Source organism: Micromys minutus, assembly GCF_963924665.1.
Source record: "Micromys minutus genome assembly, chromosome: X".
NCBI lineage: Eukaryota > Metazoa > Chordata > Mammalia > Rodentia > Muridae > Micromys > Micromys minutus.
Window position 1 is genome coordinate 47606655 of NC_137970.1, and position 288358 is coordinate 47895012.

General features: G+C 41.6%; 7 protein-coding genes and 4 pseudogenes across 16 annotated transcripts; 6 read left to right on the forward strand and 5 right to left on the reverse strand.

Moving 5' to 3' along the window:
• Positions 1 to 385: 385 nt before the first annotated feature.
• Positions 386 to 881, forward strand: LOC308414915 (PEST proteolytic signal-containing nuclear protein-like; annotated as a pseudogene). Its single transcript has one exon. The product of its transcript is annotated as a PEST proteolytic signal-containing nuclear protein-like (transcript).
• Positions 882 to 2456: 1575 nt separating this feature from the next.
• Positions 2457 to 2666, reverse strand: LOC308414916 (small ribosomal subunit protein eS28-like; annotated as a pseudogene). Its single transcript has one exon. The product of its transcript is annotated as a small ribosomal subunit protein eS28-like (transcript).
• A 9805-nt stretch (positions 2667 to 12471) lies between these two features.
• LOC308414917 (activated RNA polymerase II transcriptional coactivator p15-like) lies at positions 12472 to 17026 on the forward strand (annotated as a pseudogene). Its single transcript has 2 exons — positions 12472 to 12477; positions 16600 to 17026. The product of its transcript is annotated as an activated RNA polymerase II transcriptional coactivator p15-like (transcript).
• Positions 17027 to 31423: 14397 nt separating this feature from the next.
• On the forward strand, positions 31424 to 124261 carry TAF1 (TATA-box binding protein associated factor 1; the record flags this gene model as incomplete). 4 transcript variants are annotated; one of them, XM_080910316.1, is made up of 39 exons in its annotated part: positions 31424 to 31600; positions 32240 to 32354; positions 32495 to 32611; positions 37175 to 37294; positions 38871 to 39112; positions 40708 to 40926; positions 41291 to 41509; positions 42019 to 42226; positions 44884 to 45060; positions 45846 to 45973; positions 46067 to 46174; positions 46270 to 46443; positions 46984 to 47157; positions 47583 to 47687; positions 51187 to 51387; positions 51528 to 51669; positions 51987 to 52117; positions 53325 to 53405; positions 54961 to 55110; positions 55249 to 55368; positions 55609 to 55784; positions 57559 to 57737; positions 59478 to 59691; positions 60210 to 60375; positions 60648 to 60859; positions 62584 to 62692; positions 63542 to 63640; positions 64782 to 64959; positions 67347 to 67414; positions 67851 to 67973; positions 69344 to 69436; positions 69523 to 69607; positions 81829 to 81896; positions 82364 to 82480; positions 85673 to 85798; positions 86760 to 86916; positions 87551 to 87728; positions 91236 to 91300; positions 124153 to 124261. In XM_080910316.1, 39 exons carry the CDS (start codon positions 31424 to 31426, stop codon positions 124197 to 124199), a joined length of 5568 nt encoding a protein of 1855 aa, XP_080766442.1. In that variant the 3' UTR covers positions 124200 to 124261. The 4 variants fall into 4 exon arrangements, with proteins under 4 accessions (XP_080766442.1, XP_080766440.1, XP_080766441.1 ...); XM_080910314.1 differs by lacking the exon at positions 124153 to 124261 and having other exon boundaries at positions 91236 to 92986; XM_080910315.1 differs by lacking the exon at positions 124153 to 124261 and having other exon boundaries at positions 31432 to 31600; positions 59481 to 59691; positions 91236 to 92986.
• Positions 124262 to 134985: 10724 nt separating this feature from the next.
• OGT (O-linked N-acetylglucosamine (GlcNAc) transferase) lies at positions 134986 to 178324 on the forward strand. 2 transcript variants are annotated; one of them, XM_080909645.1, is made up of 22 exons: positions 134986 to 135204; positions 137945 to 138125; positions 138906 to 139149; positions 145268 to 145336; positions 148758 to 148874; positions 154819 to 154898; positions 155984 to 156179; positions 156366 to 156506; positions 157138 to 157238; positions 159270 to 159423; positions 159509 to 159610; positions 159949 to 160128; positions 163320 to 163478; positions 163590 to 163679; positions 165818 to 165943; positions 166422 to 166592; positions 166706 to 166822; positions 166913 to 167083; positions 168360 to 168512; positions 172276 to 172528; positions 172791 to 172914; positions 176109 to 178324. In XM_080909645.1, exons 1-22 carry the CDS (start codon positions 135168 to 135170, stop codon positions 176281 to 176283), a joined length of 3141 nt encoding a protein of 1046 aa, XP_080765771.1. In that variant the 5' UTR covers positions 134986 to 135167; the 3' UTR covers positions 176284 to 178324. The 2 variants fall into 2 exon arrangements, with proteins under 2 accessions (XP_080765771.1, XP_080765772.1); XM_080909646.1 differs by having other exon boundaries at positions 137975 to 138125.
• A 29569-nt stretch (positions 178325 to 207893) lies between these two features.
• On the reverse strand, positions 207894 to 211105 carry CXCR3 (C-X-C motif chemokine receptor 3; the record flags this gene model as incomplete). Its single annotated transcript, XM_080910087.1, has 3 exons — positions 207894 to 208985; positions 209981 to 210138; positions 211024 to 211105. 3 exons carry the CDS (start codon positions 211103 to 211105, stop codon positions 207894 to 207896), a joined length of 1332 nt encoding a protein of 443 aa, XP_080766213.1.
• An 11391-nt stretch (positions 211106 to 222496) lies between these two features.
• LOC308414920 (U6 snRNA-associated Sm-like protein LSm8) lies at positions 222497 to 222817 on the reverse strand (annotated as a pseudogene). The gene has a single exon. The product of its transcript is annotated as a U6 snRNA-associated Sm-like protein LSm8 (transcript).
• A 14767-nt stretch (positions 222818 to 237584) lies between these two features.
• Positions 237585 to 237971, forward strand: LOC308414575 (small ribosomal subunit protein eS19-like; the record flags this gene model as incomplete). 2 transcript variants are annotated; one of them, XM_080909801.1, is made up of 2 exons in its annotated part: positions 237585 to 237842; positions 237927 to 237971. In XM_080909801.1, the coding sequence occupies 2 exons, from the start codon at positions 237585 to 237587 to the stop codon at positions 237969 to 237971; spliced, it is 303 nt and encodes a 100-aa protein (XP_080765927.1). The 2 variants fall into 2 exon arrangements, with proteins under 2 accessions (XP_080765927.1, XP_080765926.1); XM_080909800.1 differs by having other exon boundaries at positions 237585 to 237971.
• Positions 237972 to 257314: 19343 nt separating this feature from the next.
• LOC308416049 (eukaryotic translation initiation factor 1-like) lies at positions 257315 to 257890 on the reverse strand. Its single transcript, XM_080911079.1, has one exon. The coding sequence runs from the start codon at positions 257832 to 257834 to the stop codon at positions 257493 to 257495; it is 342 nt and encodes a 113-aa protein (XP_080767205.1). The 5' UTR covers positions 257835 to 257890; the 3' UTR covers positions 257315 to 257492.
• A 6869-nt stretch (positions 257891 to 264759) lies between these two features.
• LOC308414921 (uncharacterized protein CXorf49 homolog) lies at positions 264760 to 268348 on the reverse strand (the record flags this gene model as incomplete). Its single annotated transcript, XM_080910091.1, has 3 exons — positions 264760 to 264800; positions 266260 to 266413; positions 267011 to 268348. 3 exons carry the CDS (start codon positions 268346 to 268348, stop codon positions 264760 to 264762), a joined length of 1533 nt encoding a protein of 510 aa, XP_080766217.1.
• Positions 268349 to 268775: 427 nt separating this feature from the next.
• On the forward strand, positions 268776 to 272312 carry LOC308414922 (uncharacterized protein CXorf49 homolog; the record flags this gene model as incomplete). Its single annotated transcript, XM_080910092.1, has 5 exons — positions 268776 to 270062; positions 270659 to 270812; positions 271338 to 271420; positions 271667 to 271712; positions 272272 to 272312. The coding sequence occupies 5 exons, from the start codon at positions 268776 to 268778 to the stop codon at positions 272310 to 272312; spliced, it is 1611 nt and encodes a 536-aa protein (XP_080766218.1).
• Between the last annotated feature and the right edge of the window lie 16046 nt (positions 272313 to 288358).

Here is a 288358-nt window from a genome sequence, read left to right on the forward strand (position 1 = left end):
ATACAACTATTTCCGGCTGGTCCACTGGCCTATTAAAATGGATTTTCAGTGACAGACATTTGCAGCTTCTCAGCTGAAATCTCAAAGGGATTCTAAAGAAGTGCTCATTCATATCAGTCTTCTGTAGTAGTCCAGGTTAGCCCTAAACTATCACCTCAAAGTAGGTTGCCTTTACCTGACCCTCCTAAGGTGAGGCTTCTAGGCTTGCACGACCATGGCCGAGTCTACCTTTTCTTTCTCTCCACCACCTCCTACTGTGTAGCTGGTCTCCCTCCTGAGCTCTTGCAAATATTAGGACTATGGCGTGCACTGTCACACCTGGCTGATGGCCACTGCTTCTTTCTCCCCCCGGAACACATTTCAGATTTGGGGCGTGGTGGGGAAGATGGCTGGAGAGGAGAAGCCTAAGAGCCGGAGCTGCGGGAGGACCTGAAGAAGAAGCAGAAAAACCTGTGAAAACTGAGACTGTTTCTTCCAGTGATGGAGGGGAAAGTTCCAGTCGCAGCGCTGAAAAGCGATCAGCTGAAGACGAAGCTACAGACCTCCCAACAAAGCCTACAAAGATGTCCAGGTTTGGATTTGCCATAGGTAGTCAGACACCAAGGAAAGCATCCGCCAAATCCATTAGACTCGGAGCAAGTAAGCCTAAGGAAAGTTCCAACTCTTGCTCCAAAAACTCTTTCAGTGAAGGTGAAGATAGTGAACCAGAAGAAATGCCTCCAGAAGCAAAGATGAGGATGAAGAATATTGGAAGGGACACACCAACATCAGCTGGACCAAACTCCTTTAATAAAGGAAAGCACGGCTTTTCCGATAACCAGAAACTGTGGGAGTGAAATATAAAATCTCATCTTGGAAACGTCCATGACCAAGACATTTAAGTGAAGCGTTCTGAGATTGGGGTGTGGGTGGGTGCAGGTAGAAGGAGCAGTCTCCTTTCTGTAAAGAATGGTATAAGACTAGCTTTGGAGCCGTTTCTCTTTCCTCCTTTTTTCTTTTCCTTTTATCTTTTTTTTAAAGATTGAGTGGTACACTAATAAATGAGAGTTTGCAATTAGAGGTAATTTATGTTTTATATACAGATTTCAAGACATTTGCTAATTTTGTAGTTTCACATGATTAGTTTCCAAGGGTTACAGATAATAAAGAAATCAGAAGTGATACCTTTCTAAGAATTGCATAGGTTTTTAGACACAACTATTAGCACATTAAGAGGGAAGCCAAAAGTTATTGCGTACTTCAAACTGAAAGCAGTTCCTCTTCTGACTTCTCCCCTCATCACCCGACTGTCTGGCTCCCTGGATCAGCCTTACCGAGAGGGAGTATTGGACTGAGAAGACAATGTTACTGGACTATTGACTGAAAGTAAATTAGATAGAATTAAAGTAAACCTTTTCCTATGGGCATTTCACGTGTTCTGGGCCATTGTCTGCTAGTGCTGCTTCGCTATCAGTGGTGCAGGCGCTTTCCTCTTTAAACATTTCTTTTTCATTAAAAATTCCCATATGAAGCATTGAGTATTATAACTGGCCCACTTTACTGGAGCTTGTCTCTGTTCAGGGTTCTTCAAAGGGCACTATTTGCTACCAAAGTAAGTCAGTATTTGGAAGGTGCTCCTCCTGGTTTCTATAAGCATTTCTACCAGAACCTGAGGCAAAGCTTAAGGAAGCCATTTCTTTTAAAGTACAAACACCACCAAAAATATCAGTGTATATACTGCTTTAAGTATTTGGCTGGCTTTTACTTTTTAAAGGGTTTAAATACCAAAAAAGGAAGAAGGTCTAACATTGTATGATGGCAGAGAAGGCAGCACACCTTCTGTGACTTTTGAAGTATTTAAGTTACTAACTTACTAGATCCGGTTTGAATTGAATTCACATTGGATTCTTATTTGTACAACTCCATGGCTTATTTTAAGTCTATACATATGCAAGTATATGCATACTTACATACACATACAGTGGTTTCAAAAACACATTTAGGGCTGGAGAGATGGTTAAGAGCACTGACTGCTCTTCCAGAGATCCTGAGTTCAAATCCCAGCAACCACATGGTGGCTCACAACCATCTGTAATGGGATCCGATGCCCTCTTCTGGTGTGTCTGACAGTGTACTCACATTAAATAAATAAATAAATCTTTTTTTTAAAAAAGCACATTTAGTGACTGAAACAGGACAGAAATGCTTCTTGAGACACATTTAGGGTGTTTGTTTTGTATTTTTGTACTGTATATGGGCTTTTTAAATGTGACATCTTTAATAGTCACAAACAAAAGAAATGATAAAACGTCCTTGAAAATTACAATGTTAAATTTGAGGGTAGCTTCAATGAGTTTCATGGGTGGTGATTATTCACCTAGGCAATTTTTTTTCTAGACAAGAACTAATACAAATGCTTTATTCGACAGTTGCAGGCCATGGGCTGGGTAGTGGATTTCCAGGGCCCAGCAGTAAGGTCAGGGCAACCTCCAAGCTTCTCTTTCTGACTCCAATACGGTGAGCACATCACCCTCTCAAACAGGGCCTTTGATGTTTCAAATGATAGAGAGGCTGGTGTCATCCATAAGTTCCACTCGCACCTGCGTTCACTGTCCCTATGAACTGGTCCTGCCCAGCACTTTGGTTACCCTAGCCAGTTTGATGAGTCGCACTCGACTTGTGTCCATGATGGCGGGGATCTGGCAGAGAGCACTTAGGCAATTTTTAATGTAATGACTTCCAAGAAGCAGCCTGCGATATTCCTAACACTCCGTTCACTTCATTTTAGTTTACTTAAGAAGCCCCAAGTAAAATGATGGAAAGTACATAGCACTATTAGTTAATAAATGGTTTAGGTATATCAAGATATAGACATTTAGCTTTCATGTCTGCAAACTGTCTAGTTGTCCATTTTACTGTTTGATGAAATAACACCTCTCCTGCATATTCTTTACTTGACTCAAATAACAAGTTAACCTGAGGTCAAGATGGAGAGAGACGACTGAGCTGAATGTCTTTACTAAAATTACAATAAATTTTGTCAAACTTGAAAAAAAGAGACAGCTGATTTGATAGGTTCACTGTAATCTCAATGACTGGGCTGCTCTGATGTAGATTCTGCCCTATCTTTTCTCTGTGGTTGAGGCTTTCTTTACTCTTTGTTCAATTTTGTTGCTTTTCTTTGTGAAATCTGAGTGTTGGAAGTGTTCTATTATAGTGGCTCTGGAAAGCAAACTCCTCTTCTTCAGGCATGAATGGATTTTGCTTATTTAAGGTTACAGCCATCTATTTGTGACTGTTCTAAACTGCATTTGCAGTCTATAGTCCTTGCTGTGTGTTGCTACTGACATTTTCAATTTAAAAACTTAATTAGATTTACAATTTGTATTTGTGTGTTGGTTGGTGTGATGTAAAAAAAAAAAAAAAAAAAAAAAAAACGGTTTTAGGGGCTCTGAGACTTTTCCAAAACACCCCATTCTTAGAATGTGAGACCTAAAGACACAGAAATGGTTAAAGTCAGACTCAGAGATTTTTCCAGTCATCCCAAGGCTATGAGATCCTGCCTGTGCCTGACAAATAAAAACAATGGCCCAGAGTGATTCTCAGAAAAACCACAGAATGTACTGACTGATAGCCACCTGGCCTTCTAGAAAGCCCTAGACTCATGCCATAGTTAACTCATGCTCTAATCACCCATGTCTGAGAAACAAAACAAGGACAAAACCCCTCAACGTTTTGAAATATATAAAAAAGGGTCTGAAAATGTAAAAACAAAGTTTTAGTGGACAGGGCAAGCTATACTGACCAAGCTGAGTTTAGACAAGACAAAAATGACTGCTTTGGGAACAGCTCTCCTACCCCTCCCTGTACTGAATTTCAAGGAGAATACAAATTGTCAACAACCTTACTGCCAAAGTTTCTTCCCCCTTCCTCTCCTCTTTCTGAAAATTATCATCCCCCTCACAAGAAAGTATAAAAGATGTATGCTTTTTGAGGATGAGCAACCTCATGTACATGGAATAAAAACCTCTTATTACAGCAGTCATTGTCTAATTGTGTTCTATGGGCCGAGCTCCTGAGCTAAGACTCCTGGGGTCTTACAATACTCATATACATGTAATTAAAAAAAAAAAGATGTTTCTATAATCAAAAGAGGCAACAAAGAGCCCATTGGTAAAATAAATAAATAAATAACTTTTAAAAAGCAAATTGTTAGCTATATTTTAGCTTTGTGTGTGTGAGAGAGAGAGACAATTTTTCTTGTAACCCAGGTTGGCCTTGAACTCAAGATTTTCCTACCTTCACCTCACAAGTGTTGGAATTACAAGGATGTGTGTGCTACAATGCCCTAGTTTGAGTACTGCTGAGGGTGGATGCCATTCTTAATCTTGATGTTTGTCTCACTATTTAAGTCAGGCTTGCCTTAAATAGGTGATCTAACTGCTTCTCCTGCCAGAGTCTCACGATCACAGGTGTGTACCCTATATATGGCTTAATAATCCTTTATCAGCAGTTATACAAAAGAGCCAGAAAAATTGCTAGGCTAAGGTTTATGCACTTGCTAACAACCCTTAGGCTGGAATTCACATGGTGGAAGGAGAGCGCTCACTCCCCAGAATTGTCCCGGGTCACATTCACAAGGACTCTCTTTTCACCCATAGAAAGCACACAGATAAATAAGTAAATTAAAAAAGGAAGGAAGGAAGGAAGGAAGGAAAGAAAGAAAAGAAAAATGTGAAAAAATATGCTTAAGTCACTTTGGGAAGTGGCAGTAGGGGATCAGAAGTTCAAAGTCATCCTTAGGTATATATAAATTTTTGAGTCTATCATGGGCTAAATAAAGACTTTGCCTCTAAATAAATAATTGAATAAATAAATGTCCTCCCTGTCCCAGGGTAGGGTTGGGGTGGAGAAAACAGCCCTCTGGGCTGAGAGTATGATTCTGTGGTTGGATGAGCATGTGAGAGCCCCTAAGTCTGATTTACAACTTCAAAACAAATCAATCCCCTGGAGGCCTGGAGTTGCATTTTATGAAAAAAGCAATGGGGCCTCCTGAAAATAGTAACCAGCTTCTCCATGTAGAAGGCAAGAGATTTACAATGGAATCTCTCCCTCTTGTCCCTGTTTTTTGTTTTGGGTTTTTAATTTATTTTTATTTTTCATTGGATTTTTAATTTATGTTTCCAATGTTATTGCCTTTCCTGGTTTTCCCTCTATAAACCCCTATCCCATTCCCCCTCCCCCTGCTTCTATAAGGGTGCTCCCTCACCCACCCATCTTCCCACCCACTCCTGCCTCCCTGCCCTGACATTCCCCTACACTGGGGCATCAAGCCTTGGCAGGACTTCTCTGTTTTTGGGTTTTGTAAAGACAGGTATTCTCTGTTTAGTCTTGAGCTGTCCTTGAACTCACTCTGTAGACCAGGCTGGCCTTGAATTCATGAGATGCACTTGCCTCTCCTCCTGAGTCCTGGGATTTCTTTCTTTTTTCTTTGTTTTTTTTTAAGATTTGTTTATTTCATGTATGTGAGTGCACTGTCGCTGTCTTCAAGACAGACTAGAAGACGGCATCAGATCCCATTACAGATGGTTGTGAACCACCATGTACGTGCTGGGAATTGAACTCAGGGCTTCAGGGCCTTTGGAAGAGCAGTCAGTGCTCTTAACTATGAGTCATCTCTTTAGCCCCTGAGTGCTGGGATCAAATGTGTGTGTTATCATAACTGTCCTCTGAGAGGTTCTATCCTGTATCTGACAGAAACAAATGCAGATATCCACAGCCAAACATAAGACAGAGGTCAGGAACTCTTATGGAAGATTGAAGGATTTGAGGGCCCTGAAAGAAACAAGAGAACCCCACAGGATGACCAACACAGTCAACTAATCCAGACCTTTGGGAGCTCTCCAAGATGAATCATCAACCAAAAAACATACATGGACTGGAATGAGGGCCCTGGCACATATGTAGCAGACATGCAGCTCAGTTTCCATGTGGGTCCCCTAACACTGGAGCGGAGGCTCTCCCTAAAGTTGTTGCCTGTCTGTGTAATGGGATCCGATGCCCTCTTCTGGTGTGTCTGGAGACAAGGACAGTGTACTCGCATAAAATAAATAGTTTTTTTTTTTAAAGCTGAGCAATGATAAAACACATCTTTTTATAGCTGTTTTTTTTTTTTAAGATTTATTTATTATATATAAAGCATTCTGCCCGCATGTATGGCTGCAGGCCAGAAGAGGGCACCAGATCTCATTATAGACAGTTGTGAGCCACCATGTGGTTACTGGGAATTGAGTCCTCAGACAGGCAACTAAATGAGATTGCCTTTGCAGTCAGGGGACTGACTACTGCATTCAGTAGTAGTGAAGTAGTGGAGAGGACTACTCTCTGTATTATAAAACATTATTTTGGAGACAGTTTCTAAAAACTAAACACCGTTTAATTCATTTATTTCATGTGTGTTTGTGTGTGTGTTTTGTAGTATAAGAAAGAGCATGCAAGCATGTAAATGCTACAGTATAGAACAGGTGTGATAAAGGAACCTGGGTCCTGTTCTCAGCTCCCATGGCAGGCAGCTCACAACTGCAAGTAATCTTCCAGATACACTTAAATATTTGAGTGTGGTGTGGACTGTTCAACACAAACACAGCAATGAATTCTTTTTAAAAAGATTTGTTTATTTCATGTATGTGAGTACACTGTAACTATCTTCAGACACACCAGAAGAGGGCATCAGACCCCATTACAGGTGGTAGTGAGCCACCATGTAGTTGCTGGGATTTGAACTCAGGACCTCTGGAAGAGCAGTCAGTGCTCTTCACCACTGAGTCATCTCTCCAGCCCAGCAATGTATTCTTAGAAAGAAAAGCTGGCATGTCAGATGTATATTTAGAAAAAGTTTTCTCTTCTTTTTCCTTCTTTTTCTTCCTTCCTTTCTTCCTTTCTTCCTTTCTTCTTTCCTTCCTTCCTCCCTTTCTTTCTTCTTTCTTTTCCTTGGCTGTCCTGAAATTTGCTCTGTAGACCAGGCCGGCCCCAAACTCATAGAGATCCACCTGCCTTTGCTTCCTGTTTTCTGGGATTAAAGGACTGCACCAGCACTGCCTGGTCCAAAATATTTTTAATGTATTTACTTTATGCATATGAGTCTTCAGGCACCAGAAGAAGGCATCAGATCTCATTACAGATGGTTGTGAACCACCATGTGGTTGCTGGGAATTGAACTCAGGACCTCTAGAAGAGCAGTCAGGGCTCTTAACTACTGAGACATCTCTCCAGCTCCCCAAATCTTTTTATTTATGTGGGTTTTTTAAAATAGTTTTTTAGATAGGCTTTCACTGTGAAGCCATGGCTAGCCTCAAACTCACATTCTCAAACTCGAACTCAGCCTGCCTGTTTCCCGAGTGCTACCATTAAAGGTGTGTACCATCACAACCCAGCTGAAATGTTTTATATTAAAAATACTTATGTTATTTTACTCATATGTGTAGGTTGTGATGTAAAAAAACAAAGTTTTTCAGGGCTCTGAGACTTTTCCAAAACACCCCATTCTTAGAATGTGAGACCCTAAAGACACAGAAATGGTTAAAGTCAGACTCAGAGATTTTTCCAGTCATCCCAAGGCTATGAGATCCTGCCTGTGCCTGACAAATAAAAACAATGGCCCAGAGTGATTCTCAGAAAAACCACAGAATATACTGACTGATAGCCACCTGGTCCTCTAGAAAGCCCTAGGTAGGGTCCTGACTTAAGTCATACTTAACTCATGCATAATCACCCATTTCTGAGAAACAAAACAAGGACAAAACCCCTCAACATTTTGAAATATATAAACAAGGGTCTGAAAATGTAAAAATAGTTTTAGTGGACAGGGCAAGCTGAGTTAAGACAAAACAAAAATGACTGCTTTAGGAACAGCTCCCCTACCCCTCCCTGTACTGAATTCCAAGGAGAATTCAAATTGTCAACAACCTTACTGCCAAAGATTCTCCCCCTTTTCTCTTCCCTTCCTCTCCTCTTTCTGAAAATTATACTGCTGACCAATGGTAAAATAGTAGTTCACCCCCCTCACAAAAAAGTATAAAAGATGTGTACTTTTTGAGTTCGGGGTTGACTCTCCCTGCGAGGATGAGCAACCCATGTACATGGAATAAAAACCTCTTGTTATTACAGGTCTATCGTCTAATTGTGTTCTGTGGGTCGTGCTGCTGAGCTAAGACTCCTTGGGGGTCTTACAACAGTTGATGTCAAGGCGATACATGATTGTACAGTAGAGAGTGGGGCAGAAAAGGTCCTTTGGTAAGGCAGGAGAAGAAAGTGGGAGATTCAAGATGGAGGCGGCAGAGAAGAATGGTTCAGATCAAGGTGAACTACATTGGTTTTATCTTGTCTAGGTGGGCGGTTTATATCTTTATTAATTGGCAGTGAATTTATTGTTCAGATGTATTGGGGATTGAGAATTTAACATATAAATCTGTTTGGTAAGTTATTGATTGTTGAGTCATATTTTACCGGACTGTGGAGGACAGTGTGTGAGACCAGTGGCTGAGAGGCAGCTGGAGCGTGGAGTTCCAGCTCTGTTGCTCAGGAGAGCTGAGGGCGCGTGAGGCCGGCGGGACGAGATGTGTGGGTACCAGTCTTGGTAACTAACCGCCCAGGGAATTGCGCTTGGCTCTGCACTGGAGCAGCTCCCCAGAGTGAGAGCTTCAGCGATAGCAACAGAACCCTTTTTTAAAAATTATTTATTTTTACTTCAACACATATGAGTGTTTTGCCTGCATGTATGTCTGTGCACTGTGTGTGGGCCTCATGTCTGCAGAGGTCACATGACACTGACTCCTGAAACTGGAGTTTGTGCTTGTGGATTTGTGAGTTTGTGGCTATGAGCCGACATGTGGTCGTAGGAAATGAATCTGGGTCCTCTGCCAAAGGAGCCACAAAACCTTCCACCTACAATTTGTCCTGCCTGTAGAAGCGCTAGGGTAAAAGTGACTATGAAAGTGTGTGAGTGACTAACAATGACTGATCTGACTTGAGACTCATGCCACAAGAGGAAGCCCATGCCTGAAAGTGCCTGGATGACCACGCCCCAGAGACTGGAAAGCTCAGAGACCTAGGATAGAACCAAACACAACCAGAAAATAAAAGTCAGTAAAATGATTTCAGTGATATTCTGCTATACTCGTAGACCAAAGCCAGCATAATCATCATCAGAGAGGATTTGTCCAGCAGCTGTTAATGGATGCAGAGACTCATAGCAAAGCTCAGGGAATCCTTTGGAAGGATTGTCGGAGCCAGAGGGGGTCGAGAACACCATAAAAAAACAGCCCACAGAATCAACTGGGGCTCATAGGTGCTCACAGAGACTGAATCGACAATCAGTGAGCCGGTATGAATCTGAGCTAGGTCCTCTCCATGTATGTTATGGTTGTGTGACTTGGTGTTCTTATGGGACTCCTAACTCTTATGGCAGTAAGACTGTCTCTGACTCTTTTTGCCTGCTCCTGGGATCCTTTTCCTCTTACTGGGTTGTCTGTCCAGCCATGCTATGAGGGGATATGACTGATCTTGTAACTTGTTATGCTGCGTTTGGTTGACATCCCTGGAAGGCCTGCTCTTTTCTGAAGGGAAAGTGGAAGTGGGGGGGGGGAGGAAGGACTGGGAAGAGAATAGGGAGGGAAAACTGCAATCAGGATGTAATATATGAGAGAAGAATTTAAAAAGAAAGAATAAAGAGCAGGGAAAAATAAACAAGTCCTTTCTAAAACAAGAATTTGGAGAGAGAAGAGAAAGTAACTTTCCTCTTGTCTCCAAATCACACAGCTCTCCAGGAAACAAGTCATGTTTTCATCTTCCTGCAGATTATATCAGCATGCATAGATACAAGCAAGTGTTCATAATCTTTGTTTTCTCTTGCACAAATGATAATCCACATTGTTTTCAGTCTCAAGGCATTTATTCATTTATTTTGAGATAGGGCCTTATTGTGTAGCCTAGGCTAGCCCAAATTAATTGTATAATCCAAGCTGGCTTCAAGATCCCAGTGATCTCCTGCTTCGTCTCCCAAGAGCTCAGAACATTTTTTAAAGATTTATTTATTTTATTTCATATATGTGAGTACACTGTTGCTCTCTTAAGACACACCATAAGAGGGTATTGGGTTCTGTTACAGATGGTTGTAAGCCACCATGTGGTTGTTGGAAATTGAACTCAGGACCTCTGTAAGAGCAGTCAGTGCTCAGAACAGCTGAGCCATCCCTCCAGCCCCAGAACATTTTCTTTTACTGTATTTTTTATAGAGTCTAACATGTCCCAGGCTGGCCTTCAACTTTCTCGGTGGCCAACAATGACTTTGAACTTTTAATCTTCTGTGTCTACCTCCAGAGCACTGAGATTAGCAGTATGTTGCAGCACAGGTGGTGACTGGGACTAGAACATGGAGTTTGTGCCTGCTGTGCAGACACTCTATTAAGGGACACCTCTATACTATTTGTTTCTAGTTTTATTTTTACAAGTGCTGGGTTTCCAAGTATGGGTTTACACTATAACTACCTTCCTTCCTCCCTCTGGTCCTTCATCCCTTCTTCCTTCCTTTTCCCTCTATCCCTCCCTTCCTGTCCTTCCTGGTTTTCTTCTCTTTCTCCTTCTCTCCCTTTCTTTTTCTGGATTTTTGAGACAAGGTGTCTTGTACCCCTCATGGGCTTCACACTTACTATGTAGCAAAGAGTAGCCTTCAACTTCTGATCTCCTTTCGCAGCCTCATGAGTACTGGGATTATATGCAAGAGACATATTGCTTTGTTATTTCTTTTGTTGTTTTTTATATTTTTATTATATTCCTATTTAGTGTGTATGTGTGTCGTATGTAAGTGTTCATGCGTACACTCTACAATGCTTATAAGGGAATCTAGTCTCTTCTTCCACCATGTGGGTCCCAGGAATTGAATCCATGTGGTCAGGCTTGCCAGAAAGCACGTTTATCCACTAAGCCATCCAGACAGCCCAGACTGTTTCTTGTTGCATTCTTGTGTATTCTGGGCAGTCTACCACTAGGGTGTGTACCCAGCCTTTCTTTAGACCTTTTAGCTATTCTAGGTGTTCATTTCTTTTGGGTTCTATCCTATTTTTTTCTTCACACCACTACTTCTTGCATGATCCTTTGGAATCCACCCTTAATTGTCTTTTTCTGCATTCTTCTTTGGTCAGGGAACATAGGGTACAGGGAATATTGTGGTCTAACTATATATTTTGTTTTGTTTTTGAGACAGGGTCTCTCTATGTAGCTATGGCTGTCCTAGAACTCACCAGGATGGCCTTAAATTCACAGAGATCTGCCTGGCTCTGTCTTCCGAGTATTGAGATTAAAGGCTTGTGCTACCATGCATGGCTGGAAGTCTTTCTCTTATTCCTGAAACCCAGTTACAAATTTGCTACCATTTAAACTTAGGATAGCCTATGATCCCAGCACTAAGAACATAGAACCAGGCAGCTTTCTGTAGACCAACCTGGTATATATAGTGAGTTTTAGGAAAGCCAGGGTTACATAGACCCTATTGGACAGATGGATACATAGATGGATAGATAGATGATAGATAGATAGATAGATAGATAGATAGATAGATAGATCTGCATATGGTGGTGCAGGCCTGTAATCTCAGTTACTCAAAGCTTAGGGTGGCCTTGAATATAACTGGACATTAGATGTTGATTTAGAGATTGTCTAAATGGCTTTCCTAAGCCAGGTGCTGTGGTACATGTCTGTAATGTAACACTCCAAAGGGCTCTGAGTTCAGTGCTCTTAACCGCTGAGCCATCTCTCCAGCCCCAGTGGTACACATCTTTAATCCCAGCACTAAGGAACCAGAAGAAGTGGATCTCTGAGTTTCAGGCCAGTCTGGTCTAAATAGTGAGTTCCAGGCCAGCCAGGGCTATGTAGTAATCTTTAATATATCAAAAACAGAGCAGTTAAACAGCACTGACTGCTCTTCCAGAGGTCCTGAGTTCAAATCCCAGCAACCACATGGTGGCTCACAACCATCTGTAATGGGATCTGATGCCCTCTTCTGGTGTGTCTGAAGACAGCTACAGTGTACTCATACATAAAATAAATAAATCAGTATTTAAAAAGAGCAACAACAACAAAATGAGGACCTGAAGGGCTGGGTGTATTTGTGCACAATGTTATTTCCAGCACTCAGGCTACAGAGTCAGGGAAATCTGTGTATTCTAGGCCAGCCAAGGCTGCATAGTAAGACCCTGTCTAGGAAAAAAAATAAAAAAGAAATGAGCCCCTTCTACACACACACACACACAGGGTGGGAGGTGGGGAGCTGGAGAGATAGCTTAGTGGTTAGGACAGCGGCCTGCTATTCCAAAAGATCTAAATTCAATTCCCAGAACTTACATAGTGAGTTAAAACAAGTGGTAACTCCAGTTCTGGGGACTCTGATATTCTTTTATGGCCTCCCAGCCACTGAATGAATATACTGCATAGACATACATGCAGGTAATACACACCTACACATAAAATAATTAAATGAAAAACCAACCCAAAAATAATAAAAATGAAATAAACATATTAAAGGGAAACTGAGAATGGTGGTATGTATCTGTAATTTTAGCATTTGGGAGGCAGAAAGAAGAGGATCAACGCAAGTTCAAAACCACCCTGACGTACACTGCAAATTCTAGGCTAGCCAAAACAACATAAGATTCAACAACAAAGGGGCTGGAGAGATGGCTCAGTGGTTAAGAGCACTGACTGCTCTTCCAGAGGTTCTGAATTCAATTCCCAGCAACCACATGGTGGCTCACAACCATCTGTAATGAGATCAGATGTCCTCTTCTGGTGTGTCTGAAGACAGCTACGGTGTATTCACATAAAATAAATAAACAAATATTTTTTAAAAAGTGATAGTGACAGGTGGCTAGATATCCACAGAATAGCTAAAGTGAATATCACTGGCAATGCTAAATAATGGGGACAATTTGGAGGCACTGGGATTTTTCATGTCAGAGTGTGAAACAATAGCCTTATAATGTTAAAATAGGTAAATGGAAACCTACCCAATGACTGCTGTTAAAAATAAATGCAAGCACACATAAAACAGGACACACATTTATAGCAACTTTATAATAACTGAAACAGAAACAAGTTTCTATTGTGACTGATGACTACCAGGCCACTAAAAGGAATGAAATATTGATTTCCCAATACATTGTGTAAGTCTCATAAACATAATGAGGAAAATTAGTAAATAAGGCCCTGGAGAGGTGGCTCAATGGTTAAGAGTGCATAAAGCTCTTGCAGATTGTCCAGGTTAAATTCCCTGCACCCATACTGGGCAGTTCACAACTCCAGCTCTATTAGATGCCTTATTCCGGCATGCACAGCCACCACACACCAATGGCATACACTCCCACAGACATGCACACATGCACATAAGACTAAATTAAGTATTTTTAAAAAGTAAACAAAAATAAAAGTAAATCAACCAAAAATTCAAAACCATAAATTAAAGGAAAAATAATCAAAATGAAGAAAAAATAAAACATAAAAGAAGGGACTGGAGAGATGGCTCTGCAGATAAGAGCCAAGCTCAATTTCCAGACCAATATCAGGTGGCTCACAACCATCTGTAATGGGATCTGATACCCTCTTCTGCTGTGTCTGAGGACAGCTACAGTGTACTTATGTACATAAAAAAAGAAAGAAGTACACAAAATACTCATGTACACTGTAATATGGATCTTAAACTAGCCATGAACAATGACATATTCTTGTGAGACTATCCCTGGGAGCTGGAAATTAATATCTGACTCTACAGATGATTTTTAGTCAAAAGGCCAAGATAAGCCCATAACGGACTCTGCACTGGGATGGCACTAATAGATCTAAGAATGGCATATACACGTGAATCTTCAATAGTACATCTGTGGGGCTGGAAATATAACTTTCTGATAGAGTCCTTAACTAGCATTGTAAGGCCCTTCATTCAGTCCCAATGCCAAAGTTAAGTTTATTATAAAGTTGCTTACAGAGGGAAAGACAATTGTGGACAGTTGCATTTTCACAAAGTTGCCAACCTGCCTCCCAAGCTCCTATGGTAGCTCTAAGGCTATTGCGGAATAATACACTTGAGTTTAGACCACCACGTAGTGTTTTAGCAGCAGTGGTAACTTCAGATTTGAATTGGACTCTGGAAACATTATCTTTATATACACCCCATTTTTGTTCTCATGGAGAACTTCTCTGGATTCAGAAATCACTGTCAAGCTGTGAGCAATTTTACTGAAATCTGTCATGTACAATAGCCACCTGGTGGCTTGTGTCAACATGGAGTTACTTGTTGGGTGTGGTGGCACATGCCTTTGATTTCCAGCACTCCAGAGGCAGAGGCAGAGGCAGTTGGATCTCTGAGTTCAAGGTCAGCCTGACCTACAGAGCCAGTTCCAACATAGAGCTACTCAGAGAAACCCTGTTTCAAAAAACCAAAAACAAAAACAAACAAAAACCAAAATCAAGATGGAGTTACTCTAAGTAGAACCAGAAGACCAGTCTCACTGCATGTATGACCCAATTTAAATGTCCAGAAAGACACATAGGAACCATAAATAATTGCCTGCACATGGAGGTAGAAACATGGAGCGACTAAAAATAGGCACTTTTGGATGGTGATGAAAATGTTCTAAAATTCGATTTTTTAATATTTATTTATGAATTATATATAAGTACACTGTATATATAATATATATTATTATTATATATCTCTTCAGACACACTAGAGGGGAGCATCAGATCTCATTACAGATAGTTGTGAGCCACCATGTGGTTGCTGGGAATTGAACTCAGGTCCTCTGGAAGAGCAGTCAGTGCTCTTAACTGCTGAGCCATCTCTCCAGCCCCTAAATTTTGATTTAAAATTTTTATTCTTATTTTATGTGTGTTTTGATTTCATGTATGTATATGCACCATTTGCATGCCTGTTGTCCAGGGAGATCAGAAAAAAAGGCATTGGATACCCTGAGACCAGAGTTATGGACAGTTGCAAGCCAACATGTAGGTACTGTGAATGGAGCCTGAGTCTTCTGCAAAAACAATGAATGCTCTTACCTGCTGAGCCATATCTGCAGCCTCATAAACTTTATTATTGTTTTTGAGACAAGGTTTCTATGTAGCTCTGGCTTCTCTGGAACTCATTATGGAATCTGTTGTAAGACCCCAGGAGTCTTAGCTCAGGAGTACTACCCACAGAACACAATTAGACGATAGACCTGTAATAACAAGAGGTTTTTATTCCATGTACATGGGTTGCTCATCCTCGCAGGGAGAGTCAACCCCAAACTCAAAAAGCGAACATCTTTTATACTTTCTTGTGAGGGGGGTGAACTACTATTTTACCATTGGTCAGCAGTATAATTTTCAGAAAGAGGAGAGGAAGGGGGAGGAAAGGGGGAGAAACTTTGGCAGTAAGGTTGTTGACAATTTGAATTCTCCTTGGAATTCCGTACAGGGAGGGGTAGGGGGGCTGTTCCTAAAGCAGTCATTTTTGTTTTGTCTTAACTCAGCTTGCCCTGTCCACTAAAACTATTTTTACATTTTCAGACCCTTGTTTATATATTTCAAAACGTTGAGGGGTTTTGTCCTTGTTTTGTTTCTCAGAAATGGGTGATTATGCATGAGTTAAGTATGACTTAAGTCAGGACCCTACCTAGGGCTTTCTAGAGGACCAGGTGGCTATCAGTCAGTATATTCTGTGGTTTTTCTGAGAATCACTCTGGGCCATTGTTTTTATTTGTCAGGCACAGGCGGAATCTCATAGCCTTGGGATGACTGGAAAATCTCTGAGTCTGACTTTAACCATTTCTGTCTTTAGGGTCTCACATTCTAAGAATGGGGTGTTTTGGAAAAGTCTCAGATCCCCCCAAAACCTTGTTTTTCTTTTTTACATTAAATCCAGGATGGCCTCAGACTTGGAGAGAATACCTGTTTCTACCTGTGAAGTGCTGAGGTTAAAGGCATGCTCTACCACACACAGATAAACTATTTTTTTAAGATTATTTTTCCTTGGAAATTTCATACATGACCCATGCATCTATATCACAGGGGTATCTTCCTCTGCTCCTTTTAATTATCCCTGAAAATTGCATGCTCTATTCTTTATTATTGTTTTACACAAGACACACACACACACACATGTGCGCACGCACACACATAACTTACATACCGAGTTTATTTACTAATTTATTTGAGTTTTGGGGGCATGGTGGTTGAGTCAGATTCTCAATATGTAGCCTTGGTTGGCCTGAAACTCACTTTGTAAACCAGGCAGGCCTTGATCTACCCATGTCTGCCTATGCCTCCCAAGGACTACTATTAAAGGTGTGTACCACCATGGCTAATGGTACAATAATTCTTTAAAGTACAGTGTCTACCCTAAGAATACTTAAGCAGTCAGTAAAAATAGCAAAGAATTGAAGCTTGAGAAGGAGAAGATTCAGTGGGGGAAGTGCTTACCATGTGTGAAACCCTGGGTTCTAGTGCCAGGAACACAAACAGGGTTCCCAGTGCAGAGTTGGGTATTGGCTCTTCTTGGCTATTTTTTTTAATATAAGATTTATTTATTAGTCCAGAGCAAGCAAGCAAGCTAGAGGCTGTTGGACGGCTGGAGCAGAGCAATGCTTAACAAAGGAACTTGTTTCTTCAAGCTCTTCAGGCAGTGATTCTGACAGCGAAGTTGAAAAAAAGTTAAAGAGGAAAAAGCAAGTTGTTTCAGAGAAACCTGTGAAGAAGCAAAAGCCTGGCGAGACTTCTAGAGCTTGGGCATCCTCCAACCAGAGCAGCAGCAGCAGAGATGATAACATGTTCCAGACTGGAAAGATGAGATATGTCGGTGTTCGGAACTTTAAAGGAAAAATTCTAATTGATATTAGAGAATATTGGATGGACTCAGAAGGTGAAATGAAACCAGGGAGAAAAGGTATGTCTTTAAACATGGAACAGCCAGCTGAAGGAACAGATCTCCGACATAGATGATGCAGTGAGAAAGCTGTAAACTCTGAGCCATAGCAAACCTGTACTGTTGTAGCTGTTTTAATCTGTCTCTTTACATGGGCTTTTTTTCCCTAAATGTTGTTTTCCAAGCTGTTGTATATTTGGATTGCAGAGCAATTTGTAAGACAAATACTTTTTTTAAACATGCATTATTAAAATATTCTAAGTGAAGTTAATTGTCAACTTTATTAAAGAGGATTGCTTAGTGCCCCCTACCTAGTGTGAAATAAAGTCAGATTTATTTATTTTATGTATATGAGTACACTGTAGCTGTCTTTAGACACACCAGAAGAGGGCATCAGATCCCATTACCGATGGCTGTGAGCCACTGTGTGGTTGCTGGGAATTGAACTCAGAACCTTTGAAAGAGCAGTCAGTGCTCTTAACAAGTGAGCCCAGCCCTGCTTTCTTCTTTACATTTCCCTCTACATACCTTTAAGACAAATATTTATCAGCATGTGCCAACTACTGGTTCTTGTGTTACCACCATAGACTTGGTGATAGGAAATTATCAATCCTTAGAAAGCCTATCTATGTTCTAAGTGTTTTGTTTGGCCATTTCCAATCTCATTAGTATCTTACCCTAGGGACATATCACAAGTATCAGTCCCAAATAAACCAAAACAAAAAGAAAAAAAAAAGAAAACCCTGTCTGTCAGCCATTATCTGGCAGTTTTAGCCTGTCTTCCCAGGCTTCTGTTACTGTCCTTAGCTGTTCTGATTCTATAAAGGTGGCCTTGCTTGCTTCCATTCTCAGTGACTTCCTTACTTATTCTCTGAATGCTTCTCAATTGTTCTAGCTTTAAATTTTAGTGTGTATGGGGTTGGAGAGATGGCTCAGCAGTTAATAACACTGAATGCTCCCAGCAACCACATGGTGGCTCACAACAATCTGTAATGGGATCTGATGCCATCTGAAGAGAACAACAGTATACTCATATACGTAAAAGAAATCTTTAAAAATAGTGCGTATACATTTAGAATATTTATTTTTTTAATTGTCTGTGTAGGGGTATATATGCAATGAGTTTAGGTGCTCTGAGAGACCACAGATGCTGGGTCCCCTGGAGGCAGAGTTACGGATGGTTGTGAACCACCTATTGTGGGTGCTGGGAAGAGAACTCAGGACTTCCGGGAAAACTTACAGATTACAGATGTATCATGTCTGGTTTCTTCCCTTGGGTATGAATAGAATTTTATACTAAGTGTAGGGGGAGAAGCGAATTCTAAAATCTGGTTCCCTAATTGGTTCTTGATTGTGTCAATAAAAATAGTGGCAGCCATTTACTGGGCGAAGGGAAAGGTGGGACTTCCGGGTCCCAGGAGGAAGAGGAGGGATGTAGGGCGAGAGGACGTCTTTCCGATCAAGCTTTTGGAAGGAGAGACTTACATGTAGCCTCCGCTACGGACGGGGTTCCTAGGAGGTTGGCGGGAGCAAGCTGTTAGCTGATGATTAGAGCAGAAGATTTTTCACCCAGCCATTGTGTGTGCATTTTCCATCAGCAGGGCTAAGGTGGGCAGGAGAAGAAAGAATGCAGCTGTAAGCAGCTGGGGCAGTTGTCAGCTTGGCAAAGCTAGCCAGGAGAAATGGGCAAATTGAAAGTGAGGCCAGAGGCAGCCAGTCTCGGAGCTAAACCGGGAGAGGTCAGCGCAGGCCACCCTCCAGGAATGAGGTGAAGGACCCTAGGGGCTTTCGCTAACCTTACACCCACCCACCTCAGGTCAAGGCTAGGTCAGGTTCCATTCTCACTTACAGGAACATTCTTGAGTAGAAAATTCTCAGAATGTACTGACTGATGCTTTCTAGCCAATAGATTTAAAGGTCAAAATGCTTAGCCAATAAGTTTGAACTATATAATCTTGCTGATGTAACCTGTGCCCCTAAAGAAAGTATAAAAACTGTTTGTAATGTAATAGCCATATGGGATCACCTCGAGGGACTGAGGGTCGACCTGATGTGCCAGAAAATAAACCTCTTGTTTTTGTATCGAATTCAGTTCTTGGGTCTTACTTGGGTTGGACGCGGGGGGGGGGGGGGGAGCTCTCCTGGTAGTTAAGACTCACTTTGAGTCTTATATTTGGCGTGTTGGCCTGGAAGCCAGATTCCCTATGAGGTTGCCAGGAATGGTGGTTGGAGAAACAGCTCAAGTTTGAGGTCAGGTACTGTAGTTGTCTGTATCCGTGTTGTCTGTCTTGCTTTTGGCTTGCAAGCATCTGTAAAGCTTAGAGGGTCTCTGGTGTGGTGCGGTCAGTTGGAGTGGGCAGATGTTCCTTAACTTCGTGACTAACCAAGGGGAGTCTGGAGGATGTTTCAGGCCCCTCAGGGAGTCGGAAGGACTTCACTCATTTTGGATCTTGTTAGACTCAATACTGATAGGAGCCAGCCAAGTTGCCTGATTACCTGGTTTCTACGCCTGTGGTGGGGTGAACTGTCTGTGTATTGAATGTCTTTCTCTGTAGTCTTGGACTTGAACTGACATTATTTTTGGACATGGGGCAGACTAAATCTACCCCATTAAATATCCTAGTTAACCACTGAAGGGAAGTTAGAGAAAGTGGAGAAGACTTGTCAGTAGTAGTAAAGAAGGGCAGGTTCTCTCTGCTCCAAATAGCTGGCCTTCAGAATAGGGTGGCAACCTGTCGGGACCTTTGATTTGCAGGTGATCAAAGCAGTAGAGGAAAGAGTCTTTAGGCCAGAATCCCTCAGGCACCCAGACCAGACCAAGTGCCCTATATAGTTAGCTGGAAGGATCTAGTGGAGCGCCCCCCCCCCCCATAAAAGACTTTTTGTCTCCAAGACCCTCACAGGTCCTGGCCATGAAGGAGAAGAACCGCATAGAAACCAATGAGTCTGTACTCACTCTGATACTGATAGATCCTCCACCCTTTTACCCCCCTACCATGGCTCTGGTTCCCATGGCCCCTCCTCAAGGATCTCCCTTGAGCCCTTGTCCAGCATCCCTTTACCCGTCTTTCCTCTGGCCCCAGCAAATGGGGGAGGGTGGAGAGGGACCCTTGGAACTGGGACTGGTCATGGGGACCTGGAGCAAAAGGGCTACTTCAACTGATACAACTGTGCCCCCCCCTCCGAGCCTATGGGCCCACAGATAAGGATTGCAATCAGGCCATGCAATAGTGGCCCTTTGGCTGACTTGTACAACTGGGAACCCTCCCCCCTCCTTTTTGGATAATAGCAATGGGCTGATTAATCTCTTTGAGACTGTTTTATTTATTTATCAGCCCACCTGGGATGGTATCTAACAACTCATGGAAGTGTTCTTCACGACCAAAAAGCGAGAAAGGATAATGCAGGAAGCCAGAAAGAATGTTCCCTCAGACATGGGGGCACCATTGATTGACCAGGCTGTCATCTGCAGCAGATTTCCCCTGACTAGACCTGGCACGAACTTTAATAAGGCAGAAGGTTAGGAGCACCTGGAGGACTATCACCAGGCTTTGTTGGCAGGTCTCAAGGGGGCTGCACGATGACCCACCCATTTGACCAAGGTATGTGAGGTTAGCAGGGACCAGACAAGTTACCCTCAGCCTTTCTAGAGCAGCTCATGGAGGTATTCTGCCAATATACACCCTATGACCCCAGTAGTGAGGAATACAAGTTACTGTGACTATGGCTTTTATAGATCAGGCTAGTAGAGATATCAGGAAAAGCTTCAGAGGGTAGAGGGACTACAGGATAAGTCATTGAGGGATGTAGTTTAGGTTGCTGAGAAAGTCTACCATAACAGGGAGACAGGAGGAGGAGCAGAGAAAGAGAAAGAAAGAAGATAAAAGGAAGATGAAAAGACAAAAGTGACAGGAAAGGAATTTACAGAGAATCTTGGCTACAGTAGTTAGGGAAAGCAGAGAAGAGAGTCCTCAACCAACAGAACCCAGAAAAACCCTTGAAAAGGACCAGTGCATGTATTGCAAGAAGGGCCACTGGACCCAAGAATGCCCCAATAAACAGAAGCTGGGAGTGGGAAATCCCAGGCCTTGGGAAAAGTGCCCCCAAACAGCAAAGGTGTTAGCCCTGGGAGAAGACAGTGAATAGGGAGCATGGGGCTTGGACTTTCTCCTGAACCCAGGGTAACTCAGAGTGGAGGGGAAACCCACTCAATTCTTGGTGGACACAGGGGCTCAGTACTCCGTCCTCCTCCAAGCCAGTGGCCCCGTTTCCAAGAAAAAATCTTGAGTCCAAGGAACCACTGGTGCCAAAATATGTTCATATACTACCTGAAGAACAGTGGACCTAGGGATGGGCCAGGTATCCCATTCATTTATGGTCATCCCAGACTGTCCCTGCCCTCTGTTGGGGCAAGACTTACTGTCCAAGATGGGGACTGAGATACACTTCTTGCCCAGTGGGCTGCAACTAACTGGTCTAAAAAGAGAGCTCATACACATGCTGACTACCAGACTAGATGATGAGTATGAATTATTGGAACCACCTGTACTCAGAACCAGGATTTGACTTGGTGGTTAGAAACATTCCTATCATCCTGGGTGGAAACAGTGGAGATGGGCAAAGCAAAATGTCATCCCCTCCATGGTGGTAGAACTCAAGGCGCAGGCTACCCAGTGTCTCTCAGACAATACCCTATGTCTCGGGAGGCATGAGAAGGAATTAAGCCACACATCACCAGGCTCCTCTAGCTTGGGGTATTATTGCACAAGTGCCGTTCAGCTTGGAACACACCGCTCCTGCCAGTTAAGATGCCAGGCATTAATGGATTATCTCCCAGTCCAGGACTTACGAGTGGTAAACTGTTGAGTGGCTGACATCTACTCTATTGTGCCTAGCTCCTATACTCTGTTAAGTTCTTTGTCACCTTCCAGAATTTGGTATAGTCTTAGACTTGAAAGATGCTTTCTTCTGCCTGTCCTTGGCACCCCAAAGTCAAGAATACTTCACTTTTGAATGGAAAGACCCAGAAGATGACGACATGGACTCGATTCTCCGCTGGTTGGGCTCAATCCAGCCACCTTGCTGCCTGATCCCAACCTTGAGCCACCACAGCACAATTGTCAAGAAATACTGGCAGAAGAGAGGAAATACTCTCCAACTGACCCCTGCTGGGAGCCCAGGCTACCTCATTTACAGATGGGAGCACTGTTCTCCATGAAGGTCAGAGATGAGCAAGTGCTGCTATGGTGGGCGGCACAAACGTCATCTGGGCTGAACCTCTACCCCGACATTTGGGCACAGAAAGCAGAGCTAATTTCTCTCACCAAACCCTTGGAACTTGGGGCTGCAAGGAAATTAACATCCTCACAGATAGCAGGTATGCCTTTGCCACAGCTCACATCCATGAGGATATATACCAAGAGAGATGACTATTCACATCAGAGGGAAAATAAAAAGCAAACAGGCAATCTTAGATCTTTTGGATGCCCTAATGAAGTCAGAAACTATATTAGTCCTTTCCCAGGACATCAGAAGGGAAGAGACTCAGTGGCCCAGGGCAATAACCAGGCAGGTCAAGTGGCTATGCAGGAGCCTATTCCAGTTATGGGCCTGCAAGAGACACCCATTGGGAAATGGGATTAGACTTAGAATAGACAACAGAAGAAAAGGCCCAAATTGCTAGCCACACACCAACTATTACTTAGAGGAGGAAAGATAATGGCACACTCAAAACTATACTCCCCAGAGAACAAACAAAAGACTCACTTGGCCAAATGCACAAATGGACTCATTTATGGGACAGGAAGCTCATCCAAGGAGTCAAGGGATCTAAGGTATATCTAATGGACCTTAGTTTTTAGCCAGAGACAGTAGAACAGTGTAAGGTATGTCAGCAAGTAAATGTTAATGTAGCTAAGAGCAAACAAGACAAGAGGCCTAGGGGAGAACAACCTGGGGTGTATCGGGAGGTTGATTTCACAGAAGTTAAGTCAGGAAAATATGGTTACAAATACCTCCAGTGTTTGTAGATACTTTCTCTGGATGGGTTGAGGCTTTTGCTACCAATCGAGAAACAGCTATCATGGTAGCCAAGAAGATATTTGAAGAACTCTTCCCGAGGTTTGGAGTGCCCAAGGTAATTGGATTGAATAATGGTCCTGCTTTTGTTTCTAAGGTAAGGCAGGGATTGGCAAAGATATTGGGGACTAATTGGAAGTTCCATTGTGCATACTGTCCCCAGTGCTCAGGGCAGGTAGAGAGAATAAACAGAACCCTAAAAGTGACTTAACTAAATTGTCCTTAGAGACTTGTGCTGACTGGGTGGTGCTCCTTCCCCTGGCCTTGTTTCGAGCCTGAAATGCCCCCTGCCATTTAAACCTGAGCCCTTTTGAGATTCTGTTTGGTACCCCAACTCCCTTGGTGTCCACTGGGCCCTCCCTGGAGGTGTCCCAGCTCACTGATAGGAACCTCTTCTTGATTCTCCAAGCCCTTCAGTCAATGCAACATGAGATTTGACCTAAACTGTCTGCCTTAATGCTCCAGAAATGCCAGAGACCCCTCACCACTTCTAGACTGGTGACCTGGTCTGCATCCAGAGGCATCAGGCACAGTCGCTGGAACCCCAGTGGAAGGGACCCTTCCTGGTGCTGTTAACCACTCCTACATATCTCAGGATGGATGGTATTGCAGCCTGGATACACTCATGCCATGTGAAACCTGCAGATGCCCCACTCCATGAGGATCCCCGCTGGTCAGTACAGAAGACGGACAATCCACTCAAGCTCAAGATAGCTCGGCCTGACCATGTCCGCCTGGTGGTACCTGTGGATTTTGATTTTTTTTTCTCCCATCCTATGTAGCCCTCATGTGCCCATTTGTCAAACCTGGACTGGGGTTTCCACTGGAGCTGGAGATGAGGTTGCCTTGCTGACCTCAAACCCCTCAATACCTGGTGGCCTAGCCTCACTTTCAACCTGTGCCAGCTGGTGGCAGGACTTGACTCATGGGACATCCCCATCCATGACAGGAGTGCTGGTGGAAGCAAACTGCCCATATGAGAGAAAGAGGGCTCTGGGCTGAAGTGGGGAGACAATAAGATGTGCACAGAGATATCGCTTGCGGGAGACCCCCATTTATGTTTGCCCCTGAGATGTAAGAAGTTGGGCAGAAATTCACCGATGTGGGGGTCCATGTCAATTTTTTTTGCACTGCCTGTGGATGCAAGACTACAGGATACACCTACTGGAACCCCTCCTCCTCTTGGGACTTGATCATGGTAAAAAGAAATTACATGATTGTGGGGCCCTAGCAGGGGTACAGAGGGTATTGGGACACTCCCTGCACAAATGCCACCTATAACCCAATAATAATCAGAGTCACTCGAAAAGGCAAAGAAGCAACAGGATGGCTAAAGGGAAAAACTTGGGGACTCAGGTTGTACAAATTGGGGTATGATGATGGCTAAGGTGAGAGAAGGGCTAGCCAATGGAAGAGGGAGAACAGAGTCAGAGCTGATTCAAGTGAGTCTTGGTTTAACTCCTCCTCTTGGCTAACTACCCTACCTCGTTAGGACCCCTAATTGTTCTCTTGCTATTGTTGACCTTCGGATCATGCATATTGAACAAGCTTATAGCGTTGGACAGGGAGTGAACTAGAGAGCTTAAACAGGGATTTCTACCTTTCCTTTTCTCTATCCTTTCTTCTTAGGTAGGAGAAAAGAGGGTGAAACAGAAAAAGGGGGATATAGCAATATCATAGAAATTAAAGGAGTAGACAAATAAGGATAAATTTACTCTTTTTTTTGGATAAATTTACTCTTAAACAAAACATTACATAGACATCTTACATTGGTAGAAATCTTTATAATTAATGCAAATTGAAGCTATAATTTTACATTGGTATGCAATTTATAGCTTGGTGCAGATTTAAGGTTTTTATTTGTGTGACTTTATTTTTTAAAGGTTTATTTACTTCATGTATGTGGGTACACTGTTGCTGTCCTCAGACAGACCAGAAGAGGGCATCAGATCCCCATTACAGATGTTTGTGAGCCAATATGTGGTTGCTGGGATTTGAACTCGGGACCTCTGAAAGAGCAGTCAGTTCTCTTAACCACTAAGCCATCTCTCCAGCCCTTATGTGACTTTCTTATTTTTGACACAAGATTTATGATTAATGTTGTTACTCTTTGATAGGCATTGGGCCTGTGCAACTCACTTAAGAGCATGAGGCTTGGACCCAGTCCTTCTAATAACTGCCATTACAGACTGTTGAGGATGATTGAGTAACACAGGTTAAGGGCCAGGTAGTAAACTCTGGTTCTGAGTTAATTAAAAAAAAAGAGCGTTTTCAAGATATTTCAATTAGAAATAGCAGAGAGTAGCCAAGGTTTAACAGTTCAGATTACCTTATATAAATAGTCTTCAAAGCCACCAGAAGCCCACAGAATACAATAGTTAAGGCCATTTCATTGTTAAAAATCATTTGACTAGAGACATGTGTGGTCCTGATGGCATCCCCTTCTTGGTTCAAAGACTTGAACATCTTCACCTCCAGGCAAGGTTGCTTTTCTGGCAAGGCAGCCACTGGGCAGAAATTGCCCATTTCATCTACAGACACTACTGTCCAGAGAAGGACACATTTTGCAGAATAGTTGACTACTGGCTTTGCCCTTCAAATTTCTGCATTATAAGTCTGTCAGAGGACTTCTGGGAAAGCAGCAAGCATGTGTAACTGCTGAGCGATTTCTCCAGTCCCCCAGATAAGTGTTAATTAATTGCACAACATAACTGGTTTTATTATTACATCTAATATACACATATGAGGTACTTCAATCATTTTAAAAGTATATCAGATTATTTATTTTGCACTTACACGTTATTTTTTTCTTTTCTTTTAACATGCAAAGTAGCATTTCCTTACAACTTTTTATATATTCTTGGTTTGGTTGTCCCTCTTTCCACCCCTTCCTCTCCTCTATGTCTTTGTCTTCCATCACCACTTAAACCTTTCCACACTCAGTATTCTCCCTTTCACATCTTTTTATTTATGTATATATGTGTTTTGCCCACATGTACATGTGTGCCACATATGTGTGTCTGTGAAGGCCAGAATAGAGCATTTGATCCCTTGGATTGGAGTTAAAGACAGTTCTGAGTTACCACGTGGTGCTAGGAATTGAACCCACATATACTATATAGGCAAAGCACACACAGAAAAAAGTCTTCAAAGCCTGCCCCCAGCACTTCCAGCAAGGCTCCATCTCCTAAAGGTTTCCAAAACTTCCACAAATAGCACCACCAATTGGGGACCAAGTGTTCCAATATGTGACCAATAAAAGCATTTTTCACGTTGGCAAGAATTGCTGTATGTGGAATTGCTGTAAGTGTGGTTAAGAGCACTGGCTGCTCTTCTGAGGACCGGGGTTCAATTCCTAGCACTTGCATACACGGCAGCTCACAACCATCTGTGATTTCAGTTCTAGAAACCCAAACACCATCTTCTAGCCTTTGTGTGCACCAGAAATCTATGTAGTGCACAGACACACAGGTAGGGAACACTGATACATGTAATTTTTAAAAATATTTTTGTTTCAAGTACTAAAACCATTTAGTACATTTATTCTGATGTGATAAGTGACCAAAATGTCATTCTGGTGTATTTTTTCTGGTGTTTTTTGAGACAGGGTCTCATGTAACTGAGCCTGTCCTCAAACTCACTTTGTCACCAAGCTGACCTTGAACTCCTGATCCTCCTGCCTCTACTTCTCTGGTCCTGGGATTAAAGATTTGCACCATTATACCGGGTACTTTCAGTGTTTCATTATAGATTTGTCTCTCTTATGTAACCCACAGGTTAGGCCTTGAATTTAAGGTTCTCTTGATTCAGATTCCTGAGTGCTGAGATTACAGATGTACCGTGTCTTCTGGCTTCTTGGGAATTTCATGTGAATAGAAAGACTATGTAGTCTTTGTTTTGAGAAGGGTCTTTTCTTTTAAAAAGGTATTTTGGTGTGTGTGTGTGTGTGTGTGTGTGAGAGAGAGAGAGAGAGAGAGAGAGAGAGAGAACATGTGTGTGTATATGTGTGTGTGTGTGTGTGTGTGTAAAAACATGTCACCCTCTTCTGACCTCCACGTTCGCTGCAGACACATGGTGCACATATATACATGCAGGCAAAACACTCAATTGCATACAATAAAAATGGGAAAACATATATCCAGGCCTGGCAGGAGGATGTAATAGACATGGACGCTTGTCATCAAGCCTGATGTCCTGAGTTTGAACCCTAGGACCCATAGTGGGAGGAGAGAATCAATTCCTGCAAGTTGTCCTCTCTCACATCCACACACATTTACATGCCCACACAAAATAAACAAAATACATTTAAGGCTGGTTGTGGTAGCTCACACCTGTAATGGTACTTAGGAGATGACAGCCAGAGCTATGTGGTGAGACCTTGTCTCAAAAAAGTATATAATCTGTCTGGGAGGGGTAGCTCAGTGATAGGATGGTTCCCTAGCACACAGGAGACAGAGCTCACATTCTAGTGCTATAATAATGGAGAAAATAGAGCTCAGCATGGTGATCTCAACACTTAAAAGCTGAGGCAGAAGGGAGCGGTACACCAATACATATAAAATAAAGTTAAATACCTTTAAAAATAGATAGGTGTTTGTAACACTGATAATATCCAAAGTCACTTTTCATGTACTACATGCCCCTAATGTACTCTCTTTGAATGTGCTTGTCCTCCAGCAGAACCACCCAAGAGGCAATATAGTGTAGTGAATAACTACTGGAAGGCATGTTAAAGATCATCACAGGAGCTGGAGAGGTAGCTCAGTAGTTAAGAGCACTTACTGCTGCTCTTGTTGAGGACCTGAGTTTTATTTCTAGCACCCACATTAGGTGTTTCACAACAGTTTGTAACTCCAGTTCCAGGAGATTTATTACCCCTTTCCAGCTTCTTCAGGTGCCCACATACATATACATAAATAAAAATAAAATCAATTAAAAAATTCTCCTAACCTGGTATGGTGGTGCATGACTTTAATCACAGGGCAGAGGCATGTGAATCTCTGTGAGTTTAAAGCCATATTGTGTGTAAAACGAGTTTCAGGCCAGCCAGGGTAAACAATAAAACTCATTCCAGCTGGGTCCACTGGCACACACATCTGTAATCTCAGATACTAAAGAGCCTGAGGCAGTTTTGAAAGTTTGAGATCAGCTTAAGCTACATACACAGTGAGTTCCAGGCTAGCTCTGGACACCTAGGAAGATCGTATCTTAAAATAGTGAACCAGCTGTGGGTGGGAATGGGGCTGTCGGTAGGGATCACATTAATCTTAGCCCTTGGGAGGCAAATTCAGGCAGATCTCTGTCCATTTGAGGGTCTACAGAGGAAGATCCAAGCGAAGGTCTTGAAAAACCAACCAAATCAACAACAAACAAAACAAAACAAAAAAAGCCCCTGAGTTTAATGTTGTGACAAAAAGTAAATGAAGGAGGCCAAGGAGATGGTGTAACAGTTAAGAGAGGCCTTGCTGCTGCTCTTACAAAAGACTGGCGTTTGGTTCCTAGTATTCACATGGTGGCCCACGACCTTCTCTAATTCCAGGGCAGGTGATGCCCTCCTCTGGCCTGTCTCACGTGCATGCGTGTGCACACACACACACACACACACACACACACACACACACACACACACACAGAATGCCTTCATGAGATCCAGCTCTAAGGCATTTTCTCATGGCCTGTTCAGCTTCTGCCTCTAGGTTCCTTCCTGCCCTGCCTGGGTTCCTGTCCTGACTTCCTTTGATGATGAACAATGATATGGAAGTGTAAGCTGAATAAACCCTTTCCTCCCCAGCTTGCTTTTAGGTCTATGTATATGATCAGACAAAAAAAAAAAAAAAAAAAAAAAAAAACAAAACAAAAAAAACACTTATACACACATTGCATGAAATAAAATAAAAATCTTTTTTAAAAAAAGTGAAAATGAGGGCCTGGGGAGGTAGCTTAGTTGGTAGAGTGTTTTTCTAGCATGCACAGGGCACAGGTTTTGATCTGCAGTTCTATATAACCTGACATCATGGTTCATGCTCAACGTCTGAGCACTCAGGGAATGGAATGGGAGAATCAGAAATTCAAGGTCATCCTTAGGTACCTAGGGTTTGTGACTAGCCTGAGTATATGAGACCCTACCTCAAATACCAAACCAAAATTAAAACCAAATTCAAATGGGGATCCAGCTATGGTGCTGAACCCTTGTAATTTCAGCTACCTGGTTTTCTGAGATAGGCCCCGGAGCTCCAGGTTAGCCCTGGCAGTTTAGAGAGATCCTGCCTCAACATAAAATCTCAAAACTGTAGCTCAGTGCTAGAGAACTTCTATATTATGTATAGACTCAGTTTTCTCACCACAGTATTGCAAAAAACAAATAAGGGACTGAAGATAGGGGTCCGTGGTTACGAGCACTATCTGCTCTTCCAGAGGACCCAGGTTCCATTTCTCAGTATTCACACAGTGGCACACAACCACCTGCAACTTCAGTTCAGTGGGATCTTCTTGCCTCTGAGAGCCTAAGGCATGCATATGGCACGCAGATATACATGTGGCAAAAATATTCCTGTGTGTGTGTGTGTGTGTGTGTGTGATTAAAATTAAATAAAAATATGGAGTGGAAAGATGACTTACTGCTGAGGACCTCTGGCACAAGGTCTCCTATCAGTAGCCAGCACCCATATGGTGGGTTACTCCCTGTAACTCCAGTTCCATGGGATCTGACAACTCTGGCCTCTGTGGCATCCTATATGCATTTAGTACACATAAACTATGCCCACACACAAATATATGTAAAAAGAAATTTCTTTATAAAAACCAAAGAAACAAACAAAACAAAACAAAAAACCAACCGACCAAACAACCAACCAAACAAAAACCCCCAGAGAAACAAAACACAAAAATAAAAAGAGATGGTTCAGTGGTAAAGAGCACTTGATCTTGCAGAGGACCTGGGTTCACTTTCCAGCACTCACAGGACAACTTCCAGCTAGCTGTCTATGCCTCTAGTTACAGGGGATTTCAGAGGTCAGAGAAGGATATTGGATTAGATGAATATGCAAAGTACTTTAAAAATGTTTTTTAAGTAAGAGTTCCCTGAGTAGCCTGGAACTTAACTCTGTATACTAGGCTGGTCTTGAATTCAGAGACACTTCTACCTCAGCTTTCTATGCCTGGCAAAATAAGGTTACTTTTTAAGTACAGGGAATTGAATTTACATCAGCCAGTGAGCTGTAGCCCAGCCTTGTATCTTTACTTTCTGTCCCTCACTTTCAATTTCTCTCTCCTCTCTCTCTCTCTCTCTCTCTCTCTCTCTCTCTCTCTCTCTCTCTCTCTCTCTCTCTCTCTCTCTCTCTCTCTCCCATCACCTCCTGCTCCCCATCTCCCCTTCACCACCCACCCCCACTTCTCCTATCTCTCTCTCTCTCTCCCATCACCTCCTGCTCCCCATCTCCCCTTCACCACCCACCCCCACTTCTCCTATCTCTCTCTCTCTCTCTCTCTCCCATCACCTCCTGCTCCCCATCTCCCCTTCACCACCCACCCCCACTTCTCCTATCTTTCTCTCTCTCTCCCATCACCTCCTGCTCCCCATCTCCCCTTCACCACCCACCCCCACTTCTCTTATCTTTCTCTCTCTCTCTCTCTCTCTCTCTCTCTCTCTCTCTCTCTCTCTCTCTCTCTCCCATCACCTCCTGCTCCCCATCTCCCCTTCACCACCCACCCCCACTTCTCCTATCTCTCTCTCTCTCTCTCCCATCACCTCCTGCTCCCCATCTCCCCTTCACCACCCACCCCCACTTCTCCTACTCGCTATCTTCTCTCCAGGCTTTTAAATATTTATTTATTTTGGGTGCTGGGAATCAAATATGTGCGCTAAATAAACACTATGAAAATATTTAATGTTTGTGAATCTTGGAAGTTTTGGTTGCTCATTTTACTAAGCTTCACATTTTACTACGGGAAAATGTGAATTCAAAATAAGTAAGTAGGAATCGTAACGCTACCAGAATTCATAGCAATGTTCCTTGGGGGAAACGGCACAAACCAGAAAAAACCGGCTCAACTCGTAACTTCACTGTATTGGGCATTGTAGCCAGTGACCGGCGGTTTCCAGTGGACATAGGTCACGCGGACTCAGAACTTCTTTCTTATTGGAGAAAAATCTGCCGCTCTTACCATAGCAACCAGAACAGACTCGTGCAGTTGATGGGCGGGACTAAAGGTGATTTGACCAACCACCTTCCATTTACCCAGCCGGATTTTTGGGTGGACCAATCAAAAACATCGAATGAAGTAGCCACCCGAGTTCAAAGGCTCAGTTAGGACTGTCCGTCCTTTCCGTTTTTTTTCAACTTCCGGTAGGCTCTGGTTGGGTCAGGGAACACTGCAAGTCACTAGTGTGCGACTGACGGTTTTTGTTTCCGGCTCATGGGCCCAGGGTGGGCTGGGCTGCTGCCCGAAGCCGGTGCCGGCAGCCCTTCCGCCGTCATGTCGGACACCGACAGCGATGAAGATTCTGGTGGAGGCCCATTTTCTTTAACTGGGTTCCTGTTTGGCAACATCAACGGAGCAGGGCAGCTGGAGGGCGAAAGCGTCTTGGATGATGTGAGGCGTGGGCCTGGCGCGGAGGGTGGTGTGGCTCGGGAGAACCAGTGACAGACTGGGCCTGGTGCTGAGGGTGGTGTGGCTCGGGAGAAACAGCGACAGAGTGGAGGCTGTTTAGTAAACCGGTAATAGAGGGCGTTGTAGCTCATTCTGAGGCGCAGAGGATCCCCCACTCTCTTGGTTTTGGGGAATAGTGGAGAGCAAAGAGGGCTCAACTTTGAGGAAGAATTAAGAGAAGAAAAAAACGGTTAAGTGCCAGTCACTGTTGCAGAGGTGCTTGGTTTGAAGGTAACATTCTCTTTGCCTGGTAGGAAAAATAATGGTTAACTCTAGTAAGGTTATCAGAACTGCTACTAGTGTCAGAACTTCTTAAAGATTCTTGAAACTCTGCTTATCTGGCATTTGCTGATCCGGATGGCTCTAAAGCCAGGACTGTTGGAGTGTGTGTTGTTTGGATCTGATCTAGATGGAATTTAGTAGATTTCTTATACAGTTCTTGAATGTGATGTTTCTTTGAGCAAATCATGGAATCATTTCTCAGATGGATTTGTAACTTTGTTGTGAGCAAGAAAAATAAACCTTGTATAGGATCTTCAGGTGTAGTTGTTACTTTAGACACTCATGCTGTCCCTTTTTCAGGAGTGCAAGAAGCATCTTGCAGGCTTGGGGGCTTTGGGTCTTGGCAGCCTGATCACTGAACTCACAGCAAATGAAGAATTAACCGGGACTGATGTTGCCCTGGCAAATGATGAAGGTGATGTGTGGACCATGGGGAGGACATTATGGGTCTGGGGGAGGAGATTAGCTATTGTACACTTACTTTTAAGTGGGGGATTGTCTAAGGAAGTGATAATTACTTGCTTTCTTTTGAGATATCTTCCTTTTTATCCATAGGATGGATTAGAAGTAGAGAAGATGCTGTGGACTATTCAGACATCAACGAGGTCGCAGAAGATGAAAGTCGAAGATATCAGCAGACCATGGGGAGCTTACAACCCCTTTGCCACACAGGTGATTCTCTCTCTTTTTCTTATTTTCTAGCAATGAGGTCTCAACATAGCTCTTCCTGTCCTGGAACTCACTGTACATGCTAGATGGTCTCAAACTCATAGAGATCCACTTGCCTCTGTTTCTCAAGTTCTGGTATTGGACATGTTCCCCACTATGCCGGACATTTTTTAATGTTGTAAAATTGGTAGTGTAGTGTATTTTTTCCTGAATAAGTCTGCTTTAGGCTCTGACTTCTATATTTGATTTCTGCCATTGTCATTGACTGCCTGTACATTTGCTCTGCCTGCTGTTTCCATGGTCGATTCAGTGCCAAGTAGTAGTACTCTCTTAACAAATTCAGGCTTTTTAAAAAGATTTATTTATTGGTTATATATAAGTACACTGTAGCTATCTTCAGACACACCAGAAGAGGGCATCAGATGTTACTACAGATGGTTGTGAGCCACCATGTCATTGCTGGGATTTGAACTCAGGACCTCTGGAAGAAGGTCAGTGCTCTTAACCGCTGAGCCATCTTTCCAGCCCCAAATTCAGGCTTTTATTCTTATAATGTTCAGTCTCAAATTGTTGATTAATGATAAGGGTGAGAATGATATCTTGCCATCTCATATATTTAAGTACCTGCAGGTTTGAAATAACTATTCTTAGATGCTATTCAAAGTTAGAGGTTGAAATAAACCCAGTCTTTGCCCTTAAAAATTTTAAGGTTAAGAAGGATTAAGTTTACAATTTCATGTCAATGAACAAATGTATTTTGGCTCAAATCATTCCCCTATTACACTTCTTGTTCAAAACATAAGTGTTTTCCCTTCTGTATTTTAGAATAACAATCCCAGATTTGGAAGAGGTTTGTTTGTTTGGCCTCTGACTCTAGAGTGTTGGGATTAAAGTCTTCTACCACCACATTATGCTTTTATTTTTTTTAAATTATTGAACCATTTAGACCTTAAAATTTATTATGTAGCTGAGGTTAGTTTTGAACTCCTGATATTCCTGCCCTCTACCTATCAAGTTTTGGAATTATAGGCATGTACCGCCATGCTTGACTTGGAAGAGATTTTATTATTTCTTTTTTTTTTGTTTCATATTTATAATTTCTATTAGTTTAGTGTTTTACAAACAACATTAGCATGTAGTAGGAGGGCTTAAAGTTGTGTGTAAGAAGAAATAAAGTTTTATTAGGGAAGATATTAGGTGGACAGCCAAGTTGCAGTGCTGGGTGAAAGTTGAGATCAGCATTTCAAATGTTGCTTGAGGTTATCCAATTTGTTTCCTAAGACAGAGTGTTTTTGTGTTTGACTGTTCTAGAACTAGCTCTATAAACCACTTATTTCTATTTAGTTATTTCTATTAAGTCATAGCTCATATTTCTTTGTAGACTGTCTATCATAATTTTTAATGAGCTGACCAAAATTGATAGTTAAACTACATAGCTATTATTTTTGAGCATCCTGACTTAGGCTAAGGATTAGGGTAGTTGGTCCATCTCTGTTTTGCAGTGAGGGTTGGCAATTTGTGGTCTGATTTACTGTCTTGACTAGGGAAGGTAAAGAGGATGGATTGGGTCAGATTCCTATGAGTTAACTTCCTAGAAATGGGTGCTATATTTGACAGAATGTCAGTATACTAGTATGCTTGTTTCCAGGTTGTCTTGTCCTTTAGGGATACCTTCTATTATGCTATTAGTTTCCATCGTCCTTGAAAGGGATCCCTTTACATTGGTTTACAAATGTACTTTGTATTAATTGGAAGGGGATGAAGATTAATTAAATCAAGACTTTGAGTAGGGGAATTTTTAGCAAACTCTTTTTGAGACAGGGTTTCTGTGATGGTTTGAGTAAGAATGGCCCCCATAGTCTTATATATTTGGATGCTTAGTTACCAGGGAGTGGCAGTATTTGAGATGGATTAGAAAAATTAGGAGGTATGGACTTGTTGGGAGAAGTATGTTGCTGGGGGATGGTCTTTGAGTTTTAAAAAACCTTACATCATACACAGTCTCTCTCTGCCTCATAACTGAGGATCAGGATGAAAACCTCTCAGCTATTTATTTCACCAGCATTGTGTCTGGCTGTGTGCTACCATGTTCCCTGCCATGAAGATAATGGCCTAAGCCCCTGAAACTGTAAGCAAGCCCCTAAATACTTTCTAAGAGTTGCTTTGGTCATGGTGTCTCATCACAACAGCAGAACAGTTGCTAAGACAGTCTTATACTGTAGTTCTTGCTGGCCTGGGACTAACCATGTACACTAGGAAGTCTTTGACCTCAAAGTTTTGTTTGTATTTTGTTTTAAGAAATAGGAGGCATACTGTTAAGTAGCAAAAACTAAGGATAAACAAAATTATTAGCTTTTTTATGTATATATTATTTGAGATTTGATGCCATAACAAGTTAGTAACCAACCTGACTATAAAATAGTGTGATAGAACGGAAAGATATCTGGGTCAGAATATTAGTTTCAATCCCAACTTCATATTTCACTTGAATTTGTCATTTGTAGTAATCCCCAGTTTTCTTCTGAAATCAATAAAATTATTAATGCTTTTTGGGGAATTTAAGTTTGTCGTTACATGATGGGAAAGCATCTAGTAAACCCAAGAAAAAGAGTCTCGATAATCTGTCTGGAACGGTTCCTTTAGGCAGCCAAGATATGGTAAAATTGCAGAAATAAGGTGAGCTAGGGCAAAGTGTGTATATTTGGATTTAAATTAGTAGGGTGGGAAGCAGAAGCAGATGAACTTCTGAATTTGAGGCTAGTCTTGTCTACATAGAAAGTTCCAGGACAGCCAGGGATATATAGAAGGACCTTGTCTTAGTTAGGATTTTATTGCTGAGAACAGACACTATGACCAAGGCTACTCTTATAAGGACAACATTTAATTGGGGCTGGCTTACAGGTTCAGAGGATTAGTCCATTATTATTAAGGTGGGAACATGGCAGCATCCAGGCAAAAATGGTGCAGGCAGAGCTGAGAGATTTACTGCTAGGAAAATACTGACTTCCAGTCAGTTAGGACTAGGGTATTAAAGCCCACACCCACACTGACACACCTACTCCAACAAGGCCACATTTCCTAATAATGATACTCCCTTGCCCAAGCTTGTATAAACCATCACAGACTTGGACTCAAAGAAAAAAAATTAATACAGGTAATATTATTTTGTGTGTGCACCACAGCACATGTGTAAGGTCAGAGGACAACTTTGTAGAGTTTGTTGTTTCCTTCTATCTCTATTTGGATTCTAGGGATTGAAGTCACTCAAGTGGCCAAGCTTGTGTGCAACAAACTAATTTTAGTTTATCTAATAAGCTGTCTCATTGGCCTTTGGGGGCTTTTTATTTAAATTTTATGTGTAATAGTGTTTCAGCCTGCATACGTGTCTGCATTGTCCACAGATGCCAATTGGGTGTGCTAGAACTGAAGCCACAGATGGTTGTTAGCTACCATGTTGCTACTGGAAATCAAATTCACGTTGTCAGGAAGAGTAAGCCAGTACTTATAATGACTGAGCCATCTCTCCAACCCCCTGCCTTTAAAAATAGTTGTGTCTTGGGGGCTGCAGAGATGGCTCTGTGGTTAAGAGCACTGACTGCTCTTGCAGAGGTCCTGAGTTCAATTCCCAGCAACCACATGGTGGCTCACAACCATCTGTAATGAGATCTGGTGCTCTCATCTAGTGTGTCTGAAGACAGCTACAGTGTACTCCTATACATAAAATAAATTAATTAAAAAAAAAGAAAAAGTAGTACATGCCTGTAAGCCAAGAACTTAGGTTACATGAGCTTTTGTGTCAAAACATTGAAAATAAAATATGGGGGGCTGGAAAGATTACTCAGTAGTTACAAAGTCCTGAGTTTAATTTCTAGCAATCACATGGTGATTTACAACCATCTATATTGGGATCTAATTGCCATCTTATGTTGTTCAGACAAAGCGTCAATACATATAAAATACATAACAGACCTTTAGCCAGATGGAGTGGTACACACCTTTAATCCTATCACTTGAGAGGCAGATGCAGGTAGATCTCTGAGTTCTCCACCACCCTCATGTACAGCAGAGCAAGTTCTAGGGCAGCCAGGACTACACAGAAACCTTGTTTTGAAAAAAAAAAAAACCAAATCTATTTAAGTTTTACAAACTGGGGAAGAATATTCAATTAGGAGGTTGAACAAAGTGAAAAACAAAACCCAATATGATAAGGAAAAAATTTCAAACAGTTCCCAGCAGCTCTCTTACTCTATGTGAGAATGAAAGCTCTACCATAGTTTTTTGAAGGCAGAAGCTACATTTTCTATGTATTGTTTTTGTGTTTTATTTGCTTTTTGATGTAGATTCTTACTACGTAGCCCTGGTTGTCCTCAAACTCAGAGATCTACATGCTTCTGCCTCCTGAAGTGTTGAGATTCAAGTCATGTGCCACACACAGAGAAGACTCTTCTGTTATTCTTAAAGGATATACAGTATTTCTGTGGTGCTTTAAATTCTTGAGATTTGAAGGAAGCTCAAGGGTATTGTATCATATTCTTCATATAAAGGAGATCATCTTGGTTTTAACAGATTATGATGAAGATGACTATGATGCTGATTGTGAAGATATTGATTGTAAATTGATGCCTCCTCCACCTCCACCCCCAGGACCAGTGAAGAAAGAGAAGGACCAAGATGGTATTACTGGTGGTAAGTTAAAAAAAATGTCTACTTCCTTTTAGGAACGAGTTTCTACTCATAAAACCAGGCTTTGGGCATGCTTAAGGGGCTTTTAAAAGTTACTTGTTGGAGGGCTAGAGAGATGGCTCAGTGGTTAAGAGCAGTGGTTACTCTTCTAGAGGACTTGTGTTCAATTCCCAGCTCTGACATGACAGCTCACAGCTATCTGTAACTCCAGTTCCAAAAAATATAATGCCCTCAGACAGACATACATGTAGGCAAAATACCAATGCACATAAATGTAAATCTGAAAAAAAATGCTAGAGAAGGATTTTTCTTTTTAAAAAATTATATAAGGTTAAATACTGATATTGAATATAAATTTTCTTTATAAAATGTTCAGTAACACACAGTTAAGGAATAGTAATTTAATTTAGTGTTCCTTCCTCAAATTAGGTTGCCATCATAGTTACTGGAATGTTTGATTCGGAATAGTTTCCCAAGAACATTTTTTTTTTTTTTTTTTTTTTGGAGATAGTGTCTTACTATGAAGCACCTCACTGGAATTTTCTATAATAGGCCAAACTGCCTTTAAATTTGTAGCAGTCCTTCTGTTTCTGCATTTTTAGTGCTGGGATTATAGGTATGAGCTACCATACTGTGTTCCCCTGAGACTTTCTGATGTAACTAATTTATATACTCATTAAAAAAAACTTTTAATCTGGTCATGGTAGTGTATGCCTATATTCCCAGTACTCTGAAGACAGGAGGATGACTGCTAGATTGAGGCTAGCTAGGACTATGTAACAAAGAACTTTCGGGATTGTAGCATCACTCACATTCTGAGATTTTAAAGATTTATGTGCTCCTGAGTTGTTATCTCACCATTCTTAACCCTGTAACAGTAATAATCCTGCCACATATTAGATGAAGAACAGTGTCTTTTTTTTTTTTTTTTTTTTTTTTTTGAAACAGGTCTTTACTGTGTATTCCTTTCTGGCCTGGAACTCTATATAAATGGGGTTGGCCTTAAACTCATAGAGATTTTCTTGTCTCTGGTTTGCTGAGTGCTGGGATCAAAGGTGTATGCCACCATGCCTGGCCCTGGTCTTTTATATTTTGAGAGTATGTTACCCTAAATTTCTTCAGTTGGTACTTTGAGCAATTTTCTTTAGTTTGCAGGGCCAATGTTATTTGACGTTCTGTTTAGAATTTATTTTTTGTTATTCTGTGGACTTTACAGTTCTCCATCTTATAGATCTTTGAACTGAACATAACAGGGCCTGATTAATGTGAAGTATTACTATAATTTTGTTATTAATCACAATATTGGGCACAGTATTGGTCATTTATGGAAAGTAGTAAATGTAGTAATAGTGTTTATTTTCTCTTATCACAACCCTAGGGTACCAGGTGCAAGGTGAGTTTTGGGATTGTGGGAAACAAGTAGAATGAGTTTTCTGGCCTGCATACTAGTAACCTGGGTGCTTGGGACTATATCTCCTTCCACAGAACCATGCATATTAGCTTAGAAGGGGGTGTTGGCTTAATGGAAGGAAATGTTTTCATAGTGACATGCCAAAGGGGTTTCTTTTCCTTGTTGCAGTGTCTGAAGATGGAGAAGGCATCATCTTGCCCTCCATCATTGCCCCTTCCTCTTTGGCCTCAGAGAAAGTGGACTTCAGTAGTTCCTCTGACTCAGAATCTGAGATGGGACCTCAGGAAGCAACACAGTCAGAATCTAAGGATGGAAAGCTGACTCTACCACTTGCTGGGATTATGCAGCATGATGCCACCAAGCTGTTGCCAAGTGTCACAGAACTTTTTCCAGAATTTAGACCCGGAAAGGTACTTTGTATGGATAATGTCCATAATAAAAACTGAATTTTTCTAGATTCCAAGTTCTGTTGTTATAATGCTAAATACACAGTTATGAGTCATGAGACTTACCACTGACATGAATATAAGTCATGAGTCTTAATGGTATTCTTATTCAGTGGCAGATAATTGTTTATATAGAAACTTTCTATGCTGTATTAGATCATTTTTTTTGAAGTTATGTGTTGGAAATGTGCTATCCTGTTGCCAAGTGTGGTTGTGCATGCCTTTAATCCTAACACTTGAGAGGTAGAGGTAGAGGCAGTTGGGTCTTAGTGAGTTTGAGGCCAGTTTGGTCTACAAAGTAAGTTCCAGGACAGCCAAGCTATATAGAGAGACCCTGTCTCAAACAATATCAGTCCTATTGGTGCCTGATGAGATGGTTCATTGGGTAGAGGCACTTGCATGCATGCCTGAGGATCTTAGTTTGTTTTGCAGATCTTACAAATTGGTCAGAGAGAACCAACTCCTGAGACTTGTCCTCTCACCTCTCTACCCACATATTATGGCATGTACACTTGCATATACACACACAAACACACAACTAAATAAAATAAATTTCCTGTTAGAATAAAGAGTAAACCAAGTATCTTAGATATTCTGTTGCTATAAAGAGATTGCATGACTAATGAAACTTATAAAGGAAGGCATTTAATTGGATGCTTGCTTATGGTTTCAGAAGGTTAATTAGTCCATGAACATGATGGCAGGGTGCGCAGTGGCAGGCATGGTATCTAAGCAATAGCTCAAAGCTTATATCTGAATCGACAGGCAGACAGAGAGTGAGACTGGGTCTGGCCTGGGCTTTTGAAACTCAAAGACCCCCCACCCCCCAGTTACATACCTTCTTCAGTAAGGCCATATCCCTTGATCCTTTCAAGCAGCTCTATTAACTGGGAACACAGCATTCAAATATATGAGTCTATGGATCAAATGTAGTAGTATGGACCTTTGACCCCAGCTACAAGGGGAGGTTAAGACAGGGGGGAATCATAAGTTGTAGGCTTTCTGGGCTTCAGAGTGAGTTCAAGAACAAACTGAGTGGCTTAATGAGACCTTGACTTGAGAAGCTAAAAACTTGACAGGTATAATGGTGCTTGCCTTTAAGCTCAGGCAGAGGCAAGTGGATCTCTTGAGTTTGAGGCCAGCCTGTTCTACATAGAGTTCCAGGCCATGCCTACATTGGGAGACCCTGTCTCAGAAAACAAAAATAAAACAAAGCTAAGGATTGATAGAGTGCAAGTCCCTAGGTTCAAATCTCAGTACCACACCAAAAAGAAGAAAGAAGAAGAAAGAATTGTTTTTTTCAGGAATAATGTTTTTGTGGTCTGAAATTAGCATGCCTGCATTTTTCCCCCTACAATTGAAAACTTGAGAGTTTTTCAGACACTGAATCTCTGACATAATACTATGTTTTATGAAAGAAGAAGAAAGAATTGTCCTTTTCAGGAATAATGTTTTTGTGGTCTGAAATTAGCATGCCTTCATTTTTCCCCCTGCAATTGAAAACTTGAGAGTTTTTCAGACACTGAATCTCTGACATAATACTATGTTTTATGTTCTAGGTGTTACGCTTTTTACGGCTTTTTGGGCCAGGAAAGAATGTCCCATCTGTTTGGAGGAGTGCTCGGAGAAAGAGGAAAAAGAAGCACCGTGAACTTATACAGGAAGAGCAGATCCAAGAAGAGGAGTGCTCAGTAGAATTAGAAGTCAACCAGAAATCTCTGTGGAACTATGACTATGCTCCCCCACCACTTCCAGAGCAGTGTCTCTCTGATGATGAAGTAGGCAAAGTAGACATGAGATGAAAGTCTATCTTTTGTCAACGTTGTAACTAACACTTTAGCATTAAGAGTTCTTTGTAATTGTCAATGACTAATAATGAGCTAAATCCAATCCAACAGTCTCACTTTTCCTGTTGTAACAGAAAAATATTTGGTAGGACAGGGAAGATGGTGATACATTGCTAAATATAAAGCTATTACTCACTGACAGAGCATGCCATGTTATATCCAGGTAAAAATTCCTGTTCAGGAATCATCCTTGTGATTTCTCTAACCTTATAATTGTTAATTCTTTGTAGCCTTGGGTCATTTGGAATAGGGAACCCCCCCCCCCCCCATCTCTACATCTCTGACTTTGTTTCAGATCACAATGATGGCTCCTGTGGAGTCCAAGTTTTCCCAGTCAACTGGAGACACAGATAAAGTAATGGATACCAAACCAAGAGTGGCAGAATGGCGTTACGGACCTGCCCGGCTGTGGTATGATATGCTAGGTGTTCCTGAGGATGGAAGTGGCTTTGACTATGGCTTCAAAATGAAGAAGACTGAACATGATCCGACAGTAAAAGGCAACATGATGAGGGTAAGCAAACCTGGTATATGAGAGAGAAGAATCACCAGTGTGCGTAGGGTTCTAACATTTTTACTACTTAGCTGAGGATTTCTTGAGTAGAATCTTTAGTAGATTTGCATAGGAGGGCCTCATATAACTAGACCCTGTTTTAATGATTCTGTTTTTAAAATTCGTGCTGTTAGAGTGGGAGAGGAGGCAGATCTTTTTCATTATCAGGTAATTTGCACAGGTGAAACGTCCCTTTTTCTGTGCTAAAGAGTGATTCCAAGGTCTTGCACATGCTGGGGAAGCACTCTTATCACTGAGCTACATTCCCAATCCTTGGCTTTAGAGACAGAATCACACTTTGTATCCTGGGCTGACCTCAAATTGGAGTTCTCCTTTCAGTCTCCCAAGTGCTAGGATTTTAAGTATTTGACACTAAGCCTGGCAAAGCGCCACTTCATGAATCACTTAGGATCTAGATTGGGAACTTTGACCAGTGATTGACTGATTTATTATTCTTTCTACTTACACAGAAATTAAGGAAACTTGAGGAAAACAGTGGCGTTGATCTTCTGGCTGATGAAAATTTCCTAATGGTGACACAATTGCATTGGGAAGATGATATCATCTGGGATGGGGAGGATGTGAAACACAAAGGAACAAAACCTCAGCGTGCAAGTTTGGCTGGCTGGCTTCCTTCCAGTATGACTAGGAATGCCATGGCCTACAATGTTCAGCAAGGTATGCTTCTATGCCAGCAATAGCTAACACACAGGTTTTCATGTCAGTCATTATAAGTGATCCTAGTTGTGGTCTTTTAAGCGTCTGAGGGCTAGTGAAATACTTCAAATCTAATCTTTGATTTTTTTTTCATTTTTTATTCATAAAGACACTTTATATTTATCATTTTATAATTTTTTTCTCAACCAGGTTAAAATAAAGAATACTGTGCTTAGCTAGGCAGTGTTGGTGTATGCTTCTGATTCCAGCACTTGGGAGGCAGAGGCAGGCTGATCTCTATGTGTGAGGTCAGCCTAACCTACAGAGTGAGTTCTGGAATATCGAGGGCTACACAGACCCTGTATCAAAAACCAACCAAACCAAACAGAAAACACATACACAAAACTGTGCTTAACAGCATGAAAACAATGTCAGAAAGGAAAATTCTGATATTTGAAAGATTATCAATTATTAACTTTTTTGATATTTTATTTTCTGCAAGTATATGGTTAAGGTTAATTAATTAATGTTGAGACAAAGTCTTGCTCGGTACCTGATGCTAACCTGCAACTCACTGTTTAGCTCAGGTTGTCCTTAAACTCACCATCTTCCTAAGTATTACAGTACAAGTGTTTGTTGCTATACTGTTTGAGTTCAATGTTACAATGCTGTTTTTGCTTTGTTCGTTTTTTTTTTTTTAAGATAGGGTTTCTTTGTAGAGTAAGCCTCAAACTCACAGAGATCCTGACTCTATCTCCTGAGTGCTATGGTGGCAGTGTTTTTGGAGATAGTCTTGTCTATCTTGTATCTCAGGTTGGAATCAGATTTACTGTAATCTTCCTACCTTGGTCTTACAAGTGCGGGATTACATGTGTAAGCCATTACACCCTTCTATGCTGTGGTTTTTCTCTTGCTTTTGTTTGTTTTTGTTTTTGAGACAAATTTTCACTGTATAGTCCTAGCTGTGTGTAGACTGGGCTAGCCTGAACTTTAACTGCCTACTACTGCCTCCCAACTGCTGGAATTAAAGGTATTTGCCACTATGCCTTGTTAATTTTATCTTAAAATGCAATTTTATATGTATGTTTTCGAAGTTGTGTATATAAATGTTAACGACATGGGAAACATTCATTATTAATTTTTAGAAAAAAATGGTTTTCAGTATTTCCATCTTATCTATTTATGTGGGAGTCATTCAGACTTGAAAGTACTTTTAAACAACTCCTTGACAATCTCTAAATCATTCTTGGTGATCTTGATAACCCTTTGGCCAACACTGAGGTCAGAGGGGTATATTTAATAGTCAACTTGGTTTATTGGATTTTTGAGACAGGATTTCACTCTGTATCCCTTGCTGGCCTAGTACTTGGCATGTTTGTAGTCCAGGCTTGCCTTGAACTTGAAGTAATCCTTCTAATTTATCCTCTTCAGTACTGTGATTACAAGTAAATGTAGGGGAATGTTTAAAATGGAAAGAAAAGAAAATATGAAACAGCATATTTGGTATTCTGTTTGTAAACATAAAAAACAGAACTATATAAACAAGAGTTTGACAATAAGATATTAAAGCATTTGCAGCAGTTATTTTAGTTTTTTCAGTTTTTTCTATACCGTTCTGTATTCGCCACATTTTCTCAGTTACTCTGGATTCGTTTTACAATTTAGGCAACATACCACCACCACCATTGCCACCCTGTCATTCATTTATTTTCCTTTGAGCCAGTCTTACTATATATAACTCAGATTGTCTTTGGACTCAGTATTCTCAGCCCCTACCCGTTGAGTACTGATTATACAGATATATATATCATCACACCCAACTCAAAAAAGCCTTAATTTTGTTTTTGCGTTTTAAAGACAGGGTTTCTCTATGTAGCCATGACTGTCTTTGAACTCTTTGTAGACCAGACTGGCCTCGAACTCAGAGATTCACCTGCTTCTTGAGTTCTGGGATTAAAAGTGTGTGCCGTCACCACCTGGCTAAAAATGCCTTATTTTAAAAAATAATTTGAAAAGGGTTTTCTCTTCAGTTCTGGTTAAATACTATCGGTTGCATAGTTTCTCTTTTAAATTTTTGGTTTTTTGAGACAAAGTCTTGCTGTGCAGCTCTGCCTGGTCTCTTTCTATCTCTGCTTCCCAAGTTCTATGATTAAAATAGAGTGCTATAATATCCAACCTAGTACCAGTGTTTTGATACAAGATCTTGGTGCGTAGCCATCTCATCGGCCTCAAACTCACAATCCTCTGTCTTATGAATGCATAGTATTCTTAATTATTCTTATTTTGTGTATAGTATTCTTAGAAGTCTGTCTTTCTTACTGATAATTGCTTTATTTGCTAACATTTTAATATCAATATTGATCATAATTTTTTAAATGGTTTACTTATTCTTATTTTGTGTGTACTGGTGTTTTTCCTGGATGTATGTCTCTGTGAGGGTGTCAGATCCCCTGGAACTGGAGTTGCAGGTATAAGGTTCCATGTTGGTACTGGGACTTGAAACTGGGTCCTTTGGAAAAGCAGCCAGTGTCAAAGTGAGATATATGTGATATCTTGTAGGTTTCTTTTGAATAGTTATATGAGTACCTGAACTATTTTTTTTCTTTTTCTGTTTGCTAGAATCATAATTAAAAGGAACATTAATATTTTGTTTGTTACTGTTTTCTTGTTTTGGTCAGGTTTTACAGCTACATTAGATGATGATAAGCCTTGGTACTCCATCTTCCCTATTGATAATGAAGACCTGGTATATGGACGTTGGGAAGACAATATTATTTGGGATGCTCAGAACATGCCTAGGATTTTGGAGCCTCCTGTTTTGACACTTGATCCCAATGATGAGAACTTGATTTTGGGTATGTTGATGGCAGAAACCAATGTTTTTTATCTTTGACATAATTAATGTCAAAGGGCAAGAGGATATAAAAATGTTAGAGAAGGCAAAAACTAGAAACTTTCAGGTGATACTTTTTAAAAAGTAGAGTTGTATCTGCTAGTTTTTAGTGTTTGACTATTTAGGAAAAACTCATGTAGAAATTTTGAAAATTGTATCTTCAAGACATTATTAGACATGGCTAGGCAGTGGTGGTAAACATCTCGGGAGGCAGAGGCAAGCCTGAGTTTGAGGCCAGCTTGGTCTACATAGTCCAGGACAGTCGGGAATACACACAAACTCTTGAAAAAGAGAAACAAAAGATATCAGATATAGTCTATCTGAAGAGAATTACCAATTAAAAGTAGTCTGGAAGTGGAGTGAAGGATCTACTTAGAAACTCCAAAAATATCTGTAGAAAGATGAATTTTAGCTGAACCTGGTAGTATGGATCCCAGCCATTTAGGCATCCAGGGCAAGAAGTCTATAAGTTCAAGGCCTATCTTGGCTGTAGAGTGTGTTTTAGGACAGCTTTAGCAATTTAGTGAGATTGTATGTAAAAATAATGGAAAATAGGTAGAAGGCTGGAGATATAGCTCAGTTGTAGAATCCTTACCTCACTTGTGTAAGACCTTAGTTTCAGTTCTTAGTATTGTACAGAGGGGCAGAGAAGAGGGTAGGAGAAAGGAAAAAAGAAGAGAAAAGAAGAGAAAGAACACAAGCATTTAGGGATAGCAATTTCAAAGCCATTTCTTGTTATATCCTCAGAAATTCCTGATGAGAAGGAAGAAGCTACTTCTAATTCCCCATCTAAGGAGAATAAGAAAGAATCATCTCTGAAGAAGAGCAGAATTCTCTTAGGAAAAACAGGAGTCATCAAGGAAGAGCCACAGCAGGTTTGTGAAAAGAAAAGGACTTGGTATTTAGAAGAACAAAGAAAGGTATTAGGAAAGGGTAGTCTGACCAATGCTTATTTGATCTCTCATTAGAACATGTCTCAGCCAGAAGTGAAAGATCCATGGAATCTCTCCAATGATGAGTATTACTATCCCAAGCAACAGGGTCTTCGAGGTACTTTTGGAGGGAATATTATCCAGGTAAAAATAGCTGCTTTGTTTTGATGGAGGGTATGGGTAAAGATTGCCTGGGAAGGAGTTAGTATTTAATTTTAACTCTTCTGTTTCTTGTTTAGCACTCAATTCCAGCTGTAGAATTACGGCAGCCCTTCTTTCCTACCCACATGGGACCCATCAAACTCCGGCAGTTCCATCGCCCACCTCTAAAAAAGTACTCTTTTGGGGCACTATCTCAACCAGGTCCACACTCAGTCCAGCCTTTGCTGAAGCATATCAAAAAGAAGGCAAAGGTATAAATGAATCCTGATTAGAAAAAAAGTTCTGTAAGATAATTGGGGTGGAAATTGGGGGGGTTATACTAGATACTAGATTATATTAGGGAAGTACTTATTTTCTCAGATGGGATACAATTTTATTTTGATTATTCAGAAGAATGTCCTTATTCTTAGAAGACTTTGTTTTTAGGAGCTGAGCATTGAACCCAGGGCCTTGAGCTTGCTAGGCAAGTTCTCTACCACTGAGCTAAATCTCTAACCTTTAGTAGATTTATATGAATATACCTAAGGCTAAAATATTGCAGCTTTCAAAACTGGTTTACTAAAATCTGTAGAAAATTTACAGATTAAATAGGGAAAATGCATAAATAGTGAGAGAAAAGATTTTCAGAATACTATTTTTTTAATTTTAGAGGTATGTTTGAAAGTTTTCACAATAGAAATTGAAAAAATAACATGTAAAAAGCTTTTGGTATTATCTCAGATTGGATGATATCAGTGTGTGTAGTTTATCTTCCTGTTGGGAATAGGTTATATTATCTTCATTTTGGACAGATGAGAGAGCAAGAGAGGCAAGCCTCGGGTGGTGGAGAGATGTTTTTTATGCGCACACCTCAGGATCTCACAGGCAAAGATGGAGATCTTATCCTTGCTGAATACAGTGAGGAAAATGGACCATTAATGATGCAAGTTGGCATGGCAACCAAGATTAAAAATTACTATAAACGGGTGAGACACTCAAATAATTTTTTCCGTATGTGTATGTTTTTTAAATATTTATGTGTCTGAGTGTTTTGCTGCATGTATGTATGAATGCCGGAGGAGGCCCAAAGAGTGTGTTGGTTCACTTGGAACTGGAAGTATGGATGGTTGTAAGCCACCATATGAGTGCAGAAACCCAAACCTGGGTTCTCTGTAAAAACAACAAATGTTCTTAATCATGGAGCCATCTCTCTATGCCCTGAAATTTTTGTTATCACTATAACTCTGATTAGGTATGTAGTGATACTCTGAACATGTATTTTACCATATATACATTTCTTGGGAGAAATGAGTGGTACCTATTGTTAATAGCAAATGCAATGCCTATGAAGATTACATGTATGTTTATTGGTTTTATTCTGTGAGTCTGGGTTTGCTTTGTTTTTTTCTAGAAACCTGGAAAAGATCCTGGAGCACCAGATTGCAAATATGGAGAAACTGTTTATTGCCATACATCACCTTTCCTGGGTTCTCTTCATCCTGGCCAGTTACTGCAGGTAAAGAATTCTTTCCTGTCTTTATTCTCTTTTAAGGAAATTGACAGATAAGGAGCAAGTTTTCCCAGAAAAGAACAATTCTAGTTGATCAAGGTGTTCATGTATTAGTTATAAGTTAGTATAATCCATTGGGAGTAATTATAGGTGTGGTGGCACACACCATTAATCTCAGGATTTGGGGGACAGAATTTGAGACCAGCTTGGTCTACATATTGAGTTTCAGGTCATCCAGGGCTATGTAGAATGACCCTATCTCAAAAATGGTCTGGAGAGATGGCTCACCAGCTAAGAACATTGGCTGTTCTTATAGAGGACTGAATTCGATTTCTCAGCACCTTCATAGCAGCTCGCAAACATCTGTAACTCTAGTTTCACGGGATCAGAACCCTCTTCTAGTATCCTTGACCACTTTTTTCATGTGGTACACAGACATAGATAAAGGCAAAAGACTCATGCATATTTTAAAAAATAAAAAAGAATTAAAAATAAAAACTTAGTATGATCTACTGGATATGGAGGACAGGAGGATCTGGAGTTCAAAGTTATCCTTATGTATGTAGCAAGTTTCTGTCCAGTTTGGTAATTAAGAGACTGTCTCAAAAAACAAAACCAGCAAAAATTGGTATAATTGAAAACCTTTTTTAAAGATTTTATTTATTTTATGTATGTGAGTACACCAGAAGAGGGCATCAGATCCCAATACAGATGGTTGTGAGCCACTATGTGGTTGCTGGGATTTGAACTTAGGACCTCTGGAAGAGCAATGCTCTTAACCATTGAGTCATTTCTTCAGCTCTTTTTAAAAACATTTATTTATTTATTTATTTATTTATTTATTTATTTATTTATTTATTTATTTAATAAGTACACTGTAGCTGTGTTCAGACACACCAGAAGAAGGCATCAGATCCCATTACAGATGGTTGTGAGCCACCATGTGGTTGCTGGGATTTGAACTTAGGACCTCTGGAAGAGCCATGCTCTTAACCACTGAGACATTTCTTTAGCTCTTTTTAAAAAAGATTTTATTTATTTATTTATTTATTTATTTATTTATTTATTTATTTATTTATTTATTTACTATATAAGTACACTGTAGCTGTCTTTAGACACACCAGAAGCGGACATCAGATCCCATTACAGATGGTTGTGAGCCACCCTGTGATTGCTGGGATTTGAACTTAGGTTCTCTGAAAGAGCAGCCAGTGCTCTTAACCACTGAACCATCTCTCCAGCACTAATTTAAAATTTAAGGCAAGATATTTACTTGATAATAATTCTGTGTTATTTTTAGATTTTTAGTTTAAATATAAAAGAGTGGGGTTGTTTATTGTTTGATTTGTGGAGGTTGGTGTGTGTGTTCACGTGCGCGTGTTAGTTAAACTAGGATCTTTATAGCACAGGCTGACCTAAAACTTACTACTTAATCTAGAATGGCCTCAGATTGGCTTCAAACTTTGGGGCAATCCTCAGCCTTATGAGTGCTGGGATTGCATATATGAGAATGAGTTACTATACAACTGCTATTTAGAAATATACACTGGTTGGGGATGAGAGTGGCGATGTACCCCCTTTAACTCTAGGGAGGTAGAGGCAGGTGGATTTTTGAGTTCAAGTCTAGCCTGGTTTACAGAGTGAAGGTCCAGGATAGCCAAAGGTGCTGTTTGTGGTATTTCTCTTAGGACTTTTTGGTGGTGGGTACTTTTCTTTAGATTCAAAGCTAATAATAGTTTATCTCTATCTAGCTTCTGCCTCTATTTCAAACATTTACATCCACCTGCTTTTCTGTGTTTTTGTTTATTCTGTCCTATTAGCATGCTTTGTTTCATTGTTTCTGTTTTATTTATTTTATTTTTTATTATTTCATTTTTTTATCTTACAACTTTAAAAAATAGAAGGTTATATGTACAGATTTTTAAAGGAATTTTGGCATAACACTATATGAATATTTTTGTCAGTACTTAATTCTTTTAGAGGTTTGATAGCATGGATTGAAATCCCACTAGTTACCACAAGCATAGAGTACATGTAGGACAGAATGTAACATGGAAACAGTCAGTTTTCTTGGTGAGTATAGATTAAGCATAATGATTTTTGAATACCAAAAATTGCCACAAGGCTATATTCTTAGCTCTTGGATTATTAATGATTTAAGGTCTAGGTGTACAACACTCTGAGAGGGTGCTATACATTTATTTTTAATTAACTAATTTATGAAAAAAATATTCTGAAGCTAGGTATGGTGGCAGCATACCTGTAATCCTGGTACTCAACAGTCTGAGTGATACAAGAGCATTGCCTCACCGGGCTTCTGTGAAACCTTATCCCCCTAAATTATTTTGACCTCACCTCTTGTATATGAAACTGTAGGTTAACAATATATTATTTATTGTATTTATAAATCTTTTCATAACAGTCCTATGAAGTATAGGCATTTTAAATATCTTTCATTTTGCAGCTAAGGAAACTGAAGTTCAGAAACTTTGGCTTTTATGACTTTATACAGTGACTGGCAAAGGCTATTTCTTTGAATTTAAACTGTATAATTTTTTTTTTTACTTCTTTTGAGTCAAGGTCTCTTTTATATAGTCTCTGTTGCCTTCAAATTTGCTATATGGCCAAAGACGGCTGTGAACTCTTGATCCTCTTGCTTCTGCTTTTCAGGTGCTGGGATTATAGGTATGTGTTACAATACACTGTCACTTAGTTAGCTAGTTGATTAGTCTTTGTACATCTCTGTGTGTTTTTATATTCATGTCTGGAAGCCAAAGATCATTGTTGTTGTCTCCCTCTATTACTTACTACCTATTTTTGAGATAGCATCTTCTCCCATAGATCCTGGAGTTCAGTTTTGCATAGCTGTTTAGCAGGCTTTATAGGATCTTTCCCACTATTCCACTCCTTGCCACCTCTGGGTTTATAGGCATATACCTCTGTGCTCCGCTTTTTTTTTTTTTTTTTTTTTTTTTTTTTTTTTTTTTTTATGTGAGTGCTGGAGATCCAAACTCATGTTCTTATGCTTGTGCAACAAGCACTTTAACCTGCTGAAGCATCACCCAGCCCCATTTTGGGGGATGGAAGGGAAGGCCCTCATACAATTTGGCTGGCCTCAAATTCACTGTGTAGTCACTATGTTCAGCTTTGACTCAATTTTTTGAGAGACAGTTTCCTTTTATAGCTTAGGCTGGCCTGAAACTTACTGTGTAGCCCAGGATGGCCTTGATCCTCTTGCCTCAGCCTCTTGAATGCTGGAATTGGAAGCACACACTGCTATTCCTGACTCTATTTTTAATTTTTTCTTTTTTGTCTGTTCTAAAAGACAGTAAAAAAAAACTAAAAAATATCTTGTATGTTATTTCATATTTTGCTCATCTTATAGACTTTAGAGCTAATGAATATAGATCAAATAAGTTTTTTTTTCTTTTTTAATAGTTGGCTAAATTTTCTAGGGATTCTCTGTAAATAACTTTAAATAACTTTTGTGGTTTACTTTCATTAGGCATTTGAGAACAATCTTTTTCGTGCTCCAATTTATCTTCATAAGATGCCAGAGTCTGACTTCCTGATCATTCGAACAAGGCAGGGTTACTATATTCGAGAATTAGTGGATATTTTTGTTGTGGGCCAGCAGTGTCCCTTGTTTGAAGTTCCTGGTCCTAACTCCAAAAGGGCCAACACACACATCCGAGACTTTCTGCAGGTAAGGTGGGAGTGTGGGAGTTGGGCTAGGATGCACATGCTAATAGAAAGATGAAAACACATCTGAGCTTAGTTGGAGAAGGCACCCTGATGAGGGCTTTTATCCTTTATATAATAAAATGTATTTGCCTTATTGGACAGGTTTTTATTTACCGGCTCTTTTGGAAGAGTAAAGATAGGCCACGGAGGATACGGATGGAAGATATAAAGAAAGCTTTTCCTTCACATTCAGAAAGCAGCATCCGGAAGAGGCTAAAGCTCTGTGCTGACTTCAAACGTACAGGTCATCAGTGTGACTTCTTGTCTTCTCTGATGCTCTCTTAATCCTAAAGAATTATGACATTCAGTTAAAAGAAATCATAGCTAGTAGAAATTGATGGCTGTCAAAAGGAGAAGGTACCAAACCTTGTAACTAGAGACTTTGATAATCTGATGATAATTGGTTGCTAATATAGTCCACGTGAGTATTTGCATGTCTTAAAATGTAAGAAACCTGGCAGCAGTGTCATATCTAGGGCATTTCTTGGTTCAGTGTCAGTTATTATACTGTTACTTTTGGGTCTTTATAATTCAGAACAGTTTTCCCTAAATCTTTTCCAGGGATGGATTCAAACTGGTGGGTGCTGAAGTCTGATTTTCGTTTACCAACGGAAGAGGAGATCAGAGCCATGGTATCTCCAGAACAGTGCTGTGCTTATTATAGCATGATAGCTGCCGAACAGAGACTAAAGGTGAACTTCTTCATGTTGGGCACTGTTTATGTCTGTATTTCTTTTCAGAAAGATAGAAGAGAATACTTTAGAGATGATAGTACAGATTATTAAACTGTGTGAGGTACTTCCTGTGTGTATGGATTTTAAAGAAAGCTAAATGTAGCTAAATGGCAATGTGAGGCTCATTGAGGGACTTAAATCATATTACCTTGCTTTAAAAATGATAGCACATTTGAGTGGTGATTGTTTGGCAAAACAAGCAGGGAAAGGACTTCACAGATTCCCAGGTAGGCAGAGGCTAGCTGGAAGTATGGTTTAGAGATGCACAGCATATAAGGCCCGTCTTAGGTAGGGCTTCTGTTGTTGTGCTGAGGCACCATGACCATGGAAACACTTGTAATTGGGGCTGGCTTCAGAGGTTTAGTCCATTGTCATCATGGCATGAAGCATGGTGGCATGCAGGTGCTAAAGAGGTAGCTACAAGTTCTACATCCAGACTGGCAGACAACAGGAGATATAGTGACACTGGGGCTGGCTTCAGCATTTGAGGCCTCAAAGCCCACCTCCACTGACACATTTCCTTCAACAAGGCCTTCTCTAATAAAGCCATGTAGTGCCACTCCCTGTGAGCTTATAGAGGTTGTTTTCATTCAAACAGAACAGAAAAAGTTTAACTCTTTAGTTTAGATTGTTTGGTTTGAGAATGGGCCCTAAGTTATTTACACGTCTACATAAGTTCCTTGAAAACTTTTTGCGTGGGGGCTGAAGGGATGGCTCAATGGTTAAGGGCACTGGCTTAACTTCCAGAGGACTTGGATTCAATTGCCAAAACCCATGTGGTAGTTCACAACTGTTTGTAATCTGACACCTTCACACAGACATGCATGCAGGCAAAACAACAATGCACATAAAATAAAAATAAATTACTCTTTAAAAGATTCTAGGTAAAAAAACTAGTTCGAACCCAGGATCATGCACATGTTAGGCAAGCATTTTGAATGCCTCTGAACTAAGGCAGCAAATTCCTTCTGGCATATCTTCTAGTAGTTCAAGAATCTCAAGGGTGCTCAACAGAGATGCATACATTAAAAAAATACAGAATCTATTTTCTATGCAGAATATGGTTTGGTAGTTTATATTTGTTATTCAGCAAAACTGTTTTTGGAAAATAAACTTACGTTTTGTTCATTTGACCTTATTTATGCATAGAATTGTCTTCTTTCAGGATGCTGGCTATGGAGAGAAGTCCTTTTTTGCTCCTGAGGAAGAAAATGAAGAAGATTTCCAGATGAAGATTGATGATGAAGTAATATTTTTACTATTTTTTTCTGAGACAGAAGCTTGGTGGTAACCCATTTGGGCCTAGAACCTTAAATCTTCCTATTTCTGTCTCCCAAGAGTTGAAAGTACAGACATACCAACATGCCCAGCAACTCTTGTATGTTTGGTTGGTTGGTTGGTTGGTTGGCTGGTTTGTTGTATTTTTGAGACAGGGTTTCTCTTTGTAGCCCTGGTTGTCCTGAAACTCACTCTGTAGACCAGACTGGCTTTGAACTCAGAGATCCTCCAGCCTCTCTGCCTCCTCCTGAGTGTTGGGATTAAAGGAGGATACCACCACTGCCCAGCTTGAATTTTTTTTAATCTTTAACTGTGTGCCTGTATGTGGGTATGTGCGCATAAGTAGGTAAGTGTAGGGCTGGAGAGGTAGCTTAAGGGTTAAGAGCACTGACTGCTCTTCCAGAAGTCCTGAGTTCAAATCCCACCAACCACATGGTGGCTCACAATCATCTGTAATGGGATCTGATGCCCTTTTCTGGTGTGTCTGAAGACAGCAACAGAGTATTCACTTACATGAAATAAATAAGCGGGTTTTTTTTTTTTTTAAGTAGGTGAGTGTAGGTGCCTTTGGAAATCAGCAACATTGGATTTCTCTGTAGGTAGAGTTAACGGGTGGCTAGTTGTAAGCTACCTTATCTGGGCATTTGTAACTGAATTCAGGTCTTCTGACAACAGTAATCTTTCTTAACCTCTGAGCCATCTCTCCCTTTTTCTTTTTTCTTTTCCTCCTTCTCCCCCCAACAGGGTTTTGCTTTATGTCACCCTTGCTGTTCTGGAACTTATATGTAGACCAGGCTGGCCTAGAATTCAACAGAGATCTGTCTGCCTCTGCCTCCCAAGTGCTTGTATTAAAGGTGTACAGCATCCTACCCAGCTCAGTACTTTTTCTTAATTCAAAGAAAACTTTTAAAGATTTATGTATGTATGTGTGTGTCCCTGTGAGGAGAGTACAAAAGAGGGGATCCCTTAGAGCTAGAGTTTCAGGTATTTGTGGACACATGGGGCTCCTTATGTGGGTGCTTGGATCTGATTTCTAGTAAATGTTTTTAATCATTGAGCCATCTCTGGCCCTCAACACTCTTTTTTAATCAGTGCTTCTTGTTATCTCTTTTTAAAAGAAGGTTTTGGGCTATCGAGATGGCACACATCTGTAATCCCAGGGAGTTTCAGGCCAACCTGTGCTAGAGACCCTATTATAAAAAAATCCAAATAAGGAAACCGTATTAATGACACTCAAATGAAGTTACCCTTCTAACTATGAGCATCATGAGTGTGGATACAACACTTCCTACTGAAGTCCTATGGATAATGGACTGGAAAACATCATTGTTTCCTCATATTTCTTATCTTGGTTACACTCTGATTCTCTACTTAATATCATGACATAAGTACCATAGAAGAGAGCAAAAATTGGATAGCCACTATATTTACCTTGATAATTTAAGAAATCATGAAAATCTTTTTAGGTAGTAGATGTGGAACAATGTTTTCCACAACCCTGAGAGTCCTTTCCTTTATCTCAGGTTCGTACAGCTCCTTGGAATACTACAAGGGCTTTCATTGCTGCCATGAAGGGCAAATGTCTCCTGGAGGTGACTGGAGTAGCAGATCCTACAGGCTGTGGTGAAGGGTTCTCCTATGTGAAGATTCCAAACAAACCGACACAACAAAAGGTGAGAGTCCAGAAATCAAGGAAGGAATGAGGTTTGAGCAGTAGAGATGAAGAGTGGAAGGCCTGTAAATGCTTCATTTACCAGAATGATGTGTTAGGAGGTCAGATTCAGATTCTTACTTGTTTTTGTTTGAGACAGGATGATAAGGAGCCTCAGCCAGTGAAAAAGACAGTCACAGGAACAGATGCAGACCTTCGTCGCCTGTCTTTGAAAAATGCCAAGCAGCTTCTTCGTAAATTTGGTGTGCCTGAGGAAGAGGTAGGTTTAGAAGAAGAAAACTCCTAGTAAGAGGGTTTCTATGCAGATAGATAAGGTAGGAAGGTGTTGTAAAGAGCCATCTGGGGTTTTTATATGGTGTAGATTATGATAGGTTCTAAATACTTTACCAAAACTCTCTAAACTTTTAGGCTTTCTTCCTCCTGTGTTTCTAATTATGACCCTGTTTTTTCCTTTAACATCCCTGAATGAGTTATATGTGTAGTTCTGTGTTTCTCTCAGATTAAAAAGTTGTCCCGCTGGGAAGTTATTGATGTGGTACGCACAATGTCAACAGAACAGGCTCGCTCTGGAGAGGGGCCCATGAGTAAATTTGCTCGTGGATCAAGGTTTTCTGTGGCTGAGCATCAAGAACGTTACAAAGAGGAATGTCAGCGCATCTTTGACCTACAGAACAAGTATGTTGACTCAGTACTGTAGAAAGTTTAAGCTATAATAGGAAGGTTTCCTGGACATGTTTTATTTTGAACTAATGGTCTTGTACATGCAAGACAATACTTTATCACTAAACTGTCTCCAGCTCTCAGATACTATTTCTCTATTTTGGAATGAGGTAGCCCTGCTAATCTTGAACTTGCTATGTGGGGTATGCTGGCTTCAAACTTTTGATAATCCTCCTGTATGTATCTCCTATATTCTGGGCCACAGGTATCCATACCCTTCCAGATATTGCAAATGAAGAGGATGTCACCTAAAAAATGTAACTAGGTGGTTGGGTATCTGAATACTGTTAGAGTACCTATTCCTGTTTTTAAAGACAAGGTTTCATTATATAACTCTGGCTGGCCTTGAACTCACTATGGACACCCAGCCCTGAACTGTAAAAGTATCTTTTATTTGCCTGATGTAATAAGCCTCAGTCTGCTAACCCAGGCCTTCTAGCCTCTGTACAATCTTATCTAGGCCTAGCATGGTTTCAACCTCTGAGACTTCTGAATAGGCTCACCCTTTCTAGTTCTTTCTGAGCTCTGACTGGCTGGTTCATCTCAGCTGTTCTGACTCAAACTCTTCTCTGAGCTGACTGATTCAATCTGGCTTCTCTCTCTACCTCCCCTGAATTACTCTGCTTGGCCTCATACTAACTTTGGCAGTGTGTTCTACTCTTCTGGCTCCTCATTCTTTGACATGTCTATCTTCACCTATTTCTCTTCAACTTGTCTCTGTAGATCTCTCTCAGATAAACTACCTCCTTCCTCTCTCAGAGCCCCTTAAGTAGCTTCCCTTTCGTCTCTTCTCATGAGAGTTGGGCAGATCCTATTCCGTCAAATCTTTTTCTGATTTGTTACTTTGTCTGCCACTCAATTAGACATCACTTTCAAACATGGTTGCCTTCTTCTACCAAGTAACTTTACCTTCATTGTTTGGGACTAAAGTTGTGTGCTAAGGGCTGAGCTGCACTATATAACACAATCTTAGGGTTCACAGTGTGACCAAATATCCTTCAGCACTGAACCCATCTCCTGCCATTTTGCCTCCTGAGTGCTGAGATTAAAGGCATGTACCACCCAAGTTCTTTATTTTTTTGAGATAGGGTCTTTCAATGTAGCCTATATGGGTTTCAATCCTTTCACTTGTCTTTGCCTTCCAAGTGTTTGGATTATAAGCATGTGCCACCACGACAACTGAACATGCTATTTTCAAAGTAATTTAGCAAAGGCTTTGAATATCATGGATTGCTAAGCTTAATCTCTTAGTTCTGTGATAGTTCATGTGGCCTACATGAGCTTAAGTGTGGTTATGGGTATATTTTTTCATGTAGTGACTTAACAAAAGAATAATAATGTGCTATTAAAATGATTCATGAATCTAAATGGTGTGGTATACTGGAGAACTGAGCAGTGCTTAGGAGGCTGAGGCAGGAGAGATGAACAATTTAAGGCATACCTAGGGGCAGAGGAGAAAGCACACAAACAGTGAGAGTCTCTTTCAAGAAAATAAACAAAATGACCTGTGTGTCGCTTTCTCAACTTTTCTCCAGGAATTCTGCAAAAAAAACTACTTCAATTTTACAAATTTGTGAAATGTCTAGCAAGATGTTGTTTTTCTGTTATGGGTTTTGTGTTTGTGGATTCTGCATATATCTTAAGGTTGATTTCTCAATTTTCTTCTCTGGTCCTACTTCCTTTTACACTTGTATCTCCCCCATCTTTAACTTTTTTCCTTTCTTGCTAGGGTTTTGTCATCAACAGAGGTCTTATCAACTGACACAGACAGCAGCTCAGCTGAAGACAGTGACTTTGAAGAAATGGGAAAGAACATTGAGAATATGCTACAGAATAAGAAAACAAGCTCTCAGCTGTCCCGGGAACGGGAGGAGCAGGAACGGAAGGAACTCCAGAGGATGCTACTGGGTGAGAGGACTTCTCAGATAAGAAAAGGATCAAAAACGGAACTTAGATAACTGCAGACTATAACTGAGTCCAAGGCAAAGACAGTAGGGAATGAATAAAGAGAAATTTGTAGATAGCAAGTTTTTACAAATGACTTCAGTTTGTGGGATTGAAGAGATGCTGCCAGCTTACTGCTTCCTCTTTCTGTGTCAGTTACCTGGTTAAACCAGGTTACCAGTACTGTACATAAAATCAAATTTACTTTCTAGGCTTTCACCCTCTAAAGTAACAGGTTTTTTTCCCATTCATTCATTCATTCACTCACTCACTCACTCACTCACCATCCCAATACCAGGTGCTCATCCCACCCATTCCTCTTTTTCCTCCGAGAAAGAGAGGCCCCTTTGGAGATCACCCCACCCTGGCACATCCTCTCTCAATGAGGCAAGCAGGACAAGGAGGCCCAGTTAGGGGAATGGGATCTACAGGCAAGCTACAATTTCAGGGACAGTTCCCACTCTACTTGTTGGGGGACCTGCATAAAGACCAAACTGCATCTGCTACATATGCATGAGGGACCTATGTCTAGCCCATGCTCACTCTTTGGTTGGTGGTTCAGTTTCTGGGAGCCTCAAGAGTCCAGGTTGGTTTACTTTGTTGATCTTTGTTTTAAAGGTATAGGAAGTATCTGGCTAGGTATGGTGGCAGATATTTTTAATCCCAGCACTTGGGAAGCTGAGGAAAGAAGCTCTTGACTTAAAGGCCAACCTGGGCTACATAGTAAGACCTTATCTTTAAAAAAATAAATGAAGTACAGAATCTCTGGATAAATTTGCCAGATTGTCTTTGAACTCTCTGAATTTACATTTATAATCGTATTATATGTATAAGATTCTGAGATTCATGGCTTGCAGAAGATTCTTAAAGAAGTCTTAGATCCTAAAATGAGCTAAAAGCCATCCATCAAAAGTTGCAGAAGCTGATGATGAGGGTGATGGATAATGAGGTCTCCATGATGGTTCTGATTACAGATATAATCAAGCAGGCAGTGAATATAGATTTTAAGAGGGTAAAGTCTGAGGATGAAGATAAGAGTGACCATTTTCATTCATACTAGTCTTATCTTTGTTGCCCATCTCTGTGAAGCTTTGAAAATATTTATGTCTCTGGTTACTTTGTGAAGATATATATTATACTATTGTAGTCCTCCAGTTTATTGCTAATATGATTCTAGGACACAATATCTACAATACATGGACGTTCGTTAGAAAGGCAGAATCATCTTTGAGCCTAAGCTCTCCATACCTACTGAGTTTAGTTTACATTTTTACAAGATCTCCAGGGGGTTCCTATACATATTAAAGTTTTACAAGCATATGTTAGGGTAGGTCTTAAGACTGGACTTATTTCCTTCCTCTTGGGTGCTTGCTTGGATGTTTTTCATCAGTGATTTGCTGCTAGGAGTTTTCTGTCATGGTGCTATTTAGTGGTATAACAGTATTTAACTATTGCTTCTCAGTCTCATAAGAAACCCAATACTCTGAGGTGTTTCTAGAACATTTGTACTTAGGAAAGTGGAAATGGGCAGTGGTTAAAAAGAAGTCAGGAAAGAGCAAATTGGTGTGTTCTTGTGGCTAGTAGCAACTCTGTTTTTAGTAGAATTGTAATTTTGGGGTATGTTGCACATCTGTGTTCAACTCCAAGAAGTGTGGTTATTTGGGTGTTAGGGGGAATGTTTGGAAATTGTTTTTTACCTTGTAGCAGCAGGCTCAGCCACAGGAGGAAACAGTCACAGAGATGACGACACAGCTTCCGTGACTAGCCTTAACTCTTCTGCTACTGGCCGCTGTCTCAAGATTTATCGAACATTTCGAGATGAGGAGGGGAAGGAGTATGTTCGTTGTGAGACAGTCCGAAAAGCAGCTGTTATTGATGCTTATGTACGCATACGGACCACAAAAGATGAAGAATTCATGTGAGTTTGATGCACTGCTTTTGAATATGGCAGAGAAAATAATCATGATTGAGAAGTATGTGTGTGAGTTGTAGTGATAGGAATATACACCACTATCCCTGGAAATCTGCTATTTAGAACATTCTTGCCTTTAGATCTTTGGATTTGAACAGAGCCAAATCACTAGAGAAATAACCATATTTAGTACATTTAGATTGTGGTAATTTGGCTCTGCAAAAATCTTAACAAAAGTTACTCCTATAATGAGAAGTTTTGGCAGGAGGAATTCAGGTTCTAGACCAGTCTGGATTGCAAAACATTGTCTCACAAATCAACAGCAAAACCTTAATGATTATTCAGGATGTAGATTGAGAAATGTTACTCTGTGCATGTGGGGGACTGACTAACAAGGAAGATGAAGATGGCAGTTTATTTCACTTCAGCCTGGATGAATTACTAATATTCTGAGATGGTGGCTTTCAGGGTAGTCATCTTGATTTAAGCTGCGTATGGACTTGTCTTTTTTTCCTGTTATTCAGTCGAAAATTTGCCCTTTTTGATGAGCAACACCGAGAAGAGATGAGAAAAGAACGGCGGAGGATTCAAGAGCAATTGAGGAGACTTAAACGGAATCAGGAAAAGGAGAAGCTGAAGGGTCCTCCTGAGAAAAAGCCCAAAAAAATGAAGGAACGTCCTGACTTAAAGGTAAGTATATTAAGCCAGGCATGGTGTCACATGCCTTTAATCCCAGTACTCAGGAGGCAGAGGCAAGTGGATCTCTGAGTTCTAGGCTAACCTGGTCTACAGAGTGAATTCCAGGACAGCCAGGGCTACACAGGGAAGCCCTGTCTCAACTTTGCTTCAACCTCCAATGATGTCTCTTTTTGTTTCTCCCCTGCTACATATATTCTTTCTCATTTTGACACACTTCACCCTGTTTACCTCTAATATGCTGATGGTATCTTTCTCTGTTGCAGCTGAAATGTGGAGCATGTGGTGCCATCGGGCACATGAGGACAAATAAATTCTGCCCCCTTTATTATCAAACAAATGCTCCACCTTCTAATCCTGTTGCTATGACAGAGGAACAAGAAGAAGAGCTTGAAAAGACAGTCATTCATAATGATAATGAAGAACTTATCAAGGTTGAAGGGACCAAAATCGTTTTGGGAAAACAGCTAATTGAGAGGTAAGGGGTAGCAGGCAAGGAGTGCTGTAGCAGAGATCTATTTAAGGTTGATGATTATGGCTGGCAGGGGTAAATGTGATGTGATTGTTCTTTGAAGTAGAACTGGGGGTTGTAGGAACTTTGAATTATCTCAAGTAATTTTTGCTGGTAATGAAAATGCCAGTGAGTATTGGGGCTTACTACTAGCCTTTGTATATACTATGTTTTCTGAGTCAGTAGTTTTGTTTGGTTGGTTTCTTTGTTTTGTTTTGTTTCAATACAGAGACTCTATACCTCTGGCTATCTTGGAATTCACACTGTAGACCAGGCTGGTCTTGAACTCAGAGATCCTCCTGCCTCTGCCTCTGAAGTGCTGGGATTAAAGGCTTTTGTCACCAAGCCAGGCTATGTCTTAATATTTATACAAGTGCTATTACTGGAGTAGTTTTTTGTTCTGTTTTGTTCTGCTTGGTTTTTGTGGTACTGGTAGGTCCAGTAGGCATGTAAGTGTTATGTCACTGAGCTACATCCTCAAACCCTTGCACAAATTTTTTAAGGTTTTGTTAAATTACCCATGTTAGCCTCAAACCTTGAATCTTTCTGTCTCAGCCTCCCACATAGCTAGGATTATAGGCATGGAGCACCACATCTGGCATAAGGGTAGTTAAGATTAAATGAGAGACTATAAAGCAAATTATACTTATGCCCAATCCTCTTGCCCTTAGAGAATTTAATAGATGAAATGGAGATGTTTAGGACTGGAGAGATGATGGTTCAGTAGTTAAGAGCACTGGCTGTTCTAAAGGACTCAGGTTCAATTCCCAGGACCCACATGGCAGCTCATAACCATCTGTTCCAGGGGATGTGACTTTCTCCCCACAGACACACATGTAGTCAAAAAATGTACATAAAGTAAAAATAAATAAATTTTTAAAAATGGAGATGTTAAAAATTTTTCCCATTTTAAAAATTATAAACCAAGCTGGGCTGTGGTGGCTAGACATGAAGGTTTTATTATACATATCACTACGTATATTTCCTACACATAATTAAAAATAATAAAAAGTAAATCTTAAAAAAACAAACAAAAAAAGAAACTAAGAATTTGGGATTATATATGCTTGTTACCACTTGATTATCCTTGTTTCTGGGTTTTTTAGTGGACAGAACTAGTAAGTATACATGTATTTTAAATGGTAACTTCATGCTAATGCTTAATTCACATCCCATTTCATATTTTTATTCTTTTCTGATGCTTTTTTAAAAGATTTATTTATTTTATGTATGTGAGTACACTGTATTCATATTTAGACACACCAGAAGAGGGCATAATTCCCAGCAACCACATGGTCAACCATTTGTAATGGGATCTGATGCCCTCTTCTGGTGTGTCTGAAGACAGTGACAATGTGCTCACATACATAAAAGAAATAAATTTTTAAAAAATATTATAAAAATGTTATATGATTTATATGTTAGCTATATGATTTATGTGTTTGAGTATTTTACTTACATTCATGTAAGTGAACCATTGTGTGTATCTGGTACACACAGAGGTCAGAAGAGTGTGTCAGATCCATTGGAACTGGAGTTACTGTATAGTTATGAGCTTCCATGTAGGTGCTGAGAGCTGAACCAGGGTCTTCTTTGTTAGAGTAGCAAGTACTCTTAACCATTGAACCATCTTTCCATCCTTATTTCTGTGAACTGTAAATAACACACTATGACAATGTTACTGATTGCAGTGCGGATGAAGTTCGCAGAAAATCTCTGGTCCTGAAGTTCCCTAAACAACAACTTCCTCCCAAGAAAAAAAGGCGGGTTGGAACCACTGTTCACTGTGACTATTTGAATGTGAGTATCTGCATTTTCTTATCACGTGGATTCTCATTGATTTCCCCTAGCCTTCTGTAACATGGTTCTGTCCATGTCAGATGTTCCCACTTCTATTACTTGAGCATTATATATACTGTTCATTATATAACTTATTAAAATTCACGTATTATTATTTTGGTTTTTCAAGACAGGATTTCTCTGAGTAGCCCTGGGACTTTCTTGGAACTCACTCTGTAGACCAAGCTGATTTTGAACTCAGAAATCTGCCTGCCTCTGCCTCCCTAGTACTGGGTTAAAGGCATGTGTTATCACACTCAGGTTTAACATATGTATATATATGGAGTCTGGAGATCAAATTCAAATTATGGTCACTCATATATGGCAAGTGCCATTATCCACTGAGCCATATTACTGCCTGACCCTATGGGGTGTGCATGATTATTTTGCCTGTGTGTATATAAATAAGTCTATTAGATGCATGCCTGATGCTAGAAGAGCCCAGAAAAGGGTACACTATAGAGTTAGTTGTGAGCTATTATGTGGGTGTTGGGAACTAAATCCAGGCCCTTTACAAAAGATGCAAGGTATCTTTACTGAGCCATTGCTTCAACTTACCACCCCCCCCCACCATGTCCCAACTTTGCTTTTAAGATTGGTTTCCCTCTAGTCCAGACTAGTCTAGCATTTACTATGTAATCTAAGCTGGCTTTGAATTTAAAGCAATCCTCCTACATCAGCCTTCCAGTTGCTGAGATTATTAAGTCTTCAAAGTCTGGTGTTACTGAAGATTTCTAAAATATTACCAGTATATTTGAAAATATTGGTTATTTTTGTCTCTCTAAAGTATTATGATTTCTTGTTTTTTAGAGACCTCATAAATCCATCCACCGACGCCGGACAGACCCTATGGTGACACTGTCTTCTATCTTGGAGTCTATTATCAATGACATGAGAGATCTTCCAAATGTAAGTCATTACATTAGATACATAGAATAGGAAAACAAAATAGCTGTTACTTCAGCTAGATGGCAGTAGTGTGTATACTTTTGTATCTGGAACTCTTAATTCTTTGGGATTTTTGTCTGTTTTTAAATTATTTAATAGACTATTAAGTGATGAATGACAGAATGTAAGCAGAAGGATACATGAATTATATGAGGACAAAGCTAATTTTTTTTGTCTGGTTTCAACTCATTATTCTTTCTTTTTTGTGATGGATATGTGAATTCAAATTTCTGGGTATTAAAGCAGAAAGAATCATTTTTTAAAAATTATGTGTATGTTTATGCATTTGCAAGTGTCCTTAGAGGCCAGAGGCATTGGATTACCTGGAACCAAAATTACAGGAAGTTGGGAGTCCAGTCCCCAGAACCAAATCTAGGTCCTCTGTGCCATTATAACCACTGAGAGTCTCTCTAGCCTCCAACTTGTATGTCTTACAAGAATAACTTTTGGATTCCATGAGTGTCTAATAGACATGGGACTAGAAAGACACTTTAATGGTTAAGAGTACATACTACTGGGGCTGGATAGTTGGCTAAGAACATTTGTTGCAAAGAATCCAGGTCCTTTGCACATTTCTAGCACCCACATGGAAGCCACCACCTCCTCAGGCACCAGGCACACATGAGGTGCACATACCTACATGTAGGCAAAACACTCATGCACATAAAATAATAAAAATAAATCCAAAAATAATTTTAAAAAATGAATATATACTGCACTTGCAGAGGACCATGCTCAGTTCTCAGCACTCATGTGCTCACCGCCATCTGTGATTCCGGCACCAGAGAATTCAATACCTTGCCAGGTATGGTGGCTCATGCCTTTAATCCCAGCACTTGGGAGGCAGAAGCAGACGGATCTCTGATTTTGAGGCCATTCTGGTCTACAAAGCTAGTTCTAGGATAGCCAAGGCTACACAGAGAAACCCTGACTGGAAAAGCCAAAAAGGGAGGGAGGGAAGGAGGGGGAGGGAGAAAAATGGTTTGATACAAGAAACAGAATTACATCTGAAAAATCCCTTGAGAGTTGGCAAACCAGTAAGATATAATTGGCTGTGTCAAGTGTTCTTGCTCACAAATGATGCTGACTCTTGTTTCTACAGACGTACCCCTTCCATACTCCAGTTAATGCAAAGGTTGTAAAGGATTACTATAAAATTATTACTCGGCCCATGGATCTACAGACACTCCGTGAAAATGTACGCAAACGTCTTTACCCATCTCGGGAAGAATTCAGAGAACATTTGGAACTAATTGTGAAAAATAGTGCTACTTATAATGGTAATAGTCCCTTGTTCCTTGACTACAAAGGTCACCTTTCAGATTTTTTTTTTAAATTTTTTTATTGGATATTCTCTGTATTTACATTTCAGGGGTATGTGTGTGCACGTGCGCGCGCGCGCACACACACACACACACACACAAAATGGTATCAAAACTAATTGTTGCTTTGATGAAATATACTGTAGCATGTTTATATGAATTTGACTAATTCGTTCTGGTCTTTGTTCCTTCTCTCTGGAATGATCTTCCCTGTTATATGCCCCTTGAACTTCTGTTCTTTAATAACTATCTAAAGGTGAGTTAGAACAAGCTTTCCCTGTTCTGCCCGTAAGCAGATTTTTTTTAATTTTTTTTATTGTACTAAAGGTTGAGCCCAGAACCTCCAGCATGCTAGGCAGGTACTCTACCTCTTAGCTATAGACCAACCTCCCTTTTAGTTTTTATTTTGGAATGAGGCCTTGCTAAGTTACACAGGCTAGCCTTGAACTTTTCTTGTAATCCAGCCTGAATTTAAACTTGCAACACATACCTCAGCTTCCTGAGTAGCTAAAATTACCAGCCTGTACCCAGTCTTGATTTCCAATTAGCAGATTTGATATACAGTGAAATAGAATATGGTTCATATATAATCAATGTATTTCACTTATACTGATAGTTTTTTTTAAGTTTTATGGAAACTAAGATGAATAAACTTTAGTATACACACTCACTGAATTTAACAATTTGTCAGTTTGTGGTGAGTCTTGTTTATTGTAGACTTTCTGACTATCATTTCATTCATAGATATTTGACAGTATTATACTGTCCTGCAGTGATTTCTTTTCAAGTCATTTTCTTCGACAAATCCAAGATCTTTCTATGTAGGAACTCTGAACTATCTTTATCATTGACCTTGTCTTAGACAAGGTATAAAATATTTAAATAAATAACCAAATGCTGAAATAAATACTAGAGGTGAGTTTAAGGCTCTGGGGGGACATTGGCGGGAATTAGATGGAGGAAAATCATCTAGTAAATGATACTGAGAAGAAGTGGTCAGATGTGCTAGTTAGAGCTGGGTGGTGGTGGTGCAGGCTTTAATCCCAGCTCTTGGGAGGCAGAGGCAGATAGATCTCTGAATTTGAGGCCAGCCTGGTCTATAGAGTGAGTTCCAGGACAACCAAGGCTGAACAGAGAAACCCTGTTTTGTTTAAAAAAAGCAAAAAGAAAAAGAAGAGAAATAATCCTAGTTAGATGAAAATGTTTGTGGGGTTTCTTTTTAGGTTTGAGATGGTTTAATTATGTAGTCTAGGCTACCCTGGATCTCCTAGTCCTCTGGTTGGAGCATCTCAAGTGCTATGATAATAGGTGTGTGTCCCTGACTCCCAGCTTAAAATGTTTTAATTATTCCAAAGATGAGTTTAAATGAAGCAGCTATAAGTAGAGGATATACAAGAGAGGACAGATAGTTCAAGAATTTTTAAAAACTCTTGGTGAGGCTTTCTGGGAAACTGAAAAAAAAAACAGTCTATATGCTGAAGTATAATCTGTCTAGTAAGCAGAAAAATAAAAGATGTTCATTGATCTCTTTACCATTCTTAAACACATTGTTCTCCATTCGTACAATAATTTTCAAGATATCAAAAAGCAGCAATAAAGCTGGCTCATGCCTTTACTCCCAGCACTAGGGAGACAGAGGCAAGTGAATCTCTAAGTTTGAGGCTACCCTTGTCTGTATAGACAGTTCCTGGATAGCCAGAGCTACATAATGAAACCCTATTTTTCAAAAAACAAAAATGGAAAAAAAGCCCTAAAAAACAAAACAAAACAAAAAATCAGGGCTGGAGGGATGGCTCAGCAGTTAAGAGCACTGACTGCTCTTCCAGAGGTCCTGAGTTCAATTCCCAGCAACCACATGGTGGCTCACAACCATCTGTAATGGGATCTGATGCCCTCTTCTGGTGTCTGAAGACAGCGTCAGTGTACTCATATATATGAAATAAACAAATCTTTTAAAAATATATTTTAAAAAAGCAGCTGTAATATAAGAGTGTATGGTCACAAAGAACAGTTAAAATTCATAGTTTACCCATTGATATATTAGGCACTGAAAAATGTAGTAAAGACTGGTAATGTCTGTACCTTGTGTGGTAACACATACCTGTAATCCCAAGGAGGTGAAGGTAGAATAATCTGACGTTAAGGTCATTCTCAGCTACATAGTGAGTTCAAGACCAGCCTGGGATAAATGAGACTTTGTCTTAAAAAAAAATAAAAAAGAAAAAGACTGCTATGTCTACCTCAGTTACTAGGCTGCTGCCTGGAACCTTTTAGGTAAATGTTATGAAATGTTGGAAACATGTGGCAACTTTGAATTTAAATGGCCATTTCTTATTCCTCTGTAGGGCCAAAACACTCACTGACTCAGATTTCTCAGTCCATGCTGGATCTCTGTGATGAAAAACTCAAAGAGGTAAGAATTAAAGATAAGACAAAGTAGTCAGCATGGTGACATCCACCTAGAGTCCTAGCACTTGGGAGTTGGAGACAGAAGGATCAGGACCATTAAGTAATGGTAATGTTGTTCTGTATTCTTGGCGTTCATTTTATGTAAAAGACAATGTTATAAAAGCCAAATTTGCCAAAGATTTTCTTGCTGTAGCTAACTAATGATGTCTTGATCTTTCTATTCTTGGTGCTATACAAGAATGGGATATAGAATATGGAATTTGCTGACATGTTTCTTTGTAATCCTTTAGCCAAACCTGAAATTGGATAGTAGATTAATTCAGAGGTAAATTTTTGGGGACTAAAGTCAGACAGCTAGCTAGACTTTAAATTATCTTTAGCTTCTCTGTAAATATTATACTTCAGGAAAACTGCTTTCATTTTGTTTTGCTTTATTTCAGAAAGAGGATAAGTTGGCACGTTTAGAGAAGGCTATCAACCCCTTGCTTGACGATGATGATCAAGTAGCATTTTCTTTTATTCTGGATAACATTGTCACTCAGAAAATGATGGCAGTTCCAGATGTAAGTAATTTTCATGTTAAATATTGAGAGGATGGAAAAAAGTGCATAGAGTAAGCGTGTGTGTGTGTTAAGAGATTAATATACATGGCATGCTGTATGTCCATAGGAACTGGGATGTAATTTTAAATATCAACCTTTGCTATGTGAATTCATCATCATTGAAAGTAAAGTTACCTGGGGCTGGAGAGATGGCTCAGTGGTTAAGAACACTCACTGCTCTTTCAGAGGTCCTGAGTTCAGTTCCCAGCAACCACATGGTGGCTCACAACCATCTGTAATGGGGTCTGATTCCCTTTTCTGGTGTGTCTGTAAACAGATACAGTGTACTCACAATAAATAGATAGATAGATAGATAGATAGATAGATAGATAGATAGATAGATAGATAGATAGATAGATAAATCTTTTAAAAAAGAAAGTAAGGATACCAAGTGTCTTTGAATATTAAGAGGTTCTTACTTCTTATTGTCAGTATTTAGTATTTACACACTCTTGAATAGCTCAGGAGAACAGAGATGTCAAGTAATAGTAGGTTCTTGATTTAGAAATACTCATATACAAATAACACCTTGAACATTTTTATTACATTTATTTATTTGTATATGTTGGGGAAGAAGCTATAAGTCATGTTTTGTGTGTGATCCAAACAACTTGTTAGGGTGTGGTAGTACAACCTTTCTTCTCAGCACTTGGGAGGCAAAAAGCAGGTGAATCTGTGAATTCAAGACAAGAAGACAAGCCAGGGCTACACAGTAGTACCCTGTCTTTTTTATTTAAAGTCCTTGGGAAATTGGGCTTCTCTTCTTACCTATGGGTTCCAGGAATTAAATTCAAGTCAGTGGGCTTGTTGGTAAGCACCTCTACCCACTAAGCCATCTTGCCTATTCATAAAAAAAAAATTCAACAATTACTCACTGTTTATTGTCCTTTTTTGTTTATTTTTTTTCTTTTTTTAACCTTTTTTGATAAGGCTATCATCTATCATAATAGTTCTGTGGACCATTTTATCTATTGGTCCCCCCAGAAATTCTGAATTTAATTTTCTGTTGCATATAATCATAATGCTCTGTGTCTACAGTGTTAAGAAATTTCTCGATGGAACTACTGGATAAGGAATTTTATTCTGATTTGCAAAACAGTATTTAACACAGAAATAAGATTTTAGTTATAAGTTTAGAGGAGGGATTCTCACTTTATCTTTGTGTAAGAATCCTTAATGAGATTCTGAAATTATAATTTTGTGTGCAGATGCGTATTTCTGTATAAGGAGTCTATACTTTTCATCAGAAATATTTATAACTCAACGAAAATTGAGCCTCTTTGTTATAAGTAGTGGTTTTCATTTGACTTCCCATTCTTTCTTTTTATTAGTCTTGGCCATTTCATCACCCAGTTAATAAGAAGTTTGTTCCAGATTATTACAAAGTGATTGTCAGTCCAATGGATTTGGAGACTATACGTAAGGTGAGACATGTTTTTTATAATCAGTGGCTTTTTATAATAAATATTTTTATATGTGTAGCTGAATGCCTGATTTGTTTTTATCATAGAATATCTCCAAGCACAAATACCAGAGTCGAGAGAGCTTTCTAGATGACGTAAACCTGATTCTGGCCAACAGTGTTAAGTACAATGGTGGGTATTTATTTTTTTACTCTATCATCAGTCTTATCTTTCCAGCATTAATTTACATTACTAAAATTCTAAGGCTTGAGCAGTGAAAGCTAAATCAAGTAACTTTTTAAAATTTTGTTTCTACATGTATTTGTTGTTAGGGTGGGAGTGCTATCCTGGTATGCTTTTGGAGGTTAGAGGACAACTCAGAGAATTTGTTCTCTGTTAACACCATGTGGTTTGGAACCTAGATTATCAAGTTTGGTGCTGAACCATTTAATCGCTCAGTTTGGTTAATTTTTTTAATGTAGGTACATATTTTAGTGTGTGTTCTGTAAGAATCACTATTAAAGAATCATGGAAATCAGTCTATCCTTACTTTTGAAATTATGTAAAGCATAGGAAAATAAGGCATTAATGAAAATCAAATGGATGTTCCCTGTTCTTTGAGTCATCATTGTGTTTCTATAAGCTTTGAAAAGTTACATCCCAAAGTAACATGTAGCTGAGGCTGAAATGTGTAGCTAGCTATAGACCATGGCAAAACTTTACTGTATGTAATTTTTACTTAGCACCTGAATTGATGGAATAATGTGTGCTAAATGCTTTGCAAACTGCTTAATCTTCCGATAGTAAGGATGGTCTCTGTGTTCAAGTGCTTTATACTTCAGTTGATACAAACAAAACATATCTTGACAAGGGCTATAAATAGAAAGATATACAAATTGCATTAGTGGGAAAGCAATACTTTAATCTGAGAGCTAAGAAAGACTTCATAAACTAGTAATAGTTGAAGATTTTTTTTTTTGACACATGGTCTTATGTATCAGAGGCTAACCTTGAGCCTGCTCTACACTTGAAGATGACCTTGGGTTCATCTTCCTATTTCTACCTTTCATGTTTGTGTGGCACCAAGCATGGCTCATTTTTTATTATTTTATTTTATTTTTTGAGATGGTGCCTCATTATGTAGAGCTCACAGAGTCTGACCTCAGTTAGGATTAAAAGTCTGTGCCACCACACTCAATCCAAAAATTTATTATAATCAAAAAACCTTTTATAGGGCCAGGTGTGATGGTACATACCTTTAATCCCAGCATTTGGGAGGCAGAAGCAGTTTGAGGTCAGCCTAGTCTAAGTGAGTCCAGGACAGCTAGGGTTTTAATATTTAACCTTTAATGTTTATATTTTAATTATGTGTTGGTGTGTGCGTGTGTGTGTGCATGTGTGTGTGTGTGTGTGTGTGTGTGTGTGTGTGTGTGAGAGAGGCAAGATACCTATGGAGGTCAGAAGGGAGCATGAGATTCCCTAGAGCTGGAGTTAGAAGTGGATGTGAAGGCTGGAGAGATGGCTCAGAGGTTAAGAGCACTGACTGCTTTTCCAAAGGTCCTGAGTTCAAATCCCAGCAATCACATGGTGGCTCACAACCATCTGTAATAAGATCTGATGTCCTCTTCTGGTGTGTCTAAAATTAATTAATTAATTAATTATTCTTTTTTAAAAAGTGGATATGAGGTGCCTGACATGGGTGCTGGAAACTGAAAGAAATCAGGTCTTCCTCAAGAGCAGCAAATATTTTTAACCATTTCAGTCATCTTTCTAGTCTCAGGATTTTTTTTTTTTTTTGAGCTGAGTCTTAAGGATGGTGACTCTCATGGCTAATCACTAAGTATAGTCAAGAGGAAAAGGATAATAAAGTTCCAGATAGAGAGCCAAATGCAAAAATACATAAAAATGCTTTAGATGGGAGAGTACAAATAAGTTTGGCTTGAGTATAGGGTGATGACTAGGTTTGACTATAAAACGAAAGAAGGTAGGTGTCTTAGTCGGGGTTTCTATTCTTGCATAAAACATCATGACCAAGAAGCAAGTTGGAGAGAAAAGGTTTTATTCAGCTTACACTTACACATTGCTGTTCATTACCAAAGGAAGTCAGGACTGGAACTGAAGCAGGTTAGGAAGCAGGAGCTGATGCAGAGGCCATGGAGGGATGTCACTTACTGGCTTGCTTCCCCTTGATTTGCTCAGCTTGCTTTCTTATAGAACCCAGATCTACCAGCCCACACCACCCACAGTGGGCTGGGCCCTCCCCACTTGGTCACTAGTTGAGAAAATACCTTACAGCTGGATCTCATGGAGGCATTTCCCCAACTGAGGTTCCTTTCTCTGTGATAACTCCAGCTTGTGTCAAGTTGACACAAAACCAGCCAGTACAGTAGGTAAGACCCAGATTGAAAGACCCAATAAAGTTACACTAAGCCAGTAGGAGAGAAGAGCAATATAGTTTTAGTAAATACCATTTGGAAAGTTATCCAAATAATAAAGTGGAGGGTAATGAGATTTGGAGACTAGTAAAGAAAACCCTTAACTAGTTTTCAACCCATGTTGAAAAACAAAATTTAATAGCCTGGACAGTTAAAAAAAAACAGTAAAAAGCCCTGGCACATGCCTTTAAGCCTATCACTCAAAAGGCATTGACAAGTAGTGAGTTTGAGGGTGGCCTAGTTGGTCTACATGGTAAATTCCAGGATAACCAGGGCTCTCCAAAGATATACCCTGTTTCATAAAAACAAAAACAATATGGGCAATGGTGGTGGTGCTCGCCTTTGATCCCAGCACTGAGTAGGCAGAGGCAGGTGGATCTCTGAGGGCAGCCTGCTCTACATAGCAATGTCCAGTACAGCCAGAGCTACACAGAAGAGACTGTCTTGAATAACAAAAAAAGAAAAAAAGAAGCAATAAGCATGGAAAGAATGGTAAGGTCAGACAGATGATATAGACATTAAGAAAGCAGAATTAATACTTTATGATTGGACCATGATTGATACCTTCAAAAAATGCTCCTCATGTTTGTATTTTAAGTGGGACATTACTCTTGAACTATACAAGGAAAGCCTTGTGGGCTAACTGTGGTGGCTCACACTGTTATTTCTAGCACTCAGAAGCAGAGAAATCAGATCACAAGTCTGAGTTCTACATAGAGTCTAGGCCAGCCAGAATTACATAGTGAGACCCTATCTCAAAATCAAACATCAGAGACAATGTTTTAGATTTTAACCTAGGATATGTTTCACTAGTATGGAGGTATAAACTATTAAACATGAAGCTTTGCAATGATTTTTGTTTTGGGACATATATTTTAAAACTTTTTTTGAGATGAAGGAGGGTCTTACTGTGTTCCTTGGACTGGCCTACAAATTCTGGTTTGAGTGATCCTTCTTTCTCAGCTCTCCGATACAGGTACACATATAGCTATACATAGTCTTATTTTAATTTTTCATCTTTTTATTTATTCACTTTATGTCCCAATATTCAGTTTTCATTTAATTTTAAGTCCTTCATATATACCTCATTATATTCAAGACTATTTCCATAGAATTTCACATTTTCATTCTTTTTTAATGACAGCCAGATTTCTTTAAATATGCAATATTTCTCCATCTTTTCATTTCCCATTCATGTTTCACTTAGAGCTTTTTGTTTGGTTTTGCTTTTGAGATGGTCTTGCTATGTTGCTTAGGCTAACTTAAACTTCCTCAGTGCTAGGATAGTATAATTTTATGCCTTTGAACCCAGCTTTTTACTCCAGTATAGTTGCTACTATGCAAAGTGCATCCTAAGTGAACAAGGTCACATAATTCCCCTCAATAATAGGCAGTTTACAGTTAGAGCTAGAGTCACTTTCTTGAAACTACCGTGATGACATCTGTCCTCCTTTTTAAACCTTTTCAGTCTCCTTACTGAATATTCTTACTCACATACTTCAACTACCATCTCTTTCTTTTTTTTAAAGATTTATTTATTTAGTATATATAAGCACACTGTAACTGTCTTCAGACACACCAGAAGAGGGCATCAGACCCCATTACATATGGTTGTGAGCCACCATGTGGTTGCTGGGAATTGAACTCAGGACCTCTGGAAGAGCAGTCAGTGCTCTTAACCACTGAGCCATTTCTCCAGCCCTACCATCTCTTTCATTGATGACACTATTGTAAACAGAGATTTATGTCTCCACCCACCTGCTTAAAATTTTCTTTTTTAAAATCATGACTACATGTCCATGTACCATGTGGATGCAGTATCTACAAAAGCCAGAATTCAGATTCAGATTCTCTGGGAGTTAGAGAGGGAGGGAGGGAGGAGGGGGGGAGAGGGAGGGAGAAAGAATGAGAATATTAGTTATGAGCTACCATGTGGATGCTGGTCCTCTGCAAGAGCAACCAATGCTCTAAACTATTGAGCTCCACCACCTCTCTGGCCTGATAAAATACATATTAGAAAGAAAGACCAAAGGGCCAAAGATAAAAGTACAGCACCTGGAGTGAGGTGTTGCTGTAGAATGACAGGGTAGAAGAAGTCTGTTTCAAGTATGAGAAAGCTTGCTAAGATCAGGTCTGGGGACTTGAATTTGGCAGTTTCATTACTTACTAAACAAAAGTTCAATAAGAGTTACTTGTTGCTCTTTATCAGTGATTCCTTAAATACACTTTTGTAGTACTGTATGCTTTATTGAGATTTGAAGTTTGGGTTGGGCATATCTTTGCGTGGAAGCATAATTTTAATTCCAGCACACTATAAGCAGAAGCAGGCAAATCTCTGAGAGTTTGAGGCCAGCATGATGGTGAGTTCCAGGCCAGACTAGCTAGAGTTACATGGTAAGATTCTATCTCATTGTATAGCCCTGGATAGTCTGGAATTCCCTATGTAGACCATTGTACCTGTCTTACAAAAAGTGCTTAAAATGAATATTTAGGTGGGTGTTGATGACACTCACCTTTTATCCCAGCGCTTAGGAGGCATAGGCAGGGAAATCTCTGAGTTCCAGGCCAGTCAGGGATATTTATAGGACCCTGTCTTAAACAATAAAAGCAAACCTAAGTAGTAATAGCCTCTTTTTTTAAAAAAAATGTTATTTTGTTTGTTAAAGTCAGGGTCTCACTTTGTAGTCTTGGCTAGCCTTAAAATCATAAAAGAACTGCCCGCTTCTGGCTCCTGAATGCTGTAATTAAAAGCATATGCCACCTCATTCAACTTACCTAGAATTGATTATCTAGACAAGGCTTGCCTCTGTTTCCTAAGTGTTGGTATTGTTTTCTGCATGTGTGTGTGATATTTATTTTCTTAGGAGAGAGTTATTTCTAGTATGGTAGAAATAGTATTAAGGGAACTGTAAGCCAAGGAGTAATAGCAAACCTCTTCATCTACTTATTTTCTGAATAGGTAATTGTCTTTGTAATTTTACAGCTATCTAGCAGTAGTAATGCTTGCTTGCTTTCTCCTCCCTTTGCTTTGTTTGCTTCTCCTTATATCACTGCAAATAGAGGAAAAAAGAATTTTTTCATCTTAATAACATACTGGTTTCCTAAAGCAGTCATTGAAATTACCACTATTTAAGAACATGATTCTCTAGGCCCTACAAATTCTTATTTAATTGGGTAAAATCTGAGTAAATAATTTTTTTTCAGTAAGACAGTAAGGTCCCTTTGGTCATGATTTAATAAAAAGGTAAAATATACTCACTTTGTTGTTGTTGTTAGTGGGTAACTTAATCTGTTGGGTAGAAAGATAATTTTCTTTATCTTTCCTGGTAATTATGGCACCATTCTGGAAAGAACTGGTGTGTGTGTGTGTGTGTTATATGTGTATTTCCTTGTAGAGTCTAGGAATATGGACTTCTATTTCTGTTTAATTCTCCCTTCTGGCAGCCTCAACACTTTGATTGTTTGTTCCCAGAAAGACCTTTGGGTGTCTATCTTTTTTCCAAGCTATAAAACTTACAGCTGATCAGCCTACTTTTAGTAAGTTCCTGATTCATTTCAAAATATAGAGTAGTATTTTTAGCTTTATGGAGGTGGATATGGACCTTTGGATAATTTTATTCTACCCAGACCAAAAAAAAAAAAAAAAAAATACATATAGAATTTTGTTCGAGAAGTTTCTGAATCTCTTTGCTTCATTACTTCTTCATTCAAGAGCTGCTGCTATAGATAACAGTAAGAAAATGTCTGGGTATTTGTATACATTTAGCAGTGGTTTACCAACTCTAGCATATTTCATTGTAAAGACTTAAATGCTTATTTTCTTATATAGTAGCATAGTGGAATTAAATAGCTGGAAACCCTAACTCTTGAACATAGGCTGTCTAAAACTAGCAGCAGTTAATGATACCTAGTGATAAAAACATAGGCAAGGAATATTATTTGTAAATTTTTTTTTTATATTCTAAAGGCATTACTTTTTTAAAGATTTATTTATTCAATATATATAAGTACACTGTAGCTGTCAGATACACCTCTCATTACAGATGGTTGTGAGCCACCACGTGGTTGCTGGGAATTGAACTCAGGACCTCTGGAAGAGCAGTCTGTGCTCTTAATCACTGAGCCCTCTAGAAGCATTATTAATGAATTTTTTAGAGGTATTGGTTTCAAAGGAAGTACGAAGAGATGTTTTCAAAATTATTTCCTGAGAGAAACATTGCAAACATAAAACTAATTTCCTTCATATTATAATTGACATGTTGAGAATTTGATCTATGTTTCCATGTCCAAACTGAAATAGAATAAAGGCTAAAGTACTAATCCAGATCCTTGTAATCATAAGAGTCAGTATACAGAAATGGTCTTATATTAGTTCATTTGAAGGAGGCCTGTACTTATCTGCAGCCTTGATTTGTCTGTATCATTTCATAATCACCACATGAAAGCTTGTTCATCTGTCTATGTGCAGACACAGACTAGAAGGTCTTGAATATCCTTTTCTCTCATTCTCTGCATATTCCTTTGAGGCAGGTTCTCCTCCTGAATCTGTAACCTGGTCTTGCTAGGCATGATGCCAGCAAGCCCCAGCAATCCTCCTGTGTCTGTTCTGCTCAAATCTGGGGATACAGGTATTTTAGGGTATTATTATGTATGTGCTGGGATCTGACTCTAGATTGCAGAGCAAGTGCTTTTAAGCACTGAGCCATCATTCTGAGTCTGCAATAAATTAAGACTCACTGAGTGATGGTGGTACACACCTTTAATCCCAGCACTCTGGAGGCAGAGGCAGGTGGATCTCTGAGTTCAAGGAATGGGGGCAAGCGTTTTGCTCTATAGGCTGAACAATCTCCCAGTGCTAGAATGACAGGCATAAGCCACCATGCATGGTTTGCCTGAGAACCTTTTGATATAGTCTCCTGTCAATATTCTGAATATCAAACGACTGGTTTATTAGAATTAGGAGATCAAAAACAAACCAGACATAGTGGTGCATGCACTTGAGAGGGAGAGGTTAGGTGGATTTCTGAGTTTGAGGCCAGCCTGGTCTATAGAGCAGGTTTCAGGAGCCAGGGCTACAGATAAATTCTGTCTTTTTTTTTTTTTCTTACCACTTTATTTTTTAAAAAAAGAGGGATACATATACAGGTTTTTAAAAGGCATTTTGGTATAACATTATATGAATATTTTTGTCAGTACTTAATTCTTTTAGAGGTTTGATAGCATGCATTGAAATCCCACTAGTTACCATAAGCATGAAGTACATGTAGGACAGAATGTAACATGGAAACAGAATTCTTGTTGAGTATAGATTAAGCATAATCTGTGAATACAAAAAATTGCCACAAGGCTATTATTTTAGCTCTTGGATTATTAATGATTTGAGGTCCAGGTGTACCACACTCTGAGAGGGTGCTATACATTTATTTTTTTTTCCTAAGAAGGATTGAGGCTGTCTTTTTCTTTTTCTTTTTTCTTTTTTTTTTTTTTTGCCTTTGTTTTTCTTGAACTTCATATAGTCTGTGAGTTGTTTCTGGGGTGTTCAGAGCTTTCTGGGGTTAGGATCCAATTATCAGTGACTGCATATTATGTCTGTTCCTTTGTGACTGGGGACTGGGTTACCTCACTCAGGATGATTTTTCCTAGATGCATCCATTTTCTTAAGAATTTCATAAAGTCATTATTTCTGATAGCTGAGTAGTACCCCACTGTGTAAATATACCACAATTTTTGTATCCATTCATTTACTGAAGGACATCTAGGTTCTTTCTAGCTTCTGGCTATTATAAATAGGGCTGCTATGAACATTGTGGTGCATGTGTCTTTATATAAATCCTGTCTTAAAAAACAAAAATGATGCACACCAAGAAAACTTCAAGTATTTCCATGTTACATTTTGTTTTATTATATGCACTTTATGCTCACTGTAACTAGTAAGTTTTCAATGCTTACTATCAGACCTTTAAAAAAAAATCAAGTAAAAATATATATTCATATAGTTTCATGCAAAAATGCTTTTAAAATCTGTACATTTATCTCTGTTTTTTAAAATAAAGTTGTTTAATTAACAAAATGAACAAAAACTAAAACTAGGAGACCAAGGAATCCAGAAACAAACTGCAGCTGTACTTTCTGTATGTCGGGGAGAATAGGTGAGAAAGTATCTTACTGTTACAAGTTGATGGTCTAGCCTCCTGTATCAGCCTCTCTAGTACTGAGATAAAAGGCCACTACACTGTTCTTAATTATGTATGTCCTTTTTGATAATTGGCTTAAGCTTTCTTTTTGGTTTATTTGTGTCTGACATTTTCGAGACAGGATTTCTCTATATAGCTCTGGCTTGTCCTAGAACTCCCTCTGAGACTGGCCTCAAACCCACAGAGATCTACCTGCCTCTGTTTCCCAAGAGCTGGGATTAAAGGCATATGCTACTACTACCCAGTGAATTTTTTTTTTATTTTGCATATTTTTGTGTGTGTGCATGTGTGATAAAGATTGAACCCAGACCCTTGCTCATGCCAGAAAAGTATTTTTCCATCAAACTATATCCCCAGTACTGTCTGATTTTTTTTTTCCTAAAGATTTGCTGTATATGGTGATGCATACCTTTAATCCCAGTACATGGTAGACAGAGGCAGGCGAATCTCTGTGTTGGAGGCCACCCTGGTCTACATAGCACTGTTTCTGGATAGCCAAGGCTACTTAGAAAGAGAGAGACTCTATCTGAAAAAAAAATAAAAAGATTTTTATTCGTGTTTGTGGTATGTGTGTGAGAGAGAGTCAGAGAGAATGAATATGGGTGCCCTTAGAGGCCAAAAGAGGACATTGGATCTCCTGAAACAGGTGATTGTGAGCCACCTGATGTGGGAACTTAGATCAGAACTGGGGTTCTGTGTAAGAGCAGAAAGAATTCTTAACTACTGAGCTATCTCCAGCCCTTGGATTTTGGATGTAAGATAGGTCTCTAAGTTTTACATGTGAGTCTCAAATTTAACTATATTCCAGGTTAGCCTGGAGTTCATGATCTGCTGCCTTACTGTCCACAGCACTGAGATGCAGGCACTATCATGCCTGGCTCCATTTTACATATTTAAAGAATAGATTGTGTATACTTAGGAGATGTTTTATTTGAAAAGGACTCAGTTTTAGCTTTATTTTGTGTGTATGAATGTTTTGTGCTATATATTTCTCTACATCACATGAGTGCCTGGTACCCAAGGACGTCAGAGAGGGTATTGAATCTTCTGGAACTGGAGTTACAGATGGTTGTGGACCACCATGTGAGTGTTGGAAAATGCCCAGGAATCCTCTATTAAAACAAGTGCTCTTACCTGCTGAGCCCTCCCTCCAGCTCTTGAAAAGGACTTCGTTATCCATATAGTGGCTTGTAATAATTATAGTAGGTATGGCTAGAAAGCTTCACAAGTGTATATGGTATACTTTTTGTGGTGCTATAGACTAAATCCAGGGTCTTGTGCATGGTAGGTAAACCCTACTAAGCTATATCTCTAGTCCTCCTTCCCCCAATATGGTATACTTTTTATTATTATATCATGGTAAGCAGTAGGTAAATTTCATGGATTATGTCTGTGAAAGCTTTTCTTATTGGTCTGGGAATATATTTCAGAGAACTTTTCTAGGATCAAGGAAGACCTGGGATCAGTACCCAACACCACATAAACTGGATGTTGTGGCACATGCCTGTAATCTCAACACTCAATTGGAAGAGACAGGCAGATCTCTATAAATTCCAAGGCCAACCTTGGCTGTATACAGAGACCCTGCCTCAAAACAATAAATGAAAGATAAAAAGAGGAGCTGCTATTTCTAAAACATTTGTATTTATAAAAATAGAAATGGGCAGTGGTAAAATAGGAGTCAGGAAAGAGTAAATTGGGGTGTTCTTGTGGATAGTAGCAACTCTGTTTTAATAAACCTGTAGATACTCTCTCTTGTCATGTCTTAATTTTTGTTGTTATTAGACATGATCTCACTGTGTAGCTTTGGGTTGCCTGGAACATACTATATATCTTCCTGCCTCTACCTCCTGACTTCTTGGATTAAAGGCATGTGCCACAATGCCTGGCCCTTAACCTATTTTTAAATTTTATGAAACATCAACCACTGGGTTTTTATCTGAAATCTTGTAGTACATGTTTTACATTAGTTTTTTTGAATGTTTTCATTGAGATATAACTTAACCATAGGAAAATACATCTAGGAGCTGGAAATGTATCTTAGTTGGTAGAGTGTTTTCCTCGCATACATAAAGCTCTGGGTTCAATTGCTAGGAAAACATCAACTAGTCATAGTGGCATGAACCTGTAATTTGAACATTGATCTTAAGAACACTTAACATTTATCTTAAGAATTTATTCATTCATTCAGTCTGTTTGTTTGTGTGACAGGGTCTCACTATGTAGCCCTGGCTGACCTGGAACTATGTAAGCCAAGCTGGCCTTGGATTTATAGAGATTCACCTGCCTCTTTCTCTGGAATTGAAAACATGTGCCAATACACCTGTCTTAAGAATCCCTTAATAATAATCCATTATTTTATATATGATACAGTTTGACTTAAAAAGTAGTTCTTATTTTGTAAGTAGTCTTTATATTTTAGGGTAGTTCCAAGTTCATGGCAAAATTGATTGAAGTTACAGAGATCCAGTATACTCCCTAATCCCTTATACCAAAGTGGTACTATTCTCTTAATAGATGAACCTCCATTGACACTCCATATGACCTACAACTTTAATTTGCATAAGGGTTCTTGTTTGTTTACTTGAGGTAGGGTCTCTAAGGGTAGCTTAGAACTTGTTATGTAAAGGTAGATAGAGTGTGGTAGGTGCATATTATCCCAGCACTAAGGAGGCAGAGGCCAAGAGATCAGGTGTTTGAAGCCAATCTAAAACACATAATGAGATCTTATATCCAAAATAATTTGAGGAGAGTCTGAAAAATTAAAATATAAATGAAACAAGATTAGCCATGTAGTAATAATTGTTAAGACTGGCTAATTAGGGTAATTGGGGTACTAATTAGTCTGATTTTTGAATGCTTAAAGTTTTTCCACTTAAAGCTAAGTGTGGTGGCAGAGGCAGGTAGATCTCTGGGTTTAAGGCCAGCCTGCTCTAAATAATGAGTTCCAGAACAGCCAGGACTATATAGTGAGACCATGCCTTAAAAAATGAAAACAAAGGGGGGCTGGAGAGATGACTCAGTGGTTAAGAGCACTGACATCTCTTCCAGAGGTCCTGAGTTCAAATCCCAGCAACCACATGAGATGGTGGCTCACAACCATCTGTAATGAAATCTGATGACCCGTTCTGTGTTATGAAGACAGCTACAGTGTACTCATATATAATAAATAGGTCACAAAAGTCAAACAGAATTTCTCATTTAAAAAAGTTAGGCAAAAGTTTAAGGATTAAACATAGGTTTTCTGAATTTTAAATAATGATATTTGGGTTAAAAAAATCTAAAATTTTTGTTTTTAAATTGCAATGTATGAGGCTGGAGTGACTGTTCAATGTTTAAGAGCACTGGTTACTCTTCCAGAGGACCTGGGTTGACTTCCCAGCATATACATGGCAGCCCAAACCATTTATTTGTAACTCCAGTCCAACAGCCTCTTCTGCCCTCTTTGGGCACCAGGTATGTATAGGGTGCGCAGAAATACACATGGGTAAAACACCCACATACATAACATAAAAAAAACTTTAGCAAGGTGGTGGTTTTTTAACATTTAATTCCAGCACTCAGAAGGCAGAGATAGACAGATGTCTGTAAGTTCAAGGCCAGCCTGATCTACATAACTAGTTCCAGGACAGACAGGGCTACACAAAGAAACTCCTTAATAAACAAACAAACTTTAATGATTATTTTTAATAAATAAATTGCAGTGTGTGTATTAAATCAATATGTTTGAGAAATGTGTAATTCTTGAAGTCACAAAGGTAATGGTGTTTTACTTCTTTTATAGGGCCGGAGAGTCAGTATACTAAGACTGCTCAGGAGATTGTGAATGTTTGTCACCAGACATTAACTGAGGTAGGTGGTAGTGAAGATCTAGCTCCTGAAACCTTTCTGTTGTGTCCTGGAGTTTGAAACTTTACCTCGCTACCCTGTTTTCTTTCAAATATAATATTCCACCTTCTACCTTCATTTCATTATTACTTTCTCTGCTTTCTTTAGGTTATCAGTTGTGTTCTGCTCTTAGAATATAAATACTATGAAAGATACAATTTTCTAAAAACATATTTATGTATTTTTATGTATATGAGTGTTCTATCTTCATGTACACCAGAAGAGGGCATCAGATCCCATTACAGATGGTTGTGAGCCACAATGTGGTTGCTGGGATTTGAATTCAGGACCTCAGGAAGAGCTGCCAGTGCTCTTAACCACTGAGCCATCTCTCCAGCCAGAAGACAGGGATTTTTGAGTGTGTGTTTTATTTTTTTGCACACCCATTATCTAAATGTTGAATGAATTGGTTAATTTCATTTGTTTCTCAGTATGATGAACATTTGACTCAACTTGAAAAAGATATTTGTACAGCTAAAGAAGCAGCTCTGGAGGAAGCAGAATTAGAAAGTCTGGACCCAATGACCCCAGGACCTTATACACCTCAGGTAAGCCAAAGGATTGGGAACTTCTTACAGTCTTCTTATGGTTTGGGAAATTGGGAGCATGTTAATAGATCTGTTTACTGAGATACCATTCTTCTCTGTCCTTCCTCTTCATATGCCTTTCGTGTGCTTTCTTGTCTTCTCAAAGGCTAAGGTGAGTGAGGGCCATGGGTCTTTGGCCTTGTTGAATCTAGAAGAGGCAACTATGGGCTGAATGAGTGGGGTGGTTGTTTATAGTGTGTGAGAATATCAGCTTCCTGAATAATATAGCCAGAGGCATCCTCTAGGTTTCTAGTTGTTTTGTTGGTAAATTTTGGAGTTCTAGGACATCCTAGAATATAGGCTGCTCAGTTACAGATAGGAGCCATATTGTTCTTGTGCCTTCTAGATAACTGATTATACATTATTTTACAAGTATGTCAGCATAACTTTTATCACTTAATTTCCAGGGTTAATTCCATTCCTACTAAATGAAGACCGTTTTAAGTTTATATGTTAAAGGACTAGAAAGAAGGATGAATAAGAAATTTTTAGTTCTTTCTGGTCTGACTGAACCTGTTGATTATTTTCTCTAGTCTTAGAAAGTTGGCATATTTGAGAATAGACTTGAAGTAGAATGTTAACAGGTCCTTGGTCTATATTGGAGACACAGTGGTGGAACAGAAAGAACATGAGGTTTGATGTAAAACAGGCCTGGGTGTGAGTCTTAGCTCTGCTAGAATCTACTTTCGTGATATTGGGAAATTGACATTTTTATTTCTATTTCTCTAAGATGTGCTTTCCAACTTTAAATGAGTTAATTTATATGGCACATTATAGGCATTTGGCAAATATTTGTTTCCTTCTTTTATATGAAAGTTTTTTTTTTGTAAAGTTCTTAGAGGTTCTTTCAAATTTAGCTGATGCTTTAATGCAGAATTTCTTCCAATTCCTATAGGGTTATTTTTCATTTTTCCCAGGTTTCACTCCAAACTTACATGTACCATACATGATCTCTATTGGATTTTTTTCTGTCTCTATGTCTCATTCGTACCCTTTCTCTATCTATCTTTTACTCTCTCTTTCATCCCAAAACCTAGGTTTCTGAGGGGCCAGGTATAAAGAACCCTCAGATACTTCTTCAAGGTCCAGAACAAGGAAAGGCTCTTGGAGTTGTATGGGCAGATTGGGTCAAGGGGGGTGAGTGATGTTGCCCAGGAAGGCCTTGTTTGCTAATAGACTCACAGTTTCCACAAGGTACTTTCTGGTAAGTTAAAGCCTGGATACTAGCCATCATTCTCTAGCAGAATCTAATCACCAATTAGTATGTCTTTTCTCGGGTCTTAGACAGTCATAAACCTAGACCATTGGTGAATCAAAGCTTTGTCCTTCCTGAGCAGTAGCTGCTTTGGTATCCTTAGTGAGTTTCCTGTGGAGAGTATGGTATGGATAGTACTTCTTCATTCTTTGCAGTGCACACTCTCATCTCTCCCTTCATTTATGTGTCTAAATTTTAAGATAGCCAAAGTCATTGCCTGTTAGCTCAAAGAAGATAGATCCTCATGTGTGACCATCCTTACTCTGGATACTTCTACTGAAACTTGCATTAAACTCAATACTTTGGAATTATTCATTTTACAGTTTCCCATAATCTTCTTTATTTTCATACATTTCAAAATTTACAGGAAGTTTATTTGTACTGTAATGTTTTGAAATCTATTTTGCTCCTATTTTGGAAAATCAAATCTTCTCAGTCAATCTTGTCTGCTTGTTTGTTTACAACATTTACACGGGTATGCATTTGTTTTTTTTGTTTGTTTGTTTTGAGACAGGATCCAGCTCTGTGGTCCAGACTGTGATCTTCCTGATTGAATTTTCCTGGTTCTGAGACTATAGGCTTTTGCCACTATTCCTTGCTCATAAGCAAGTTTTGAATTAATCAAAGAAATATCGTGATTAGGGAGAATTAGAAGATAGGGCTAGAGAGATGACTCAGCAGTACTTGCTGCTCTTTCAGAGGACCTGACTCACGTTCTATGACTTGCTGTTTTAACTTCAGCTTCAGAGGTTCTGACACCTTCTGGCCTCTACAGATACGTCACTCACATGCACAAGCCCATACTCAGACAGACGTTCATTCATATGTGTATATATATATATGTATGTTGTTTATATACACTGGGTTTCTCTGTATAGCCTTGGCTATAGACCAGGCTCACCTTGGAGTCACAGGGATCTGCTTGCCTGTGTTTCCCAAGTGCTGGGATTAAAGACAGGTACTACCACAGCCCAGCCACATGAATAAATGAGATCATTTTTTAAAAAAATTATTGGAAGATACAAAGAAGAGGTATTATTTATCAATTCCATTTTCATAACATCAACTACTGAATATTTTGAGCCTTCATATCTGTGATATATGTGTTTATGTCTGTAAATATACTTTAAAAATAAAATTGATGAATATTCTCATTATATTTACTCTGAATATTTTATCTAGTCTCTCTTATTGACTAGAATTCATTTGCTAAATTCCTGCTCTTTTCAGGGATGATAAGAGGGAAAGGAGTTATTATTTATTGAGTACCAGGTATTGAGTACACAGCTCTTAATTCTCACAACAACCCCATGAAGTAGATATTATCATCTATGTTTTACAGTTGAGGAAAGTATGGTGGTTAACAATGGTAGAGCCAAAACTCAGTCCTAGGGTTGTTTACTTCAAAGCCCATGCTTTTTTTTTTTTTTTTTTTAACCATGCCATTTCCTTTGCAGTATCTTCCACAAGCTTATGAACTATCAAACCATTCCATGCTCTTTTTGAAATTTAATTCTTTTATGTAGTTTTCTTTCATGTCTCTAAGTCAGTAAAACTATAACTAAAATGAATCTCTGAGCTTAAAAACAGAAAGGTGAGACTTAGAAGAAGAAAGTAGGTTATTGACCAGAAAGGCTGTTAATATATAAACCTGTCCCTAAGCTTTATGCATTTCTGTTTTAGTTTTTGCACATATACAATAGATGCCATTCTGATAAAGTGAATGTTGCTCAAAGGATTCTAAAAGTTTGTGTGCACAGCTATACCAGGCTGTGGTTCCACTTTAACTGGGTTGTTTTGCATGTTCTTTTCCTTCAGTGAATGTTATAAAGGAGAATTATTTGCATTTTTTTAGCGTTTTCCTTGGTATAAGCTAAATTGTATGTTTTATACTGCAGCCTCCTGATTTGTATGATAACAGCACATCCCTCAGTGTTTCTCGAGATGCTTCTGTATATCAAGATGAGAGCAATCTGTCTGTCTTAGATATTCCCAGTGCTACTTCAGAAAAGCAGCTAACACAGGTAAAATGTTATTCCTCTTTGTGAGATTGGTGGTCATCCTGCTGGGTGAATGTGCAGGGATGAAGTGATCCTATGGTTTTGAAATGTGCTGTCTGGGGAATGGTTGGCAGATTGAAACACAACAGACCTTCAGGGAAAGGCATCAGAACAACCTAGAAAGGGACTGACTAGAAAGACCAGCATTCAGAGACAAAGTTCACAACAATTGGTGTAGTATTTTATGTTATAAACCAAATTTAAAATATGTATAATTTCAACCTGCATTTGCCAGAGGCATCAAAACATAATTCTCATCTAATGCTATACCTATTCTCAAGGTTTCACGAGAGAGAACAAAACCCAGAAGGATTTTCTATCTCAAAAGCTTGGGTTAGAAAGGAAACATTACCTTCTGATGATAGAGTGGACCAAAAACTTCCCTGTTCTTTGGGGTCTTTTTGCCCTGTCAATTATTTTCAAAAAATAACTGGGGATGCTTTGAGCTGTGTAAGCAACCTCCACTAGCAGTGGGGTTGGCTGGAATTTCAAGGAAGAACCTAGGTAAAGAACCCTTGGTTAACTCCGATAGGCACATCTCTCAGTGATGTACTATTTGTGTTCCTTACTCAGACTCGCCAGGGCCAAGGTAGATTGGGTGAGGAATACTCTGGTGTAGATATTGAAGGGTATGAGGAGGAGGGGCATGGGAAGCCTAAGACTTCAGTCCTGGTGAGTGCGCTTACAGAAAGCTTATGGTTACATTACACATTTGTGTGATAGGAGCCTCAGTAGTGCAGGACAGGCTAAATCCCAAGGTGATATCATAGTCTCCTCATAGGGAGCCTCAGTCTGACTTTAATCCTTGAAATAAGCTAGACAAATGTATTCACCATAATTAACTCTTGTGAGGCAGCAAATGGGATGTGGGGGAAAGGAGGTATTCTGGTCTCTTAGTGGTGGACTGTCACTTGGACTTATTTAGGAAGGTGGAGATGGAGATGGTGATCTTGCAGATGAAGAGGAAGGAACTGTACAGCAACCCCAAGCCAGTGTCCTGTATGAGGATTTGCTTATGTCTGAAGGTGAAGATGATGAGGAAGATGCTGGAAGTGATGAAGAAGGAGATAACCCTTTCTCTGGTGAGTTGCTCCTTTGGTTCTTTTTCTATATAGTTCACTGTTGTACCTCAGGACTGAATAGGAGACTCTTTGCTACTTACTATGTGCTATTATAAAACAAAAAGTTATCTCTTTTATTATCCTATTATTTCCCTCAAGTACTGAACATACACTTAGAAGATAATCATGTCCATTAGCTTTAGGGAAAGTAAGTATGAACAGACAGAGGAGACATAAAGATAATAGTAGAAAAGGCCACGTGCTCAGACAACATTTGAATGGTTGTGTTTGGGATCAGGAAAAGAAAATTAAACAAAATAATAAAAATGGTAAGGTAAAAGTATTGGCAATGGTAGAAAACAGGTACATTAGACTAAGTTAGAGGAAATAAGTCACTTAAATTCAGTTTCTAAACTATAGATTTTGCCACCGTTGACCTTTGGTATTAAAAGAGATGCCTATGGGCACAAATGAAGTCTGTGTAGACTAGTTTTGGAACACTAGACTGCAGGTGCTAATTATGACAAAAATTACTTTTTCTTTCTCTCATTCTTGTTTTGCTTTATTTTTTTGAATGTGCTGTCTCATATATGCTAGGCAAACACTGTAGTCATCAAGCTTATCTCTTAACGAAACACAATCTGTCTTTTTACAGCTATTCAGCTAAGTGAAAGTGGAAGTGACTCTGATGTGGAATCTGGCAGTATAAGACCCAAACAGCCTCGAATGCTTCAAGAAAATACAAGGATGGGCATGGAAAATGAAGAAAGCATGATGTCCTATGAGGGAGATGGTGGGGAGGCTTCCCGTGGTTTGGAGGATAGCAACATCAGGTAATGGACAGCAATGTGCTCTGAGGCTGTGGTATCATTCCCCAGCTGTGGTGACAAGGGGCCTAGCATAGATAGCTTTCATCTGTCAAAGATTTCTTGAGCACCTATACTATACTCAGGCCAAGCATTGTCTAGACTCTGGGAATACACAGAGGAACAAGACATAGCCTGCCCTCAAGGAGCTCTTTTAGTGGAAAGATTGACACAAATCATTGTAGATATGATGTTCTAAGTAAGTACCAAAGCAAAAAGTGCTTTGGTATCCCCAAAAGGGAGTGTCTTACTGTGCCTTTTAAGTAATTGGTCAGTTTCATGTAGAAGCATTCAAACTATGCTTTAAAGGATGAATAGGATTCTGCTAAGCATATACAATGGCAGCAAGGGGGTAGATCTTTACAGATGAAAATACTATGTCAGAGGCATAGAAATACAACATGAAGTGTGTTCAAGAGTTAAAGGAGTAGTTGGAGAATAAGACTTTTGAAATAGAAACAGACTATATTATGGAGGACCATAAATAATAAGCCAAGGCATTTAGATTTTGTTCTATTAGGAGTTAATACTTTCAGAAAAAGGAAGTTGTTAGGTATGCTGGCATACTTCTGTAATCTCAGTTCTTAAGGTATGAATAGGACTATCTGAAGCTTAAGGCTAGCCAGGTATGGTGCTGCATGCCTAAAAAGAGACAAGTGGATCTCTGAATTAAAGGCCAGCCTGGCCTACATTGTGAGGTCCAGGCTAGTAAAACCCTGTGTCCCACCCCAGAGAAAGGTGGGAGGGAGAAAAGAAAACCACAAATCTGGGCTATTTATTAAGGTCCTATCTAAAAAAAAAAAAGATATGGGGGTGGTGATTTGTTACTATGAACACTCAAGATGGAAGTAGGGCAATTGAGGATTAAAGGTAATCCTCAGATATAACGTGAGTTCAAAGCCAGCTAGAGCTACATGAGATACTAAAAAAAGAGGAAGAGAAAGTAATATCAAATATATATGTTAGATAACTTTTACGAGCAGTATGGGACAGATAACAGCAGTATTTAGTTGAATCTGATAAATAATGAGAATTCCATTGAGGAAAGAAAAAACAATAGAAAGGATAGAAACATGATTTTGGTTTCAAACATGTTGGATTTAATACACATGCAATCCAGCAAGGAGATAAAAATCTTTATTTTTTTTTATCACTCAAGCATTTGTCCTAAGTGAAAATATGGGATTTCTTTAAGGAGTACTGCCTCTCAGGAATTATGAAACAAGTTAGCAGGCAGTATCACTGGAACATGAAACCATTGGGTTTTTCTGGGACATGGAGAAGGGTGGAGGAGGGAAGCTGATTAGAGAAGGAAACTAAATCAAATATGAGTAGTAGGTTTATAGGGTAAGAAGCATACCGTATCCCAGAGACTTGAACGGCATTGTAAAAACCCAGAGGCATGAGACACTTATTAAAAATTAATTAATTAATTTTCCCATCCTGACCACAGTTTCACCTCCCTCCTTTCCTCCCAGTCTTTTCCTTCACCTCCCTTCCCTACATCTGCTCCTCCTCCCTTTCCCTTTAGAAAAGAGGAGGCCTCCCAGGGATGTCAACCAGCCCTGGCTTATGAAGTTGCAGTAGGACTTGGCATATCCTGTCATTGAGACTAGACAAGGCAGGGAAGAAAGTGTCCCAAAGACAAGCAACAGGATTCAGAGACAGGCTCTTCTACGGCTGTTAGGAGTCCAACTTGAAAACCAAGCTACACAACTGAATATATGTGCACAGGGACTAGGTTGATTAGTCCCAGGCAGGCTCCCTGATTGGGCAGTTCAGTCTCCATTAGTTACTATGCGATAGAATATGTTTAAAGAAAACAAGTAGACCAGAGCTTTTGATTGATGCGTGTAGTAGAAATGATTCAAAGAAGTAGTTAATAATAAATAAGCATTTTTTTAAAAAAAAATAGGTAAGAACCAAGTTTTGAAGGACATATATGTGGGCAGGCATTAAGTGAGAATAGTGTATGATCTGCTTTGTGTTTTCGAAAGAGTGTTTTATGCCCTAAAGAACAAAGAATAAAAGATGCAAACTAAGAAATTCATAAGTTCGAATGATTAATAACTATACTTTAGAAGTATGATAAACAATGTGATATACTTACTTTCTTGCTTATCAGATTTGGTGAAAGCATTTGAGGAAAAAAGACATTCCTAAATGGCTAATAATAAATGTAAATAGGTAGGGTGGGTGGGAAAGAACTATAACAATTTTATCACTATAAATAAAAAAAATTAAATCTGTATTCCCTTTGGTTCTAGAATTCCTCATCTAGGAAATTGTCCTGTGAGAAGACTTTATCAAAATATTCGAGTAGTCAGATGTGATAATGCATACCCTTTACCCAAGCACTCTAGGAGGCCTGGGGCAGCTTGGTCTATATAGCAAGTTCCAGGACATCCAGAGCTACATAGTAAAATCTTGTTTCAAACAAACAAAAAAGATTATAAAGTTTTCATCACAGCTCATTGTTTCTAATGGTGAAATAAATCAGCTAAATATACAAGTGAGAGACTATTAAATAAATCATGTTATAGCCATATACCAGAATATCATGCAGCTGTTTGGTCTGGCACATTGTAAACCCTGCACTTAGGAGGATGAAACAGGAGGATTACAAATTTGAGGCTAGCCTGAACTGAATAGTGAGACTCTCTGACTCCAAAAACTACCCGTAGAATTATGCTGGAGACCTGTATTGACAGAGGCTGTTCATTGTGGTCATTACTGGGGGAAAAAAAGCACATTTCCGAGGAATAAATTTTTTTAAATGTTTAAGTTAATTGACTTACTCTTTTTAGGACAAATTTCTCCTGGCTGTCCTGGAACTTGCTATGTAGACCAGGCTAGTCTCAAATGTGGAGATCTGCCTGCCACTACTGGCAAACATTTTATTTTTTAAATGTAAAATATTTAAGTATCTAAAATGCATAGAAAAAGTCATATATAATAATATTATCTCTGCATGGTAAAGATAGTGCTAATCTCTTCCCCCCTTTTATAGTGTATGTTGTAATATTTTAACAGTGAGTGTACATTTGTGTGTGTTTTTTTGTGAAATAAAATTAGGATAAACAGAAAATAGAACACGTTAATACAGGACTAAGCAACAGTAGACAGAGCAGGAATAGAAAGGAGGTAATAGAAATACTATATGTTGGAGAAATTATTTAGGACTGCTAATTTTGGATGAGTGAAACTAAAAACAATGAAAGAGTTGGGGCTTGACTGCATGTGTGGTCATGTTAGCCAGAAGTGAGTGTTGGTCAGTTTCAGGTTCTCTGTATATGAAATTGACAAGTTGATATTTTTGAATAGGATCATTTTTCTTAGAGGCACATGAAACAGTTAAGAGCCTGTTAGTATCCAGGGCTGGTGAGATGGCCTGATCCCCTGACAATACAAAGCATGCAAATGATCAGCTACAGGATGGTGCCCAAGCTTGAGAGATGTTGTTTCTCTTCTCAGTTATGGGAGCTATGAGGAGCCTGATCCCAAGTCGAATACCCAGGATACAAGCTTCAGCAGCATCGGTGGGTATGAGGTATCAGAGGAGGAAGAAGATGAGGAAGAGCAGCGCTCTGGGCCCAGCGTACTAAGCCAGGTCCACCTCTCAGAGGACGAGGAGGACAGTGAGGATCTCCACTCCATTGCTGGAGACAGTGACTTGGACTCTGATGAATGAGGCTTCCTTTAAGCCTCTTCAGTCAGCCTAGGCCTATTACCTTTCCCCAGCTTGTTTATGTGTTTATAGTAGCTAATGATGATCTCACTAGTTTAACACTTCAGTTTTAGTAATAAGTAAAATAGCAATTATTTCTCTAGGGTAGCAAGTTCTTTTCCCTAACCACTACCAAGAAGAGAGAGCAGACTCACTCTTCCTCATTACACTCCTTTAATGGTTCTTGGTGTATAAACATGCCACTATTTTTCTTTCTAATTGGCAGCCTGGAATAGATAAAAACTCCTCTGCTGGATTAGAGAATTAAGTCCTGATGGGCTGACTCTGTGTCACACTTAAAATATCCTGTTGGACAAACTGATTGCTCATGTATTATTTACTTGGATAGACAATGCCTTGTTGCTAAATAGATTATAGGGATGTAACTATAAATCTCTGAAATAGCTGTGTATCCAAAAAGATTGGTGGCCATGTAAATGTGCTCTCTCCCATCATAGAAAATATTATAGGAAAATGGTAAGTTCCTTAGGGAAACAACTCAGTAGATGATCTTAAAATCACAAAATCCCAACAAATATGCTACTGTGTATCTGATTCATGTTAAGCACTCTGTCAGATCTTTGAAGTGCAAAGGTTGAATAAGAGCTTGCCATCAAGTTGGGGCAGTGAGAATGTAATTCAGGCCATGTTAATAAATCAGAACTGTAAATACAACTAAGGACCTAGCTGTAAAGTACCAAGAAAAAAATAGAAGAGGTTATGTGTGGAGAGCATAGAAATCTTCCAGAGGCCACCAGAACGCTGATTGTTGAGAAGTTATAGAGTACCATCTCAAAAAGTTCAAGCAGGGTGTTAACATGAAGGGAAAAGTTCACAGTCTAGATATGACAGAATATGATCATTGTTTGTACCTGCCTTGTTTCAGAAAGGATGCTGGAGTGACTAGACATGGCACTGAAAGACGGACAGGAAGCATATCTTTAAGAGCTTTGCATTTGAGCTAGGTGTGGTAGTACACGCCTTTAATCCCAGCACTCAGGAGGCTGGTGAATCTCTTGAGTTCAAGACCAGCCTGGTCTACAGAGTAAGTTCCAGGACAGCCGGGGCTGTAAAACAGAGACACCCTGTCTCAGAAAGTCAAAAGAGGGAGAGAGAGAGAGAGACAGAGATTTGCATTTGATACCAGTGAGTAAATGTTATATTTAAGAACATAAAGCCTTGAGGAGTGTATTAGATTTGTTTAAGAAGTTTTCAGAATGTTGAATTAATATAGAAATTGAGTCAAATAATAGACATAACATGATTCAGTTTATGTAAGAGTCAGAAATTGGATGTATCTGATATGTTTATATATACCTGTATGTGCAAAGTTTCCAAAAAGATGTGAAAGAATATACATTAAAGTGTTGGCAGTGGTAACCTCTGAGAGATGGTAATGGGGAGGAGATGGTTTATTTGGTTTATATACAGTAGGTAAGTGTTGTGCTTTTATTTCTGTATGTCAGTTTTATAATGTATTTTTTTTGTAATAAAATGTTAATTTAACAGCAATAGAATGGAGAGTGATTTTGAGTGGAGAGCAAATGTAGTTTTAGCTAAGGAGAGTAGAACCTAAAATCTGATGGTGCCTGTGGAATAGAAAAAAGAGGTGTGGCACTGATACATCTTCAGAAAGAGGTGTGATCAACAGGACTTCTTAACCAATTGGCACTTGAGACTCAAAAGAAGGACTAGAACGGGTTTCTAGAATTTTACTTGGGAGATTAAATAGGTACATGATATTCATTTTTATATTGCCCATATTTAGTTTTAATTTTATTTTTCATTAAAATATAATTACATTATTTTTTTCTCTCCATCTCTTCCCTTCAACCCTTCCCAGTCCCCCTTCTCTCAAATTCATGGCCTATTTGATTATACCACTTATTTCTTTAAAGCAGTATAAGACAAAGCTGGGTGTGACCAAGCCAGATGTCTGAGTTCAAGGCCAGCCTGGTCTACAGAGCAAGTTCAAGACAGAGAAACCCAGACCTGAAAGAACAAAACAAATAAGTTAAAAACTAATAGAGAACATGTAGTTTCTGATTGCAAGGATCTTAAGATCTAGAATGAGAGACTTGTAAATACCAGTGTATTAAAAAGTGGTCCTTGGGGGAAAACATTTACAATGAAAAGACTGAACTCTCTTGCCAAGTAGGTTCAGGATTGCTCCAAAGAGAAGACTAAAAAGCTAGATCATAAAGCCAGGCAGGGAGGTTACACCTGTGATCCCAGTGCTTGGTAGCTGAGGCAAAGGATGATTCTGAGTTGAGGTCAGCCTGGACTACAAGACCATAACTTAGGAAAAAACAATAGTTGAGAGTAGGCAGATTAGTGGTTAGCCATATAGGCCACAAGTAAGAGAACACTCTAGTCAGAGGGAATGTTTGGGGACATGAAACAACAGATTCAAACTATAGTTCCAGTTATGGTATTAAGACTTCCAACTTTGGGGCTGGAGAGATGACTCAGTGGTTAAGAGCACTGACTGCTCTTCTAGACATCCTGAGTTCAATTCCCAGCAACCATGTGGTGGCTCACAGCCATCTGTAATGGGATCTGATGCCTTCTTCTGGTGTGTCTGAAGACAGTGACAGTGTACTTAAATATAATAAATCTTTAAAAAGAAAAACTTCCAACTTTAGGATCAAATGGTTATTTTAGAGCAATCATTCTGTATGATTTTGGATAGAGAGAAAGGGAGCCAGATGGTAAATGATTAAGGCCTAAACCATGACTGAGTCACTGGTAGTAGGGATGAAATAAGACTTTTTTTTTTGTCTTAATGACTGGATAATAGAAAGGAGAGAGAGTGGAACCCGTGTTACTGGTTAGGAGTTTCTAGTCACTGAGAAGGGGCTCTTCAGTTTCAGTCAGAAGCAGGTGAGTTTAACATATATACATGTATAAAGCTTAGGATTTAAGCAATGTAGACAGTAGAAAATCACCGGGAAGCATAGATGGAATAAGGGGAAGACAGACTCTTGGTGAAAACCAGTATTTAGGTACTGTCTCAACCAGAAAGGGAACTTTTAAGAGCCTTGTTCACACCTTGCCAGCTGGAGCTAGAATTAGAACATGTCTCAAAAAGAAAACAAACTAGTTAGCATTGGATTTCATTTGATAGTGATTGCCTGGAAAAGACAAAGCCCCGGGTTCAATCTTCAGCACCAAACAAATAAACCGTGATGGCACATGGAGGTAGAAGCAGGAGGATCAGAAGTTCTGAGAGTAAGTAAAGATGAAAGGTAATTAAGTATGCTTATGTAGACCTAGAGGGGAATACAACATAAGAAGGGTTAGAAAAAGTACGGATTATTTGTTAGACATGTATATAGAAAGGGGTGATAGCTATAATAGAAAAAAATCCCTTGTACAGAGAGGTCTCTTCTGAAATAGGTAAGGTCATCTTTGTGACAAAAGTGAAAATAATGTGGCAGTCTGAAGTATTGAAACTAGAAACAAGCTAAGATGCCTTAGGGACTGGAGAGATGGCTCAGCACTGAGTATGCATTGCTCTTGAAGAGGACCCTAGTTTGAATCCTGGGACCCATTTGAAATTTTGAGTACCTACACTCAGGTGCATACCAATACACAAGAAACTTACAAATAAAAAAAAAACCTTTAAAGCAAAATGGCCTCTTTATTTTTAATTCTTTTCTCTTTTATTAAAAATAGATTTTTTTTCTCAAACAATATCTGATTACAGTTTCCTCTCTTTCTCCCAGTTCCTCCCAACTTCCTCTTCCATCTGGATTCACCCCACTTTGTGTGTCTCATTAGAAAAAAACAAGGCTTCTAGGAGATAACAACACACAAAACAAAATGTAATGAGGGAAAAAACTCATCAAAGTTGGACAAGGCAAATCAACAAAAGGAAAAGTGCCCCCAAGAGAAGGCATGAGAATCAGAGACCCACTTATTCTCACATCCATAAAACCACAAAACTGCGTATTCATAAGAGCTTTGCTCAGTTGTTTTGGAGGTCTTTGTTTTCCTGGTGTTGTCCATTCTCTCTGGCTTTTCTTATTATGCTCTTTCCCCCTCCTGTTACTTAAGGATATCTGAACTCTGAGGGGACAGTATTGATGTTTACTCCCATTTAGAGTTGTGTGTTCTGAAGTGTATGTGTGTGTGTGTGCTCAAAGGAGCATACCTGTCTGCCTCTGCTACTCCCCATCCCCCCATGTGTGTAATGTCTGGGTGTAGGTCTCTTTTCTCATCTGCTATAGGAGGAAGCTTCTTTAATGATGGCTGAAAAAGATAATGATCTGGCTCCCTAAAAGAGCCTATTTTTTTAGTAAATAAAATGTCTATCTTTAGCAAAGAGGATTGAATAATAATATGTCCTTTCAGTGAAAAACTACACAGTTGATTGTAAGGAAAACATGATGTGCTAGTATGGAAAGATAGGGTTTGATTTCATTTGAGGAGCAAAGGAGAATTTTAGTCTATGCTCAGTTATTTAAAGAGTATGGAAATTATTGAGCAATATGCCCTTTGAACTGCTGACACCTCAGGTTGAGATGGAGCGGGCAGGGTTCACTCTTGACTAAACCTTTCAGTTGTTATCTTTAGCTAGTCATTCTCCAACATTTTTTTGAGACAGTGGACCTTGGTGAAATGAAGGCTAACTGACTTGGCTAAATGAGCTGGCCAGAAAACTTCAAAGATCTTCCTGTGTCTACCCTATTCTCCACTATCACTTCAGTTACAGGATGCGACACCCTGCCTAGTTTTTGCATGGGTTCTGGGGCCTGCCAAGCCTGAAGACCTAAATTCAATCTCTGACATCTAAATGGTAGGAGAAAAGTATTCCCCAAAGTTGTTCTTTGACCTCCACATACATGGTGTGACATGCATGCACATTCAGGGAAGGACTGAAGGAGCTGAAGGGGATTATAACCCCATAGGAAGAACAATACCAACCAACCAGACCCCCAGAACTCCCAGCAACTAAATTACCATCAAAAGAGTACCCATGGAGGGACCCATGGCTTCAGCAGCATATGTATCAGAGGATTTTCTTGTCGGGCATCAGTGGGAAGGGAGGCCCTTGGTCCTGTGAAAGCTTCATGCCCAGCAGAGAGGAATGCTAGACTAGTCAGGCAAGACTGGGTGGGTGGGTGGGTGGGTGAGGGAACACACTCATAGAAGCAGGGGGAGGGGATGGAGGGTTTGCAAAGGGGAAACTGAGGAGGACAACCAAGAGAACACCAGTGAGAAACATTGGTTCTGGGTATCCAAACTCAGGTCCTCGTGATGGTAAGGTAGGTACTGCCAGAGCTATTTGCTTAGTCCTGTTTTGTTTGTTAAGACAAATTCTTACTGGTGATTCAGTCTGGCTTCAAACTTGCTTTGTATTCCAGGCTAGTCTGCTTTTTTTTTGTTTGTTTGTTTGTTTGTTTTGTAGTTGTTTGGTTGGTTGGTTTAGTTTAGTTTTGTCGTTTTTGTTTTGAGACAAGGTTTCTCTGTGTAACCCTGGCTGTCCTGAAACTTGCTCTGTAGACCAAGCTACCCTTGAACTCTAATTCTACCTGCCTCTGCCTCTAAAGTGCTGGGATTAAAGAAATGTGCCACCATACCCAGCAACAGAGGGGTTGGGGAGATATTTGTACATGTGAACACATACCACACTTGTGTGAAGGTCAGAGAACAACTTTATGGAAGGAATTGTTTCTCTCCTCCCTTGATGTGGGTTCTAAAAAATAAACTCAGGTTATCCAGCTTGTTCCTTAAGTGTTTTAGCCACTGAGGCATCTTGCTGTCTTCCCTGTTTTCTTGACATTTTAAAATTATCATTGAGGATAAGGGAAGCTAGAACTCCATCATGAAGTTAATGTGCATTTAATATACAAGAGAAGTACTGTTTCATTTTATTTTGGTATCTTTGGGCTTAAGGAGAGATAGGAACTTTCTAGGCTATCCTGGAGCAAACTAAGTAGCACAGGCTAGCCTCAAGCTCAATTACCCTCCTGGCCCAGCTTTCCAAGTGTTAAGATTACAGGTGTTTGCCACCAGGGTCAGCTCAGTGTTCATTTCAAACAATATCAATTTATTTGTGCTTTTTTTTTCCTCCAGAGGTTCTTAGCAACATAGTTGTCAAGGTATAGAAGTAGAAAATACATTGTGTGCCAGACTAGGTGGTGCACATCTTTGATTCCAGCACCCAGGAGGCAGAGGCAGGTAGTTCTCTAAGTCCAATAACAGCCAGGGCTACATAGTGAGACTCTGTCAAAAATATAGTGTAAGGACCTGGTCATAAGAGATAGGTTGGTGGGGGCCTGGAGAGATGGCTCAGTGGTTAAGAGCACTGACTGCTCTTCCAGAGGTCCTGAGTTCAATTCCCAGCAACCATATAGTGGCTCACAACCATCTGTAATAAGACCTGGTGCCTTCTTCTGGTGTGTCTGAAGACAGCTATGGTGTACTCGTACATATAAGATAAATATTTATAAATTTAAAAAAGATAGGTTGGTGAAGAACCTCCACTTGGAAGGCAGTCTGGGGAAGAAGATTACTTTCATCTTTGGTTTTGCCTTTTGTTTTGTTTTGTTTTTTGAGATGAGGTTTCACTATATAGCTCTGGCTACCCAGGGGCTCACTATGTAGGCCTGGCTGGCTTCAAACTCACAGATCTCCTGCCTCTGCTTCCCAAGTTCTGGAACTAAAGGAGTGCACCAACTTTTATTTTATTTTATTTTTATTTATATATGAGTATTTTGTCGTCATGTATTTAACTGTACCTGCAGAGGACAGAAGAAGGTATAAGATCCCTTGTAACTGTAATTATGGAAGGTTGAACCCAAATCAAGCTTCCCTGCAAGAACTTCTACAGCTGGAGTTAGCTGGATACAAAAATAACTCAAAAAATTGGCAGCCCTCCTATATACAAATAACAAACAGACTAAGAAAGAAATGGAAACAACACCTTTTCATGACAGTCTCAAATAATATAAAATATCTTTGGGTAACTTTAACCACTCAGGTGAAAGTCATATATGCTGTTTTTTTTTTAAAAAATAAAGATTTATTTTATGTATATGAGTACACTGTAGAAGAGGACATCAGATTCCATTACAGATGGTTGTGAGTCACCATATGGTTGCTGGGAATTGAACTCAGGACCTCTGGAAGACCACTCAGTGCTCTTGACCACTGAGCCACCTCTCCAGTCCCCATGCTGTTCTTCTTAAGCCCTCATCATCTCTGTGCTAAAAAACAAACAAACAAACAAAAACCACTGATTCTGCCTGGAATCCCAGCACTGGGGAAGCTGAGGAGGGACAATGAGTTTGAGTCTAGTCTGCACTACACATAACCCTGTCTCAAGAAACACACACACACACACACACACACACACACACGTGGGGCTGGAGAGGTGGCTGATATTTGATAATCCCTAAAGCATAGCGGCAACATTTTGAAAAATGTAAGATCATAATTTTTGTGTACTTTTTATTTTTATCTTATTGTGTAGTTTATTTTTAATTATATTATGTGTCTCTGTGGACACCTGGTGTGTTAGATGTCCCTGGAAGTAGAGTTACTGGTAATTGTAAACTGCCTGATATGAGTGTAAAAAATTGAACTGAGATCCTCAGAAGAGAGGTGTGTGCACTTAACCACTGAGCCAGGTCTCTAGCACCACAGAATCATAACTTTAAAATTGTAAAATGCATTTTACTGAAGATTAAGCCTTTTTGTCTTGGTTCATAATAGTAAAGATTTTGGGGGTGAACTCGGTCTTCTTTTTTAAAAAGATGTATTTATTTATTTATTTGTTTGTTTGTTTAATGTGAGTACACTACTCTGTTTCTCTCTTCAGACACACACACACGAGGGCATCAGATCTCATTACAGACAGTTGTATATGTGGTTGCTAGGATTTGAACTCAGGACCTAGAAGAGCAGCCAGGGCTCTTAACCTCTGAGCCATCTCTTGAGCTCAATAGCAAAGATTTTTAATAGATTTATTATTTTTATCCATGTGTCTGTATGGATGTATATTGTGTGTGTGACCAGCCAAGATTACAGTGAGATCTTGTCTCATAAAAATAAAAAATAAAAAAAGAACATAGCCCAACTTGACTCACATATAATTACTTACAGTAATCCTGTAAGATGTGTCAGAAGTGGTTAAATAGCAAAATAAATGTCATTAATTTTCATTTTAGTGAATAAAGGGATGCCACATAGATGATGGCAAAATTGCCTGATCTTATATTATCTTCATATGAAATTAGGATTACCAAGAGAAGGAAATAGCCATGTTGGAAAATTAGAAGTAAATACATGGTCAAGAGTAGAAAAATTGCTGGACATGGCATGTCTTTAATCCTAGCATTCAGAAAGCAGAGATAGGTAGTTCTTAGTTTGAGGCCAGCCTGACCTACAGGGGGAGTTCCAGGACAGCCAAGGCTGCATAGAGAGACCCTGTCTCAAAAATAAACAAAAAATGATTACTAGAAAAAAAATTTTTCTAGGGAGAGATGGCTCAGTGTTTAAGAGCACTGACTGTTCTTCCAGAGGACCTGGGTTAAATTTCCAGCAACCACATGATAGCTAACAATTGTCTGTAACTCCAGTTCCAGATAATCCAACCCATGGTTTACAGATACACATGTAGGCAAAAGACCCATTCACATAAAATAAAAATAAAGGTTTAAATATTTTTCTGCAGCTAGAGAGACAGTCCAGCATTTAAGAGCACTGGATATGGGGGCTGCAGAGATGGCTCAGTGGTTAAGAGCACAGACTGCTCTTCCAGAGGTCCTGAGTTCAATTCCCAGCAACCACAACCCAGTGAGCCACAACCATATGTAATGGGATCTGATGCCCTCTTCTGGTGTGTCTGAAGACAGCTACATACATAAAATAAATAAATCTCATTAATTTATTATTCACTTTTTCACTTTACAGCCTCTTCTCCCCACCCCCATCCCACTTTCACGCTCCTTCCCCACTCCTATCCCCTTTTCTCAGAGAAGGGAATCCCCAGCACCCTTAGTACCAACCCATCCAGGTACATCAAGTTGCAGTAGGACCAAGTGCATGCTCTTTTTTAAAGAGGTATTTATTATGTACAGTCTTCTGCTTGCATGTGTGCCTGTACCCAGAAGGGGGCACCAGATCTCACAGATAGTTGTGAGCCACAATGTGGTTAGGAATTGAACTCAGGATCTCTGGAAGAGCAGTCAGTGCTCTTAACCACTGAGCCATCTCTCCAGCCCAATTAAAAAGTATTTTTACAAAGAGAATATTTTCTTTAGAAGTCTTAATATTGTTTAAATTTGAAGAACAAATGTTCTGCCAGGCAGTGGTGGTGGACGCCTTCACTCCCTGTTTTCAGGAGGCAGAGGCAGGTGGATCTCTGAGTCCAAGGCCAGCCTGCTCTACAGAACCAGTTCTATGAGAGCCAAGGCTATACAAAGAAACTCTGTCTCAAAAAACAAACAAGAATTAATGTTCTAGGTGACCATAAAACAGAAACACATATCTGTAGTTAAATAGTCCTGTATTTTTAGATTAAGAATCATAAGCAATTTGCAGACTGGGCTTGCTAATTTAAGACAGACAATTTAGGCAAGCACATTTCCTTGCTTGAAGTACTCTTTCCATTCTTTCTACCTCCTCCGGCCTTCTAAGTGAATGCCAGCTGGGACTCCAGATTCCAGGGGAAGTGCTTTCTGGACCAGAAGGAAGAAAACATTTTAGCAAAATTCCACATCCCAGATCCAAGTGCCTTAGAAATGTAATGTGAGGTTTGTGACATGTTACTTTGTCTTACGGATTGGCTTTCACTATTGGTGACCTTGAGCGCTTTACTCAGGTTCCATTTCCTTAGCTATCTGGCAGGGTTAGAATTTCAGAGGTGACTTTGTCAGTAAAGCTGACTGTGACTAAAGCTGCTTCGACTCAGATGTGGCTTATTTGTGCCCCCAAAGTGCTCACATGCTCTGCTTGGTTCGAAGTGTGGCATGGTTGGGAGATCGTGGTATTTTGACTGAGGCTTACTAGTACACTAGGAGTGCTGCCCTGAAAAGAGATTCCAATATTATCTAGAGTGCCTGGCAGAACCTGAGATGGTGAATTCTTAGAAAAGAGTAAGACTAACCCTCTCCCCATTCTCATGATGCCATTCTTTATAACCAAGGAACTGATGTGGTTACCCAAGCTTGAGCTTTCTTCCAAAATGAAGAACTAAGTAAACTTGTAGTGGTTTGTATATGATCGACTCAGGGAATGGCACTATTAGAAGGTGTGACCCGGCCCTGTTGGAGTAGGTGTGTGTCACTGTGGGTGTGGGCTTTATATATAAATACACTGTAGCTCTCTTCAGACACACCAGAAGAAGGCATCATATCTCATTGCAGATGGTTGTGAGCCACCATGTAGTTGCTGGGAATTGAACTCAGGACCTCTGGAAGAGCAGTCAGTGCTCTTAACCGCTGAGCCATCTTCCCATTCGGGGTGTGAGCTTTAAAACCCTAGTCCCAGCTGCCTGGAAGCCAGTATTCTGCTAGCAGCCTTCAGATGAAGATGTAGAACTCTCAGCTCCTCCTGTACCATGCCTGCCTGGATGCTGCCATGTCCCCCCGCCTTGATGATAATGGACTGAACCTCTGAACCTGTAAACCAGCCCCAATTAAATGTTGTCCTTGGCCATGGTGTCTCTTCACAGCAATGGAAATCCTGATACTTGTTTTCTTAGAAAACTAGGTAGTTTCGTGCATTTTGTTAGAGGGATGGATGGCAGATTGATTGTACTGGCAAACAGTAAGCATCTAGTAATTGTCAACTTTTATCTCCTCAGAACAAGCAGAAGTTCATAGACTTAAAATAGTTGGAGTTATTCTGTTCTTGCTTTTCAATGTTTTTGCTTTGTTTGAGACAAGAGTTCATGTAGCTGAGGCTGGCGTGGAACTCCTGATCTTCCTGCTTTCATCTTCCAAGTGCTGTGACGACAGTTATATACCATAATGCCTTGCTTGGAGCTTTTCTATTATCGACATGAAATATTTTTTAAAGATTTATGTATTTTAAGTCACACGTTGTGGCCTACCCTGTTCTCCAGAGGCAGAGGCGAATGGACTCTAAGTTTGAGGACAGCCTGGTCTACAGATCAACTTTCAGGTCAGCCAGGACTACACAGAGACCTTTTCTCACAAAAGCAAAATACAAAAAAAGGAAGGAAGGAGAAGTGAAGGGGAAAAAAAGAAAAGAGAGGAAGGACAGTTAAGAATACTGACTGGAGAGTTTTGCTCAGTGGTTAAGAACACTGACTGCTCTTCCAGAGATCCTGAGTTCATTTCCTAGCAACCGCATGGTGGCGCACAACCATCTGTAATGGGATCTGATGTCCTCTTCTGGTGGGTCTGAAGGCAGCTACAGTGCACTCACATAAAATAAATAAATAAATAAATAAATAAATAAATCTTAAAAAGAAATACAAAGAACACTTGCTGCTCTTGTAGAGGACCTGGGTTTGGCTTCCAGCACCCACACGGCACTTCAGAACTGTCTCTAATCCTAGTTCCCGAGGAGTGGACGCCTCTAGCCTCCGCAAGCACCACGCACGAATGCGGTGTACATACAAACATGCAAGCAAAACACTTAAACATATCAAATACTGGCACTCCCCACATTCCTTATAGAATAGGAGTTTGGGGAGGCAAGGGCTGACAAGTCTGAGTTCCAGGACAGCTTGGTCTACAAGCTCCAGGAGAGCCATGAGAAAGCTTGTCACAAAAAAAAAAAAAAAAAAAAAAAAAAAAAAAAAGTTTTTTATAAAAGCCTTAGGCTTGCTATCCTTGAGGCCATGTCCCTGGAGGGAAGCTTCTCAGCTCACACTCTGACCTAGCAAATCCTTGGGCTTTAGTGTATCCTCTGTAGATGTAAAATAAGATTATTGTAACAGAGAATGTCCAAGGCACTTTGGTGAGTGTGTATAGTCCCAGCTCCTTGGAAGGCTGAGTCAGGAATGAGTGAATATAGGTGGTGCCAGCCTAAGCAGCATGGGAGATCATGTCTCAAACCAAAAAAAAAAAAATACATGTGCAGTACAGTACATAGAATGTTTGGTTCAGAGTAAAGATTCTATATGTGCCTTTGCGTGTCTGTGTATGCATGCTTGGAGACAGATCCCAGAACTTCCTGAGCACTGTGTTCTACATCCATGCTGTCCCCAATGTGTACTCTTAGACTGTCCTGGTGGGAGTATAAACTGGCACCTATTCCTTCTACCCTGTGATTTGTACAATGTGTTTTGGTCTTTATCTACTTTACCTGTGAACCCCAGGCCTAGAACAAAGTTTTTAAAACTGGATATGTACCTAGCTTTAAAAAATTGTTTTTCTTCAATGGTTTTAATGAGAGAAAAGTAATTTTAATCTGGGTGTGGTTTGCCCACCTTTAAACCCAGTGCGTGGGAAGCAGAGGCAGGTGGATCTCTTTGAGGCCAGCCTGGTCTACAAAGCAAGTTCCAGGGCTCCTACACAGAGAAACCCTCTCTTAAAAATACAACAGGCTGGAAAGATGGCTGAGCAGTTAAAAGCACTGGCTGCTCTTCCAGTGGACACAGGTTCAATTTCTAGCACACACATGACAATTACAACTGTCTGTAACTACAGTTCCAGGTGATCCAACACCCTTACACAGATATAACAATCCACAGAAAGAATAAAATAAATAAATCAAAGAACACAAAGGGAGTTTTACTTTTAAAGAATTTCATATCCACAGGGAAGTTTTTATTTTTTTTTCATTTGATATAGGGTTTTATATAGTTCAGGCTGTCCTTGGACTCCTATGTAGCTAAGGGTCAGTTTTAGATCCTGATCTTCCTGCCTCCACCTCCCAAGTGCCAGGATTATATGTGTGCACCAAGCCCACAGAGGAGAGTTGCTATATAGCCCCTTCTTGCCTTCCCTTCACATAATCATGATCCATACTAAAACTAGGAAGTGAGCAGTGGCAGTCTTGTGAGCTATGTTTCTTTGTTCAGGTTTTACTACTTTTTTTTGTACTAATGTCTTCTTTTCTATTGCAGAATCCAATCTGGGATCTCACATTACATTTATCTATTGTGTTTTTTATGTCTAGTTTATTTTGTAAGGGTCCATATCAAGTATTTTGTAGGTGTCTTAGTTAGGGTTTTACTGCTGTGAAGGGACACCATGACCATGGCACCTCTTATAAAAATAAAACATTTAATTGGGGCTGGCTTACAGTTTCAGAGGTTCAGTTCATTGTCATCTTGGTAGGAAGCATGGCAGCATCAAGGCAGACTTGGAGTTGGAGCCGCTGAGAATTAAATATCTTGATCCAAAGGCAGCCAGGAGGGGGTTTTTCTTCCACACTGGGCAGAGCTTGAGCATAGGAGACCTCACACCACGTCCACTTTAGATTTCTTCATGGAGGGGGATATAGCTGGTCTTGGACATCCTGAAAGCCTAGGTGTTTGTTTAGCAGTCCCCAAACACATCTGATTATCATAATCCATGTGAGGATACTTTCGAGATTTCTAGGTCTCTCTAAAATCAGATTTAGTGTGTCTGGCATTTAAACTTAGAAAATGTTTACACTTACTGATTGTATGGTGTACATGCATTTAGGGGCACACTTGTGAAGGTCAAAGGAAGGCTTTTGGGAGTTGGTTCCCTCCTTTCACAAACTAAGACCTGGGAATTGGACTTAGATCATCAGTCTATGGTAGCAAACGCCTTTACCTGGTAGACATCTGAAACTAGTCTTAAAAGCTTCCCTAGTGACCCAGATGTGATGGTGCACAGGTGTAGTCCCAGAACTCTGAAGGCTGAGGCAGGAGGACTGCTTGTTATTGAAAACAAAAACTCTCTCTCTCTCTCTCTCTCTCTCTCTCTCTCTCTCTCTCTCTCTCTCTCTCTCTCTGTGTGTGTGTGTGTGTGTCCCTCCCTCCCTCCCTCTCTCCTCCTTCTTCTGCTCTTCTCCCTCTCCCCTCCCTCTCTTCTTCTCTCCATTTTTTCCTCTTCCCCTCACCTTTGCTTTTTCTTCTCTCTCTGTACATGTGCCCTTTCTCTGTTTTTCTTCTCACTCCCTGCCTCCCCATGATGAGTCTCCTGGCCAGTAAACTCACCCAAGAGCAGCTTTCCAATAAACCTTACTTTAATATAACTTTTAAAAAAAGCCAAAAGCAAAAAAAAAAAAAAAAAAAAACTTCCCTCAACCAAGCACTTACTTGTGTGGCAGAGGCAGGTGAATCTCTGTGAGTTCAAGGCCAGCTTGATCTGTATAGCAAACTCTAGGTTAACTAAAGCTATATGCATGGTGAGGCCCTGTCTGAAACAAACAAAAACAAAACAAAACAAAACAAAAAAGGTTACAAATGTGAGTGTTGCTCTGAACATACAGTGCCAAAGGAAGCCTGGTGAGTGCTTTTGATGCCTTGGAACTGGAGTTACAGATGGTTGTGAGCCACAATGTGGTTGTTAGGAATAGAAACTGGTCCTGTGCAGGAGAAGCCAGTGCTCTTACCTGCTGAGCCATCTCACCAGCCTCCAAATGGTTATTGTTTTTTCCAATACAAGGTTTCTCTGTGTGTCCTGGCTGTCCTGGAACTCACTCTGTCCTCAAATTCAGAGATCTCCCCACCTCTACCTCCCAATTGTTGGGATTAAAGGCTTGTGCCACCACCACGGGGATCAAATGGTTACTTTTAATAGTGGCCTAAGGGCTAGTGAGAAGGTTCAGTGGGTAAGGACACTTGCCTTGAAAGCCTAATGAGCCAAGTTTAGTCCCTGGATCTAGTAGTAAAAATGTCCCCTCTAACCGTTATGTATGTATATCATTCACACGTGATGATAAATAGGAAACTCAGCATGAAAGCCTCAAAATCTTGGGAATCCTCCCTCATTCTCCTAAAGAGCTTAGCATTGCAGGTCTGAGCCAACATCATGCTGAGCTTTCAAGTTCAGATAATACAGTGATGACTTCCATGAATACAGCTGTCTTTTTCTGATAGCTTTTATATCTGTCAAATTTACTGTACAGGACTGGGGACACAGTTCAGAGGTTAAGTTTTTATTTAGCAAAACAAAGGCCACGGGTTTAGCCCCAGCACAGATGTATAAAAAACTAGACAGATAATATATGTGTAAAACTCAAAGCTAAGATGCAGCATGGAATGTATGGGGCCCAGTGAGGAGTCTGGAATTTATCTTGATCTTGTATTATGCAGAACTGTAAACAGATGTAGGCTGCCATGAGATTTAGTCGGGTTTAGAGAGATTAACTGTCTTTAGAGGATATGTTGAATTGTTGATATACAAAAGGGATCAGGCTCTTGGGGAAAGAAAATATGTCCCTAGGGTATTGGGTTAGTCCAGATGAAAACTGACAATGTCAACTGAAGTGACCACAGTGGGGTTGGAGAGGATGGGATGGATTTGGAAGATTTTTAGGAAGTAGATTTGTACACATTTTATAATTAGTTGTTTTTGAGATGCAAAATATAAAGACATTACAACTGGAGAGATGGCTCAGTGATTAAGAGCACTTGTTGCTTTTGCAGAGAACTCAGGTTCAATTTCCAGCACCCACAGGGTGGCTCACAACTATCGGTAACTCCAGTGGATCTGACATCCTCTTCTGACCTCTGTGGACACCAAGCATCAATGTAGTGCACATACATATGTGCAAGCAAAGCACTCATACAACATAAAAATAAAACAAATTTTCAAATTTTAAATAAACAACTTTTGTGTAAGTCAGATTCTCTCTGTGTATCCTTGACAGTCCTGGAACTGACATGCAGATCAGGGTGGAACAACTTTTAAAAATATAATATAATATAATATATACACATACAAATGAAATATTTACTGATGATAAGTCTCAAACTATTTTTAAGTCAAGATCTCACTCAGTTCAAGGCCAGTTACTCTCTCTCTCTCCTCATAAATTTAATTTTTAAAACATTTTTAAAGATTTATTTTTTTATTATATATAAGTACACTGTAGCTGTCTTCAGACACACCAGAAAAGGGCATCAGATCTCATTACAGATGGTTGTGAGCCACCATGTGGTTGCTGGGATTTGAACTCAGGACCTCTGGAAGAGCAGTCAGTGCTCTTAACCACTGAGCCATCTCTCCAGCCCAATTTAAAAATTTTTATTTTTGAGATTATAATACAATGCCAATTTGTCTTCCTTCTCTTTCCTACCACCAAACTCTTTAATACAGAAAGAAAATATAAATGTTACAAATCTGGGGCTTAGAGGCTAGATGTTTTACTGTCAAAAGCAGTGGTTCACTCCATATTTTTGTATGTGTGCCATTTCAAGCACTTATTTACAAACTATATAGAGAACAACATATAGATTATATAGAATAGATGTAAAAATAACTTATACACCATATAAACACTTGGCTTTTTCTTTCTGGGTTTTTTTTTTCTTTTTTTAATTAAATTGAACCACTTTATTTTAAAAAAACAAAGATAAATGTACAGATTTTGAGCATTCTTGCATAAAAGTATATGAATACATTTTTGTCAGTACTTGATTTTCTAAAGGTTTGATAGTATGCATTAAAATCTTACTGGTTACAATGAGCATAAAGTACATGTAAAACAAGATGTAACCTGGAAATAGTCAAAGTTTTCTTGGTGTGTAAAAATTAAGCATAATGGTTTTTCATTTTTTTGTTTAACTCTGTACCCTTTCTGGGTATTTTTGAGACAAAGTCTCACTGTGTGGCTCTGACTGACCTGGAATTCAGAATGTAGACCAGAGCTGGCCTCTAATTTGCAGAAGATGTTCCTGCCTCTGTGTCTCTTGTGTTAAGATCACAGGTATGGGGCTGGAGAGATGGCTGCTGTTCCAGGGGTCCTGAGTCCCAGAAACCACATGGTGGCTCACAACCATCTGTAATGGGATCTAATGCCCTCTTCTCCTGTGTCTGAAGACAGTGTCAGTGTACTCATATATAATAAATAAATCAATCACCATGACAGAATGGTGGAGTTTTGTTTTCAAATATAGCATAGATAATTGCTCTTTTTCAAAAATCCTTCCTGTGGTTATGATTTTTTAGTATTTCTTTTCATTTTTTTATGTATGGATGTTTTGTCCACATTATATCATGTTCATGAAGTGCCTTCAGAGGCTAGGATAGGGCATCAGGCGTTGTGGAGCTGGAGTTACAGACAATTGTGAACTGCCATGTGGTTGCTGAGAACTGAAGCCAGGTCCTCTGGAAGAGCAGACAGTCCTCTTAACACCGAGTCATCTCTCCAGCCCCATAACACCCGTTTGTTAATATGGATTTCTAGATTCAAAAATATAACACCATTATTTTTTCTTATTAACTATGTCCTTTTGGGGGAGGGTATGTGCACATGTAAGTACAGGTGCTCATGGGATCTAGAAGAGGGTGTTGGAGTCTCTGGAGCTGGAGTTAAAGCTGTTTGAAAATTGCCTAATATGGGTGCTGGGGTCTGCAAGAAAGGGGTAAAAAAGAGCTTACAGCTGCTGAGCCATCTCTCCAGTACCAACACTATTCACTTTTGGTTGGTCATGTGGTGGCTGTATTTGTAAGGTTGCTCCTTTTCACTTTTCAAAATGTAATTTTGTGTGAGCGAGTGGTTTTGCCTGTGTGTATGTCTATGTAGTATGTTTGTGACTAGTGCTGGCAGAGGTCAAAAGAAGGTATTAGATCTTCTAGAACTGGAGTTATGACTACAGGTGAGCCAACATGTAGCTGCTAGAAACCCAGCCCATTTCCTCTGTAAGAGCCAAGCATGCTCTTGCTGGATGAGCCATCTCTTCAGCCCTTCAGTAATCTCTTAGACATTGTCGACACAAACACTTGAAACTAGCACTTCCCCCTGCAGCAGAAGGCGAATCTTTCCACTTGAAGAACGTGCCCTCTTTCTCTGGAGTGTGATCAGCACCTTATCTAGTGGGGCTGTACGAATCTTTTACAAAGGATGCTTTGTGTGTGTTGCACAATGTTCAAATTCAGTTATTCTTGTACTAGTCCTCGCCCTGATTCTCACCCAACCTTCTGCAGGGTAACTTCTTCCTGCCTTCTTTTTCCTTTTTCTTTTCCTCGTGCACACTTTCTGTTTGCTTTCCTCTCTTTGCCTGCCTTCTTTTCTGATACCTTTTGGTTTCAACTTGATGAAGCTATCCAATCAAGTGAAACTCGGGATAGCTCTGTCGTTTGCTTGTTCTGATGCGAGGTCTCGCTGTGACTTTGTTGGTTGTTGCTTCAGTGCAGTCCTCTATCTCCGAGTTACACTTCCAAACTTGAGTATTTTCAGGTATTATCGGTTCCTAGTTAATTTTAAGTAAAGAAAACTATCTGGGAATATGGGTTTGTGTCTGATTCAATCTGTAGCAAGAATTGGAGAGTAGAACAGATCCTCTCTTCTGTTTTGAGACAAGGGTATCAACGCTGTAGCTCAGGCTGGTCTCAAACTTATGACAACCCTCCTGCCTTAGTCTCCAAGTACTAGGATCACAAATTTGAGCCTCTATGCCCAGCTAAGGTTTTCCTTATAAGAGCTATTCTTCCTGTAAATGGCCTTATTAGTTTGTGCCTGTGAATTCCAGACTGCCCCCCTTTTCACACCCTGCTCTGTGCACTTGGAACTTGCTCTGCTAGCCCCTGCACAGACACACAGATACACTCACACGCACACATGCATGCCTTCTGCTAGTTCCATTTCTCTGAAAGACCCCTGCCACATCTTTCAAAGCATTTGCTCCATCTAACCTGCAGCTCATTCTCCTGATAAGCATGGGGTGGCACTCTTCAAACATGTCATCTGCTCCATTTATCTGAGCAGTTTTAGTGAGTACTTAGGAGCACTTGAACTGTCATTGCCTCTAACACTCTAACAAGAAGGAAAACTTTGTGGAGGTCCCAGGAAGGGTTTTCCAGTGTCAGGAACAATGTACCAGCTCAATCACAGGGAACTACTGTATGGCTGATTGGTTGATGAGAATAAATGATGGATTATATATATATATATATATATATATATATATATATATATATATATATATATATATATATGTATGTATATATACCTGAGTCCAAACTAATACAAACACACATGTTTCTGAGCATGCGCACACACAGAACACACACACACACACACACACACACACACACACACACACACACACACACACACACAGGTGCGGTGGAGGGGGGAGAGGACACAATCTCCAATTCAGAGGTATTCTAAGTAACTTCAGAGACTGACCTTGAAGAAGGTGGACATTACTCTCTAATCCTTAGGTGTGTGCTGCATACTGTGACTTCCTTTATAATAGTACTCCAGAAGGAGAGTACTTCATTTCATGGCAGAGAAACTGTCCTTCATTCAAAACAAACATTTCTTGGGGCTGGAGACATGACCCAGCATTTAAGAGCACTGGCTGCTCTTACAGAAGATTTGGGTTTGGTTCCTAACACCTACATGGTGTTAACTCCAGTCCCAAGGGATATGACACCCTCTTCTGACCTCATCCTGGCATGCATATGGTACATATACATACATGTAAGCAAAACATCCATACACACAAACTGAAACACTTTAGTGTGGTGGGGCATGCATGCGGAAATGTGAGGGAGAGGTTAGAGGTCAGCGCTCTCCTTCAGACAGTCTATTTCCAGGTATCAAACTCAGGGCACCAGGCCTGGCAGCATGCATATTTCCCGGGGACTCATCCCTTTAGTGCCTGAATGAATTTTGAAAAGTGTATTCATTCTAATGGTTATGAAGTTGTATCTCGTTGTGAATTTGGATTGTGTTTCTCTAATAACCAGGGATAGTGATTGATTTTTTTTTCTCTTTTTCTTTCCTTTTGCTACCCACGCCCTCCTTTGAGATGTAAGACCCCAAATTGAGTCTTATCAATTTGAGGCTCCCATGAATGAGACGAGAGATCGGGGAATCCATGCAAAAGCAAAAGGTTTATTAGTCCAGCGCACTAGGGTGGCCTACATCCAGAGGAGAGGCAACTCCGAGCTCTCTGTCAGTATAGTTTTTATGCACTTATTAACGGGTGGGCTACAGGGATGGTGACTAGGCATGCCAGCACTGGTGGGTTTAGTTGACTTTTAAATCGATTGGCTGCTGCCAGGCAGCATCTCAGGACCTATGCCCTATATTCCAGGGCTGCCCAGGAAGTGCTGTTATGGTGCCTGCCTGGGTGATATATATCAAGGCTCTTTCCCTATATTCCAGGGGCTGCCCAGATAAGGTTGAAGCACTCCTTCTTGAAGGGTGTGGGATGAAGGGTGTGAGACCACAAAGCCCTTAGTGGGAGAGGGGAGCTGAAAGACCCTCAGTGGGAGGGGGAAGCTGTAAGTGAGGAGGCTGTGAGACTATAAAAGGCCTTAGAGTCCCTCAGAGACAGTATCTCACTATGTATCCCAGACTGGCCTGGAGTCCTTTATATAGACCACACTTGCCTCAAACTCACAGAGATCCACCTGCCTCTGCTTCCTGAAGGTTTGGATTAAAGGAGTACACCAATACACCTGTCCCCTTGGACAGTGCTTTTGTCTTTTGTCTTGTTTCTTTTGTTTTGTTTTTGAGATTGGCTCTTACTCAAAAGCTATGATTGGCCTGGAACTCATTATTTAGCCCAGATAGCTCTTGAATTCGAAACAGTTCTCCTGCCTGAGCTCTCAAGTGTAAGCCACCATAATAGATGTGTTTCTATTTGTAAGTGTGCATGAGTGTTTTTAATTTTAAAAGAGATATGTTTAATTTATGGTTGAGTGTTCTGTCTACATGTCTCCCTGTGTAGTATGTGTGTAAAGTGCTCACAGAGATTAGAAGTTCCCCTAGAACTGGAGTTACAGATGATTGTGAGCTAACATGTGTGTTCCAAACCATCTCTCCAGCCCTACTAACTTAAAGTGTTTTTGTTTTCTAATAGAGGAGAGTTTTTCTACCATAATCTGCCTCCCTTGCTCCATACTGTATTATTTGGGTATACTGAAGTCTATATAATATGTTTAACTGTTATTCTGTAAGTCTAAAACTTTTCTTTGAATATTAAATCTATAAAAATATGTCCTAGGTGTCAAAACACTTGTTATTCCTGCAGAGGATCCAAGAAGAAATCGAGAACAAACTCTGGACAGCTGTCCTCTGACACATGAACCTGTCCTCTACGCATGCACCAACACACCCACACTCATACATATACACACACACACAGACAAATTTAAAATTTAATTTAAAAAAATCATTCAGGAGGCTAAGACAGGAGAATTGCCAACAGTTTGAATCTGGCCTGGGCTACATAGCAAACAAAGCAAAACAAACAAACAAAACAAAAAACAGGGAGAGGAAGAAAGAAAACTAGGCAGTGTGTGGGTGAGGGTGTGGAGAAATCAAAGGCCTAGCTCATACTTTGCTACAGGGCATGTAAGAAGATACAGCCTCTGTAACACAGCATGGAAATTCCTTGAAAAAAACTTTAAGAAAGGGTATAGCTGGGCTGGGGAGCCAAGTTTGTGAGCAAACGACATGTGAGTCTGTACCTGAGTTGGGATCCAAAGAACACGGGTAAAAGCCAAACACAGACAGTAGCTCCAGAACCTGTAATCCTAAGGGCTGGTAAGATAGCTCACTGCTCTTCCAGAGGTTCAAGTCCCAGCACCCACATGGTTGTTCACAACCATCTGTAATGTGAGTACAGTGAACAGTGTAAATAAATAATATATACAAAATAAATAAATAAATAAATAAATAAATAAATAAATCTTTCAAAAAAAAAAAAAAGATGGCTAAGAAGCTAAGAATATTGGCTGATTCCCAGCACCCACAAGGCAGCACACAAGCATCTATAACTCCGATTCTAGGGGGATCTGGAATTGGATCTGGGATCTGGGAGTTGGACTTTGAAGTTTCATAAATGAGCTATTTCCAGTGTGTTGTCTGCTTCCCGTTTGTGGATCAGGATGTGTGTTCCTAGCTGCTGTTCCAGCGCCATGCCTGCCTGGCTGATGTGTGCTCCCTGCTATGACTCCTATTGTTCTGAAACAATAAGCCCTAAACAAGCCTTCCTTTCTTCCCTAAGTTGACTTGGTCATGCTGTTTTAGCACAGCAATAGACAACTTATCAATATACTTGATAATTTGGGTTCATTCCCTGTGACTCACATAGAGGAAGGAGAGAATCAGCTCCTGTAGGTTGTCCTTCAACTTACAATTTCGCATCATGGCATATGCATGCTCACACATATACACAGGTATACATAGACACTCACACACATGCATATGTATGTACACACACATCCAGCACAAATAAACATAATAAAAATAGCAAAAGGAGAGATCTGTGGATATTGCTTAGTGGTAGAGAAGTTTCTTAGCTTGTCTAATAACCTACATTGACACCCAGTACTAAGGAAACTGGCAGGGAAATGGTAATTGTCATAAACAGGAAAGATAAGAATCAAATGACTAGAAAATAAAAATAACAGGACTCACTGGTTAGGTGTGTCTCTGGAGAGTCGAGAATGAGTCTGAATTCCTGTTTCACAATGACATCTACATTTGTCACAGCTATTTGTTAGCAGCAACAAAGACAAAGTCTGACTAAGCAGGAAAGACATTTTTTAAAGAGTGTGAGTGGGCTCCTAGAATGCAGAGAGCTGTGGAGAACCATGTTGGAGGCTCAGCTTCCAGGAAGAAGGCTCTCAGGCAGTGCAGAAGCTGCAGAATGAATGACACACATTTGCCCACACAAAGAACAGCAGGGAACTGTTTCGGGTGCTGACAGAAGTCAGCCTTGAAAACACTTGAAATTTCCTCCTGAAGAAGGGGGAGGATGAGAAGGACAGAAGAAGCTCCCTCTGCACAGAGTATTTTCCTTGTATTGGTGGGGTCTCTGTGTGTCTTTGTGTCTCTGTGTATGTCTTTGTATCTGTCTGTCTCTCTCTCTCTGAGTGTGTGTGTGTGTAGAGTTCCATTTGAAGCATATACTCTTTCCAGTATATGAAGAACTAACACAGAACGCTGTTTATACACCATAAGAACGGGATCTCTAGTCCTGTTTCACATTCATTGACTAAAGGAACAACATCACTAGTCGTGTTTCTATTGATTCATCCAGATCTAAAGGGATAGCCGTGATGGTTAACCTTTACTGTCAACTTGACTGGATTGAGATCCCCTAGGTAGGGGTGAGGTGGCTTGGCAGCTAAGAGTACTTAGTGCTCTTGTAGAGGACTCAATGTGGGCTCCTAGTACACATATCAGACAGCTCACAGTCTCCTGTTACTCAAACTCCAGGAGATCCAGTTTCGTCTGCTGGACTCCTGGGCAGTTGTATGTACAACATACACATACTCACAGACACAGACACAAAATGATATATAAAATAATTTTCTAAAAATGAATCACCTAGGAGACACACTTCTGGGCCCACCATGAAATTTTTTTTTGTTTCCAGAGAGATTTAACTGAGACAAAAAAGACCTTAATAAATATGGGCAGCATTCATCCCATGGGATGGAGTTAGGGATGCCCAGAACGAAGGAATCTCAAGTGAGGAATTGCATTGGATTGGCCTTTGGTGTGTTTTCTTGACTAATGATTGATGTGGGAGGGCTCAGCCTACTGTGGGTGGCACCACTCCTGGACAAGTGGTCCTTGGCTATGTAAGAAAGCAAACAGTAAACCATGGCAAGCAAGCCAGGAAGCGGCGCTCACTCACTCCTCCATGGTTTCTACTTCAGGTCCTGCCTTCGGGTTCCTGGTTTGAATTCCTGCTCTGGTTTCCCTTGATGTCAGACTGTAATCATAGGCTAAATTAAACTCAGTGTTTTATCACAGCAATAGAAAGCAAACTACAGGGTTGGAGAGATGGCTCAGTGGTTAAGAGCACTTACTGCTCTTCCAGAGAGAGGTCCTGAGTTCAATTCCCAGCAACCACATGGTGGTTCACAACCATCTGTAATGGAATCTGATGTCCTCTGGTGTGTCTGAAAACAGCTTCAGTGTACTTATATATAATAAATAAATAAATCTTTTTTAAAAAAAGAAAGCAAACTAGAACAATACACAAAAAGTAAAGTGCTGGGAAAGTGTTTCCAGTCAAGGAAGTGCCTGCTATGTGTGAGAACATGACTCAGATCCCCGGCAGTCATGCAAAAGCCAGATCCAGCTCCTGGAATCTCAGCCCGGAGGAGATGGAAACAGGAAGAGTCCCAGGGCTTTCGGTCCATCCAGTCTGGCTGAACTGATAAACTCCAGGTTCAGTGAACCTTGTCTCAGAAGAATTGAATGAGTAAACAAATAAGGGGAGAACAATTGAAAGGGGGCATCTGACATGGACCTCCAACCCTCTACCATCACCCCCACACATATGCACTCTCCCCCCCCACACACACATAAACTCATTCAGGCACATACATACAAAAAAGAAAGGAAAGAAGAAGCCAGAGCAGCAGCGTTCATCCCTCTGCTTTTGTTGGGAATTTTTGTCAAAGCGACAAGAAAAACATGGTAGCACACGTTTCATTCTAGCACCTAGGAAGCAGAGGCAGGCATATCTCTTAAATTCCAGGCCAGCCTAGTCTACATAGCTACTTCTAAGCCACCCAGGGCTACACAGCGAGACCCTGTATCAAAAGAAAGCAAAACAAACAAGAAGGAAAAAAAAAAACCCACCGTGAAACAAAAACAACAGTAGAGCTCTCCAGATGGTTGCGGGGACCAGGTCCTCCCATGCCAGAAAGGCATCAGCATCGTTTCCTTAGGTGTTTACGCTCCAGGAGTGAAGCCTCATCATGGGGACATCTCTAGTTGTAAAAGCCTGAGTCATAAGACCTCTGGAATTCTGTGTTTTAAGAGGGTGGGGAGGGGGGAGAGACAGAGAGAGACAGAGACAGACAGAAACAGAGAGACAGACAGAGAGAGAGGGAGAAAGGTTCCTCTCAGTCCTGTCTCCAAGGAGCAAAATATTTTCTCTCATTTTCTTCCTAAGGGACGAGGGTGGCTGTCTTTTCTATAAAATTGAGAAAATTGTTCTCTATCGCTTATACGAGCTAAAATCTGTCACTTAGAAAGTTTTCCATCATCACTGGGTGATAGTGGCACTTGGCTTTAATTCCAGCATTTAAGAGGCAGAGGCAGGTGGATCTCTGTGAGTTAGAGGCCAACTTGGTCTACAAGGTCAGTTCCAGGATAGCCAGGGCTACACAGAGAAACACTGTCTCAAAAAACAAAAATAAATGACATGCTATTTCTTCTCTAACTGTTCAACCTGCATGCTTGCGTGCACATGCTAGTGCTATTTTGCAAACGTCCTTGCATGCATGCCTGTGAGCCTGTGCGTGCACGCATGTGTGCACATGTACGTAAATATGTGCAGATGCCCAAGGAGGTCAGAAGACAGCATCAGAACTCCTGGAGTTGGGGTTACAGGCGGTTGTGAGGTGTCGTATGTGGGTGCTGGGAACTGAACTCAGTTCCTCTGCAAGAACAGAATGTACTCTTAACCACTGAGTCACCTCTCTCCCTTGCTCCCCTCTTCCCTGCCCCCGGCTGAATAATACGGCAGAATAGAAAGCATCTCCCACATTTCTTCAGAGTTGGAACAATATTTTGATTTTAGAATCATCAGTGCTGAAAGCACTGTTTATATAAATAAATACATAGTACAAAATGGCCGCAGTATGTTTAGGGCAATTTGAGAAATTGTTAGAAATACTGTCCTAAGCTAAAATTCCTTTAACAGTCTGCTTATAAAACTTAGATTAGTAACTCAAATAAAACCAAACTTTCTAACAATACATCCCAAGCTAATCTGATATATAATGAGGAATGAAAAATAAAAATAGTAAAGACCATTATTTTCTATAATGAAACATTATATAAGAGTAGAAAACCTTGTACATAACAGTCAAAACATTGCTGTTCACAGTTTTTTGGGGGTGTGTTTTTGGGGAAGGGGTTGAGACAGGGTTTCTCTGTACAGCCCTGACTGTCTTAGACCTTACTCATAGACCAGGCTGGCCTCAAACTCAGAGAATGCCTGTTTCTGCTTCCCCGTGTGCTAGGATTAAAGGCCTGTGCCATCGCCAGGAAGCATGATAGTCTTGACTCTGAGCTAAGGGGCTTCTGGGAGCATTTGTTGCCTTTGCTTGGTGTATTCAGAACGAAGAATGCAGAGAAGTCATAGGAGGCGACTCCCACCAGTGCTATCAGAAACACCTGGGATTGTTTAAGGTTTGATTTTCTATTAAATTTTTTGTTGTGAAAAGCTCAGACAATTTTTACTATTGCTAATTTTTTTTGGTGACCCTCCACTTTCCTGCCTCTGGGTTTAAGAGACTATGATTTGAAAATACTCAAGATGGATGGTAAGGAGAGCAATTTATCACAGTGAAGATTCAGGGGGTCACGGTGGGTGCTGTTTTGAGTTTGGGTTAAGACATCACAGCTAGAAACAAGAGAGAGCAGGGATACCTAACAGAACCTGGTTCTGAGGAGGCACAGTATGAAAGGCTCTGGTAAATGGGTGGATTTGCCCAGGAAGATTACACAGAGCCTAGGATGGACATATATGCAATGTTATTTACAGAGGATGTTCAGCTGAGGTTGGTGATCAAGTATTTGGCTTAGGTCTGTGGCTTAACAGTTTTTGTAGTACTCAGAGTAGAACCAAGGGGCTTATGCAAGCTGGGCAAGTGCCCTGTCTCTCCAGGCTGTGGTGAATTTTCTCTAGTGGGATATATATGAAGAAAGGGAGTGGGCTTTGTTTTGCGGACCCAGGGTTTGATGTTTGTGAGCTGCACAGGGATGCAGAAGGAACTGGAGATGCTGGGGAGAAAATAATTGAGGGAATCAGCATGGGGTTAACTAGATAGTGTCACAGGCCCGCAATCCCAGCTACTTGGGAGACTGAAGCAGGGGACTGCAAGTTTAGGGTCTGTCTAGAAGGCAAATTTAAATCTATCCTGGGTGATTTATCCAGACTTAGTCTTGGAATTTAAAATATAAAAGAAGAGATGACAGTGTAGTTCAGCTGTAGACAGGTCTTAAATTCAATTCCCAGCATCAGGAAATTTCAGAGGGAGCTGGAGAAATGGCTCACTAGTTAAGAACCTGTATAGGTCTTGCAGAGAACTGGAGTTCAGATACCACATCAGGTGTTCAAAATTGCCTGTAACTCCAGTCTCAAGGGATCCAGTGCCTTCTTGCCTTGGAGGGCATCTTGCATGCCAATGCTCAGGCACGCATGTGGGAAGGAGAGGAGACTGGTCAGATGGTATGCTGGAGTTGGGAGGTGTTAGAGCTGAGCCATTATGGATCCTGGGAAAGTTCAAGATCTAGTGCTTTGGGTCTGGGAATCAGGAGTGAAAAACTGTCCATCTATCGTCTCCACGAATAATGACAACCATAGTCCTAAATACATGGCCTTGGATTAGACCATAGAAGACTGTGAGTCACTCTCTTTAAGGAGCAGGGAGTGTCGGAAGTTATGACTTCCTTAAGTAGGGCTAGGAGCACAGGAGGCCTGGGGACATTCTCACTGGAGAGTGACTGGTCCTGGCCTTTGAGCCTGTGGGCTGCAGGAGCAAGAGGTGAAAAGTCACCTTGAAGGGCAGTGAACTTACTGAACAAATGAATACCCTGCTGACTCTCTTGAATACCAGGTAAATGTTACAGAACACTCTGGAGAACAGAACAGTTATTCTTACGAATCAACCTTCTTTTTATTTATTAATCATTTTATTTGTTTATATTTCAAATGTCTTCCCCCTTTAGGGTCTCTCTTTCACGAACCCCCTCACCCCATTCCCCTCTTCTTTGCCTCTAAGAGGGTGCTCCTCCCACCCACTCACTCCCTCCTCACCACTCTAGCAACCCCCTACGCTGGGGCATTGAGTCTCCACAGGACAAAGCGCCTCTCCTCCCACTGATGCCAGAAAAGGCCATCCTCTGCTACATACATAGCAGGAGCCATGGAGTGGCCCGTGTATAATCTTTGGTTGGTGGTTTAGCCCCTCAGAGATCTGAGGGGTCTGGGTAGTTGATACTGTTGTTCTTTCTATGGGGTTGCAATCCCCCTCAGCTTCTTCAGTCCTTTACATAATTCTCCCATTGGGGTCTCTGGGGCACAGTCCAATGGTTGGCTGTGAGTATCTACATCTGTCTTAGTCAGGGGCTGGCAGAGCCTCTCAGAATACAGCCATACCAGGCTCCTGCCTGCAAACATCTTGTCATCAGCAATAGTGTCGGGGTCTGGTGTCTGCGGATGTGGTAGGTCAATCTCTGGATGGCATTTTCCTTCAGTCCCTGCATTTTCATCTATGTCTTCTTGGGTCTGGGTTACCTCACTCAGGATGATATTTTCTAGTTCTATCCATTGGCCTACAAAGTTCATAAAGTCATTGTTTTTGATAGCTGAGTAGTACTCCATTGTGTATATGTACCACACTTTCTGTATGCATTCCTCTGCTGAAGGACATCTGGGTTCTTTCCAGCTTCTGGCTATTATAAATAGAGTTGCTATGAACATGGTGGGGCATGTGTCCTTGTGATATTTTCGAGAATATTTTGGGTATATTCCCAGGAGTGGTATAGCTGGGTCTTCAGGTAGTACTATGTCCATTTTTCTGAGGAACCGCCAGACAGATTTCCAGAGTGGTTGCACTCCCACCAACAGTGGAGAAGTGTTCCTCTTTCTCCACATCCTTGCCAGCATGTGCTGTTACCTGAGTTTTTGGTCTTAGCCATCCTCAAATCCACCTTCTTCAACAGGTGTGCTTTTCTCTTTGCTGGTTGTCTTTTTTATTCCTCGAGACCTATCTCCCAATCAAACTGACAATGACTTTATCCCAGGCATCCATCCATCTGAGCCAAGATAGTTTGGGGAGTAACCACCATGCTAACAGGGACACTCAGCATCTTTAGCTAGCACTTCTTAGAGTAGCCTGAGTTCACTGGGCCAACTTTTGTTCCACACAGAGGTGGACTGGAGTGTGATGGTTTGTATATGTTTAACCCAGGGAGTAACACTATTTGGAGTTGTGACCTTGTTGGAACTGGTGTGACCTTGTTGGAGTAGGTGTGCCACTGTGGGCTTGGTTTTTAATACCCTAATCCTAGCTGCCTGGAAGCCAGTATTCTGCTAGCAGCCTTCAGATGAAGATGAAGAACTCTCAGGTGCTCCTGCACCAGGCCTGCCTGGATATTGCCATGTCCCTGCCTTGATGATAATGGACTAAACCTCTGAACCTGTAAGGTAGTCCCAGTTAATTGTCATCTTTTATAAGACTTTCCACAGTCATGGTGTCTGTTCACAGCAGTAAAATCCTAACTAAGATAGAAATTGGTACCAGAGATTGGGATATTGGTGTGATAAGCCTGACCATGGTTTTGTTTGGAAGATATGGGCTTGGGGACTTTGGATTTTGAAAGCAGTGGAAGGCTTTAAATGGGGCTTAATGAGTTATCCTAGTAGGGATATGGAAGACTTTGTTACTGAGAGTGACTTGAATGATATGGACCTGGCCCAAGAGGTTTCAATGGGGAATTTCAGAATGTGGCCTAGAGACATTTTTGTGGTATTTTGGTAAAAAATGTGGCTACTTTTTGTCCTTGTCTGAAGAGTCTGCCTGAGGCTAAGGTGATGAGACTCAGATTAATTGCATTGAGAAAGGAAGTCTCAGAAATGCCCCTCAGAGACTGTTCTCTGGTTAAGTCTCCTGAAGAGCATTTTAAACTAGCGTTAGCAAGCTTAAAAAAGAAAAATATAAAATTTATGGTTCAAGTATTAAAGGGGCACCAGAAAGTGAAATGGAACTGAATCCGTGTTTTAGGAGATAACAAATTAAGAGAGTGAGACTATGTGACAAGACTCTACCCAGCTAAATTTAAATCCAGGTATGGTGGTACACACCTTGAATCCCGGGAGACAGGCATGCAGATCTCTGAGTTCAAAGTCAATCTACAGAGCAAGTTCCAGAACAGCCAAGCTTAGGTAGTGAAGGAGTTGGAAAAGAGAAAGCTAGTGATAATAGAACAAAGGGGGGCATGTTCCAGCCCCAGCAAGTAGCAGAACTTGGCAGCTTCCACCATGTGTCTCTCTGGCTTTAGAGTCAAGAGGAGAAGGAGACCTACTGGGACAATTAGTGGTGATTAAGAAGAGACCAGCATCACTGAGGTGAAATCTGGGAAGTGTTTACTAAGAGCACAAAGAAGCTGTGTTCCTGAGATAGCCAAGGTTGTACCTCCTGCAGCAGCTGGTCTTGGTAGTGTGTAAGAGTCACCCAGGTGGTACTGATTGTGAAGGCATAAAAGGATCATGAAGAGCAGCTGAGGATTGGCACTGTGAGAGACCACGGAAGGACATTAGTGAAGGTGCAGCCTCAATTGCAGTTGATGGCCCAGGACTGAAGGGGTCATGCAAAGGATTTGAGGCTTGGCACCATGAAAAAGCCTATGAGAAGCTATTGGTAAAGCCTGGTTGCAGTGGAAGACCCAAGGGTATTGGAGATGTCAGTACCATGGGATGATCACCAAGAACAGCAGCAGTGGAGTAGATCAACCTGAGCTTAGAGTGCTGCAGAGGGCAGAGCTGGAGACGTGACAACAGTCCTTTGGAGAAGCTCAGAAGATCATGTGTGGATCCCAGACACTGAAACCAGAAGCTGTAATATTGAAGTAGCTTTGGAGACCCAAAGATTTTCCAGATGCCAGAGCCATAGGATATCTGCTGAGGAAAGCTGCTAACAGGGAGTGGAACCAGCCCAGTGCAAGAAATCTGTGGCAGTCAACAAAGATGAAAAAGGAGTTAGAGATCTGAAGACTGCTTTGATATCAGACGTAGAGATGCAGAGTTTGGAGTTTGCCCAGCTGGTTTTCTTTTTATTTATTTATTTATTTATTTATTTTATTAACTTTATTTTAAAAAACAAATGTACAGATTTTAAGCATTTTTGCATAAAAGTATACAAATACATTTTATAAGGTTGTAATTAAGTATTTCTGGGTACATATACATACACATATGTATATGTGTAACAATAATATAGGAAAAGAGGTTATTAATTTGAAGAGATAGGAGAGAAACTGGGAGGGGCTGTAGGAAGGAAAGGGGGATGTGATACAGTTCTGTTTTAATTAAAATATATTCTTGTTTTTTCTTTTTTTCTTGATCTTCACACAGTCTGTGGGTTGTTTCTGGGGTGTTCAGAACTTTCTGGGGTTAGTATCCCATTATCAGTGACTGCATATTATGTCTGTTCTTTTGTGACTGGGTTATCTCACTCAGGATATTCTCTAGATGCATCCATTTTCTTAAGAATTTCGTTAGGCCATTGTTTCTGATAGCTGAGTAGTACTCCGTTGTGTAAATGTACCACAATTTTTGTATCCATTCATCTACTGAAGGATATCTGGGTTCTTTCCAGCTTCTGGCTATTATAAATAGAGCTGCAATGAACATTGTGGTGCATGTATCTTTGTTGTATATTAAAGTGTCTCTGGGGTATATGCCCAGAAGTGGAATAACTGGGTCTTCAGGTAGAACTATGTCCAATTTTCTGAGGAAGCGCCAGACTGATTTCCAGAGTGGTTGTATCAGTTTACAACCCTACCAGCAGTGGAGGAGTGTTCCTCTTTCTTCACATCCTCGCCAGCATCTGCTGTCATCTGAATTTTTGATCTTAGCCATTCTGACTGGTGTGAGGTGGAATCTCAGGGTTGTTTTGATTTGCATTTCCCTGATGGCTAAGGATGTTGAGCACTTCCTTAGATGTTTCTCAGCCCAGCTGGTTTTCTATCTTGATTTGGGGATTACAGTTAAGTGATTGAATGAACTCAGAAGAAACTTTGAACATTTGTTGAGACTGCTATAGACTATGGTGACCAAGCCAGTCCAGTCAGTCAACAGGTTTTCCAGAGCAGGAGTGAAGATTAAAAGAAAAAAAAAAAAAACAATTAGACAACATTGTAGCATGACCTCAGCCAGTTCTGAGGCTGAAGTAGGTTTAGTTTTTTTTTTTTTTTTTTTTTTTTTTTTTTTCAGTCTGCTTTTATATTATTCTGGGCACATACAAAGAATATGGCCAGTCCTTGAGGCATAAACAAATCGCTCAAGGAACAAACAAAGCATAAATAAAGTCAGAGAACAAGCAGAGTAAAAATCAAGGCAATAAACAAAGTCCTGTGGTCACCATATTTAGGGGTTTATCTGGAGGATCCAGATACAAGGAATTCAACACATTCCTCAGTGGTATTTGCCTTGAGCCTCCTTCATTGTCCCAGCCTGATATCAAATTCCTGCCAAATTCCTAGAATCGAGCCCCAAAAGCTCTGTACACCTTTGAAGTTAGGCTAATATAATGCATTTTGCATTATGCTATGTATAGGCATGGCCCCTATAGACTCATGTTTGAATAAGCTTATAGGGACCAAGGAGTGGAATGTGATGGTTTATATATGCTTATGTATAAAGGGAGTGACACTATTTGGAATTGTGACCTTGTTGGAACAGGTGTGGCCTTGTTGGAGTAGGTGTGTCACTGTGGGTTTGGGCTTTATTACCCTAGTCGTAGTTGCCTGGAAGTGACTATTCTGCTAGCAACCTTCAAATGAAGATGTACAACTAACTCTCAGCTCCTTCTGCACCAGGCCTACCCAGATGCTGCCATGCTCCTGCCTTGATGACAGTGGAGTGAACCTGTAAACCTCTGAACCTGTAAGCCGGCCCCAATTAAATATTGGCCTTTATAAGACTTGCCATGGTTGGGCTGGAGAGATGGCTCAGTTGTTAAGAGCGCTGACTGCGTTTCCTGAGTTTAATTCCCAGAAACCAATGATGGCTCACAACCATCTGTAATGGGGTCTGATGCCCTCTTCTGGTGTGTCTGAAGACAGCTACAGTGTACTCATAATAAATAAATAAATAAATAAATAAATAAATAAATAAATAAATAAATAAATAAATCTTAAAACAAAAAAAGACTTGCCATGGTCTGGAAGAGCTTTTTTTGAACACTGAGCCCTCTAATCCTCAATATCATCTTCTTTTCAGAGACAGGGTCTTTCTACTACATAGTTCTGGCTGTTCTAGAACTAACTCTCTCTCTCTCTTTCCATATATATACAGGCTAGTCTCGAACTCACAGAGCCTCCTGAATGCTGGGTATAAAGGTGGGAATCGAAGGCATTTGCCACACCTGGTAATGCTCAATATCTTAAAAGCAATATAAAAACAAAACATTTGTATTTAAATGTCCTGGTGTTATATTACAACATTTTAATACTTTGAGTATCAGTGTATGCAAATTTTTCTAGTAAAAATGTTTTAGAAAATGCTTCATAGTTATAACTTGATCAGCTATTTAAGAAACAAAGAACTCAGACAAAATATTTTTATTAAAAGGAAACTATGTATATTTATGTCCAAAATTAATTGCATTGGCAAATTCAATTGTGAAATTTAAAAAGTACAGCATGAGCTGACATTAAGAAACAGAGGAGGGTGCTGGAAAGGTGGTTAAGGACACTGACTGTTCTTCTAGAGGTCCTGAGTTCAATTCCCAGCAACTACATGGTGGCTTACAGCCATCTGTTGCTATTTTCTGGTGTGTCTGAAGACAGCTACAGTGTACTCATATAAATAAATAAATCTTTAAAAGAAAGAAAAAAGAGAGAAAGAAAAAGAGAAAGAGAAAAAGAAACCAAGGAGGGCCAGGAAATGGTGGTGCACAACTTTAGTCCCAGCCCTTGGGAAGCAGAGGCAGGTGGATCTCTGAGGTCAGCCAATACAACCAGAGTTAAACAGAGAAACCTTGGAGAGAGGGGGAGGGGGAGGGAAAGGGATGGAGAGAGAGGAGAGAAGAGAGCAAAGGAGGGAGAGAGGGAGAGACAGGGAGAGAGGGAGTGAGCACTGGAGAGATGGCTCAGTGGTTAAGAGCATTGGCTGCTCTCAAATCCACAACTGTCTGTAACTCTAGCTCCAGGGTATGTGTGATGGTTTGTATATGCTTGGCCCAAGGAGTGGCAGGATTAGAAGTTGTGTTCCGGTTGGAGTAGGTGTGTCACTGGGTGTGGGCTTTAAGACCCTCCTAGCTGACTTCTGGGTTATAACTCTCTCATTCTAGCTGCCTGGAAGTGAGTATTTCTGCTAGCAACCTTCAAATGAAGATGTAGAACTCTCGGCTCCTCCTGTACCTCGCCTGCCTAGATGCTGCCATGTTCCTGCCTTGATGATACTGGACTGAACCTCAGAACCTGTAAGCCAGCCCCCATTAAATGTTGTCTTTATAAGAGTTGCCTTGGTCATAGTTCATAGCAGTAAAATCCTAAGACAGTATGTGATGCTCTTTTCTGGCATCCAGGCACATTTCATGCATATGGTGTGTACATATACATGTAGGTAAAGCACACAAAATAATAAAATAAAACCCAAAAATAAAAAAAAAAAAAGATTAGGTATGGTGGTCCAAACCTATAAAAATCTAAGAACTAGGATTTAAAGACAGAAGAATCAGAAGTTCAAAGCCATCGAGTTTGAGGCTAACTTGGGGTGCATGGAAACCATGGCTCAAAAAAAATGAAATTAAAGAAATTGTCAAGTAGTTTAGGATGGAGGGGATGGGCATTCTGGCTTGAGGAGAAGATAGGGAAAAGTAGCACGATCTTTTTAGGGAGATGCAACATGCATCAGTGATGCTAAGTGTGAACACAAGGATATGTGGCAGCAGATGCGGCTGCATAAGTAGGAGGAGGACTGACATCTGTGCATGAAGCAGATGATATATGATTATGGAGGGCTTCTACACAGGGTATTGACTTCATTCTGGCTCGCACGTTAGGTGGCCTAAGGTCAAGTGTGGAAGAACAGTCAGGTGGTACTAGTGCCCAGAGATAGAGACCAGTTGTATTTGGTGAAGACCACAGGGAGCAGCGCTGAGATGGAACCCAGGCTGAATTCCAGAGCTATTTTGATACCTCACATGTGTCCTTCCACACCCTTTCACCTATTTTCGGCATGCAATATGAGGCCTGGCATGTTTTTCCTTCCCATTGATGTTATTTTATGGTCCAGCTCTTTACCCCAGAAGCAGCTGTTAGGATGTTTAGGAATGGGGTCTCTGTTACTGACATCTCTGATCTACTTTTATAAGGACAAATAATCAAAGATCTTTAAGTTCTAGCTAGATGGTGGTGGCACAGACCTTTTATCCGGACACTGAGGAGGCAGAGGCAGGTGGATCTTTGAGTTTGAGGCCAGCCTGGACTACAAAAAGAGTTCCAGGACCTCACATCACATATCAAAACCCTGTCTTGTACCCCATCCCTTACCCCCCAAAGAAAGAAAAAAGAAAAAGGAAAGAAAAGATAATAAAGAAAAGCTATCTTCAGGTGTAAGGTAATTTGGCTTTCTGAACTTATTTGTTCCCATGTATAAATCCTTTAGTTAAGAACACAATGCTGGGGCTGGAGTGATGGCTCAGCGGTTAAGAGCACCAGTTGCCCTTTCAGAGGTCTTGAGTTCAATTCCCAGCAACCACTCGGTGGCTCGCAATCATCATTAATGGGATCCGATGCCCTCCTCTTGTGTGCCTGACTGAAGAAAGCAACAGTGTACTCACATACATAAAATAAAGACATGGGTGGGGGAAGCCATAGAATACTGGGTGAGGAAAAATGTCCACAGCAGATGTCAAAGGGTAATTTGTGAGATTAATTCTCCCCCTGCACTGTGATTTCTGGGGATACAACTCTGGTCATCGGATTTGCATGGCAACTGCTTTTAACCAATTGAGCCATCTCTTTCAAGCACTTAAAAGGGTTAAGATGTCGGAGGTGGTAATGCATACCTTTTATCCCAGCACTCAGAAGGCATAGTCAGGCAGTCCTCTGTGTTTGAGGCCAGCACGGCATAGAGAGCTCCAAGCCAGCCAAGACTATATAGTGAGACTCTGTCTCAAAATACAAATAAAAATAGGTTAAGATGGTCTGGCAAAATGGCTCAGGTAGTAAAGGCCCTGGGATACACATGGTGAAGGGAGAGAACCAAATTCCCAAAGTTGTCCTCTGTCTTCCACAAGCATACTATGGCATGTGTCCCTTTGCCCTTATAAATAAATATGTAGATGTAATTAAAATGGCCAAGCCAGGTGTAGTGGTTATTCTTGGTTGTCAACTTGACTATATCTGGAATGAACTACAATCCAGAATTGGAAGGCTCACCTGTGATCCAGATCTTGAGGCTGAGAGATACAAGTTTCTGACCTGGCTCTTGGCATGGAGATCTTGAGGCATAGTGGCTATGAATCCCAGGAGACTAAGGCAAGGGGATCTCTGAGTTCAAGGTCATCCATGGACAAAACAAGTCCTAGATCTGAGCATGGTGGTATGCACCTTTAATCTGGGGCACACCTGCTGGAGAGGTAAGGACATTGGAAGAAGGAAGATTTGCTCTTTCCCCGCTTGCATTTACTGGCCAGCACATCTGGAATTTACTAGCCTTGTGGGACTGAGCAACTACTAGATTCTTGGACTTCCCATTCTCAGCTAACCATTGTTGGGGAGTTGGACTACAGACTGTAAGTCATCATAACAAATTCCCTTACTATATAGCGACTACCAGTAAGTTCTGTGACTCTAGAAAATCCTGACTAATACACTAGGTATGGTGATACACCCCTTTAAACACTCAGGAAACCAAAGCAGGCTGATGACTATGAGTTCCAGGCCAGCCTGGTCTGCATAGTGAATTCTAGGACAGCCAGGGTTACACAGTGAGCTACTGCCTGAAAAAAAAAAAAAAAAAGTTTGTTTTAGGTGTGGAAAGATACTCAGCAGTTAATAGAGAGAACAAACTGTTCTTAAGAAGACCAGAGTTTGGAGGAACCAGGTTCTATTCTCAGGACCCTAAAGTGACTACTAAGCACCTGTAATTCCAGCCCTAAGAAGTGACACAGCCACATGCAAGTGAATTAAAAATACAACTACACCTTAAAAAATAATTTAAAAAATGGTTAAGTTTTTCTGTTTTTATTATTTTTATTTTTGTAAGTTTGCATGGCCCTCTCTGAAGAGACCATAAGATTGTGGGCTGATTCTTAGGCAATCAGACCAAAAGAATAAGCATTCAAATTCCCAAGATGCTCTGAAAATTAGAAGTTAGAAATACACCAAAGATAGACCCGGACATAAAGTTCACAGTGGTTTTTAAAGCTAGAATTCAAGTTTGGCTATTCAATCTTAATTTTGTAAGTGGATTAATTTCCGGCCACAACATAAAAGAGGCAGATGTACAATTAAAGTATTATAGCAGTCATACAATAAAGAATGGAGAAGTAAGCTCTTGGTAGAAAATTCCTTCTTGTTGCCAGTAAATAGGACCACCTGCGTGTGTTTCAGACTCTTCACTTAAGGGCTATCCAAATTAATTGCTAGGAATGCTAAATAGCTTTTGGGAAAATCAGCAAGGGTCATACAGCTGAAGTATCTGCTTGTCCTCACATTGAGGATTGCTGGACATTACATCAGAACCCAGAACGCTGCGTTGTGAGGTTTTGTTGTTGTTGTTTTGGATTTTTTTTTTTAATTATTTTTTAATCTCATTTCACGGAAGCTAGCCTCTTAGCAGTCTTTTTTTTGTTGGGATTTGAGAGTGGGGGATTGGACAGGGAGAAGAATGGGAAGAAGTATCTCAGTTATTTTTTCCATCTGAAAAGGAAAAATTTTCTTTTGAAGCTGTGCAAACTAGAACCATTTCTGGGCAAGGCCTCCCGAAGTTGTAAATTGCATGGCTGCGCTTTTCAAAATAACAACTGATTGTTCTCTTAATGATTGATTCAGAGGAAAAAAAATGACCTCAAATTACTGAATTTTAAAAAAAGGAACTATTTAAATTTTTTTTATCTACATATGTATTTGTATTTTTAAAAAATCATGTGTACGTGTGTGTGCATTCGCGTGCACGTGTTCATGAAGGCTGGAGGAGTTGGATCCCGTGGAGCTGGAGCTACACAGACGGTCGTGAGGCACCATGTGGGTGCTGGGAATGGAGTTCTGGACCTCTGGAAAAGCAGTTCATGCTCTTAACCACTGAGCCATCTCTTCAATGCCACCGTTGCCCCTGCCCCCTTTTGAAACACTCATTGTGTAGCCCAGGCTTACCTGAAACCAGGTTAGTTACCATTGAACTCTCACAGCCTGTCTTTGTCTTCTGTGTGTAGGGACTAAAGGCACACACCATAGTTCAGGCTAGCCTGGAACCCCTTCTGTTGTCGCCTCAGCCTGTAGTGTGGCTGGGCTGCAGTCACTCTACTGGACCTAACTATGTAAGGTTTCTCGGGAGATAATTCATGTTGTTTTTCTGTGTTGGGCTCCTTTGTTTCAGTTTAACAGCAGACAGGCGACATTTGCTATTTTGTTGGCATGCATTTATATCTTTTGAGACAACATCTTACAGTGTTCCAGGGCTGGCCTGTAACTCACTAGAAGGCCAGGCTGGCCTTGAACTTGCAATTAGATTGCTACCTCTTTGTCCTCTAATCCTTCTTAGCATACTGGCAAGATTTAAAATGTAGAGCTACTTTTAAAAATGCACAAAACAGAGATGAAAATGAAAGCACAAAAAATTCAACTGTTCAAAGTGGGTTATTTATTTTTGAGACTGGTTATGTCTGTGTAGACAAGGCTGGCTTCCAACTCTTTTCATAGTTAACAACCTTGAACTCCTGATCCTCTTGCCTCTGCCTTCTAAGTATTGGGATTACAGGTAGGTACTAACATTCTCTGTTTATTTTTAAATTTAACGTGGTTAATTAATTAATTTTGGTTTTCCTTTCTTTAAGATTTATTTATTTTTATTTATATGAGTACATACACTGGAGCTGCCTTCAGACACACCAGAAGAGGACATCAGATCCCATTACAGATGGTTGTAAGCCACCATGTGGTTGCTGGGAATTGAACTCAGGACCTCTGGAAGAGCAGTCAGTGCTCTTAACCGCTGAGCCACCTCTCCAGCTCAAGACTTTCCTTCTTAAAGAGCCAAACCAGCCAGCTGGGTATGGTGGCATATACTTTTATTCCCAGCACTTGGGAGACAGAGGTAGTTGGAGTTGGAGGCTAGCCTGGTCTACAGAATGAGTTCTAGGACAGCCAGGGCTACACAGAAAGAACAGGTCTGAGAGAAAAAAAAAAGTGCCCAAACAACATCAAACAATGTGTTCCTTAAGACATTAAAATTTCACATATATAGCTGAAATATGTACAGCAGCAAAAGATTTCTAGAGCACCGAAGTTTGTTACCTTGCTTTAATCTCTTTTTCTTAATCACAAAGCGAAAGGTACAGGCCTTTTATTTTTCATAATCTTTCAGCAGTGCTAGAAAAATCTGCACTTGTTTTGGTGAGGTAGTTTTGGAAATAAGTCTATTAGCATATGTTGACATTATGCAAATGGAACATGAACGCTGAAGTAGCGTTGGTCTATCCAGCAGAGGAAATTGTACATTCAGATAAAGTAGATCTTGAATAACAAAAAGCTCTTTTTCTAGAGCCCCTTGTTGAACGTTCAGTTAGACCAACCAATTGTTCTTCTACATCTGGTTGTTCATAAAAGCCAAACCTGCCACTTGAATGGTCCATTCTACTGTCAAGTGTTTACCATGGACAGGAAGGCTCAAGCCTAAAAAAAAAAAAAAAAAAAAAAAAGGCTCATCCGAGCCACCCAGAAAGAGCAACAACAAAAGTACCTAGCACCTGTGCTATTGTCTGTCTGTCTTCTAGTACAATGTGTCCCCACGCCTATTCTATTCGTTCCTCTGCTAGTTTCTTTCCACCCCTTAGGGAGGCTTCTCAGTGTCATATGATCACCCCTCTCCACTGAAATCACAGGAGGAGAGTCAGGATCAAAATTAAAAGGATAGCACCTGTTTTCAGACATTTAGATTCTGGGCTGGAGAGCCCTGGAAGCTCCTTTGGATTCACTTATTCTTCGTTTGAAGTAGTGGGAGGCAGATTAGTGGACCAGCAAGCATGACTCACTTCAGGGCTCTGCAATACAAGTCTGGTTGCAAGTAAATATACCATGGTTCTCTTTTTGAAGGAAGAGTTTGCTCCCACTTGAGAAGAGTCGGGAAGAGAACTGAGCAGACAATAGCCTCTTATCCACAATCACAGAAAATAGTACCACAGGCACAGAGCCGTAAGACTCAAGTCTTGATTTTGAGATCCAGAGCTCTTCAGTGGATTTAGTCCCCCTACCCCTACCCCTCTTTGTAAACAGTTTCTGGCTTAGACTGTTAACATCTTTTTTTTTTTTCTTTCTTTTTTTTTGACAACATTACATGGTAGACTTGGATTGGAAGGACAAATCAAGGTTTTGACTTCTCACTTTTTTTTTGTTCTCTTTTTGAACAGGATTCCACATTAAAATCCAGCCTAATCTGGAACTCATTTATGTAGCCCTAAATGGAGACAGGGGGATCACCTCAACCTCCCAAGTGCTGGGATTCCAGGACCGAGGGACCACGATCAGGTTCAGTGTTGCTTTCATTTTTATGCGCTGTATCATAGAGGTTATAGATCAAGAAAGCAAGCTATGACTGAAGAGGGAGGCTGACCTAACCTTTGAGTCCTGACATCTATTTTTTTCACAGCTTTAAAGACTCCTGGCAGCCAAGAGGAAAAGTCCTCCCCCTGGGCAGAGCTCTGGAGGGTGCCTTCCCTGAGGCCCCCTTGGCTTTTGTTTTGCAGAAAGTTACCTTTCCTAATGTAGCTACTGGGCTTTAGAAGTTACAGCTGTGTTGTTTTTCCCTCCCTGTTTTCACTGTTGTTTTTCCAGCCGGCCACTGTTTTCATCACAGCAGCCACCAAATAAGAAACTGTCACTTCCCAAGCTCACTGTCTATGTTGGCTATACTACCACAAACTAGTTTGGTTTTCTTTAATGTTCTTCCAAGTAGGACCCCCCCCCCAAAAAAAAAAAAACCTGGGGGAGGCCAGTGGGGTGGTTCAGCGGGCAAAGGGGCTTGCTGTGTTCAATCCCAAAATGTGGAGAGAATTCCACAAAGTTTTCCTTTGACTTCCACACGCATAAGGTCATATGCACTGTGGCATGCTTGCCTCCTGTGCCCCCCCCATAACAATAATGAGTACATTAAAATGCTTTAGGAAGTTTTTTTTTCTTTCTTTCTGGGAGGTTTCTTTATTCCGGGTGGTTACCGAATCCAAGGGACTCTAGAATAGCATCCCCATGCATCTGGAGAGCCTGGGGTGCTGTGCCAATGTATTTTGTTCAGCTTCATTTATCCTTCGGGACAATCTTCCAGTGACTGCAACTGGGTACACTCTCCAGCGCTCATGGTATTACTGCAAAAAGTACGGTTTAAAGAACAGACTTCTGGGGGATGCTACAAGGGCTAGGAAACTGTAATGCAGTAAAAGGTGTTAGAGTAGCACAGGTTGGAATTAGAATGGAAGCAGTTGCTGTATTTTACAAAGGGCTCCAAATTTCAAATTGCTGCATTACAAAAAATAAAAAAGGGGGAAAAAGGAAAAGAAAGAATAACTAGAAGAAAAAAATTGAAAGGAGCACAAAAAGCACCACGTTCTCCACAATGCCCAGTTCCAGCCTCCAAGGTCAGAGCCCCTTTAGTTTGAGCTTTTCTTTCCACACAATAGAGTCAGATGGTCTTCATTAAATAATCTTCAGTATTATTCTTAAGCAGCATTTTGGGTCTATCTAAGCAGACTTGAAATTCCTTTGAGGGCAAAGATTTTGTCTTTTTCATTTTATGTTTGCCACAGTGCCTTGAATATAGAGATTTTAGTAAATGCTAATTTATTGGCTTAAGAAGCTATGCTAGAAGGTACTATTATTATTGGAGGTTTTCTTCCTGGGTTACATGAGCCTCACAATCCATTTTTTTTTCATAGCAGCATGACGACTCCTCTTTCAGACGAGGGAACCTCAGACCAGTTTTCTGAGTCAAATAGCCGTCGCACTGTGACACTGGCCTGATATTTAACGAGTTTTACTTAGTTAACTCTCATGCACTAATCAAGAAGGCCTAAACATCTGCTAGTAGAATCTGAGATACCTGTTCTTAATGTGAAAAAGCTGAGTGGTGGTCGAGGGGCTTGCCAGGTATATCACATGAAAAGGCAAGGGCAACCAATCCAGGAGAGTTTGTGTGGTGAACTTCCTTTCTACTACCTGTGATTCTGTGGGGCAGAAGAAATTAACAATACTATCAACTTTCTCTGCACTCATAATCCATAGTTCATAGTTCGTTTGGCGATTTCAAGAAATTGAAGCAGCTTTTGAGGATTTGTTCTTTATTTCTTATTTCACCAAGGGGCTAGACAGCAAACAGTTTTACACAAGCTCTCTAATTTTCCTTAGATCAACGGGTTTTGAAACAGAAAGGCTCTAAGAGTCCCCAGTGACCTGTAATAATCACTTAGTGATGTGATGAGCTATCATAAAAATTTCTAGGAACAAGGCAGGAGATGTAAATTAATAACAATATGACAACAAATGTCTGAACTTGAACTAAGAGGATCCTAAGAGCTAGCTGTATTTTCAAAGGAAGGCAATTCGAAATTCAATGTAGATGAATGGTTAAGGCAGAAGGCAAATAAAACATTTGCCTTAAGCTCAGCAGCGTTCGCAGACCTTGATTCTGACGAAACAAAGTCACAATTCAGAACCAGGAATTTTGAGGAAAACGAATCCTTTTTAACATTTCTGTGGTTGCTTTTGGAATGTAAACTCCTAGCAGGTCCCTGAACAACTGAGCATTTACCCGGTTACTCTCCCGAATCTCACAAACGATTTTGAATTTTCGGGCTGTAGGGTTCAAATCGAACACGTTTGGGTTCACTCAGCTCATGTAGAATACCCGTTTTTCTAATCAAAGTACTTAATTCATGGGTGGAGTCTGAATCAAAAAGCATTCAAATCGGAACCGGCTCCACCATCGTTTTGAACAGCTCTGTTTCTGAAACGCAAATATTCGCGTTTACTTGCTTAGAACTAACATGTTGGCCGTGTAAACTACCCATTTTATTTCGAATGGAGTTAATTAAACTTTTCTAGACGCTCTGACATTCCAACTAACATCGACATCATTGACCAGGTACGTAGTAGAGTCCTACTTTAGCGCTTACGGGGGGGGGGGGTGGATATGTAATCGACGGGCATTTTTTGCCCTTCCGCCTTGCTCTTAAAAACTTGCAGGCTTTTACCCCACAGGGTGCCCTAATCCCGGAGTTGCCTAGACCGGGTTGTCGCATGCGCTCTCTATAGTCATGTTTGTCGCAATAGACCTTGGGCGGAAGGTTACGTAAGAGCAAGTGACTTTGATTACAGGCGTTTTGTCGGTAGTCTCGTTACGCGCTACCTCCGCGGGGCACTTGATTGTAACAGAAAGTAGTTCCGGCCTGTGTTGTTTCGGTCGAGGAGCCGTCGCCGCCATTTCAAGACAGTGAGAGGTAGATGTCTAACAGGAGTTCTTAAGGTTCGAGTTCAGTATATTCTGCCGCCCCCTAAGCCTTCCAAAACACTGATAAGGCTGCTGCCCCTTTTCTGCTACCTCTAGAAACATTCTTGTTAGTAGTGGCGGCAGTAGAAGTTAATTATCCCCCTTGTTCTATCTCAAGAAGCTCCAGATGGCGTCTTCCGTGGGCAACGTGGCCGACAGCACAGGTACCAGTGTCCCATTCTACTTTGGCAGACGTCCCTTTGGGGGACTGGCGCCGTCTTTTATCTCTCATCACTTCCTTCTAACCATCCCCATTACATCAGTGGCATTACTGAGCTCTCTTGAGTTCTACTGCTATCTGATCGGGTTTGGTGCTGCCGTCCGTTCCGTGAACGTTCCGTAGTTGCTTGCTTGCATTTTGCTTGCTTTGGGCTTTCTCGTTGCTGTATCCCATCCCTGTTCTAGCCTTCTCTCTCGGGACGATTCTACAGCACACGTGCGCGCTTAGTATGTCTTGGAACGGGCTGCATTGGAATCCCTGCTCTTTCCGTCCCCTTCGCAACTGCTTTCTTCCTCAATTTCAGCTCGTCGCTCCCTCCCGTACACTTCCACCTCCTCCCCAAAGCCCCTCTCCCTTGGCCACATTTGGTTCCCCTCTGCCAGTCTGGGGCGGGGATGCTATTTCGGTGTAATCCTAGCCTCACTTTGCATCAGGCAACGACTAGCGAAAGCTCCTCGATGTGCTTCCAAGTAGCATCAAGAAGAGCTACTTGAGCCCGCACCCCGCCGGGGCAGCGCCTTCTGGTGTTTTTGGGTTGAGCGGCCCCGATTTAGGTTGGAAATTTCCAGGGGCTCTCTAAGCTGTCACCCTATTGCACTCGCTGCCCCAGTCCTGAGTTTCCTACCCCGTCAACCCTCCCGGCTTGTTGCAACCACACCCTTCCTCTGGGAGCGGGCCAGCCCGACGGTCGTTTCTTATCCTCAGGGAAGAAACCACCCTCGGTGCGTTGCTTGGCGTTGACCACCCTGCCCGCCCTCCTAATTCTCTCTTTGTGTTACTTTCTCAATGTATTCCTCCGCCGCAGCCTCTGGGTTTTCATCCCCATTCTTTAGCTCAGTATCTCTTTATTCATAGGGTGTGCTTTTCTTTTCTTTTCTTTTCTTTCTTTCTTTTTTTTTTTTTAAGTTTCCATCCTTGCTTGAAGAGTTTGTAAAGCAACTGGAGTGTAGCTGCACCCTGCAAAGCTGTTGCCCCTTTTCGACGATTCATTCCCAACCCTTTGCTACAGAAAATAAGGAAACAACCAAATTGTAGGAGTGTCCTTCAACTGCCTTTCCAGATTGAGGCTATTTGGGGCGGGAGGGAGTGGGGTACCAGGCTGTGGCTCTAAGGTTCCCAAGAGGTTGTTGTTTTTTATTGTTTCGCAGTGTCTAGGTTTTAGTTGCTAATTTTGAACATTGAACGATAAGTAGATGACTCTAAAATAGTATCTCATCCATAATTGACTGGAATGGGGTCAATAATAGCCCGGTCTCCACCTTCCCATTTTCCCAGAGTGATTTTAAAAAATTTAACATTCTGTGTTAGGTTTTTGTAAGAGCTTGCTCTTTTCTGACTGTTAACTTTATTTGAAGAAACGGTCATTTCCAGTATAAAAGAGCAGACTTGAAAAGTGACAGGTAAATGTACTAAATTTAGGAGCTAGTTGTTGTCTAAAATATAATTTTCAAGTTGATCTTCTGGCTCCAACCTCAGATTTGGACACAAATCTTTCTGGTCTTTGTTTTTTTGTGGTTAGCTGTGCATTCTGTTAGGAAATTGCTCTGGTATGGGATTTCTTGGCTCAAATTTGAGCTTGTCCCCATGACCTTGGTTAAAATTAAGTACTAGGTCTGTGGTTTCTCATTCTTATCATCTAGACTAGAGAGTGTTATCCTTGATTTCCTAATGTGATAAATTTTTACAGCTGAGCCTTAGGCATGCACCTGAATTTTGGCTTTTATTATGTTAATTAAACCAAGCCCCTCAGAACAAAAGCATTTTTTATTATGGTATATTTTATCCCGTGTTTTATAGTGCAGCATTTTAAAGCTATTCCAATTATAGATTGTTGCCTGGTTATTGAATAGAGTTGTTTTCAATGTCTTAATCTTCAGTTAGAGCCATGAACACAGCAGAAAATGTAAGGCAGTGTGGGTGGGATTTAGCTAATTCTGTCTCAGTGTGAGTCCTCTCCAGTAAAGGAACAACATTTGGATCTTTGTTTAAAATGTTTGGGGAACCCATTAAAAAGCTTTAGCCCCTGACTGGGAACTTATCTTGTTTATCAGCTGCTTTAAAAGTAGCTCTTTGACTTTGACCCATTTTTTTTTTTTTTTTTTTTTTTTGTTGTTTTTTGTTTTTTGTTTTTCCCCCTTAGGCTGGCTCTTAAAAAAAAAAAAAAAAAAAAAAAGGAAAGAAAGAAAAGAAAGAAAGCTGTAAAACTCACAAACTAAAGAGTTAAAAGAGACACCTGGTATCCCCACCCGCACTGAGAGAGTGTTAGAATACAATCCAGCTTGAAATTGAGCTGAAGTCTCCTTAGCACTAGGCTATTCTGACAATAAATTCTTGTAACTTTGGCAGACTTCATGTTTAATGTTTTGTGTCAGTATACTAAGTTTAGTGACTTTAGTGAATCTACCTATGATTTATAAGTACAAAATGTAAGAAGGGAATCTCATTTGGAAGTAAATATTACTATGGGGTTTAGAAAAGGGAGCATTAATAATGGGCAGATTTGAAAGAGATAAATTCTGTAGACTGGGGTTTTAAATAAAATGCAGAACACTCTAGTGCTTTACATAGTTTCAAGCATTTTCATCTTTAAGTTTAATTTACCATATTTTTACATTTTTTTGGTTTGCATTTCTAACTTTTTGTTTTCCCCCCTCCTTCCCTCAAATGTTTTGATGATTCTCCAGAACCAACGAAACGTATGCTTTCCTTCCAAGGGTTAGCTGAGTTGGCACATCGAGAATATCAGGCAGGAGATTTTGAGGCAGCTGAGAGACACTGCATGCAGCTCTGGAGACAAGAGCCTGACAATACTGGTGTTCTTTTATTACTTTCATCTATACACTTCCAGTGTCGAAGGCTGGACAGGTAGGAGATGTTGGGGTAACCTGCCTCTTGGTGCTGAGCTTAACAAATGATAAATATTTGAACTTCAGAGATTTTCAGTGCTGGGTTTCATATGAGCCACCAATGCATATGTGTTCTTTCGATCATGTTTGATATGCCTAGCTGCTAGTCCCCCCCCTCACCCCCCGTTTTGTGGGGGTGAGTATATTATCAGTAGTATGACTATGGTCTTCTCCCCCAGATTCTATCACTTGGAGATATTCTTTTCAGGTAATTATTCTTAGTGTACATCTGAGCATCCAGACCTGTTAGCTTGAGGGACTCGTAGGAGGGGGATATGTACCTCAGATTGGAAATACCCTCATTAAATTGTTGTTGCTTTTAGCTAATTAATTGAATTAATCAAAAGAGAAGAATTTGTGCCGTGGATCTTCTAGTAAACTATCATTTGGGCACACTTAGGCATTTGAAGATGTGTGTCTTTAAATCTTGCCAACAAATGGAAAATGAGACTCTTCTGTGCACTTTTTATTTTTAATCTTAATGATCGTGTTATACAATGGCAGTTTGGTAATAGATTCTAATAAGAATTTTCTTACATAAGAATCGGCTTTCTTATATCAAATCTGGATACTCTCACCTTAGGAAAGTTTTCATTTTCAAACTTTTTTTCTGTTGGGTGCTAGTTAAAGGATAATGTCTCACGACACAGGATTTTCGGGAACTGTTTCAGTTGCATATGACCATGCCTCTTTTTCTCTAACATGCATATCCATGCATCAACACTTTCCATTTTTTCAGATCTGCTCACTTTAGCACCTTGGCAATTAAACAGAATCCCCTTCTAGCAGAAGCCTATTCGAATTTGGGAAATGTGTACAAGGAAAGAGGGCAGTTGCAGGAAGCGATTGAGCATTATCGACATGCTTTGCGGCTCAAGCCTGATTTCATTGATGGTTATATTAACCTGGCAGCAGCCTTGGTAGCAGCAGGTGACATGGAGGGAGCAGTGCAAGCATATGTCTCTGCTCTTCAGTACAATCCTGTAAGTAAATGTTTATTAGCTGTTTTCCCTTCACAGCAATCCAGAAAACAAGCATCGTTTGCTATTTCAGAAAGTCAAGGGTTGAGAGAGTTGTTTATGTACTTGAAATGATGAAATTGCTTTGACTTGGTCTGCATGATATAAAAAAAATCTATTTAGAAAGTTAAAAAGCATAACCATTATTTTTATTTAAAAAATTCCATCAATTTTTTTTGTAATGCTAGCTTAAAGCTTAAGACACATGATATTTGTGTGTGTGTGTGTGTGTGTGCGCGCGCGTGCATGTGCGTGCATGTGCGCTGTTTTAATGAACTTTGGGTAAATTCTGATTGATGTTTATAGCAGTTGATTTTTAAGGAATGATGGATTAAAGGTCTTAGTCTATAATATAAAAAAAAATTAAAGGTGCTAGTATATTAGTGACAGGGAAACTAGACTTCAAAACATTCTTAGTACTCCCCACCTAATGTAGTTACAAGTAGTAGAATTAAGGCAGTTGCAGATCTACACCAGTCTTTGAATTAGTTCTTCAATTCTCTTAAGTTGCATGTGTTTTCGGAGAACAAGTATTAGTCTGTGAAAGATCAAAATATAGTGTATGAAACAAAGAAAAATTTAAGAAAGCTACAAAGATGTAAAACTTGCCCAGGAAACTGTTGATGAAGCGAAAGTGGCTGTAGACTTTTAATAGGTAAGTGGTAGGTCTTGGCAGCAGCAGCATAAACGAGCTAAGTTGACATTGAGTATGGAATCGCCCTGGACGTGCTTAATGATTAAGTGGTACAACTACCATTATTGAAAGTCTACAAGCTCAGACTGAGTCTTTACCATGATCCTTTGGTGAGGATGGCATTATTTCTAATTTTGCCAATAATAACCCCAATAATAGACTTTGGGTTATGTAACTTTCTTGATCAGCTAACTAGCTAGCTAGAAATGGTGACGTAGATGTTGAAACTTGAAGTTGAATTATCAAAGCAAATGCTGACATGAATAAAAAATGAAAGCTAAAAAGAAACTTCTTCGTCCCAAGGCAACCAGCTGGTGAGCACAGCCTGGAAACCATTAGCCTGTCTCTTGATTCCAATTTTATTGTTTAGGGAACTGAAGCTTATTTTAGTTTGCCAATGCTCTGATCATTTTTCATCTTATTATCTTTTTAGCAATTATTTTTAAAATTAATGTTGAAAATAAAATTTTATTTTAATTTCAAAAATGATAAAAATCACTCTGAAATGGCTGTTTAACTTTATAGATGTTCTTTGATTGGTATAGAGTTTGAGTCAGGGCAAGTTCTCCTTTTAATAGCTACATGGTGCTTTTGTTTGTGAGTACATTATAATAAATGCTTTTTATTCATTGCTTTTTAATCTAGGGAGAAATTGCATAGACTTGGAGATAATGAAAGTAATTTCTTGTGTGTTCTTTCAAATATTCAGTGTATATTTGAAATTAGAGTGTATTTGTAATTTTTCGTTTTAGACAGCTAACCTTGAATGTGCTGCCTGTGGGACTTGGACTTGATTCTTAAGGCATAAGCCTTTCTCTTGTGTGCCCAGTTGTCACAGGATAGTACTTTCTTTTCCTTTAGTAATCAGGGTTTTGTTTATCCTTTACTTGTTGACTGTGTAAGCGTTAGCTTTGCTCTTTTTGCATAGTTGTAATCTTAGTTAACTTTATTTTGAGAGGAAATCTCATGTAGGCCAGGTTGGCCTCCAACTTAATTAAGTAGATGAGGATGACCTTGAACAACTTATTTTCCTGCCCTTGCTTCCCCAGTGCTGCGATTATAGAGTGTACCGCTATGCCCAGTTTGTGTGGTACTGTGGATAGAACCCAGGACTTTGTTGTACAGTAGATAAGTACTTATCCATCCGGGCTAGATCCCCAGGGCCCTGGCTCAGGTTTTTTACTTGCCTGTCTGTGTAGTAGAGCAGTTAACTTTGCTGACAATATAATACAGGATTATTTTGAGAAGGGAAAATTAAAATGAGAAACAAAGCCATGCTACTTTTAAAATAAATGTTGTATATATTTGTGCTGTATGAGTTGTTACTCTGGCATTGGATGGAATTGGTGGTGCTGTTTGCGGTCTGAAAATTAGTTAAACTCCGGTTATTTTGGTTTGGTAGCAGTGAAAAATTAAAATGTCAGGCTCAATTTTACTGGTTTTTAGGAGTGCTTCTCTTGTAAATTTATAGATGCACCAATGTGAAAGTTAGTTTATGACTTGATTATAGAACTTAGAGCTGTTTCATATTATTTTATATTTGGAGCTGTCTTGCATAATGTTCTATGGCTTAACACATTTGCTGAAACTTTAGCCTGTCATATTTTAAGGTGCTGTTTTTTTCTGGTGTTCTCTTAGAATTGCCCATACTCGGCAATTTCTTTACAAATTATGCATACAATTCTCCTTTGTGTGATGGCTGTGAGCCTGAATTGCTGTTGCTAAGTGTGTAAGCTGTTGAGTAGCTGTTTCTGCTTTGATGGTAGATAACTGTCCTGAGAGCGCATGCCACCGTCAATTACAAGGATCCTGTTGGTTTTGTTGCTGTGAGAGTCCTAGCTAGCTAGCTGAATGAGAGAAATCCTTTCACTTCTACTTCTTGCCACTCTGCTTTTTGTTAAGGTTGTTTGGCAAGGGTCACATTTAAATATTCAAGTGCTGATTGTTGTGTAGAAAACTTGGTGAGGAACTGGAGGGGTTATCATGTGAGACAGACCTGACCCATAACGGAGAAAAAAAGATGTACACTCCTTGGGTGATTATTGTTGGAGAGTATTAATCAGAAGATTCCCTTGAGAGGCCGCTAAGAACCTAAGCATTCTGTAGGAAGGTAAACAGCAAGTAGACTCACCAGGCTGAAGTGCTGAGTCAAGTAGTAACAAGAAGTGAGTGTAGTAGAGCAGAGTCAATTGGAAGATTTCAAAAGAATAGAGGCTGTAGAGTTTGAATTTAATTTGAGAGGCAGTTGAGAAGCACTGTAGGTTTTTATCGGCCTGGCTTTCCTCAATGTGCACGTATGTAGAGGGATGGTAAGGGGGTCCAGAGGTGGACCGACCATTAAGAGGAAAATCGGGAAGCAGTTATACTAGGGAGGGATATGTTATACAGGGACACCTTATTTCTTGTTCTTTGCCCTTAATCATACTGTTTTTCCTTGTTTTTGATGCCCTATTCCTTTGTTAAGTCTCAGTTATGAAGACCTAGCCTAAATTTCTCCTTTGAATGTGTATTTTTTTTGGTATTACATATATTATTAAATCAAGGTTTTCATGAAAGTTATTAACTAGGGATGGGCAAATGAGCCAGGTTTAAGCAAAGTAATTCTCTTAGCAGATACTATTTTGATTTGACAGATAAAGCCGAATCTGATTTGGGGTTATGAATGGAATTTCTTTTGAGATTTGTAACTTTATTGTATTTTATGGACACTGAGTATTTATTACATGTATGCACATGAATGCATGTCTAGATTTGGCTTTCATGGTTATGTCTATTTTGGTTTTTAAAATACTGTTATATGTATGTGTGCTGTATCTTTGAACATGACTGTAGTCTTCTTGGAGGCTGGAAAGAGGGAGGTATTAGATAACATGGAATTATAGGCACTTTACAGCTGCCTTATATGGCTGCTAAGAATTGAACTCAGTGCTCTGGAAGAGCATGTCCTCTTAACCACTGAGCCATCTCCCAGACCTGTTTTGCTGTTTGAGACTACTCTCAGTGTAAGCTGGCCTTGAACTGATTATATAACTGAGAATGACCTTGAATTTGTTATTATCTAACTCTTCCAAGTGCTGGGCTTATTGACCAGTGCCCCCATGCCAGCTGAAAGAGTTAGTTGATTTGTTTGTATTTGTGATACTAGGGATTGGACTCAGGACCTCGCATACCAGGCAGGTGTTCTGCCATGATGCTCTGCTCTTTTACTTAATAGGATATGATTTGCCTTTTCCTAAAGTGGACTTACTATTTTACAGTAACCTTGAAGACATTTATATTCTCATCTTTTTACAGCTCTGGAGAGCAAACATAGGGCCTTTGGCATATGAGTTAGCTTTTTAACAATTGACCTACACTGCTAGTCCATAAGATAATATATGTTAGTTGTAGTATGCTGTGATGAATGTAGATGATATTCCATCTAAGAGTTTATAGAAAATAACTGGTAAAATTATGTAACGGGTAAAAATATATAGATGGGGCTGGAGAGATGACTTAGTGGTTAAGAGCACTGACTGCTCTTTCAGAGGTCCTGAGTTCAATTCCCAGCACCCACATGGTGGCTCACAGCCATCTGTAATGAGATGTGATGCCCTCTTCTGGTGTGTCTGAAAACAGCTACAGTGTACTCACATAAAAAATTGATAAGTAAATCTTGTCACTTAGTTATTGTGATTCTGAAATTTATGGCTCAGAACAGCCATAGAAATTGGGGAAAGTCTAAAGATGCTTATCATCCACTAAGGAGTAGAAGTAGCTTGTGTAAACACATGGGATTGGATATTTAAACATAGCCTGACAAACAAAGGGTTACCTTTAAGGTTCAAAGAAGGAAACCTACACAAAGTAGATAGCATAATTATAACATTCATTATTTCTCAATACAAAATTGCTTAGACAAAGTGCTTAGACTAATCACAGAAGATGAATAGTCTGTAATATGATTAATGGTATCCGTGAATTGTTTGCTTATTTTATTCATTCACTTATCTATTTATCTAGAGTCTGATTCTGTAGTGCAATCTGGCTGGGAACTCAATATGATAACACTTGGAGTGGGGGTAGGGATTTAAACTCATGATATTCCTGCTTTGGTTTCCCAAGTGCTGGGATTATAAGTGCATGCTACTGTACCTGGCACACATTGATGCTTTGTGGAATAATATCAGCCTGTGCTTAAGGTTGTGAGATAGGCCTACTCTTCCAAAGCAATTAAGGTGAATCATGGAATTGTCCCAGTTTAGCTAGCCATTACCTTATTGGCAGACTTCTTGGTTCATCCAGTACAGAAGAGAAACAGCTTTATTAGTAAAGCTAACTCATTCTGTAACCCATTATACAGTTCCTGGAAGAATACTATATGATAATTCTTTGGACTATTTGGTAAAATTTCACTTTGTAGAATTTAAGATTCTTTCACCCACATAACAGTTCGGGATGATAAACGTGCTTCATATTGCCATCGTCTCTGCTTGTTGTTGACTGAAAAATTCCACTGACAAAAGCAGACTTTGCAAATAAAAATTTAAGCTTACTTAGCGTGCCATACTGATGAACGACTGGTGAGTCAGAGCATTAGCAACACAATTGAGCTGCTAATAAAAAGCCGAGTCAACTGCTTTTCTTTATTCACCCACTCAGCTCTGATGGCACTTAATACTAATGAGTAATCTAGTGGCAGAAGTGAGGCTGTGGTTGGATGGTAATACTTCTGCCTAGGCATGAAATGAAGTCAAGGTTTCTAAATAAGCTAAAGAGCCAAAGGGTCAGTTTCTTGACAGGTAATCACTTGCTAAGTTGGAGCGCTGTTTTTCCTTGCTATGGAAAATTTCTGGTCCTTGATACAGGAGTATCATCACCTTGAATAAAATAGTTGAATAAATATTCAATCATTTTTTCCCCAAAGGGTGACGTTTGGAGAGGGAGAGAGGCTCTGAAAAGGTCTTGTAGTTTTGTGTTTGAAACTGATGTGAGGTTGGGAGAAGGGGATATCATCTGAAACGTAAATGCAGAGAATAGCCAATAAAAAAAGAAACTAATGAGGCCAAATGCATTAGAAAAAATGTTAGACAGTGGTGTCATATACAGATCTCTCAGCCAGAACTGGAGTAGCAGCTGATAGCAAACACATATCTGTGCAGCTAAAGATAGTATTCATACTAAGAAGAGAAACCAATTCTGTAAATAATGTCTTGTAAGTTCAAGTTACGTTTTTACTATTGAATTAATTTTGGGTTTTCTGGAAAATAGAAGATGAGGAGTTGTGGGCCTATGCTTAAGTTTGTCAAGTGCTGCTTTTAGTTGACATTAAAATGACAGAGTTAAATGCATAGGTGGGATATTTTTGATGAGGAAATATAATTAATGATACTGTCTCTGGGTTTCTAGGATTTGTACTGTGTTCGCAGTGACCTGGGGAACCTGCTCAAAGCCCTGGGTCGCTTGGAAGAAGCCAAGGTAGGTGTTTGCTAGAACACATTTAAGCAGTAGTTATGAAAACCTGTACCTTTTGCCAAGTCTTCAATTCTTCATTGAGCTATCTTCACAAAATAGTCCTATGAAACTGAGGAAAACTGTTGGCATGACTTGCCTCAGACTAGAGCAGGAGCAGGCTTTTGGCATAATCTATTCTAAATCTGGGGGTAAAGCAAGAATATGAGCATTGTGTGGAGCCTTTCTGCTGAGTTAGATCATCTTTAATAACAACGGGCTCCATCATGATCCTGTGTGGGAATCAATAACACTCCTTCAAATCTGAGGCTTGCCTGCTAGTGACAAGCAGAGTGCCTGTGATTTGGCTCAAGACGCCTATGATGCAGGTGCCATTGAAAACGCTGCTCTTCTAAGTCCTTTGTGGCTTGTAAGTGGAGAACAATTTCATCCAAATGTTACCCTGTAATACTGGCATTTAAAATTCTTATTTAACCTTCCTCCCTTCATCTTCCTCACCCCTTTACAGTGGAAGAAAGGCTGTTAAAATATTGCAAATTAATAATTGGAACATCCTGCCCCTCCCCACTTCCTCCCCAAATTCCTTTCCCCCTTTTCCCCAATCCTAGTTGTCTATCTTTTTTTTTCTTCCTCACTTCCTTTTCTTTTATTCCTCCCCACCCCCCACCTCCTTTAAAAAAAAAGAAAAAAAAAAAAAGGACAAAGCTGGTTTGTTTGGGAAATGGACTGATCGAAAGAAAACTTGCCGAAGTGGAAAGGTGGCTTTTAGCATTCTGTGTTTCCAAATAATGAATTTGAACACCAGGTTGGGTTAATTAAAGCTTTTGGTACAATTTACAATTAAATTTATAAATGCAGTTGTCTTGTTACAAGCCACCTTACGCAACCGCGCTGCAGGGGTGAGGAGTGGGGAGAAACCAGAATGCTTCTGAAACTCCCACCTGTTGCTCTGAGCCCCACGCGCATGCTAATGCGTGGAGTGTATGCGCAGCGTAGCTGTCTGTTTGCTCATCCAGGGAGGGAGAAAGCTTTTCAGCACCACCTAATATTAAAAAGGCACGAGTTTTAAGTGCATAACTTTATAAATTCTGCCAACACTATGGATTAACCTTATGTAGGTTTCCAGCTGATGAACTATGTTAATTTCAATCTTAGCTGATAAAGCGATTGGTAATTTCTAGAACAAATATTTGATATGCTCCTATCAATTGTCACCCCACCAAGCGGACAGCTAACATGAATTGCACTTCACTGCAGCTTTAGACATCGGTTTAGGCTGAGACGTTGCGCCTGCCTTAGGTTGCTGACTTCTTTATTTCAGAGCTCTGGAGACACCTAGTTTGAAAAATGTCATTCTGTTTTTTTTTTTGTTTTTTGTTTTTTGTTTTTTGTTTTTCTTTTTTTTGTGAGAACTTAGTAAACCAGAAAATACTCTTGAGTGAAATGCAATGTGTTTCTTTTGTAATCAGTGCATTTGAAAATTCAAGCCAGCATATATTCCTAGTAGATGGAATCAAATTAAGTTGTCTTTGTAGAAAGTGAAGAGCCTTTCTTCCAGCAAAAATCCCCGCTGTATGCAATAGCCCTGATTAACCCTCTCCCTTCTGCATGTTTCCCATGTTACAGACTGAGACTGTCCTCATTCCCATATGTAATAGACATCCAAAGAATTTCAATTGCTTTGTTGAACTTTTACTAATGATCTTGTTTTTATTTTCTCTCTTGTTTTTGGTTTTTCACCATTGATATTGTATTTAGAAGGTTTCAGGTGGGTGAAACCTCCTATTCCATGCGTAAGGTGCCTCGCTGAAGGGAGCTCGAGGCCTGGATCTAGGGCAGACACACAACCTCCTCCTCCTCTTCCAGCAAGGAACGCACCGAAAAGTCACATGATGAGAAATATGGTAACGGGTTTGTAACTGCCACAGCAAAAACAATTTGCCTCCATGCCTGAATCTTCTGTCTTGTGGCTTCAGAAACAGCTTAAAATAATTTTATTTACGAGCAAGTTATGTAAAAGAATGTTTTATACTATAGCCACAATTCTGTCAAAAATAAGTAAAAGTTAATTAAGATATTAAAATTATTAGATAATTTACTAGTAAAAGCTTCTAACTCTTCTTGTTGTTCATTTTTTTTCCTTTTTCTTCTTTGTTTGGATTGCAGCATTCTGCTCTTCTGATGATGCGCTGTGACCCTGCAGTAGCGCAAAGGCTGCGCAGCGTTAATGCGCATTGCGTGCGAATGAGCCCCTGTGAACGGTTGACTAGATGAGTAATCTGATTGACTGGCTCTCTGTCCTATTCTGTAGCCTTTTTGGATAAAATTGGGTTTTAACGTACCTTGAGTCCAACTAATCTCATTAAGTAAATATTCTCTGTGGGCCTGTCTAGTAGATTAATGGATCTGGTTGGCCGTTTGCTGCGTCTAGGGGTGTTCTTTGTAGCGCAGCAGTTCGCAGCGATTGCGCAGTGCGATGCTGTTAGGTGGCGCCAGCGATGTTTGCGCTCGCATTACAGGGACCTCAACCTAGGTGCAATCCTGTCATGTGAGGTTTTATTTTCTTCCTCCTCAGAAGAGAGGGGTGTTGTGAATCTGAAACTTAAAGCCTAAGTGATAATGACCGACTTGGCAGAAACATTTTTTTTTTTTTTTTTTTTTTTTTTTTTTGGTATGGCTCAGTAGCTTTCTTTTGATTTTTTGAGCAGCAGGTCCCTTAACTTTTTGGTTTTCTAATAAAATGCATATTGAAGGCTTTCTAAAGTATAGGAAAGAAACTTTCTGTTGTTTGCTTTGTCTCATCCTCACCCTCCAGATGACTTTGTTGCTGAGGATGAGCTGAAATTTATGACCATCCTACCTTCACCTCCTTAGGCACTGATTGCAGACCTGCTCTCCCACACCTAGTTAAGGAAACTGTTTGCTATTTTTCTGTTTTATGTGATTATGAAATTTGGGTGTTTTTTTTGTATTTGTTGTTTGCTTTGCTTTTGGTTTTCCTGTGATGTCTTACTTAAAACACTTTGCAAAAAACACATTTTGGGAAATGTGGGCTGGGGAAACTTAGACTTCTAGCTCTAGAACCATATAGGTTTTCATATCCGAAGAGTCTGGTGTTAGTGTTTAGCAGCACCCAACCTCCCAGATGAGTCCCGGAATGAGGATTGCTCTTTGGTTGGCAGAACTGAACATGGTGGTTTGCACTTGGGTTCTGGTGGCGCAGGCGCAGGAGCAGCCAGCTGTGGCAGCGCATTAGTTTTGGCGCAAGCGAGCCTATGCTGCAGGGTCACTTTTGGCTGGTCAGAGAAGAAATAATGATATCACCTTCTTCCCCCTCCCCAATCTTTTTTTTTTTTCCCCTTTACAAATTTTCCCCTTTCCCCTTATCTCCTTCCCCTCTCGTCTTCTTTCATTAAACCCTCCTAAGGCATGTTATTTGAAAGCAATTGAGACGCAACCAAACTTTGCTGTAGCCTGGAGTAATCTCGGCTGTGTTTTCAATGCACAAGGGGAGATTTGGCTGGCAATTCATCACTTTGAAAAGGTTAGTCATTAATAATTGAGCTTTTGTGAAATGTTTATAGGTACAGAACATTCTTACTAGAGTAAAACAGTAGTCATTTATTTAACCAGCTATGTATTCTTGACAGCATTGCAGCATTTGCAGATAGTATATGATATGGCAGTTTTTGAGATTTGTACTGAGAGTATACTTTAGTAATTGAAAAAAAGTTTTAATTTATTATCACTATTTAGTGTTTTTGAGAGAAGGTTCCCACTCTGTGTAGAATGGCTTGGAACTTACTGTGTGGCTCAGGTTGGCCCTCAGCCTACTGGCAGTTCTCTTCAGCTTCCTGAATGCTCAGGTTACAGGCATGAACTACCCCCATCTGGTTTTAAAATGCCCTTTTTCCTAAAAGAAGTAGGTATCTCTTCAGAGTGAAGCAATAGGACATAGGACATGCTGTTGAGGGATCCATTGTCAAGACTGACATGAGGGACAGGACCTGAGGCTTCAGAGCTTCCTGATGAAAACGCTGATTCCAAGGCTGGAATAGGAAATTATACAGCATCGTCTGTAATAACTTGTCATACCAGAAAGCAAGGAAGTACCTGTTGACTTATTTACACACTTGTCTTTTCTTTTTTTTTTTTAAAGATTATGTGAGTACACTGTCACTGTCTTCAGACACATCAGAAGAGGGCATCCGATCTCATTACAGACGGTTGTGCGCCACCATGTGGTTGCTGGGATTTGAACTCAGGACCTCTGGAAGAGCAGTCAGTGCTCTTAACCACTGAGCCATCTCTCCAGCCCCCATCTTTTCTTTCTTTTTTTTAAAAAGGGTTTCATATAGCTGAGGATGGCTTTGAGGTCAACGTTTTAAAGACTTGTTCATTTTTACTTTTTATGTGTAAAAGTGTTTTCTGTCACCATGTGGATGTTAGGAACTGAACCAGGGTCCTCTGTAAGAATAGCTAATGCTCTAAAGGTCTAGTCAGTCTCTCTAGCCCCAAACCTTGAACTTTTACTTCTGTCTTATCCTCCTCAGTGCTGGGGCTTCTGGCTTTTATTTGAGAAATAACTATTCAGAGTTTTGGCCCATTTTAAAAATTTACTCTCTTTCTTTGAGTTTAGACCCTAACATATTATTAATATTCATCCCTTCTGGGATATATGGTTTGCAATATTTTTAGCCACTATCAGTTGTCTTTTCACTCTGGTAATTTTCTTTGCTGTGTATAGTTTTTTTGTATTATTGCAGTTGTCTTTTTTGGTTTTTTTGTTGCCTGTGCTTTATTCTTAATGCAAGCAGAACAAATACTTTGTAGTCACAGTTAGGTGTGGAGTCTAAAAACGTTAATTATCAGGCTGTGGAGGTAGAGGATTCTTGGAGAACAGTAACCAGCCTGCTAGCCTAGCCAGATTGCTGAGATCCAGGCTTAGTGAGAGACTTTGGCTCAAAGATAGTGTGAAAAATGGTTGAGGAAAGCAGATTCAATCTCTGACATCCATCTACATATATACTGCCATGTACATGTACATATGCACAAATGTGTGCATCTGCTACATCAAGCATGTGTGCAACACACCTTTTATGTTCAGCAGTTTCCTAGGATCAGTAGAAAGATAGGTAACATGGGGATAGGGTTGAAGTAGGGGCAGCACAATATTGGTTAAAGTTTATAAATTTGTAGTTGACTGTGGAATTAGTGAGCCATTTATTACACTGGATGGTACTGCATTTGTATGTATGGTATATTTCAAAATTGCTATTACACATGGCTGTTTGAGCCCAGGAGTTCAAAGTGAACCTAGACAACATAAAAATTGTCTCACTTAACAAAATATGCTGTGGAGAAAAAAAGAAGCAAAGCAAAGCAAAGTGAAAATCCATACATGTTGGCACAGGCTAATAATTTTAGTTATTCGGGAGTTTATTACAGAATAAATTAAGAGTTCACAGTTGGCCTGGTATATACAAAAAGATCTATGTCAAATAACATGAGTGCAACACATCTCTGAGGAGCACTTGTAAGGTGACGCCGTGGGTAAGAGTGGGTGCTCTGTGACCCCTATGATCTGTGTTCAGTCCCCAGAACCCAGGGTAGAGAGAGAGAATTGACTCTACAGAGTTGTCTTTCACACTTCCACATGTACATTTAGCAAGGATGGGCTCCACCATCCACAATATACACAACAACAACGATAAAATACATTTTTTAAAAAAATTAGAGAAAATCTTTTACATATATTGATATAGGCATGTAGATCTGGAACTGGCCTTTGCCTCTACCTCCTCAGTGCTGGGGATTTATAGGTATGCACTGCCAAGCTCAGTAAGAATAGATTTTTAAGGCAGGAAGTGGTGACACATGCCCTTAGTTCCAGCAAAGGCAGGTGCATCTCTGAGTTCCAAGCTGACTAGGGCTAAGTAGTGAGATCCTATCTCAAAACAAACAAAACCCAAAAAGAATAGATTTTTAAGTGTTCATACTTTTTTTAAAGGGAATTTCATGGGGGGTGAGGTGATAAATATATGTATTTTATTTATTATTTGGTATTTATTTTACTAGCTTTAATTTGTGATGGACTCAGGAGTTTAAGAGCATTGACTGTTATTCTAGGGATCCAGGTTCATTTCCTAACATTCATGGTAGCTTACAACCATTTATAACTCCACTCTTAGGGGACCTTTGAAACAGGTCTAGTGCTCACTATGTAGACCAGGTTGGCTTAGAGCTCAGAGTTATTTATATTCCTTCATCTGGCCTCTGTGGGAGTACTAGAATTAAAGGTGTGTACTTGTTTGGATTGATCTTTTGACAGCATATATCTAAGTCAAACTATACTGTGCCCCATAGATAACATAAGTTTTGGGAGATCAGGCAAAGCTTGTTCTTGTATGTATTGGAAGGAATCAAACCTAAGGCTTTGTACATGCCAGACAAGCATTCTACCATTGAGCTACACTCTGAATCCTCTTTATGAGTAATCTATGTAATTAATGAAGGAACAATAGACTATTGCCATTTATAGGTTTAGGCATTTAACAGTGGCAAGGAAGATAGTATTGGATGCTGTTCCTTGTGAATAGGACTAAATAATTCCATTGGTGAAGTAGACGCTCAAAGAAATGAAGGCTGAATGTATAGCTCAGTGGTAGAATGCTTGTCTGGCATGGGCAAGGCCAAGGATTATGATTCTTACACACAGTTTGGGGAGGTATTGGAGGAAACACAGATAGGGTTTGTTTTAATAGTTTATGAGAGTCTAGATAGATTGGCTAATTTTTCCAGAGGACCCAGGTTTGATACCTAGCACGAATATGGAAGCTTATAACCATTTATAACTCTTAGTCCCAGAGGGTCTGAAGCCCTCTTCTCTTCTCCAGGGGTAACAGGCATCCAAATGCACAGATATGCATGCAGACAAAACACCCCTACATATAAATGAAAAAGAAAAAAAATAGTTTTTAGGAAATGTGTGGAACAGTTAAACATGTTAAAAGACACCAGAGGAATTTCATCAGCAAAAATGTCAAGTATGGGTTTGCATAGGACAGTGATCTGAGTTTTCTCTTCAACAAGGTGTAGGAGTGAACGTATCAATCTAAATGCAATCTAGATGATTAAAAGAGATAGGCTCTTTAGTACCATGCTTATTGCTCTTTTTGCAACATGGCTTTAGTTTCAGCACTAAGAAGGCAGAGGCAATCTCTGAGTTCTCTATATAGACCTGTCTAGTTCACATAGTTCTAGGGCAACTAGGACCTAGAGAAAAAGAAGAAATTCAAAAGCTTGTTGGGGCTGGAGAGATGGCTCAGCAGTTAAGAGCACTGCTCTTCCAGAGGTCCTGATTTCAATTCCCAGCAACCACATAGTGGCTCACAACCATTTGTAATGGGATCAGATGCCCTCTTCTGGTGTGTCTGAAGAAGTTGACAGTGTGCTCATATATGATAAATAAATAAGTAAAATCTTTTTTAAAAAGCTCTTTGACAACTTGTGTGGGTTCTATTTGGATACTCATTGAAGTTAATCAGAAATGGGGCCACTGACTAGATATTTGGTGTTAGAATTGTCTTTATTTTTTTAAAAGATTTTTTATTTTAATTATGTGTGTGTGTGTGGTTGTGTACATGTGTGTGCAGGTGCCATTGAAGGCCAGGAGAGGGTTTTAACTCCTTGTACCTAAGTTACAGGTGATTGTGAGTCTCCGAGCTCACGTCCTCTACAAGATCTTTTTGTGCTCTTAAGTACTGAGCTATCCCCACCCCCTTGACCAGACTGGCCTGGAATTCAGAGATCTCCCCATCTCTGCCTCTGCCTCCCAAATGCTGGGATTAAAGGCATATACCACCATGGTTAGCTCATTTTTAAAAGTATGAGGATGGAAATGTGGTTATGTTGGAGCGAAAAACTGCTCTTGTCTCCTCCCTAGGATTCATAATTTTAAAAGGGATATGTTTAAGATTTGCTTCAAAATTATCTGGAGAAAGGGGGAGTAAGTTAAAATACATACTAAATAAAAGCCAATGAGTTTATTGTCTTCCCTACTTTTGTGTATGTATTAAACTTTCCATAAAAATTGTGGTTCATGCCTGTAATTTCAGCCCATGGGAGGTTGAGGCAGGAAGATTAATTGCTCTGAGTCCTGGGCCACACTGTCTTATAAGAACCTGGGCTGAGAGCCGAGTTAGACTTCACCTCAAAATAAAAAGTTGAAAAGGTTTTCAGGGTACCTATCTATGACTGTAGATAACCTAAGCTAAATGTGTCCCATCTTTATTTAATAGAGACTTGTTTGTTATTCTGTGTAAGGAAGAAGTGTTTCTAGGAATCTTTAAAATACTTTAAATTATTACCTTTTAGTGTTTTGGTTAAATTTGCATTTACTATTCTCAAGGTTTATCTTTCTAGGGCCTTAGCTATTCTGCCACTGAGTTACTATTCACCGGCACTAGAATATCATTTGTTTTGTAAAAGTGTTTCATATATCCCCAGGCTGCCTACAAACTCACTGTGTAGCTGAGAATGACCTAAAACCGCTGTATGTTCCTACTTATACCTCCCGCCTGCTTGGATTATGGGCTTTTGCTATACTTGGCTTTGTTACAATTCTAATTACATATCTTATTGAGGACTTGCTGAGCTATGCCTATGGAACAGAGGAATATACATACTTTGTTAAGAGCCCACTGCTTGTTTTTGTCACTATCTTTTAGAAGAGTTAAACTGACTTTATATAATAGGGTCAAGTGGGGCTGGAGAGATGGCTCAGTGGTTAAGAGCACTGACTGCTCTTCCAGAGGTCCTGAGTTCAATTCCCAGCAACCACATGGTGGCTCACAGCCATCTGTAATGAGATCTGATGCCCTCTTCTGGTGTGTCTGAAGACAGCTACAGTGTACTCATATACATAAGATAAATAAATCTCTTTAAAAACTTTTACCTATAAAAAATAGGCTCAAGCATTAGAAATACTCTGCTTGTATGGTAGTGCATGAAAGCCTTTAATGGCAGCACTTGAAAGGCAGAGGTGGGTGGAGCTCTACGAATCCTAGGCCAGCCTGGCTAGAGCTACATACATAATGAGACCCTGTTTCAACAGACAAAACAAAAGAAGTACTCTGCTCACTTAAATTGGATCCATCTTGAGAAGGTTTTTTGTTTGTTGGATTTTGTTTTATTTTTGTTTTGTTTTTGTTTGCTTTCTTTCTTGTGATGTAGAGATTAAAACCCACGTATTAGAGTATGCTAGGTGAGTGCTTTGTCACTGAGCTATAGGACCAGCCCCTTTCCTCTAATTATTTTGATATTAATGAAGATTTATAGATGAGGGGGAACTAAATAAATGCTTTTGAAAACAGTTTTATTCTAGAAAATGTAATTGGATATCTAAAATTACTTCAGAATAAAAGCTTAGTGAGAAGTTAATCTGATAAAATCCTATCTTTTTCTAAGTAACTGTCTTGTAATTTTAGGCTGTCACCCTTGACCCGAATTTTCTGGATGCGTATATCAATTTAGGAAATGTCTTGAAAGAGGCACGCATTTTTGACAGGTGAGAGTGTTATGTTTGATCAATTTTCTTGTCTTTGTAGTTTGGACTAAAATGTGGCTTCCAGAAGGACATTTCCCCTCCTGCTTTGTTAAGCTTTACTTAACAGATGTAGTTGGATGGGAATGACTTATGCTTGTTGGTTTCCTAAATGCTTTTATTCTTATACTTAATTCAGTTGAAATTTCCTTTACTGTAAAACTGTCAGAAATGATTACGCTTTGGACTGAGTTGTTCCTTTGATCTGATTAAGAAAGCTAAGTAAAACTTGACTTTTGACTTTTTAATTTAGAAACTGCTTTGTGTGTGTGTGTGTGTGTGTGTGTGTGTGTGTGTGTGTGTGTGTGTGTGTGTGTAATACTGGTGTCCATCCCCATCCTATCATTCTGAACTTCTCCTTTGAGGCACTCTCTCTTTGAACCCAGGGTTCATATTTTTGGCTAGGTTGCCAGTCAGTAATCCTCGGTTTTATTGTCTGGCACTTTGGAGGCTGAAACAGGAGGATTGCTGAGTTCAAGGCCACGCCCTTGATAGAGCAAGACCCTATCAAGGAAAAAAAAAAACTTTGGGCTTGGGTGTAGTTGCTTACACCTGGATGTAATATTAGTGCTTGAAGAGGCCAAGGGAGGAGGAGTTGCTCAGAGTTGGAGGCCAGCTAAAGCTACAGAATAAAATCTAATCTCAAAAAACAAAACAAAAACCCATGTATTCCAAAATAAAAATGCAGGACCAATAATTTTTATTCAGTGGTAGAGCCCTTGTTTAGCATGCATATGCATGAGGGTCTTAAGTTCAGTTCTTAGCACCACAAAAATAGATTTTATTAAAAATGAGATTTTGATATGCGATAAAAAATCAAGTTAATTCTCATGTTAAAATTGACACTTAATAATTAGTTGGATGAGTTTGCTCAGTGAGTAAAAGTATAAGCCATGACCTGAGTTCAGTCCTGGATCACAAAGCTGTCTTCTGCCTTCTACATGTGTACCATGGCCCATGCTAACCTGTATACATGTCATAAACACTAGTAATAATATGTTTAATTAGTTGCATTTTGTGTATATGTGTTCTTTTTGTTTTTCTCACAGAGCTGTGGCAGCTTATCTTCGTGCCTTAAGTTTGAGCCCAAATCATGCAGTGGTGCACGGCAACCTGGCGTGTGTGTACTATGAGCAAGGCCTTATAGACCTGGCCATTGATACCTACAGGCGAGCTATAGAACTGCAGCCACATTTCCCTGATGCTTACTGCAACCTAGCAAATGCACTCAAAGAGAAGGGCAGCGTAAGGCTTTTGTCTTATTTCTTTGTTAATGTGGTAGAAGAGACTTCGTTGTACATATTAAGTATTGAGATAGTTTATTGGTTTACTTTGGAGTTTTGGTTGCTGGGAAGACGCAATGATATTAGAACAGCAGTAGTCTCTCTGATTCTTCTGTGTAGTTTCTGAATGATTTGTTTTATTTTCCAGGTTGCTGAAGCAGAAGATTGCTATAACACAGCTCTTCGTCTGTGTCCTACCCATGCAGACTCTTTGAATAACCTCGCCAACATCAAACGGGAGCAGGGCAACATTGAAGAGGCAGTTCGCCTGTATCGCAAAGCATTAGAAGTATGTTCCATGCTGTGGCTGGAGGGTCTAGCCTAGCCCGCGTGGTAGTAGAGGGAAAGCAGTTTAGTGTGCCTGCCATTCACCTCTGGGTTTCCTTATTTTATTTTTGGTTTTGGTTTTTGAGACAGGGTTTCTCTGTGTAGCACTGGCTGTCACCAGGCTGGCCTCAAGCCCAGAGACTCCCAAGTGTTGGGATTAAAGGTGTGCACCACCACAGTTCAGCTGCCATTTACCTCTTTAAGAGGATAATTCATTATTGATGGAAGGTCCTATGACATGCAAGACACCGTATATTGAGCTCATTATTTTATGCATAGGTGAGATCTGTACAAAGCTTACTAGTAAGCTACGTAAAGCTGTTACAATGAAGGACTCAGGCCCGTGTCTATGGTTAGTAGGTGTGTTGTAGGAGTTTAGAAAAGAAGCAGCATTACTCAGTATGAGTAACATTTGAAATGAAGATAGGTATAAAATGGAGGAAGCAGTAGAATTTGAGCTACTAGATCTGAAGAGTGAGTAAACTTGGAAAGGGTGGAGAGAAGCCGAGGTACACGGTGACATTCTCAGCTGTGGGAGGTACTTGGGAGATTCTTTATGCTATTTAATGTCAGCTGTGATTGGAACTCCATAGGTCTTCCCAGAGTTTGCTGCTGCACATTCCAATTTAGCAAGTGTACTGCAACAGCAGGGCAAGCTGCAGGAAGCACTGATGCACTATAAGGAAGCCATACGGTAAGAAAGTCATAGCTTCTTTTTTCTGTTTTCACTTTTGAGATTATAATTTACATGGTTATCTCTTTCCTGTCTCTCCAAAACCCTCCTGTAAGCCAGACCCCGTGCTCTCAAATCTATGGCCACCTTTTTCATAAATTGTTGTAACGTGTATATATATATATATATATATGCATACATATTTCTAAATATAACTTGCACAATCTGTATAGTGTTACTTGTGTGTGTTTTTAGGGCTGACCATTTCCCTACAGAAGACTATTTCTCCCACTCTCTCAGTATCACTTAGATGCCTATATATCTTTGCATAGGACTGAAGCCTCATGGGTTTTCTCCCATCCACTTCAGCATCTCTTCACCTTTTTTTTTTTCTTTTTTGAGACAGGGTTTCTCTATGTAGTTCTGGCTGTCTTAGAACTCACTCTGTAGACCAGGTTGACCTGGAATTCGGAGATCCACCTTCCTCTGCCTCTCAAAACTCAGGGATTAAAGTTGTGTGCAACCACCTGGCATCTATTTTTTTAAAGGAATGGCATAGTGGTATATGCTTTAATCCCAGCACTCAGCTTAGGTAGGTGGATCTCTATGAGTTTGAGGCCAGCCTACAGTGCAAGTTCAGGACAGCCAGGAATACATATAGAAACCCTTTAAAAGGTTAGTGAGATGGCTTAGCAGGTAAAGGCACCTACAATCAAGATTCATGAGTTCAACCACAGAACCTATATGAAAAGGTAAAACAGCTCCAATAAGTTGTCCTCTGACCTCCATGTGAGCACTGCAGTATGTGCCCACATTTCCCCCACACAAACGAAATAAATGAAATGTAATTGTTAAAAAATTAAAGCGGGATATTATACATGCCTTTAGCCCCAATACATGGGAGGCAAAGGCAGGGACATCTGTGAGTTCTAGGCCAGCTTAATCCACATGGAGTTCCAGGACAATCAGGGCTACAGAGAGAGGTCCTGTCTTGGAGGAAAAAACTAAAAATAAGTAACTAAATGAATAAATAAGGGGTTAAGAGAGGTAGCTCAACACTTAAGAGCACTGGCTGCTCTTCCAGAATACCTGGGTTTGGTTTCCAGCATCCACATGGGGCAGCTTGCAACTGCCTTAGTCCAACTCCAGATCTGACATCCTCCCTCTGGACTCTGTAGGAACCTACATGCACTGCATATACCCATATACAGATAAATAATTTTTATTGATTTTTTTTTAAGTTTAAAGTAAATAAGCCAGGTATGGGAGCACACCTTTAAACCCAGGATGTGGAAGGCAGTGGTAGGTAGATTTCACTAAGTTCAAGGCCAGCGTGATATACATAGTGACTTTCAGAACAGCAAGAGCTATATAATGAAACTCTTATTTTATTATTTTATGTGTGTGGATGTTTTGTCCATGTTTTGTTATAACATGCACATGCTTGGTGTCCTTGAAAGCCAGAAGAGGTCGTTAGATTTCCTGGTATTAGATTTACAGATGGTTGTGAGCTACCACACGGGAGCTGGGAATTGAACCTAGATACTTTCAAAGAGCAGCCAGTACTCTTTAATCCCAAACCATGTCTCCAGCCCCAAATTTTTGTTTTACACAGGGTCTTACCATGGTAACCCTGGCTACCTACTCTGCTATTCATGTGCTAGGAACATACCCAGTTTATTATTGTCATTTTAAAAGATTAAGTTGTGTGTGTATTATATGTGTATAAAATGCCCTTAAATTTTAGAAGTGATCTGGGCATGATGATGCTGGGAACAGAATTCAGGCTCTGGAAGAGCAGTGAGAGCTCTTAATTTCTGAGCCCCAATTATTAAATAATTTATTGTTATTTAATAATTTATATTATCTAATAAGTAAAGGTTTGGCATTTGGCAGGTACTAAAATGACTCTCCCTCCCTCTTTGGGATGGGATTGATTCAAAGTAGGCCTCATGCTTGGTAGGCAAGTATTGGAGCACCAAATCACAGGCCAAAGCCTCTAAGTGCTTTACAAGATTTTACATGAGATAATTAAACCTTTGTCTTCTTCAGAATCAGTCCTACATTTGCTGATGCTTATTCCAATATGGGAAACACTCTAAAGGAGATGCAGGATGTTCAGGGAGCTTTGCAGTGTTATACTCGTGCCATCCAGATTAATCCTGCCTTTGCAGATGCACACAGCAATCTTGCTTCCATTCACAAGGTACTGTTCTTTATTCAGATATGGGTACCTTAGCACTGAAGTATCATTGTAGGAAACTCCTTACAAGTTTGTTTTTTTTCCCCAGGATTCAGGGAATATCCCAGAAGCAATAGCTTCTTACCGCACAGCTCTGAAACTTAAGCCTGACTTTCCTGATGCATATTGTAACTTGGCTCATTGCCTACAGGTAAAGACTAAATGGTTCAATGTTGCTACCACTTCTTAATTGTGTGCCATAATAATAATTAATTTAAGCCTGTTTAGAGACAAGAGACAGTGTTTTTATTTATTTTTTATTTTTGGCAAGTGGAGATCATAGGGCAGCTTTCAGGATTCATTTCTCTTTTAGCACGTGGGTCCCACGCATTGGACTCTAGTTGCCTGGCATGCAAAGCAAGCATCTTTACTCACTGAGCCAGCCCCAAGACCATGTTTTTAGGAGGTTATCTAATACTACTTTAAAATACTTGTAAGATAAATCTTTGGGTAGGTTTTTGGGTGATAATTTCTTTTTGCTTCCTCTAGATTGTCTGTGATTGGACAGACTATGATGAGCGGATGAAGAAATTGGTTAGTATTGTAGCTGAGCAGCTAGAGAAGAATAGGCTACCTTCTGTGCATCCTCATCATAGCATGCTGTACCCTCTTTCCCATGGCTTCAGGAAGGCTATTGCAGAGAGGCATGGGAATCTCTGCTTGGATAAGGTGACTCTTGTTTTAATCTTTTTGTTATAAACTAAAATGCAGATAGAGAAAAGCATTGTATAAATCAAATGTATGGCTTTACCAACTAGAAAGGAAACTGACTTAGCTACCCTAGAAGTCACTCTTCACTGTGGTCTGTGACCTAACTTCAGCTCAATTCTATATTTGTAATAGTGGTATTTTCCTTTAAAGTGGAAATCTATAATCTCAGTACTTTTGTAATCTCAACACTTGGAGGCAAAGGATGGTAAATTGAGGCCACCCTAGGTTACACAACAAACTCCTGCCTCAAAACCACAAACAAGCAAAATCTGTCTAATCTAAAAGCAAACTAAAGGCAACAACAAAAGCCCCACATGATGTTTAAATTGAGCATGTGGTATTATATGCTCAACTTTGAGAATTAGAAGACTTGATAGAGTTTAGAATGCACTCCAGGAAACAGAGTGGTAGATTTAAATTACTCTCTTACTCCCTCTCTCTCCTTCTTCCCCCTCTCCACCCTCTCTTCTCTTTCTTCCTCATCCTCTCTCCCTCTGTTTTTCTCTCTCCCTCTTGTTCCCTCTCTCCCTCTGTTTTCCTCTCTCCCTCTATCCTTTCTTCTCCCCACCCCCCAAATGTATTTGTAAGTGTTATTATACTTCATTCACCTTTCTTTATTCCTAGAAAATTGAGATCTGTTCAGGCTGTTTTATAGATCTCAGTACAGGACACGTACGAAGCATGTACACTGTGCAATTGTCACATTAACTATTGACCTAAACTGCTAAGGTGTCACCAAACTGACCACATGAGTTAAATGAAGTTTGCTGTCCAAAGTTTTTTCTTTTCGTAACTTATCAAACAGGTTTATATTTTAAATTCTCAATCCACAAACCCTCTACACAATAAGCTTACATCCAATGGACAAAGATGCAAACTGCCCATCCAGAAAAGACCCATAGAGACCCTTAGAAATAATCATAATAACCTCATCAAGCTAGAGATGCAGTGAGAGAAACATACACGACGGTTTCCATCTTGCCCCTGTCAGTCTCTGCCTCCTCTTCTTCTCCTGCTCCTCCAGCCTCTTTCCCCACCTGCCTCTCCACTGTCCAATCATGTATCGCCTTAGCATAAACCTACACATCACCCTTTCTGTTTACTTAAAAAAAAACTTTACCCTCAAATGTAAGCTGTGTATAACTATTACCAGTTGAAAATATTCTAAATGACTATGTTTTCTTAAAGTTAATTATCTTGGATAGGCTATAAAACTAATTAGTCTTCAACTTCATCAGAAATCTGAGAATGGCCAAATATGTAAAACCATGGCAAGCCTAACACAATTTCCAGAGCTGAGACAGGTTGTAGAGACAAATCTCCACTAGCAGTCCCCTGTTAGCAACATGTGAGAGCAAGTCTTCAACCTTCTGGCCCGTGATCAACTGACAGACTCTGAAATTCAGAAATCTTGAAGGGCTGATAATTTTGGCTCAGCAAAGATTATCAGTCTGCTGTTCTGTGTCCCTTTCTGGACAGTATTAATCTGGAGATGAAATAGGCAGTTTCTGCCCAGTGGCTACCTAGCCACAAAGTGTACCTCACCTGGAGGTAGAGATGCTCAATTTCTTCATTAAGTCCACCAAAAGGAACAGATACGTCTCAACAAAAGAGAAATAACATTAGATATCATAATTTATGGATTTATAATGTTTTTTGAAAACTATAAAAAGCATTTGTGAACTGTTAATCCTTGACTACTCTTGGCCATTTTTAATTGAAATAGCTCAAAAACAGCCTTTTAACTGACTCAGAACCATGAGTTTGCTATCTGTCCCTTAACTAGTATTATTTAATCAACTAAAATATAATAGCAGTTATAGAACTGGGTCTAAGCCTTGCATTCCCAAATGTATTTTATAAGTACAATACCTACATGAGAGTAACAATACTAATCTCAATTTTAAATCAATAAGAAATTATACCATTGGAAACCTTAAATCTGTATTAAATAAATTTTATACCACTGTAAAGACTATAATTTCAACTTTGTATCAATTAGAAAGATTTCTACCAGTATAAGATGTGACTTTAGCTTAGTTACCAAATGAAGATTATGGCTGTGTGAATCAATCTGGCTAGTTCTTCTCTGTTAAATTATGACCATTTCTATATTCTTTATAAAAACAACCTTCCAATAAACACCTTCACACCCCAAAACCCAGGGAAATCAGGACAACTCTTCATTGCTTTTTCATGCTGAATATATGGGCATTGAGAATTTAGAATCCAGGACAGGTCTCAAGAAGTAAAGCCACCTGACGATTGTTGTAGTCCCTGATGTCTGGAATCAGGCCAGTTTAGCATTCTGATGACAAGCTTCACCATAGCTGCACATTCTGTAATATACATAACTCAACAGAAAGCATTTTAGTATCAAAATATATTTTTGTTTGATCCTCTTGAATTTAGTTTTTCAGGTGGTCTCCCTCTATCAAATTTGATCCATATAATTGTGGAAGGCACACAGATCTGAATCACACTTTGAAAGCAGCAAGTTTTTTTTTATAGGTGTGGGCATATATATATATATTTTTTTTTTAAGTTATTTTATGAGTGTTCTGCTGCATATACATGTATAGACCAGAAGAGGGTATCGTATCCCATTACAGATGGTTGTGAGCCACCATGTGGTTGCTGGGAATTGGACTCTCAGGATATCTGGAAGAGCAGTCAGTGTTCTTATCTGCTTAACCATCTCTCCAGCCCCCTATTTTACTTTTTTTTTTTTTTGAGATAGGTTTCATGTATCCTAGGTTGGCTTTAAACTCTATGTAGCTGAAGATCATCTTGAACCTCAGATCCTTTATGTTTCTACCTCACAATTATAGGCTACCAGGGGTATACTAATATGTCCATTTTTTTTTGTTGTTCCTTTTGTCTGACTACATCACACTGAATGGCTGGTAACTCAGTGTGTAGACTCATAGATCCATATGTCTTGTCCTCCTGAGGGTTGACATTAAAGATGAGCACCACATGCCTGGTTTTTATGTAATTCTGGGACTAGAATCCTTAGGGATTTTAGATGTGCTAGCAAAGCACTCTTCCAACTGAGCTTCATCACAAGTCCTGGTTTTGAGGTTTTTTTTAGATAAAAATTTAACCATGACTTGATTTTCCTAATGAATATTGTATTCTGCTGGTAGATTAATGTACTTCATAAACCACCATATGAACATCCAAAAGACTTGAAGCTCAGTGATGGCCGATTGCGTGTAGGCTATGTGAGTTCTGACTTTGGGAATCACCCTACTTCACACCTTATGCAGTCTATTCCCGGCATGCACAACCCTGATAAGTTTGAGGTAAGAATAATGTTTTGGTGGCTTTGGTCTGTCATTTTCAGCATTAAGTTCACTATTTTTCAGAAGGTTGGAGCAAAGGTTACTGAGCACACTGTCCCCTCCCTGTTTCAGGTATTCTGCTATGCCTTGAGTCCGGATGACGGTACCAACTTCCGAGTAAAGGTGATGGCGGAAGCCAATCATTTCATTGATCTTTCTCAGGTAAAACTCTGGTCCTTCCATTTTTTTCCTAAAAGATTTTATATTTGATTATGTATATGTGTCTGTGTATGCTTATATGCATGTATGAGGGCTGGTGACCAGCGAGACTAGAAAAGGGGAGTCAGATCTCTCAAACTTGGACTTACAGAGGGTTACATAAGGTACCGAGAGCAAATGCAGGTCCTTCACAAGTACAGCAAGTGCCTTTAACTCTCTAATTTTAAAATTTGAGAAAATTAAAAAAAAAAAAAAAAAAGCTATGGATATAAGCTGCAATTTCTTTTTCCTTTGGTATGGGGAGTTAAACCGAGGGCCTCATGTGTAAAATAGTTTGTTGTTTTTGATGATGGGTATTAAACAGGCGGAACTACTATATATGGACAGTTTGCCTTTATATCCTTGGTCATTTACATTTATAATTTTGCTGAAGTTGCACATAAAATGGAAATGTGATATAATTGTGTTTGATGTATAACTGTTTTGACATTGAGCCTGCACTCAAGACAGAAAAATACTTCTGATACCTACTGAATAAAAACAAATTAAATAGATATTTTAAAAAGAAAATACATCTTGTGGTATTAAGATGATGAGGATTTTTTTAAAGGCTAGCCTAAGCTATGTGAGGCCCCCATCTCATTGTAAAAACACAGCAGCAAAAGTAAAAAGTCTATTTCTGAGTGAGTGTGTATGCACACATGGATGTGCGCGTGTGTGCGCGTGTTTTGTGTTTTGTTCTTTTGTAGGGTGGCACCATGGGGGGGGGTGTTGAGGCAGAGATCCATTATGTAGCTAACCCAGACCAACCAGACTGACCTTCTGTAGTAATCCTCTTGCTTCAGCTCTAAGTTGTGAGATTTTGGGCATGTGCCACCATGCCCTACTGGTTGTTTTTCTTTATTTCTGTATTCGGCTCTATTCTTTAATCTATAAATTTTATGATGAATGAAAGTCTAAATCCATGGGAGAATTAAGTTTGCTAGATATATAGACTTTTCCTGTAGGTTTTATTCACATGGGTGACTAGTAAAAAAATATACCTTTAGACATGAATTTGCATAATATATTTGCTTGTAAAACACATGTCTAAATATGTCACTGGATTGGGGACATAGTTAAGGTAGTAAGTATAGTGCTTTCCTATTATACACAAAACACTGGGTTTGATTTGTAGCATTCATAAACTGGATGTTATGGCTCATACCTATAATCTCAGCATTTTTGAGGTGGAGGCAGAGAGAGTAGGATTACAGCTCAAGGGTCATCTTTGGTTATATAGAGTTCAAGGTTTGCTTGGGCTTGAGACCCTGCCTTGAAATAATTAAGCCCAGGCATGTTCAGTCAACTGTGTCAATTGTGGAGATCTTGAGCCTTATTTTCTTAAGACTGAGTCTCTCTCTGAACCTGGAGCTAAGGTGGAAGTTGGCAAACTCTGCATCATCCTGTCTCCAACCTTCACAGACTTGAGGTTTGAGGTGCACATGTGTGGCCACATCTGGCTTTTTATATGGTTACTGGAATCCATACTGAGGCCATTTTGCTTGCATAGCAAGCACTCTTACTGAGTCTGTTACATAGTCCTGTGTTTATACCATTTTCCATTGAGATTATATTATGTGAAACTTCTAGTCATCTTTTGTTATGTGGCTTATCTGTCTCCATTGAGTATTTAGTTCTGGCTGGTTGCAAACTTAAAATGCTTGCCTTCTAGGCTTGTAACAATGTGCTTGGCCTCTTGTTCGTCTTTGAAGGCCCGTTTCAAATACTAGCTCCTTTCTGGAACTCTTGTTACTAAGCCATTCAATTTAAATGGAAGCTTGGCTTCCTTTATTTCCTGTCTACAATGCTTTGATATTATAGTGGTGGTAAGCCCTATATTACCTCCATTGCTTAGTTCATTGACGTGGTTCTCATCTTTTTTTTCCCCCTTGTTTGAGACAGGTTTTCTTGTAGCCAACTCTTGTGTTTAACTTTTGATCTTCCTGCTTCTACCTCCCAAGTGCTGGGGCACAAGAGTGAGCCACTATCTCTAGCTTTCCCATCTCTTTTTCATCTAGGTTTCTAAATTCTGTTTAATGTTATTAAAACAAATTGAATTAATCTAAGACTCTACATGGTTCTTACTGTCTATTCCATAGATTCCGTGCAATGGAAAAGCAGCTGACCGAATCCACCAAGATGGAATTCACATCCTTGTGAATATGAATGGGTATACCAAGGGTGCTCGGAATGAGCTCTTTGCTCTCAGGCCAGCTCCTATTCAGGTAAAAGAACAATCACTCTCAATGTCTATTGAACGAAAAAGTAGTGGTTTTGGGGTTTTCTCCATTTGGCTAACTGCTCTTGAAAACAAAATAGACATTCTTGTTTTCAAAAGTATGTTTTTAGAATGGACGATGATAGATTTTTAGGTGTAGACATAGTGCCTACCAGTAAAATGTCAGTGGAGACAGGCATTTCATGGTTTTATATTAACAGCCTCTTTGACTAACACATCTGAAGAACACCTTAACACAAAGCTATTTGGAAAGGCTGCTGGATTGCTCTTGGCTAATGAAACCAGCCTCTTTTATTCATTTACTTAAATGACTTAGGAGTTTTTTGATGAAGATCCTCTTTTGAAAAAACTCCTTTGGGAGATGGTTGCTATATCTGTAATAAGTTGGTAGGTTTACATACAGATGGATGAAAGTTGTTAGTTTTTGGTCTGATTTGTTTTCTTTTTTTTTTTTTTTTTTAAAGGCCATGTGGCTAGGCTACCCTGGGACTAGTGGTGCACTGTTCATGGATTACATCATCACTGATCAGGAAACTTCCCCAGCTGAAGTTGCAGAGCAGTATTCTGAGAAACTGGCTTATATGCCCCATACTTTCTTTATTGGTGACCATGCTAATATGTTCCCTCACCTGAAGGTAGGCAGAAAATAATGATATGCAGAAATCTGGGGAACTGTGTTTATTTTTCCCTTTGTTGTTGTCCATATGCAGCTCTACTAAAAGATATCTGAATTTTTTCTTTTCACTAGAAAAAAGCAGTCATCGATTTTAAATCCAATGGACACATTTATGACAATCGGATAGTTCTGAATGGCATCGATCTCAAAGCATTTCTCGATAGTCTGCCTGATGTGAAGATAGTCAAGGTCAGAACCTAGTCAGCATTTGTCATGGAAGCAAACTGAATTTGTGACTTTTTTTATATAGTACATTTTTGTCTTGTTAATGTTTTTCAGATGAAATGTCCTGATGGAGGTGACAATGCAGAGACCAGTAACACAGCTCTTAATATGCCTGTTATTCCCATGAATACAATTGCAGAAGCAGTAATTGAAATGATTAACAGAGGGCAGATTCAGATAACAATTAATGGATTCAGTATTAGCAATGGACTGGCCACTACACAGGTGAAAAAGACTGTAATTATGTATCACATACATACATCCTTTAAGTCTTATAGCCACTCCATTTTACAGAGTTTTGTAGCTGTGTCCTTTTTTTTAAATTGGATATTCTCTCTATTTACATTTCAAATGTTATCCCCCTTCCCCCCACTCCCATCCCCTCTTCTCTCCTTGTTTCCATGAAGGTGCTGTGTCTGGTTTTAAAAGTCATCTGGCTATCAGGTTCCTTAGTGAGCACCTACTGTACTAATACTTTGTTTTTGCCTGTCTGTGCTGTTACTCTCTTTAGGTACCAAAATGGTTTTTGCTTCTGTCAACTCAACCTTTCCCTGACTAAATCCTGCATAGCTTTTCAGTTCAGATCTTAAAGTCACCAGTTTCTGTATTAATCTATAGTTCTTTTTTTTCATACTCACTGGTACCTGCTTGCTGTGCTTTTTATAGGATTGGGGGCACGTTATATTCAGCACAATGCAGAGTAATTCCTTGTATTTGTATATCTTAGCAAATGGAATTACTTTAGAGCTCATCTCTTAACCACTATAATATAGTATGTATTCCACGAGTATATAGTATATTCTTGATTAGGTAAATATATATAACTCTATCAATAAGAATGTAAAAGGGGAGGAATCTTAGACCTCTAAGGTGTTAGCAATTTTATTGATGTTCATATTTATGTGACAGTGTAAGACAAAAGTATGGGATTTGCAAATGAAGACTACACATTTGAGGCCACCTTGGCCTATATTGCAAGTTCCAAACCACCCAAAGCTACATGAGACCCTGTCTTAAACAAATAAAGGCCAAGCCTTACAAGTGGCTACCACTGTAATCCACTTGGGAAGTCTGACTATTGAAACCATTTATGTTGAGAAGGCGGGGAGGAAGGGAAGAGGGGAAGGAGGGAGCAGAGGAGAGGAAAAGAGAGGTGTGTGTGTTTGTTTGTGTTTGTGTGTGTTGGATCAAGTCCAGGACCTTGTCCATTCTAGATAAGTACTCTGGTATATAGCTCCATCCCTTGGCCTGTCTTCTTTTTCTGGAGAGCCTTCTGTTGGTTGGGGTTCTCATATAGCCCAGGCTAGCATCAAACCTTGATTTTTGATCCTCCTACATCTATGTCCCTCCCACATCTATGTCCTGAGTGCTAGAATTATTGATGAGTATTCTGCCAGGACCTTCTGTATGCTCAGCAAGCCCTATACCAGATAAACTGCATCTACAACTCCCTTAGCATGTGTTAACTCTACATTTAATCATGTTCTTTTTGTTATTTTAGATCAATAATAAGGCTGCAACTGGAGAGGAAGTTCCCCGTACCATTATTGTAACCACCCGTTCCCAGTATGGGCTACCAGAAGATGCCATTGTATACTGTAACTTTAATCAGTTATATAAAATTGACCCTTCTACCCTGCAGATGTGGGCAAATGTGAGTATGTGTAGATTTATTATTAATGCCGTTGATAGTAAAGATTATCTGTATGGGCTTTCTTGCTGAAGCTACCCCCTTTTTGTTTATGGACTGTTGTACTCATTTCTCAAGAGTTGTGGATTTTTCAGTTTTAAATCGTTTTTTATTTTTTGAAATTATAAACAACATTTTCCCTTTTCTTCCCTCCAAATCCTCCCATGTATACTCCCTGTTCTCTTTCACATTCATGGCTTTTTCTTGTTGTTTTATTCTTTAGTAGTAGTTATTGTTGGTGGTGTGTGTATATGGTATGTTCATGTGTACTCCTAAATGTATAAATATAGCCAACTCTGTATGGTATTTGTATTGTCGTTTTTGACATGAAGTAGCATGTATCCTTGGCTGGCCTTGTTACATAGCAGAGGGTAACTTTGAACTTGTAATCATTCTACCTTTAACTCCCAAGTGCTGGGAATTAATCCAGGACTCCCTTCATGCCAGGCAAATAAGTGACTATACCAACTGAGCTATGTCCACAACCATTTTCAGTTTGTATTTCCCCTTCTAATGTTGTCTTACTTTCCTCCTCTGTTGGGGGATCAAGCTCAAGGTGTGATATGGAGTAGATAGCTTTGTACCAGTGAGCTTTGACCCAGCCTTTTTTATTCAAGATTTATTTTATGTATGTGAATACACTGTAGAAGACATTAGATTCCATTTCAGATGGTTGTGGGCCAACATGTGGGTGCTGGGAATTGAACTCAGGACCTTTGGAAGAACAGTCAGTGCTCTTAACCTCTGAGCCATCTCTCCAGCCCCTCTTCTCAGTCTTTTTGTTGTGTTTATTTTCATTTTTTAAGACAGGGTCTTTTTATATAGCCCTGTCTGACTTAGGACCCTCTATAGGGTATACATCATCACACCTGGCTCCAGTCTTGTGATTTTTAAATTTCTTGCTATAAAGCATTTATTCAAAGTATTCTGGCCAGAGATCAACACATTTTAACATTTTTTAAAAGATTTATTTACTTTAATATGTATTGATGTTTTGCCTGCGTGTATGTCTGTGTGAGCTTCTCAGATGTCTGGAACAGGAGGTACAGACACTGTAAGCCGCCATGTGGGTGCTAAGAATTAAACCCAGGTCTTCAGGAAGAGCAGCCAATGTGAATGCATGTTTGTGTACCATGTGTGTACTTGAGTACTCATGAAGGACAGAAAAGGACATTGGATCCCTTGGAACTGGAGTTACAGTATTGGTGCTAGGGGTTGAACCTGGGTCCTCTGGAAGAATAATTATTGAACCATCTCTGCAGCTTCCTTCCTTCCTTTTTCTTTTGTTCCTCCTTTCCTTCTTCCCTCCCTCTCCCTCCCACTCTTCCTCCTTTCCTTTCCTTTTCTTTCATTTTTTTTGTTCGTTAGTTCAAGACATGGTTTCTCTCTGTAGCTCTGGCTGTCCTTAAATCTACTTTGTATATGAGGCTGGCCTCAAATTCAGAGATCCATTTGCCTCTGCCTTCCAACTGTTGGACATGCATCACTACTGCCTAGCCAAACTTTTTCTGAAATGGTTTGATAATAAGTGAAATTGTCAGTTTTATGATTAGTAATCTAATCGTCATCTCTCTTGTTCATCCTGAGTATCATGAAAACAATTGATATTTCTGTGGCCTAACCTGATATCAAACTTGCTGTATGTCTGCTTATGTTTTAACACTCTTGCAGTACTGTAGAGTTAAACCAGGAAAAGACTTGATCAATGATCCTACTTCCTAGTCAGCTCATGAGCCTGGTTTGCAGAAGCACAACACTGAGTATATGGAGTTAGCTTGCTCTGAGTCCATTGAACTTTCTGAATCAGTGTATTTTTACCCTTAGATTGTTAGAAAGAAATGATTTCTTGTTTAATCTGCTGCCCCCTATATGTTATTTGTCTCAAAGGAAGGGGTAATGGAGAAAGAGAAAGTAAATGAGTAACCTCTATTATCCCTGAATCCTCACTTTTGTAAAAATTCCAAAAGCAAAAATTACATAATCTTAGGATTGTTTTAGCTTTTTATTCTGTTTATGAATATTTCTGCATCCTCAATATAGATACCAATGCTTTTTATAATGATTTATTTATTTTATGTGAGTACATAGTTAATCCCTTCAGACACAACAGAAAAGAGCATCAGATCTCATTACAGCCTGTTTTGTTTTTTAAAAAGCACATTAGTAGGCTGGAGAGATGGCTCAGTGGTTAAGAGCACTGACTGCTCTTGCAGAGGTCCCGAGTTCAATTCCCAGCAACCACATGGTGGCTAACAACCATCTGTAATGGAATCTGATGTCCTCTTCTGGTGTGTCTGAAGACAGCGACAGTGTACTTAAATATAATAAATAAATCTTTAAAATAAAAAATAAAACGAGTTGTTTCTAAGAGTGTTAGATAAATGTATGTATATCATACTACATGTACAAATATGTAATAGTCTGAATTTGGAAACTTGTTTATTCTCACATTTTTCAGAGAAGGAAGTGTAAAGTTATGTGGTATGTTGAATAAATGCAGTTCTTAATCAGGAGTAGGTAAACAAGTTTGGAGGCCAAATCTGCTGCTTAGTTCTTTGGTTGGTTCTTTTTGATGCTGGAGTAGAACCCAGGTTTTTGTACAAGTTAGGCAAGTACTCTACTGTGGAGCTATTATCCCAGCCTCACATTGCTTACTTTTATAAATAAAATTTATATACTCGCTATTTATGGCTGCTTTCAAGCTAGAAAAATGACAGTTATAAAAGAGTCCATGTGGCTAAAAAACTGATAATACTTCTATCTGGTCATTTATAGAAGTCTGCTGCCTTCTGGTCTAGATTAGGCAAGTACTGCTCTTGTGTGATATGGTGGGGCATTAAAGTGTGAAGTGTAGTAAAATGTGTTGGCACTTCAAGCTACTCTGGAGGCTGAGATAGGAGAATTGCCTGAGTCCTTGAGTTTGTGGCCAGCCTGGAAAACTTAATGAGACCTTGTTCCTTAAAAACAAAAATATGGAAGTTTACACAGCCCTACGCCTCCCCTAGGAACTATTGGCTAATGGTTACTGGGAGATGGAGAGCCATTTTCTGTAACAGTAATTTGCCCATGCCCTAGTATATCACTTCTCCATTCTTATGCAAGCAATTCTGGTTAATTTCAGTGGATCTTAAACACACAAAACAAATAACAATATGTATGAAGGTAGGCGGAGTCAGCAAACATGGATGGGAGGGGTGAGTAATGGAGGGTGAAAATGAGACGCCCAGAGTTTTCAAAAGACTTTTCAACATGCAAATTAACAAAACAAAGACACCTCCAAATTCTCATTTTTAATGAAGACCACTGCCTATATTAGTTCCTGCCACATATAATTGCCTCAAATTGTACCAGTTAGTAAGATGGCTTTCGTCTTCTAATGTTCTTTTCTCTGTCTTCAAACACTCTGGGGACAGCTAAGAGAAAACAAAAAATCATCTCTTTGACCGAAAGACCTAGGTCCCAAGCAGGTTTCTTCACTTGTTTGAAACAGGGTCTCTTTGAATTTAGGAACCCCCTGATTCAGCTCTGCCAGGATTACAGGTGTGTGCTACAATATCAGATCATGTGTTGTTAGGGATCAAACACAGGACAAGCTGGGCAAGCTTCTCCCAGTAGGACTACACCACAGGACCCCAAGGATACTTTTCAGTGGAAAGAATAAAGTGAAGTAGAAAGGCAGATGCACTATATTAATCTTTTCTTTTTCCTTTTTTTTTTTTTTTTTAAGATTCTGAAACGCGTGCCTAATAGCGTGCTTTGGCTGTTGCGTTTTCCAGCAGTAGGAGAACCCAATATTCAACAATATGCACAAAATATGGGCCTTCCCCAGAACCGTATCATTTTCTCACCTGTGGCTCCTAAAGAGGAGCATGTCAGGAGAGGTCAGCTGGCTGATGTCTGCCTGGATACTCCTTTGTGTAATGGGCACACAACAGGGATGGATGTTCTCTGGGCAGGAACACCCATGGTGACCATGCCAGGTTAGTGGCTGATAAAATCATCACGTTCTTCTTTTTTCATTAAAAATTTTCTTTCGGGTCAAGAGGCAATACTTGAAGGTGAACTTGTATGTAGTAGAGGTAATTAAGGCAGGATGATAGAAAAATGGGACTTATTCAAGCCTGAATACTTAGCACCATCCTCTCCATCTGTAATGTGTGAATACTTAAATGCAATTAACAATGAAGATTATGTAACTTAAGAGTTCTAAGATGTGCAATTACTTATCTTTTTACCTTCTAGGAGAGACTCTTGCCTCTCGAGTTGCAGCTTCTCAGCTCACTTGTCTAGGATGTCTTGAGCTCATTGCCAAAAGCAGACAGGAATATGAAGACATAGCTGTGAAACTGGGAACCGATCTAGAATAGTAAGTAAACTGCTAGGAACAAACTATATCTCAGACTGTGGCTAAAGTGAAGCCATAAATTAAGAATAATATAAAATAGATAAATTGTTGTATGCTCTTTGGATGGGAGGACACAATGTCTTGGAGAATCACGAAATTTTAATAACTTTCCAAAGTGTCAAATGTTTGAGCCTAATACTTCTTCACTGGAGGATAATTAAAAAAAAAAAAAAAACCAAACCTTTGTTGCCTGAAAATGAGTGAGAATTAGAGGGATCATACTAAAGTAAATGACACTTCACCAATTCAATGAAATAGTCTCTTTGTTTTATGGTGTTTATGTGTGATGGCACATGCCTTTGATCCTACCATTTAGGAGGAAGAGCCATGTGGATAACTAAGTTTGAGACCAGTGTGTTCTATAGAGCACAGAAACCCTGTCTGAAAAAACCAAACCAAAAGAATTTTTTTCAGTTACTGCAGCACTTTTATTTTTCTTTACACACAATGATGTATTTGTTACTGGGGCCTAATGTTCTTACTGAACAGAAGAAAACCAAAATTTTTCATCTCTTAAAGAACTGAGTACAAAAAAACTTACATAAACAAAAAGGATGAATACATTTATTTTTTTCTCATATAGTATATCCAGATTGCAGTTTCCCCTCACTCCACTTCCTCCCAGTCCTTGTGTCCCCTGTCTTGTTTTTCACAGATTTGCTTCCCTGTTTCTCTTCAGAAAAGAGCAGGGATATCAACTGAACTTGACATAAGAAGATAGGCACAAACCCTCACATCAAGGCTGGAGGAGGAAGAGTCCCAAGTGCAGGCAAAAGAGAGGACCCCTACCTCACTGTTAGGAGTCTCATAAGAACACCAAGATACACAACCATAATGTATACGAAGAGGACCTAGGTCAGACCCATACAGGCTCCCTGGTTGTCGGTTCAGTCTCTGAGCCCCTATAAACCCTGCTTAGTTGATTCTGTGGGCTGTGTTCCCCTTGTGTCCTTGACCCTTCTGGCTCCTATAGTTCTTTCTCCCCCTCTCCTGTGAAGGTTCCCTGAGCTCCAAGGGGAGGAACTGGAAGGAAGTCTTCAATTTGGTGTCTCTCTCCACCTAATGTTTAGCTGTGGGTCTCTACATCTGTTCCCATCAGCTGCAGGAGGAAGCTTCTCTGATGAATGGGCTAGGCACTGATCTATGGGTATAGCAGAATATAATTTTTACATATATTTGTTTGGGCTATATGTGTGTATGTGGAAATGGTATATATGGATAGTTCAGTTTTCTCCTTCCACCATGGGAGTTCTGTGTAACAGGTGCCTTTACCTGCTATGTAGCTCAGTTTGGCTTTGAACTTGATTCTCCTTGCCTTGGCTTCCCAAATTTGGGGATTATGACTATGCCATCATACTAAAATAAAATTATGCTTTTGAGACAGGGTTTCTCTGTAGCCCTGGCTGTCCTGGAACTTGCTCCGTAAACCAGGCTGGCTTTCACCTCAGAGATCTGCCTGCCTCTGCCTCTCAAGTGCTGGGATTAAAGGTGTGAATCACCATGCCAGGCTTCATAAAATATTTTCATCCCAACATTCAGTTATGAAAATTCCAATTTTAGAATAAACACTATTATATCTACTACTTAGATCATGCCATTGTATATCATTTTATTTGGTGTATTAATACATTTTTCACCTGTTCATGTTCTCAATGAGCATTTTTAAGTAAGTAATAGACATAAGGATATAACACTTCAGAGCAAGTATCATTAATTAGAATTCAATACTATTTTTTTAGGCGAGATACTTTCTATAATTAGGCAAACATTTTACCGTTGAGTGAGCCTTAGTAGTTTGTATGTACATCACAACACAAAAAGCAAACGGAAGTCAGGACAACTTTCAGGAGTTGGCTTCTCTCTATTACTTCAGTTCCTAGGATAGAGCTCAGGTTTTAAAGCTTATCTACAAACACCCTTACTGAGCCATCTCGCCAGCCCAATACTTACTTTTGAGGCAGAATTTATATAGGGGTCCCAGACTTGATGGCAGACACTTGTTTAATCCCAGCACTTGGGAGACTGAGGCAGGAGGATTGCCTGAGGTATTAGGCAAGCCTGGACTACAGAATATTAGGCTGGTGTCTGAACTAAAAAGAACAAGAAGATACAGGATGAAGTCTACAAATCTTAAATTAAGTGTTCAATAAATTTTAAGAATTCCCAGACTAGGCATGGTGGCCTATACTTGTAATCTCAGCACTAGGAAATCTCAGCACTAGGAAGTAGGAGACTGGCAGATCACCAGGACGGATGGATGGACGGACGGTGACACATACACTCTCACACACACACACACACACACACACACACACACAACATAGGGACACACACACAACACAGCCTTCTTAGAGTGTTTTGTCTTAAAAGGTTGAAGGTACCTGACATATGACACCCAAGGTTGTCCTCTGGGCTCTACATACACACACAAACACATGCGTACATACCCAAATACACAAATAGAGATCATAAGGTCTTTTTCTTTGAAAGGAAGCATTAATATGAATATAGTTGAGTTGAGCCCATCTGATGGACAGCCATCTTTCAATAAATTGCTGATTATCTGACAAGCCCCATGACCAAAATCAACTTGGAGAGGAAAGGGTTTATTGGGGCTGGAGAGATGGCTCAGTGGTTAAGAGCACTGACTGCTCTTGCAGAGGTCCTGAGTTCAATTCCCAGCAACCACATGGTGGCTCACAACCACCTGTAATGAGACCTGATGCCCTCTTCTGGTGTGCCTGAAGGCAGCTACAGTGTACTTATATATAATAAAATCTTTAAAAAAGGGTTTATTTAGCTTAGGTATGCATATCACAGTCTACCATGAAGGTGGTATGCCAAGTCAAGAACCTGGAAGCAAGAACTGAAGCAGAAAAATACAACAAAAGAGCACCTGCCTACAGGTGTCACTGCCCACATTTGCCTGGGTCGTCCCCCATTAGTCATTATTCATGAAAGTGGCCCACAGACATGCCCACAGACAAGTCTGATGGATGCAATGTCTCACTTGAGGCTCCTTTAGTTTGTGTTAAGTTGACAGGTTAATTGGAAAAAGTAACTTTGGTCATATTTTGCCACAAAAGTGACTAGGTGTTTATGGCCTTGAATTTTCTGATTTGTAAAATTGATTCTCTTTGTTTTTTATTATCTAGCCTGAAGAAAATTCGTGGCAAAGTCTGGAAGCAGAGAATATCTAGCCCTCTGTTCAACACCAAACAATACACAATGGAATTAGAGCGGCTCTATCTGCAGATGTGGGAGCATTATGCAGCTGGCAACAAACCTGACCACATGATTAAACCTGTTGAAGTCACTGAGTCAGCATGAATAAAGACTGCGCACAGGAGAATTTCCCCTTTACCTGAGCCTCAACCTTCTGGGGGAAAGGGAACTAGATAACATGCTTTATGCTTATCTGTATAGTACTGTGTTGCAGACGGGTGATATATGATGATAATAGAATAGCACAGCCAGACTTGCTTCCTGCATGATAGGGAGAGACAAGAAATAAGAAACTGCTATTCCACAAGGAATCTCTGTAGAGTTTTGCAGCAAACAGGTGGTGCACAGGTCTGGAAGGTCTGGTCTCCCTTGGGTCTTCCATGGGATACTTAATGTGGAGGGAGATAGAGATTAACCAGCCGTTTTGTGATTCCGTGGATTGATCAAGTCTTCTGATCCTTTATTATTTTTTTCTTTATATGTTGTGTTTGGAGCTTTTAAAAATGTTTGCTTTCAGGTATTTTTACTTATGTGAAGTGATCTTGATTCTTCTGAGATGAGGTTTTAAACTAAAATGTTGCTTCCTGTTTTAGTGTTTGAACTCTGACAGGGTGACAGGGACCTTGCTGGTGTAGTCTTTTTATAGGTTTTATAAACCACATGAGCCTATATCAGTCATTTTAGTGTCTGACCTAATGCTTGGCACTGTCAGTGCTTTGTTTAGATGATGACTTAAGTTTTTCAGCCTGTTTTCCACATCCTGCCCCCAGCCTCCCTTTAAATTCTCCTGTGACTGCTATAGCAAAACTTAGTCTGCTTTCAGACGTCCCAGAGTGTTTCTCTTAAACACGCCATCTGGTGCCAAATGAAAATTCTTAGGAGTGAATATTATTAATCATGAAGGTCACAGTTGTACTGTTGTTGATAATAATGTAGATTTTTTGCCTAAGTTTTACCTATTTCACCAGTGTTTCAGCCCTTGACTGCCCCTCCTATGCTGCTTCCAAAAGTGATAGTATGTGATAAGATTTTTACCTTCTTTTCTAAAGTTTGTTTTTTTTTAAAGTGAGTCCTGTTCTTCCTATTTCTTTCAGCAGAAATGAAATTCCAGGTAAGTATATAAGTATTCAAATATTTGGTTAGTAAGTTACAGTTATCTCCAGTACATTAAATAATGCTCACTGACAGATTTAGAAGTAAAAGCTCTGAAGAAGCACCTCTCTATACAGGCAGTTATTTCAGACTGTGTTAGGATGTATTGTCTGGACTTAGTTTCAAAATCTGTGGATTCAGCCTTGGTAGCAGTGAATTTGTACCACCGCTTGGCTTGAACTACAAATTAGACATTGGCCCTCGTGGAGCTTGAATTGTTGCTGGTAAAAAGCATTTGCCTTTCAGTAAAGGGTGGAGGGCTTGAGGCTTAAACATATGTTCGAATGCTCTACTGCACTTATACTCTCCATCACAGATGACTCTGTCTGTTAGTGCTGTAGATTGTCTTTTCAAAGCACCTAGGCAGTGCACCTGTTCTGTAGTTGCAGCTATTGCCTGAATGTACCTTAGCTGACAAATTATTGATAATTAAGAACTTGAATTTGTGATTCTTACTGCTCATTAAAACCTAAGCAAGGAGTCTCATGTAATTCTGATAGCAGAATTGCATTGTGATGAACTGTGTACCTTTATTGTAAATCAAGGAACATCAGTTAAGAGATTTCTTAAATTATTTTTAACTGAGTAAGTATCAGTTAAAGATTGCCAGCATGGTTACAGGTAAACTGATTTTGAAAACGTCACTGAACTACTAAATGTGGGATTGGATAATAGACGTCCAGTGCCGCTAAGGCTGAGATCTGTGGCCATTTACATAGCACATCAGTCCTCCTATAGGGATGAACTTTTTTTCAGGCACGAGAATTAGCCAGTCCGGTTAAAGCTTTGCTTATTGTAACAGGCTTTTATTTCCAGGTAACTTGTCTGTGGAAGACTTAATTCTGAATAGAGTAATAGATATTACTGGAAACTGATTTGTTTTTTTTCTATTATACTCTGCTTTATTGAAAAAGTAAAGCATTTAAAATTGTGCTCCAGAAATTCAGATGTTGTCTTGCAATCTTTAAACAATAAATGGATGATTTCCCCTTAACATGGCTTGGTGTATTTTGTCTTATTATATTGATGAAACCTATGCTTGAATAGCTCAAAACAGTACAACCAGAAATGTTTCCTTATTTTAAGTTGATATTAGGGATTAACATTGTTTTCTTTCTGATGGGAGGTTCGAGATGGTAAATAGTCCATTAAGGGGACAACAGAGCCCCAAATACCCATATAGGTTTTTGTGGGTTGTTGTTTACCTTCCATTCTGAGGATTATGCATATCAAACAGGCATATTAATATTGAGCTGTAACTCCAGCCTATGTAGTCTCATTCTTTATACGGACGGAGTCTTTTTTAGGTATTTACAGACAGAACTATTTTCCCTCTACTGTGCACAAACTGAGCTACACATTTGGCTTCCAGTTTTTTCAGAGACATAAGAGGAAAACACTTGGAGCTGAAGAGATTGCTTAGCAGTTGAGAGCACTGGGTGCACATTTCCAGAGGCCCCAGGTTTGATTTCCAGGATCTACTTGACAAACTGTAATTCCAGATCCAGGGGATCTGACATCCTCTTTTGGCCTCCTTGGGTATGCATGTGGTAAACAAAGTATACATACAGGTAAAGTGACATGGTACATATAGACACATGCAGGCAAAACCCATACACATTTTTTAAAGGAAAATGGGGGTGGAGTGGCAAATGCCTTTAATCCCAGCACTTGGGAGGAAGAAGCAGTGGTGGCCAGTCTGTTCTACAGCGCTAGTTCTAGGACATACAAGACTATACAAGACCAAGACTATACAAAGCTTGGCTTGAAAAAACAAAAAACAAAACAGAAAAAAAAAATGCATTTTGGCACATGCCTTTAAGCACTTCAGAGGCAGGAGCAGATTGATCTTAGTTTGAGGCCAGCCTGTTCTACAAAGTTAGTTTCAGGACAGCCAGAATTGTTATAATAGAGGATTTGTGTTTGTTGGAATCTGGGTACCATGAGTCACAATGATCAATAGTTTGGGGATCTGTGTATTCTGACTTACAACTATAAAATCCCAGCACTGGGAGGGCGAGACAGAATTACCAGAGGTTCAAGGACATCCCAGACTAAATAGTGAAACCCTGTCTTAAGCAAAAAAGATGGTATGGGAGGAGAGGTTGGCTTTATCACTAATTACAGTGGTGTGGGATGAAGTCAGGATGTTTTTTGGTGTAGCCAAAGTTAACCTTGAACTTCAGATCCTCCTATGATAAAGAAGTCACAGCCTGTGCCCCCATGTCCTACTGTTTTGCTTTTGTTTTTTGTTTTGAAGTGGATCAACATTACTTTTATTGCACATTGCTTACATGTCTGCTGCTTTCCAGTGGAACTGAAGTAAGGCACCGAGTTAGTTACTGTCAACATTTCCCAACAGCTAAAGTCAAGCGGTGAACTGCCAACCTATCTAGCTCCAGGGATTTTTTCCAGATGTTGACTTTCTCATTTGGTCTACACACCGAAGCACACATTTTAAAATTGTTTTTTCTTTTAATCTTAAACATTCAAAATCAAACCAAACAACATACTATAAAGAACGTAATCAAAATTTCCACATGTACATATAATCAGAAATTCTGATTACACAGACTAAAAAGTAATCAGAACCACTCTGGTAAACTATTCAGTAATCTTATGCTTATTTTAGAAAAACTTAACAGCTTAAGAAACTGATTCTTTCACAATTAGGTACTTTTTCTCTTTTTCTCTTGTCTTTTCTCTCTTGCTACCTTCCCACCCCAACAACAAAATCCATGAATCCAAATCTTGCACAGAAACTATGACCATAAACTGTCTAGCAACTGTAAAGGGGCCTAAGAAATGAACAGTTCAGTGATAAAGCAACAATAGAGACACATCCCAGGCAGACAACATCCTGTCCATCAGTGACTCAAAAGTAATGACTGAGGCTCCTGCCTGAAGCTCATCAATGTCTTAAACATCTGTGGCAAGCTGCTCCAACTCACCCCACATTCTCAAGTGAAAAAATTATTTTTAATAAGTTATCCCTCAGCTTTACATTTCTCCCCATTTTCCTTAGGAACTTTAAAAGAAATGCAACCTTAGCCTAACATTTTTTCCTGACACATTCACACATGAAAGTTACCAAAATCGCAATTTTGATAAATTTCTCATACAAACAAACTATGGGAAGAAATCATATCCATTCCGGCTCTGACTAGAACAATGTGCTAACAAATCTGTAAGAACGCTTGCACATACAGTTTTTTTTTTTTTTTTTTTTTTTTTTCATGTGGGCAGAGCTCTCCAGTGAGCTAGCACCCATGCTTGTTCCACATAGGCACTGCAGAGGCCCCTGTGGTGTCCTTTCAACGATGACAAACTCATCGGGGTTGCCAAATGCCTCATAGAAAAACCAAGTCTTGTGTGCTCCTCAACCTGAATGAGAGCCAAGGGGTTTCTTCAGCTTCTGATGGATGCAACGTGATTGGGAAACCGCGGGAGAAGCCACCAGTGAAGAAGACGGCCAGGGATTGGGACTGTCTAGAAGTGGAAAGTCAGAGACATGTTTGCCTTCTAGTCCTTTAACATGATCTCCTGAACCATGGCCAGTAACAGGGTTTTTTTTTTTTTTTTTTTTTTCTTTCCTTCTAATAAAAAATCCCAGAATGGCCTGGATGAAGGTGAGTGTAGAGATGCCCATGCGTTCACTTTGAAGGAGCTGTCACAATGTGCTCCATGCTGTTTGTCTCTGAATTGTTTGGTAGTCAGTGCAATCATTTAGTTTTTGTTTTGACAGGGTCTCACTACATAACCCTGGCTAGCTTCAGACTTAACCTTCTGAGTCCTGGAATTACAGGCATGTGCCACCATACCTGGCTAAACTGTTTAGAGAGTTAATTTGACTCCTAACTTTTATTTGAAGCTTTTTGCTGTTTAGACAGTTTAAAAAAAAAGATTTATTTTTTTGTATGAGTACAGTGTAGTTGTGAGCCACCATGTGGTTGTTGGGAATTGAACTCAAGGACCTCGGGAAGAGCAGCCAGTGCTCTTAACCACTGAGCCATCTCTCCAGCTCCATTAAGAAAGACAGTTTTTAAACATTGTTCAGACTTGTCTTGAACCTCTCCACTGCATCTCAAGTGCTGGGAAGTATAGGTATTTACTACCACATTTGGCAAAGGTTTTTCTTTCTTTTATATATAAATATATATAAATAATTTTTATTGATTATTTGGGAATTTTACATCATGAACCCTAGTCATACCTCCCAGTCTTCCCAGTTTTGCTTCCCTGCTCTTTATGACTTCCCCCCCTGAAAAACGAGAAAACAAGTCCAGTTTGTATTGCCTATAATATAGTCACTGGAGCATGGTAAAAGCTCCCAGTGGCCAGCCCCTTAAACAAGAGTGAGTCTTTTCCCATCAGATCCAGAAGCCATCAATTGTGGAGAGCTACACTTCTGCATCCTTATTGCAATTTTTAAGATTTTTCTTTGCCAACTTCCTGTGTAGGCTGTTACTTCTTGGGGTTGGGGTAGAATAGGCTGTTTCTTATACCTACCATTTAGATTCTTGGCTTATACTTCTAATCCATATAGTAGTCAAGGAATCTCCATTTTTGCGGAGGAGGGAGAAAGTTACCCATTACTTTATTAATTCAAGAAGCCATTCATTCATTCGTTGGCAATTCAGTAAAGGATAAGTCAGTTTGGAACTAGCGCTGTTAAAATCAAGTTCTAGCTACTTCACATTTTAGTTGTTGGGCCTTTAAAATAAGAATACTAACATTGCACTTTTATGTGTATGGGTGCTTTGCATGCATGTTTATAAACCATGCCTATGCTGGTGTTGACAGAGGCTCAAAAAAGGGTGTCAGACCCTCTGGACCTGGAGTTATAGACAGTAGTGAGCCGCCATGTGGGTGCTGGGAATTGAACTCAGGACCTCTGAAAGAGCAACAAGTTCTCTTAACCACTGAGCCATCTCTTCAGTCCTACATATTTTAATGTTTAAAAGATATGTGTATGTGTATGTATTTGTGTGTGTGGAGGCCACAAATTGATACGCTATGTGGCTCTCCTTTTTAGGTCAGTGTTTCGATTTTTACATCTCTTGGTTGCCTGCCTAGTCCCTCATGCCCTACCACCCATCTCCAAGCACTGAGATTAAAGAGGTGCCTGGACTTGAGGTCTGAATGTTTATGCTTGCACAATGAGCAGTCTATTTGCTGAACTATCTTCCCTGGCCCTAAGACTGAATTTTTAATTGTTTAGAAACAAGACTTTACCTTTGTCCAGATGAGCTCCTGGGCTCTTGGATTCCCAGGCTCAAGGGATACTTGGCCTCAGCTTCCTGAGTAGCTGCAACTGGGCAGCATGCTAGTGCTCTTTGTGCTGGGCTCAAGTACTTTTTTTTTTTCTTTTTAAGATTTACTTTTTTATTTTGAGTGCACTGTCACTCTCTTTCAGACACACCAGAAGAGGGCATCAGATCCCACTAGAGATGGTTGTGAGCCACCATGTGGTTGCTGGGAATTGAACTCAGGTCCTTTGGAAGAGCAGTCAGGGCTCTTAACCACTGAGCCATCTCTCCAGCCCCCTACATTTTCCTTTTAAAGGTTTATTTTTTTTTTTACTTTTAGATTTATTAGGTTATTTAGATTTTATTTTTAGATTTATATGTGTGTGGTTTTGCTTGCATGTGTGTCTGTGTATCACGTGTGTGTCTGTGTATCACGTGTGTGCCTGGTGCCTGAGGAAGTCTGAAGAGGGCACCAGATTCTCTAGAACTGGAGTTATGGGTGGTTGTGAGACACTGTATTGGTGCTGGGAATTGAACACAGGTCCTCTGTAAGAATGAGCACTCTTAACCACTGAACCAAGCATCTCTCCAGCCCCTCAGGTACTTTTTTATCAGGACAAGTTTCACTATGTGGCTGTTCTGGAACTCATTATGAAGACTCAGTAGAGTTTCCTTCCCTGGGATTAAAAGGCTTTAAAAATCTGCACCACCATGCCTAACCCCCTCAGTTCAGCCCATGCAGAACACCCAGAGCAATGAATGCCTAGCACCTAAAAGCAAGTGCATGGGATATTTCTTTTGTATTGTGTGGCAAAACAAATTGTGAAGTATATAGGTCTCTGCTAGAGGGAGGAACAATGGAAAAGCACTGGCTTTTTCATGTGTTTGGAACGGGCACTGGGAAGTTTAAAGTAACCAACTATTTTTCTCTAGGGTCTGACAATTCTTTTTTTTAATTTTTTAATATTTAAAACCTCTAATTATTAGTTTATTAGTATCATCCAGGACTCATGTTCAGTTTTCTCCTCCGATTACATAACAAACACAAATGTAAAGAACCCCAGTTGAAATTATATAGCAGCACTCCATCACAAAAACACAGAAATTTCAACAACGCTATTTTAAAACACTGGTACTTTAAGAGCGATAATCTCGCTTCTTCTTCGGGAAAACACGAAATGGCGGATGACACAATCCCGGTGCAGCGGAAGGGCCCTGAGGACCCGGGGGCCCAGGATAAGGAGGCCGCGGCGGCTTCCGCAGAGGATTCGGCCGCGGCCGCGGTCTTCGATCTTCGGGGCCGCGGTCGAGGACGAGGCCGCGGGGCTCGTGGAGGTAAAGCTGAAGACAAGGAGTGGATCCCCGTCACCGAGCTGGGCCGCCTGCTTAAGGACATGAAGATCAAGTCCTTGGAGGAGCTCTACCTGTTCTCCCTGCTCATTACGGTGTCTGAGATTATAGACTTTTTCCTGGTGCATCTCTAAAGGATGAGGTTCTGAAAATCATGCCAGTGCAGAAGCAGACCCGGGCTGGCCAGCGGACCAGGTTCTAGGCTTTCGTCGCTATCGGGGACTCCAGTGGTCACGTTGGTCTTGGTGTTAAGTGCTCCAAGGAGGTTGTCACTGCCATCCGAGGGGCCATCAATCTGGCCAAGCTTTCCATCCTCCCTGTGAGGAGAGGTTACTAGGGGAACAAGATTGGCAAACCCACAGTGTCCCATGCAAGGTGACAGGCCACTGTGGCTCTGTGCTGGTGCGTCTCATTCCTGCCCCCAGAGGCACTGGTATTGTCTCTGCTCCTGTGCCCAAGAAGCTTCTGATGATGGCCGGTATAGATGACTGCTACACTTCAGCCAGAGGCTGCACTGCCACCCTGGGCAACTTTGCCAAGGCCACCTTTGATGCCACCTCAAAGATTTACAGCTACCTGACCCCTGACCTCTGGAAAGAGTCTGTGTTCACCAAGTCTCCTTATCAGGAATTCACTGATCATCTTGTGAAAACCCACACCAGAGTCTCTGTTCAGAGGACCCAGGCTCCAGCTGTGGCTACCACATAAGGGCTTTTTTTTTTTTTTTTTTAAAAAAAAAAAAAACAACTTTATTTTACAAAACAAAGATAAATGTACAGATTTTAAACTCATAAGGGTTTTTATAAAAGACAAAATAAATGAACTAAGTCTGTTGGGGGGGGGAGAATGATAATCTTAAAAAAATTTCACTTTTTTTGCCTAATTGTTCCCTAAATGAAGCAGATGAAACATGATTAATGAATGAATTTAAAGAAAAGCAAATGGACTGGAGAACTGGAACTAAAATGCAAAGTTTATCCTCTTGTATCTGATTTATAAAGGGGTAAACCACAATATAGGAAAATATACCCTTCATTTTAAATGTGGCATATTTTTAAAAGTTGGACCAACTAATTAAATATACCTTTTAAAGAGTCAAGTTTCCTGAGCAAACCGTACTTAGCTAGAAGGGCAAGCACATTACAGCCAGTGAGCATTCTCACAATAGCCTTTGCTGGGACTGAGGACAACAAAGAGCATGAAGTCTTGTATTTTAAGCTCACACTTGTGGGGATATATTCTCAGGTCTCCTTTAACAGGGGAAACTGCAAAATATAACTGTCATAACACAGTAATAGCAGTTAGAGGAGAGTCCTCATGTAAGGAGAACATACTTCTCTATTAGTCCTTAGTCCTTCACGAACAGACTTTCAGATTGCTGGATTCTAATCATCCCACAGTGTGACAGAACTGACCACTCCTTGCTGTGCTAAGTAGGTTATATAACATCTCTTATCCAGCTGATCACGGTTTTGGAGAATTCAACTATGAATGAAAATGTTACCCCTACCACAATATGCAGGATGTGTGGACAAAAGCTTTTCTCCAGCTAACTGTGTGAAAAGATACGCACTGTAATAATCCATGTGACCCAAAATGGGCAAAAGCAAAAGACTAGCTTCCCCTGGAGAAGAAAACTTTCAGACCTATGAAAAGGACAACAATACTAATTTAAAAATTGTATTTACTTAGAAGCATTCAGAATGTCAACAAAACTACTGCAATTTTTTTGCAATTGTAGAGTGGCATTCAGTTAACAGAACAACTATTATCTTCATATAAACTGCATCAGATTAAAAAAAAAAAACCAAAAGAAAAAACCCAGAAGAACAAAATAACAATAACAACAAAAAACCAACCAAACTACTGTCCCAATATATAACTAATGTGTGCTGTGCACCAAAAAGAACCTGCTTTACATTTCCATGCCAATTTACAACCCCAGACTGTACCAGGCAAGGCTAGTGGCTATTGAAAATACCACCAGGACAGGGCGATCTAAAGACACATTCGGTAGTGGGTTAACTATACAAAAAAAAAAAAAAAAAAAAAAAACTGTACAGTTTAAAAACAAATCTTACACTGCCTTATATTTCATTTTTTTCTTTAAAAGGAGTGAGTTATAGACAGGGGTGTTAAATGCTTTATAGACAAGAAAACATTTCTAGCACCAACTTAATCATCTTCATCTTTGTCTTCCTCTTCCCCCTTTTTATTCTTATCATCTTCCTCTTCCTTCTTTTTCTTGCTCTTTTCAGCCTTGACGACCCCTTTTTCGCTGCATCGGGTTTTCCTTTAGCTCTGTAGGCAGCAATATCCTTTTCGTACTTCCCCTTCAGCTTGGCGGCCTTCTTCTCACAGGGCTGCTGGTCATCCGCGGCAGTGCTGTTCCACATCCCTCCTGGTTTCTTTGTGACATCACCAATGGATAAGCCAGGATGCTCACGTTTGATTTTTGGGCGGTACTCAGAACAGAACAAGACGAAGGCCGAAGGAGGCCTCTTGGGTGCATTGGGGTCCTTGAACTTTTTGGTCTCCCCTTTCAGGGGGATGTAGGTTTTCATTTCTCTTTCATAACGAGCCTTGTCAGCCTTTGCCATATCTTCAGTTTTCCCCTTTTCTTTAGCAGACATGGCCTTCCACCTCTCTGAGCACTTCTTGGAGAGAAGTTGACAGAGGCATCCGGGTGCCTCTTGTGCTCCTCCCGGCAGGTTTGCACAAAGAATGCATATGAGGACATCTCGCCTCTCGGCTTCTTAGGATCTCCTTTGCCCATGTTTAGTTGATTTTCCTCCGCGAGGCACAGAGTCGCCCAGTGCCCGTCTGGCTCTCGCTTGCCCCGGCGCTGTCTCTATGGAGCTCAATGGACTGCAATGGTTGTGAGATGGGTCTGAAAATTCTTGATGCCAGCACCACAGTTCGGTGTCGCTGTTTTTTTTTTTTTTTTTTTTTTTTTTTTTTTGGTTACTCTTTTCTCATATAGGAGTCTAAATAAGCCCTTTTCTGCTTATTTATTTAGGGTAGTTGGAAGACCAAGTAGATGAATTTTTTTTAAACATTTGGGAGTTCAAGCAAGGTAGGTCACTAGGCTTGGTGTCGAATACCTTTAATCCCAGCATTTGGGAGGCAGAGGCAGGTGGATCTCTGAGTTCTGAGCCAGCCTGCTCTACAGAGCCAGTTTCAGAACAGCCAGGGTTACACAGAAAAACCCTTTCTCACAAGAACAAACAAGAAAGAAAAAAAGGAAAGGCAATTTGGTATTTTTCAGTCACTCAGAAAGTTGCTAGAAGCCAGACATAGTGGCTGAACATTTGTAATCCCATGGCTCCAAAGGCAAAAGGCAGGAAGGGCTATGGCGAGTTCTCGGACAACCTGGCTGGCCTCCACAGACCAGATCTCAAAAACAAAATGGACGCGTGGGTTTGAGACTTTTAGCCGTTAGCCGCAGATTCCGGCTTGGGTTAAAGCTCTGTATTCAAATAGCGTGCTTTTGTGAGGAGCAGTTCTGTCCAATACTGGAGCTGGTATTACAAATTTGTAACTCTAAAATGCAAATTTTTTATGATCGTGCGTGATAGGTGGGGGCAGTAAAGGCGGGAATACGTCAGTTCCCATGGTCCCCGGGGGCACCCTATAAAAGGCGCTGTGCCTTCGCGCGCGCGCCCTTTTCATAAAGCTCGGGAGCCGTTGGAGGTTGTGACCGGTTGCCAGACACGGGAACTCAGGTACGCAAATGGTGGGCTAGGGTGGGGACTGGTCTCATTTTAGTGTGGTGGCTTTAATGAAAAACACCACCACCGTGGGCCTTCAGTTCTGTGTAGGAACTCGGAAACCTTAGGACGGATACCCCGTAAGACCGTCTTCCCACACAGAAAAAAAGGCGCCGAGTGAGGCCCGGAGGGTAGCTGAGGCCTTGGGTTTGATGCGGAAGTCTTGAGACGCTTGTGAGGAGCCGGGGTGCCGGACGGGGCCCGGGCAAGGCTGATGGCGGACTGTTAGACGCCTGAGTGGGGTGGCCTTGAGAAAGGCTTGAGGAAGGGGGCGGATGGAGGAGGGCCGGTAGCGGGACTTGGACCGCAGAGAAGGCGAGAGGAGGGGTGGGGCAGTGGTGGACACGGACATCGGCGCGACGGAGTAGGCCGAGGCAGGGCGGTGGCGGGAACGCGGGCCATGGAGAAGGCCGACAGGGGCAGGACACAGGCGACAGAGAGGGCCGAGGCAGGGCGGTGGCGGGAACGCGGGCCATGGAGAAGGCCGACAGGGGCAGGACACAGGCGACAGAGAGGGCTGAGGCAGGGCGGTGGCGGGAACGCGGGCGATGGAGAAGGCCGACAGGGGGCGGGACACAGGCGACAGAGAGGGCTGAGGCAGGGCGGTGGCGGGAACGCGGGCGATGGAGAAGGCCGACAGGGGGCGGGACACAGGCGACAGAGAGGGCTGAGGCAGGGCGGTGGCGGGAACGCGGGCGACGGAGAAGGCCGACAGGGGGCGGGACACAGGCGACAGAGAGGGCTGAGGCAGGGCGGTGGCGGGAACGCGGGCGATGGAGAAGGCCGACAGGGGCCGGGACACAAGGTGAGGGAGAAGCCGAGGGATATTGGGAGACGGGCGACGCAAAAGGCCGAGGTAGGGAGGTTTCGGGCGACGGAGAAAGGCCGGGTGGGGGGGGGGGGCTCGGAGAAGCCCGAGGGGCGTTGCGACTTTGGCGACGGAGAAAGTCGAGGGGGTTCGGAACTCGGGCGACGGAAAAGGCCGAGTCAGGGAGGTTTCCGGCGGCGGAGAAAGGCCGCGGGGCCTCGGGACACGGGCGGAAAAAAACAAGCTGAGGCAGAGAGGTGGCGGGACACGGGCAACAGAAAACGCCGATGGGGGTCAGAGAAAGCTGAGGGGGGTCAGGACACGGGCGACGGAAAAAGCTGAGTCAGGGTGGTTTCCGGGCGACGGAGAAAGGCCGGGAGGGGGGCTCGGAGAAGCCCGAGGGGCGTTGCGACTTTGGCGACAGAGAAAGCCGAGGGGGTTCGGAACACGGGCGATGGAAAAGGCCGAGTCAGGGAGGTTTTGGGCGGCAGAGAAAGGCCGAGGGGATTCGGAACACGGGCGACGGAAAAGGCCGAGGTAGGGAGGTTTCGGGCGATAGAGAAAGCCGGAGGTGGGGGGTTTCGGGTTATGGGCGATGGAAAAGGCCGAGGTAGGATGGTTTCGGGCGACGGAGAAAGCTGAGGGGCCTCGGGACACAGGACAGAGAAGGCTGAGGCAGGGAGGTGGCAGGAAACAGGCGACAGAAAACGCCGATGGGGGTCGAGAAAACTGAGGGACTATTTTTTAATCTACAAAGAAAAGTAAATATTTGGGGGATTTTTTTGGAGATGTCTCTCTTCTCTGTCCCCTTCCTCCCCACACACTATTTATTTTAGTTTTGGGGTAAGGTCTTGCTATTGAAACCAACCTGAACATATGTAAGGGCTTAAAGCATTTTCTGATCTTACATTTCAGAAACTGGTTGTTCTGGGAATTATATATGTGCATTGATACTTTATGGTCTACATTGTTGATAGCCCTCATTTAAAAAATCTATTTTTCTCCCCCCAGTTATATTCTTAACATGGATACAAGCAGCAGCAGTGAAGACTGTGAGTAGAGCCCTCTTTCTTTTTTATTGGATATTCTCAGTATTTACATTTTAAATGTTAACCCCTTTTACCCCCCACTCCCATACCCCCTTCCCATCCACTTGCTTCCATGAAGATGTTTCCACTCCCAACTACCCTCTCCACCTCAGTGCCTTAGCATTCCCCTACACTGGGAAAACGAGCCTTCACTGGACCAAAGGCCTCTTCTCCCATTGATGCCAGACAATGCCATCCTCTGCTGCATATTCAAGTGGAGCCATGGGTCTCTCCATGTGTGCTCATCAGTAATGTGCATCTTAAATGTCTTTGTAGAGATAACTGAAATGAGATTTGGGACACTTGGCTTGATTTGGTCTTAGGTTTGTTCCCTCTGGTGTTATCTCTGGGTTGTTAAAGTTTAGTTCCCTGCTTTCAAGAGCAGGGGAAGATCTTCAAGTTTTGCTTATATGTTGTTTACTTATTTGGTTCCTGGGGCTTTCATTTCCTCTCCATCTTTTATGGGAGATATAAATTATTTTGTCTCTTCTATTTCCCTCCTTCCCTTTGTCTTTTTTATTGCTGGACATAGAGTCTAAGGTGTGCTAAAAGTACATCACTGACATATGTTCCAAGTCTTAGGGAAATGTAAATTTTTTTTTACCCCGACTCTGGGAAATGTAAAGTTTACTAGTACTAATTTATAAACTAATTTTCAGGAATAAAATACACGAGTTAATCTATTTTATTATGCTTCTTAATGCTTTTTATTTCTTTGATTTAGACATGCCTGAATTGACAAAGCCGAAAAAGGCTAGGTAAGTGGGAGAATTGTTGAAGCTTGACCTTTTTATTTGTAGTTTTTGGCTTTTTTGAGACAGTCTTACTGTGTAAACCTAGCTGTCCTGGAACTCTGTAGACCAGGCTGGACTCTAACAGAGATCTGACTGCCTCTGCTTCCTGACTGCTGGGATTTTTAAAGGTCGGTACTACAATGCCATCACACCTAGCCTAGAAGAAAGATTCTGTAAGGCTAGAGTAGTAAATAGGATAGCAAAGGTTTATCAACTTGGCAGTTTAAAAGAGAACATACATGGTAAAAGTCAGTTTGCCTTGGTATCTATAGTGAATATAGAAAAACATTGTTAACAAGTATTTGTAGTGTTTTTCTTCTATCATATAAGTATTTCATGTCTGGGAGATAGATTACTGGGTTAAGGACTTGCCACACAAGTCTGATAACTTGAGTTTGATCCCCAGAATCCATGTAAAAGTGAAAGGAGAGAATTAGCTTCACAAAAGTGTCATGGAGAGTACTTGAGGCTTGGCACTGTATTGCAGGGCAGAATTTCCTGAAGAGAACCCAGGAGAGGCTATTGCTGAAAGTGCACCCAGAGACCCCAGTATTTTGGAGATGCCAATATCATGGGACAACCACCAAGATAGCAGCAGCCTTGAAATAGACCCATCCTGACTTTAGGAGACAAACTAGGCATGCTGCAGAGGGTGGAGCTAGAGAAGTGGCCCTTTGGAGGAGCCTAGAAAATCATGACTGGATCCAAGACATTAGACAGCTAATTATTTGCATAGTTGGAAGTTTGGTTTTGTTTTATTCAGATTGTGACTGTACACTGGTTCTTCTTGAACTAAGAAAGTGCTAGATATAATTTTGATTTTATAGAAGCTAATAGTTGAGAGATTTCGAACTTTAAAAGAGATTTTGGAATTTTACAATGACTTTGGATATTAAAAAAGACTAGATCGTTTAAAAGAGATTGAATTTTTAAGTGTTTGGAATTTTAAAGACTAGGACTTTTAAATTTTGTAATGCTTATATTACAATGTTTATTAATATGTGATTTTGATGATGAACAACAAAGGAAAGGTTATGGCTTAACAGTGATATGTTTGTGTCAAGTTGACAAGGGGTCAGAGTAAGAACCTTTTCTTTGTGGCTCTATACTTATACAAATGTGTCTCAAAGTTGATGAAGAATGATAATATTCCTGATGAGGTTTTTGCTTCCACCAAAACTATTTGAGTACTGGAACTCTGACAAGGCCCAGTTTATTCTCAGTACCTGACTGATGCCTTCTTGGAAGGTTGTAAGAGGGAGAAAGAGATGGAGGTATAAAGAGATGGAAAATCAGGAATAATTGAAAGATAGAGTAATTCCAATGAAGGGGAACAGAGTTGGTGTAGGAAACAACCAAAACTTTACAAGTGATCCTTATTGTAGACAGTATGGAAAAATTCCCTGAAGAGAAGATACTGTGCTCATATTTTCTTTTGTTTTTTGTTCCCACCTTATTCCTTAGCTGTGTGGTGATTGACTCAGACTCTGACAATCCCCTTGAGGAAAAGAGTTCTAAGATCTGTGAAATAAGCAGTGAAGGCAAGTATCATCCCTGTTTAGAGAAGCAACTGAGCTCTGAAACCTTACTATGTGTGGTAGTTTTAGAATCTGATTCTGCAAACTTTAAGTTTGTTATGCTTTCATAACAGTGTAAACAGTGCCAACTACCATCTCCTCCATATATTGTTGTATAAGGGAGCGAGTTCCAAAAGTTCAGGCCACAAATGACTAAATGAACAAATTTCTAAGCTAGAGAACTTTAATTTTTGATATACAGAAAATACCACTTTATTGGAGCAATTGCCCTTATTTTGCTATAGGCCACAGATTTGTGTTTAGGAACAACTAAGCTCATGCTGTTTAGACAATGTTATTTCAAAGTTGGCATAATACTTTCATTGCTAGTGTATGTTATTGCTCTCAGTAAAATACAAAATAGAGAGAACAATCTACAACTGATTTTAACTGTGATTTAGAATATTCAAGTATTCAGCCACTTTTAGTTTAATCTGTACTCAATATCCCGCTGATGTCTGTATGTAGAGTGAATAGAAGGAGTGTATTTATAGATGTCTCTTGAATTTCAGGTGACTCTTCTGACACTGATCATCCCAGAGGTCAGAAGCAGCTTCCAGTAATTGTTATTGATGATGAGGATGGCAACTCTGGTTTGAGAGATTCTGAGAAGAAAAGTGACGAGTGCCAAATGCCAGTGCTCGCAAAAGAGGTGATCGAATGTATTGATTCGGATCCCATTTCACCTCAGGATGTCTGTGAAATATGGGATCTTTGTGGAAGTCCCAGCCAACCATCAAATGAGCTTGAGCAGGAAGGGGAGCCAGAGCATGAGGAGCCTGAGCTGGAGTCTGAGCCCCAGGGGGAGCCCGAATCTGAGCCCATGGGGGAGCCCGAATCTGAGCCCATGGGGGAGCCCGAATCTGAGCCCATGGGGGAGCCCGAATCTGAGCCCAAGGGGGAGCCCGAATCTGAGCCCAAGGGGAAGCCCAAGCCTGAGGATGCTAAGGCAAAGCCCAAGCCTGGGGCTGCTAAGGCAAAGCCCAAGCCTGGAGCTGCTAAGGCAAAGCCCAAACCTGGGGCTACTAAGGGGAAGCCCGAACCCGAGGCTGCTAAGGTGGAGGCCAAGCTTGAGGCTGCTAAGGGGGAGGCTGAGCTTGAGGCTGCTAAGGGGGAGGCTGAGCTTGAGGCTGCCAAGGGGGAGGTTGAGCTTGAGGCTGCCAAGGGGGAGGCTGAGCAAGAAATTACACCTGAAGAAGCCAAGAAGAAAAGGGCTGCATATCTGCTGGCACAACAAAGGAAAAGGAAGAGAAAGAATAGATTCATATGTATGTCATCTAGTAAGCCACGTAGGAAACGTCGCAGGGTTGACCCACAAGATGTGCCCAGCCTGCCGAGTACATCTGAAAATCCTAGTCTTCCTGATGAGCCCATTCCATCAGGCCAGTCTGTTCATGCTCCCAAAGGCATGGCTTTAAGGAAAGGGAGAGGAGGTAAAGGGGCAAAGGCACGAAAGTGAAACAGGTCTTTTTGCAAATGGGGTTGGGGAGCTCCAGTATCCATTTTCTTATTAGCATTTACTGTTCAGTCCTCCTGGAGTGTTTTTTCCCCTGAATACCCTGTCTGGAGGATATCCTGAGTCATTATCCCCAAACCTGGACTCTGGATAATTGTCAATTCCTTTATGCAGCTATAAGAGTGACTTCCCCCCCCCCCAGGTCCCCAGTTTTAGAGTTTTTCTCAAGTTTTTCTTAAGCCAGTTTTTCCATCTCAGTAGTCTGTTCTTAAGAGGACTCTTTATGATTTATTCTCTGAGGGTCTGGCCTGTTTAGTAAATTTGTTAAATAAATGGCACTATTGGTTCCTAAGTCTTTGTTTGAAGTTATTGGTACTGTGGGTCTTGGAAGAAAGCAAAAAGGCAAAGGTTTGACTTGTAAATTTGGGTGAAGGTGCTGCTGGGGCTATGGACTTTACTGTGGTTCTCCCAACCTTCATGGATAGTTGGATGATCCATGAGGGCAAAGGGCCTGATGGGGGTACATATGGTGAATGATCACACCAGGGCCAGCTGTGGGGACTCAGATCAACTTTACTTTGGGTTATTTGAGGCTTAAAAGTTTTGGGGGACTGTGGGTAGAAACATCTAGGATGAATGCTTAAGAGTAAAAAAATGCCTCATTAGCATGGGGAAGCATTTCAGCAAACTCAGATGCTGGCTGAACAGGTTCTCAACAGGAAAAAGGAAATTGACCCTGTAATCTAACAAGGCTACATGACATTTCTCAGGTAGAGGCAACTCTGGGACCTAGAATTTCTCAAACAGAGCCAGAGAAGGAGAAGCCCTGCCAATGAAGGAAGTCCTCCATATTGCACTGAACTCAGAGGCTATCCAGTTATGGTGGACTTTGACCTTAATTAGAGTTTTCCCACACTATACCAATTTTTATATTGCACTTGTCTTAGTTGCTCATGCGACCTAGACTCCAAGGACCCTCATGATAGTTATTCGCACCGGTGACAGTCTTACTCAGTTTAATCTACTGGTGGCTGATGACCAAATGGTACCCAGAAGGTAGCAGTATACAGCCTGCCCATACAGTCTTGTTGATAGGTTCTGTCCTGTGATATCCCTTCTTCAGCTTCGCTGTCAGCTGCTTGATGGTGTCAATTTTCATTGTACAAATCAACTATTGTCTTTCCAACTGATAGTGGACCAAAAATTAGGGGGCTTTCTTAAAAAAAGCATATTGCAGCAAAAGTTGAAAAATGTAACACTGGATATGTGCTGCTCAAATGCTTACTTATATGGGATTTGCACATTTCCTTTTGCATGTTCATCAGTCTGGTGGATACTGGAGACTCCAGGGAATAAAGGCGTCTGGCTGAATGAAGGTTTCTGACCCTTAGTGGGTATGCACATGCAGAGTGATGAGGTTACCTGCTGGTTCCCCTCCTTTCCCTGTAGCCATCCAGCCAAAGGACCAGGCCCATGTGCCCTACTTAAATCCTGTTAGTTAACTGGCAAAGTACTCCTTCAACCTCACAGCAGCTTTGGCCTTGAAGTTTTCTTTGTCCTTGTGATAGATGCTCTCAGATGACTGTAATTCTCACACACTCCTTTATTCCTTCTGGGTAGGATCTTATATACAGTTTTGGGGTGGGTTGGGGTCTGAGAGCAGATGCTTCCTATTGGCTTGGTCTGATGTTAGGGATGCCTCATCTACATGTAGAGGGGCTTGGAGGCACTGCCCTTATATGACTGATGCCTACAACTCTCTCTATGGGGGTTGTGGCTACATGGCAAGGTCCTAGTGCTGGGAGCAGGCAAAACTGCTACTGTCCCTTCAGGGTCCCCAGGGCTTCAAGACTTAGCTAATTTTACCAGGCTTTCTCTCATGGTTCACTGCCAAACACCATTCCTCCTGCATGACCCTTGGCCCTAGGGAGAGTCATCCTCTACTGAAGAAGGTTATCCTCTTCAACCAATCTTAGGAAGGACTAAAACCTTTTGACCCACCCAGATTACCTTCATGTCCCATATTAGGTTTAGAATTTAAGATCTTTGCATTAGCTTCCTTTGTTTTGTTTATTCTTTTCGTTCTTTGCTTGCTCCCCACTCCAAGTTCCTTACACAATTTTATTTTGCAATTCAGTAGTTAGTAACCTCTGGAAAAAAATCTCCATCTCAGGAGCCTGTGCAGTCAGAAATTCATCATGTTACCATTTCTTTTTCTAGCTCTGTGCTCTTGTCTTTCTGACTAGGGATTGTTCTAGCCATGGTTAAAAAAAAAAACAAAAAAACAGATATGGTGCCACATCTGGTAAATTCCAGCAATATGAAGGATAGGGCAGAATGATGACCATGGGTTTGGAGCCAGCCTTGTGTACATGGCAGTAGTCTATCTCATAAAAACCACCTCCATTTAACTCAGTAGTGATTGAGCATTAGTCCTTTTTTGTGTTCAGCACTATTCTTGGTGCTGTTTGAGGCACACTGTGAAATATGGGACAGTGATAATGGTTTAATGGAAAACATGAGAGATTTGGGTCAGAGGACCTGTTATCTCTTGTGAGACCATGAAAGGCAGCCTGGTTCCTGGTTGAGCTAAGGCTAGAAACCTTGGTGACCCTAAAGGGATGGTAGGCGTTTCACCTGACTCCCAGATACCAGGCCCCTGTCACTAGCCTCAGCTCTCCATAGATTTGTGGCTATCAATCACAAAAGGGCAATGCCCCAAGCCTGGTCACAGGTAGAAGATATGACCATAGGTACGTAGGCTCAAGACAGATTATAATGAGGTATCTAAAAGGCTTGGTGAGCTTAGCCAATGAACTTTCCTTCCTAGACACTTCTTAGGGTGGGCCTGAGATTAAATACCTTTTACAGGGAGAAGTGGGGTATAGTTTTACTCAACCACTTTTCACCATGACAAAAAATGTCATAAAACCATGGACTGTCTCTTTTCATAGGGATCCGCTGTGGGGAGCCATGGAGAAGGCCTTCACCTATAGAGCCACCTTCTAATCGCCCGTAGAAGGTTTCTCTGAGCTCCCAGCCATGGCCACTGACAAGCCAAGGACTATCCCCTTGGCACCAGCAGGAGGTCCCCTTCTTTCCTCCTCAGCCTCAGGCTAGATCGAGGGCCCCTACTCCATTCTCAGCTCTTCTGCAGCATCCAGCGGCACCTGGATGCCTGAGAGCCTAAGAACCAGATGGCTCTGGCCTTGCAGGCCCTGGGATCCCGGAGCCAGCTCTGGCTGTCCCCGGGACTTCAGACTATGTTGCCCCATCCCCGAAGTGGTGTCCCGCAGCTTCCCTACAGCCTAACACTCATCTGGCAATGGCATGGGGTAAGCATGAACAAAACTCCCATGTTCTGCCTCCCTGAGCAGCCATGCCACGTGGCAGAGCAGACGTGGGACCCCACTAACCCTACAGTCTTTGACCTTTGGGCCGGACACCTCTGAGCCTCAGTGTCTTAATCTGCAAATAGAGATGGAAACAAACAGTGATAAGTCCTTGGATGGGTGGCTGTGAGAATTAAATATACAAAGAGAGGTTCTTTGGAAACACTAAAATACCATTGATGTTTCTCAGTAAAAGTAGACATAGGGTCCCTCTGTCTTGTGGGAAAAAAATGATGCTGAAGTACAAAAGTGGGAAATCACAGTTCACTCCAGGGAATGTTTGAGTTGCCCACTTTGGGCAGAGTAACCACATTGACTCAGACTTTAAATACCAGGCCGACTAGGGCATGGAAAAGCCAGAAGGAAAGAAATGAATCTGGAGGTGAGTGAGTAGTTGGAGTAGAAGAAACAGCCTGGTTGTAAAGAGCACAGTTAGAGAGTGCTGTGATAGAGAGGGGAGGATGGGGACTTGATTAGAGAGAGGACATTGTGTTGCAAAGGAGATAGATACTGGCTGGAACAAAGTAGGATAAATGAGTAAGCATTTATTTATTGAATACCTCTTGTATAGCAGCACTCTTGGATGCTGCACTAACCATGTATACTTCCTGTCCTAGACATGTGTTAGTGTGTGTGTAAAACCTACTGAATCCATTTAGTGTTGTTCCTATGTCCATGCGTTTAGGGCAGACCACTTGAGGTTGTATAAACTATCAGGTGCTCATCCCTGGGGGTGAGAGGGAACTATTTGCCAGGGCAGCTATTGCCTGTAGGTTTTCTATGGGTAGGGTCTTTTGAAATTTCTTTCTTCCATGTTGGCGTGTCCTCTTGCTTTTTATTAGATGGAGAAAGATTATCATTCTTATTTCTTGATCTGCTAAGAGTTGTTTTCTAGGGAGATGGCTCAGCAGTTATGAGCACTTACTGTTCTTGCAAAGGACCCAGGTTTGGTTCCCAGCATGCATGTGGCAGCTCACAATTGCTTTGTAATTCCAACTCCAGGGAACCCAACACACTCTTCTGTTACACATATGGTACACATAAGCTCAGGCTTACACCCATACACATAAGTACAAAAATAAGTAAACCTTTAGAACTGCTTTTTGGTACTTGTGTTTGCTTTTAATTTTCAGTTGTCAGAGAAAATAGAAATTACTTGGAATAAAAAATAATGTTTTGGACTGCTGCACTACCAATGAGATACAGCCACCAAAGAGGGAGTGCTGTGCTAAGACTGGCATTTCTCTGAAAGTCTGCACCTCTGCTGGTGACTCCAGGAATATGGTGGTTAACCTTAGCACCCTGTCCTTCTGATAAGAAACCTGTTAAATTACTCTTAGTGATGATGGCCTATGTTACCACTTCGAATTGTCATTTCTAGATGAACAGGCCTTCTGTGTGTTGCTTAGAGGACATTATTATTAGATGGCTCACCAATTCCTAGGAACTCAATGGAGATGATTTTGCAGACCCACCTGCTCACTTTCTTTGCCAAAGGCAGCATCACCATTCTCTCACTATTCAAGGGTCAAGATGCCCTCTCTAGCCAGTTGACAACGCCTCCTCTGGCTTTGCATTTGTTAAAGACGGGGCACTCATCCCCTCTGCACTCAGTTTTAAAATTTTGTTAAAAAGATTTATTTATTTATTTTTAAGTATGTGAGTGCATTGTAGCTGTCTTCAGACACACCAGAAGAGGGCATCAGATCCCCATTACAGATGTTTGTGAGCCAATATGTGGTTGCTGGGATTTGAACTCGGGACCTCTAGAAGAGCAGTCAGTTCTCTTAACCACTAAGCCATCTCTCCAGCCCTTATGTGACTTTCTTATTTTTGACACAAGATTTATGATTAATGTTGTTACTCTTTGATAGGCATCGGGCCTGTGCAACTCACTTAAGAGCATGAGGCTTGGACCCAGTCCTTCTAATAACTGCCATTACAGACTGTTGAGGATGATTGAGTAACACAGGTTAAGGGCCAGGTAGTAAACTCTGGTTCTGAGTTAATTAAAAAAAAGAGCGTTTTCGAGATATTTCAATTAGAAATAGCAGAGAGTAGCCAAGGTTTAACAGTTCAGATTACCTTATATAAATAGTCTTCAAAGCCACCAGATGCCCACAGAATACAATAGTTAAGGCCATTTCATTGTTAAAAATCATTTGACTAGAGACATGTGTGGTCCTGATGGCATCCCCTTCTTGGTTCAAAGACTTGAACATCTTCACCTCCAGGTAAGGTTGCTTTTCTGGCAAGGCAGCCACTGGGCAGAAATTGCCCATTTCATCTACAGACAGTACTGTCCAGAGAAGGACACATTTTGCAGAATAGTTGACTACTGGCTTTGCCCTTCAAATTTCTGCATTATAAGTCTGTCAGAGGACTTCTGGGAAAGCAGCAAGCATGTGTAACTGCTGAGCCATTTCTTCAGTCCCCCAGATAAGTGTTAATTAATTGCACAACATAACTGGTTTTATTATTACATCTAATATACACATATGAGGTACTTCAATCATTTTAAAAGTATATCAGATTATTTATTTTGCACTTACATGTTATTCTTTTCTTTTCTTTTAACATGCAAAGTAGCATTTCCTTACAACTTTTTATATATTCTTGGTTTGGTTGTCCCTCTTCCAACCCCTCCCTCTCCTCTATGTCTTTGTCTTCCATCACCACTTAAACCTTTCCACACTCAGTATTCTCCCTTTCACATCTTTTTATTTATGTATATATGTGTTTTGCCCACATGTACATGTGTGCCACATATGTGTGTCTGTGAAGGCCAGAATAGAGCATTTGATCCCTCGGATTGGAGTTAAAGATAGTTCTGAGTTACCACGTGGTGCTAGGAATTGAACCCACATATACTATATAGGCAAAGCACACACAGAAAAAAGTCTTCAAAGCCTGCCCCCAGCACTTCCAGCAAGGCTCCATCTCCTAAAGGTTTCCAAAACTTCCACAAATAGCACCACCAATTGGGGACCAAGTGTTCCAATATGTGACCAATAAAAGCATTTTTCACGTTGGCAAGAATTGCTGTATGTGGAATTGCTGTAAGTGTGGTTAAGAGCACTGGCTGCTCTTCTGAGGACCCGGGTTCAATTTCCAGCACTTGCATACACGGCAGCTCACAACCATCTGTGATTTCAGTTCTAGAAACCCAAACACCATCTTCTAGCCTTTGTGTGCACCAGAAATCTATGTAGTGCACAGATACACAGGTAGGGAACACTGATACATGTAATTTTTAAAAATATTTTTGTTTCAAGTACTAAAACCATTTAGTACATTTATTCTGATGTGATAAGTGACCAAAATGTCATTCTGGTGTATTTTTTCTGGTGTTTTTTGAGACAGGGTCTCATGTAACTGAGCCTGTCCTCAAACTCACTTTGTCGCCAAGCTGACGAACTCCTGATCCTCCTGCCTCTACTTCTCTAGTCCTGGGATTAAAGATTTGCACCATTGTACCGGGTACCTTCAGTGTTTCATTATAGATTTGTCTCTTTTATGTAACCCACAGGTTAGGCCTTGAATTTAAGGTTCTTGATTCAGATTCCTGAGTGCTGAGATTACAGATGTACCGTGTCTTCTGGCTTCTTGGGAATTTCATGTGAATAGAATCATATACTATGTAGTCTTTGTTTTTAGACAGGGTCTTTTCTTTTAAAAAGGTATTTTGGTGTGTGTGTGTGTGTGTGTGTGTGTGTGTGTGAGAGAGAGAGAGAGAGAGAGAGAGAGAGAGAGAGAGAGAGAGAGAGAGAGAGAGAGAGAGAGGGAATTGCTTCCTAACTTCTGAAATGATCAACATTTAGGTTTTCACTATTTTTGGAGACAGGATCTCATTATATGTGCGAGCCACCATGTCCAGCTTGAGTTTTCAATTTTATTACAAACTAATGTGAGATACAGGACAACTAGCGCTACACAGAGAAACCTGGTCTTGAAAATCCAACCAACCCAAACACCAATATGACCATTTCTGCACAAGTTTTTTTTGTGAACACGGGTTTCCTTTATTTTGAGAGAGGGTAAAACACTGTAGCCTATGTACTGCTCCCTTCTGCCTCAGCTTTTAAGTGTTGAGATCACCATGCTGAGCTCTATTTTCTCCATTATTATAGCACTAGAATGTGAGCTCTGTCTCCTGTGTGCTAGGGAACCATCCTATCACTGAGCTACCCCTCCCAGGCAGATTATATACTTTTTTGAGACAAGGTCTCACCACATAGCTCTGGCTGTCATCTCCTAAGTACCATTACAGGTGTGAGCTACCACAACCAGCCTTGGATGTATTTTGTTTATTTTGTGTGGGCATGTAAATGTGTGTGGATGTGAGAGAGGACAACTTGCAGGAATTGATTCTCTCCTCCCACTATGGGTCCTAGGGTTCAAACTCAGGACATCAGGCTTGATGACAAGCGTCCATGTCTATTACATCCTCCTGCCAGGCCTGGATATACGTTTTCCCATTTTTATTGTATGCAATTGAGTGTTTTGCCTGCATGTATATATGTGCACCATGTGTCTGCAGCGAACGTGGAGGTCAGAAGAGGGTGACAGATCACCTGGAACTGGAATTACATAGGCAGTTTTGAGCCACCATGTGGATGCTGGAAACTAAACCCAGTCCTCTGCAAGAGCAGCAAGTGCTCCTAACTGCTAAGCCACCTCTTAAGCCCCTACAGATATATTTTTCTTTTTCTTAGGTACAAAATTAGGAAAGGAATTAGGATTATGGGCAAACAAACCATGCTTATTGGTGCTAGGGATTGAAATTAGGACTTATAGTCCTAAAATACATGCTAAATATGTACTACCACTGAGTTCTAATACATCTCCAGTCTCTAAATCCATGTATTTTTTTTGAAAAAGATTTACTTATTTTACATATATGAGTACACTGTAGCTGTCTTCAGACACACCAGAAGAGGGCATCAGACCCCATTACAGATGGTTGTGAGCTACCATGTGGTTGCTGGGAACTGAACTCAGGACCTCTGGAAGAACAGTCAGTGCTCTTAACCACTGAGCCATCTCTCCAGCCCTGCACTCAGTTTTTATGTGCTGCTTTCCTGCTCACAGCCTGGTTTCTGAGGGCATTGTAATCTGTTCCTGCTTCTCATGGCCCATCTGACAGCTCAGTCTTCCACTTCTAGCTCATGCTTCAACCATTATTTTCCCTCTGACTCTCAATGCAGCCCATGTTTTTCTAGATCCAATCATTACTCACATTTTTTGACTTCTCAATATGCCCCCACCATACTGGGGACCAAAGCCTGACATATGCTCTGTAAGAGGTATGCTATCAAATAGCAGCTACAAGCCTCATTAATTCTGGAATCAGGGGTTTTGTCTTGCTTCTGATATGGTGTCTTGCTATATTGCTTAGGCTGGTCTTGAACCTGTGGCTCAAACAGAGCTCTCACCTCAGCTTCCTGAGTAGCAGAACTAGATACGAATGTCTGTCACCAACCCAGCTTATATGATGACCTTAGTTGGCGGGATGAGAGTACAGGTTGGCACAGGGTCTCATTGTATAGTTCAGGCTGGTCTCATACTCACTATGTAGCTCAAGCTGACCTTGGATTTGTGCAGTCCCTCCTTCCTCAGCCTTCCAGTGATAGCATTACATAAGTAAGCTGATGGGTTTTTGTTGTTGTTTATTTTAATTTTAAAACATCTTATACAGTATATTTTGATCATATTCTTTCCCCTTTCCCAGATCTGCCCTATCATTCAACTTTCTGTGTGCTTGTCCTTACACTCTCCCTTAAAAAAAAAAAAAAAAAAAAAAAAAAAAAAAAAACAAGAAATGAAAATCAAAACAGAAAAAAAAAAAAAACCTTAGTAAAATCAAAGAATACTAAAGCAAACAAAACAGTGTTGTTGTTGTTTTGAGATGGCCTCACTGTGTAACTTGGACTGATCTCTTCTAGCTCAGGGCCATCTCTTTGCTTTAGTTTCTCAAGGGCTGAGATCACAGGTTGAGTATAGGCTTGAATGGCTGTTCTAGTTCTAAAGTCAGTGCATTGTTAAGAGTCCAGCTTAGGTTGAAATGGCTCAGTGCCACCAGCCTGCTGATCTGAGTTTGATCCCCGGGTTCCTAATGGTAGAAGGAAAGAACTGACTCCCACAACGTTTTCTGACCTCTACACGTATGCTGTGGCATGTGCATGTATGCATATATACTCATAATGGATCAATAAATGTATACCCCTTTTTTCATAATGGAGCCCAGTTCAGATTTATATCTTACCCCAAGTTTTTGCTGACCAAATCTCATGGCCACAGATAGCCCCTCAGCCCAGTTTTGTTAATGGAAGGAAGAAGCCAAGCCCTGCCCAGGTGCATTTCTAGCAACACCCCACAAAAAGATGAACTTGTTAAGAGTTGCTCTCAACCTGACTTCTTAAGGTTCAGTTGAAATCCAAATCAGTTTATCATGGGTGGAAATTTCTCTCTCAGAATCCTGGGAAGGCAACCCTTATGGCTGGCTGCTTGTGTATGCTTCTGTGAGATGGTCTTATGTTTGGTGAGAGTTTAAGTCAAGGGGTTGCTGGGCAACAGATCAGAAGAAAATCTACTTTAGTGCTCACGGTTTCCTTTCATTCTTTCAAGATGGAATCCAGGATGCTCTCCGTGAGCTATGATGCAGCCTCCTGGCTGCTTGATGGCATCCAGGATTCTCATGGTGACTCATGGTATAATATTATGCTCAAAATTGCAATTCAGTACACCCAGAGCTGCCTAAGGTCATCCATTGCCATAGCTACACAATTAACTACAAGATCTATTATGAATGTATTCGGTACAAATACAGGTAAGACCTTTCTCATACTTTCCCCAATTACTTTGTCATTCCAGCTTGTAGTAGTTCTTTGTTTGTCTGTTGGTTTATTTTTCTGGTGCTGGGAATTGAACTGAGGGCTTTGTGTGTGCCAGGCAAACACTCCACTGGACTCCCTGCCTGAGCAATATCACCAGGCTTTTTCTCATAGTTTTTGTTTTGTTTTGAAAGCGGGTCCCAGCAAGTTTTCCATGCTAGTCTTGAGCTAGCTTTATAGCTCAAATAGGCCTTGAACTTGTGATTCTCTTGTCTCAGGACCAAGTAGATCTTTAGTTAAGTCTATAGACTTTGACTGGAGGAGTGAATCTCACTATTTCTGTGTCCTCTTTCTCTATTACGCCCCCTGCCATCTCCACCACAATGCCTAATTTGAGCAGGCCTGACTCTGCTGCTGTCGCAGGCTCCTCAGAACCCATAGAAAATAGCTTTGGGCATAAAGTTAAGAAGTTGGAACTGATGTTGAGGTGTTGTGGTTTATTTGTTTGTTTGTTTGTTTGCTGTGGCATTGAATCTCCTTCCTCAGCGGGGTTGGCCACTATAGCAGACTGTTGAGCAATAAGTGCTTCATCTGTGCAAGAGGCAAAGGGCTTTTGGTCTTGCTGCCACTATTTTGAAAGGATGGAACCCACATTTGAGGCCATTTGCTAAATATGTGCAAGGGAGTCAAAGCTATATTAAATGTAACAACAGGACCCAGTCATTGGGAAGTGAGAAAAGACTCCGCAAGGATTATCTTGCCAGTAAACTAAAGGAAAATCCTTAAGGTTGTCCTGGAATATATTTATATAAGCTGAATCCTTTACTGGCAAGAAATTTTAGAAATTCTTAAAGGTTTAAATATTGGAGCTTAAATGTATTTTCTGATTTGTTATTAATGGTGACTGTTTTTAGCAAAGAGATCTTTTGCTAACCATATAACCCTTGACAACCCTTGAAGCCATTTGGAGTCACGTTGGGTCTTAAGTTTGAATATGTAGTTGAAAATGCAAAATGAAACAGAAGAAAATGATATTTTCTTGGGCGGGGGACTGTTGAGAACATGAAAATACTGTCATAAAAGTGTAAGTTGTAGACACTACCCCACAGCTAGGCTGCTGTTCGCCTATTACACTAGCCACATTTGAAGAGTCAACATGCTTCATGAATTCCAGCTTGCCATGGATTTGAGTGAATCTAAGTCATGTAATTATTTACAAAATAAATATTTTCATCTCAGGTCTATGGTTCTCTTATTCAAGGGTTCTAGTGGACTCCTTGTCTCCGGGGAGCTGTTGAAGGTGTGAATTTGACCCAAGAGTGTATTTGTATATTCCTATGGAAACTATAGGAAAATGATCACCAACTTAGTGGCTTAGAGCTGCATGAATGTATTATCTTGGAGTTCCGGAGGTCATGAGCCTAGGATGTGTCATCTAGATAACAATCAAGGTGTTGAGTGGACCTTCCTCTCTGGAGAATGAATTTCTTTGTCTTTTCCAGTTCCTAGAGGCCTTCCACAGTCCCTGCCTCATGGTTTCTTCAAAGACAAAACATTTTTTTCCCCTTTCCTTCAGTTTTATAGATAGATTCCTGTAACAACTCTAGGTTCACTTGGAGGTAGTGGTGGTAGCAGCTGCTTCCTCCTCTTCTCCCCCTTCCTCTCCTCCTCTCCTCCTCCCCCTTTCTTCTACTGCTGCTACGTGGAGCATGTGTGTGTGTGTGTGTGTGTGTGTGTACTCCAGTGAGTGTTTGGCAGGCCACATGTGTGCATATGCATGTGGAAGCCAGTGGCAAACCTTAAGTTTCATTCCCAGGAGCTGTCCACATTGGTTTTTTTGTTTTGCTTTTGAGACAGAGTTTGTCATGTGGCTGTAGGGCTTTCTGACTAGGCTAGGCCAGCTAACCAGCATGTCGCTGTGCTCTTCCTGTTGCCAGCTCCCCAGGACTGGGGTTACAAGTGCCCACTACCATGTTCAGCTTTTTATGTGCTTGCTAGGACCAAATTCAGGTTACTGTGCTTACATGGTAAGTCCTTTACACATTGAGCATCTCTTCAGCCCATTATTATCAGTGTTATTATTTATTACTATTTTGATAGGTCTCATGTAACCCAAGCTGGCCTTGATTTAAAAACAATATTACATTTATTTTAGGGGAGGGGGTATACTTGTATCATAGCACATATGTAGAAGTCAGAGGGCAACTTTTGAGAGTCAGGTCTCTTCTACTCTGGCTTGTCCCCTTTACCTAATCACGAGCTCTGAGAGCTAGAGCACAGATGTCTTGAGGGACACAGTTTTTGTCTGCTACAAATAATGCTTATCTTTATCTTTACTACTGATAGTTTTTATAAGCAGGATTTATTCTTTTGACATTTTCCTCTTGCTTCTCATTTCCAGGACAGTAAAATAGTCTTTGGAACACAGACTAGATGCTGCTGCAGGTCTATATAGAGTAGGGAAAACTTCCCCAGCTAACTGCTTCCGTTCCTTCTCTTCAAGCTCCAGCACATCTGCAGCCTCAAACAAGGTCCAGCCTGTCAGGGTGGGTCATGGCACATCTGTGACTTCACTGGGAGGACCTGATGGCACAGGGGCCAGGAGCCATCACCCACTCTTCTGGAAAGCACTGGTTATTTTTTCCACTCAGCTTTAGATGTGGAAAACGTTCCTTGCTGCCCACTTCTTTCTTGGTGGCTACATGCTAATGACTGCCAGCAAATAAATCATCAGGCCCTGCTGTTGGTGTGGGGTGTGGGGTCTATGTGGAGTGCTTGTGTGTGTGTGAAGTCCATAGGAGCATACTGGGTATTCTCTCTATTACTTTCTACCTTATTTCTTTGAGACAGGAACTTGGAACTCACCTCCTCCCACACCCTCAAGGCTGGCAGCCAGCCAAAGCCACCCCACAGTGTTGGAGTTATAGGCATACATAGCCACACCCAGCTTTTACATAGGTGCTGGTGGTCTGAACTTGGGTCTTCATGTTTGTTCAGCAAGCATTCTTACCAACTGAACCAGCTCCCCAGCCCCACTTGTTTTTCCAAGCCCACCCTCCACCAAATAATCAATATAACTTTCTCCAACTGGCCTGTGACCCCACAGCCTTATCCCAGACCACCCTACAGCCTCATCATCAGTCCTTCTTCCGCCCAAACCCTTAACTCCAGCCATCTGAGACTACTTTTTTTTTTGAGACAAGGTTTCTTACTGTGTAGCCCTGGCAGGCCTGAAACTCAATCTATAGAACAAGCTGGCTTTGAACTCACAGAGATCAGCCTACCTCTGCTTCTCAAATACCGGTATGTACCACCACCTCTAGCCCAGCTGCGACCACTTATAATCTCTCCAAAGCATTACTGTCTTCAGCATCTCCATTAGAAATAAAGAACATTTCCTTCTCTTAGCCCTGGAGATGCCACTTGACCCTTAAGTCTCCAGCAAGCCATTTCAGATAGATCGTGCCATCCTGCTGGGCCCAGGACTCAGTGTGTGCTGCTCTCTTGCTCTGTGGTATAGATTGCTTAGTATTTGTTCATTTGTACCACACATTTCCTGCTGGCCTGAGCTGCTGGGATCCAGAATTTATGGCCTATTAATGTCTAGTGGCCCCAAAGTGTACCTAGACAACCAGGTGCTTAACTATTCACTGCCTCCACCCAAGCCTGTGACTGTCTAGCAGCTTCGCTAGGCAACAGGGGTGCAGCAGAGGGCACAGTAGAACCCAGGGGGGCAGAGAGATAGACTCTAAGCCAGGTAGGATGAGGCAGAAAATATAAGCCAGAGCCCAGCCAGATCTGGTCCAAAGAATGACTGAATACACCCTGGTCCTCATGACCTTGTTTATTGAAAGTTTAAGCAGGGTTTCTAGGCATAACATTGGGCAAATGCTGAGATACTGGAGATCATAAACACATTCAGTGCTGAGCAAGGCCTGGCCCACTATGCTCTTTGTCTCTTAGTCTTCTCCCGGGATGGCTGAGTTCTGCTTGCAAATTTAGAAGGGTGGTGGGGCTCCAGGCAGCTAGTTCTAAAACAGTAGGCTAGGGCTTGGCAGCTAAGGCACAGTAATGGTGCTGGCCTTGGAGTTAAGAGTGCTTCCTCAGGAGAACTGGCTATGCTGAACTGCCAGTAAGTCCCGGCAACAAAGTTATGGGGAAATCAGAGCTAGCCAAACTACAAGGAGGAGGAGAACCTGGAGTGTGTTAGGACTTGGGTTGCGCAGGCTACAGTTCCATTCCAGAATTACAAGCCCAAGTAGGAGGCCTCGGTTGTCTCAGACCAGGATGATTCTCTTCGTGAAGATGAAGGCTGCCGCTGGGGCCCTCTCTGGTCAGAGCGGCACAGGCGCATGAGCAACACCCACATTTGTTCTTTGAACTTCACTCCCACAAAGGCATAGAGCAGTGGATTGAGGCAGCAGTGCATGTAGCCCAGGCCTGAGGTGACTGACTTGGCCACATCCACGCGGCTTTCTTGACCACAGTTGCGGGCCAAAACTCCCAGGTCCATGAGGATATCCACTAACACCACCAGGTGATAGGGGGTCCAGCAGACAGCAAAAGCCACCACCACCACTACCACTAGCCGCATAGCTCGAAAGCGCCTCTGGCCTCTGGAGACCAGCAGCACAGCCAGGATATGGGCATAGCAGTAGGCCATGACTAGAAGGGGCAGCAGGAAACCAGCCACTAGCTGCAGTAAACGCAGAGCTGTGCGACCCACCTTTGGGAAGTTGTACTGGCAGTGGGTGGCACCGAGACGCTGATCATAGTTGGCTGACAAGAAGATGAAATCTGGGAGGGCAAAGAGCACACAGAGACCCCATACAACTATACAGGTGAGGACTACACGTACCCGGGGGTCCCTGCGGTAGATCTGGGTGGCATGCACAATGCTCAGATATCGGTCGAAGCTTATACAGGCCAGCAGGAAGGCCCCTGCATAGTAGTTGATGTTGAACAGGGCACCTGCCACTTTGCAGAGGCCAGAGCCAAAAACCCACTGGACAGCAGCATCCACTGCCCACAGTGGGAGCGTTAGTACCAGCAGCACATCGGCCACAGCCAGGTGGAGCAGGAAGGTGTCTGTGCTACTCAGGGCGGTGCGCTGGCTCAGTAGCACAGCAGCCACCGCCCCATTGCCTAGCAGCCCCAGCAAAAAGAGGAGGCTGTAGAGGACTGGCAGGAAGTTTCTGTCAAAGTTCAGGCTGAAGTCCTGTGGGCAGGGCGGGGAGTCAGAGAAATCGCTCTCGTTTTCCCCATAATCGTAGGGAGATGTGCTGTTTTCCAGAATAAAGGCGAAGTCCGAGGCATCTATCACTTGACGTTCACTAACCTGCCCAAGGAAGGGGGAAAGAGGAAAGGGAGGCCATTCTCTGTAAAGGCCTGGCAATTGTTTTGTCCCTTTGTGCCCTGTGACTTATTCTGGTGTTAGCAAAAGCTCATTCTGGGCCAGACCCTGAGCTGTCACTTTCTTTCTCCCAGGCCCCCTCCTCCTTAACCCCATCTACTCAGACTGGGAGGGTGACTTCTCTTTTCAAAGGCAGGAAACCCCTCTACCCTCCCAGGCACTGGATTATCACCCAGGGCAGGGATCCTCTGCAGGAGGAGGAACTTCCTTCCAGGGTCTTTCCTTTCGTCTTCACTTGGAGTGGATTGTCAGCCTCAATGCTCTGGCCACCTCTGGATCAACCACCGGCCTCCCCGGGTGCTTCCTTACATCCTCTAGTCTCTGGCCCTCCTTTTCCCTCCTCAGCCCTTATCTGGTGACCCAGACTTCCTGGTCTCACATAAAGATTTTCTACAAACCACTGTGCACCCCTACACACACCATACATGCCTCTCTTCCCCTACCCAGAGGCTTGTGCAACCACTTAGGTACCCACTGAGATTCCCACCCAAGCCCTAGTTGGTCTTCCCAAGATGGCCAGGCTGATTTCATACTCTTGGGCTCAGATGAGTTTTCTGCCTCTGCCTCCCAAGTAGCTAGGACAATGAAGGCATGCCACTTCATCTGGGTAACAGGAATCTTCTTCACCTGTACACCATACCCCAAACTACCTGAGAGCTAGAGATCACCCAAGTTGAGTTTCTACAGCTTGACATTTTTAGATGAGGCATCCAAGCCACAGAGGCAAGAGACATGCCTGTGGTTAGTGGCCAGCTTGGGTTTCCCAATTCACCGATGCTCTTATCAGAACCTGTGCATTCCTTGCTGCTTATTCAGCCTTCTGCTGCCTCTTGGCTGTGGGCCAGTCCAGACTCATCCCAGATATCAGAGCTCGGCCACTTGGCCACTGTAACAGAGCTGAGTTGGGCAGAAGAACTTACCTCAAGGTACATGGCTTGGCTGGTGCTCTGGCTCTGGCTGCTGGGGTCAGGTCTCGTGCTACCTGCTTCTCTGCCTTTGGCACTTGTGGTTGGGAGCTTGCCGTGAACAGAGGAAGTGAAGATTTCACGGCTCAGCACAGCCTCTTCCAAAGGGTAATCTACACCAGACCTTCACAGAGGCCTTTTCTGCCACTCCTGCAGCCAAGTGAATACACTTGGAAGGGACTAGCCAGGAACTGGGGACTGTTATCAAGTTTGTAGTTCTTGTCCTACTCAATACTATTCATAAATAACTAAACAAGTCTGGGAGCAGGCAGGAAGTACGATCTGATGTCAGTGACTGCAGGAGGATACCACCTGATGGTACCTCCTCCCCAGCAAGTCTGGGACTGTGGTAGAGTGGGCTGTGGGCTGGACACTGCTATCAAAACTGCATGGGGAGGGAGGATGTTTCCAAGAGCAGCAAATCTTTTCTTTTCTAATGTTGAGATGAGTGAATCAGACCTGCTATTGATGGATATGTATTTATAAAACCATCGTGGGATTATAATAAGCCCAAAGGCATCTGGAATGTGCATATACTTACCCAGATCAGTTGGAGATGTTCAGGAGCACACTGAGGAATCGAGAAATACTTGGCAACTCAGTGTTTGGCAGCTGGGCTCCTGTGGTACAGACAAGCAGTGCAGCTGACAGACTACAGGCTATCAGGAATATTGGAGTTCCATCGAGTGATAGAGCAAAAAAAAAAAAAAAAAAAGCCTGGGTCCTAGGAAGGGTCTGGGCTGGCTGGGGGAAGGTTCTTTGAGAAAGAGCAGAGGTCTAAAGCCACACAATGGGGAAGTAGAGCAGCAGCCCTGCTGCCAGGTGCAAGAACTGCTTCTCTACCACACTGCTTGTTCACTGCTCAACAACCTGAGCAGTGGTCTGGTCTGTCCCAGGGTGGTGCTTGCTTTTACAGACTCTTCTCAAAGTGGGTGGTCTGAAAAGGGTGTTAGCACTCTTCTTAACACAGTGTTTCGGTTCTTTTGAGATGGTCTCACTCTGTAGCCCAACCTGGATTTGAACTCTCAGTGACCTTCTTGGCTCAGCTTCCCGAGAGCTTGAATGATAGGGATGCACCATTGCGAACAGCATTTGGCCAGAGGGTGGGGTAGTCCACTAAATTTTAAATGGACAAACTGACATATTCATCCAGCTAAACACAGGTGGAGACCCACATATTTTTTATGAGGCTGAATGCAGAGGAGCTCATGCCCATGTGGCAGAAGAAGAGGCAAGTAACAGAAATATTGTGTGTACTTTGGTCCTACCTATGCACATCACTCAAATCATCACTCAAAGCAATAGTGTGCATGCATCAGTGCCAGGCAGTGGAAGTCAGGACTGTATAACTTTTTTTCAGGGTCTTACAATGTGACACAGGCTGGACTAGAACTCAACAGGCTACCCTCAAGCTCAGGGATCTACCTGCCTCTTCCTCCTGAGTGCTGGGATTCAAGTTGTGTGCTATCTCGTTTATCTTAAATGTGATTTTCTTTTTGAGACAAGAACTTGCTATATAGCCCAGGCTAGCTTTAAATTTATGATCCTCTTGCCTTAGCCTCCCGGGTACTGAGATGACAGCTTACAACTGTGAGCTACCACATTGGGCTGGCACTCAGTTTTCAAACAAACTGCTCCACCAATTCAGTCCAAGTTTGTTGACATGGCTTGCACCTGCCAACACTTAATGCTCATCTCTTCCAATAGCTGGGGTGGTGGGGGAGACAATCCTCTGAAATAACCCACTACCTACAGGGCTCAGGTCAAAGGGACCTGAGGTCTTGGAGGAGGTCAGGAGCTGTGCGCATGGAGGCACTGAGAGGATTCCTGAGGTCAGGCCTCAGGATGTATAAGACTTGGTACTTTCTGCCTGTAGGGGCAGAGAAGACAGAAGCCTGGAAAACACATGTCTTTAGTGCCCACAAGGAGCAGTTTCCCCAAGCCTGTCTGTGACTTATGCAAATGAAAAAAAAACTGCAAAGGCTAGATATACACGTGTTCATTTTCAAGGACATAGTCTGCCATTGTGTTCCTCGTCCCATTCTTTTTGGGCATTAAAGGGGACTTTTGCTTCATAAAAGAAATGGTAGTGAAACAGATGGTCATTTTAGAAATGCTCCATGTTGGCAGAAGCCAGCAATCCAGTGTGTGTCTTCCCAGTGGCTGCTGAAATAGTAGTAGTGCTCTATATGAAGTGTAGAGGTCTAGGGACCTCCTAGCCTCCTTCCTGGGCCTTAGTTTCATTTGTCTAGGGAAGATGATCCTCACCTTCCCAGGTTGCAGACGGATGCCAGGCTGAAGGTCAGATGTAGAGAAGCCTTACTTCCTGAGGCCTGGCAGCCAGAGGTCAGCATTAGGCTCTGATAGACCAGGTGGGTCTCTTGATGCTCTTGAGTGACCGGTTCCACCCTATCCAACCTCCGAGGTCTTGGACAGATCAGAACCATAACCAGGAAGTTCCCTCATCAGAGTTGCTCTAAGATTAACCTAGATAACTACAGGCTTAAGCATCTAGCACGGGGGCCAAGGGCTTAGCAAAGGTACAGCTGAGGGCCAGAAGTGAGTAAATCCAGACCCCAGAATCAGAGCTACCTAGAACTACCTAGAACTTTCCACACCATGAAAACCCATGATAGAGAGCAGTAGCTTAGGGCACATGTGTGGCTGTGGCCACGGACAATGGGGCTAGTCCTCTGTGAAAGTGGTTGGTCTCTGGCCTCAATTGATAGAGGGGGCTCTGCCAGTTCTAGCCCAGTTCCCTGGCTCCAGCTATTGACCCCAGGAAAGCACTTCATCTCTCTGCTTCAGTTTCCTTATCTGAAGACTGGGTCTAAAGATAGCATGCACTGGATGGGATTGCTCTGTGGATTGTACACCATATGTGTGGAAAGTATGTGGCAAAGATGGGTGCCCAGTTAGTAGCTTGCTCCTCTTCTTCTGCTGCCAGCCCAAAACCCAAGCCTCAGAATTGCAGTGCTGGGCTTCAGGTGTTGTTTGCAGCTGAGATACCTTGGAAGGTTTCTGTGTCACAGAGCTGAGCCAAGCCCTCACCTGGCCTTCGAATTTGGTCCTTTTCCATCCCAAGACTAGGTCAGCGGCAACTACCTAGCCAAAAGCTCACAGCCAGTGTTCTGGTCTCTGGGCCCTCCCTGTTCTGCAGCAGAGAGGGCATAGGAGGAAGTTAGTCAGAGTGAAGCTGCCTGGGGCCTCATCAGTGGTCAAGGTGTGAAATGTGCACCTGGCTCTTCTCTGCCTCCCCTCCCCCTGTTGTTTTTCGTTCTTTCACACCTCTGAGCTGTGGTTTGGGGAAACAAGAGGCTGGAGATAGACACCTTTATGCCCAGTCCCTTGCAGGAAGGAGGGCCCCTTCATCAGGAACAAGGGCCATTTCCTTCTCTCTCCTAGCCTGCTGTTTCACAGCCTCCCAAGGTCCACCCTCCCGAGATCCACCCTCCCGAGGTCCACACAATAGCCTCTGAGCTAAGCTTCCAAAAGCTCCCTAACTCAGTTGCCAGCCCCAGGCTGCCATGAAAGCCTGCCTAGGCAAGACCTGAGGATCTTGAAAGGAGGTGTCCCATCTCCAGGCATCTGCTTTTCACACGCCTAGGTCATGAAGCCCTTGGCCCCAAACTTCCCAAGGGAAGGAGCACTCAAGTTACAAGAAAAGCCAGGGTCAGGGAGACCCAGGTACAGGAATATCGCAGTGTGATCCTTCCTTCTGCCCATAATATCACTTCTCAGCCATCCTGGGATTCAAACCCTTTCCAAGTACACTAGGGCTGAGGGACTGAGTGGGCATTTGGCAGTTGTGCAGGGGTTGGGGGGCTGCTTCTACCGCTAAGAACAGCTGTCATTTGTTTTTGTTTGTTGTTTTTATCTCAGGTGCTGTTCTAAGTGGTTTGCTGTTGTTATTGTGTTAGGTTTGACATAAAGTCCATGTAGCCCAGGCTGGCTTCATACCACTGTTAGGTCCTAAACACTCCAAAATGGCACTGATAATGTTTCAAAATGACAGTCTGGGCTCAGCTCAGGCTGGCCTCTGACAGGGTAAACAGAAGACTTCCTGGTGGACAGACAAAGGCTCACATCAGCATCCCCACAATCCTGTGTCTGTTGTCAGGAGGATCCACTGAGTCCCTCTGCAGCCTCTGCAAACAGGGCATCTGATTGCCTATAGCACATCCCTGTAACACACATGAACACTCCCACACTACCTCTCTCTTCTCACCGCCCATACTACTACTGTAAAGCTCCAGGCTGTCTGGCTTCACACCTCCTGACCTGCAGCTACTCCCCCTTTATGACCAGCAAGGCTTTCTCCATCCTTTTGTTACTCTTGCTCTCCCTGAGAGGTTAGTCATAGAAGCTTTAGATTCCTTCAAAAGCCTTTGGCTATTTTTTACACCTTTCCCTTAGAGGCAATTTTGAACTTTTCCCAAATAAACTTTTTTTTCTCCTCCCTCTCCCCTCCCTCCCTCCTTTTCTTTCTTTCTTTCTTTCTTTCTTTCTTTCTTTCTTTCTTTCTTTCTTTCTTCCTTCCTTCCTCCCTCCACCCCCTCTTTTCTTTCTGAATTCGGTGGTTTCACCGTGCCCTAGCTTATAACCACCTAACTGGCACAAGGTGTATGTTTTTACTAAAACCATAGTTTGTACTCCTGCATGTGAGATTCCTTTTTTTTTTTTCACCAGGGGTTGGGGATTCATTTTACTTCCCACGTCTCCTCAGTCTTTCCAGTCTTTCTTTCTATCCTGCCTCGTTTGAACTCTCTGAACTGCTGGAAAAATGACTCAACTAATCAAAACTAATTTCCTACAATCTCAGCAGAGCATGGTATTGGTCTTGGGGACCCTGTGTATGGTGCTGTGGCACTAGCTCTGCCTCCTATTACATCTGAGCTCATATTTCTCCATCCAGGCAGGAAGCCGTCTGCGTAAGGAATAGACAGCAGGGCCATCTCTGCCAGAGCCTGCCGTCCCTGTGTGGCAGTGTGATACACAGCAAGTAAGCCCCTGGATTGTGAAGTGGGCTGAATTGTTATTGGCTTGGCCATTTACTAGCTGTACAACCATGTGTTGGGTATTTTCATCTCTCCGTGCTTTATTTTTCCCCTCTGGGTCGAAAGAGAAAATATACTGTCTGTCTGTTGAAAGATACTCAGACGAGTTACCAGGCTTCTCAGTGGTAGTGGATGCTCAGCTTCCCACCAGGTCTGAATACACCCAAGGAAAGAGCTTCTTTTGCCTTGAGTTACCACATACTGGAAAATCAAAGCCCTGGTTTGGAATTGTAAAGGCCTTTGGGGCCTTAGTGCCATCTTCAATTTCCATACCCAAATTTACGGGTATAGAGATGGGTGGCCTCTCTAACCAGGGTCCCTGGGTACAGGACATAACAGGAACTTGAGGGAAAGTCCAGGAGACCTCAACTCTAGATGAAGAACTGGCAACTAAGGTATACTAAGTGTGGGGGAAATCAGAGTGTACCAACCGGATATCCAATACCAATTGGTCAGCCCTGAAAACGCACATACAAGTGACATACAGGCAGACTATGTGGTACTTATGTCTTTAGGAATATATGTACACATACATACACATATATGGCAACAATAAAAAAAGAGAGGCCATGAATTTGAAAGAGAAGAATGGTGGGCGTACATGGGAGGGTCTTGAGACACAAAGGAGAAGAGGGAAATGCTGTTATTATATTATAATCTGAAATAAAACTATCAAAAAACCTTAAGGAGGTATCAAATCAAAAGGATACTCCTCTGTGGCTCCTAAGAGTTTGTCATTCACAGAATCCCAGGTCAGTTGCTAGTTAAACCAAAATGCCAGAGGTGAGCAGACAGGTGGTGGTAACAATAATATCTATCAATAACATTTATGTAATATTTACCATGTGCCAGCTACTGTTTGAGGCCTTTACGTGTGTGTGTGTGTGTGTGTGTGTGTGTGTGTGTGTCTCGCACACACACATCTGTCTTCAGAAAAGCTCAAAGTTTTATTCTACTCTTACTTTAAAGACAGGAATCAAGCTCCAAGGAATTAATTTGCAAGCCCCCCTGCAAATAAATATTAGAACCAGGATTTCAAGTGGAGCTGGCTTCAAAGTCCATACCTACCCAGCCTGTTCAGCTCTGACCAGGGAACACATTTGCTTTTGTGAATAATTTACTTGAAATTCAACAGGATTTGAAAGGCCTGTGAATTTGGGAAGAGCAGAGAACATGGATAGCTAGCTTTCCTGGCATGGGGTGCTGGGACACTGCTCTCTATACAAATCCCCAATGGGGGCTAGAGCTGTGTCCCAAGCTGTCCCCTTCCGGAAGCAGGAGAGATCTTCCTGAGTTCCACAGAGAGAGAATGGAATAGGAAGAACAAGAGACACTGGAGTGGGAATCTGAGGTGGTTACCAAGGAAACCAGCATTGTGGTGAAGCTCAAAACCGAGCCTGGCTGATTGGGGGATGGGACAGAAGAGAAAAGGGAAATTATATCATTAAAACCTCTCGAGGATGGCTCCAAATGGCCTTCCCTCCACCCCCATTCACCTGGTGGAGCTCAGATTAATTTTTAGCTTATTTGCTACTGAATAGAACAACAGTTTCACATTATGTTATGTGAGAACTGCTCAGAGAATTTATAAATCAGGATAGCTTCTGATCTAGCTAAGAAAGGGCTTGCATGGGAAGATGAGTTGGAAGGCAGGACATGCTGCTTGCTGTACCCCTGTAATCCTAGCTATTGAGTCAGAAATTAAGGTCGTCCTCAGCTACACAGTGAGTTTTTGAGTCTATCTGGGATCCATGAGACCCTACCATAGAAATTTTTAAAAAAAAGGAGAAGAAGAAAAGTGAAAAGCAGGGAGTGAGGGCAAAGGAGGCAGGGGATGGGGAGGGCATTGGGTGTGGTGATGTACACCTGTATTCTTAGCACTACAAACGCAGGGGGATTTCAAGTTTTGGCCAGCTTGTGTTACCTGGCCTGGTGTGGAGGGAGGTAGAGATAGGGAGGTGCGGTTTTTCTTTGGGGGAGGGGTTATCCACTCTTAAGAATGCTTGCCACACTTGCAAAGGACCTGAGTTTGAGTCCCAGCATCTGGCACTTCACAACCGCCTGTAAATCCAGCTCCAGGGGATCTGACACTCTCCTCTGGCCTCCTAGGGCACCTGCATGAATATGCCTATACTCACACACATACATATACATACAATTAAAATAAATCCTTTAAAATGGTTTACTTATTATAATAACATTCCCTCCCTCCCCAGGCTTCCGTAGGAAGTATGAGAGGTACTGAGTGAATGTGTGCAGTTGACTTAGGCATTGCCATGTTAAGGACCCTGGCCTCAAATACAGAAGGAAATGGCAACTCCTTCCTCTGGGCCATCCATGTGTAGATATTCATAGGATGTGCAGAAAATATCCACAGTAGGTTCCTACCCCTACCACTAGACATTTATGGTCTGAAGACAGCTTGCCTACAGAGAGAGACTGTTTGTACTGAGATTTGCTAACCCTGTCTCCTTGGTCCAATTATATACTACAAACCCTGCTTCCTTGTTTATCTGTATGCAATAACTCTGTCTCCTTGTTCAGTGGTGTACAATACCCCCATTCTCTGTGGACTACATAATGAACACCCTGCACCAGCTGCGGTTTCTCCATCTGAGAGCCCAGACCACAGATCCTCGCTTTCTTTCTCTTTCTTTCTTTCTTTCTTTCTTTCTTTCTTTCTTTCTTTCTTTCTTTCTTTCTTTCTTTCTTCCTCTCTCTCTCTTTCTTTCTCTCTCTCTCTCCCCCTCCCTCTCTCTTTCTTGCTGGCAATAAATAAAATATTTATTATGATTATCTTTAAAATGATTATTTAATAGTTAAAATCTGCATGTTTCCTTAGATAAGGTAGTCTATAACAGGATAAAAAAATTACAAAAAGGTAAGCTCTTAATGATTCATTTGAATTCAATATAAAATCAAGATCCTAGCTTTTTGTCAGTGTGTCCATCTGTCTCTTTTCTTCAGTCACTTGCCATCCCAGTCAGTCAGGTCTGTTTCTGGAGTCTTGCTGAACTCTGCAGATTGGGAATGTAGCACAGTGGACAGAGTATAAAGTGCAGGAGGCCCTGGGTCTGGTGGCATGCGCTTGTATTCCTAGCATGCTTGTCGTCTACTACAACAAGTTCAAGGCCAGTCTGGTATATGAGACCTGTCTCACCACCAACAAAGACACCAACATTAACACTTTCTTTTGTAAATGAAATTGTAAGGTGGTTTTATGATTGATGAACTAGGTGGACTGGAAAGATGGTTCAATGGTTAAGAGCACATATTGTTCATGCATAGGATACGAATTTGATTCCCAGCACCTACATCAGGCAGCTCACAACTGCCTGTAACCCCAGCTCCAGGGTTTCTGATACCCTAATGACTTCCTCATACATAGACAAGCACATGTATACATAAATAAATAATAATAAAGGTATTTTAAATTCACACTATATCCCAAGGATGAGGGTTTTTCCTTTGTTTTGGTTTATCTCCTTCCACCCCCACAACAGTCTCACATAACCCATGTCAAGTGGAAACTTAAGGGTTCTTTGGAAAGTCAGTTGTGTTGGATGGTGTTTTGCTGGGGCAAATGTGAAGGAGTGTTTTTCTAAATCGAATACAAGTGAAAGAATGTTCTGCTAGAGAAAGCACATGGAAGGACAGGTGGTGAAGGAGTCTTTGCTAACGACACACACATATTGGTCCACCTTATATTTTGTAGTTGAGCTCCATTTGCCATGATTCCATAGAGAGAAGTGCATCAAGGAACTTCTCTAGAGGTTCCTGTGGTTTCTTGCCGCTTCCACGAGCTCTGGCCATTTGGCAGAGTGATGTCAGCTGAGACAGACTCATGTGGAGTTTTGCTGAGATTCATGTGCTGAGGCAAGACACGTGGTGAGGCAAGACTCGTGGAGGATGTGTGATGTTTGGAGGGAGTATCAGCAGGACTGAGGGGACTGTGACGAAGGCTTGGCTGGGCTTGCTCATAGAGTTAGCTGTGTAACACTTGTTGGCGTCTCATCTTAGCCGAGCTTCGCTTCACTGGGAGAGTCACAATGAGGACATTTCCTGGTTCCTCCTGGTTCCTCCTGCCGGTTCGGTTTGGCTGTCCCTGCCACTGCTGCTGCTATCCTGACTCTGCCAAACTGCACTGCTGGTGTTCCTGTGAAATGTTTGCAAATGGATCAAGCTGCTGATGCTGACCTGTGAACTGAGTTGCTGATTTTGACAAGCAGATGGGAGTTGCTCCAAAGAACCATTTCTAAACAGGTTCACTTTCTCTGTACCCTTTCTTTTCCACCACCTCTGGTGGGCTAGAAAGGGAGGTTAAAGCATTTAAGATCCATCATTAAAAGTAGGCTTTGAAAAAATAAAAGTTATACCCATGGTGGCTTCAAACTCCCTATGTAATCAAAGATGACCTTGAATTTCTCATTTCCTTGCCTCCACCTTAAAGCAAGGAGTGGATCTTGGGGGGAGGGGAGGTAAGGAGGAGCTGAGAGAAGTGGAGGGAGGAAAAACTATTGTCTGGATTTATTGTGTGAGAGAAGAATCTATTTCCAATTTAAAAAAATAAATAAAAGTTAAAAAAAAATCAATGTTTAGCCTCATTATGTATCTTATTTGACATTTGACAAAGCATTTTCACACCAAACTCTGTTTTTTCTTTTCTTTTTGTTTTCAAGACAGGTTTTTTTTTTCCCCTACATATCCATGGCTGTCCCAGAGCTTGCTCAGTAGACCAGGCTGGCCTCGAACTCACAGAGATCTGCTTGCCTCTGCCTCCTGGGTGCTGGGATTAAAGGTGTGTATCACCACTGTCCGGCTCACCAAACCCCATTTCTGTTTGTTTTTACTATGCTGCCTGCCAGATTTGTTCTCTCACCTTCTGTTCTACTCACACTGGACTTCATGTCATTGGAAACCTGTCTCCAGCTTGGATGCTCTCTGTTCCAGGCCCACTTGCCACTCAGAACTCAGAGATACAGTTCAGAGCCTCAAAGGCATAAATAGTTGCCTTAGGTGGATTCTGTGGCTCTGTCTGAGGACCAAATGTGACAGGGCAGGCCAGCTAAGAAAAATGAAGAAACCCAGGGGAGGAAGCAGACAGTTTCAGTACCTCATGCAGCACTGTGGAGTAGGTCTCTTGACCAGAAGCACGTTTGCCATCTGATTTTCTGCCCCCCACCCCTGGCCTTTGAACTTTCTCATTCATTGATTCTTCTGGGTATCAGCAAACAAAAATAAAAAGTCCAAGTTAGGCTCTGTGAATTCTATCATCCTTGCGGAAGTGAAGATACTCTTTAGAGACATTTGTACCTCTTCCTATGACTATCAGAAATTGTAATTTCTCTAGGAATCTTATACTGGGAGAAGGAAAGGACTGAAGCCTGGAGCCAGTCAAAGGAAGAGGAGCTTATTGTCCTGAAGGCAGAGATTTCCCACGGTTCTGACAACTTGTCAGACTACCTTGCAGGAGAGACCAAGGGAGCCAAGAGCATGCGGATGGCAGGAGTGCACCTTCGCCAGGGCTGCTTAGTTATTCATACCTTTGGCCTCTGCAAGCCTCATCTCCATGTCAAGACCAGGAAAGATAGACTTAGGGTCACCGAACCTCTTCATTTGCCCTTTTTCCAGTGTTGCTACATTGGATTGATTTTTTTCAGCTTTTTGTTTTGTTTGTTTAATTGACCTATCGAAAATGCATGGCCCAGCCTAGCTTGTTGGGGCTGCAGGGGGTCCGGCTCTGACATTAGTGACACCAGTAATAAGCCAAACAGAATACATATGGCAAGCTAAAGTTAATGAACCTTTTTTTTCTATGGGTGTGTGTGTCAGGCTTGGCATTCAGTCCCTATGTTAGTAGTTGTGTGGTTCTTTCCAATACCTGCAAAAGTAAATCACCTGGTGAAACAGCTGCCCTTGTCGGATCCACCCACACTGAAATGCCCCGTCCCTCTCTGTCCCTGTAGCCTGCATTATATTCCTCATAGCTTGCATAACTACCTGCTGTTTGCACTTACTCGGTTAATTTAGACTTTGTTTTGGTTTCTCTGTAGCCTGGGTGCGCCTTGAACTCACTAAGTAGCCCAGGTTGGCTTGGAACTTGCTGCGGTTTTCTTGCTTCAGTGTACTGGCCTGTTTTGTGTGTCAACTTGACACAAGCTGGAGTTATCACAGAGAAAAGAACCTCAGTTGAGAAAATGCCTTCATGAGATCCAGCTCTAAGGCATTTTCTCATGGCCTATTCATCAGCTTCTGCCTCTAGGTTCCTTCCTGCCCTGCTTGGGTTCCTGTCCTGACTTCCTTTGATGATGAACAGAGATATGGAAGTGTAAGCTGAATAAACCCTTTCCTCCCCAGCTTGCTTTTAGGTCATGGTGTTTTGTTGAAGCAATAGAAACCCAAAGACATTCAGCATCTGGAGGGATGGCATTACAGATGTGCACCACAAATGTAGCTTCTGCTTGTTAGAAAACCAAGTGAAAATCTGAGAAAAGAGATTAATTCAATGTGGTAACATTCTGAAGAAAGACAAAGATGTCCAATGATCTTAAGTCTACCCCCTGTAAGACAGTGGCCACTCTTTAAGAAGACAGTTCCTACAACTTGAAGAGATCATGCCTTTCCTAACTGCACCTTCCTAGGACCAAGAACTAAGCTGTATTTGCTGTGGCCTAACAGCAGCCCCTGTTAACTAACCTAACCAGGACCTGACTCCTCTGTGCTCTTTTTTTTCTGAGATAGATTTTTTTCTGTGTAGCCCTAGCTGCCCTGGAACTCACTCTGTAGATTAGGCTAGCCTCCAACTCAGAGAGATCCACCTGCCTCTGCCTCTTGAAGGCAAAAGGTTGTGAGCTGCTTGATTTTTATACTCATTAATGCTTCTTCATTGGCTAATTGGTACACTAGCATATATGTTCATGAAATTATAGTTTGCGTGTGTGTGTGTGTGTGTGTGTGTGTGTGAAGCTGAGGATGAGACACAGAGTCATGTTAAGTACATGTCCTGCTACCCATGATTTAGAGGTTTTATTTATTTTTAATTTTTGAGATAAGATTACACGATGTGCCTGGGCTATTCTTTTTTTTAAATGTTTATGTCTTTTATTACTATTAGTTGCATGTATACGTTACAATAATAGCCTAAGTTCTCTTTACAGTCAATTTCCCATAAATATTAAATTACCAAAAGTAATGACATTTTGTAAGTTTTCAAAATTACCCTTAGATTTTTGTGTCATTTGGTAGATAAACCAAGCAACCACATTTATTAATTTAGGCAATGTTTCCCAATGAAAACGTAGAAATATTTAAATTACATATTACAGTATACCAACATGAAGTCAAAATCCACAATTACACACTCATAAAAAAAATCTAAACATCATTCTCAGAATAAGACGTTTCTGTATAGGATTTACAGACATCTCACTACACACTGAGTTTTCAGTGTACTAACGGAGTTCAGAGGTTCTTCTCAGATGTTCCCCAAGTCGAGTGCAGAATCTGTCTCTTCATCTATTTCCCCGATGACTGCTACATTATCACCTCTCACAATGTATAACCCCAATACCACTTGTTCTATTCCTTGTGAAGAGCTGAACACTCGCTCATGGCTTTCATCCAGAATCAAGTTAATGGTCTGGTAAAAACCTTTCAATGTTCCCACGATCATTCTGTCATCAGAAGTAATAACTGCAACAGTTCAGTTGATGTAGTTCTCCAAGGCAGACTTCATGCTGCTAGGTCCAGAGGTTCCGGGAATCTGAGAGGAATCCCGCCTGGGCTATTCTTGACCCATGATTTGGAGATTTTATATTCTTATAATTTCTGTGCCTCGACTGTTAAGTGCTTATTTGGTAAATATTTATTTTTTATTTATACGTTCAATGAATATCCTTTTGTCACCTTTTGTGTGTATGTCCATGTGCGCATGTACATAATAGCCAGAGGTCAACTTTGGCTGTCATTACTCAGGCACTGTCCACCTTTTCTTTTGAGACAAGGCCTGTCACTGGCCTGGAATTCACCTTAGTAAACTAGGTTTGCTGGCCAGTGAGCCCTAAGGATGCTTCCCGGGTGCTCAAGTTACAAGTGCATACCACCATACTTGACAATTTTTCATATAGGTTCTGGGGAAGGAGATCAGCTCTTAATGCTTGCAAAGCAAGCCCTTTACCAACTGAGTGCCATTTCCAGAGACATTTTGTTGCTTTCTGTATTCAAGGGTAGCCTAGAATTTACTGTGTATTTCAGACAGGCTTTGAAATTGTAATCCTCCTGCATCAGCCTTCCAAGTGCTGAGATTACATGTATGAGGCTCCACAATGGGCTCAATGAGTTTGTGTTGATTGAGTTTGAAGATGGGTGACTAGGATGCTATGTGCTATAGCTAGAAACATGCCAGCAAGTGTCCTGCATGGGAATCCCGTGTGCCTGCAGCATGCAGAGCTGGAACCTTGCTTCACAGTGTTGGTTAGAATTGCACTTGACATAAGATATGTTCTAGGGACCAACTAAGCCCCTTTGTTCACTGTATTAGGTTCCTAAGGTTCCTATTTGTCAGAACAAATTATTAGTGAACAAGACAGCATAACACAATGAAAATGTTCTCTCGTGGCTCTGGAGGCCTGAAGTCTAAAACGTAGGTGTTGGCAGGGGTACACTGTCTCCTGAGTATTCAAATCTCAGAGCAGATGTTGCTCCATTCACATCCATTTGCAGCCTTCTCCATTTCCATCCTCATAGCTGAATCTCAGATCCCTTCTGCTACAGATAGCCTATCTGTGAGTCTACAGATTCCATAGGTGCCTGGATTCCAGGATAACAGCAGACATCCTTCTCACTCCCCCAAGAAAGCAGATAGATCCGAGGTTGCCAGATTTCCTGGGATCGTCAGAGGCCTACCAATGGTGACATATCTTCGGAGTCACATATTCCTTCCTTGGAATCCCCCACCTGCTGCCTAGAAACTAGGGACAACCTGCCTGCAGGCTCATGCTGTAAAACCTTACCATTTCTCTGAAACCTTTAAGAAGGGACTTTCAGCTTGCCTTATAGGCATGAATTTCCCCACAGTAAATCTGTCTCCCTGTGCTGTTAATAGGTCTTTTAAGAAACTTCTTACCCCAAAGAACAATCCATCTTAGAATCCCTATTGAGCTCCAAAACTAAGATCTGTCACTGGAGTCCCAGTGGAGCGTCCATTCTTTGCTTCTTTGTCTTTCAGCTGCCTCCTTTCAGTTTCTGCCTTCATCTACACCATAACGCCCCACCCCAATCCCAATAGCATTTAGGTCCCATCCAGAAAATTCAGGAGGGTTCTGTCATTTCAAATCTTCAATAACTTCTGTAAACATGTCTTTTATTTCTTAAAAATTATTTTATGGTCCCTCAACAACTGGAGCAGGGGCTGTCCCAGAATCTGATGCCTTCCTGCCTGCCTGCCTGCAGATCCCTTTCCTCTAACTGGACCAACATGTCTGGCTTCAGTGGGATAGGGTGTGCCTAGCCCTGCAGGGACTTGATATACTGTGGTGGAGGTGATACCTAGAGGGAGGCTTACTTTTTCAGAGGAGCAGAAGAGTGTGGAATGGGACAGGGAATGTGTGATGAGGGGGATAAGGAGGAGGGGGGGCTGTGATTGGGATGTAAAGTGAATAAAAAGATAAATTTAAAAAGAGCAAAGATAATTTATTTTATTATTTTATGTATATGGGTATTTTGTCTGCATATATGTCTGTGCCCTGCATGCAATCCTAGTGCCCAGGGAGCCTAGAAGAAGGTGTTGGATTCCCTGTAACTGGTATTACAGAGGTTATGATATGGTTTTGGTTGCTGGGAATTGAACCTCTGATAGAGTAGTCAGTACTCTTAATCACTGAGCCATCTCTCCAGCCCCAAAACCCCATTTTTTTCAAATAAAGTATAATTCATGGTTTCTGGAGGTTAGGGCCACACCTGTTAGGGAGCCTATAAAAGCCTACCTGTTGCTGACTGCTCTGTTTTACACGAATCCTCTATGCTCACTACAGCTTATATTTTGAGAAATTGTAACTTAGGGAGTGGGCTTATAGAGAATAATGGGGCTGAGGATAGAGTAGAGTTTAGGAATGAACAATGTGAAGATTCAAATGAATCCTACAATTATTAGGCTGGCTGCAAAACGGGAGAGAGGGGGCTGGGTATTGACTAAGCTCTGCTAATTCTTTTTGTGCGTCAAGGACCGAGACCACCACATACAAAGACATGGAGAGGCAATTATGCCTGATTGGGAGTAATGACTACACTATGCTTCTGGGTCATCCAGCCTTGGGTCGGCAGGGTTTGGTGGATCTCAAGAGCTCTCCAGGAAATTGTCATGTACATGGAGAGCAGAAAACTGCTATACACTAGCGGTCTAGGATTGGCAATTTTACAACAGCCGTTAATGCAGATTATCTTTAAGAGTAGTAACAAAGTTCATAGTGTTGATATCAATAATTAACCCTCTTGACTTTCTCAGTGAGCAAATAATGAAGTCAAAGACCCAGAGGCTATGGCTGCTAACAAGAGAAGGTGCTCAGCTGTACGTGCAGCAACCAGCATAAGCTTGCTGTCTGAGCTGACAGGAACAGTAGAGGGAAAAGGGCTCTTTCGTAAGCCACACCCGGAGGACAGAAGCCATTCTTAGCTTCTCCCCAGCTTGCCTGCAGCAGCATTACAATTTGTAGAACAGATAACACAAAATCCAGGAAATGCATATCTACTTAGCTGGGAGAGTTACCAGTGCCGTGAGAAATCTTCCTGGGAGACAGTGCCTCTTCCGGCCCCAAGGTAAGATAGAAAAATAGGGAAAGAAGCCTGGTGTCCTGGAGTCTAGTCTCCCTTCCCTGCTCACAGCCAGGCTTACTTATGGAGAGAATGTACACTTTCCTAAACATCTTAAATGAGGATGTTAAAAACAACAAATGAGAAGTGTATTTCAGCTCTACTTGATTCCAGATGTAGTAGGCTCATATGTCAGAATACTTAGTCCTTAGTTAGTAGAATTTCTTGGGAAGGATTAGGAGATATTGTCTTGTCAAAGGACATGTGTCACTTGGGGTGGGCTTTGAGGTTTCAAAACACTCACCCTTCCCAGCATGTTCTTTCTATCTCCTGCTTGCAGATAAAGATGTGAGCTCTCAGCGGTTCCTGCTGCTATGACTTTACTCCACCATCATGGACTCTAATCTTCTGAAAATATGAACCCAATTAAATGTTTTCTTTTATAATTTGTGTTGGCTATGTTTTTTTTTTTCATAGTAATAGTAAAAAAAAAAAAGCTAGCTAATATGGAAGCTGGTACCCGGAGTGGGTTGTTGCTGTGAAAAATCTATGTTTTGCTTTTTGTTTTTTGGGGGTTCAGGTAGTATGGGGACTTTGTACTAGAAAAGTAGTTGAATGCTGTAAACATAGCTTAATGAACCATCATAGTTGGAGTTTGAAAGACAGTAGTGAAGAAAAACATGGCGACTATGGAAGCCTAGTTCAAAAGGCTTCAATGAGAAACAATAATTGCAACGGAGCTAGAGATCATTCTTGTGATATTTTGGCAAAGAATGCGTCTGTTTTCTGCCCTTGTCCTAAAGATTTTCCTGAGAGTAAATTGAAAAGTAATGAATTAATTTCTGGGGAGAAGAGACTTCAAGACAGCCCAATGTTGACTCTGTTTCATGGTTACTAGTAATCTATAACTTTAATATTTTAAAATCTATTTTTTAACAATGGTTCTTAAACACTTTAATCTCCTCTGTAGCCCACCACCCACCAGAGGTAGTGGGAAAGAAAGGATATGGGGAAGTGGACCTGTTTAGAAATGGATCTTTAGAACAACCCCCATCAGTGTTGTCTGGAAATTGGCAGTTTAGTTCACAGGTAAGCAACAGCAGCTTAACCCACTTGTAACCACTTCACAGATGTGTCAGCAGTCCAGTTGGTATAGCAGACATGAATCAGCAGCGATGGCACTACATAGCAGAGACAGCCAGGCCTCAGCTTTGGCACAAGTCAGCAGGAGAGACCAGGAGGGCTGCCAGAAGTTCCAGGCTATGCCTCTCATAGAGAAGCGAAGATCACCGAATATTTGAGACCTTTTATACTCCCTCCAAACATCACGTGTCCTCTATGGGTCTTGTCTCAGTAAATGTCTTGTCTAAGCTGACATCACTCTACCAATCAGCCTGAGTATGAGGAAGCAGCAAGAAATTGTAACACATCACCAGAAGTTTTTTTTTTTTTTTTTTTTTGGTGAGTCCCAACAAATGGGGCTCAACTACACCATGTAAGGTAGACCAATACATGCTTGTTGTTAGCAAAGAATCCTTCAACATGAGTCCTTTCACTTGCTTCCTTTAACAGAACATCCTCTCTCCTGTGTCTGCTTCAGCTAAATGTTCCCTCACAAGTCTGCCTTAGTCTTTCACCTGTGTCCACTTCAATGAAACATTCTTTCCTGTGTTTGCCTTAACAAAACACCATCCAACACAACTGACTTCCAAAGAACTGTAAGTTCTTTGGAATTTCAGTAATCACTCTTATGCAGGTCTGAAATGAAAAAAGAGCAAATCAGTAAAGAGCAAGCTAATAAGCAGCACTCTTCTGTGGCCTCAATCTCAGTTGCATCCCCCCGCCCCGACTTCCCTGGAGCATGGAATGCAAGCTTTAAGGTGAAATAAAGCTTTTCCTTCCATAGATGATTTTAGTCATGGTGTTTTACAACAGCGAAAAAACAAAAAACAAAAAACAAAAAAAAAAAAAAAAAGAAAGAAAAAAAAGAAAAAAAGAAAAGAAACCAAAAAACTAAGACATTTACCTAGGATCAAAAATTTGTGACTTTGCTTTGTCACCTTAGCACCCATCTCTTATGCCTAAGTCTAAGTGATGTACCCCACAAACCACCTTACAATTTTGTTTACATAAGCAAAACATGGTGGCTTTGCTTTATCTTTAAACCTTGCAAAGTTTATTTCTTAAAAAATACAAGTTAGAAAGACAGCATCATTGTAATGACACCTAAGTGTGACTCTCCCATGTTTTCCAGATGCATTACATTGTCTTAAGCTCCACCCCCCCATTTCCTGCCATTCTTCCCTTCCATACTTAAATCCAAAGTGTGTACTCACCCTTCTCATATTAACTCACTGGGTTTGCTTCCTTCTGCCTTACCCCAGACTTCTTTTCTTAGTCAAAGCTCAGTTTTGCCAAGTGGGGACCTCTAAGGGGGATGGAAGCTCCTTGGGTTACTGGTAGCACTGAAACTCTCTCCAGAACTGCTCTGTTCTGAGCTTAAACTGCTCTTATTCCAATCACTGGGTTTCCTGTAGTGTCCTGTCCTTGCACAGCTTGGGTCCTGGAACCTTAACTGTGGCTGGCGAGGAACTGAAGAAATTGCAGGAACACAGAACAGTAAAGCTGGGATCCAGTAGTGAGGAGAAGCCACGGTACCCCAGAAACTCAGCATGTTTATTATATACACGGAACAAGGAGGCACAGCTGAGCAGGAGGCGTACTTAGCTAATCTCAGCAGGCACAGTCTAGAGAAGCTTCAAGCTGTAAACATTTGGGAGGAAAAAAAATACGGAGGACATTTTCCACACTCCCACTATCAACATTCACACTTGAGGGGATAAGGGAGGCTTTGCTGTGTTCCTGTGAGTCTGAGGCTTCAGTCCTTGACATGGCTGCCTCCATGTCTCCACCTTTCTTGTTTCTTAGACGTTCAGCACGGATCTTCACACTTATTTCCTGTAAATGTAACACCAGACTGTAATGATGATACGAAGGAAGGCCATGACAGCTACTGTACCCAACAAAAACAGTGGGATATTTTAACAGGTTAAAGAGACTGAAGCTGTGGAGCTCATCAAGGATCGGTTTTTTTTTTTTTTTTTTTTTTTTTTTGCAATATTAGTAGGAGAAACCAATCTGGTCATAAGCCTTCCACTTTTCTAGGACGTCCTGACATAACTGGGTCACATTCACTTTATTATCCAAGCACTCAGGAGGCAGGTCCTAACTACATTTCCCAGTTACATTTGCTTACATTGTAGGAGCTGCTGTCACACCTGTGTGGGACATATTAAGTCTTATCTAAATTACAGGGCTAGAACTTTCCCCCAGTTGTTGGATGGAGCCCACTGGGACTCTGAATAGCTAGAAAAATGTCTCCCCCAGAAAAGTGAGGGATCAGTAGTATAAACAGGTGTTAAAGAGTGTGGCCAAGTCACCGAAAACAGCATAAGCCCAGCAGGCTTCTCCTCTGACCAGTCTTACACATCAGAAACAGAGCCACTGGGTTAAAAAAAAAACTGGTTAATATTTAAAACCAGTGAGATTTTTCCCTTTGGCTACATGCCTCTTCACTATTGGCCATCTTCTCTTCTCCTGCCCACTGTCACTGTCATGGTGCTGAGATTGCAAGCTAGGGATAACCATCTCCTTGGTCCAGAGGTTGCTTAGTACCTTCCCCGCACTGAGCTTGCAGGCCTGGACTCCACCACCCGCCTGTTGCTCAATTTTTACCAAATATAACCTTTCAAAAGCAGTTAAGCTGAAAGCAAAAGTGAGAAGATGCTTGTATCCCTCGGCTGTGTATCCACACCTCAGGATTTATCCCTTTGTAAGTTTATTTCCAGTAACCAAATTCATCACCCCTTTCCCTGGAAAGCAAGGGTAGGCCTCTCAGGAACTAATGAATCTGAAATGCTATCACCACACTTGCAGAATTTCTTAAAATCTCCCCCAAAGCACCAACACAGTTATTTATGCCTAGATTTTATTTGTTGCCCAAATCTCTCGTACTTGTCCAAAGCTTTTGTGCTTGACAAACTGAAACGTGTGCCCTCTATCCCTTTGTTCCTTTATCCTTATCCACCACAGACCACAGAAAGGCTTTGCTATCTCTATGAGCACCACTAGGGGAAGGGTTTGATACACTCATGGATCTGAGTTGTTGGTCACTGACATGGCTGTGCCCATGTCAACAATATACATTTACCCAGGACTTTATTTGCTCCCTGAATTGGAGAAAATTTAATTCTTTAGGGTCTGGAGCCATTGATGTTCCATAAGATCAGTGACCAACTGTAGACCACAGGGCCAGAAGATGTGCCAAGAGCTGACAGGAGTTCCTGGGAAAAAGAGAAAGAGACAAAGAGAGAATGCTGGGAACAGAATACAGGAACTTCTATGTGCCGGCTAACTGCTCTACCAGCCAGGCTGGTATCTTGTTTCTTTTTATTTTATTTTATTTTATTTTATTTTATTTTATTTTAAAGATAGTCTCATTCTGTAGTTGAGGGTGGCCCCAAACTCACAGAAATTCTCCTTTTGGCATTTTTATTTTTGATTTTTATTTGTTTGTTTTTGAGATTAACTTTGTAGTCTTGGCTCATCTGGAACTAGATTTGTAGACCAGGCTGCCCTTGAGTACATAGAGTTCTCCCTACCTCTGCCTCTCAGATACTGGTATTAAAGGTATGCACCATCATGCCTAGCCTTTGGCTTTTTTGAGACAGGGTCTTATATAGCTCAAGCCTCAAATCCACAATGGAAGTCAAGGTTGACCTGGAACCTCTGATCTTCCTGAATGCTGGAATTACAGGCATGTGCCATCACACCTAGTTCAATGTGGTACTTACTAGTTAGGGATCAAACTGAATGCTAGGTACTCTATCAACTGAGATACATTATTAACTCCCTCCCTCCCTCCCTCCCCCCCCCCCCTCTCTCTCTGTGTGTGTGTGTGTATGTGTTATAAGCAGGCATACATGCCTGAATATACTGGGGGGTGGGGCACAGAGGAGGTTGTAGGGTGCCCTCCATCTTTAAGAGCTAGGCTAATGGCCAGTAAGCCCCAGTGATGCTCCTGTTCTCCCTCCACAGCACTGCTTTCACTCCCAAGAACTCACATAAAGAGCTCATGGTGAAGCCATCATGTTTGCCAAGCAAGCATTCTTAACTGCTGAGCCTTTTTTTTTCAGCCCTTGGGTTCCCCCCCCCCTTTTTTTTTCTTGTTTTGGAGCAGGTTGGCTTCAAACGCATGATCTGCCTTAGCCTCCTAAGTACTGCTGGGATTACATACAATTACTACAAACTAATCATGCCCTCCCACTGCACTTCCACAGCTCCTCAGGTCTCTACTTCCCAAACACTGGGATAGCAGGCATGTGCCACCAAACCCAGGTCTCCCCTGTTTTGGTTTAAGGAAAACAAAGCCCCTTTGCTTTGCTCAGGGGTCAGCTGTTTTTGTTGTTTTGCTCCAGGAGAACCCAGAAAGGCCAGTCACAGCTACTGAGGCAAGACGTGAGGGGCTGCAGAGGCTCTTCAATAGCTTTCTGCCAGAGAAGGTGGCTTTTAGGATGGGCTAATTATAAAGCATTTACTGTCCACTTCGGGTTTAAGCTAAGTGTCCTAGGTCCTCACAAAGGACTCACTTAACTTTCTTGAGGTTGTTGACTCCAAAGGAGTAGAGACAATGACTCCAAAGGAGTAGAGACAACTTTCCCTATCCGTGTAGGATTTATACTAAGACCCTATGGGTGCCTGGAACTTCAGAAACCACTCAGCCCCACGTGTACCATATTTTCCTACACATATATACCTGTGATAAGGTTCAATTTATAAATTAGAGAGATTAAGCACAATAACTAGCAAATAGAACAATTATCTTAATGTACCGTAATAAAAGGTGAATATAGTTTCTCTTAAATGAGCTTATTGTAATTTACCACTAATTTAAGAAGGGACTTTAGACTATCTTTTTGGCATATCCAAACTCCCAGCACTGCTCTGTGCTTGGGAGCCCGTGCCCAGTCTGGCCTTGTGCAGGTCAAATCTGTTATTCAAGAGCTTCAGGCAGGATGACTTCTGTGAGCCTGTGCTCAGCCTAGCTGCATGGTGAGTTCAAGGTCAGCCGGAGCTACAGAGAATTAACAGCAGCAGTAATAACAAGAAAGGCCAGCAACTTGGTAGCCTGACAGTTGGGCTGCTAACCATGTGGTTACTGCCTGAGTAATTGGCTGAGCACTGCGTGGATTTACCTGTGGAGATGTGCTCAGGAAAGTGGGTGGCAGGAGATTTTTATGGCACTACTCTGAAGAGGACACAATTTTAAAGATTTTAAAATTAATCCCTGGTATTTCAAGGATAAAAGGACAGTATAAAAACTTCTGAATTATTTTTGGAATTTTCATTTTTATATTTCAAATGATATTTCCTGGCCACTGGCTCCCTTAGTATCTCAGCTGCCTAGGAAGGTAAGGCAGGCAGACTTTTCTATTCCCTTTTTAATTTTTCTTATTTTATGTGCATGAGTATTTCACCTATATTATATATATATATATATATATATATATATATATATATATATATATATATACATATACATATACACACACACATATACACACACACATATAAATATATGTGTGTGTGTGTGTGTGTGTGTGTACCACATGCATGCTTGGTGTCTGCAGAAGTGGAAGAGGGTGTTGGATCCCCTGGGACCAGAGTTACAAGAAGTATGAGCTGCCACATGTGTGCTGGGAATTGAACCCTGGGCCTCTGGAAAAGCAGCCAGTGCTCTTAACCAGAGCCAACTCTCCAGCCCTCTTTTATTTCTTAATTTTTGATTGTCAGAAAATATGCATGATATAAAACCTAATATAGTAAAGACTTCTTGAACTCATAGACACACTTTGTGATATCAATGTATTCTGTCTATGTAGAACATTGTGCTGAGCAGCCAGGCAGTGGTGGCATATGTCTCTAATCCCACATTATGGAGGAAGGGGCAGGCAAATCTCTGAGTGTGAGGCTGGCCTGGTCTACAGAGTGAGATCCATGACAGCCAGGCTATGCAGAGAAGCACTGCCTCAAAAACAAACCAACAAACAACAAAAATAAAAACAAAACAAAAGAATATTGCACTTACATCCAAGTCCCAAATTAAACCAGTTTAGTATATCTTGGACATGACATGGGATGACTGTTGTGCTTTATAAAAAGAAAGAGAAGAAGGAATGTGTTTGTTGGAGGCAAGGTATGGTGTGTGGAAAGGGGGGTGCCTCTGTGGGCCCATGCTGAGCATCCCTTCTCCCAGAGGGACCAGCAACATGATGATATAGTATAGAAAAGAGTTTATTCGGGGAATTGGGAGGGGAGTTGAGAGAGTAGTAGAGACAGAGAAAGGTGGGGGGCGGGTAGAGGCCGGCCATGAACACATGGTGGGGGGGAGGAAATGGTAAGGACCAGAAGCCAGAGAAGAAGAGAGGGGAGCAACAGGAAGAGAGTGAGGAGGGGGCAAGCAGCCCCCTTTATAGTGAGTCAGGCTTACCTGGCTGTTGCCAGGTAACTGTGGGGTGGAGCCTAGACAAAATGCCAGCCATGACAGGTTCAGAGCTGCTTTCTCCAAACTTTAAAACTCCTGATCCTTTGGAGATAATTTAAAATATCGGGAAGACTACACTATCAAATTTTACCCCTCATTCGTGGCTACCGTTGTGAAGTAGGACAAAGAATCAGAGGCTCCGCGGTGGTGAGTACATTCACACTGCTGCTAAGCTGTAATCACTATCCACTGTCAGAGCACTCACACCTTGTGAAACTGAAATTCCGCATTCATTAAATACTAATTCTTGACACGGGGTATGATGACTAATGCTTGTAATCCCAACACCGAGGAAGGAGGTTGGAGCAGGAGCATGAATTTGAGAACAATCTGTATTACACAGAGGCTTCCACACCAGCCTTTGCTACAGAATGAGAGACTGTCTCAAAAACCAAACCAAACCACCACCACCCCAGGTATGGGGCATGGTAGTGGTATATGCTTGTAACTGAGGAAGGATCAGCCTTGATTACATAATGAGTTCTCTCTAAACCAGAGCCACATGAACCTCTATTTCAAAAACAAACATATAAAAACAGGAGGTGAGGATATGGTTCAGTTGGGAGCATGCTTGTGTAGCATGTGTAAATCCCGGGCTTGATCCGTAACCATATAAATCAGGCATGATGCTGCATGCCTGTAAGGCCAGCACTTGGGAGGTGCAAGGAAGACCAGAACGAAGTTCAAGGACATCCTCACTTGTATAGTGAGTCACAGGCCAACCCTTGGATATATCCTGTTCCAAAAACAGAACACTGTCACAGTCTTTCACATTTCTGCCTATGAATTTTACTGCTCTGGGTATTCTTTCTCCGTAGGGCTGAAGATCATACTTAGCGCTGCCAACATTGAAGGCTGGTGTTCTACCATTGATCTTCAGTCCCAGGCCTCCGGGTACTTCTCACATGTGACAATTGCCCATTTTCATCTGGTTTATTTCACTTGGCATCATGTTCTTTAGTCTCATTTATGTTGTACATAGCAAATTTTCCTTTCATTTAAAGCTTAATAATGGTCTCTTGTGTGAATATGCACTTTTTTATGTGCTTGCTTTTTCAGGGTGTGCTAGGGGCAATAGATTTACCCCGGAGCTATATCCCCAGAAATATTTTCACCTTTGTTTATCTATTTATTCTTCAGTGGGCATTTAGGCTGCTTCCATCTTTTTGGCTATTAAGAAAAATTCTGGGGCCCAGAAGATAACTCGGTGGTTAAGAGGACTTGCTGCTTTTCTAGAGGACCAAAATTTGATTGCTAGGATCCATATTGCACTGTTCACAATTGCTCCGGGTCCAGATAGTTCAAACACACATGGGCATACATTTATATAGACACAGAAATAAAAACAAAAACAATCTTTTTTAAAGGAACGCTGGGGCTGGTCCTTTGTTTAGTGGTATAGGACCTGCCAGGTGTGGTGGCTCATACCTTTAATCCCAGCAGGCAAAGCTCCGTAAATTCAAGGTCAGCCTACTCCGCAGAGTGACCTCCTGGACAGCCAGGACTATATAGAAAGACCCTGTCTCAAAAAAAACAAAACAAAAAAAAACAACAATAACATCACATAGCACACAGACACAGTCTTGAGGGATGGGGGCTCACGTTTGTATTCCAGCAATCAGAAGGCTGAGGCCTGATTTTAAGGTCAACTTGTCTCAGGTTAAACATCTGCCCCCAAATCCTCAGTACTGAAAATAGAGAAACGCTTATGTGAGCAATGAGCAGGGATTATTTCTCTAGACTAGACAGAGTGGAAAGGATGATTCAGCAAGTAGACATTCTACTTGTGGATTGGGTGACATGGCCTCCCAAGTTACAGTCGCTCCACATTCACCTCTCACAGCCCTCCTTGAGTGAGCCGGAAGTTGAAGTACAGCCAGGCCCTGATTAGAAGCAGGCCGGGGTTTCTCCACTCAGGTGCCATTTGTGTTTATTTCTGACTAAAGCAAGAAGCAGAAGGAAGATGATGGGGGCTCCATCTTTCCTAGACTGTACTCTGCTACCTGGAGCTTTCAGACACCTTGGGCCTTGATAGGACAGCTTTATTTTTCTTTCTGTTTTCAGAGATGATGACTAAACAAACCCAGGGCCTTGTGCTTGCTAGGCAAGTGCTGTACCATGGGGCTAAACCTTAACACTAGGGCAGGCTTATTTTTCTAGAAGCATCTCCACTATAGCCCCAGAAGGAGAGGCAATTCATGCTTGAAATTTTCCGTGCCGGCTTCTGTGCTTGTCTTATTCTCATTTCTATATCCCTTCCATATGCTCCCTGACAGGCAGAAAGCAAGGACTTCATGAAGATTAGCATGCCGACTGGAAAAGTTCTTTACAGCTAGGTGTAGTAGCACACACCTTTTAATCCTGGTGCTTAGGAGTCAGAGGCAGGTAGATCTCTGTGAGTTTGAGGCCAGCCTGGTCTACAGTGAGTTCCCGGACAGGCACACCTTCATAGTGAGACCCTGTCTCCAAAATTAAATGAATAATTTTTAAAAAATATAAAAGAGAAAAGAGAAGCCCTTCACATCTAAGTGAATGAGAGAGGCTCCAAAGCCTATTTCTGGTCCCTCCAAAAAGCACAAACGTTAGAGGCATCGGGATTCCTTCAGGACTGGCATCTTCAGCTCCAAGACATACTCTTGTTGGTGTGCAGGCTGTGTTACAAGACAGGTGGCACAGATTATAAGCCGAGGTGCATGGGAGAGAGTGGGAGGACTGAGTTCCCCTCCTCCAAGAGGACTCGTGAACACCCCATCTGGAGCCCAAAAGGAGCAGACTACCCCAAGAAAAACGATCCCGTGCAGAGAGACTAAGCAGAGGGTACCTTCATAGCTGCAATCAGATTGATGCAAGAAGCTCTCATGTGCCGGCTCATGGTGGGATGACTGTAGGGAATAATATGTATTTCAAAGCCAGAAGAGGGAATTTTGCAGGTTTCTGCAATAAAGAAATTATAATGTTTAGGAAATAAATACATTTAGTCTGACTTAAACAGCATTATATGTGAAAATACTCCATAGTTCCACGTGCTGGGCATGTGGGTACTTGTGTTTCGTCACAGAACTTAGGAAGTTGAAGACTGAATGAACCTGACTTCAAGGTTAGCCTCATTGATGTATTGAATTCAGTGCTAACCTAGGCTTCATGAAACTTTAAAAGAAAGTGCTCCTATGCAGATCCAGGCTGGGAGTTGTAGCAAACTGTTGGCCTTAGCTTTGGCTCACTCTCCTTTATCATTAGAAGTGCCTCTCTGCTGGGGAATGTAGCTCTCCAGCACTTGTTCAGGAGGCATGAAGTCAACCCCAGGGATGGGCACCAACCAACCCAAACCAAACAAACACCCCAAACAGAAACCCAAATCAAACTAACAAACCAGGCAAACAGCTAAACAAAACTCCTGCCTTTCTCCCAGAATGGAGGTTGTAAAGAGCAGCTGTTACTTTGCCAGGATTTCTTGTGGGCACTAGAAGCTGTGTGTAACGACCGACCGAGTTCTGGAAAACAGAGACGGAGGTAAGCATGGGAAAGAGTCAATGTTTCAAACAGAGAAATGGAGCTGGGGAGTTAGCTTAGTTGGCAAAGAGCTTACTTAGCGTGTAAACATGAAGACATGAGTCCAGTTTCCAGACCCTACATGAAAATGCCAGGCTATGTGGAAGAGGCAGGTCCATAGGGCTCACTAAACAGTTAGCCTAGCAATGAGCTCTATATCCCAGTGCAGAGACTTTGTCTCAAAAACAATGCAGGCAGCTCCTGAGGAGCAGCAGGTGAGGCTAACCTCGTCTCCACATGCACTTGCAGGCCTCCCAGTCCCTGTTTCTGTCCCTGTCCTTCCCCCTCCCTCTTCCCCTCCCCCTCTTTCTGTAAAGAGATAATAGAATCTCTCCTAGAATCTCTTCCCTTTTGTATCTATTTACTTTATGTGTATGCCTTTTTAGTTAATGAATTTTATTTTATATGTATGAATTCTTCATTCAAATGTATGTCTGTGTAGCATATGCATGCCCAGTGTCCATGCAAATCAGAAGAGGGCATCAGATCCCCCTTAACTGGAGTTACAGCCCTTTCCCCTGGCTGGCAGCGCTGAGGCTACACGATGCCCGGAGTCACTGTAAAAGAAGTTAACCAGCAGGAGTTCGTCAGAGCTCTGGCAGCCTTCCTCAAAAAGTCTAGGCAGCTGAAAGTCCTTAAATGGATGGACAAGGTCAATCTGACCCAGCATAGAGAGCTTGCCCCGTGTGATGAGAACTGGGTCTACGCACGAGCTGCTTCGGCAGCGCGGCACCTGTACCTCCGCGGTGGTGCAGGGCTTGGTTCCATGGCCAAGATCTACGGAGGACGGCAGAGGAATGGTGTGACCCGCCTGGTCCTCCAAGCCCTGGAGGGGCTGAAAATGGTGGAAAAGGACCAAGATGGGGGCCACAAGCTAACACCTCAGGGACAGAGATCTGCACAGGATCGCTGGGCAGGTGGCAGCTGCTAACAAGAGACATTAGAACAGAGGATGCTGGGTTAATACATAGCCTCATTCATATAAAAAAAAAAGAAAGAAAAGGACTGGAGTTACAGATGGCTGTGGATCACCATGTGGGTGCCAGGAACTTAAACGGGGTCCTGTGCGAGAGCAACAAATGCTGTTAACCATTGAGCCATCTCTCCAGACACACTCTCCCAATACAAACTGTTTTTTAAAGTTAGACTGTAGCCAGCTATGGTGGAACATGCCTGTAATCATAAGAGAGGGAGGAGATCAAGAGGTCATGGTCATCCTGGACTACATATTTTTAAGGCCAACCTGGGTTATCTATGAGTCCTGTCTCGAACAGCAATACCAAAAAAAAAAAAAAAAAAAGTAATGGCTAACATAGCTGTTTTCTGATGTTATATCAGTTTTAATTATCCTACTCAGCAACTGCTCAGCCTTTTAGCTGCCATAGACATAGACCTAGTTTTCCTTCTTGTATTTTCCCCTTTCACCCCATACTGTGCCAAAACTAAAGCATGTTTGCTTTTATTTATCAAGGGATGAATACATCCTGGCTAGGAGAAGAGAGGACACTGTGTACGTTGCTGGTACATGTTTCATACTAGTGCCCCCAAAGAGCCTCTTGGTTTGTTTAAGGAGATGTAGAAGCAGCCAGGCTCCTAACTAACTGGCAGATTCCCTTAGCTTTTGGACAAAGCGGTAATGAAGTTGGGGGGTTATAAGTGGCTTAGCAAAAATTTACAAACACCAATGACAGTTGATCACCAGATGTGCCTCTGCCCTGTGTGTACTCCCTCCCACACATCAGGCCCTGTGGAAGATTCAGAGACCCACACTTGACATCAGGAAGGCAGGAATGACTCAGGCTGAACTTCCCCACACTCCACTGAGATAGGGTACAGGACAGAAATTAAAGAGATTGAAAAACCCAGTGTGCTACTTTTATGTCATCGTGACACAAGCTAGAGCCATCTGAAAGGAGGGAGCCTCAATTGAGAAAATGTCTCCAAAGGTTGGAGCAGGGATTGAAGAAAAGATCATCCAGAGATTGCCCCACCTAGGGGTCCATCCCATGTATGGTCACCAAACACGGACAATATTGCTGAAGCCAAGAAGTGCTTGCTGACAGGAGCATGATATATCTGATAACATTTGAAATGTAAATTAAAAAAATAAGAGAGAGAGAGAGAGAGAGAGAGAGAGAGAATGTCTCTATAAGATCTGACTATAGGGCCAGTTTCATCAGGACTGGTGGTGTGCCTGCAAGTTGCTGGGCCCCCAGAAGAGTCTCAGGAGGGCTCTCACTTCTGAGTCCAGGGGTGAGTTCACACTCCCTCTCCACTGACTAATCCCAAGAGAGAGCACCCAGAACTCTCAGGGTTCAGGTGGTGGTGCTGCCTGGGAACAGACAGTTCCGGCCCAAGGTCAGAGTCAGCCCAGTTGCATCAAGACTGGGCACTTCCTTTGGTACTCACAACCTACCCAGAGAGCCGAAAACCCAGGAACAATCTCCTTTTGGAAACCACAGGCCCATAGACCCACAGGAGAGACACGCTCCAGTAAGAGACAACAAGATCACCTAGCATCACTGATAAAATGATGGCAAGAGACAAGTGCAAGAATCTAAGAAATGGAAACCAAGACATCCTAGCAACATCAGAACCCAGTTCTCTAACTGCAGCAAATAGTGGATATCTCAACTCACCAGAAAAACAAGATTTAGACTTAAAAATCATACATCATGATGATGATGGAGATTTTCGAGAAGCACATGAATAAACTCCCTTAAAGAAATACAGGAAAGCCAGGAGAACACATGCAAACAAGTTGACGCCCTTAAAGAGGAAACACACACAAAAAAAAATCACTTAAAGAGCTACAGGAAAGCACAACCAAACAGGTGAAGGAACTGAAAACAGAAATAGAAACAATGAAGAACTCACAAAAAGAGACAACCCTGAAGTTGAAAAACCTACGAAAGACATCAGGAGTCATAGATATAAGTATCACCAACACAATACAAGAGATGGAAGAGAGAATCTCAGGAGCAGAAGATACCATAGAAATCATTGACACAACAGTCAGAGAAAATGCAAAATGCAAAAAGCTTCTAACCCAAAACATGCAGGAAATTTGGGACACAATGAGAAGACCAAACCTAAGGATAATAGGTATAGAAGAGAGCAAGGACTCCTAACTAAAAGGCCTAATAAATATCTTCAACAAAATCATAGAATAAAACTTCCCTAACCTAAAGAAAGAGATAACCATGAACATACAAAAAGCCTACAGAACCCCAAATATATTGGGCCAGAATAGAAATTCTTTCTGACACATAATAGTCAAAACAACAAATGCCCAAAACAAAGAAAGAATACTAAAAGCAGTAAGAGAAAAAGGACAGGTAGCATATAAAGGCAGACCAATCAGAATTACACCAGACTTTTCAACAGAGACTATGAAAGCTAGAAGATCCTAGAATGATGTCATATAGACCCTAAGAGAACACAAATGCCAGCCCAGGTTACTATATCCAGCAAAACTCTCATAGATGGAGAGAACAAGATATTCCCCCCCAAAAAACCCCAAACCACCCCCCCAAAAAACAAAAAAAAAAAACCCCAAAAAAACAAAAACAAATTTACACAATATCTGTCCACAAATACATCCCTACAAAGGATCATAGATGGAAAACTCCACCACATAGAGGGTGGAAAACTCACCCTAGGCAAAGCAAGAAATTAATCTTCTTGCAACAAACCCCCCAAAAGAAAAGCACACAAACACAATTCTACCTCTAACAACAAAATTGCAGGAAATAACAACCACTATTTCTTAATATTTCTTAATATTAGTGTTCTCAATTCACCAATAAAAAGACATATAGACTATCAGACTGGATATGTAAACAGTATCCAGCCTTTTGCTGCCTACAGAAAACTCGTTTCAGCAACAAAGACAGTACTACCTCAGAGTAAAAAGTTGGGAAAAAATTTTCCAAGCAAATGATTCCAAGAAACAAGCTGGAGTAGCCATCCTAATATTGAGTAAAATAGATTTTCAACCAAAAGTCATCAAAAAAGACAAGGAAGGACACTTTTTACTCATCAAAGGAAAAAAATCTATCAAGATGAACTCTCAATCTTGAATATCTATGCTCCAAATACAAGGGCACCCACATTCATAAAACAAACCCTACTAAAGCTCAAAGCATATATTGCACCACACAATAATAGTGGGAGACTTCAACACCCCACTCTCATCAATGGACAGATCATGGAAGCATAAACTGAATAGAGACACAGTGAAACTAACAGAAGTTATGAACCAAATGTATTTAACAGACATCTATAGAATATTTCATCCTAAAACAAAATAATATACCTTCTTCCCAGCACATAATGCCACCTTCTCCAAAATTGACTAAATAGTCATTCACAAAACAGGCCTCAACAGACACAAGAACATCGAAGTGATCCCATGCATCCTATCAGATCACCATGGTCTAAGGCTGGTCTTCAATAACAACAGATATAACAAAAAGCCCACATACACATGGAAGCTAAACAATGCTCTACTCGATGATAACTTGGTCAAGGAAGAAATAAATTAAAAAAAATCTGACTATAGAGAAGTCTGTGGGACATTTTCCTAGTTAGTTACCAATTGGGAGGGCCCAGCTTACTGTGGGTAGTGCCATCCCTGGGCTGTGGTCCTGGGTTCTATAAGAAAGCAGGCTGAGCAAGCCACAATGAGCAAGCCAGTAAGTGACATCCCTCCATGACCTCTGCATTAGCTTCTCGCTCCAGGTTCCTGCTCTGTTTAAGTTCCTGTCTTGACTTCTTTTGATAATGAACTGTGGGAAGAGTAGACCAAATATAATCTTTCCTCCGAAAGATACTTTCATCATGGTGTTCCACTGCAGCAATAGAAACCCCACCTAAAACACCTGGACAGATGAGGGTGTCAGATCCCCTGCAGTGGGGACTTACTGTAGTTGGGAGCCACCTGACCTGGGTACTGGTGTTCTGGGAGCTCTCTGACCTCCACATACTGGCCATGCATAACCTACCATGCACATGCATACCCACCCACTAATGTGGTGTGTGTGTGCGCGCGCGCGTGTGTGTGTGTGTGAAGGAATTGTTTTTCGAGAAAGAACTTAGATGAGTAGGGATGGTGAGAGGATCTGGAAAGACTTGGGGGAGGGGAAGAATATAATCAAAATATATTTAAATTTAAAAAGAAGACAAAATAAAAGAACAGCTTTACCAGGGTTTAGCAGAGCTATCACTCCAGATGTTCAGGGCTGACACAGGAGGAACACATATTCAAGGCCTGTTTGGGCAATTTAGTAAGACACTTATTTTCAAAATAAAAACTAAAGAGGGCTGGCACTGGGTGTGGTGATGTACACCTTTAACCTCAGTACTCGGAAGGCAGAGGCAGGCAGATTTGTGTGAATCCTAGGCTATCTGTATTACATGGGGGAGATCCTGTCCCCCCCCAAAGAGTGAAAATAAAAAGTAAAACATTTAATTTGAAAACAAAAAGAAAGGAAAAGCCATCTGGAGATGTGGATGTAGTTTAGTGGCAGAGCACTGGCCAGCATCCCACAGGCCCCGTTCCTCATCCCTAGCACTACAAACCAAACCAAAACATGGTTAGTCAGGTGTTGTGGTGCATGCCTGTAATTCTGGTTACTCAGGAGGTTGAGGGTGGTGGATCACGAGTTCAAGGTTCACCCATACTACAAAAACAAAAGTACAACGTTTATAAACATCATGCAAGGTTTTCAGAGCGACTAGGCAGTCTCCAGGAAACACCTGCTGTGACTCAGCCCCTGTGCAGATGCAAATGCCCAGAAGCAAAGCACAAGACTGGCCTTAGAAGCCTTGCTCCTCGATAGCCTTTCTTCCAGGACCCTCACGAGCCCCACTGGGTAGTCTCTCCTACCTGATTTTCCTGTTCCCCATCCTGGCCAGTTAGGGAAGGATTGCTTACAGCACAGATCCAGTCACATCACATCCCAGGTCACAATTCTCCAGTATTTTTCAGTGTCCTCTGGTGACAGGGCCCCTCTTTGCAAACATACTGTCATTTGTTCACCAAATGATCAGGAGGCTCATCCAACTGCCCCGAGTCTTCTGTTCCCCTCTACTTAAGTCCTAACTTCTAGGAATCTCTTTCTTTCAGAAACTGGCCTTGAACCCCACTATTCAGTAGTAGTTTTTGAGGTTTTTTTTTTTGAGTTTCTCTAGAACAGCATGTACCAGGATAGAATAGAAATTGGCATATTGCCCTGTAAGTTTCTTTAGGGTACTTCCGCCTCCACTTACTGAATCACTTGAAGCTTATGGCTGGCATGTCCCCAGAGTCTGTGGGAAGCTGTGACACATGAAGTGAAAGTGTTCTGTGAATCACTGTGCTGCACAATGATCCCCCAAAGAGAACCATTTTAGTTAAAAATGACAAGAAAATGTTAAGCTCTGACAGACATGGTAGCATCCGCCAAGAATTCCAATAATCTAGAAACAGGAATAAGAGGCCAGCAAGTTTGAGGCCAGCCTGGACCACATAGCAAGTGCTTGCACTAAAACAATGTAAGTCCCATGCCAGGCAGTGGTGACTCTCACCTTAAATCCTACCTAGCACTTAAGAGGCAGAGGCAAGCAGATCACTGAGCTTGAGACCAGCCTGGTCCACAGAGTGAGTTTCAGGACAGCCAGGACTCACTCCCGGGACATACAGGGACATCCTGTCTCAAAAATCCAAACAAACAATAAACAAAACAAATATTAAAAAATTAAGTCCCTAATTTAGGAACTTAACTCATATAGATGAACTCTTTCTTATTCCCTTGCCAATGTAAATTTAAACTAATTTCATGTTTAATTACATGAAGGGCACTGTTCTCTATTACTTTCCTCAGGGATAGCAAAACACAAAGGCTGGCAAGCCCACTCCAAACTGGGCACTAGCAACAGCAGCATCCCTTCGGCGCCACCTGCATCTCATTCTGGTCTCTGAACAATAAAATAGGTTTCTCCATTCAGTAACAATCAGACTTAGACAGTTTCTGCTCAGGTGTATTCCCGTTGTAGTCAGCTACAGAAATAGAAGGGCTGATCTGGCCTGAACTGGTTTAAGGTACATAAGAAAGTATGATTTTTCAAGTGAAATTTTAGAGGGACTATACTATTTACTATGTATGCTTACACACAAGTGGCATGCATATGATTAAAATCAGACACATTATAGAGAAATGACATGCACAGCAAGAAAAATGCATTATGTTGTAATCTATTGATTACAATGGAGAGCCATCCAAAGCATCTCCCTCTTTCTCTTGTGCTCTATAAAAGCATGTACCAAACAAAATTGGGGACAATATTCTCAGTCATGTGGCCCACAGTCAATCTTGACAGTGCTTTTCTCTCTAATAAAGCTATCAGCTTCTTTTGCATGGGTGTGTAAAGCCTTGTTTTCAGGGTTTTTTTTTTTTTTTTGGATAAGAGGACAAGAACCTCGGAATACCTAGTCCTAGATCCTCACCACTGGTAACAGCACCATACTCCTTCTGTGACACTGTCAATGGGATATTTGACGCACAGATCTGGGCTCAAATCTCAAGTCCAGCATTTCCTAGCTTTGTGACATTTGGCCATGTAGACCATTTTGTTTAAAGATATGAAGTGAGGATCAGATGAAACCTATGTGCCCCTATTTCAGTAACTTCCATTTTGACTGTCACTCCCCCTGCACCTTTAACTGACTCCAGGGTGGTGCCATGTCTACTTAACCATAGTTTCATTTTCAAGATTTTGTATGTGAAAACCCTCTTTTCTGTGCCTAACCTCGGCTAGTTCATTCACTTCTCTTCAGTCCACCAGATTCACCTTGTCTTCTGTCTCACTTCAAGCCATCCTTGTTACCCCAGACCGTCTTGTCTCCACCGCCTCACTACCAAGTCAGGACCTGAGCCAGCTTTGTCAAGGTACATTGGATCACGTGGCATTCCTACATGCCTTTGTCTGCGTGCTTTCCAAGCCTGGAGAACCCTTTCTGTCTTGCCTTGCAAATTCATGGGAGAAAAAGTTGTTTCCTCAGTCACCTTTATCATCAGAGAAGTTCCCTGACTCTCTCCAGAGTCTCCTGCTGTGGCTAAGGAGTCAACTTTTCCCTCACCAACACACTCAGTGACTGTCAGCCCAGCTTCCCACCCCTAGTGCCTGCTTCAGGCTTGCTTCTTTTGTCTCGGGCACTTTCCCCACCATTTTCATCTCTTTGCTGAATACAGTCAGAGCTCCTTTATTCTCAGCTCTCCACTAAGGACAAGATTCTGTAGCTGACTCATCTTTCCTTTAACTTCAAAGCACAGTCTCCATGGCTTCTCGACCTACTTATTGCCTGCTCACGTCTTTTCCTTTTTGTGGTTTTGAAAAAGGGTCTATTTGCTACGTACTTCAAACGGCCTTGTACTTCAAAAGATTTTTTTGCCTCTACCTCCTGAGTGCTGGGATTAAGACATGAGTCACTACGATTTTTTTCTATTAATATTTTTTTAGGCCAGCAAAATTGCTCAGTAAGTTAAAGGCACCTACCTCCAAGCCTGACAACCCAATCACATTCACTTCTATTAGTGCTAGCTTCCTTCCCACCCTTGTCTTTTTCCATCCTTTTCTACATCTCTAGCGTCTGCCCTTAGATTTCTCTGTCCTTTACCCATTTCCTTCTGTCCACGATCAAAAGCGAGCCCTGGAACTCCTGCTGCCTTAGCTTCCATATCTGGAGATTACCGGTGTGGGCCATTATACTTAGCTCAGTATACGTTTGTTTTGTTTTTAGATACTGAATCCAGGTACTCAAGCATGCCAGGCAAGAGCTGTACCAACTGTCTCTGTCCCCACTCCATGCTGTCTGCAGCTTTGATCTGAACTTCCCCAGTGGCAGGGTCACAAATGTTTTTCCTGTGTATACTGATCAATTTTCCTGCTCAGCCCCCTGTGTAGCTGGAATTACAGGCTTATGCCATCAAAGCTGTCTTTTTAAAATTTTTACTAGTATTTATAATAATAATAATATAAATTGCCTTGCGGGTATCTGGAAATATGTTTTCTTTATTAGTAGGCTGTTTCTTTGTTGTTTCTTTCACTGTGTAGAAGCATGTCAATGTAACAAATAGGCCAGGCTGGCCTCAAACTCTCAAGGTAGCTGAGACTGACCTTGAATTGATCTTTCTGCCTCCACTCCCAAGCTTTGCGATTATAGGTGTGTGTCAGCACACCAAACCTCATAGAGCACGAGCACGCGCACACACGCACACACACACACACAAACACACACTTACACTAAAAAAAAATAGGACCTATCTGCTTGATGCATCCCTTACTGGCCTCCAATATACAATGTATCTGAGAATGACCTTGAACTTCTGACCCTCCTGCCTATACTTCCTGAGTGCTAGGTAACAGGTATGAGCCACGATGCCTGCTTCATTCAGTGCTGGGGGTCAAACCCTGTCTTCCTGCATCCTAGGTAAACTCTACTCACTGAGCTATATCACCGGCTTTTCTGTAGTATATGTAAGTCAGATATTATGATACCTCCCGTATTGCTAATTTAGCCCAGGATTGTTTTGGCAACTCACAATCTTTTTATTTTCATATTTAATATCCCGATTTTATACACAAGGCATAGGCACGAGCTTACTTTTTCACAGTCACACAGCTAGCACATGTTAGCATCTGATTCTGTTATGCAAGTCCAGACACATGCTACATAAGTGTTTTGGTCATCAATGGACCGCCTGTATAATGCTGTTCCCATTAGAGTACAATGCCTAATGATGCTGTAGCTCTCCCAGTTTGTGGAGCTTTGATGATTGCACAATGTCCAAATTGCCTAATGACACCTGCCTCACAATGGATCCTGGTCACAAGGCAATCCATGACTGCAACAGAAAATACTGTCACAATAATAAATTTTCCGCACAATTCTGAGCAGAATAAAGAAAACAGATTTGTATAGACAGTGTAATCACAGCTATGTAAAAGAAAGGCTAAAAGCTCAAGGAGTCTGAAAAGTATCTGAGGATTACCGCAGTGAAATGTGAATGCCTGTGATTTCAGGAGCACAGCAGGTTCAACGGCTCTGAATCTTTTTGAGTTACAGGGCCTATTTTAGTTTGTAGGGATGCCATAATAAAATACCACAGGCTGAGTGACTTAAATAACAGAAATTAATTAAATTTTCTCACAATTATCAAGCAAATTTGAGTCCTGGTGAAGGCTTGCTTCTTGGCTTATGGATGATTATCTCCTCCCCCACCCCCAAGAGACAGTTCTTGAGCACTGGATTCTCTTGGAACCACCTTCCAAGTGTTGGAATTACAGTTGTGTACCACCCAGTGCAACCTGGCATTTCTACTTATGCCAATCCTATTGGACCAGGTCTCTGCCTTTGTAAATTACCTTTCTAAAAGCTGTGTCTCCACATTAGAAGCTAGATCTTTCATAGCCCAATTTTGGAGACACACTTTGACCATAAAAGAACCTTTTTGAGATGCCCACGAAAGCTCTGCACTGTCCCCAGGAGAATCCTGCATTATCTTTTACACCTCTACAGATTTTCAGGAAGTTTACAGCTCCCAGCTAGAGAGCCACAGCCTTAGGCCATCTTCCTCTTTCACAGATGCAGAAGGTTTCAAAAGGGGAAATGAGCTGTGGCAGGTCAGACATGAAGCAGTTTTCCTGATTTTTCATCCTGTAATCGCTTCCCTCACCCCATCATCTGCTAGGACGGCCAAGAACTTTAGAATAGTATGAGACAAGTATCCCAGCATACTGCAGGTCCTAGACGGGGGTAAGAGAAGGTGGCTGTTTCTTTACTTGGGACAGTCCCCAGGGAAAATCAGCTAAAATGCTACTGCTTGGTAGTTTGAACACAAAATGTCCCTCTGGCTCTTACACTCTGAATTTGCTGCTCAGAAGCTGGCCAACTTAATTCCCCGGTGTTTTAAACTCTAATATTTTGTGCTTCCATGCTTCTAGAACAGGAGTCACGGAGAAAAACAAATCATTTGATGTGTTTGGGACTTAGAATATGGGAGGAAATACTTTTTCATATTATCTTTGAGCTTGACAGGGAACATGCCTGTAGGTCTAGATTCAGGGAACAGAGGACATAAAGTCAGGTCCCAAGAGTTTCCAGCTAGTCTAGCATGTCCCTAAGCTCCAGCTTTAGTGAAAGACCCTGTCTCAAAAAATAAACTGAAGGCTGGTATGGTGGTATGCAACTTTAATCCCATCACTCAGGAGGCAGAGGGGCTATAAGACTTTAAATCCATCCAGGGCTACACAGTGAGATCCTGTCTATAAGTAGATAGATAGATAGATAGATAGATAGATAGATAGATAGATAGATAGATAGGTGGAGAGTAATGAAGGAAACCACTGGGCATAAACTCCTGGCCTTGTGTATATACATTCATATAAACACATAAATGTATGTGCACACAGCACACACCCCTAATTGTAAAAGTAAAATGGCAAGTCAGAGGCCAGACTGGTGGCACACATCTGTAATGCCAGCAGTTTTGAGGTGGAGGCAGGTGGATCAGGAGTTCAAAATCTTTGCACACTCAAGTTCAGCCTGAGCTACAAAGGATTGTGAAAAATGTGGAGGAAGGTCTCAAGATTAACCAATAAATGTCTTCTAATCACATAATAAAATTTCTATTAAAAAGCATACTTTAGAGAGATGAGAAACCCTCAGGAACAATATGAAAATACCATTAAAATATTTAAAATACTTCACTAGTCATTTAAAATTTCTACATAAATGGTTCTTTATGTTCCACTAAAGGGGGGGGTGACTTACAGAAACTCAATGTTTTTATATTTCAAAAGAAACAATATTTGTGTGTGTGTGCCCACAGTGTGTGTATGGAGGCCAGGTGTCTCTTCCACATTTAAGTACTGGTGATAGAACTCAGGTGACCAGGCTTGTGTGGCCAAAGCCCTTACCTGCTGAGCAACCTTTGCTGCCCTCTCCCTTTTGGGGAGGAGGCAAAGAATTTCATGTATCCCATGTTTCCCAGACTGGTCTCAGACTCATTATATAGCTGGAGACGACCATGAACTATGATTCCCCTGCCTCTACCTCCGGAGAGCTGAGATTACCGGGGGTGCACCTCCACTTCCGGGTTATTCCGTTCGGGGGATGAAATCGAGGTCTTCGTGTATACTGGGCAAGCACCGTACCAACTGAGGTACAGCTCTGGCATTTGGTAGCTCTATTTCTAAAAGATGGGGTGAAAGAATGAAGTGGTAATTACAACAGGAAATGCTATTTATCTTTAGGCAAAGGGGAATGGTCCCAGAGAATCACTTTATCAACGGAATTAAAAAGTAATCAGACAATTATTCCTACCTTCCTTGTTAATGTCACATATCAGTTGGAGACGTCACTCACAGCACTGACAGCAAAAGCAAGAGAGACTGACTGTAGGATTGGTCTGGAAGCTGATATTCCAGGAAAAAAATTTCTGTAGCTTTGTTCCTCATAAACAATAAAGCCTTGAAGGAGTCCACACATCCACTTGCTGCTGTCTGAGACCTTACCCCTGGCTCAGCAATCAGTACGCTCAGTTTCTGCATAGAGAACAAAACGTTGTCACAAGGGAAGTGTCAAAGGGGCAATCAACAGGCAGCATCAAAACAATGATCACCCGCCATCGTCTCCCTCTCTCGCCTTTAAATTGGCTCCAGTAACCCAGCTTGAAGAACTGGAAGGTGGGAATCATAGGTAACTTCCCCTTTCCCAACAAACAGCCTAGCGGCACTGCCCTCTGGCGATCATTGAAGAGTATTACAAGGCTGATAGGGGACAGCTCAGTAATACACCTAGAAGGTGCAAAGTCTTGGTTTCAATCCCCAGTACTGCAGACAAAACAGTAACAAAAGGGTATTAAAATGAAGGTGACTTTAGGACATTCTTTTCTTTTCTTTCTTTCTTTCTTTTTTGGAGACAGGATTCTACTATGTAGCTGTGCCTGTCCCAGAAGTCAATAAGTAGACCAGGTTGGCCTCAAACTCACCAAGATCCTCCTCCTGGAGAGAGTGCTGGAATCAAAGGCATGCGCCAACCACAAATGGTGTCTGGAAAATGATATTTTATGTAACAATATGTAATGATAAAAATCAAGGAAATGTACAACACTTATCGTTTGTTTGCAAACATTCAAAATCTTTTCTTCTAGCATTTTAGAGTAATCATTATTAACTGCATTTATGCAACTGTGACACTAGAACTTAGGTGCTGTTTAGTGGTGACAAAGTACTCATCAAGCAACCTCTTTCTTTTGGGAGCATGCGTGTTAGGGTCTCACTGTGCAACTCAGGCTAGCTAGGAACCTGCTGTCCTCCGGAGTGCTGAGGTTACAAATATGCACCCTTAACCCAGGTGAACTGGCTTATTTCTATCCTCTGTCATCCAACTGATCTCAAATTCTGGTAACCATTTTATTATTTTCTGATTAGATAAGTTCATTTAGCATTCGCACATGGTGAGACTATTTGTTTTTCTGTGCCTGCCTTATATTTCCTTTGACATAATTTTGGATTTTGCCCTTTATTAAAAAATAAAATTAGCTAGGCAGCACTCAGGAGGCAGAGGCAGGAGAATCTCTGTGACTTTAAGGTTATCTTGGACTACAGACAAAGTTCCAGAACAACCAAGGCTACATAGAAAAACCATATTTCAAAAAACAAATTATATATATATATATATATATATATATATATATATATTATATATATATGCCTTTTATTTCATGTGTTTTACTACATGTATTTGTACCATGTGTGTGCCCAGTGCCCTCAGAAGTCAGAAAGAGGGCATTGGAACTCCTGGGACTGAAGTCATAAAATGGTTGCAAACTATCATGTAGCTGCTGGCAATTGAACCCACGTCCACTGCAAGAACAACAGGTGCTCTAAACTACTGAGCAATCTTCTTAGTCCTCTTAATTTCTTTTTGTCTGATTTTTGACCTTCTGCAACAGGGCCCCAGATTTTAGCAGGCCCTCAGACCTTAGCACAACAGGTCATAAAACTCAGCATTGAGATAGTGCTACATGCTGAGATTAAAACAAATGTCTAATCCATCGAAGTCCATAGTTGTGGGAAAGTCTCTAAAACCTTGCCTTTTGGTTTCTGAGTTCTGCTTTTGGCTAACTGTTCTTGTTATCTGAAGTGTGTCAACCCTAGACATGTTTGCTTTTATTGTTATTATTTTTGGCTTAAGAGCTCACTTTGAGAAAAACTTTCTATTGGTTTAAAACTGAGTCTGAGCAGTCTTCTTTGGTAACTACCCTACAACACTTCTGCTACAACACTTCTGCGGGTCCTACCAAGATCCCAGAGCAAGAACCTGAGATACCGGGGATTGGGGGAAGAGTGCAGTGGTCAAGGAGCTCCTAGCAGGGGTGCAACGCCAGGTCCCCAGGGCCACCTTTAATCAATCATTGCCTAATGCTTCAGAGGAGCCTGACACTTTCACATCAAAAGGAAACAAATAAGAACGTCCCCTGGTCTGTCACCTCTGGAGCTAAGTCTGGTTAAGGTGACTTCTGTGTGGACATATAGGAGAGCTCAGATGAGAGTGCTGCTGATTCAGTGTCTAGGATCCATGTTGAGACGGCACTGGATTTTTTTTTTTTTTTTTTTTGTGGTGAATGTGTGGTGGTCACCCATGGTTGTTTTTACTGTGTGTCTTTGTGTGTATCTGTGGGTCTTTCCTATATGTTTCTGTCAGTTTTGTTTTCCTGTTATGGACCAGTGACTTTCTCTGTTGTGAGACACTCTCACCACCTGGCTTAAAATATGTGCCCCTTGGTGTCAGAAACTGATTTTTTTTTTTTTTTTTTGGCTCTGCCAGGTCACTCAAAGAAACAAATAAACAAAAACAAAACAGAAGTTCTTGTCCCACTCCAGGAGCGGAAGAGTTTGCTTGTTTTGTTGCTTGACTCCTGTTCACAAGTCAGGGTTGGTTACTGTGTGGGGGTGGGGAAGGGCCAGGTCTCTCATCGACCCACCACCACACACACTATGTAGGCTGAATGCACACAGGGATGGGGAAGTAGTCCTCCCAGATGAACATCCCCTCCCCTCAGTGCCTATTCTAAGCAGCCTCAGGAAAGGAGAAAAGATCCCCTGTGCCGATCCTGAAGGAAAAAAGAAAGTTCCACTCCTTTTTCTTTCATGATTACGTCTCCTTAATAATCAATGATCTATAAAACCCACTGTTCTCTGGACAAAGGTAGAAAAACTGTCCCTGGGCTGGGCAGGAGGGTCGCTGCCAAACACAGCCTGGAGAACAGAAGGGACTTTCCCTTCGCTCTTAGGAGACATCAACAGTTTTTCACTAGGTCCTTATTAGAAGGATTAGGCAGCAGCTAAAAAAGATTTTCTTTGTCCCCCAGGCAGCCCCAGATACTGGGAAAAGGGTATAAAAGCTAAAAAAGAATTTAAAGGTATAAGTATGTCCCAGTAGCTGGAGGTAGCTCAAATGATCTTGAAGAACAGAAAACTGAATCAGTTCTCAGAGCCCCTTAATCACAACAAGAATTTTTGTATGAACTGATGCTGGGAGCCAACCCTGGCTGTTTTTCTTGTTCTTGGTTCTTCTTGAGGCAGTTGAGGGGGAAGGGTGTCGGGGGTAAGACTTGCTCTTACAAAATATTTAGGGTTACTGTATAATACCCACATCACCTTGAGGAAGGCCCAGTGCTATACTGGGATCACAAACCCCCAGCATAATCAACAGACAGCTGATAAAGACTTTCTCTTAGCTTAAACCCATGTTCACCTCCACCCTCCTTTGAGAATAAGTAGATGGGAAAATGCACATTTTTTAGTTACTGTATACAAGTGCAAAATCATAATTATATTCTGAATGAAAATATACCACCTAAAGGGGAAATATTTATTGAAAATTGAAGTTGATATTACAGTATATAGGTATCATTCTCATTTTTCTTTACAAATTTTTAAGTATCTGAAAACAGAGCTGGTCTTGTTGGATTACAGTACCAGCACTTGGGAGGTGGAGATCAAAGACAGTCCCAGTTACACAGTTTAAGGATAACCTGAGATGTAAAGTGACACCATGACACTGACACACACACACACACACAGAGAGAGAGAGAGAGAGAGAGAGAGAGAGAACAAATGAAAAAGAAAATTAAGCTATATCTACAAATGACACAGCATTTCTAATCTCAATGAAATATTCTATGAAGAAGTTCATTTTAGTGATGCTTTGGGTTATGAAACACACATAGTTTTACAGTGGTGTTGTTTGCACTACTACTCTCATTATTATTTCTTCCTTTGTGTGCATGTGTATGTGTGGGCATGTATGTGCCATAGCACATATGTAGAGGCCAGAGAACAACTTTCAGGAGTCAGTTCTCTCAATTATGGTTATTCCAGGGATTGAATTCAGGTCACTAGGCTTGGCCACCTCACTGTCATGCTAGCCACTATGTTATGAAAATGGCCCTTCCCAATGGTCTTTTCAGTTGATTCCTGTTGTTCTATGGGAAAGTACTTTATCTCCAACACTGATTGAGCATTCTCCTGAGTGGATGCACTATGACATTCTAATATTCTTCATTCTACAGTAATGGAGATTTGCCTTAAGTGCAGCCTAATTGCTTGCCTGTTGGAGATGATGGCTTTTAATACCCAAGTAGCCCTCTTAGTAGTCCTTTGTTTTTCCATTGACTTAAATTTAATGAGATGTTAAAAAAAAAAAAAAAAAGAACAGCAAGGCTGAGAACAAGCTCAATAGTAAACTGTACCAGCTCCACGTGAGGAGCCCTGAGCTTGATCCCCAATACCACAAACACAGGAGAGAGGGGGGGTTGTCAAAAGAATGCAAGCACTTGTCGGCTGTTGTTAACCCGGAGTGGTGCCTCCTGCTTGTAAGTCCAGTACTGAGGAGACTGAGGCAGAAGGATCACTATGGGTTCTGGATAACAGAGTAAAACAAACAAAAAGTAAGAAAGGAGAAACAGGTTGCTTGGACAAAGAATGAAACCAGTAAAAGGTTTGGTGAAATACATTAAAAAATAAAAAAGAGGCAAATTGGATGGGCATGTTAAAGTTAAAGCACACCAACAATCTCAGTGCATGAGAGGTGAGGTCAGGGGAGAAAAAGTTCAAAGTTATTTTGGGCCACATAGCAAGTCTGAGGCCAACTTAACCTGTGTTAGACTGAGCATTAAAACACCAACAAGAACAAGTTTGGTTCTTTGAAATGCAGCCTATTTAGGTGCTGTCATACAGTTTGAAAGATTTTGGTGTAGCAACTCTAAAGAATAACAATTTGGGGCCAGGGAGCACAGGACATTATGAATGGGAAAGACCCAAATGTGGAACCAATTATGTTTTGTTGTTGTTGTTAGGTGTTGAAACTTGAGCTGTTTGTAACATGAAGCAGCTGGCTTGATGCAGCCAGAGTTCTGGGCAGGCGAACCACAGTCGTTCTTACTATAAATCCTATATGCTGCTTCCAAAGGTGATGATTTACAAGCTGGCATGTTCTAAGCGGTCTGTATCTTAGGATCTGGTGTCCAACCCATATCCTATATCAAAGCCTACCTACCTGGTTCAGCTACCTATTCCTTCCCATGGAAAAAGGTAATGCACTGTTTTAACCACACTCTCTACCCCACCATGGTTGTACTCCATGGATATGATCTAAGATTCTCTTGCTTAGTAACAAGGTGGCTGCTCTGCTTTCACTTTAAGAAAGAAGAGGTTAAGGACATCATATCAATACTGCTTCAACTCCAAGAATTAAAGGAAAGATCTTTATTGGTCAACCATGTTCTTATCCCTTCCTATTGACACTCATATTTCTTCTGTGTCTACTGGCTGAAATGTTTGTGTTTGTGCATATGACTGATGGTGTGGTTTTTGTTTCTATATTGTTGGACTTGTAATGATTTAAAATGTATTTTTATTAGTTTGGATTGGATGTTTGTCTCCAGCGATATGAGGTACGTTCTGAGCTATTAAGAACGTGAAATAAGGTAACGGTTGTTTAAGTTTTGCAGAGGTTTTGTTATTGTTATTGGTTTTAGTTTGGTTTTTTTTTTGTCCTGCAGGGATATTTTGTGTTTTGTGTCCAAAAAGTGGGGAGGGGAATAAATTGGCATTTTTGTGCTAGGAAACAAACAAACAAACAAACAAAAAAACCCCAACAAGACATAACAGACATGCACAAGCCACACACACACACACACACACACACACACACACACACACACTAAAATTAAAAAAGGAAAAGAAAGCCAGAACCAAAAGCAACAGCAGGAAATGAAAGGCCACAAAAAATTACCACAAAGCATGCAGATATTAAAATCGACAGGACATCAAGAGGGACCTGGATGTTCAAACACAAACAAAATACAGTTGACTTATTTTTAGATACAGAGGGAAAACAATTTCTTTACTACAAAGTGAGCTGGAAATGCACCCTGATCACACAGTAAAAGCGAATAGCATCGGGCATAAGACAAAATCCTGGTGTCAGGCTGGCAGAAGGGGGCATGGTACCCATGGAGAATGCACAGTCTGCTTATGACAGAGTGGTTACACTAACACACTAGGAGGGGCTTCCTGCTAAACAGTCACAATCGATCTGCACAAATGTTCCTGTGCTGCGGTAAAATTGTCATGAGCAGCATTCTGATTTAAAAGTTACTGAAGAGGTGGGGCAGTCAGATGTGAAGCAAATGCATGCATGGCCTTGCGTTGGAAAGAGGACTTTTAGAAAATGAGAGATGTTACTGAGACTATGAGAAAATGTTTCATGTGACCAGAGAGGAGATAACTGCATGGTCTCAGTGTTAAGTAATCAGTGTGGTAACTGCATTACAGCTTTGTAGGAAAACATTCTTTTTATGAGAGATATATGCTACCACATTTAGAAATGATGTATCATGATGGATTTGGGTACACAAATAACTCAGTAGAATGATTAAATGTGCACACACACAAAGCTGAGTGTAATAAAATTCACTGTAGTGAAAGTTACTCGAAAAGATGAATATATATATATATATATATATATATATATATATATATTATATATATATATATATATTTACTCTATACAAACTGCTGGAGAAACTTAAAGAGGAGAGTCACTCCCCAGCTCAAGTTCTTAGATGGAATTACCAGGGTACAGAAAGCGGGCGAGGGTGTTTGAAAGAGACAAGCCCCAAGGCAACTGTCCACTCATGACACAGAAGCAAAAACATCAGAGAGACTGCAAGCAACCCGGATGTTACAAGATACCTTAGGGAAAATCCCCACTGAACAGAGTTCATTCCAGGAATATAAACCTCCCTTCAGAAATCAAATATTTGCATACATTTCCTTACTAAAACCAAAACCACACTATTTAGGAAAGGTTAGGTAGGACATTCAATGCTTATTTAAGATATATTGCTTACAGTTTTTTTTTTTTTTTTTTTAGGAAGTCAAACTGTGGAGGTAAAATTTGTTTACAGGTCAATGAGGCTTTGACACTTAAAAATGTAGATATTTCTGTGTGTGAGTGTTTTGTCTGCATGTATGTTTGTGTACTACATGGGTGTCTTCAGAGGACAGAAGAATCTCCTGGACTCACAGTTACAGATTGTGAGTCATCCTGCAGGTGCTGGGAATTGAACCCAGGTCCTCTTTTCTTTTTAATTTCTGAAAACAAGCTTTTTAAAATAAGGACTTAAATACATTACACAGCAGTAAACTGGAAGGGAGAAGGAAACCAAAAAACCAGTTTGTTCTTTCACATGGCACTGGGCAGCGGCTCATGTTGAGTTGAAGCCTCCACAGATAGCCACACGACCAATGCATCTGTTCCCTTACCCTTCATGTTCCGAGATCCCTTGGCTACAATAGATCTGCTTAAAAAGACTACCCTGGTGGTGAGCTGATGTCCATGACTTCTCTGGAAAGGTGGCTCTTCCTGAATTCTGCCTACCTGGTCAGACACCAGGGGTTCTTATGGGCGGAAACTCTCTCTAGTGACACAGGGGCAGTGTTACCCATACTCTCGGTCACCTGGGCTGTTCAAGTGGTGACACTCTTCTAGGGCAGGGGACACTGGAAAGGGGGTCTGAAGGAACTTGTGGTCAGACATAGCCTCCTGTGATTTTGGGGTTCCTGGTTTGGCTGAAACCTTGTTATTGCTTTGTCTCAGGGTGGACACCGCCAGGGCTTTCTGCTTAACCTGTTTAAATGAGGGACTTCAAGACTACACAGCATGGCTCTTTTCAGTTTATTGCATGAAGGAGTTACACTAGTCCAAGTTAAAAGCGGACCCCAAATGATTACATTATACAAGCTGTGAGGTTTTTAAACTTGTGACAAGGGACAGAAGGGAAATTCTACTCATTGCAAGGAAATCCTCACTTAAGCTTCAGAGAGCCACAAGCACTTAAAACCCATGAACCCTCAGCTGATCGTCCTCAGCCGGTCCAGTCTCTACCAGGAACTGGCCTATGTTCTTGCGCTGGTCACCCTGTAGCTGAATTACTTCTCCATATTCTGGATGCTCAATTACAGGACCATTGCAGGCAAATTTCTTCTTAAACGCCTTCACTAGTTCCTTTATATCGTAATCATCAGCGATCCCTTGGACAGTTGGAAGGGTCTTCCTGCCGTTTCTCTGTTGAATTCTTACATGGATATAATCCTCAGTGTCAGCAGGAAGCCGGTCATCACCCGTACTTGCATCAGCAAAGGGGTCGAAAGAGTGGAGGTTCTGGATAGCGGACATACCATACGATTCCTTTTCCTCTGTGGAAACGGCCTGCGGAAGGCGGCTGCGGGAGAAGGCAGGCGGGGGGGGGGGGGGGGGGACGGAGCGTCGGGAAGCGAGGGGGCTCGAGGGGGAGGCGGCTCAGTGACTGGGGACAACCCAGTTCCTCTTAATGGTAGAGTCTTCTTTTAAGCCCTTGAGGTTTTTTTTCTTTTTCTTTTATTTTCTTCTTTTAAAGACAGATCTTATGTACCCAGGCTGCCTTGAACTAACCCAATAATTGAAGATGAATTTGAACTTTTGATTTCCTGCTTTTATTTCCTGAGTGCTGAGATTACAGTTGGTTTATGAAGTCCTGGGACACAAACCCACGGCCTCCTTGCATGCAAGCCAAGCACTCTAGTAACTGATTTACATACTTGGCACTGGATTGCTTGCTTTGGTCTCTATGTCTCTGTCTGTCTCTCTGTCTCTCTGTGTTGCATGCATGTATGTGTGAGTACCCCTATGGAAGCTAGAAGTCAGTTTTTCCTTGATCATTCTCTATACTTTTGTAAATAAAGAAGTTAAATTTTTACTATTTTTAAGTGTGTGTGCATGTGTGTGTGTGTGTGTGTGTGTGTGTGTGTGTGTGTGTGTGTGCAGATTCCTTAGAGTTGGAGTTACAGGCAGTTGTGAGTTGCCTGATGTGGGTGTTGGAAACTGAACATTGAACAACTGAACAACAGCAGTATATGCTCTTAACCATGGGACCATTTCACCACCTTCTCCATGTTATTTTTTTCAATATTGGGTGTCTCACTGAACCTGAAGCTTGCCAATTAAATTAGGCTAGACAGCCAGAAAGCCCCTGGAATATACCTGTACTCACCTGCCGCCACGGCAGCACTAGGGTTACGGATGTTTGCTGCTACTTCCTGGCTTTTACACTGATGCTGGGAATCCAAATGTAGCTCCTCATGCAAGCACAGTACACATTTTACCCACCAAGCCTTCAGCCCAGTCCACTTTGCATGATTTTAAAAACAGGATTTCTGCCTAGGGTGTAGTTCAATCAGGAGAGTACTTGTTAGCATTTTGTCTAAGTTCCACCCCACAGTTACCTGGCAATGGCCAAGTATGTCTGACTCACTATAAAAGGGGCTGCTTACCCCCTCCCCACTCTCTTTTATTCTCCTCTTGCTTTTGCTCCCTTACCCTCTTCCCTCTTTCCCCATTCCTCTCCCCCTCTCTCTCCACACACTCATGGCTGGCCTCTACTCCTCTCCTCTCCTCTCTCTGTCTCTGCCTTTCTCAGTTCCTACTATCCTCTGTCTCTAACTCTCCTCCCCATTCCCTGAATAAACTATTCTATACTATACCATCATGTGGCTGGTTCCTCAGAGATAAGGAATGCTTCCGAATGGGCCTTTGGAGGTACCCCTTACCCCACACCTGACTACACTCCGCCAAACATATTCCCTCCTCTCTTTATCTTTTTATAAACACAACATTTGGTGCTGAGACTCAGATTTTTGCTACTACTACTAAGTTATGCTCTATTTACTATATTATTCTCAAACAAATAATTTAACAAACGTAAGTTGTCTAACTCAGATATTACCAATAGGTACAGCTCTCAATCTTATCAGAAGTCTGTATATAAAAGTTTATGACAGACTCCCAGAGCATAACAGCTTACCCTCCCCCCAATGTCTTAGAAGATCATGGACACAGCTACAAGAGACTACCTGGATTGTGGCATGATGACCACTGAGAAACACCGCTATTGCCCTGACCGGGCCTGGTTTATATAGTGTAGACAAACTGGAGATTAAAATGCCTCATTCTGTCTAAAGTGAGGTAGGTCATTTCTCATTTTATCATATCCATTCCATGGGGTGGGGGGTGCTCTTTGTCTTCTGAGACTGAAAGATTGTCCCCACCCAAGTTGCCATGGAGAACACAGGAACCTGGGAACTGTTTGGACTATAGATAAACTTTGTCACTTTAAATTAATACATGACTCCTAGATTATAATTTATTCTTCCCCAACTTTCTGACTACATTGACAGCTAAGGTAATTGTAGCTTGGCATCTAGGAAACAGACCTAGCTCCCTACCCTAAGGTAATCTACCACTATATTTGCTCACCAATAAATTAATTCACTAGCTAAGACTGTCAGATTCCTTATAGACTTCACAATAGTGGCACACTAGTTCACACATAAGCTTTCACAGCTGTTATCTGTTACTTCCTTACCTAAACTCAGTTTCCAACAACTAAATGCTTCATATTTCCCCTTCTTGCTATGCCATTGTCCTAACACTAACCAATAGAGTTCTTAGAAATTTGCCTAACTCTAATGAAACATTCCACTATATAATCACAAATTCAAATTTTAAGTTTTATTTGATTGTCTTTTAACTATACTTTAAAAGTGTTTCTTGTTATGTATAGCTAGTCTTCTAGACAGAAGGAAAAAGTCCTTCTTGTTCCTTCTGCTCCATAAAAGGCTCATCTTAAAGATTGATGTTAACTCATGTTATTATCTCTTTTGTAAACTTATAAGCTACAGGAACCCACTCAGATATACCTCTCATGGACCAAATAGACTCTACCCAGATCAGTATATCTGCTAATCAATAGCCTAAAGTTTTCACTTACTACCTATTCCAGAGGGTGGGATTCCTCTGTACTTCAAATATACATCTAAGAAAAAAATTTCTTTCTTTCTCCCAAACATACTTAACTTTATTCTCTCTCTCTCTCCCTCCTTCCCTCCCTCCCTCCCTCCCTCCCTCCCCCCCCCCCGTCTCTCTCCCCCCATGTGTGTGTGTGTGTGTGTACATACACATGGGGCAAGTGGGCAGTTAAGAGTACCCTGATTTTCGGTTGAAATAAGTGAAGCCCTGGGAATGTAAAGTGAGATGGTAGGTGCTTCCTAATTTCCTGAAAAGCAAAACAAAACAAAACAGGCCCTTTCATGCAGCCCACACCACAGCCCCCTGTAAAATGGTGTTGGCCACATCCTAAGTCCCTCCTCCATAAGTGAGGTAGGCTCAGCCATGCCCCAAGTCCCTTCTCTGCAGGTAAGCCATGATCACAGGTCACTTAAGCTCCAGGCAGAAGCAGGACCACCCCAAAATATGTAGAGGTCTTCCAAAGCCCTCAGGCCAAGCCAATAGGAAGTACCTGTTATCAGACTCCGAACCATCTTAAAATTGTATATATATGGGGGGGGGAGTTTGCTCAAGAGTAAAGTGTGCAAGAATCATTCCATCATCTGAGGGCTTCTGTTCTAAGAGCTGTTAACACCACTGTTAGGGAAGAGATTTCCTATTCCAAAGATTCCTATCCTGCACCCTGTGCAGGAGCCTCTCGCTGGCTCCGTTCAGACTGGTCCAGCGCCTCGTGGCAGCGGCAGAAACGGGGAGGGGGGGTTAAGCCAGATCTATTAATGGAAGTGTCGGAATTGATTCCCCCTCCCCTGCTCTCCTGAACCCACACATCCAGCCGGACCCAGCAGCTGAGTCGGTAAAAGCCATTTCTATCTCTGACCAGAGATCTGTGTGGGACCTCTGGCCCAAAGTCCCATATATATACATACTTAACTTTATTTTCTACTTTGCGTGTATGTGTGTGTGTGTTTCAGCATCTTGTCAAGTCCAGATGCTCACTACAATCCAGGACAGCTTCAGAGAAGCAACCTCCACATGCTCCAATCTCCTCTCACAGACACAAACTCTTCTATTGCACTTGTTAGTTCTGATCTATCCACAGACCCTAGACAGCAAGCAAACAACCAATCCTCCTAAGAATGGACCAACATCCCCAAACCCACTTTTTTTTTCTAGGTTTCCTAGAGACATGTTGCCCCAAAGTCAGCAGGAAGTAGCTAAAGATCATAACTACCCTTTTCCTGTTCCATCATCACCTCCTTCTAATTTTTTCTTTTTAATTAAACCAAAATGGGGGAATATTAACATTTTGTCTAAGCACGTCCTACAGTTACCTGGCAACAGCCAGGTAAGCGTGACTCACTATACAAAGGACCTGCTTGCCCCCTCCTCCCTCTCTTGCTTTTGCCTTCTTGCTCCCACACTGTCCCCTTGCCCCTTACCCCCTCCCCATTCCTCTCCCCCCTCTCCACATGAGAGGCTCATGGCTAGCCTCTGCTTCTCCTTTCTGCCTTCCTCCCTCTCTCCCTCCACACATCTGCCTATTTCTATCTCTATTACCCCTCAACTCCCCTCTCCATACCTCAAATAATCTCTATTTTATACTATACCATCATGTGGCTGGCCCTTTAGGGATAAGGGATGCCACAGCATAGGCTTGCAGAGGCACTCCATTCCCTTATACTTATCTACATCTCCATAAAACATATTCCCCCTCCCTCTTTATCTTTTTAAAAACACAAAAGTACTTATATAGCATTTAAGAAGCACTGGATTCAATTCCCTGCATTCAGTAAAATAGGCATGGTGTCCCACACAGGAAAGATCAGCATTTAGTAAAGTTAGAAATACATTGTCATCCTTAGGTACACAGTAAGTTCAACACCAGCCTGCAAAACATGAGATACTGAATAAACAAGCAAGCAAGCAAAAAAACAAACAAGAGAGATGGTTTACCAGTTGGAGGCACACACTGATTTTGCAGAGAATTTGAATTCTTAGCCCTAGCAATCATACTTTGCAGCTCATAAACACTTGTAACTGTAAGCTCCAGGAGGTATAAAGATCCTGGCATCCTATTGTACTTGCATTCATATGCACATGTCAACCTTACATAATTTAAAAATACAAAATACATTTAATTTTACAGATCTGACTATCCATAAAATCATGATCATTCTGCCTCAGATTCCTAAGTGTTGATCATAAGTGTGTAATATTAAGTCCAGAGAAGTCAGCAAATTTCAAAAGTTCATACACTTACAGAAAAACAAGAATATTGCCTTGTATGTATTTGATCCATCACAGGTGTCACCTCATGCTGCCCAACACTGAGTCAGAGCTTTCCACCCCAAGGGCAATCACTGCATTCACAGATTCACAGCATACACAGTCAGAGCAAGGGACAGACTCCGTGGCCCCAAATTTTTTTTTTTTTTTTTTTTTTTTTTTTTTTTTTTTTTTATCACCAGTCCCTTACATCAAAGGTGAAATGCCCCACCTCTCAGGAAGGGGAGCTGGCAGAACCCACACCTGTTCATCCCTCAATCTCAGCTCTTGCCTGGCACTAGGTCCTGGCTAGAGGCTAGAAGCCATACTGTCTGTCAGGATGTGGAGCCCTGGGGGTAGTGGGGAAGATGGACCTGGGACATAACAAGTATCATATCTGGAAACATTTGTGACATGTAGGAAGGGTAAGAAGAGACCCATGGAAGACATTCCACACATGTGTGGACACATCACCTTTAAAACCAGATACACAGGCTAGCAGGGTGCTTCAGGCCTGAAAACCTGAGTTCACTAATTGGAACCCACTTAAAACTATGGATGGGAGGCCAGTGAGATGGCTCAGAGGTTAAGAGCACTGACTGCTCTTCCAGAGGAATATGAGTTCGACTCCCAGCAACCACATGGTGGCTCACAACCAACTGGAATGGGACCCAATGCCCTCTTCTGGTGTGTCTGAAGACATCCCCAGTGTACTCACTTACATAAAATAAGTAAAAATCCGGATGCAGGGTGGTGAGAGACGCCTCATGACTTAAGAGTAGTGTGCTGCTCTTTCAGAGGATATGAGTTCAGCCTTCCCTCTCCTTCCCTCTTTCCTCTCTTCCAGCCCTCTCCCTCTCATTTTCTCTGATAACCCACTTTCAGATGGGGACCAGATAAGAACGCTTGTCAGACCAGGATCTGGAAGATGTGGACATTCAGGCCCTAGACCTTCGCTTCCACTGCCATGGGAAGGTTCCCCGTCTTGGCCCACAGAACCACTAACTTCACCCCCACCAAGCCAGAGACAGGCAGGCACTCTTCTCTGTTCCTTATACCCTGTGAGCACAGGGTGTGTAGTTTCACTTACTCCACCACCCACGTAGGTGCAATCTCTACACCTCTACTGTCATGGTCCAGGGCAAGTCATGGGACTTCAAAAGGTCAGAGACTGGGATGAGGGAAGACCAGGAAAGGAGAAAGGACTGCTGCATGCAGGGATCAGGGAGACTAAAATGGGCTTTATGAGACTGTCCCAGAGAAGGCAAGAGTCAGGGCAAGGACAGGGTCTTTGGCAAAGGGGGAAAATGGTGGCTGTGTCAGGCCTGGCCCCTAAGAATCCAGACCCAGCACAGCTGGCTAAGCTTGGGGGCATGGTGCCTGCTCGAAGCTGGCCCACATCCCACTCAAAACTACTGCTCCTTTCCCCCGCTTTTCCACAAAATATTTAGCTCCTGAAACTTTCATACAAGAGAACCATATCTGGGGAAGTTCGAGTGGAGTGTAGGTGAGGGAAACGAACAGCTCCCACCCCATTGCTGTACTCCATCACCCACCAAAAGAAAAACGGCTGAACATGGGACAAAAGCACTTAATGTGAAACAGCTGTCACCAGGGGCAGGTATGAGGCAAAAACGGGGGCCGAGGTCAGCTCTGGTTGCAGAGCAGAGGTTCTCAATCTGTGGGTATCGACTCCCACAGGCTCACAAGTCAGATAGTACACTATGATAAAAACAACACTTGCAAAAGCACAGTTGTCAAATAGCAACAAAAGAACTTTATGGGTGGGGATTAACATAACATAAGGGACTGTATTAACAGGCCATAGCATGAGGAACATGGGAACCAGTGCTGTAGAAGAACGGGGAAGGAAGCAGGATCCCTGGGTTGTAGTTTGGCCTCTTCTGTGGGGAGAGACTCTGGGTCCAACCTGTCAAGCAAAAACAGAGTCAGGCCAGCCCTTGCTTCCTGACCAGTCAGGAGTGTGGGGAAGGCTGTGGATAGGACACTCACTTTAAAGATCCTGGAACTTTTCATTGAGGACCTGCATGACCGCTGAAATACAAGAGGTAAAAATAAATGGGTGTTCTAGACTCACACACACAGGAACCCACCAGCCTGAGCCCCATTCTCTGTTCCACAGGAACTGCCCTCCAGCCCCCATCCAAGCAGACAGACTTGGGATAGACTCCCCCCACCCATCACCGAGCGCTATGTGCAAACGTTTTCTACAGGAGAACAGCATGACAGGCAGTCCTCAAACGCTGGGTCACAGCAGTGCCAGCCCTACTTGTGAAACAAACAAACAAACATGTGACAACAGACACCTGACAAGCCCCCGTGCCAGGACTTCAAGGGATAGTAAAGGAGGAACATCTGAATGTCCAGACAGAAGGGGACCTGGAGGACTCATCTGCACAGCACATGGGAGAGCAGAGAGCCTCTTGGTGCAAGTCCCAGAAGTCAAGGCACAGTGGGCTCCCAGCCTGGCCAGCTCCTTGTCACCACCCCCATGAGTGCCCGCCCCACCACCCACCATAATTACCTGCACCCAAATGCAAAAATCCCCCTCTGCCCCTGTCCCAATATCCTTCCCACCCAGGGTAGGCCATACCTAGTTGTTCCTTGAGTTCATCTATTTCCTTCTGTAACATTTGACACTAGCCCAGCAGACATGGGAGAAAAAAAGATTAGTATTCAAATCCCTGGCTTCCTCTCTGCTCCTTCCACCCTTACCCTTAATCCTTACACCTCCACAGTCCCGTGATTGGACTGGCAAAGAACCCTGAACAGGAAGGAGGTGCCCTCTCTCTGTGCAGTATGGGACAGGATTTGGCACAGGAGGTTTGACAGTCATCTCAGGGTCTATCAGAGGATGGCATTTCTGAGAGCTGTCAAATCTTTACCTGTTGGCAGGCCCCAACTCCTTGTACTGGATGCTGCCTGTCTCCAACTGGAAATGACAGACGCAAAGGTGTTTCTTGGTCACCTGAAATACAGAAACACACACACACACCGAGGGGTGAGAATGAGAGGAAGGATCATGTATGTCAGAACAGACTAATGGTGTCTAAAATGAGGCAGCAATGCCCTCTGCTGACAGCACCTTGTACCTAATAAGTCTTTAGATCTATCCAGCTATATTCCTGCCTAGAGTCAGCATAAAGGTGCTGTGTGCCTCTAAGACTGTGGCACTGGGTGGATGATAGCAGAACTACCGCTGTGGCTAGAAGCCGGAAGGAGCTCAGGGCATGACTAGGGCTCTGCATAAAATCCCTAGTGTTGGAGATGGAATTGGTGTTGCCCTGCCCTTTAAAGTCATGCACCACACAATCCCACTCATTTCACACTGTGGCGTGAGGCCAACTCTGACCACAGCCACTATCCTGTGGACTCCCTGCCTACCTCAACGTGGAAGCCCAAGAAACAAGGCTGCAATCCCCACAAGAACAGAGCCTGAGGTTTCTGTCCTCTCCCCATCCCCCGCACTGCTCTCAAACCCCCAAAGTCTCACCAGCAGGTGCAGGTGCTCTGGGTCTGCCACATCTCTGGCTCATGGACAAGAACTGCAGGTTTCCTGGAACTTGAGCTCTGGTGCTGGAGTCTCCACCACTCATTTCTCCACGATACATGCACACAGAAGGATGCTCCGCCCTGTGTGGTGGAACCTCATACACACACACACAAAAAAAAAAAACTTAGCACTGAGTATATGTTATTGATGGGCTGAAGGGAAAGTAAGGTAACAAAAAGGAAACTTGTGAGACTTATCCCATCTGTGCTTCCTGTCCTCAGTCAGCCTCGGGTCAGGAGGCAGACATCAGCCAGGAAGGAGCCCACAGACACTGGAAAGGTTCAGGTCCTGGCCTGGCTTCCTTGGGGAGGAGGAATCAGGAGGCCCCCGGGACTGACTACATGCTCAAGTTGTGCAGCACATGCTGTAAGGCCTCTCTGGACAACAACCACCCAAACTGACAGCCAGGCACATTTCCTACCTCAGCCTGGTTAGATAGGAATTGCACAGGGAGGAGAATTGTACCCAACAGCTAACTGAGGCTCCCTTGATATCCAGCCTTCCTTACCACCAGGACTCCACACTAGACATCCAATCAGGATGATTGTCCACTGACAATTTCCCAAGTCAAGGCAGGGCAGGGGGAGCAGTTCCCGGGAGGGAAAGGTCCCCAAGTCAAGGGAGGGGCAGGGGGAGCAGTGCCTGGGAGGGAAAGGTCAGGGTGACAAGAGACAGGGGATGGTCTACTCACTTGTGCTTGCAGGCCAGGATCTCTTTGTGAGCTATTATCTTCTCTGGGCCCTGCCTGTGTCTCCCTTGTCCTCTTAGCCATGGATTTCTTCCCAGTGCAGAAAGGCTTGCACTCTTTGTGTTCTGAAGGCAGTGAGCATTTACTGGCCTTCCCTAGCAGGGCAACCCCTGAGATTGGGGGTAGGGTGGCTACTTTCACTGGAGCTGACTTGAGTCTCTGCCCCCATGGTGGGAAGGTTCTGCCTTGCGTTCCTCTTGAGACATCTGAGGAGGTTTTCTTTTCTTGGGCTTGCTTCTTTTTAGGACTGGTCTTGTACAGGGCACCTGAAGCAGCAAGAGTTGAGGCAGGGGCAGCAGCAGAGGCTGTAGCAGCAGCAGCAGTAGCTCCTTGCTGGCTGAGCCTGCTCCCTTCTTTGCCCCAGACCATACTTGGCTTTTTCTTAGTCAAAAAGCTTTCCAGTTCTCTTGAATCCTGCCTTTCCATTCCTGGGCTGAGTCCCCAGGTAGCACTGGACAGTACAGAAGGGGAAACATGGACAAAATTTCCTCTGCCATGGGCACTGGTGTGTCTGGCTATGTTTTCCAGCTCAGTGAGGCCACTGGACCTAGCCTGGTCTCCTTCTTTGAGGGAAACGTTTACTTTCATCCCATGAGTGTCACTCAACTCATCAGAATATACAGTGTCTGAGGAGTGATACTGGACACCTTCACTCCTCACCATCCTACTTATGGTACCTCTTCTTGGAGCCACCCAGGCTCTGCCTCGCCCCAGGCTTCTGGTATATGGTGCACCTTCAGAGGCCTGTTTCCCTTTCATAGATCTCAGGGACAGTGCCCCTCTGGTGGAGCCTTCATCTACGTTTTCCCAGAGGGCAGCCAGTTCAGCGGCACAAGTTTGTGGGGATGGGTACCTGCAGACTTTTCGGGTCTGAAGGTTGGTCAGCTCTCGCATTATAGTCATAGCTTCAATACTGAGCTGGGGCAAAAAGTCCAGGTCGACCTCTTCTTGGTCTACGGGGAAAGTGGTCTGGCATTCTGGATCCCTAAGCACCCTGCCTCTTTCCTCTGCTGCTTCCAATGTAGGGCCAGACTCCAAGTCACTGTTTTCAGGGCCTGGAAGGCTGCCCTCACCCTCTCTAAACTCCAGAGGACCTTGGATGAGGCTCGGACCCTCTGGAACTCTAAGGCTCATCACGGAATCCCCTAAACGCTCCGTGCCCTCCAGGCCAAAGTCAGCTTCGGGAACAGACACCTGATCACAGGAATTCATATCACCGGTAAGAGGGGTGTCCTCATCATCAGAGGCTGCAGGGGCTGCCGCCTCATTCAGAGAGCTCATTTCGGCAGTATGGGCTATACAGGAAGATAGTCGCCCTCGTCACCACGGAGACAACGAGGCCTTCCGTCGCAGGTACCGCAACCTTTTCAGAAAACACGTGATTTCGCGAGGCTTCGAAGTCTCAAAAAGGCCTCATACTATGCCCCAAGCCCCGCCCTTTCTTTAAGAGTCTTCGTCTCTATTGGTTAGGGCTTCGAGTAACGGCCCAACAATAGGTCCTCTGGTTGGTGGCTAGTCCTCTCAGTGGCAGACCAATGAGAACAGCGAAATGAGGCCCTCGAGAGTATACGAAGTCTCGCGATATTTGAACGGAAGCATACGGCACCTGCGGCTGTGGCTGTGACGGTTGCTTTCGCGAAGGCGTAGCTGGCAATGAGGTGAGGGCAGTGACGGTTTTCCCTCAGACTGTGCCTGCAGGTCTGGAAACATGAGCTCTCCTGACGAAGAGTCTTTTCAGGGGACTAATTTGGGGACAGAAAGTGGGGAGCACTCAGAAAGACGCCGGTTTGCCCATGGTATCGCAAGGGGACTCGGCCTAGGACCGGAGGAGAGGCTGTTACGGAGCAGAGAAGACAAAATGTGTCTCCCCGTCTCGAAGAATTTCCAGTGTGACTCCTGGATAGACGAGGAGGAAATGGAGGGAAGGTCAGTCATTTGGGGCTGCGAAGGTCGGCCAGGTACTCCGGTGGATGAGAGAGAGGACAATTTGGACTTTGTAAAGCAGCTAGCCATAGAAGGTACAAGCTTCGGGCAGCATGTAGCCGCCAACCGTGAGGCCTGGGGTATCCACAGACATCCGTCCCCACAAGCCTGTGCTGCTGAGCCCTTTAGCATTTGGGGAGACTCAGACGCAAGCAGGAGAGGCATGCAGCCTTTGGCCTCTACAGAAGGGAAGCAGTTTGCAGCTAGCCAACTGCACCCCACAGCTCTGGGGCGAGACAGGGCCTGGATGGCCCCAAAAAGAAGTGCCACAAGTAGGCTAATAACCAGTGATGATACTCAATATCCATCCTCTGACCCTGAGTCTTCGGATGAGTTCAGTGAGATGCAGATGATGAGGGTAACCATTTGTCTCAAAGAAGGAAGCCAGCCCAAGTCCACTGGCCTCACTGAGTTAGAAGATCCAGCCAGACACACAACTGTCCATGGCAGGGAAAGTTCTGTCCATGTGCCTCCCTCTTTGCTGGCCACTACTCCAAGAGCACTCAGTTCAGGCATAGAAAAACTAGCCTCAGGAGAGCTGGAAAGCTCCTTGTCTAAGAAAAAGCAAAGTATGGTTTGGGGCAAAGAAGGAAACAGGTCCAGCTACCAAGCAGCTGCTTCAGCTGCCACTGCCACTGCCTCTGTTACGGCCTCTGCTGCTGCCTCTGCCTCTGTTCCTGTTGCTTCCAGTGGCTTGGCAAAGATGAGTCCTAGAAAGAAGACAGTACAGGAGAAGACATCTCAGTGGGATGCCTCAAGAGGACCCCTAGGGAGAACCTTCCCACCATGGGGGCAGAGACTCAAGTCAGCTCCTGTAGAACCAGCGACTTTCCCCCCAATCTCAGGGGTTGCCCTGCTAGGGAAGGCCAGTAAATGCTCACTGCCTTCAGAACACAAAGAGTGCAAGCCTTTCTGCACTGGGAAGAAATCCATGGCTAAGAGGACAAGGGAGACACAGGCAGGGCCCAGAGAAGATAATAGCTCACAAAGAGATCCTGGCCTGCAAGCACAAGTGAGTAGACCATCCCCTGTCTCTTGTCACCCTGACCTTTCCCTCCCGGGCACTGCTCCCCCTGCCCCTCCCTTGACTTGGGGACCTTTCCCTCCCGGGAACTGCTCCCCCTGCCCTGCCTTGACTTGGGAAGTTGTCAGTGGACAATCATCCTGATTGGATGTCTAGTGTGGAGTCCTGGTGGTAAGGAAGGCTGGATATCAAGGGAGCCTCAGTTAGCTGTTGGGTACTATTCTCCTCCCTGTGCAATTCCTGTCTAACCAGGCTGAGGTAGGAAATGTGCCTGGCTGTCAGTTTGGGTGGTTGTTGTCCAGAGAGGCCTTACAGCATGTGCTGCACAACTTGAGCATGTAGTCAGTCCCGGGGGCCTCCTGATTCCTCCTCCCCAAGGAAGCCAGGCCAGGACCTGAACCTTTCCAGTGTCTGTGGGCTCCTTCTTGGCTGATGTCTGCCTCCTGATCTGAGGCTGACTGAGGACAGGAAGCACAGATGGGATAAGTCTCACAAGTTTCCTTTTTGTTACCTTACTTTCCCCTCAGCCCATCAATAACATATACTCAGTGCTAAGTTTTTTTTTGTGTGTGTGTGTGTATGAGGTTCCACCACACAGGGCGGAGCATCCTTCTGTGTGCATGTATCGTGGAGAAATGAGTGGTGGAGACTCCAGCACCAGAGCTCAAGTTCCAGGAAACCTGCAGTTCTTGTCCATGAGCCAGAGATGTGGCAGACCCAGAGCACCTGCACCTGCTGGTGAGACTTTGGGGGTTTGAGAGCAGTGCGGGGGATGGGGAGAGGACAGAAACCTCAGGCTCTGTTCTTGTGGGGATTGCAGCCTTGTTTCTTGGGCTTCCACGTTGAGGTAGGCAGGGAGTCCACAGGATAGTGGCTGTGGTCAGAGTTGGCCTCACGCCACAGTGTGAAATGAGTGGGATTGTGTGGTGCATGACTTTAAAGGGCAGGGCAACACCAATTCCATCTCCAACACTAGGGATTTTATGCAGAGCCCTAGTCATGCCCTGAGCTCCTTCCGGCTTCTAGCCACAGCGGTAGTTCTGCTATCATCCACCCAGTGCCACAGTCTTAGAGGCACACAGCACCTTTATGCTGACTCTAGGCAGGAATATAGCTGGATAGATCTAAAGACTTATTAGGTACAAGGTGCTGTCAGCAGAGGGCATTGCTGCCTCATTTTAGACACCATTAGTCTGTTCTGACATACATGATCCTTCCTCTCATTCTCACCCCTCGGTGTGTGTGTGTGTTTCTGTATTTCAGGTGACCAAGAAACACCTTTGCGTCTGTCATTTCCAGTTGGAGACAGGCAGCATCCAGTACAAGGAGTTGGGGCCTGCCAACAGGTAAAGATTTGACAGCTCTCAGAAATGCCATCCTCTGATAGACCCTGAGATGACTGTCAAACCTCCTGTGCCAAATCCTGTCCCATACTGCACAGAGAGAGGGCACCTCCTTCCTGTTCAGGGTTCTTTGCCAGTCCAATCACGGGACTGTGGAGGTGTAAGGATTAAGGGTAAGGGTGGAAGGAGCAGAGAGGAAGCCAGGGATTTGAATACTAATCTTTTTTTCTCCCATGTCTGCTGGGCTAGTGTCAAATGTTACAGAAGGAAATAGATGAACTCAAGGAACAACTAGGTATGGCCTACCCTGGGTGGGAAGGATATTGGGACAGGGGCAGAGGGGGATTTTTGCATTTGGGTGCAGGTAATTATGGTGGGTGGTGGGGCGGGCACTCATGGGGGTGGTGACAAGGAGCTGGCCAGGCTGGGAGCCCACTGTGCCTTGACTTCTGGGACTTGCACCAAGAGGCTCTCTGCTCTCCCATGTGCTGTGCAGATGAGTCCTCCAGGTCCCCTTCTGTCTGGACATTCAGATGTTCCTCCTTTACTATCCCTTGAAGTCCTGGCACGGGGGCTTGTCAGGTGTCTGTTGTCACATGTTTGTTTGTTTGTTTCACAAGTAGGGCTGGCACTGCTGTGACCCAGCGTTTGAGGACTGCCTGTCATGCTGTTCTCCTGTAGAAAACGTTTGCACATAGCGCTCGGTGATGGGTGGGGGGAGTCTATCCCAAGTCTGTCTGCTTGGATGGGGGCTGGAGGGCAGTTCCTGTGGAACAGAGAATGGGGCTCAGGCTGGTGGGTTCCTGTGTGTGTGAGTCTAGAACACCCATTTATTTTTACCTCTTGTATTTCAGCGGTCATGCAGGTCCTCAATGAAAAGTTCCAGGATCTTTAAAGTGAGTGTCCTATCCACAGCCTTCCCCACACTCCTGACTGGTCAGGAAGCAAGGGCTGGCCTGACTCTGTTTTTGCTTGACAGGTTGGACCCAGAGTCTCTCCCCACAGAAGAGGCCAAACTACAACCCAGGGATCCTGCTTCCTTCCCCGTTCTTCTACAGCACTGGTTCCCATGTTCCTCATGCTATGGCCTGTTAATACAGTCCCTTATGTTATGTTAATCCCCACCCATAAAGTTCTTTTGTTGCTATTTGACAACTGTGCTTTTGCAAGTGTTGTTTTTATCATAGTGTACTATCTGACTTGTGAGCCTGTGGGAGTCGATACCCACAGATTGAGAACCTCTGCTCTGCAACCAGAGCTGACCTCGGCCCCCGTTTTTGCCTCATACCTGCCCCTGGTGACAGCTGTTTCACATTAAGTGCTTTTGTCCCATGTTCAGCCGTTTTTCTTTTGGTGGGTGATGGAGTACAGCAATGGGGTGGGAGCTGTTCGTTTCCCTCACCTACACTCCACTCGAACTTCCCCAGATATGGTTCTCTTGTATGAAAGTTTCAGGAGCTAAATATTTTGTGGAAAAGCGGGGGAAAGGAGCAGTAGTTTTGAGTGGGATGTGGGCCAGCTTCGAGCAGGCACCATGCCCCCAAGCTTAGCCAGCTGTGCTGGGTCTGGATTCTTAGGGGCCAGGCCTGACACAGCCACCATTTTCCCCCTTTGCCAAAGACCCTGTCCTTGCCCTGACTCTTGCCTTCTCTGGGACAGTCTCATAAAGCCCATTTTAGTCTCCCTGATCCCTGCATGCAGCAGTCCTTTCTCCTTTCCTGGTCTTCCCTCATCCCAGTCTCTGACCTTTTGAAGTCCCATGACTTGCCCTGGACCATGACAGTAGAGGTGTAGAGATTGCACCTACGTGGGTGGTGGAGTAAGTGAAACTACACACCCTGTGCTCACAGGGTATAAGGAACAGAGAAGAGTGCCTGCCTGTCTCTGGCTTGGTGGGGGTGAAGTTAGTGGTTCTGTGGGCCAAGACGGGGAACCTTCCCATGGCAGTGGAAGCGAAGGTCTAGGGCCTGAATGTCCACATCTTCCAGATCCTGGTCTGACAAGCGTTCTTATCTGGTCCCCATCTGAAAGTGGGTTATCAGAGAAAATGAGAGGGAGAGGGCTGGAAGAGAGGAAAGAGGGAAGGAGAGGGAAGGCTGAACTCATATCCTCTGAAAGAGCAGCACACTACTCTTAAGTCATGAGGCGTCTCTCACCACCCTGCATCCGGATTTTTACTTATTTTATGTAAGTGAGTACACTGGGGATGTCTTCAGACACACCAGAAGAGGGCATTGGGTCCCATTCCAGTTGGTTGTGAGCCACCATGTGGTTGCTGGGAGTCGAACTCATATTCCTCTGGAAGAGCAGTCAGTGCTCTTAACCTCTGAGCCATCTCACTGGCCTCCCATCCATAGTTTTAAGTGGGTTCCAATTAGTGAACTCAGGTTTTCAGGCCTGAAGCACCCTGCTAGCCTGTGTATCTGGTTTTAAAGGTGATGTGTCCACACATGTGTGGAATGTCTTCCATGGGTCTCTTCTTACCCTTCCTACATGTCACAAATGTTTCCAGATATGATACTTGTTATGTCCCAGGTCCATCTTCCCCACTACCCCCAGGGCTCCACATCCTGACAGACAGTATGGCTTCTAGCCTCTAGCCAGGACCTAGTGCCAGGCAAGAGCTGAGATTGAGGGATGAACAGGTGTGGGTTCTGCCAGCTCCCCTTCCTGAGAGGTGGGGCATTTCACCTTTGATGTAAGGGACTGGTGATAAAAAAAAAAAAAAAAAAAATTTGGGGCCACGGAGTCTGTCCCTTGCTCTGACTGTGTATGCTGTGAATCTGTGAATGCAGTGATTGCCCTTGGGGTGGAAAGCTCTGACTCGGTGTTGGGTAGCATGAGGTGACACCTGAGCCTGGGAAGCATCCATTGTACCGTAGGCTAAGTTGGTTTAGAGCTTCCATTAAAGGTGTTTTTTTTTTTTTTTTGAATATTTCACCAGCAGAATGAATGCTTGGAGTGTTTGAATGTGCAAGTCTCAAAAGTTGTCATGTTTATGGCTGAAAATGTAGTTGCCAAGTAGGCTCAGGATCTTACCCCAGGGTTTATTCTCAAAAATTCTGCCCTGATGTTCTGAAGACATGGCTCAGTAGTTAAAGTAATTGTTGTCATTCCAGAGGACCTGGGTGAGTCCCAGAACCCATATCCACTTCACATGCATTTATAACTTCCATTCCAGCGGTCATGGACCCTTTAGTCGATTCTGCTGGCACAAAACACACATAGTTTTTAGACACACATGCAGATAATACTCAGACACAGGAAAATAAGAGTGTTTTCAGATCCTTGGTGAGAGAGTGGCATGCAAGCCTCATTTCCCAGATTAACTGGCTGGTGCTGATTTTTAATCAGGTGTTCTCTTGGGACCTGGAATGCTCTAACCTAAGGGACAGCCAGGTAGGATGTATGCCGTGAGATTACAAACTTCAAGTAGAGGCCTGGCTGTACCCTGCACCACAGCCTCAGCATGTCTTTTCTGAGCCTCATAGATTGAGCTTTAGAGAAACAACACATAATATACATACTTGGACTATCATAGACCCCAAAACCTGAATGGACAGTGGAGACTCAAACCCCCATCTACTCGGAACCCCTCCCTGAAAGGGTTTTCTTGGTTTCTCATGATGCGGCTCTCATCCTGAGCCATATTGGCTAATTCTGGCAGTTCTAAGAGCTGAGTGAAGTCTGACAGACTCTGCAGCTGCGTTTCTGGCAGCTTGCACAAGTAAGTCAGGCCTGGCTGTGGTGCATTCCAGCACCAGGCACTGTTCTTGCATGCTTAGGGCCATTGTCACTAGTGCAGCTGCATGCACACAACCTCCCTCCTCTTCATCCAGCCCTACTGCTACCCAATAGTGTATTGCTGTGGCAGTCTAATACTGTTGCCTCTAGGGAGGAAGTGGCAGATTCCCAGGCTCAGTTCTGACAGATAAAATTGGGCCCCATTGGATAGGAGGAGGTAGGAATGTTCCCTTCCTTTCATCTCCCACTCTTTCTCAGCCTCCTCCCCAGCCAGAGGAGGGTGTACCCTGGAGAGCAGCTAAGTTCTGTCCTGCCTCCTGCTGCAACTCAGTTCAGTAAGGGCCTTGTAGGGTGGCTGAGCTGTGTGCCTGCCCTTAATACACTGGTGAGACCCTAGCAACATTCCCCCGGGCCTGGGAGCCAGTGTTCCTCTGAGCTTCTTTACACATAACCTGCACCTTACTGAAAGATAAAGTGTCCTCTGAGAGACTAATCCATTGGTGCCTAGCCTTCCAAATTCTGTGACCCTTTAATACAGTTCCTCATGTTGTGGTGACCTCCAACCATAAAATTATTTCCTTTGGTACTTCATAACCCCAATTTTGCTACTATTATGAGTCATAATGTAAATATCTGTTTTTGAAGCGACCCCTGTGAAAAGCCAGAAAGGTTGGAATTTACAGGTTAAAAGCCCTGGATCTAATCCAAGATATTGACACCTGCTGAGAAATTGGTGTCCACAGCATTGTATTGTTAATAGTGGAATGTAATGAAACTAATGAATAGTGTAAGTAGACATTTGGGAATAGATGGGATCTCAGTGGGAGGGGTATGGGGAGGAGCTGGGAGAAGTAGAGAGAGGGAAAGCTGTAATCTGGATATATCACATGAGGAAAATAATGCTACTTTCAGTAAGAGGAAAATAACATATAACCATTAAAATGAGCTCTCATATCCCTCTTTCTCTAGCTTTTGGAAACCACCATCCTATCTTCTGTTCCTTTGAGTTTGACTCTTTGGGATCCTTCATGTAAGGAAATTCATGTAGCATTTTACTGTTTAAAAGATTTCTGTGGGTATGCATTTGTTCCATGTGTGTATATATGCATGCTTATGTGTACATGGGAGCCATAAGACGGGATTTGGACCGGGAGATACAGGTTTCTTCAGGATGCCTGGCTTCTGGGATACTCGCTGGGACCCGAATCCCAGTCCTTACAACTGCGCAGCAAGTACCCTTAACCACAGAACAATCTCTCTAGCCTTAGTGTTTGATATTTTGAGAGACTACATCCCTGTCATAATGTACTCAAGATCCATCCATGTATATAGGATGTGTAACAAATTTCTTCTTAAGTACAAAAAATTGCATCATAAGACAAAAGAAAAGATCACATTTTGTTTCCTTACTCACCCATGGATGTCTGGCTTGCTTTCCTCTCAGCTCTCTCAAAGAATGCTATTAGAAACACACATTATGAACAACTAATAACACCCTGAAACTCTATTTTTAAAAGACTTATCTTTATCTTCATTTAAATATTTGTATTATATCTTTCTGCGTGTATGTTACATGTGTTCAGGTACCTGTGCAGACCAAAAGAGTGTGCAGAATCCCCTGGAATTGTTACAGGTGGTTGTGAGCTGCTATGTGTATGCTGGGGACCAAACTCAGGTCGTCTAGAAGATCAGCAAGTGTTCTTAACCTCCAAGTCACCACTTTAGCCCAGATACTCTGCTTTTAAAATAAACACTTAAAAGCAGAATGTCTATACCAATATGTGACCCTCCTACATTTACAAATATTTAGATTTATTTATTATTATTTTGAGTGTATGGGTGTTTTGCCTACATGTTTGTTGATTGCATGCATGCCTGGTACTTTCAGAGCTCAGAAGAGGGCTTTGGATTCTCTTGAATCAGAGTTACAGACAGTTATGAACAGCCATGTGGGTGCTGGTAATCAAACTTAGGCCCTCTGTAAGAGCAACAAGTACTCTTAACCACTGAGGCATCTCTCTGGCCCCTCACACCGATATTTTTGAACAAAGAAATTATTTTATTTTTTGTTTTTGTTTTTCATAGGCAAGGCTTTACTCTGTTATCCAGACTAGCCCAAATCTTACTATGTAACCCAACCTTGCCTCAAACACATGGCAATCCTCTTGACTCAATTTTCTGAGTGCTTAGACTAGACCCACCATATCCAGCAAATTCTCCCTTTTTTATTTTTTTTAGACAGAGACTCACCATGTAGCCTGCCTGGTTGCTCTGGAACTCAGAAACCTGGCTTCTCGTGTCTCTCCTGAATTCTAGACTTAAAGGCATGCACTAACATGCCTAACATATTTTTTATTTTGTATATTTATTTTAATTTAGAAATATGTTATATGTATAGGTGTTTTGCCTGCATGTATGTCTGTGCATCATGTATGCACATGGTGCCTGCAGAAACCAAAGAGATCAATGGACCTCCTGTAATTGTTATTACAGACAGTTGTGAGCCACCATGTTGGTGCTGGGTATTGAACATCAGTCTCCTGGAAGAGCAGCCAGTCTTATTAACCATAGGGCCATTTCTCCAGTCCCTATTTTAAAAATTTGTTTTTAATGTGTATGTATATGAACTTGTGTGAGTTTTTGTGCACACAGGCATGTAAGACTCCTCAGAGGTCACAAGAGAGCATCAGACCCCTTTGAAATGGATGTGAGTACTGGGACCTAAACCCCCATTTCTGAAAGAGCAGTAAGTGCCCTTAACTGCTTAAGACGCTCTACAACCCCTACATTTTACTTTTTGAATGCAAATATTGTACATATTATGTATAATGCCATTTTCTGAAATATGCACACCCTTTGGAATAGCTAAATTGAGTTAATTGACATCTGTATTAGCTTATAGACATCTTTTTAAAATACATTCATTTATTTACTTATTCACTTTACATTCCGCTTGCGGCCCGCCTTCTGGTCACTCCCCCTCTCCTTCCCCATCCCCTCTTCTCCTCTGAGCAGGTGGTGGCCCACTTGAATATCCCCTCACCCTGGCAATTCAATGATGGAAAAACTTAAAACCTTTCTTAGTGATTTTTGTTTTTTTATTAAATATTTAAAATGATATACAAAATAAAGATTATACCTATAAATGAGATACCATGTGATTTTCAATACATATATACATTTTGTAATATGTGAATTACATTAGAAATACTTATTTTTTAAAAGTTTTTCAAGAAACTTTTGTTTATTTTTTAATATGTGCAGTACAGGAAATAAAACACAAGAAGTCAAGAACAAAGTCACCCAGGCACAAGCAGCTCAGCTAGATGTGTTCTAGATCCTGCAAGTGTGCACACTCTTAGGTAATTGAGATTATGTACTATGTGCCATGATTTCCCCCATTGTGAATATTCACCAACTAAAAGCCCCACGCTACGAGAATTCTGATAACCATGAATATACCATGCCATCTCAATCTGTCAGACGAAATTGTATTCCTGACTTCCTTGGCAGCAAAAATTTCATAAAGACAAAAATAGCAGCAGGCTTCTAGATAGATATACTGGAAAAGTTACAACTAAATTCTGCATTCCCCCAGTGCTCAGCTCACAAGGAAACATAAAGCAACAGACCACACTAAGTATAGCATTCCTAAGCTTATCATCAGCTCTATACACTAACATATGTAGAAGGGGTGTTCCTAATCAAGAAATGTATTCCTATGGCACATCTGGGAGATGCACTTACGATGGTAGTTCTCAGGATGTCAGTCCCCACACAGCTGCAGATCTGGCCCTGAACTTCCTCACACTGTCCAGATATGGTTTAACAGTTCCATGTTCAAGAGGAACCTTCTTGTCAGTTCTACCATATCCACTAGCTGTACTTTTAACCATGTGCTCTCCTTTAGGACATGACTTTCAGATGACAAGGAATGAACTCTGTACAATGAACACAAGTATCTCACCAAGACGCACATAGAGACCCCTGGGTAGAGCCGTCTTCTAGATACAGGGGCACTAGGAGCCCCTCCCTCATCCATCCTCTTCCTTGCACAACTCCTAAGTGCAGATGATGCTAGTGAGAGGATTAACAAAGGCCATGTCCAGAACACAGCCCTCCCCAAAGACTAGCCTGACTTTTAGTGATTCTTTTGCTACTTTAACATCCTTCAGGCACCGGGACTTTCCTCTAATGCCTGGCAACATTACCTAACCAATGGCTAGACAACTTGAACCAACCAAAGCTACAGTGCTTTTTCTGAGCACTAATCTTTGCCTTAGTTCACCTCCACCTGGTACCATCATCATCTCAAAGGCCAAGTTTAACCTCCATTTCCCCAGTGTGACCATTCCTATGAAATAACAAAACAATCCTAAAAAGTGGTATCAGCTCTCTATTTTTACCATGTTGCACATTTTTACATGTATGCATTACTGTATGCATGTGTGCACACATGTGCCACTGCACTTGTGTGGAGGATAAAAGAAAAGATTTTTCTCCCAGCTATTCCACTTCTGGGCATATACCCCAGAGACACTTTAATACACAACAAAGATATATGCACCACAATGTTCATAGCGGCTCTATTTATAATAGCCAGAAGCTGGAAGGAACCCAGATGTCCTTCAGAAGACGAATGGATACAAAAATTGTGGTACATTTACACAATGGAATACTACTCAGCCACCAGAAACAATGACTTAACCAAATTCTTAAGAAAATGGCTGCATCTAGAGAATATCATCCTGAGTGAGATAACCCAGTCACAAAAGAACAGACATAATATGCAGTCACTGATAGTGGGATGCTAACCCCAGAGGCTTGCACTCCCCCAGAAACAACTCACAGACTGTATGAAGTCCAAGAAATAAAGAAAACAAAAAAAATATACATATATTTACAAACAAGAAGACTTTGACTATTTCCATGTTGTGTTTTGTTTTGCATGTACTTTACGCTTATTGTAACTATTAGGTTTTCAATGCATACTGTCAAGCCCTTGAAAAAAATCAAGTACTGACTAAAAAAATATATTCACATGGTTTTATGTAAAAATTATTTCAATGTCTGAAAAAACAGTACTGACAAAAATGTATAATTTTAAGCAAAAAATGTTTAAAATCTGTACATTTATCTTTGTTTTGTAAAATAAAGTCGTTTAAAAAAAAGATTTTTCTAAAAAAAAAAAAATTGTAATTCTCCTATCAAGTGGATCCTGGAAATCAAACTCAGGACATCACCGTAGTGACAATCACCTTTATATGCTGAGCCACCCTACCAGTCCATTATACACTTTCTTACTGTGTTGAGACAAAGTCTACATAGCCCTGGCTGACTCAGAGCACAGAGATCCACCTGCCTCAGCCTAGAGTCAAAGACATGCAATACCACATCAAGTCTATTGTGCACCTAAAAGTCTAGACACTAGATATTCCAAATAAGCACTTCTGTTTCCCCAGCATGAGGACACTGCAGGGAACACACTGCACACCTGACAAAGGCTGTGGTCAGACACTGCCTTCTCCACAGCAAGGCTCTGTTCTAGTCCCTCTTCCAGTTCCAGGGGTCACATGTGGAACTGCCACGGTTTGTGGGGAGATTAACACTCACTTCCTAAGTGGTTTTAAGAGTTTTTCCTACAGATTTTCACATAATTTACAAACATGTCTGTGTCACACACTGGCACCTCTATACTGTCTAGAAGACTGGGTGCTGCAAATCTGGACACATCTTCTATACATTAAAAAATAAGATGTACAGATATAAGGGACAATGACTAATCTTGCATTACCAAACTTACATTAGCATTAGGCCCTTCATTTTCTTTCTTCCTCCTTCCAAACTCTCACAAGCAAGGCTGCATTGCTGCTCAGAAGCGGTTCTCTTTCTAGTTCCAAAAGACAGCATTCATCATGAGTTTAAACAGGAGAATCGACAACACTTATTATTTACTATGTCTACTTTTAACATACTTTGTGCACTTCTAAACACCTAGAAGGACTAGATGTTTCAGATGAGGACATAAATTTGTCCCCTATATACAGAGTAGTGTTAACCACACACACATGTAACTAGTTAGATCTCAAAGTGTTTTCTGGTGAGAACATTCTGGTCTCCCACCTTTCTTCCCTTTCAGCCCATTCCTGTGTCCTGTGACACAGGTGCCTGTCCCTTGGATGATACACTTTCACAACTCTTCAGAAGACAACCTTGCAGTGAACTAACAGTATACAGAGTGTGAGGCTACTAACTACTTTTGTCATACATTGGCAACCTCTTTAATACCTAGAGACTAGATAGATATCATAGGACTCATTTGTCCAGTATGTACACTATATACAGTATAGCAAAACTACATAAGATGCACACAGCACACAGGGTGATGGGGAAGCTGGGAATGTCTAGCACACTAATGGAATCTTTGCAGTTTCCTCCCTCCCACCTCCTCAGTCCACTGAACAAGTACAGCCAGTACACTGTGCACAGAGGTGGTTAACAATCCTACTTCTACACATGATTTCTCCAGTTTTAAACTGTATACACAAGATAACATTCTAGCAGTTGTAACTTTAAATGTACCAAGCACTTTCAAATGCCTAGAAAGACTAGATGTTTCATGTAAGAACTTATCTGCTATTCACATGACATTGGTAAATAAAACTATGCAAAACAATGGATATTATCTGAGGTATCTTCTAAATGTAACCATTTGGGCTTCCACCCACTTTCTTCTCCCTTCTCTCTGCCTTCAAACCAGCAGACAAATATAGGCATGTGTAATGCTTAGAAACAGCTGAACAAATTCCTATCCCCAAGCCATTTACAGAACAAATTTTTCTATGAATTTTAACCGTGTACACTATGTGCTAATTTTACTACTTTGTCATACATTGGCAACCTCTTTAACATCTGAAGTCTAGATGTTGAAAATTTTAGACATATTTGTCCATTATATACAGTATACATACAGCAAAACAAAATGCACATATATAGAAATGGCATCTGAAAAGGTCCCATATACACACATGCTACTACATGACCGTTGTCACTGCCTCCCAGCACCTCCCCACTGAGAGAGTACAGACAGTACTGCTCAGGGGGGGTTGGGGGGAGCTCATCACTCTGCTTCCAAGACTACGGTTCATGAGCTTTTGCAAAAAGATATTTACAAAGTGATATTTCACTACCTATACATTTAACATACATTGGTGGGCACTTCTAAACATCTAGCTAGACCAGATGTTTCAAGTAAGGACTGTTGTCCACTATGTACACAGCAGTCCAGTAAACAATACACATGTAACAAGAGTAATTAAAAATTCTTTAACACAAAATGTAAAAAAAAAAAAAAAAAGTGTACTCTACTAATTCTACTGTCATACACCGGCAAGCTCTTCTACACCTAGAGTGAACAGATGCTGTAAATGAGGACCCCTTTGTCCTTTACATTATGTACAGAGCAAAGCCAAACAAAATGGGATAGTGGTTCCTTCCCACCCACGGACCACAGTGGCTCAGAGCTCTGGATTCCCTTCTGGGAACCAGCGCACAAACACAATGTGGTCAACCCAGGAGTCGTTTGGCTATTCCTCTCCAAACACTGTTTCAAATAAATCCTAACAAAAAGGTATTTACAGAATGCTTCTTATAAAATGTCAGGCACTTCAGAGCAGCTAGAAAAATATTTCCAAAAAAAAAGAAAGAAAGAAAAAAAAAACCTGGCATTTTCAAATACACACATAAACATGGGGGTGTGTGGTAAATGAGGAATAAAATGCATACACAAGAGAGAGGGGGTTGGGGGGTGAGACACACACACACACACACACACACACACACACACACACACACGTCTTCTTCACACGACCAATCTGTCTCCGGACCTCTTCCTCCTCCGGCTGGGTCCTCTAACCTACAGAACAAACAAGAACGAGTGTTGCTCCTGGGTCTTTCTAGAAGCAGCCTAAACAATTCCATTTCAAAAATCACTTGCAGAGGACGAGTCTACGATCTTCTTTTTATGACGACTGGGTATACAGGTGATCTGTCTCTACCCTTCGTTGGCAATCCCTACAGCTACATGTCTAGATTTAGCCAAAAGTTAAAAAGGGTCGGGGGAAATGTTGAGAGCAGCTTTTTCATATTATATACACAGGCCTTCTTCAGAGGCAGGTAAGTCTTCGCCAGCGTTACTGATTGTCCACAAGCGGTTGTCGCCTCTTGGCTTCTCTTGGGTGGAAGGAAGACCCGCGGCCAAGAATCGATCGTTCCTCTCGCCGCTATTCAGGGCTCCGCTCACGTTCCTCCAGGCCCATCGAGTCCTCTGTTCATCCAGGTCTGAGAGCTCGTCCAGGGGCGATCCCCTTCTGGAGATGGCGGAGTGTTCTTCCTGCAGACCCACCGCCTCAGGCCGCGGAAGCCCCGAGGGGCCAGCCTTGGCTTTCAGGTGGCAGCCATTCTTTCCGCCATGCCATGCCCGCCGCCACCCGGAGAAGTCCTCGAAGGCCTGGCTGGGGCTTCTCCGTGGGCCCGACCCTGGAGAGTAGGGGGCCGGTAGAGTCGTGAAGGCCGCGCGCAGAGGCCGCTGCCATCCAGGCGCATCCTTGGCAGGAAAAGAGTCGCTGCAGAATAGCAGCGAGCCCAGCCGGTGGCTGCCGCGAGGGCTCTGGGGAAGGATGCTGCTCCCGGGCCCCCCACGGCTCACAAGGCCCGGGCCGAGGCCGTGGGGGGCCCGGGCCGAGGCCGTGGGGGGCCCGGGCCGAGGCCGTGGGGGGCCCGGGCCGAGGCCGTGGGGGGCCCGGGCCGAGGCCGTGGGGGGCCCGGGCCGAGGCCGTGGGGGGCCCGGGTGGAAGGAGGCCGCACCACCGAGCTCCCCCGCGCTCTCCGCTGGAACTCAGAAATACTGATTTATTCAAATAATGTTCTCATAATGAAAATGTTCAAAATCTGTTTCTTTAGGTTTTTAAAATCCACATGACAATTTTTTTTATTGTGAATATGTTTTCAAAATTATTTCCTCAATATCTCCCTACAGAGACAAAAACAAATCTGTTAACACACTGGAAGTTGAAAAGTTGATCACCGCCTAGAGAAGGGAAAATTGTCTTGAAAAACCTATGTCCCCAGGAGGTCAATTTATCACAGACCTCCAATAACATGGCATGAACATGACAGATGTGTTGTCCTTGATCTGAACTTTTATTCGTTCATTTGATAATCATCTTCAGGCCCAGATCTATGCACATTTCTCACCAGTAATCATTAGCTGTCCAAGAAGACTTTCATCAGCATCTTCTGCAATTTCAGGAATCTGGGGTATATGTTTCTTCGACATTACCAGAAAAAAAGGCTTGTACTTGAGGGGAATATTCATGGGAATCATGACACTTCTCATCCTCAAAAAACAATTTCTCTCGTGAAGTCCTTGCAGATGACCTTCCCAAACATTGTGTTGTCACCCAGGCCAGGCAACTTGACACTATTATTCAGTCATCTCAGGATTCCTTCTTTGCAGGGACCAGAAATAAAGTCCTCTTTCAGCTGTTGAGATAGACCACACAAAAGTTGTCAGTACTCACCTTACTGTGCAATAACACACCAGAACTTTCTACTCCTAAACATAGCTCAGTACACATTTGTGCTTGCCAGTGATTTTATTTTTTTGTGACAGATGCCTCAAATGCTTTACAAGAGAGAAGACTGATTTTGACTTACAATTTTAGGGGTGGCTTGTTTCTGGGCTGTGGTGAGCCAGAACACTGTAGTGGGAGGGAGCTGAAGAACAGAACTGCTTACCTAATAGCAGCCAGGAAGCTAGAGCTGGGATGAGGCAGGACAAAGAGGATGATAAGGTATAGTCCCCAAGAACATGATTCTAGTAACTTACCTCTAAATATGGCTGGCTTCCAAAGGATTTTCCCACTACCAATAAAGTCAACAAATTATTAATTCAACAGTGGATTAATTTATTGATTTTGTTAGAACACTCATGATCCACTTCTGCTGATTGGATTCATTAGCAAGTTTTGTGTGTGTGTGTGTGTGTGTGTGTGTGTGTGTATTCAGTGTATTCATTTCTGCCAGTTCTGTTACTCTAGAGAACTCGGCCTAATATAACCATAACACTATTATTTTTAAATTATATAGATTGAGGTTTTTTGACATAGGGTTCCTCTGTGTAGAACTTGGCTATCCTGGATCTTGCTCTGTAGACCAGGCTAGACTCTAACTAGGATTAAAGGTGTGTGCCACCAAGCCCAATTTAAATGATATATTTTAATTATCTTACAAAGTAGTGGTTCTCTGTAGGGTTTTTCATATATTTTTAGCTTGAGTTTACCCAGTTCTGCCTCCTTCTCTTCCCTGTCTCAATGCTCCCATCTCACTTAAACCTTGAACCTCCAGTATCCCGTGGGCCTTTGCATCACATGTGTTCTAGCCCTTAGGCCTCTTCCACTTTCTATCTCATGGGCCCTTTCTAGCTTCTGCCTTCTACAGATATTTAAAATTAAAGACACAAATCCAAACAAGTTGAAGCTAGGATTCACATATGAAAGAGAACATAAAGCACCTATATTGCTGGGCCTTGCTTATATCACTTCGTATAATGTTTCCCATGTCTATCAATTTCCCCCCAAATTTATAATTTCATTTTTTACAGCTGAATAAAACTCCAGTGTGCACCACATTTTCACTATTTGTTCATCAGTGGTAGACATACAGGCTGCTTCCATTTTCTAGCTGTTGTGAATAGAGCAGCAATGAATGTGGACATGCAAGTGTCTCTGGAGGAGGATATGGCATTCTTTGGGTATATGCCTAGGAACTGTATAGCTGGATCATATGCTAATATTATATTTAGCTTTTAAAGAAACTATCACGCTTCTTCTTCTTCTTCGGGGAAAACACCAAATGGCGGATGACGCCGGTGCAGCAGGAGGGCCCGGAGGACCCGGGGGCCCAGGCTTAGGAGGCCGCGGCGGCTTCCGTGGAGGATTCGGATTCCGCAGCGATCTTAGGGGCCGCGGTCATGGTCGAGATCAAGGCCTTGGGCTCGTGGAGGTAAAGCTGAAGACAAGGAGTGGATCCCCGTCACCAAGCTGGGCCGCCTGCTTAAGGACATGAAGATCAAGTCCTTGGAGGAGCTCTACCTGTTCTCCCTGCTCATTACGGTGTCTGAGATTATAGACTTTTTCCTGGTGCATCTCTAAAGGATGAGGTTCTGAAAATCATGCCAGTGCAGAAGCAGACCCGGGCTGGCCAGCGGACCAGGTTCGAGGCTTTCGCCGCTATCGGGGACTCCAGTGGTCGCGTTGGTCTTGGTGTTAAGTGCTCCAAGGAGGTTGCCACTGCCATTCGAGGGGCCTAATATCCTGGCCAAGCTTTCCATCGTCCCTGTGAGGAGAGGTTACTGGGGGAACAGGATTGGCAAGCCCCACACTGTCCCATGCAAGGTGACAGGCCACTGTGGCTCTGTGCTGGTGCGTCTCATTCCTGCCCCCAGAGGCACTGGCATTGTCTCTGCTCCTGTGCCCAAGAAGCTTCTGATGATGGCTGGTATAGATGACTGCTACACTTCAGCCAGAGGCTGCACTGCCACCCTGGGCAACTCTGCCAAGGCCACCTTTGATGCCACCTCAAAGACCTACAGCTACCTGACCCCTGCCCTCTGGAAAGAAACTGTGTTCACCAAGTCTCCTTATCAGGAATTCACTAATCATCTTGTGAAAACCCACACCAGAGTCTCTATTCAGAGGACCCAGGCTCCAGCTGTGGCTACCACATAAGGGTTTTTATAAAAGACAAAATAAATGAACTAAAAGTCAAAAAAAAAAAAAAAAAAAAAAGAGAGAGAAACTATCACATCAATTTTCATAGCTTCTGCACCAATTTATACTTCTAACCACAGTAGATAAATGTTTTACTATCCCCCGTATCTTTGCCAGCATTTGCTGTCATCTTCACTTGATTGACAATTTCCTTTGCCTTTAGTTTTGCAAGATTCCACTGGATGATTATTGACCATAATTCTGAGTGATTAGAGTCTTCTTTATAAATTTCTTCCCTTTAGGTTTTATTCAGAGTTTCAAATCTTATATTGAGGTCCTTGATCCATTTGGAATTTATATTCTTGAAGGGTAAAACTATAAAGATTTAGTTTCATTATTATGAACGTAAATACTTGGTTTCCCAGCACCGGTTGTTGAAGATGTTGTCTTTTTTTTCTGGTTGGTACTTTTGACATCTATAAGAAAAATAAGATGAGTTTGAATGTGTATTCTGCCCTGTTGTACCTAGAAAACACTGTTTTCTTGGTGTTGTTATCTACATATGGCTCTTAGACTGTCCTGCTCCTCTTTCTTGAAGATCCCTGAGCCTTTGGAGGAAGTGTGTGAGGTGAAGAATTGGGGTGTCTGTGATTATGTTCAAAGTATATGATATAAAAATTTCAAGGAATTAATACAAATATTGCTTAAAGAATTCAGGTGGCTATAGTTGTGTGGCCTTGTATCTTGTGTCTGGGTCCTATAGTCTACTCCGTTAATCTCAGTGTCTGTTTTTTGTGCTGGTGTGTATGACTTCTTCAAAAGTATTCCTTTTTCTCTGGATTGCTTTTGCTAGCCAGGTTTCTTGTTTTTTTGTTTTGTTTTTTTTTTAAGAGTATGGATTTTAAGAGTTATTTTGTTTTGTTTTCTGTGAAGAAAGTCACTAAAATTTGCAGACTACTTTTGTTAACATAGTCATTGTCGCAATACTGATTCTCCCAATCCACAAGCATAGGAGATCATTCCATCTGATAGTGTTTTCCTGAAATTTTTTTCAGTGTTTTATAGTTCTCACCGTAGAGGTTTTTCAAATCCTTTCTTAGGTTTCTTCGAAGCCTTTTCGGTTTTGTTTTGTTTTGAGGCTATTGTGAATGGGTTTGTATCCTAGTTTCTTTTGTACTTTGTCAGTGGTATATAAAAAAAGCTAATAGGTTTTTTTTTTAAATAAAAAAATTGTATTTACTTAGAAGCATTCAGAATGTCAACAAAACAGCTGCATTTTTTTTTTTTTTTTTTGCAATTACAGAGTGGTATTCAGTTAACAGAACAATTATCTTCTTATAAGCTGCATCAGAGACAACTGAAGATGAAAAAAAAAAAAAAAAAACCCAAAATAAAACCAAAAGAAAAAAACCTGAAAAAAAACAAA

Bases quoted from the DNA above. Each gene is read 5' to 3' on its own strand.
- OGT (XM_080909645.1), top strand. From the start codon at position 135,168: ATGGCGTCTTCCGTGGGCAACGTGGCCGACAGCACAG. The intron at 156,180-156,365 runs GTAAGGCTTTTG...TTTATTTTCCAG, and splicing joins CACTCAAAGAGAAGGGCAGC to GTTGCTGAAGCAGAAGATTG. The intron at 156,507-157,137 runs GTATGTTCCATG...GGAACTCCATAG, and splicing joins TGTATCGCAAAGCATTAGAA to GTCTTCCCAGAGTTTGCTGC.
- LOC308416049 (XM_080911079.1), bottom strand. From the start codon at position 257,834: ATGTCCGCTATCCAGAACCTCCACTCTTTCGACCCCTTTGCTGATGCA.